This window comes from Loxodonta africana, chromosome 9 (genome assembly GCF_030014295.1).
Source record: "Loxodonta africana isolate mLoxAfr1 chromosome 9, mLoxAfr1.hap2, whole genome shotgun sequence".
NCBI lineage: Eukaryota > Metazoa > Chordata > Mammalia > Proboscidea > Elephantidae > Loxodonta > Loxodonta africana.
The window spans coordinates 77265713-77509505 of NC_087350.1; the positions used below are offsets into that span (position 1 = coordinate 77265713).

At 43.0% G+C, this 243793-nt stretch overlaps 2 protein-coding genes across 3 annotated transcripts; one reads left to right on the forward strand and one right to left on the reverse strand.

Annotated features, from left to right (window-relative positions):
- Positions 1-124428: 124428 nt before the first annotated feature.
- On the reverse strand, positions 124429-216197 carry SEC61B (SEC61 translocon subunit beta). 2 transcript variants are annotated; one of them, XM_064291671.1, is made up of 4 exons: positions 216064-216197; positions 215776-215873; positions 204688-204789; positions 124429-124630 (listed from the first exon to the last, which is right to left on the reverse strand). In XM_064291671.1, exons 1-4 carry the CDS (start codon positions 216064-216066, stop codon positions 124585-124587), a joined length of 249 nt encoding a protein of 82 aa, XP_064147741.1. In that variant the 5' UTR covers positions 216067-216197; the 3' UTR covers positions 124429-124584. The 2 variants fall into 2 exon arrangements, with proteins under 2 accessions (XP_064147741.1, XP_010586104.1); XM_010587802.3 differs by lacking the exon at positions 124429-124630 and adding an exon at positions 201113-201403 and having other exon boundaries at positions 216064-216196.
- A 297-nt stretch (positions 216198-216494) lies between these two features.
- Positions 216495-220511, forward strand: ALG2 (ALG2 alpha-1,3/1,6-mannosyltransferase). Its single transcript, XM_003407566.4, has 2 exons — positions 216495-216871; positions 219029-220511. The coding sequence occupies exons 1-2, from the start codon at positions 216524-216526 to the stop codon at positions 219929-219931; spliced, it is 1251 nt and encodes a 416-aa protein (XP_003407614.1). The 5' UTR covers positions 216495-216523; the 3' UTR covers positions 219932-220511.
- The last annotated feature ends 23282 nt before the right edge of the window (positions 220512-243793 follow it).

A 243793-nucleotide genomic window follows, 5' to 3' on the forward strand; every position in this document is an offset into this window, starting at 1 on the left:
ATCTAAAAAAGGAATTAGTAGTTTGTTCTTAATTAAAACAAGAGGATCCGCCACACCACCTTTTTGATGCCAGAAAACAAAATGGTACCCAGAAACCTATGTTGAAAGATGGTCAGAAAATTATAGGGGAGGAAGCAGACAAGTGGCAGAACTGGAGAGGGCACTTGGGGACACTAGATGAAGCCTTCATATGCTTGCTTCTGGGATTCTTAGGATCAAGATGTGATCCTGAGTAAACGGAATTGTTTGAATGCCGTTGGTATTTTCTGTGTTCCTTTTCTTTAATGTGTTAGTGAGGTCCCTTTGGAAAGTATCTGCCGATTTCAATTTTGCTCTAGAGAACAGAGTCTGTTTTCCATGGGAACTGCTGGGAAAAGGCCAAGTGTGGTGCTGGCTGTGGGGATCAAAGGCAGGGAACCCAATGAGGACAGGCTACTTGGAAGGGCAGAACCAGAACTCAAAGGTACAGCCTGCCCCAGGCCCTAGCCTCCACCCAATCTTCACAATTTTTTCCTAAGTCCCTACATCTCTGCCTGCCCCAAAGAGGATTCTGTCCTATGCTTATTACGGGAGTGAGTTCTTTTCTGTCTCCTCATAGTCTTCTCTGATTGTCAGAGAGCTTAGTGACACTGACTGGTCACAGGACAGGATAAAGGTGGCGGTTTTCAGCCAGTTTAGTTCATTGTAAAAGGCCTAGAAGAGCCTTTCCCATCTCTGAAAGTGACTTTTAGCAAGGCTCAGGATAGACTAGCCTCCAGCGAGAGATCTCCCATAGATTACACACTTGTCAGGAGAAGCACAGGCCCAGCTCAAAAATTTCCACCTTAAATTTTCAGATAAGCCACTTGCTAAAGGTTCCAGAGGTGCCAAAGGATGCCAGAGCAGCCATTAAAAATCAAACAAGTGAGCAGAAACTGAACTTGACTTTTGGCCCCAGGGATAAGAAAGATGGAAATGAAAACTGACAGGCTCTTACTTGACAAGGCCTCTGTGGCGCCCAAATGGATGACTCAGAAATCGGAGTGGCACTTCCTCCCTATGGGCTGTCCTCTGAGCAAGGTCTGAGCACCCTCACCCAGCCCCCCCATGCCAATGCTTCTGAGTCCACTGACTGGGGTATCGGCAGGCAGGCCTGGACACCTTCGACAGGGCACATCTTTGGAGGTACAGCTTTAACCTTAAAGACAGCCATGGCTTTAGCCCATAGATATGGCTCTGTGGTAAAGCAGCGACATACGTTTTATCATAGGGAGCCCTTGCCCACAGCCTTTCTTTTTAGTAAGTTTTCTAGTCTTGGCTCTGCTATTGACACGCTGAGTGAACTCGAGTGAGTCACTTAGTCCTCGGGAGCCAAGTTTCCCCAGCTATAAAATAAAAAGAGTTCATTGGTGGGAGGGTTAGACATGCAAACAGCAATCATATTAAAAGTTGGTGATAATGCGTCAGGAGGCCAGACTAAGGAGAGATTAATCCCACTGAGAGAAGGTGGCATTTGATTTGGGGCTTGAGAAAGCAATAGGGTTTTCCAGTCGGGCAAGAGAACAGAATATTCCAGACAAGGTAATACATTCATAAATGTGCTTTTGAATGTGGAGACAAGAAAGGGAGGGAAGAGATGATGAGGCTGGTGTGTGGGAGAAGCAGTGGATTTGAGGGTATAAGGGGATAAGTTACAAGGTGTTTTAGAAGTAGAATCAGTAGGCCTTGGTGCTCAGCTGAATGTGGGAAGTAGGGGAGGAACAGAGATAGCCTGCTGGCTCCTGACTGGCCAGATGATGATTTAATTAAATCAGCCAAAGCAGAAGACGGTGAGAAAATGATGAATCCAGTTTCTGACATGTTGAAATGGAGGTATCTGTAGTTCAACCAAGTGACATGTCTGAAGCTCAGGGGAGCAGCTGAAGCTAGAGATACAGATCTGGGCGTCATCAGCTCGTATCGACCTAGATAATTTCTTAAATTTCTTTCTAATCTAAAATCATAGAATCTTGTGGGAGGGAAAGTTCAAAAATAAATCTTTTTTCTCTTGCTGGGCACATTATTTTACTAAGATACTTGGTATATTTTTCTCTACTTCCTGTTATCATGTTTATGTGCCAACATTATATGTTCATAGGATTTTTGCTGCTAAATTTCATTTTCATAAGTGTATATGGTTTCTGTCAACTATTAGTTGCACTATTTTAGACGATGTAGAATGGTCTCAGCCCAGATAATTAAACAGTAATCTGACTACTCACACCGATGATGAATCCCCAGAAGGCTTGGGAAAAGACAAGAGTAAACATGTTACCATCCTTCTCAGCAATTAGCAATGGCTCCCCATTTTATGTGGAATAAAGCCCAGGCTCTTCAATTTGGCATTTGAGTCTCAGCATTAATTGGCCTGAAACTGTCATTCTAAATTTACAACCCACCTAGGAATATATTCCATTCTCTAAACACCGTATTCATTTTCCTCCCTGGTCTGCCACATAAGCCTCCAGTTGCCCACGAAATGCCCTCATTCTCCTTCTGTTCCCCTGTAAGTCCTACCCATTCTTTAATACCCAGCTCAAATTCCGCTTCCACAATAGGCCTCCCAGTCAGAACTAGGCTTTCCTTCCATTCCACGGAATGCTTATCAAATTATGCTTTCATTGGATTTATATGTCTCTCTGCCCCCCATTATCCCTCCCTCACACACAGATACCTCCCCTGACTATGAGTAACCTGAGGGCAGGGATTTGGTCTCTGTATCATTAGTGCCTAGTATGGAGTCTGTCACATAGTAGTAGGTCCTTAATATTTTATACTGAATTTAAAAACTTTGGATGCCTGGGCCACCCTTTCTTTCTCATTAGATGGCAAGGGTTGCTGGTAGTATCTGGTAGGGTTTAATGGCTGCTTACCACTCTAGGACTGTGGGAGGCAGCCTCCAAGATGGCCTCTAAAGATCTCTACCTCCTGATATTTATGCCATTGTGTAACACCCTCTCCTTGAGTGAAGACGTGATTTAGTGACTCACTTCTAACAAATAGAATAAGGCGGATGTGATGGTATATGACTTGGAGGCTAGGTCGTAAAAGGCAAAGTTTATTAATGGTTACCAGGGACATGTGGGAAGGGGAAATGGGGATTTATTGCTTAATGGTATTGACTTCCTGTCAAGAATGATGAAAAAATTTGAAAATGAATAGTGGTGATGGGTGCACAGCATGGTTAATATAATTAAAGTCACTGAATTGTACACACAAATGTGGTTGGAAAGACAAATGTTTTGTTATATATATTTTACCCCAATTTTTTTTTTTTAAGTCAGTGTGAGATCTCTCTCTGTCTCTCTCCTTTTCTCTCTCTTCCGGATCACTTGCTCTGGGTGGAGCAGATGCCATGTCAGGAGCAGCCTATGGAAACACCCATGTGGTGAATAACTGAGGCCTCTAGCCAACAGCCACATGAGTGGGTGTGAATGCAGATTCTCCAGCCCCAGTCAAGCCTTCAGATGACTACAGACCTGGCCAACATCTTGTCTGCAGTCTCATGCAACTCCCTGAGACATAAGGACCCACCTAAGACACTCCTGGATTCCTGACTCTGAGAAACTGAGATGAATTGTTCTTTATTTTAAGCCTGAATTTGTTAAGGTAAGATAAAAGGAAGGAGAAATTTGCTTTTCTGATACCAAAAAAAAAAAAAACCCACTGCCGTAGAGTCAATTCCAACTCATGGAGACCCTATAGGACTGCCCCGTATTGTTTCCAAGGAGCACCTGGTGGATTCAAACTGCTGACCTTCTGGTTAGCAGCCGCAGCACTTAACCACTATGCCACCAGGGTTTCCACTTTTCTGATAACACGTGGAAAATGAGCCAGGAAAGGTTTACAATGATTTAAGCACTTTGAAAGAGGATTAAGCAGAATACTCAAAGACTAGAGGCCCTTATTCTTCTGCCTATTCCAAAAGCCAGGAGTTCGAATCTGCCAGGTGCTCCTTGGAAACTCTACGGGGCAGTTCTTCTCTGTCCTATAAGGTCGCTATGAGTTGGAATCAACTCCACGGCAGTGTTTTTTTTTTTTTTTTTTTTTTTTGGTTTTATTCACTGAATTGCTTTGAAAACATCATGTTTCCTGTTCTGGCCTCACTTTCCTTACTTGTAAATGGAAGCAAGAGCACTAGAGCCCAGCTCCATTCTAAAACCCTTACATATGTATAGAACTTTATACCTTGCAAAGTGTTTTTATATATTATGGTCAGGGCCTGGAGACTACAAAGAATGGTCCTCAAAACTTGAAATTATTCTGGAAGCCAATCCCATTTCCCTTACTTTCCAAAATCAACACACAGGCATCAGGACAAAGACAGGCAAAATTACCTTAATGCAGTGTTTACGGATCCTTTGAATGACAGGCTGTAAATGGAACCGAAAATACAACTACTTTCTTCTAATCTGTGAATGGTGGGAAATGCCATTAATGCTCATTTTTTAATACATGCAAAGCCCTTAGAAGACTCCCTGGAAAGGGCTAAAGAGTATTATTTTTATTTATAACCAAGGGAGTCTTATTAAACTAGTAGGTAGATTATTACAAGATACCAAGATTTGATATTCATCAACTAAAGGAGCATATTACCAGATCTCTAACTTGGTGTCCTAACAAGAAATATGGCCGCTACAGCAGTACTGGGCAAAACGAAAAATTCCCAATCGTGTAACATTGTCCAGACAGAGAGTTGGGCCTTCTGAAATGCCCGGGTAGGATGCTTTGTTATCAGTGCATCTTCAGAGCTGTCATGAGGCAGACATGGTTTTCAACTCCTGTTATTCTTTAATTAATTTAAAAATTATATACAGGTCTTATCCTTATTGGTAATTTTGGGGTAATTGCTGCGTTGTTATATTTTGAACATTATTTTGTTGTTTGCTGATTTTATCACCAAGTTTTTTTAATTTTATTTTATATTTAAATTTTTTTAATAAAAACTTCCCTAAACTGTGTGCGTTTTCTATTGCTGCCATAACAACTTAATGACTTAACACAAATTTATTTTCTTAAAGTTCTGTAGGTCAGAAGTCCAACACAGATCTCGCTGGGTTAAAATTAAGGTGTTGACAGGGCTACACTTCTTTCTGGAGGCTCTAGGGGCAAATCCATATCCTCGCCTTTTCCAGCTTCTAGAGGACACCTGCATTCCTTGGCTCTGTCTGCCTTCCTCTGTTTTCAAAGCCAGCAATGGCGGGTCGAGCCCTTCTCACTCTGCCATCTGTCTGGTTTTCTGCAAGGAGGCAAGTTTCTCTACTTTTAAGGACTAGTGATTAGATTAGCTCCCCTGAATAATCCAGTATCACCTTCTCATCTCAAGGTCTTTAACCTTAATCACATCTGTAAATAACATATTCACAGGTTCTGGGGGTTAGAATATGGACATCTTTGGGGAACCACTATTCTGCCTATCACTGTACACATATAATATTGTTGTTGTCGTTGTTGTTAGGTACCATGAAGTCAATTTGGACTCATAGCAGCCCCATGTGACAGAGTAGAATTGCCCCATAGGGTTTTCTAGGCTGTAATCTTTACAGGAGCAGATTGACAGGCCTTTTCTCTCATGGAGTTCCTGGGTGAGTTCAAACCGCCAACATTTCAGTTAGCAGTGAGTGCCTAACCATTGTACCACCAGGGCTCCTACATATGATATTATTTGTAGTATATAATATATACAGTATATATGGGTTTTTATATATGTATTAAATATTTTTGTATTATATCTTATAAAATATACCATATTTTTATGCAAAAGATGTGCACTTTCTACATTTGTTTACTAACTGCTCCCTCTTCTCATGACGTATTTTTGTCAGCACTCTACGCTTATTTTTTTTTTTTTGCAGCAAAATACAAAAAAGAATTGGCATAGCAACACTTGTGAAAATACCTTGCAGGGGGAAGGAGCAGTTGGCAAACTAACATACAAGGCATGCGTTATTTGCGTAAAAAGGCGGTATTTTTTAGTTTTTAAAAAAAATTTTTGTGTATGCAGACTGTGTGTGTATAATATGTATTTAAAGTATGCTGTGGTGAAATCTCTGTGAGTCTTTTTCACAGTTGCTTTTTATCACTCTTCTTTCTCTACCCTTTGCTCAACACTCAATGAATTTGATGAAATGAGATATCTCCATCTTTTTCTTTTTTTATTATTTTACTGAATTCTACTTTTATGGAAGTAATTACAGCTGTGAGATAGGCTAAATTATAAACATTAATAAACAGTCCCCAACTGCAGTGGCTTAAAACTAGAAAAGCTTAATTCTCCCTCCTATTATGTCAGTTGCAGTGTGACTGAGGGGCTCTGCTCTGTGCTCAGGGACCCCAGTGGACGGAAAATACAGCTCTGTGATCCACAAAAGCAGAGATAGGAAAAGCAAATGTGTTGGACTGTGTTCTCAGTCCTGAAGCTTCACTTCTAGTCATATTTCATCAGCCATAGAGTGTCACTCCACCACATCTACGTTCAACAGTGCACTGGATCTTTTGGGACAGCCCTAGTGACCCTTTTTAAAATACCCATTGTTGTTGCTGTTAGGTGCTATCAAATTGGCTCTTAAAATACACAGGCATCCTCTTAACATTCCATATCTTTGAAAATGATACTATAGGTTTCATCATGAAAAATGGCATTTCCCACCCCCTCCCCGAGGACTTCACCTAAGTAGCAACCACTTTAAATTATTTCAGTAGTTTCTTCTAGAACTTATCTCCAACTTTCTAAATAACATGTGTTATTCCTGACTTTTCCATTTTAAATACCACCCATTGACTTCCTATTAGGGAAGATTTAACTTAATTTTCTTCCCCATTGCCACCCCACTCACACTCTCCCCCTCCCGCCCTCTCAATAGGATCACCTAACAATTTTTGGTTAGACCAATATTTAGTGTTTACAACATCATGACCCTATAAACAACACTTACAGCTGAGCTGCGTAGTGTACTATGGTTTCATTTCCTTTCTTGTATATATTTTTTCTAGTGTGAGTAAGTGCCTCTTTTTTTTTCATTTGCTTAGTTTTCTGTGTGCCTGTCATTCATTTTTCCCCACACTCTATGACCAAGCTGTAAAACTCCTATCAGAACAATCAGAAACACGCCTCCCGAGGCCCTCAGTCCTCCTGCTCCAGCTTGGCAGGTTACTTTCTAGCCCATATACATCTAGGATTCCTTTTCCTTTAAATCTACAGGTTACCAGTCAAATTGGTCCTAAAGAAAAATAAAAGACTAGATTACTTCTGAATCCCTGCTCCCTGTTCTGAAGGTTTGGTGCAGAAAGAAACTGTTATGAGAAGGCCAAATACATTCCAAGGGTTGGTTCTGCACCATGCCCTTTAGCCAAGGCTATTCATTCACCCTCTAAGAAGTCCCTGGGTGGTGCAAACAGTTAATGTGCTCAGCTGCAACTGAAAGGTTGGAGGTTCAAGTCCACCCGGAGGATCCTCAGAAAAAAGGCATGGCACTCTACTTCCAAAAAATCAGCCACCATTAAAAACCCCATGGAGCACAGTTCTACTCTGACACCCATGGGGTCACCATGAATCAGAATCAACCCAATGGCAATTGGTTAACTGGTAACTCATTCACCCCCGGGTTGACTGCTGGATTCTGTGTCCACCCTGGTCCAACTCCGTCCTGGATTCCTTCCTGTGGCTTCTAGTTTCTGGTGCTTTCCAGAACTTGATCAGCCTTTGCTCTTCACTGTCCTGGAACCAATAATAAAAGAAGCAGGGAAAGGGTCAGCATTTTGGTGGGGATTCTAAAACTCTTGAACCCCAGCCCTAGAAGCACCCCCATACTTCTTGCTATTCCTTTGTTCCATTAGAAGCAAAATTATTTGACTTTACTCAAAAAGTGGAAAATCCAAGTCATAGAGGCAAACGGTATGAAAGTTAATGTCTTGTTATGCTCTTATCTAGGAGCTGATTGAATTTCGGAAAGCCCTCGAGGTGCTCCTGCTGGCAGCTGTGGCTGAAGGTTCAACGCAGAGAAGCAGGGCTTGTAGGGAAATGTTCTTACTTCGTGATTGTCTTCTCATACCTGGCGATGGGCTGAAATATGCAAGGGGGAGTGGAGTGGGACTATAAATATGACAATAATGATGGCAATGCTTCCATACCTGGTGTGGGATGAGATTTGGTTTAGTGGTAGAAGGATGAGGTGTGGAGGACAATCAAAATGATTCGGAGATATTGATGAAACCCAGGGTGGTGTGGCTCTGTGTGGAGCGTGTATTAGAGAAGCCTGGGCGATTTCTGCCTGCTTAGCCAACCACCAAGGACATTATCTTATCTTTCCCCTCCCCACCCTTTTTCTCTTATGTGAAACACAATTGGAGATTAGAAAACACATTCCCGGGGCTGTTTCTGAAAATAGTGGCCCCCACCACAGTGACAGAAAAAGGATTGATGCTAGGAATTACCTATGTGTTAAGGGAAATTAATACTCTAATTAGCAAGATAGGAAAATCTATCTTATTGTAAATAGCGATACTTATAGATTGTGATATTCCTCCAGGGACAGCCAGGTTATTTAAAAGGAATAAATCAAGAACCACATTCAGGGCCATGAAGACTATCAAAAACATTCATAGCAGACATACATCTAAAACTGGCAATATTTTCACCAGGATTGTAAAAGGATGGGTAAAGGCCATTTTTAGAAAGATACACACTTGTAATTTTTGTTATTTCTTAGATGGAAAGTGTCTTCAGGTTGGCTTTTGAATACCAACATTGTCACCTAGACAGCTTTGTAGGGAACAGACTGAAGACACTGGATAAAAAGATTAGTCTCACAGAAAACAAGGAGATGGATACAGCATTTCAAATAAAAACAAGGGTCTCCCAGAATGAAATACAAACATTCCATTAACCTGCAGCTCTGATGAAAATCTATAAAATGGCCTTAACGTTTCTGTAGTTGTTAAAATAGGGAACATGTTTTCACATCCATTAACTCATTTAATTCTCTAAAGCATGGATGTGTGTGTGTGTGTAACTGTGTATGTGTATATGAGTGTAAGTATATGTGTTATGTGTATACGTGTGTTGTATACGTATGTATGCATGCGTGTTGTATGTGTATATGCGTGTTGTATATGTGTATATGTGTGTAGTATGGGGAGGAGGTAAACTAAAAGAAACAAACAAAAAACCCATTGCTGTCGAGTCGATTCCAACTCATACCCCATAGGCTTTCCAAGGAATGCCTGGTGGATTCAAACTGTCAGCCTTTTGGTTAGTAGCCGTAGCACTTATCCATTATTCCACCAGAGTTTCTGGAGGTAAAGTAGAGGGATGTAAAGTATGATTCTCACTCTATCAGAAGAAATAAAGCCCAGAAAGATTCAAAATCACATTGCCCCCCAGGTACTAATAGCTGTGAATATCTAGTGTTAATTGCCTCTGAATCAGAGTTAAAATGCAGGCAGTTAAAACATATGAACACTGGGATGACATTCTAGTCACTGTGAAGATGTGACTTCAAATTTATGAGTTCAAGAATGAACTGATGCCAGCCAGTTAGGAAACCTCTTCTCTCCTTACCACCATGAATATGGATTTAGGGAATAGCAGAATTTCCTCCCACTGTGCCCATAATTACACCCACATTTGATGGATCAGTTAGGGCTCTGGTAGTTACAGCACATACCACCCTAGCCCTTTGCTGTTGTGTCGATTCCGACTCATAGCAACACTACAGGACAGAGTAGAACTGCCCCATAGAGTTTCCAAAGAGCACCTGGTGGATTCAAACTGCCGACCTTTTGGTTTGCAGCCATAGCACTTGACCACTATGCCAGCAGGGTTTCCTGCACATATCACAGTCTGTCTTAAATTAGGACTCTTCATGCGTACATGACTTCCTTCCGGACCACAAGAGTCCACAGAGCAGCAACCACGCTTTAATATTTTTGTCCCTGCCCAGTGCCAATCATAGTGCCTGGCACAAAGGAGGTGCTTCATAAACATGTGAGGAGTTGAAAGAAATCATAGGAGCAGACATCTTGCAACTGATCGAGTTATAGTGTAGACATACAGACTGGAAGACATAGTCTCTTCCACTTGGTCACATCAGAATCTGTAGGGGTTGGGCCTGGGAAGGGATTTTATTTGGAAGCTTCTCAGGTGATTGTACTGTGCAGAACCACTGGACTAAATAAGCTGTAGTCTCTCCATTGGCTGGAATGTTACCAGTAAACTTTTTTTTCTAATTATTATTTTTAGTAATCCACATGTAACTGACATGAAGAGAAAGTTGCAGAATATGTACTGTATCATGCCTTTTATGTAAAAACAAAACTATGTTTTTCTAGGGGTATATATATTGCACATGTATGTGGGTGGGGTTCTAGGACACCAAAAACTTTGCACTTATATTGCAAGATCAATTTACACCCCTGTTGGAAGTATACAAAAATACCTCCTTCCCCATACATTTTCCACCCTGGGTATTATCTAATTCTGAATTTTTTTTTTTTAACTTTTTACTACTTTGATGAATTAAAACAAATAATATGTTGTTTCTTTTCATTTTACTGATTACTTGTAAGGTTTGTATCTTTTTATGTATACAACCAGTTAAGAACACAAGTTACCGTGGTTTGTATTCTAGCTTTGCTATTTTTGAATTATGTGACTTGAGGCCAGTTGCTTAACTGCTCTGTGCCTCAGTTTTCTTGTTTGTAAAATGGGAAGGCTAATGGTGCCTACTTCATAGGCTTGTTTTAAGGGCTAAATTACTTAATATAGACAACATTTTTAGATCAATGTCTGCTATACAGCATCTTAGGCTGGGCTCTCTAGAGAAGAAAACCATGTATGTACGGGCGTATATGTAGAGAGAAAGAGAAAGAGAGATTTATATCAAGGAAATGGCTCACGTGGTTGTAGAGGCTGGAAAGTCCCAAGTCCATGAGTCAAGCTGGAGGCTCCTCCTGACTCACATAGCTGCAGGGGCTGGCAAACCCAAAATCGGGAGGTCAGCTGCTAGCTCAAGACCCAAGAACTGGAGGTCAGGTGAACAGGAGCCAGCTGCAGGATCCATAGTGAGCAAAAGCCTAGAAGCCTTGCCAGAAAGTCCACCTATATTGGATGCAGGCCACACCCCCAAGAAAACTCCCTTTCAACTGCTGGCTACTCACAGCTTATCCCATCAATGAAGAGATCACATTATGTCAGATCTCATCGTGGTGATGAATACATCATTATAAGTTTGCCAAACTGCATCGTAACTGCCAAACCACTGAGAATCATGGCCCAGCCAAGTTGACACACAACCTTAATGTTCACATATAGTAGGCCTGCAATAAAAATTAGTCATTCTCTTTTGCCATTTGTACTTTTTAGCATTAGTGCTTAATAAGAAAATAAAATTAGTTATTAAAAATTGGCTCATCCAGAGAAAGCTACCCGAGCCTGAAATCCCTCAGTGGCTAGAAGCCTTATATACCTTGTTCCTATTCTCATATATGAAACAGGAATGACAGCTCCACATCTGTCTAAAGGTGAGGTTGGTGAAACAGATGTCCTTTCGACATCCTTAACAAGTCAAAAGTAGGGGACGTTGGTGGTTCATTGGTAGAATTCTTACCTTCCATACTGGTGACCTGGGTTAGATTCCCAGCCAGCGCACCTCTGAGCAATTTGTTCTGTTGTGTATAGGGTCGCCAATGGGGAGCTGGGGGAGAGGGAGAGCAGCTAACAAGAACAGGTCAGAGATGATGTTTTAAGTCTACCATTGTTTATCAGGAAGCAGAGTACTTTCATCACTACCACAAGGCAAATGTGTAGTGCTTCATCTAGAAGCATAGACTGTCAGATCTGGGAGGACATTAGAGATTACCTGCCAAACACTGCATTTTATAGATGAGGACACAGAGTCCCCAAGACTGAAAGTAATTTGGATAAGCTCTAGGTAATGTATTACTTAGCAACTTGTCTTAAGGCTAAGGAACCCAGTGACAGAGGCAAACTAGAACCTAAGGATTTTGACCTTTAGGAGGTTTTTTGCTGTACTTCTCTCTTGCTCATTTGGGCCTGGGTAACAGTGTTTTGGTGGGACAGGTTCTAATACTAATATGTGTGTGAGTAATAAGCTCAAAAATTTTTTTAATTTTATAAAATTAAGGCAAAATTGGGAATAATTAGGGCAAATAATTAGTATTTGCTATTTTAAATATGATAAGAATACAGAAATTTTTTAACTGTAACACTACTGGTTCCTTAGCCTTAAGACAAGTTGCTAAGTAATACATTACCTAGAAAATGTGTTCACGCCACAGGATAATTCTTTCAAGGTAAACGTCCAACAAATCTCTCCAATTAGACATTAAAATATTCAAATAAAACATGCATTCACATGAGAAATATTATGATTTTAAAAACTAGTAAATATTTGGTGTCCCAGTGTGATTAAAAATATCTCATTCTGACCCAAGGATGAAGGAGTTTAAAAAGATTTTAACTTAAAAAAAAAAAATTCCCAAATTGACTGTGAAATTCGGCCTTATGAAATGTTCACTCTTAACAAAAAATGACACATCCATCTCTGGTTTTGAAGCAAAGCAAAGATGAAAAACTAACAAGAAATATGAGATATTATTTTGTTCAGTAGATTAATTGCGTAAAATGTTGACAAACTAATCTGTAATGCTATTTTGATAATACATTGAAGCAGGTGAAAAAATTGTTGTCTATTATTTGCTCTCCTAAAGTGAAGGCTTCAATTAGTGTATGCAAAAGCCATCAAGGGGATTCAGCAGGCTTAGGAAGAAATGCTAACGAGAAGCTGACCCGTCTGGATGCTAATATAAGGCAATGAGGTCTCAAGGGTGTCATCCTGGAGCACATCTTCCTGAATCCTAATTTCCATATACTAACGGTGGGACAAAGAGTGTTGGTTTAAGCCCTTTGCATTTCATTTCTGGGATTTGGGATTTCAAATCTGCTCTTACTAATGATTTACAGCACTGGGTTAATTCTGCCACTCCTTACTGCAGGAGACACCGAGGGAAGAGGTCAGATGACTTACACAAAATCAAACGTACAGTGACCGAATGGAGGCATTCAGCTGATACCAAAATAAGCCCTGAGAGAAAGAACTTTACAGTCATTGTCTTACTTCTGTATTAGTTATCTAGTGCTGTGTAACAAATTAGCCCAAAACTCAGTGGCTTAAAATAACAACATTTATTAACTCAGTTTCTATGGGTCAGGAACTCAGAAAAAGCTTAGCCGGGTGCTTCTGGTTTAGTGTCTGTCATCAGGTTGCTGTTAAGATATTGGCTGGAGCTGGAGGAGCCACTTTCCAGGTGGTTCACTCGTGCGGATGCCAAATTGGTACTGGTTGTTGGCAAGAGCCTCAGTTTCTTGCCACGCGGACCCTATCCATAGGCTCTCAAGTGCCTCACGCCATGGCAACTACATATATCTAGTTTCAAAGGCCATATTTTCATTTCCGGGAATTACAGTAGATCTTTTTTTAATATTTGCTGTTCTTATTTAATAACCCTCTCCTCTTGTTGCAAGATTGCTCAAGTGTTTTGTAATTTTTTTTTAGCTCATCTTGCATAGGACATTTCCCTCCCAAGTACGTTCCTTTCTGTTGCACAGGCCTTAGAAAAGCCTTAAAAAGTTTTGGACTTTTCTTTCCCATGATGGTAGGGAAATGTCTCACCAGCTAAGACTTGGCTCTTGCTTTCATACAGTTTCCTCTCTCTTCTGAGCTATAGGAAAAGACATATTTCCGGCCGTACCCTGGGCTCTGGGTAGAGTAATTTCAGACCAAATTCACTGGCTGGGAGCATAATTCCACTCCCTGGTTTTCTGCAGGGTGCCTGTTTCCAGTTTCCCAACACTTGTGGGATGTATTCTCTCTTTTTTAAACCAAAAAAAAAAAAAAAAAAAAAAACCCAATGCTGTCGAGTCGATTCCAATCCATAGTGACCCTATAAGACAGAGTAGAACTGCTCTGTAGGGTTTCCAAGGAGTGCCTGGCAGATTCGAACTCCCGATATTTTTGTTAGCAGCCATAGCACTTAACCACTATGCTACCAGGGTTTCCTCTTTCTTAGGAAGCCCAAATCTGGTTCTCAGTTCCCATGGCCACACTTCAGTCCCATTCGCCATGACTGATTTTCTCTTTCTTCCTGCTCCATTTATTTCCAGTGTATTTTTAAAATTTTAAATACTTTATTAACATTCCTACACATCAAGGCAGAGAAGGAAGAAACTTAAGTGTGTTTCCTCCACCATCCTGACAAAGAAGGGCATTATCTGACATCTCTAATTCTGATTCCTCATTTCTAAAATAGAAACAAAAAATGTGTCCTTAGGGCTTTTCTGAGGTCAAATGAGATAATTTATGTAAGGGGTTTAGCCCAGTGCCAGGCACATAGACACGCACAATAAATAAATAAATAAATATTTACTGCACATTTAATAAACTTTTATAGAGCAAAGCACTACACTGAACACTTTTCTCCCTGGGCCTTAGTCTCTTCACCTGAAAGATGTATGAATTGGACTAGGTTAGAGGTGGCGAAAAGGCTTCCATACACTCATTCTGTCACGACAAAATAGCATTGGGGTGTCTTGAGAAGAATTCTGAGGCTAAATCTCAAATTAGCAGAAATGATACTTTCATAGATTAGCGATGTCTGCTGAAGTCTAGGAGCAGGCAGTGGTGAAACTCATACCACTTCTTTGCATGACTAGATAATAAGTCAAGTCCATTGAACTTTAGAAGTATAAGATGCCATAACCTGCCCACGCCTTCTCACACCCAGAAGAAATGTTCTGAGCCCAAGTTCTAGATTATCCAGAGTTTTCTATACCCAGCTCAGTAATAATCTGTGTCTTTACACGGTTTTATTCTCTTTTTTAAACAGTCAGCTTGTTACTTAATTGAATCCACCCAGTTGTTTTCAAAACAACCAGGAGTATGACCAAATTCAGCCTTGTCTTCAAACTAGTTTTGCGTGTCTCTGTGAGTGTCTACATGACGATATATGTTATTTTAAACTCTCCTTATTTTTAATGATATAAACAATGAGAGCCCAAGTAAGAGAGAGGAGCTAGCACATTTATTCCCATTCTGCCATCTGTTTAAAGTTGCTGATGTAATTCCAGTTTGAAATTGCATTAGCGCTTGCCTCCTGGACTTCTTCCTTATTTCCTTTTGTATTTCAGGCCTTCTGTACTTGAGAGAAAGCACTGCCCCTAGGATGTCGGTCAATTAATGCGAAGCTACAGTATACCTCTGGCCATTTTCAAACTGGTCTCCGATGTGGATTTCCTTCACCATTAGCTAGGATGACTGTAACAGGAGTGTTATTGGCTTAAATGTATTTGGTAGTTAAGGTTTGATTAGTGATGTTTTCAGCAATATCATCAACAATCAGCAGATTTGTTTACACTGAAGACGATGACAGAGATTAAGGGCTGTGGTCGTGCATACTCAATCATTGCCTACTGGCTTTTTTGACTTTTACCTCTTGTATTGTGCCTCAGGATTCAATTTTAATTTTGCTTTAAAAAATGAAGCTGCTTTACACTGGTTTGAATAATATTATGATAGAAAATTTTGTTTTTTAATTGGTGTGATTTTTGTGATGTGTGTGTGTGTGCATGTGTGTATGTATGTGTGCGCGATTGTGTCTCTTATGAGGCTAGAATCCATTTAAAATAAATTTTGACCAGAGAGTGGTTTTTTTTCTTGGATAGAAACTGGGGGTTCAGGTAAAGCCCTTTTTTCTTTTTACTTCCAAATGCTCACCAGCTGGGGATTTGGCATTGGGGAAGGTGGCCAAAGTGCATGAGGGTGCAAGTGGTATTGGGACAGGAAAATGGGAAACTTGGGCAGCTTTCTCCACTTTCCTGAGCCTCTATTTTCCCATCTGGGATTATACTCACAGATTCTAAAGTCTTCCCTGCTCAAAACAGATTCTACTCATGTCAGAATAGGCATCTTTGCCTTTTCCTAATATTACTGTGGTCAGGGGCACCTCTTTGGATGGGGTGAAATGGAAGCTCATGCTAGAAAATGTCATCAGAATAATGGAAGACTGGAGTTGGAAGAGACCTTAAGGATTCCCCCCATATCTCTTTTTAGGCTCTCGGTGACACCCACCCTCAGAACCACATACTCAGTGGAGAAGAGTGTTTCCACCAGGTATAAAGGACACAGCCCAACTTCAGAAGCGTATCGGAGTACCACTTGCTAACCTAGCCATGGCTCAGAACCATCTGGATATATATATATCTCCAGGTCCTACATCTGGCTTGCTAAATCAGAGTTACTGGGAGTTGTGGCCAAGTATTTGTATGCCAGAGAAGAAGGAGTGAAAAGGTACAATTTTTGAGTATCTACTCATCTCTTCTGGAGATTGTGCTAATTGTTAGAGATAGTGAACAAGACAGACATGGCTTCTCCTCCATGGGGAGCTTTGTTGGAATATACATGGAGAAGGGAAATATTAGGAGTTGGGTCTGGAAAAGTGATCTGTATCAGCTTATTAAAAGTTTTCACTGCCAGGCTGTCAGTTAATGGTTTTGGAATTGACTCTGTAGTTCTGTAGGCTATTGTTTATAACAGTAAGTCCATAGCACACTGGTGTGCTACCATCAGTGGTATGAGTCTGCAAGTACTTTATTAGTGACAGCCATGAAAGAGGCAGTAAATGATAGAGGTAAGAAGGTAGGCTCTGGAGCCAGGCCACCAAGATTCAATCCCAGCTCTGCCATGTACCATCCACAAGCCCCCTACTTTCCCCTGGGCAATTTCTTTAAGTACTCAGTGCCTCAGTTTCTTCATCTGTATAACAGGGATAATAATGGCACCTACCTTATAAGTTTGTTATAAGAATTAAATGTTAATACCTTAAGCACTTTGAATAGTACCTGGCAATATAGATATCATTATTATTATCATTACTATTATTACTACTACAAGAGTTTGAAAAGTCATATGTATGTGTATGTATATACATATTTTTATATAAACACACATATATATATGCTAGAGGACATTCAAAGTTATTTGTAATTTATACTCACTTGATTTATTGAACAGAAGAGAACAAGGGAGAGGTAGATCATTGTCTAGCAAGTTGCTTATAACCATGGTTATGCCCAGGGGAGTGAGTGGGGCCTGACATATATCTTGTAGTGTGAACCACTGCCACAGGCAATGGCAAACCACCTGAGTATGGTTGTCAGATAGAATACAGGGCACCTGGTTAAATATGAATTTCAGATAAACAGTGAATGATTTTTTTTAATGTAAGTATGTCCCAAATATTGCACAGGACATACTTATACTAAAAAAAAAAAAAGGAAACATATGAGGTAGGAAGAGGCAGTCCATGTCACCTTAGGAGCCAGGGTCCCTTCCAGAGAGGTTGGACCTTCATGGTCTCTCTGAAGGAAGAATCCCATAGGTAAGGGTGGGAGGTTCATTCTTTCTGGCAAGTTGGTGTTGGGCCCTGAAAGTTGAAAAGGATTTTTACAGATGAGAAACTGTATACGGCATTGTAATCAAGGGCATAGCATGCCCCAAGACTCAGAGGCATGGAGAGTCTGCCATGCCGTGTAAGATCAAGGCGACACGGGTGGCTGTGTGTGTGTGGTTGGGCATGGGTGTGTGTGTGTGTCTGCATGTAGTAGGGGAGGGCTCAGGGGGACATATGGTCAGAGAAATGTTCATGGACCAGAGTTCAGGAGTTTAAGAAATTAGACTGAATGAGTAACAACCCAGTTCCTGAATTAGTCATTTTGCTTCCTTTCTTAATAATTTTATTACAGACATTCTAGTTTCCCTAAGCATTGACTTTTTTTTCTTATTATGATTAGTTTCTTTATTTGTTTGTCTATTTATTTTCCAGTTCTTCTGTGTTCAGGCAATGAAAAGTTGTAAGATGAATAGGGACAGCAAGACTCAATGATTATTTAACAAGTAATAAACGGAGAGTGCAGTCAAACAAGCTTGTCATTGGGAGCCTTACTCTGCTCTCTGAAGCAAACGTGGCAGAGCTAGTTTATTTAATTAGAAGCTGTTTTTACTGGAATCCTTCCAGGAGGACAGTGGGTGTATTCTATGGAGTTTCAGAGGGCCTTAGATTTTAGAGGTCTCACAGATAGAAATTAAATGAAAGGGGACAGTTAATATAAAACCCTGGAATCTTGACTTTCTTCAGGAGTGTCTGTTGACAGATTCTTCCCACTTCAGCTGTTTGGAGATAGAGACCTTTATCCTTAGAACTAAGCAGATATAAGTTACATTAAAAATGAACTGAGTTCTTTTGGTGTTTTTCCCAGATTTAGAAGACACACATCTTGCCATTTCTTGATTAATTACTACATGGAAGTTGTAGAGAGGCAAGCTTGGCTCAACATAATGAAGGGCTCGCATGTGATCATGGAAAGACTGCCAGGCTGGGCAAGGATGGATTTGGGTTCCAGGCTCAGCTACCACAGTAATTCTTTGAGTACCCTCGGGCAAGTTATCTCCCTTCTCTGGGCTTCAATCTCCTCATCTTCAGAATGATCAGATCTTTATGTTTCCTTTTAACTGCCCCATTTGTAAATTCTGGGACACACTGACATGAAAGGTGTCGAAAGAAGGATACCCAGGCAAGTCAGGACAATAAGGAAAGGACTTCTTCATGACAGATACTGAGTAGAGCCTTAAAGGACGAACAAGTATAAATGAAAAGAGAGCACTTTACAAATGTATTCTAAATAAATAGTTATGGATGTATGCAAAGACTTAGCTAGACAAAAGGATACTGCCAGGAGGTTCTTTGGATATTATTATCTTGAGAGTATTAAATGAGTTAATGAGGATAAAGTGCTTAGCATAGACCTTCTTATTTCTAGGAATAGTGGAGTAAGTTATTTAGACCAACCTTACTGAAAATATAAATTTTTGAAAACATTCTTAAAAGCATCGAAGAAATGACAAGAAAATAAGGAATTGTCGGATTGAAAATAAAGGGAAAATGAGAAGTTAGAGAAGAAGTGAGCACAGAAGCTGCTTTTGATCTGAACATATTTGCTGATTCCTCAAAATTAGAAGCTTTGTTCTGGCAGCCTCGGGAGATGGTGGGAAGAGAAATTAAAGCTTGGGACCACACACAGTAAGGAATCTGCCAGGAGAGCCTCCCCTCAGTAAGCTGGGACCTCAAAGGCTTCAACCCAGCATAAGGATGAACCAGAAGTGGTAGAGCCCACATAGAATTATAGCCTGGTTCTAATCTGCACGTTCTCTTCCAGCCCGTTGTTGCTCAAAATGTGGTCAATGGATCCACATCATCAGTATTACGAGGGAGCTTATTAGAAATGCAAATTCTCAGGTTCCACTCCAGATGAACTGTATCAGAATCTGTACTTTAAAAAGACCCCTAGTACCTAAATTTTCATAAGACCAGACTTAATGGTCTGACTGAGACTAGAAGGGCCCCAGTGGGCATGGCCCCCAGACCTTCTGTTGCCCCAGGACAGGAACCATTCCCGAAGCCAACTCTTCAGACGTGGATTGGACTGGACAAGGGGTTGGAGAGGGATGCTGGTGAGGAGTGAGCTTTTTGGATCAGGTGGACACTTGAGACTATGTTGGCATCTCCTGCCTGGAGGGGAGATGAGAGGGCGGAGGGGGTTAGAAGCTGGTGAAATGGATACCAAAAGAGGGACTGGAGGGAGAGAGTGGGCTGTCTCATTAGGGGGAGAGTAATTGGGAGTGTGTAGCAAGGTGTATATGGGTTTTTGTGTGAGAGACTGACTTGTAAACTTTCACTTAAAGCACAATAAAAATTATATTAAAAAAAAGACCTCTAGTAGAAACAAACCCAAATCCTCTTAGGAGGAAAGTACTTCCATTACAGGCCTCAAATTATTCCTGGGAATAATTTTTCTAATGCAATTTCCTCTAAATTGTCTAAGACAACAAGGCACAAAAAGAAATTAGTCTCCACAAGAAAGAACTAGTAGAAAAAACAGACAACAGAAATAGAACCACAGAGACCTCAGATTTTGGAATTATCAGATGTAATCTACAAAATAATTTATATTTACAATAGCTGTGTGAGAAAGTGAGCATAAAAAAATCAAACTGGAAGAGCTCATCAGTGAATAGGAAACTATAAAAAGTTCAAAGCACATTTGAGTAAAAACCAAATGGAAATTCTAGGCATAAAGTGTTTAGCACAATTCCTAGATCTTATTCATCCGTGGATGACTGCCTTGAAAGTAGTGAGCTCCCCATCATTGAAGTTGCATTCAGTGCAATGGATCACTTTTAAATGGCCTTTCTTACCATGGTCTTGTAACTCCCACCCAAATGATTGGGTGGGACTATACGAATAAGGTAATTGTGGCCCACCGAGGGGATTGGACAGCTTGCTAATAATGCAAATGAAGTTCATAGCACTCGTGTGGGGATGGGGCCGTGCAAGGAAGGTCTATGGAACCCTAATGAAGGGATTGGTCAGTTTTGCCATCCCAGTAGGCTTAAAATGAGCCATCCCAGAGGTGGAAAGGAAAGGATCTCACCACCACCAAGGAAGAAGACCCAAGAGCAGAGCATGTCCTTTGGACCCAGGATTCTTGTGCTGGGAGGCTCCTGGAATGAGGAGACTGAGAGAAAGAGAGAGAGAGAACTGTAACACTGAAGATGGTGAAAAGTGAAATGGTGATAGGAGAGGCTGACAAGAGAGAACAGCAGGAGACAATGCAGTAGGCTTCACAGCCCAGAGAGCGAGAAAGCTGAGTGACTTTGGGTAGGAGGCTTGCTGGTGGAGTAGGGTGCCTCCAGGCACTTTGTGGAGTTAGGTTTGCTGACCCTCAGGAGCTGAAGCTGAGCGCCTTCAGGCTGAGGCTTACTGGTGGAGCAGATCGCCTCTGGGCACTTATCAGCAGAGCTAAAATTTTTGCAGCACTTGCACAAGGCAGAGGCTGAGCAGCCAGAAGGAGGCCTGCCTGCGGCATGGCTGGGAAGAGGCTGTCCTGATGCAATAACTGTATCCTGAGCATTCCTCAACCTGAACTGTAACCTGTTACTTCCCTAATAAATCCCAAATCATGAGTATTGTCTGTGAGTTCTGTGTGGACATTGCAACAAATTATCAAACCCAGTAGAGAAGTAGAGAGTGCCGTGGGAGGGACAGTTGGTGTCAGAATTGGTAAAGATGGCAGAGAGAGGAGGCATGTGTGACCACCGCCTCATAGGAACCTTGGGCTGTTGATCTTGATTCTCCTTCCTTCTTGTGAAGTTAGAGGAGATCAGGAACTGCACCCACACCATTCTTACACATGTAAATAAGGCTAGACAACTGGTTATCAGGATAGTTGAAAAGGGGAGTCTAGCCCTGGCTAAGGGTTACCCTGGTCATCCCCAAGTCTCCTTACGGACAATGGGATATTCTCCAATTGGCCAGAGAATTATTTACTCCAGGGCCATCTCTAGCTTGACTTCTTGTGTGGGCTTGTCAATTCTTTCCAAAGCTGCTGGATCGCCCAGTGGCCTGGAGTAAGTAACACTGCAGCCGTGTAACTCAGGTAGGCACAGAGGTAGGCGTCCTCTGCAGAAACTCCAGATGAAACAGAAGGAACCCACCTGGGAAACACATCAGGTACCACGGATCCAAGAGAAGTTATCAACTGTGGTCCATCTGATTATTTGCACACTCCTGCGTAAGTCTAAACAAGTCCTCTCTACTTTCAAAAATCTCAGAACTTCATAGTTGTCAAAAATAAAAGAAGAAACACTAGGGTCCTTCTTTTGACTCTTGGCCCTTCTTGGTATTGTTGATTCTCTCCCCTGCTCTCTCTCTCCTCTATGAAACTTTTTAGATGTGAAGCCTATGGCAGATATTTTCTGTTCACCCTCACCCTTCAGAACCCCTGCACCCTAATTTCTCTGCATGATATGCAGCTTCTTCAAGTTTGGCCTTTCCTAGGTTCATCTTCTACAACGTCTCTGCAGCTTTGGGTATGCTGATCATCTCTTCCTTGGGGCTCTCTCTTTGGAAATCATAATTACCATTTATGAGACACCTGAGCCACCTTATATCACACCATTCACTCCTCATATGAATCATGCAAGGTAAGCATTTTTGCCAGCCCTTTTTCATGGAAATGCATATTCATTACTAAAAAAATTAGAAAGAAAATGCCTGTAAGCAAAAAGAAGCAAATTGAAATCCCCTCTCATTTTTATTATTTGGAGATAACTTCACCACTATCAATATTTAGTATATTTTCCCATGTTTTTTCCATGAATTTTTTTACAAAAAAAAAAAAATGAGATTTTGTTGAACATCCAATTTTATAACCTGTTTTTATTCACCAACAACAGAACCTCTGTTCATGTTATGATATAAACCTCTGTACATGTTAATAAGTATACATCTACAACATAATTTTTAATGTTTGCACAGTATTCTCTTGTATGGATCTATCATAGCTTAGTTAACAAACCTATTGTTGAGCATATGAGTTAATTCCAATTTTCACCATTAAAATGGCATCTTGTAGCTGTATCTTTGTGCATGTCCTTAATTATTTCTCCAGGATAAATGTCTAAAAGTGGAAACTGGTTAATTCTACTGATACTGACAAAAATTTCCCTTCCAAGAAGTTTGTAGTAATTTCGATTTCCAACAGCGATGTGTGACTGTGAGCCTTTCCCTGCACTCTAACCAAGGAATCAAAACCAAACCCATTGCCGTTGATTCCGACTCATAGTGATCATATAGGACAAAGCAGAGCTGCCCCATATGATTTCCAAGACTGTAAAGCTTTACAGAAGCAGACAGCCACATCTTTCTCCTGTGGAGCAGCTGGTGGATTCCAACCTCCAACGTTTTGGTTACTAGCCTTGTGCTTAACCACTGTACCACCAGGCTTCCTACTTTAACCAATAAGACAAAACCAAACCAACTGCCATTGAGTAGATTCCGACTCATAGCGACCCTATAGGACAGAGTGGAACTGCCCCATAGAGTTTCCAAGGAGCACCTGGCAGATTCAAACTGCCGACCTCTTGGTTAGCAGCTGTAGCACTTAACCATTATGCCACCAGGGTTTCCCCTTAACCAATAGTTGGGTGTCATTGTTTTGATCTTCTTGGTTATTTTCATAAGCAGCATTTTATTGCCATTTAAATTTTCTTTTCTTTGGTTATAAATAAAACAGAATTCTTCTATGTTTCTTTACCATTTGAATTATTTCTTTTCTGAATTAAACTGCTAGTATTCTTTATACAGTAACATACTGACACATGGAAAGCATTCAACAAATATTAGCTAATTTTTTAATGTTATGAACATCATCATTTCATTATAGGTAGTAGGCCTTGTATACTGCAAATAGTTTTTCTCAATTTGTCATTTGCTTTTAATATAAAGCAATTTTATTTTATTTATTTAGGCCATACAGAGGCTTAAATTTTTGATGTGGACAAACTCATCGACCTTGACCTCTGTGGTTTCTGCCTTTGGTGGCTTGTTTAGAAAGGCCTTTACCACTCCATTTATATAATTTCTATAATATTACATAGATATTCACCTAGAGGATTTTTATGGTTTCACATTTTACCTTTAAATCATTACCACATCTAGAATTTATTTTCATGTAAGGGTGGGATAGAGACTAGTGGCTTTCACAAAGGGCCAAGTGGTTTTCCTACTTAACATTTTAAGTATTTTTCAAATGGAACAGAGCAGAGACATTTTTGAATCAAAATCTGTGAATGGCTACATCTCTAAGTGGAAAGGAATTAATTACTGCATGTCAGAAATCAGCATGGGGCTAGAGCTATTAAACATACTAATGGCTTGGATAGAAGGGGAGCTGCAAAGCAGGCTGCTAGCTTCTTCCTGTCCAATGGTGATTTAAGTGGGTTACTTACTGCCCAAGATTACAGAGTGAGGAAAGCCAGACGGCTTTCAGTATCAGAGAAGGGTACAGCCATGGTGTCAGCAAACAGAATTGGATCTGGCTCTAATCTATCTTCATGGCTCATTCAACTCCTTGGCGCTGGTTATGTAGACTGGAAAAGGGAACAGAAGGCCTGAGAAGGACCAGGGTCTTCAAAAGCAGCAGCCTTTTGTGGCTGAGCCTGGAACATCCACACCCAAATCTTCTCTAGGTAATACCTCAGCAGCTTTCTGTGCTCAGGGTTCCCCTCCAGTGTGGCTGCCCCTTTGACTTTTTTCCGTGGACTTCTGGCTTCTGCTTTCACTCTCCTGCATCCTCCACTCCATTTGCTTTCTTCACAGCACGTGTTTCGTACTCAAATGCTTCTTCTCTAGGCTTTTTTTCCATGCTGTATGGCAGTCCTGTCATTGAATGCATTCTCCAACTTTAAACTGTTTCACACAATACTCTGTTTTCTACAAACAGCCCTTGATTGTTCTACCGGAGCAAGAACCATAATGATACTACTTGATAACTACAACTTGCCTCTATGTGTTTTAAGGCAAAACCAAAAAACCAAACCAGTCACCACTGAGTTGATTCCAACTCATGGCAACCTCATGCGTGTCAGAGTAGAACTGTGTTCCTATGGGTTTTGAATGGCTGGTTTTTCAGAAGTAGGCAACCATGGTTTTAAGGCAAATCTCAGAGTAATCCTGACAGGTAGTGGGGAAGATCCTGTGGCAAAGCCCAGATCTGAGAAGCGATTTGTCTTAGGGGCACGGTGAATCTGGAGCAGATCTGGAACTTACCACCACGGGCCTGGGCCTACCTTCAGAGCTGTTTACCAACCTCTGTGATTTCTTTCCTACTTAACGTGGTGGTTCTTGAGAGCCCGTGATTCACCAAAACTCTGTAAAAAATTTCTCTGTCACAACCCGTTGCTAGGTTTTAAGAGTAGCAAGACACCTGAGTCATAATCAGTCTTTCAATGCATTCATTCTAGGAGAGACTTTTGTGTATTTTGTGTGTACAAAATACAGCGATGAACAAGTTAACCTCTGTCAGGCTGTTGCTCAGGGAAGGCCTGCCAGAAAACCGTATTTTGGCATGCAGGTTGAGACCTGTCAGACGAGATGAGATTTGGGTCTTTAAAAGTCATCTCTTGTCTTATCCTGCCTGGCACCCATTCACTACCCCCACTAGGATGCTGTCGTTATTGTTAGGTGCTGTTGAGTCGATCCTCACTCGTAGCCATCCCAGAGTGGCAGAGGAGAACTGCCCATAGGATTTAATCTTTGTGGGACCAGATCACCAGGTCTTTCTCCTGCAGAGCCTCTGGGTGGTTTTAAACTAAGCACTTACCTGTTGTGCTACCAGGGCACAATGATACACCCCGATTTTCTCTTTTTTTTTAGTCTTAGTCTAGAAACCCTGGTGGTGTACTGGTTAAGAGCTACGACTGCTTATCAGAAAGTTGGCAGCTCGAATCCCCCAGGCACTCCTTAGAAACCATATGGGGCAGTTCTACTCTGTCCTATAAGGTCACTATGAGTCCAAATCAACTTGATGGCAGTGGGTTTGGTTTTTGGTTTTAGTCTTAGTCTGTGCAAATTCTTCCCGCGGCCATGAACACAGCCTAGGTTTGTGGCTCATGTTATTCCAACTGATACTCAACCCTGGGTTTTTCATTAATTTTACTGGGGGGGAAATGCTGTCTTTCCCCGAGGATGGCTTAGAAGCCGGTGGCCATCCTACCTCTGTGAGAGGAGAACATGCCTGAGAATGGAGCCCACACAGAGGACAGCAGAGCTGGCAGAAGCAGAGTGTCAGACTGAGTCTTCAGGTCATCCAGCCACACCTGAAAGCACATACCTATGACTTGTACAGTTGTATGTCCAATAGATTTCTTTTGTGTGTGTGTGTATAAACCTCTTTAGGTTGGGTTTCTGTTACTTGCAACCCAAAGATCTTTGACTCACATAGAATCCTTCTAAATATGAAGCTCTGTGAGTCCTTGGCAGGTTGATGAACACAGGAGCCAAGATGGTGTCCTCACTGCTTCACCACCCAGCTCCTGTGCCTTTGAGGTCCATCTGGTAAGCATTCATGAAATGATTGGATCTAGGATCATCACGTTTTCAAAGCCATAGATTTTTGCTCCTGGGTGGTGTGAGGTTCCAAAGTAGCAGGATTTCAACTCTACTCAGTCAGGCAAACTACTGTAAGCATTTCGGCAGAGTGGTCCAGCCGCAGGAATCCTAAATGTGGGCCACAGATGATGGCACAACCCCAGGGGACCCCCACTGTTTATCTCTCTAGGAAAACAACCCCCTTCTTCTGGAAAATAACCCCTTTCCCACTCTAGCTGTGTGGTTAGAATGGGGGCTGGCAGAATCTTAGTGGCACAGCCATCTTACCAAAGTGATTGGCCTGGAGTGGGCACCTACCCAACGATGTGATGGAGAAAGTTGTCTCAGATCTTCTCCAAGTGAGGAGATATCTGGAGCCATCAGTAACCAGGTCCCCTGTACTGTGGAAGAAATCGTCTGAGGAAGGAGAGAATGAAGTGGCTACGCAGAGAGAACATGGGGCTAGGAATCAAGGATGTGGATGGGAAGGGCAGAGGTAAGGTCATTTTCCATTACCTGGTACTATTGGTCTTCGAGATCCTGCTATATCTAAAGTGAGCCTCCTAATAAATTCCCTTGTAAATAACCAAACTAATTTAGCTGAATTAGGTCTCTGACATTTGCAAGCCAAAAAGCCTTCTATTGCTCCTGGATTCTCCAAGACCAGGCCTGGCTCCATCTAGCTAATTAGCCACCCACTAGATCAGGGGGTTGCAGCCCTGGTTCCCACAGAATTTCCCAGGGGACTTTTAGAACAAAATGGTATCCAGGCCCTAGCCTCAGAGACTCTTATTTAATGGATCTGGGGCAGGGCCCAAGCATCAGATGTGTTTTTAAGCTCCCCAGGTGATTCTAACATGTATCTATGCTAGAAACCACTGCATAGATGACCAACTTACCCCCTTGCCTATGGAATGGGATGATGTGGCAACAAAGTGTGAGGGACAGACCATTCAGTGGTCTTGGAATCTGAAAGTTTTGGTGACTGACTTGTTCTGTGACTGGACGCAAGTGTGTTGACCATCCAAGCTTCAGGGTCACCATCTGTAGAATGGAAATAAGAACTACTGCTGTGCCTACCTCACAGAGTTCTAGTGGCCAAACACGAAGGCGCCGAGAACTCTAGGAATCCAAAGCCCGCATCTCCCACAGTGGAGGCTGCATGTCCACTTCACACACTCCTCACACACCTGGTGTTTTCAATCGCCTCATATGCTTGCGAAAGCTGGACAATGAATAAGGAAGACCAAGGAAGAATTGGCGCCTTTGAATTACGGGTTGGTGAAGAATATTGAATATGCCATGGACTGCCAGAAAAATAAACAAATCTGTCTTGGAAGAAGTACAGCCAGACGCTCCTTAGAAGTGAGGATGGCGAGGCTTCTTATCACATACTTTGGTCATGTTATCAGGAGGTATCAATCCCTGGAGAAAGATGTCATGCTTGGTAAAGTGGAGGGTCAGCAAAAGAGAGGAAGACCCTCAATGACATGAACTGACACAGTGGCTGCAACAATGGGCTCAAACAGCAATGATTGTGAGGATGGCATGGGACAGGGCAATGTTTCATTCTGTTGTACATGGGGTCACTATGAGTCAGAACCGACTCGACAGCACCTACCAACAACAACACATACATGACCTCTTCGTTCCTTTCCTGGGATCAGGCTTGAAGCCTCAGAAAGGAGAAACAGGCAACTCCAGCTCAGCAGAGGAGCACAGCAGAAAATGGGTCTCTAACCCTGCTGTTTACACAGACATCACCTGTGTCCTCATTTCCCAGCCCACCCCCACCCTGCCCCCATCAAAGTTCCTGTAGGAACACCTCGAAGATTTCTTGTCAACAGCCAGCCACCCATTAAGGCTACTTAATGATCAAATCAGCCTTTCTAGGCCTTTTCCTAGAGGATTTTAATCTCTGTCCTTGTTCTCGCCTGGATTTTTTTCCACCACTCTTTGGCTTAATAAATGCCTTTCAAGAAGGCTTCAGCCTGGCTGGAAGTGTACTCCAACAGCAACTCTGAGTCCTTATTAGCTCTATAGTGATCAGGTGAAGGGATAATTGATCTCAATCAGGAACACCTGGTTTCATAATTGCACAAATGATTATAATTCAATAATAAAAGTCAATTTAACTAACTTAATTCAGATTGCTTTAACCTCTTATAGACAGTTAAGAAGTGAACAAGCAAACGGGGGGGGGGTGGTAAAAAAAAAAAAAAAATGCAAGCTCTGTCTAAACTGCCTGACCAAATAGGTCGAAAACATAACCTATTCCTTGTTCTCCTATCAGCGAGCGTATTCTCAGTTCTGGGCCTTGGTTCATTGTACTCTTTTTGTGTGGAATGTCTTACCTACATCTGTATACCTCAAAAGTCAATCCATTTTGCAGACCTAACTCAAATACCCCTGACTTCTCTTCGTTTAGAAAGATTTTGAAGGGCTTACGGCTGACAACAGCAGTAGTTGGTCTTATTCTTGATCCCTGGGCAGCAGGTCTGTATTCATCTCAGGCTACCCCCTCCATGGCCTTTAAAACAAGTTCTTAGAGAGACAGACCCTGTGCAGACACTTTGATACACATGATACATGGGCTTAGTTGGCGGTTTCTGATCACATTTTCTTTTTTTTAGAACATTCTGGCCCTCGTGGATAGTGTTTCTTTCGAGAAACTGTCACTATTAGCTGTGAACGCTCCCCCTACCCCACTTCTGGATGAGCTGCTTTTTAAAAAAAAATCAATTTATATTAGTTACAGAAAAATTAGGAAATGCAGATAAGCAACTATTCTTCAAAACTGACTGAAAATTCCACCACCCATGGACAACCCCTGGCGCCATTTTGGTGTTTGTTCAGACATTGTCCAATCGTCAGATACAGGTTGAGTACTGACATAGTTAAAAAAAAAAAAAAGTCATCATGCTGCAATCCTGCTTTGTCACCTGCCTTTTTCACATGATACTACATGATGGGTACTTTTCTATGGAATCACACTTTGAGCAAATCATTTCTATACCTTTTTGAGTCTTGAAATCTGCAGCATGGCAGTGCATAGATAATGAGGTGTAGGTGATAGTGAGGATCATGGGAGGAAAGCCATAGTGTTTTGAACCCTGGTTCTCGCTCCCATTAGCTGGGTGACCCCTCTGAACCTCACTGTTCTCATCCGTCAGCTATGGACAGTAACTGTCCCTCTGGCAGGCCCCCCAGAGCTCGGGGAGCATCTGTTTAGGGACAGATATGAAGTAGTACTGTAGGCACTTACTGAATTATACAAAAGTAACAGGTGTGTAACTGTTGGGGTACTTAGCTAATACTGCTCAGAATTCTCTTCCTCCTGCTGTTGCGAGCTCTGAAATGATATGTCAAAAATCCCCAGGCTGGCTTCATTGTTGGTGATGAAGTTCTAACACTCCAAAGGAGCCCTGGTGGTGCAGGGGTTAAGCGCTCAGCTGCTAACAGAAAGGTCAGTTGTTCAAACTCACCAGGCACTCCACGGGAAAAAGATGTGGCAGTCTGCTTCCGTAAGGATCACAGCCTTGGAAATCCTATAGGGCAGTTCTATAAGGGAGAAATTACATCAGCCTGCTTACTTGTCTGGGGTGTTTTAACTCCATTTTTCCTAGTCTTTTGGTCATCTTATGGCCCAGGTTCCAAACAGGCTGAGTATCCTTCCCAGCTCCTTCCTCACTGTGGATCAGGCTTCCTGCACCTCCTATGGCCATTCAGAATCTTCCTGACACTCTGCCAGGCAAACTTGCCCACTTCCTCCTACCTTTTCTCTGTGCCTCTTTGAGAAGGATATTGTCCCCTTTGTAGCCAATTGTTAGAACTTCCTCACTTCTCTGCCCCACCTTCCCAGGATCAGAACCCCACTTTGGCAGGAGAGGAAGCTGAGCAGTTTGCCAAGGCTTCTGATGGTGACTTTCCAGGGGGGCAGCCCCAGGGTTCCAAAGCAGCCCCTCGTTCAACCCTGCCTCCTGCTGCAGCTGACGTTCGTATAGCCCAGGCATTTACGCTCTCCTGATGTTGGCCACCAGCTGGACTCCTCAGTGTCCCACTGAGCACTTCCAGCTGCTCCTGCTGAACATTCAGCCACCGACCATGAAATCCCAAGTGGTAACTCTCTCCACTTCCCAGGATCCCATGACAGTTGAAGGAGCTGTGATCTGAATTCACAACTGTTCCCTGTCTCCCTCCAGCCTTTTCACTTGTAGTTCCCTCTTACCGAGTGTTCTTCCCACCCCACTTGCCCATTCCCCAGACGTCCCCCTCCTCCTCCTTCAGAACTCAGCTCAGACCTCAGGGCCTCTGAGGACTCTTCCTCAGTCTCTAAGGCTTGTTCAGATGCTTTTAGCCACACTCCAAAGAACATAGCACTTCTGATTGCTACAGTGAATCCCAGTGTTCTGTTAACTTGTCTCCAAGCTGTGAGTTCCTTGAGGACAGGGACTCTTATTTTCTATTATTGCCCCAGTGCCAAGATCACAGCCTGAAACATAGTCCCATTACCCACTGCCGTCGAGTCGATTCCAAATCACAGCAACCATATAGAACAGAGTAGAACTGCCCCATAGGGTTTCCAAGGCTGTAATCTTTACAGAAGCAGGCTGCCACATCTTTCTCCCTCGGAGCAACTGGTGGGTTTGAACTGCCAACCTTTTGATTAGCAGCTGAGTGCTTAACCACTGTACCACCAGGGCTCCTTTGAAACATACTAGGGGCTTAATAAATATTTGTGGAATGAATGCCTAAGCAAACTTAGTATCTCTTAGTCCCACCAGGACCACATCGACCTTTGTCTGTACTTCTGGAGACAGTGTTGGTAACTTAGAAATCCATCCATCATTTCTCCTGCACCTGAGCTATAGAAAGATGCAACAAGGTCAAGGTTGGTAAACCTGCTGCTAGTCCTGCATCCTGGTAGCCCTTCCCAGTAATCCAGGTGGGGTTGCTGGAATCTCCAAGGGCCAGTTCTTTTTTGCAGGAGGGAAGGCCAGACCTGGGACCACCAAGGTCTTTGGACTTAATTGCATTCTCTGCTGTGTTGGGGAGTCCCTGGGTGGTGTAAACGGTTAATACTAACTAAAAGTTGGCAGTTCAAACCCACCCAGAAGCACCTGAAAAGAAAGGCCTGGCAATCTGCTTCTGAAAGGTCATAGCATGAAAACTCTATGGAGCAGTTCTGCTCTGCAACACATGGGGTCACCACGAGTCAGAATTGACTCGATGACAACTGGTTTGGCTTGGGTTTCTGCTCTATGGACCTCCTGGACTATCTTCCCAAAAGCTGCCTAAAAAAAAAAAAAAAACCCAAACCTGTTGCCGTCGATTCCAGCTCATAGCAACCCTATAGGATGCATAGAACTGCCCCGTAGGGTTTCCAAGGGTTTTTAAGAGAGCAGGCTGCCACATCTTTCTCCCGCAGAGTGACTGGAGGGTTTGAACTGCCAACCTTTAGGCTAGCAGCCAAGTGCTTTAACCACTGTACCACCAGGGCTCCTTAAAAGCTGCCTAGCACTGGTTTATTTTCCAAACGAAAGTGAATTTTGTTAATGTCCTGAGAAGTTCATGATATTCCTAAAAGTAAATAGAGATATTCCACCCCCATTCTGCTTAGATAGCATCAAAGCTGAAACAGAAATAGCTGAGCTGACTTCATTCCTGCCTGACTCATTGAGTCAGTAAGCATTTATGAGGTTCCAAGTATGCCTCAGGTAATGTGGTAGATGCCAAGAATCCACATCCCACTGTAGATAAACTTTAGCAGCTCACACTGACTGAAGAGGCTTCACCCAAAGCCATTTCCTCTGTTGGTCAACTTATGTAATGACCAGCTTGCCTAAAATTCAACCCTCTTGCCATCTTTTTTTTTTTTGCATTCAAAGATCAATTCTTTTAATGGTTTCATCTTTGAACTCTTTCTGTATCTATTAAGATGTAGTCTTTAAAAAATAAAGTATTCAAATGAAACTGAGGTTTGAAGACTGGAGTTTGTGGAACTATTGAGCTTCCATGCCTTCTGGAATCCCTTTGCCTGAGTCTACAGTCAAGGGGGTATTGATTTTTGATCGATGGAAAGGGTGCTTCAGGAGGGAATATGCAAAGAAGAGAAACGGCAGGACAGAACATGGTCTGCCCTCTGCAGAGCTAAGAGATTGATTCTGGGGGAAGGAGAGGCAGCCGGCTAAAAGCTGATGGACCATGTCCCAAAAGATTCAAAGACTCTGACCACAGGCAAGCCTACCCTGGGATGAGGCCACTCACTTTCTCTCTCTGTGCCAGAGGCAGAGGGTGGCTTTAGCCCTTTCACTCTGAGGGCAAGTATCCTGAGCAGCAGAATTATGCTGGAGGGAGGATTCGAAGAAGAGGCCAGGGATATAACACAAGCACCCTGGGAGTAAACTAAAAGAGCTGGAGGTGGAGGCTTCAGAGGTCCCCTGCTGATCAAAAACCAAACCCATTGCCATTGTGTTAATTCTGACTCATAATGACCATATGTGTTACTGAGTAGAATTAGTCCATAGGGTTTTCTTGGTTGTAATCTTTATGGAAGCAGATTGCCAGGCCTTTCTTCTGTGGCACCACTGGGTGGGTTCGAACCACCAATCTTTAGTAGTCAAGTACAAACTGCTTGCACCACCCAGGGACCTTCAGCTGATCAGGGAGAAGAGGGGGAGTACTAAAAGCCAGCAATATTGGGGCGTTAATGTTAGTTGAAGTTCATTTGTATTCGCAAGCTGGTAAGGCCTCGGCACGTTTTGGCTACAGATACCCTCAAGACTATAAAACAACCCCACACTTCAAAAAAATTCCGTAAGTTGGATGAATATTATTGGAAATAAGAAATAACTTGAAAGTGCCCAATTTTAAAATTATGAAAAAGATAACTTTGGCAATGTAAAAATTCGACAAAAAACGAGGCAGCGGGTCAATGTGTTATCAGGCAAAGTGAACATTCGGGGAACCGGTTTTAGGCAAAGTCGCTTTAGGCGAAGGGACACAGCTGCCCTCAGCCTTACATTGCAGTCCCGGGCCCGCGGCTCCTCCTCTAGCCAGGCTCTTGGAACAGGCAGGATGAGGGACCGAGGAAATAGACTTGCGCTCCCATCTGGTCCCCGCATTGCTAAGCAGAGCAGGCCCAGCTGCTCGTGGCAATGCTCTCTGCTGCAAGAGCTGTGCTTTGGGCCGAGCAGCCTCCCTCCTGGCAGCGGAGAGCAAACAAAGGTAGCCAGGCTGCGGCCAGGCACGCAGGGGCTCTGCGCTCTGACGTGCTCCCGCCAGGCTGGCCTCCCCTCCTTGTCCAGCGGGACCTGGGGCAGAGACCAGCGCAGCAGTCTAGGAGAAAATCCCTCCGCTCCTAGGAACACTAGGCCTGGGGGTAGTTCTGGGGCTCTGGGGTCACCAACAAAATCTCGAGCCACAAAACCCTTAGGGTTTCTGTTGTTCAACCCCCTTGTTTCACAGAGCAAGTTGTTGGGGCCCAGAAAAAGGAAGTAATTTGTCCACTGTCACTCGGAAGGTCAGTGACGCAGGCTCTCAGTGCTCGGCTTGGCGTACTGCGCTGCCACCCTGACAAGGGACCCTGGGTTTCCATTAGGTTAATCATGAAAATTAGCATAATTACGTCTCTCAGTATTTTCCAGTCACTGGAAAAGTCTAACTTTGTTAAATCCACAGAGCATACATAAACATTTGCTAGTCAAAGTGTTTACCCAAATGATACTCAATTAAAGCAATATTAAAGGAAATAAAATGTATACATCTACTGACCACCTACGCAGGATTTATATCACATTCTCTTAAATGAGTGTTAAATCGATGGCAGTTCTCACCGGCTGGGATTTGAACAGCAGGGAATTCGCATGAGCCCAAGGATTTGACAGGCAGCTGGAAAGACAGCCAGCAGACCCACCTCCTCCCTCAGCTTGCCACTCATGGGCCCAATGACCTTGAGAAAGTCCCCCAGCCTCTTTGAGCTTCAGTATCTTCATCTCTGAAATGGGGATGGTGTTTCCTGCCCAGCCCACTCCCCAGGGTTGTTGCAAAAATTACATGAGACAGCCCTTTGAAAATTGCAATGTTTGGTGCAAATGATAGTGTTTTTCTAGATGCCCTCAATCTAGTAGCCAGCTGCAGAAAGGAGAGCTTCCAACTAGAGCAGGTCAGAGGAGGCCACAGGTGGGCAAGGGGACCGGAGATCAAGTTCTCACAGGAACAGTGGCAGTCGCTGGAACTGTCACACCTGGAAAAAGTGGCATCTTGAGAAATGTAAAAGTTGCATGGACAGCAGCGTCACTAGGGTTGGTGTCACCCAGTGCCATAACTCATGGTGTCACACCCCCACTCCCTGGCGGGCAGGGGAGGAGGGGCACCCTGCCGCTGTGCAGGGCCCAGTGCCCTGCTGTTTGGCCCCACCCCTCTTAACCCCCCTCCAAGCCCAATGGTGGGCTCTGTGACTCAGCTGCCCATGCCCTAACCGTGGAGTGATGGGGAGAGGCTGGTGGTGATGAGTTGCCACTGCCTTGGCGACCCCTCCCTCAGCAGCGCCAGCCTGCCTGCCTCTTCCAGGGACCCTGGGGGTTATTTTGGTGTCACCCCCTCTGACGGTGTCAGGGACTGGGTCTGCACCTTGCCCTCCCATTCCTCTAGTGAAGTCACTGTGGATGGACATGAGGGCTCTGGCTCTTTCTGGCCATGTGACCTTGGGCAATTCATGTGATTTCCTGTGCATGTGAAATGAGGATAAAGAGACCCACCTTGCAGGGCTATTGTGAATACCAATAATGGTAATACCTGGCATTTATTGTTTATTATACCTCAACACTGTTCCACGTTCAGAGCCTATATTAACTCATTTAATTCTCACAACAATCCCATGAGACAGCTGTTATTACTATCTCCATTTTATTAATGAGAAAATGCAGGCAAAGAGAGGTTAACTAACTTGTTCAAGATCACACAGCTACTAGTGATGGAGTCAGGTTTTGAATCTGAGCAATCTGGCCCCAGAATGTATGCACTTAACCTGTATAGAGAGTGTGTTAGTTTCCTGCTGCTGCTACAACAAATTACCACAAACTTAGTGGCTAAAAATAATGCCAATTTATTGTCTTAACAATTCTGGAAGTCAAAAGTTCTATAATCAATGTGCTGGCAGGGCTACACTCTTTCCGGAGACCCTAGGAGAGAATCTGTTCCTTGCTTTTTCCAGGTTCTAGAAGCTGCCCACATTCATAGGCTCATGGCCTCCTTCAAACAATGAAGTCATTGCTTCCTTCATCACATCTCCTCTGACTCTAACACTCCTGCCTCGCTCTTACAGAGACCTTTGTGATTACACTGGGCCCACCTGGATAATCCAGGCTAGCCTCCTCATCTCAAAATCCCTAATTTAATCACATTTGCAAAGTCCCTTTTGCCATGTAAAGGGAAATTGTACTTCTGAGGGCTTCCAAATAGTGCCCGGGTCATTTCCTCCTTCTCAGTGTCTCCTCTCCGCCAGCATGAGGAAACTTGAGTTGATGAACCTGTGCCCTTAGCCTTTTCACTCCTCCTAGGAACCAGTATCGATGGGGACAGACCTTAACTTCTCTGGTAGTCAGAATCACTCAACACGCTGCACACATAAGGTAGAGGGACTTCATGGGCCCCAAGAGGTGACACTGGAAAGAACATTTCTGGCTTGGGGATGGCTGTGGCAGAGGTGGCCTCCAGCTGGGCCTTGAGGCCTTGAGGGTGAGGAGGTGGATTAGCACACTGGTTAACAAATGCTGGCCTGTGGACTCACGCTGACCTATGATAGTTTTTCTTCAGTTCACAGTAAAAGCAAGAAAAATAAGGCAAACAGTGGATTTTTTATAAAGCTAATTCATTCGGCTTGATGTTTTGTTCTTTATTATGACATTATGTCCTTCCTATATTATGGGTATCAAAATGCTCTTCCATTTATAAAGTGATTGTGATTGTCAATGGTAGCTGTTCACAACTATTCCAGCTGTCTTTCCTTTTTAGGCACGTGGGATAATTAATCTCCCCAGCCCTGTTTGCATTGGTGTGGCCAAGTGCCTCATTTTCAGCATTGAAACCTAAGTAGAAAGGCTGTGTCACTTTCAGGCAAAATTTTGGAGAGTTGGTGGACAATGTGCCTCGATCCCATTTTCCTGCCTCAGAGAACAGGGAAACATGTCAAAACGCAGCCTCTATCAGCCCAGTCCCCCAGTGTCCACGACCCTGACAGCTTCACCGGGCACGCGGTGCGAGTGAGAAAATTTTATGGTATTAAGCTGTGGGATTTGGGAAGTTTTTGTTCCTGCAACACAATCTGACTAATAGAGTGGCTGGCGTTTTTGTTGTTGTTTTCATGCATTTAGCAAGATGAAACATTGGCAATCTTCTGTTGGCATTCTTTTTTTTTTTTTTGAATTTTGACATTTAACTGACCCAGGAAATAAAAATGCTGTGGACACTCTGACACTCTGATAACTGAGCAAAAGTTTGACAAAAACAAAAGTTCTCAGGCCAGGGGCCACCACTGGGGGGCCCTCAGCCCCAATTCAGTCAGAGACACACCGGTTTTATCCATGTAAGGAGTAAATGAACAAATTTACTGGGCTTCTGCATAGGATTTCAGCATAAGGAAAGGTTTTAGAGCCAAAAAGAAAAGGTTAAAAGTTATGTGGCAGACACTGTGCTAGGCCGTGGGGATATAATGACAAACAGGATGACGGGCACAGACCATGTTCTCGTTTACTTACATGTTGTCTATGGTTTTCAGTTTGGGGGGTGGGGGCAGGGCGTGGGCCAGAGAGCACAGACAAAAGTAAACAAATAAATAAGCAAATAAATAAGTTAAAATACTAAAAAGCATGGTATAGGTAAGATACAGAGCTGAGGTTGAGAATAACAGGAGGGCCTAGCTGCACAGGGTGGTCCTCCAAGACCTCTTCTGGGGGGCAGGGGTTATATTTAAGTTGCACCTGGAAAGAGGAGCTGCAGCCAGCAGGGAAGTAGTGGGGAGAGGGCATTCCCGGAATCAAACTCGGGTGCTCTGACAGGCAGAAAGTTTCATGATCTGCTCATGAGGCTGAAATTTCTACGTGGGTGCAACATAGGGCTGGGAAGGAGAAAGGGAGGAAATAGGTTGGTGGGTCGGCAGAAGCCCGATCATCCAGGCCACAAGGGGGTGAGTAAAGGAGAGCAATAGCGCATGAAACTGGCTATTCCATGCCACCACTTGGACGGCTAAGAAACACTCAACATAGCACATTCAAAGAGAAATCCTCATGTCTACTCACTCTCTCAACCTGTTTCTGCTCTACCTTTCCCACCTCATGAATGGCAATTCCCTTCTTCCAGATGCTCAGCCCCAAAACTCAGGAGTCTCTTACACCCACATTTAGTCCACCGTGGAATCCTAATGACTCTGCCTTCAAAATACATCCTGAATCTGACCACCTCTCACCACGCTGTGACCACAAACCTGGTCCAAGACACTAAACCCAGGCTACCATAGCCTCATAACAGGTCTCCCTGCCTCTATACTTAATCCTACAGGCTATTCTTTATACAGCAGTCAGAGATCCTTCAGAATGCAAGGTTAGACCATTCTCTGTCCCAAGCCGACGATGGCTTCACATCTCAGAATAAATCCAAGGTCCTTGCAGTGGCCTTCAAGTCCAACACTGTCTGGGCTTTTGCCATCTCTCTGATCTTATCTCTATCTTCATCCTGCTTATTCAGCCTCAATCTTACAAGCCTTCCTGATGGCTTTGAACAAACCAAGCATGCTTGATGTCAGAGTTTTAATACTTGCTATTTCCTCTCTCTGGAATCCTCTTTCCTCTGTTATTTATTTCTTGTGGCTTCCTCTCTTCCTTCATCTGGATCTTCCCTCAACAGTCATGTTATCAGAATGGGCATTCATGGATACCCTTTTCATCATTTCTATCTTCTCATCTGTTTGTCTCCATGACACGTATCACCACATGACATACTACATACTTATTTTTTAGACTCAGAGGTCGGCAAACTTTTTCCACAAAGGGCCAGATGGTAAATATATTAGGCATTGCAGGCCATACGGTCGCTGTCACAACTACTTGACTCTGCCGTTGTAGTGTGAAAGCAGCCATAGACAGTACATAAATAAATGAGCATGGCAGTGTTCCAATAAAACTTTATTTACAAAAACAGGTGGCAAGCCAGATTTGACCCTTGATTTAGGCATTTGTTGTCTTTATCCCTTACTAAAGTGCAACCTCCAGGAGAGCAAGGACTTGGTCTTTTTCTGTTTACTGCTCTCTGCAGCACCTACAACAGTATCTGGCACATGTTAGGCAGTCCAAAAACACTTATCGAATGAATGATTGATTGATAAGCTCTTAGGAACTTTAATTTTAGTGGCCTTTTTTAAGGAGTTCACATTTTCTTCTTAAAAAATTTTTTGAAAAGAGCCTTTGCCACTTTTAACAATGTTCGTGACTTCTGACTGACAGATCTTATCTACAGTCTGCGATTCTCAGAATGGAGACATTTTGAGACAAATGACAGCCGCTTGCTCGGCTCACTGTTTACTCCTCTCGTAAGAGCACTGTATCGTGCACATCGCACATTGAGCTGGATGTGTGATGCATCGGGCCGCTGCCAACGAAAACACATCACAATCAAATAATCGTGTCTGCAAAGGCCCGGGGATGCCACTCCAGACACCACCATGGAAATAAGGGGGCCCACTACAGGGAGCAGGTCCAAGGACCCACCGTGGTGCTAGATGTGGAAAAGCAGAGAGGTCAAGGCATGATTAAATGGGTGACAAAGAGAGACAGCTGTGAGGAGACAGGTCAACCTAGGTAAGGGAATAAGTGGAGCCAAACAGAAGGATGGCCCACATTTTGTGGGGCATAGTGAGCCAGGGAGCAGGGCTGGCCATGAGCAGGTTGTACTTCTGAGTTCTGAAGAACCTGGCCCAGATACAGGAGGTTGTTTCTCTTGAGGAGAACTGGGTTAGATGTGTGGGTGGGGACTGTGGGCAGGCTTGAAAGCCAGTCTGGAGACCTTGGACCATCTGGACAAGGTGAACCGCTGAAGGTTTTTGAGGAGCCTGTGGTGATGGTGATGGAAATTCACCTGCAGAGGTTGTGAAAATGAGTGAATGAACAAAGGGAAATGAATGAATGATGGAGGAGTGAATCTTAGCAAAGGAGTCAGAAACGAATTTTGAGGGCCCTGGTGGGCCATTAAAAGGTTTTAGGTAAAGAGTGACATGGTCATCTCTCTCTTTTTGGTTGAAATGGGGAGGAGAGATGGGATTGAAAGGGGCAGGAGAGGCTTAAGAGTAAGGAGACTGGTTAGACCAACGCTTCTAAGGACGTCCCGTTATAGCATACGCACTCACATTAGGACACCGCCTGTGTCCCCCTCCACACTGAAGGTCACCAAGTCGACAGAGTATGTTTATTTGCTAAATCTGGCAACCCACTCAGGTGCCACTTCCTCCATGAAGCGTTCCTGATTTACCCACTTGGAATGGCCCTTTCCTGGGTGAAGCTCTCATGTCTCTTTAATGTTTCCCTCTAATTGCAATAATTACATTTTATCTTAGCACCAGGCTGCCTAGATATGAATCACAGCTCTACCACTTGCTAGCTTTGTGGCCTTGGTCAAGTCTCTTAGCCTACCTGGGCCTCCGTTTCCTCATTGATAAAATGGGGATAATAACAATACCTTTCTCCTAAGTTCACTGTAAGAATTCAATGAGTTAATGTATGTGACATACTTAGAACAGTGTTTGGAATACAGTGAGCTATATATAAGCAATGACTATTATTTTTTTATTATTATTTTAAGTTATTTCTGTCTATGTCTTATCTCCTTTAATAGATATAATAAGGTAAGGACTACGCCTTATTCACTTTCTTGCCTTCCCCAGTAAATAGCAAAATGCATTCACATAGTATGTGCTCAATAAATATTTGTGGAATGAATGAATAAACGATTGAATGAATGAATGGAGTTTAACTAAGGTGCAGTAAACAAAGTAGTATTTGCATTTAGGGACACTTTAATTTTTAAAGGGAAAAACAAATGATGTGGGTAATGGCAGCAATTTAAGAATCTGAGTACAGAGGAAAACTGGGCAAACCCTCAGCATGTGTTTTCAAAACCCAACACTGTGCCTTGATTTTCCCACCTGCAAAATGAGGAGGTTGGGTTAAATTATTCCAAAGGTCCTATCTAGTCCTAAAGTTCTATAATTGGGATCACTAGACTCTCAAGAGTCTTGTTTTTTTGTTGACTACAGCATTAGGAATTTCCTAGAAAAAAGAGTGGAAGAATTTTTTTAATTGAAAAAATACTTCCTAGTTTTTTTTTAGTACGTTTAGTACTAGGACATAGGGAAAGGTATTATCAAACATAGGGGGAGCTTGAGTTAGAGGTAGATCCTCTGTTCCCTCACTTTAATTAGAACTAACACAGGAAGTAAGAGGAGAAATTCTGTCAGAAATTTGAGCAGCAGCCACATTTACCCCAAAGACACTGTAAGCTTGAAAACATGAATCAAACCTCCTTAGAACTCTCTCAAGAAAAGAAACAAAGTGAAGCATCTGAGAAACTAATGCTAGCTCGCTGGAGACTCATTGACCCTGTCTAATCTGTGGTTTGGCACGTTGGGACTCGGGACTTAGCATGAAAGGTGAAGGCTCCGTAGGTGGTAATGACGCCTTGGAGCTGCGGGAGAAGAGACCTGGACCTGATTACTGCCCCCACTTCACCCCCACCCCTGCACCGTCTTTAAGTCTTGGGCATCATCTGCTTGTATAGCTTTCATTTATGTTACTAGATATGAAATTTCCCGAGGGTTGTGCTTATGTATCTCAGGACCCCCTAGTACCTAATAGGTGCTTAACAAATATTTGTTGAATGAATGAATGAGTGAATGAAGGTTGGCCAATCCTTAAAACCTGACTTTGGGAAATGCTGACATGAGAGAGGAAGAGCTGTAAGTACTTAATATCCAAGTCACGTGGTGGTGACCCAATGAAAACTCATTTCTGAGTTAAAGTATATGTGTTAATTATAAAGCAAAGGTGAAGCAACCAACACAGATTCTTCATTCTTCTCTCTTTTGACTTCTCAACCAAACCGGGCTGGGAGTACGGAAACCTAGAGCTGTAGTATCATGTTCAATCCGTGGGTCTGCCTGTCTCTGAGATGGTGCTGTGGTATAGGGTAACTGGTTGTTGGGGATAACAAAAGCCATGCAACAGCCCCGGCTGATTCCTGTTGGGGTTCTGCCTCTCCTACAGAAACCCTGCAGTGTGTGATCTCCCCCAAAAGAGTCCTGCATTGGGTTCTGAGTGGGGAAAGGGAAGCTACATTCCTCCTCAACAGATGTCACCATAATTAGATAACTCATTATATCAAGAAATAAGGGAAGGAGATTGACATGGATACAAAAGTGAACATATTGATAGTTTTTCTGCATGTGAGTTTGTGCAGTCTTGGAAACTGATTTCCTGGACAAGGCTCAAGGGATGAGTCAGCGGTTTGGAGCCTGGGGAGATTTTCCACAATGAATTTCTAGTCCCCGTAAAGTATCCTAAGAGCTTTCCACACTGTAAGACCATCCCCAGGGGTGGTCATGGCTCAAAGTCAGTGTGGGTGTGTGCATATGCTCACCAGAGAAGCCCCAGGAGGGAGCCAGGGCCTGGGGGCGAAACGGGGCAGAGGAGGCAGCAAGGCACACTGTGAGGCAGGGTGTGGGCAGTGGTTGAAGCTGATCCAGAATTCTCCCATCCACCCCATCCACGGAGTCAATTGCTGCCTCCAGCCCTGGGAACTAACTAGCCCCTTTCCTGCCATCCGTATTAGGGGAAGACCAGAGAAGTCTTCCCTGGTGCCCCAGCTGGGATTAAGTGTCCTTCACAAATGTTCCCAGATGACTTCAGTGGTCCTGTTGGAGCAGCCATCATTCTGTAATACATTTGCCTCTTGCCCTGTGGCAAAATGTGAGGATTTGGCTACATGAGCCCATCCAGCTTGAAGCAAAATGCCTAAATATTAGGAAGAAGTAAAAGAAGCAGTGAATTAACATCTAGTACTTGCCAACTCTTTTGCTGGGCACTTCACATACATTACTGTCTGATGAGGAGGCAGGGTGGTTCGGTGGTAGGCTTCTTGCCTTCTATGTGAGGGACTCAGGTTCGACTCCTGGCCAGGGCACCTCATAAGCAGCCACCACCCATCTCTCAGTGGAGGCTTGTGTGTTGCTATGGTGCTGAACAGGTTTCAGTGGAGCTTCCAGACCGAGGCAAAGAAAAAACGCCTGGCCATCTACTTCCAAGAATCGGCCACTGAAAACCATATGGATCGCAAGGGTCGGATCTACAACCCGTCATGGGGATGGTGCAGGACTGGACATCATTCCGTTTCACTGCACGTGGGGTCACCATGAGTCAGGGCCCTACTCCACAGCAGCTAACGACACCATTTTCCAATAACGGAAAACTGTGGTAGAGCTCCCAGTTTTCAGGGGGAATGATCACTTAGATCCCTTATACCTTCTGAGGACACCTGGAGAGACATGGACTCTTTCCCTGCAGTCTAGCTGGCAATCTGCTCTTAATCACTTTTCTCCTGTGGGGGAGACTTAGGGAAGTGGACGGTGTGAACAGGGAGAGCCACTCCTGGAAGAGCTCCTAATGTATGTTCTCTCCCTCTCTGGTCTCCACCCCACCCCTTACCCCCAGGCATTCCATTTGGTGCTCTCCTACCTCCATCCCAGCACCTAATTCCCAGCAAATGACATCTCCTATTAGAGCTCTCATGGCGCAGTAGTTAAGAGTTCAGCTACTAACCAAAAGGTTGGCAGTTCGAACCCACCAGCCACTCCTTGAGAATCCTGTGGGGCAGTTCTACTCTATCCTATAGGGTCACTCTGAGTCAGAATCAGCTGGATGGCAACAGGTTTATTTTACAGAGAAAATAAAATCCACTGGAAAGGAACGCCTCAGCTTAATGCCATGAAAGGAGTACCCTACATCCTTTTTAAAGACTTTCCCTGTGGCTGGGATCCATCTCACCTCTTTAGAGTCATGCTCTTTCCTTGATTTTATTTCTTGAATTTATCCTCTCCTCTGTCCCCTGCCTGGTCCAGCCTCTTTAGGCTTTTCCTCTGGATAATTATGATATCTCCCACCCTCCCTCCCCACCGGTCTCTCTAGACCAGGCTCTTTGCCTGCCTGCAGCCAGATCGGCCCTGGATCTCCCTCCCCACATCTCATACACCTTCCTTCTTTTAAACCTACAAAAAGCCCCCCCAACTGCTGGAAGATGGCATTCACAGATCTCGGTAGGAGTTCTGGGGAAAATCTCTTTGGGAAGCTAGAGTCCACAAGCAGGTAACATTGTGCTAAAGCAGTTGAAGCAAGTAGGTCTTAAATATAAAAATGGCGGATGCAAGCTGATCATAATACAGCGGTTTATATTTAAGAGCCAATGTTATCCTTGAAATGTTAAAAGCATAACGGGCTTTTAGCTATACATTTTTAAAGAATTAATGGTTACTATTATTCTTGCTTGGACATCCAGCCTGAATGAATAAAAGTTAGGGCTACACCCAAAATACAATAATTAGTCTCTAAAAAAAAAAAAAAAATTTTTTTTTTTTTAAATTCTCCTGGAACAGCAGAGGAAGGAGACCCAGAATTCAGAGAAGGAAATGGACCGCAGGTTTAATTGCCTCCATGAACTACTACCTCCTCTGCCACAGGACAAGAAGAAACGGATGGTGCCTGCCTACAATTATTGAACATTTTGATCAAGGATTCAATACATGGATCCTGATCAAAAAGAGGAAAATCGGGGAACAGAACTTCAAATTCCTATGGAAACCAGATTTACTGCATCCAGTAAGGCTGAGGGAATCTCCAAATGTATTGCCCGGAAATAATCTTTAAACCTTGAACCAAAACTGTCCCATGAAGCCATCATTAAACTAAACAATAGTTTAGCTCAGTTAATAAAGAGTGTTTGCCTTGAGCATCGGGCTGTTGTAAAGAATTATCTACGTGAGTTCAAACTGACAATAGTTAATCTAAAGCACAGATGAGCACTTTAAGGGGCAGAGAGACTAAATTAATGATGATAGGACAATTTGGTAGAGACAGTGAGAATGGTGACACAGTGTGAAGTATGTAAACAATGTCATCGATCTATACATGCAGAAATTGTGAATGAATGTATGTTTTGTTGTATATATTACCATCAAAAAAAAAAAAAAAAAGTTAGGGCTACACCAAGCTGGCCCCTTAAAAGAGAAGAGCTGATAACCATTTCTCTGAGACAGCCAGAGTCAATGATACCCATGCTTGATCCTGCTACTGCTGCTGACAAGGGGGCCACCTGGCTTGGTGAGAGGATGCAGACGGACCCCATTTCCCTGGGGACCCACAGACTGTCAGACTGTCTCTACCCTCTAGTGGAGTCATTGGCATGAAACCTGTCAGAAGGGTGAAAAACAGTGACCCCTCTTTGCCCAGGGATCCTTCTCTTTCTTTCCACTTGGTCTTGGGGGAATGGGAGACAGCATTAAAGCTTTCTAGACTGGTTTTTGCTCATATCTGTGAGTCCATATAAAAGTCCATTTAGAAAACCTGTTTGTAATCCCACCTCTGGGACTAATTAATTAGACCTTAATTAGACTTATACCAATTTACCATCCCCTTTGCAGCCTTACCACTTAATTCTGTGTTAAAACTCTCCCTGCATATACACCATGTTTGCCTTTCCTCTGTTTCCCTTAATGCCCAAATCTGACCATCCACCAAAGATCCATTCAAGCTCCACCTTTCCAGGAAGTCTTCTGGGCTCTGCCTATCCTAGTCTCTCTCACAGCCTTATACTGTCCTCCCCTGGACTCTTAAAAAAAATAAAAACTCTTAGCACATTCTATTTTCTGTTAGAGGTACCGGTATACCTGTCTTGACTCTTCCACTGCATTGGAAATGTTTCCAAGACATAGACTTAATCTGAGTCATGTAAGCACGTCTCCTAGGCCCCTGCACAGTATCGCTGACTGAATGTGACTCACTATGGAAGATGTATATTATTTCCTGGCATATATATTTATTATCCCGTTTAATCTTTCCAAAGTCTTGGAAGGTATTGTTATCTCATTTTACAGATAATGAAACTGAGGCTCAGAGAGGTTAAATGACTTGCCCAGGATCACACAGTTCACAAGAGGCTGAGCTGGAATTTGAACCCAGGATTTTTTTGTGTTTGATTTTCCCCTCCTCCACCCACACCCAGAGCTAATACGCCCTCCTGCAATGTGAACAGAAGGGTGAGAGAGGACAGAACTGCTAACTTGCTCAGGTGAGTAAACGCTGCCTTACAAGCACAGTCTCTTCCCCTCTAAATATGTATCTTAAATGTGTGTGAAAACTTTCTACGCCACTCCTGGAAGAATGGGGTAAATAAGAACAAGGTTAAAGGCAGAAGAAAGAAAAGAGAGAGGAGAGCCAAGAATTCGGTTTCCTTTCACTGGTCCTCCTCCCCATAAAACAGTTTGGCTTGCAGTTTTGCAGGGAGAAATGGGGGCAGAAGAGATTGTACATGGCTTCAACGGTCCAGCTATCAGAGTATGGGCAACGTGCGGAAGATAAACAGGCAAAGAAGAATTTGGCTGTGATGCACCCAATGAAAGCTCTCCATTTTGCCTCCTGAGAAGAGACCTCAGTAAAAAATTAGATACGTTTGCATTGCTTTCTGGATGTCGGACTGGTGTTTCTTGTCCATGTGACCTAATGAGGCGAGGCTGGAGGTCACCCGGCATTATCTGACACTTTGTCCCCACCACATCTTCTCCCGGTGAGCAGAGCAGGTGTTGGCATCTCTAGTTCATAGTAAGTGGAATCACATGCATCAAACTCAAATCTCCTGACCCCTGGGCCCACGTCCTTTCTCCGTGCTTTCTTGCACCTACCTGTTCTCCTGTGGGCCTCTTCTCATCATGTGAATCCTGCCTATACACCCTGCGACTTGTGCAAGGAAAGAGACTCACCTCTGTGCTTTGCAACACTCTTGTGTTTCCCCAGTTATGGAAGCTTCCAAGTGGCTCTCAATGTCCTGGCACTGATGCTGACTTCTTGTGGGGCACTAGCACTCTGTCTTGGTAGCAAGAGCAAAAGAAAGAATTAGGGGGATCCAGTTCACTGTACATTCAAGCTGCATCAGAGGTGGGTGTGGCTGCAGAAACAAGACAAGTGTTTTGAAGTGCAACGTCCAAGTTTATTGTGCTATTTAAACCATAGCTAGAGTACTTTGTTCAGTGCTGGGTCTCACATATATGTCTACCAAAGACTGACCATGTTGCAAGCGGACTGGCAATAATACTCTACGGTGGACGATTAGAGGAATCTTGACTATGACAGTGGTGGAAATCTAATCTCTAAAGGGCTGTTTGGAGGCAAAGGAAGCAGAAGGAGCCTTGCAAGGTCTGGGCTGGGAGGCAGGGTAAGTGGAAGAAAGCTGTAGGGAGGCAGCTTTCACCCATTAAGGGGGCTCTTTCTGAGGCTTAGACCTTCCCAAAGATGAAATGAATGGTGGTGATCTCTCTGTCCCTGAGTGTGTCCAAGCTTCGGCCGATGAGCGCTAGGATTGGGGAAGGGGGGTCAGGTTGGTACAATCTATTACATGTGAAATGTAGAATCTATTGCATATGAAATGTAGCCCATGGGGTTTTCACTGCAAAGATACAATCTGCCTTCTTAGTTTGCATTTTCAATTCGTTAGTCAGGAAACAAAATGCCAGAAACTTTTTGAAACATACAAAAATCCAAGGTAACCAGTTGCAAATGACCCAGAAACCAAAGGAGCCCATGTTTTGCAAATTTGACTGCAATAAACATCTTTCCTATTTTGAGCGTTCTTACGTCCTTAAACAGAGCCTGGCATTTCTGGCTCCCACTCCAGAAACAAGAACACATCCTTAGGGCTTGTAATCCACACTAGAGAAATCATTAGCTCAGACACCAAGCTCCATCTGAGAGAGCAGTTATATCTCACTGGAATCAAACAAACCAGCAAATATTTACTGAGCACCTAGCTTGTGCAAGGCAAACCAAGATGGGTAAGATCTGCTTCCTGCCATCCAGTCTCCAACAAGACAGTGGAGGGGAGAGGACAGGTTTGTGAAAAGCTTAATTAGGCTGTCACCTCTTTCAGCGCTTTTCTGACCAGTTACAATTATTTGTTTCAAATTGTCAGCTGCCCCACTAGGCTGTGAGTTCCGCAAGGACAATAGGGTTTACTGGTTAAGACAGAGTATTTGTACTTATAAAACCTGAGTTTACACCCTCACCTGGCCATGTGCCAGCTACAACCTTGGATGAGTTGCTTTCCTGTTCTACACTCGAGTTTCCTCATCTGAAATTAAGAATCATGATAGTACCGATTGTTGTGTGAATTGGATTAGATAACACACGTAAAGCACATAGCACTGTAGCCTGGCAGTTGCTGCATGCTCAATAAATGCCTGCTGCTGTTTATAATCATAATAAATAACACAGTGGGGTTATTCTTACGTGGGGCTTCGTTTTTAAATTAAGTTCTTAAGGTGAAAACTAGTTAAAGACATAATGGGTCAGAAAGTTATTTCCTGACTTCCATTCCAGTGTTCTTTCCCCTGCACCAGGAGTAGCAAATAGATTTTCTTTCCTGTGCTAACTCTGATCATGGCTACCTTGAGAACTCTCTTGAGGAAGGTTCCCAGGCTCTTTAGGGATCTGTGGGAGAGTACTGTGATCGATTAGCAATGTCTGTCATGGCCACTGGATGGGAGCGTGGTTGCTCAGGTTTTGTCATCCCTGACTTACCACGCCTCATCACAGAACAGAACTGTTTGTGGGGAATTTCAGGCCTAACTTGAGAACCAGCAGGTAAAAGAAGAATGAAAAACTATGCAATTGATTCTAAAGAAGATGCTTGAAAGTGCCTAGACAAAAATTTAGAGGTGATAGTCAATGCAAGGAGTCCCTGGGCGGCGTAAATAGTTAAGCACTCAGCTCCTAACCAAAAGGTTGGTGGCTTAATTCCACCCAGAGGCACCTTAGAAGAAAGTCCTGACAATCTACTTCCAGAAGACCACAGCTGTTGAAAGCTCTACAAAGCGCAGTTCTACTCTGACACGCATGGGGTCGCCATGAGTCAGAACTGGTACAACAACAACTGGTTTTTTTGATGGATTTTAGTCCATGTTTGCTTAGGGAACCAGTTCACAACTATAGTCAAAAGTTTGCTAAGGAACACTGGGAACAAATGGTATTGCAAACTGTGAAAAGGGCTTGTGAAAGCTGGAACGTGAGAGCTGAGGGAAACAAGAGTCTACAAAAGCAGAACAAATAACGATTAAGTTAGAACACAGTGTACAGTGTGCACACTGTATACAGTATATAGAAGTTGGCTGCTTTTATGCTGCTCTAACTGTAATATCACCGTTTAGGCGAGACAGTGAAATTGATTGATTTGTTTTCATGAGCATAGTTAGAAGCAAAAAACTATAAGCCTATGGACTGGCCAATCCCTGCCATCCTTGATTCTCCATGCCTACGTTTTATTCTAGATAATAATAACAATAATAACATAATAACAATAGCTTCTCATTTAACCCCCATTACAATAATGCAAGGTAAATACTATTATCATCACCGTTTTACAGATGAGGAAACTGAAGTTTAAATGAGCTGTGGAACTTGTCCAACACCACACAATTAATAGATGGCAGAGCTGGGATTTGGATCAAACATGGGATCTTACTGCTTCACTCTAATGAAAAGCTGGGCCCAACCTGAGGCATGTTTGAGAACTGCTGGAAGTTACTAGAAATGAGGTACAGTCCTTTCCAAAACTGGCCCTGAAACCCAGCCCCTCTGAATATGGAGGCGATGTCTTGGTCTTCCTGCTGTTTTCATTTACCAAAATTCAAATCACCGGTCATCATCTCTCTGACAAAATGAAGTGACCCACCACTTCAGAGGAAGCGTGTAGGGTTTGTGCACGACTGTTTTGTATCTCCCTGGAGCCAGCGACACAGCCAGTCCAGGTTAAAGGGTATCAGCACTGCCACACACTCTTCTTTTCCCCCCAAATTAATCAAGAAGTAGCAATTTCTGACAAATGCCATCTGCTGATTTTTCAGAGACGAGTTTTGGTGGTGTGACCAGCAGGTGCCTCTGCTTTTTCTAGCATGCGGTACCAAAATAGTCACCATGGCAACCCTCGGAGGGCAGAATTCCAAGGAGATGCATTGTGAGCACAGAAACTCTAGAGCACTTCCAAGCAAGCAGGAAGGAGGCTCAGCGGGTGAGTTTCCAATTGTAGTGAGTGGGAGCTCTTCCCACACCCCAGGGCGGACCCAAGGCTCCTGTGTTCACTGGGCTCAGCCAGGCCTCGTTTGCTTTGCCTCATCCGGCCCAGCCTCCTAGAAAGACAGGTGAAATGAGAATTTGTGGGGAGTGGCAGGAGGACCAGGCAACTCAAGGGCTGAAGTAGACTTGGAGGAGGGGACAAAAGAGGTGTGGCCCTGTGCCCAAGACAGGAGGCCTGGGTTGTGATTCCGACCTCTTGTTAACCAAGTGACCTTGGGCAAATGACCTATGCTCTCTGAGTCTCGGATTCTCATCTGTGAAATGGGGCTGGTAATCTCACCGCCTCTTCACAGGGGAACTTGAGGATGCGATATCAGGCTTGTGAAAGCCCTCGGTGGGGTGCTCAATGGGCAGTGCAAAGCAAAAACAAGCAGGGATGGGGGTCAAGAAGCCTGGGCTTCCTACCAGGCTCTGCTGCTTTCAAATCTTATGACCTTGGTCTTCTCAGATGTTGATTTTCTCACTTTACGGCCACCAGAAGCTGAGAGAGTGAGGCTAACAACCCCCGCCTCACAGTGTGCTTGTGCGGTGAAACGGAACACAGCGTGCACAATGAGATATCAAGGCTGGGCCTCTCCCCTCTTTGCTCTGCTCCTCTGGGCTCCTGTGGCTTCTTAATCCTGGGCTCCTCTGTGACCTGGGGTTCCACACTTCCCTACGGTGTTAGAAGCAGATGCCAAGACAGGATTAGACAAGAACCTTCCTGGGGGAAACACCAGTAAGACAAAATAGGGTGGGAGCTGACAGACGCTGGGAAAGCCTTCACACCATGATGGGACCCCGAGTGACCCCCAATAACCCTGAGTGTAGGAGGGAGGGAAGGAATATTGGGTGAACACATTCTAGACTGCTTTACGGTCTAGAAAGGTTCAGATAGGCCAACAGGGCATCCTTAAGCCAAAGTCACTGGTCAGAGAAGTCACCTGTCCCTTAGAGACGGATCTGCCTTAGTATCCCTGCTATACTCAGTCACTGACTGGCTGGGAGCAGCCCATAGGAGAAGTGTTACTTCAACATAAATAGGAGTGCACAGCCACTGGGGACCTTGGTCAATTGTGCTCCCTGTCTGCAAGGTATATTCTCATGGCTGCCATACGTACCCAATCCTGACATTTTACTCTTGGGCACCCACATCAGGGGCTTGGCCCAGGCTCACATCTCCACTCCAGGAGTGCTTTACCCCCACATCCAAGGTCCCCTCACCAAGAACATTATAGGAACTTGGGCTCAATGATGTCTCAGGACCCCAACTCTGGAAGAAACAGTGTTTCCCACCTCTTCCTTAGATCACATAGCAAAGGTGCACATGCCATGTGTCTGTGTCTGTATTTGAATGTATATGTGTATAGGTATGTGTGTTTGTTTGTCATTGTGCATGGATATGAATGGATATATTTGCATATGTCGATGAGCATTTATATCTATGGATCTGTGTGTGAATTTATACAATGATGCAATTAGCTAAGCGTTTTACACGTATTATCTCTAATCCTTACAGCAATTCTTGGAGGTGGATAAGTAAGTCGGTGGGTAGGTATTATCTTCTTTTCAGCTTAAATGTTTTCCCCAGCATATAAGGCAGAGTCATGGTTTGAACCAGGAAAGTTTTCCCTTAAAATGTGAGCTCTTCTTCTCTATCCCTCCGCTGCCTACTCACATGACCATTTATTGCACAAAACCATACATACGTACATCCACAAGAAAAATGAAGATAGAGGAGGAAGCTATACGTGGAGAAGTATAGATTGATGACTGATGGTTGATTGCTCACGCTTGCAGAACCCCCTCAATATAATTCTACTCTATTAGTGTGCACCATCTAGGAACACAGATTGCTTCCTAATCATTAAAAAAGTCTATATAATAGGCTATAGCTAGCACACATTTTGGATATTCTAAGCAATTGGGGCATCCGATTCCTCTAATATAATTCTACAGGAGATCCTCTTTCTTATCCCTCCTCAACAGCCTTCCTACCATGGCAAGTTTTACAGCCTGTCATGTGGAGTTAGTCTTGTCCTGGTTGGGATATGTTTTTTTTTTTTAAACGATCTACCTCAACACTTTAATGGCACTAGAAAAAAAAAAAAAAAAACCTCAGCACTTTAGTTTTCTGAATCATTTGTTTTTGCTCATTTCCTGGCAGCATGAAATACTAATCTGGGGAAATAGATTTGGAATTAGTCTGAATTGCCATTTATCGAGCACAGGTACTGTGCTTGAAAATTTCACATAAATGAGCACGCTTGATTTCCAGATGATCCTCCATTTTACAGAGGAGCAGCCTGAGGCTCTAAGAGGTTAGAAGACTTGCTCAAGTTTACTCTGCCAGTAAGGGGGTAGACCAGGGCTGTTCAGTTGGGCTCTGTGAACCTACAGCTCAGCTCTTTCCACTGTATTAACATTCTCTAAGTTATGATCTGTCCAAAGACTTGGTTTTCTCAGCCGTCTACTAGTTCTGCTGTATCCTGGGAGCCTGCAGGACCAGCCAAGTCCAGGACAGGGCTGCTTTGGGCCAGGGCAGGTAGACTTACCTGGACGAGCACCAGCCTAGCTATCAGCATATCCACTTTCTTCCTCTTTCCTTTGGCAGCTTCCTTCCTTGGTTCACAAAGAGAGTTCAACTTCTGCCAGTCCTGACTGCCATTCAAGCCTTTTCTCTTTTTAAGAATTTTGAGGGAGAAAATCATCATGTGCTCAAAAGGGCCCTAGTAATCAGGAGCATACGGAGATTTCAAGCTGTTAACACAGAGAGGTGGCACACATATCTTCTAGGACATCGTTAGGGGCCCAAATGGCAGCTGGAGTCAACATGGCTAGAGTCTGGGCAGGGTTCCAAGTATGGCCGCTAGTGGAGAGTGCGGGAGGGCCGGAATGAGGCTCCATATTTGTAAAGCACGGTACAGTTCATCATCAAATATTATCAGCTCCACTCTCTCCCTCAATCCTCACAGCAACCCTAGGTGGTGATTGACGTTACTCTTTCTCAAGGTGGAGGAAACTGTTCAGAGAGGTAAAGTGACTTGCCTAAGGGCAGACAGCTAAAAGGCAGAGCTGAGACTAATCAGGTCTTCTGACTTCATGACAGAGTCTTGAGATTTATCCAGGTGGTCCTCATCTCTGTATTGGGGGCCCATGGCAGTGTCAGTGGAAAATAGTAGAAGAGCCTGGAAATGGTGGAAACATCTATAAAAGGTGAGAAAGTAGAGAGCCCTGGAAGTCCTTTCCATCCATGCAACTAGCCAGGCACTGTGCTAGGCACTGGGACACCATGAAGAAGGAGTTCACACCCCAATCTGACAGTCATCATCTAGTTGGGGAGATCAGTGCTGGGAGGGCAACTGCAACACAGAGTGATAAGCATTCTGGTCGAAGAGATGTTATGGGTTGAATTGTGTCCCCCCAAAATATGTATTGAAATTATGCACCTATGGATATAATGCAATGGAATCTAATGTGATATAATCACCTTTCATAATGCAATCTAATGTAATGTGATCAATCAGTTGAGGTCATACCAGTGTAAAGTAAATCCTAAACCTAATCACATCTAAGTTATGGAAAGAACAGCTCAGACACAGAGACAAGGAAGCACAAATTGGGGAAGACAGATGCCATGTAAGGATCCTCAAGGAACCAGGGTATGCCCAGGGCTACTGACAAGAGAGGAAGATCCTAGTTTGGACTTTCAGCCTCTGGAATAGTGAGAAAATAAATTTCTTTTCTTCAAAGCCACCCATTGGTGGAATTTCTGCTACAGCAGCACTAGGAAGCATACAGGCTCTATAGAGCACGTGGGAGTGCACCCCACTCAGACACCATACAGGGCTCTTGATTTATTTTCCAAGTATACAAAAGTGACTCAGAACTTAGAGTAGGAGTGAAAAAGAAGGTGATAGTGTGGGAGGCGCAATCCAGGAAATCTTCCCAGAAGAGGTGGGTAGCCTTCAGGAGCTAGGGCCTTGAAGGGTAGGTAGGATTTCAATGTGAAGAGATTTGGAGGAAAGACATGGCAGCCTAAAGAAACAGCATGGCCCTAGGCACGTGCACAGATGGAAGAGGCATGGCCAGGGGACAATAGCTCTTCTCCAGCAACTGTGGGTAGACTGCATGGTGTAGGGTAGCAGGGGACACAGCTGGAAAAGCAAATGGGAGTCAAGTACGAGTCTTAAAAATTGGACTTTGCCCTGTAGGCAATGGAGAGCCATCAGAGGTATTTTGAGCGGGGCAGTGACACTACTGGGCTTACAGTTCAGAAATGTAGTTTTAAGGGAAGTTTAGATGCTAAACTTCTGAGAGCCTGGAAGGATAGGGCCAGTCTCTGGTAGAGGTGAAGGTGAGAGGTAATTAGGGCATCAGTGTTCAGTCCTGGGGCAAGAGCTCAGTTACTGAGGGGGTCACTCAGGTTGGATTCAGGGGGCAGAGCCAGACTGCAAGCTTGAGCATGTCTAAGAAGAAAGGTTGAAGTCCTATCCAGTAGAGGCAGGTTTGTTTTAAATCCAAGGAGCAAACCCAAGGCTAGGGATGAAAAGAGAGAGCCAGAGGGCTGGAGTAGGGCAAACGAAGGGGTCAGGCTGGGGGCGAAGCAAGGGGTATGAGGGCTATTGCTGGAAATGGGCCTCAGATCTCTAACTGAATGTTAGTGTGTGTGTGTGTGTGTGTGTGTGTGATGTACGCATGTGCTGCTGGATGGGAGAGATGACAGGAGTTAAAGGATGACAGAGAAGAAAGATAACGAGGGCCCTCTAAGAGGTAGATGGGGGACATGCAGCCAGGAACAGGTCTTTGCACCCACATGGGCAGTCAACCCTTGGCCAACTGTATCAAGGGAATGGAGACCAATGAGCTTCAAACAGAACAGTTCTGTGCTCCTTGGTCATGCTTTATACCAGGAAACACCCAGGTGTCTAACTCAGTACTCCAGCCCCGATGCCCTGTTCAACTACTGATTGCACCACACAGGAAACACACCAGTAAAAATCCAAAGTCTTTTTTAAAAGACTGGAATCAAACCCCTTCCAGCATTTTCCACAGGTTTCTAGAAGCTTTGTCCCCTGCACTCAGGGCTGAGGAAACTTGCTTGTCTGCATGCGGATCATTGCATGGGGTTCATTTGAAAACTTCCTACTGTCTCCAGGAGCTAGCAGTCTGTGTGTGGGACAGTGGGCAAGCTCCCTGGTGAAACCCCAGAGGCAAATGATCTGCATTTCCAAAACAATCCTGCCCAGATCCTTTTCAGCACAGAGATTCCTTCCTTCCTTCCCCGCCTCAGCTAGAGTTTTCTGTCTAGTCGTGGAGCTCCGTGAGAGCATTTCAGAGCGGTCCGGCCTGAATGGCTCCGCAACAAGAGAGGGGCGGGCGAGCTGACCCCTGACCGGCGGTGGGTACTGTACCGGGCGGTGGGTTGTCTGTTTTCCCTCCCCTCCTCTCCGCCGCTGACGCACGCGTCCTATAATAAGCCTCTGTGACTTGGAGCTGGGGCGGCTCCGTAGTAAGTCGAAACCGCTACTATATTTACACCCTTTCCACATTTAGACAAAGGCTATTTTTAACAGAAGGACTATTTGTGGGGGTTGCCCACGTCACACTCTGTTCACATGCATCTCACCATCCTGAGTCTGTTATTCTGATTTCACACTCACACCAGGTCTCTCTCCCTCTCTTTTTCTCTTCCCTCTTTCCTTCCCTCCATCCATTTGTTTCCGTTTCTTCTTTCCTGTTCCTTCCCTTCTCCATTCTCCTTCCTTTCTGTCCCAAAAGGAAGGCAGAATGGGAGGTCTTCAGCAGGCTGTGTTGCCAGAACCCTCTGGGGACACACTGTCCCCTGTCCTCGCTGAACAGGGTGGGTGGTGTGGCCAAGCACTATGCCTGCCGGCTGCTTTTTCAGTGCCCGTGGGGCTCAGGGGGAGAGACCACAATCCCTGGGGGATTCCTAACAGCCTGTTCTGCTGCCAAGTTTAGTCTGAACAGGACCTGGCACTGTCGCTGCCTGCCTGGTCTTCCTGCCCCCAAGGCATTCCAGTTCCTTGGGGTGGGGGGGTGGGGGGGTTGGGGTGGGGGAAGTGGAGGTCAGAGGGAAAAAAGCCAATGGGCTCACATTCATGCAGAGCCCTCTTTCTGTTTAAAATGTATTTAATCCGATTTTCCCATGAAGGCAGTTTTGTGTAGATGAAAGGGGATTTCATACTTTCGAGATGCATGATCCATTCATGGAAGGGGTGGGGGATCAGTGGAATTAAGGCATACCTGCTTCTGTCAGCACAGTGCAGGTGCTGTGGAAACCTGTGCCCTGACAACAATGCCAAGGTATAGTCCTGCCCGCACCCAGGTTACAGGTGAGAGAGGGTCTGAGTCCCCTTGACTGGTAAGTGGTCGGCCACACTGGGACCTAAATCTATGTGTGTGGATCGAAACTACACCCTGGCCCCAGATCTCATCCCTTCCCCACTGCTCCCGCTCTCCTCCCTAAAAAATAAACTGCCTGCATCCATGCTGCTTCTGCTGCCCTCCTCGCCTCCCACCCCAGCTAGAAGAGCCCTTGCCCACCTTGGAACCCCAGCAGCACTTCCTTGGTCCATTTCTTCAGATGCTGAGCAGCGACTGGTCTAAATATCATCACATTGGAATCTACAAAGGATTCCAGCCCGTAGGCTCCTGGAAAGGCCTTGTAGGCCCTAAAGGGTACCAGAGAAACCTCTGGTTGTCAGATCTTGTTTTTTTCCTCCCAACAACCAGTTTGGATTGTGGCTTCAGAGTGATAGATTTTTCTTGTATTTCTAAGAGCAAAAGGTACTGAGATTTGAATTTGCATCAGACTGTAGTAGAAACCCCTGGAGCCCTGGTGGCACAGTGGTTAAGAGCTATGACTGCTAACCAAAAGGCTGGTAGTTCAAATTCACCAGCCGCTCCCTGGAAACCCTATGGGGCAGGTCTACTCTGCCCTATAGGGTCGCTATGAATCAGAATTGACTCAATGGCAATGGGTTGATTTTTTTTTTTTTCCAAATAGTGGAACCGGAGTACCGGGTCAATTGTAGGAACTCCTGGCCTCCTTAGCCCAGCTTCGGTAGGTGTCAGAAAACTCATGGAAGCCAAGTGCCCTCTGCATCCCCATAACCACGACTTTAAAATTGCTGACTCTGGCTCAGACATTTCCTAGAGACTCTGATAAGAGATGACTGTCTGCTTGGTGTCCTAGAGTCAGGAGCCCTAAGCCCGGAAACCTAGCAGCTGTTTCATTAGAGCAAGTCACATTGCTTGTATTTAATTTAATTTCTTCTTCTCTGAAATGGAGCTGGTAATACCATCTTGCTCACTCATCCACTCCACAATTTGCAGTCTTAAATGAATTTATGAGAGTGTGCTTAGAAAGCTGGAAAATGCTGTAAGACTGCCCATTGCTAAGTGCTGATACGTTATCAATAGCATAGATGGAAAAGAGAGCTCAGAAAGGCCAAGTGCCCTGGTTAAGGCCACACAGCAAGAAAGTGGTTGAAATAAAGGCTTAACGGCCCGGTCTCTCCCTCGGTGAAGGGCTGAAAAGAAATCACAACACCAATGGCAGGGTTGGGTGCTGAGCTCCAGCAACACTAGGCTGAGTTCAGCCCAGAAATGGGGACACTGATTTGGGATGGATCCCATTGCTCTCCCCGGCTGACCCTCCATGCACCTTTGTTCCTGAAGCTTCTCAGGCTTCTCAACGGTGTGGGTGTCCTGTCCCAGCCAGAGCCGAAATCCCAGAGCAGCAAAAGAGAACCCAGTGTCATGGGGCTTCTGGTTTCAGGATATACTGGAAAGGTGAGAAGGAAGCTTGTCTTCCCATGGATCTGGGCCAGGGCTGGGTAGCTGGCCTCCCCTGCTAGGAGCTGGGATGTTCCCCAGGTGCCGGGCATTCCCAGGTCAGTAGGCCACCAACACTTTTCCACAGCATTAGCTTGGGTCGGAAAATAAATCATTTGGCCCTTTGCAGGGACCAAGTGCTTTGCCAGTGCAGGCAAAAGTTACCCCAGAATCTACAACCCAACAATACCTTGTACTCACCCAGCTTAGGAGCCAGTTCATGGAAAAGGAGTAAAGTCCCATGGAAAGTCTTCTTGGAGGACTCAAGAAGAAGACCTCTTTATATTTCCATGCCTCCATAACTTTGAGCTTCATGTCTTTGGCCACACCCTTCCCCCTCCCCCCAACCCACCCCCGCACATCTTTCAAGACCTGGTTTAGCTATTACGTCTTCTCCGGAATCTTTTCTGGTCTGCTGTCTCCCAGTCAGGAGTCCCTGGTGGCACAGATGGTTAAGCAATTGGCTACTAACGGAAATGTTGGTGGTTCGAATCTGCCCAAAGGTACATCGAAAGAATGCCCTGGTGATCTACTTCTGAAAAATCAGTCACCGAAGGTCCTATGGATCACAGTTTACTCTGACACACATGGGGTCTCCACAAGTCATAACTGACTCAACAGCATCTAGATTGGTCTCTCAGTCAGAAAAAAGCCCTCACTTCTCTGGGCTCCCATGTGGACATGATGGTATGTCCTGGGCTGGTCTGTGCTGGAATTGCCCATAGACCCCACCTAGAGCAGAGGAGGCGAGTGGTTAAGTCATAGGATTGAAGCGAGGCTTAGTTTCACCCCTTGTCCTGAACATGGAGCAGATTCTCTGGGCTGGAGGGATATAGACAGTGTAGTAAATGCCACGGTGCTCCATCCAGATCCGTCTTTCTGGGCCCATCTGCAACCCCCAGCTGCCTAGGCCCCAGCTACTGTGAGTGTGGCTTCTAATGACCCACAGCTGCCCCCCTTCTCGAAAGAATTGCTCTCACAAGATAGAAGCTGCCTCTCCAGGAAGTGACAACTTCCTCCCCATTCCACCCCCTCCAACCACAGCCAATGGCCGAATGATATTGTTGTTGTTGTTGTCAGCTGCTGCCAAGTTGCCCCATGCACAACAGGATGAAACATTGCCCAGTCCTGTGCCATCTCCATGATTGGTTGCTGATTGGACTGTTGTGAGCCATAGGGTTTTCATTGGCTGATTTTCAGAAGTCAATTGCCAGGCCTTTCTTCTTAATCTGTCTTAGCTTAAAAGCTCCACTAAAATCTGTCCACCATGGGTGACCCTGCTGGTATTTGAAATATCAGTGGCGTAGCTTCCAGCATCATAGCAACATGAAAGCCACCCCGATATGGCGAATTGACAAACGAGTGGTGGCTCATTCCACTAGAGCTCCATTATTGAATCTTTACTCACAATCACAAAATCACAGGACTGGAAAAGACTTTGGGGAGCCTAGTCCAAACCTTAGCAGATCCATGAGTCAAGTCCCCCCCAAAACACTCCTGCCTCCACTTGCACACCTTTGGTGTGCAGAGCGCCATCCCACTGTGGCCACCCTTCCCATCGTTGGACTGCTCAGCCATCTGAAGGTGCTTCTTATATCCAGGTGTAATCTGACTTCTGTGGCTTCCTCTCATTGATCCTAGTTCTTCCAGGGAGAACACAGAAGAGCACAGTCTTGCTGGAAGATGGTATGCAGAGAGGTGTGGGGAGGCGTATGGAGAGATGTGGTGAGGAACGAAGGCAGAGTTGGTGAGAAATATCAGCGAGAGAAGTGGCAGGAATGTGAATGTTCTACAAAGGACCTGATCCTGCATGCTTACAATTTTCTATCCTGCTTTTTTAAAAGTTCTGTGGCTAACAAGGTTACTCCTCCACTCTCTAGAACACTTGTCCATCCCAAATACCTTAGAGAATTACAGTTTTCTGAGAATTACAGAAACCTGGAGTATTGTGTTACCTATTATGCTGGCAAGAAAGGGGTGATGAGGAAGGGAGGGAGGTGTCACACGGAGAATACTTGAAAAAACTGGGTCTGTTTAGCCAGGAGGATAATAGATTTGAGTGGTAAAGTAGCTGCCTCTGAGAATCTTCCTGGGGAAAAAGGATTGGACCAATTCCAAATGGGCCAAAGAATTGAGTTTAGGACAAAACAGTAGATAATCACAGAGACCAAAAGTTTTCTCATTGTTGTTAATAGATGCCATCAAGTGGATTCTGGCTCCTAGCGACCCTACATATAATAGAAACAGTGCCCGGTCCTGTACCATCCTTAACAATTGTTCCTATGCTTGAGCCCGTTGTTGCGGCCATTGTGTCAGTCCATCTCATCAAGGATCTTCCTCTTTTTCACTGACCTTTGGTCTTACCAAGCATGATATCTTTCTCCAGAAACTGGTCCCTCTGATAATATGTCCAAAGTACATAAGACAAAGTCTCTCCATCATCACTTCCAAGAAGCATTCTGGCTCTACTCCTTCCAAGACAGACTTGTTTGTTCTTCTGATAGTCCATGGTATATTCAATATTCTTTGCCAACACCATAATTCAAAGGTGTCAATTCTTATTCAGTCTTCCTTTTTCATTGTCCAACTTTCCCTTATACTAGGAACTGAAAATATCATGGCTTGGGTCAGGCATACCTTAGTCCTCAAACCGACATCTTTACTTTTCAAAACTTAAAAGAGATCTTTTGCAGCAGATTTGCCCAATGTAATGTGTCTTTTGATTTCTTGACTACTGCTTCTGTGGACGTCAGTTGTGGATCCAAGTAAAATGAAATCCTTGACAACTTCAATCTTTTCTCCGTTTATCATGATGTTGCTTATTGGTCCAGTTGTGAGTATTTTTGTTTTCTTTATGTTGAGGTGTAATCCATACTGATAGCTGTCATCTCTGATCTTCAACAGTAAGTGCTTCAAGTCCTCTTCCCTTTCAGCAAGTAAGGTTGTGTCATCTGTGTATTGCAGGTTGTTAGTCTTTCTCCAATCTCGATGCTGTGTTCTTCTCATATAGTAGAGCTTCTCGGATTATTTGCTCGGCATACAGATGGAATAAGTATGCTGAAAGGACACAACCCTGACCTTTTTTGATTTTAAACCACTTGCAGTATTCCCTTGTTCTGTTCAAATGACTTCTTCTTGGTCTATGTACGGGTTGCACATGAGCACAATTAGGTGTTCGGGAATTCCTATCCCTTACTATGTTATCTAACCATAGGCAACCTTGGATAAAGTAGTGAGGTCCTAGTGACTGAAGGTGTCCAAGCAGCAAGAGGGAAACTCTCAAGGCTGTTCATGCATTGGGTGGAGGCTGGACTTGATGGCTTTTTATATCACAGAGTCCATGGGTTTTCTTTTAGTGTATGTACATCACCACGACCACCCCAACATACACACACACACATACACACACACACAGAAGTCTGACCTTTTAAAGCCAGAGCCTCTTTATTGTCTGAGACACATGAGTGCAGAGTCTGCATCTATCTCTTGCTTTGCCTAGCTTTGGCCACCCAGAGATTTTTCCTACTGCGGACTTTGCTGTCAACAAGAAATAAAAGCCTTTCCCTTCTCCTTGGAAGGAGCGGAGCAGATTGCCTGGATCTGCCTTGCATTGCCCTGGCTCCGGTATCAGCACCAAAAGCATTCCTTCTGCGCAGTCTGTTCCCGTTTTGACAATGCTGAGGGGGAGAGCTGGAGAAAGTCCCGAAGCTACGGGTACTAGGAGCTGCAGGGCGGGGCTTTGCTGTCGGGCAGGATGGATCGCATTTGCATGTAAGGAAAACGTTGCTGAGTCCCTTGCTCCTGAAGCAAGCAGAAAGTTTCACTGTTTTTGTCTTCCGTCTCAGCATCTTTCAAAGAGAAAGTGCTCCCTGCTGCAGCCACACTAGTGTTTTCTCAAGGATGGAGTCTGAAAGAGGGTTTCCATAGGAGGAAACTCCCCTCGCCACCTCTAGCATCTTGGAGATTGAAATAATAATAAGTTAGCTTTCTCTGCATAAGAGATAAGAATTGTGCTCTGCTACCTGAGGACAGAGCACTGGACTGTTTGCTTTATTGAGGTCTGTAACATCCAGAGAACATTCTTTTGACTAGAACACTATACATACTGTGATCTGCCAGTAGCAAGTCATTAAACGATATTATTCGCAAGGATTTATGGGGCACCCACTCTGTGCTAAGGAGCCCTGGTGATGCAGTGGTTAAGCGCTAGGCTGCTAGCCAAAAGGTCTGCAGTTTGAACCCACCAGCAGCTCCACGGGAGAATGATGTGGCAGTCTGCTTCCGTAAAGATTATAGCCTTGGAAACCATAGAGGGCAGTTCTCCTCTGTCCTATATGGTCGTTGTGAGTTGGAATCAACTCCATGGCAACGAATTTGGTTCTGGGTTTTGGTTCCACTCTGTGGTAGGCCATGGACCAGGCACTGGGGAACAAGGGTGAAACAGGTCTAGGACTTGCCCTCCAGAAGCTTATAGTCCAGTGGGAGAGACAATCACAAGCAAAAAATGAAAATCCATGCAGTCGGGGCCTCAGAAGAAGGGTGCTGGGAGTGCACCACTGTCTAGCTATCTTGGGAGCATCTTGTCCTCAAGGAATGGGTGTTCGAAATGAGTTTAAAGGAGGAGCAGGATTTTAGGAAGTGCCAAAGGACAGGAGTGGGGAAGGATGTGGAAAGGTCTGTGTGTGCAAAGGTGCAGAAGTGTGGGGAAGCTTTGTTTATTTAAGGAGTCACGAGCCCTTTGACGTGACCAGAGCTACAATGCAGGCAAAGAAGTGCCAAGAATGAAGCTAGAGGGGCGTTTTCAACAAGGGGCAATTTTGCACCCCCAGGGAGATTTGGTTTGTCTGTAGACATTTTTGATTGCCAGAAGGTAGGGGAGAGGGACAGTGCTACTGGCATCTAGTGAGTAGAAGCCAAAAACAAACAAACAAAAAACCCAAACCAGTTGCTATCGAGTTGATTCTGACTCATAGCAACCCCGTTTTCATCAGAGTAGATCTGTGATCCATAGGGTTTTCGTTGGCTGATTTTTCGGAAGTAGAACACTGTGCCTTTCTTCCAAGGAGTGTCTGGGTGGATATGAACCATCAACCTTTCAGTTGGTAGTTGAGAGTGTTAACCATTTGCCCCACTCAGGGACTCTGGGTAGAGGCCAGGGATGCTGCTAAATATCCTTCAATGCATAGGACAGACCTCACAACAAAGAATGACCTGGGCCACAATGTCAATAGTACCAAGGTAGAGAAAACCCGAGCCAAAAATAGGCGGCAGCCATATCATGAAGGCCTTGAATGCCTCACTAAGTAATGGAGTGCCTTTGAAGTTTTAAAATAAACAACAAAATTTATAGAAGTAAGTGCATCTTCACTATGGAATATTTGGAAAGAATGTGTAGGTAAAAGAAGAAAATGAAAATTGTTTAACACCAGATCTAAATACCATTACTATTTTGATGTATAGCCTTTGAGTCATTTTATCTCTTTATTTAAGTTTAATTTTTAAAATCCTTCCAGAGTTTTATCTAACAATATATAAATACATACAAATGAAAATTGAGATCATACATCTTATAATTACTTTTTATCATTTTTCCATGTCACTAGATATTAGTTTACTAAATCATTTAAAATGCCTGCCAAGTAGGGGCCACCCTACCAGATCAAACATATTACAAGGTCTTCCTAATTGAGACAGTGTGGTAATAGCACTTGAATAGACAAGTAAACCATTGGAACAGGATGGAAGATCCAGAAATAGACCCAAGTGCACATGGAAATTAAAAAAAAAAAAAAAAACATTGCTGTAGAGTCAATTCTGACTCATGGTGACCGTATAGGAAGAGTAGAACTGTCCCGTAGGGTTTCCAAGGACCCGTTGGTGAATTCGAACTGCTGACCTTTTTGGTTAGCAGATAATCTCTTAACCACTGCACCACCAGATGCAATATTAAATATAGAGGCAAAAGATAGACATTTTAATAAACAGTGCTAAGAAAATTAATAGCAACTTGGAAAAAGATAAAAGTGATTTGTAACTTACACAGGTGCACCTATATTCATTTTTTATGATTTACAAATAACTGTTCCCTCCCGAGACATTACACTTGCTTTCCCCCACCCTCCCCAAGATGAAAGACTTTTAGAAAGCTTGTCCCACTCCTTTCTGATGCACCACCATCTCCTTGGTTTCAATGAACTAGTTTAGAATCTCTAGTCCAGGGTGGTGTGGTTTTCCCTTATAAAATCATAGGTCAATTATCTTTCCTTAGCTCTGACATTATACTTCACAAGGCATATAATTATTAATTAAGTGTTTACCAGGTACGTTCTTTATGCCAGGCACTGCTCTAGACAATGAAGACACGACAGAGAAAATAAGTTCTTTCTCTAACAGAACTTAAATTCTACTGAAAGAGACAGACAAGAAATAAGTAAACGAACAAAAGGAAATAAAGCGGATAATCACCATTCATTTACCACTCACAGGAGTTCCTGGGTGTCACAAATGGTTATGCTCTTGCACTTGACATTACATTCACTTTTAAGTATCAGTGTAGGAGTCCCTGGATGAGACAAATGGTTAAGCATTCAGCTACTAACTAAAAGGCTGGCAGTTTGAACCCATCCAAAGATGCCTTGGAAGAAAGGCTTGGCCATCTTCTTCTGAAAGGGCCTTCCTTTGGAGCACAGTTCTACTCTGAGACACATGCAGTCACCATGAGTTGGAATCGACTCAACAATGACTGGTTCGTTTGTTGGTGTCTTAGTTTCTTAGTGCTGCTATAGCAGAAATACCACAGGTGGTGGCTTCAACAAAACGAAATTTGTTTTCTCACAACTTAGGAGGCTAGAAGTCCAAAATCAGGGCACCAGCTCTAGAGGAAAGCTCTTTCTCTGTCGCTCTAGGGGAAGGTCCTTGTCTCCTTTCAGCTTCTGTTCCTTATTCTCTTGGCAATCTTCATGTGGCTTCTATCTCCCCCCATCTGTGCTTGCTCACTTCTATGCCTAATCTGCTCTTTTTGTATTTCAAAAATGATTGGGTTTAAGATATACCCTACACTGATACGACCTCATTAACCCAACAAAGAAAACTCTGTTCCCAAACAGAATTATATCTACAGGTATAAGAGTTAGTATTTGTCATGGATTGAATTATGTCCCCCTGAAAATGTGTGCGTCAACTTGGCTAGGTCATGATTCCCAGTATTTTATGATAGTCTACCATTTTGTCATCTGATGTGATTTCATCATGTGTTGTAAAACCTATCACTATGATGTAATGAGATGGATTAGTAGAATTATATTGATGAGATCTACAAGATTAGATAGTGTCTTAAGTCAATCTCTTTTGAGATATAAAAGAGAGAAGCAAGCAGAGAGGCATGGGGACTTCATACCACCAAGAAAGCAGCACCAGGACCAGGCGCGTCCTTTGGACCTGAGGTTCCTGCACTGAGATGCTCCTAGACCAAGAGAAGGCTGATGACAAGGATCTTCCTCCAGAGCCAAAAGAGAGGGAAAGCCTTCCCCTGGGACCAGCGCCCTGAATTCGGGCTTCTAGCCTACTGGACTGTGAGAGAATGAACTTCTCTTTGTTAAAGCCATCCACTTGTGGTATTTCTCTTACAGCAGCACTAGATAACCAAGAGAGTATGCCAACACATATTCTGGGGGAACACAATTCAACCCATGATTGTTGCTATCTGTGTAGTGCATGGTATGTTCAAAATATTGCAGCAGCCGGAATGTTGCATAGAAAAAAATATCGGATTAGGAGTCAAGAAACGTGGGTCTACATCCTTGTCAGTTATTAACTAACTGTGTGGCCTTGGGTTTCTCTAATATAGAATGAGGAGGTTGCGTTGAATATTCTCCCGGTGCACAATTCCAGCGTCTAGTCTATGATCTCCCTCACTGTGTTCTCCAGCATGTCAATGTGTTGAATGATCTCAAATTCTTCCAAGTCGTTTCTAGATCATTCGTGGCCTTGTAAAATATCTGAATGATGGGGGCTGGACCTTGCAGGTGGTTGGAGAGGTGCAAGCTGGGAAGACTACCAGGCAGAGGAGGACGTCAATTTGTATAGAAAGAGTGTCACTATGGTTTCATTGCATTCTCAGTGGAAACCATGGATTTATAGCAGTGGTGTTTATAATCCTAAAAAGCAAGACATAATCTAAATATTCAGAAATAAACCCATTGCCGTCAAGTCAATTCTGACTCATAGCAACCCTATAGGACAGAGTAGAACTGCCCCATAGGGTTTCCAAGGCTGTAATCTTTACGGAATCATATTGTCACGTCTTTCTCCTGAAGAGCAGCTGGTTAACAGCCGAATGCTTAACCACTGTACCACCAGGGCTCATTAAAAAATAAGGTTGGTTAAATATATATCTAAGATCTCTGGGTGGCACAAACGATTTGCCCTTGACAACTAACCTAAAGGTGGTGGTTTGAACCTACCCAGCGTGCTACGAAAGAAAGGCCTGGTGACCTGCTTCCATAAAGTTTACAGTCAAGAAAACCCTATGGAGCATATCTACCCTGTCATGTGGGGTCGCCATGAATCGGAATCAACTGGACGGCAGCGGGTAAATATATATCCAAACACGTATTACAGCAAAAATGAAATTGCACACAGCCATTAAGATTGTGCTTCAAAGATGTTTATTAAATGAAAAAGACCCATAGTGTTCCAAAATTCTTTAATCTCTCTCCAGTAATAGGATTTTCCAGCCATATTCTTTGCCATGCAACTGAGTGGTATCTTCCCATCATGGGCTTTCCTAACTTGAAGGACCAAGAGAAAATTAAACCTTTCAAAAAGAAAAAATAGGTAACTTACAAATAACAGAAAACTGTGTAAAAAGTCTCATCGCCAATGCTGAGAGCTAGAAGACAGTGGAACAATATTTATGGCCTGCTAAGAGAAAATGACCACAATCCAGTGACAAATCTGTATTTACTCAAGTTACCATTTACATACTAGGGCAAATAAAATATATTTTTAGACATGAAGTAACTAAGTTCTATCCAGGTATCTTACCTAAGGAAAATTCAGAAATCAAATAAAAATTAAATCAGAACAAAGATTTTAGGGCAGTACCAGAAATGGGGGTAAGTGATAATAACCCATTGCTTTGAGTTGATTCTGACTCATGGTGATCCCAAGTGGGCAGAGTAGAACTGCACTCCATAGGGTTTTCAAGACTGCAACCTTTCAGAAGCAGAAGGCCAAGCCTTTCTTCCGAGGCACCTTTGGGTCTGTTCAAACCTCCAACCTTCAGTTAGTAGCTCAGTGCTTAACCATTTATCCTTCCCAGGGACTCCTACACTTACACTTAAAGGTAAATATAAATGTCAGTAATGTTAAATGCAAGAAGCAAAGTTTTCATTTTCTAAAGTTTTCATGAAATAAGTAAACTAATCTTATTTCTCAGAGATTTTTTCCATTTAGAAAAGCTTAAGAGCAACTCTAGATCCTAAGCCAATGTGAAAACGGTGACAGGCCTTGTGAGCCAACCGTGTCCAAGGGAACTGATGATGAGGATATATTTTCTGTTTGTGTAGGAACACAAACATGCTAATGGAAAAAATAAGGGCAAAGCAAGCAATTCATAAAAGACAAGCATACAAGAAATTCTTCAAGGAGACTAATCATTAAAAATACATAAATTAAAATAATAGTAAAATGCACTTTTTTAGTTCTCAAAATGGCAAAATAAAGATAACACTGAAAGCTTGTGCAAAATATGAGGGTACTCTCATAACCCTCTGATGAGAGTGTAAATTAATTTATTTCTGGAGTGTAATTTGACAGAATGTATCAAAAGTTTTAAATATGCACATGTCCTTTAAGGTAGCAATTCCATATCTGGGATTTTCATCCCAAGAAAACAAGCATGTATACAAAGATTTATCTACAAGAGCATACATCACAGCAATGTTTAGAAAGAAGAAAGAGGCAGGTAAACATCTGAATGTTAAAAAAAAAAGTATCGATGTAATAATTGAGATTATAGCCATGTACCAAAAGAACTTTATGAATGAGTTATTTACTTTTGAAAATCCAATTTACTTGTACATATGGTATATCCTATTTTTGTTCACTATTATATATATATATTATTGGAAACCCTGGTGGCATAGTGGTGAAGAGCTATAGCTGCTAACCAAAAGGTCAGCAGTTCGAATCCACCAGGCACTCCTTGGAAACCATGTGGGGCAGTTCTACTCTGTCCTGTAGGGTCGCTATAAGTCAGAATCAACTCAACGGCAAAGGTTTTTTGTTGTTGTTGTTATTATAGATTATTACATATTTTGCTATATATATAAAACCTGGGTATCTTTTTGCAAAAATATTAAAAATGGCTGACTGTGGGCGAGTGGGGTAATAGGTATTTTAAAAATTAACTAAATGTTTTTCTTAGCTGAGTAATTCATGTTTATTGAAGAATTAGAAAATATAGGATGCACATAAAAATAACATATGGGCGTTTCATATGCTCTGCCTTCTACTCATCTTTAATTTCCAGTATTTTAATAATAGGCATACATTGATTTTGTAAAAAATAATGCAATGAAAGTAACTTTAATTCGAAGGAGGAAAAAAAAAAAAATATATATATATATACCAGCTTTCTCCTTTCTGGCAGTTGCAGTGGCCAGAAGAGTGATCACTTTATCTTTACAGTTCCAAGTTCTCAGCAGGTATAGCCAGAAACAATACATTAAAACTGTCTGTATACTGTATACTATATATATGGAATAAAATTGGCAACAGAAACTTGAAAAGGTAGATAAAAAGCTTACGGGGCAATGAGTTTATGTTAATGATGGAGGAATAATTCGGGACAGGAGGGAAGAAGGACTGCACGACCTGAAGAACGTAATCAATGCCACTGAACTGTACATGTGGAAACTGTTGAACTGATGTATGTGTTGCTGTGTGTATTTTCAATAACAACAAGTAAAATAAAAGAGATTATTTTTTTAATGATTTTTTTAAAAAGTCTGAGTTGAGCAGAAATTTTAAAAATGTACCCAAGATGGATGATGCCAGGAAATGGGTTAATCTGAGCAACTTGTTTTAATCAAATGCATTTCTGCACATCAGGGCAGGTCAACTGAGCAGGAGAACAGTAGTCTGGAAGCGGAATGGAGGGTGTGTGTGTGTGTGCTCTGCGTGTGTGCGTGCGTGCTGTGTGTGCGTGCTGTGTATGTGTGTGTCTGTGTGTGCTGTGTGTGTGTGTGTGTGCTGTGTGTGTGTGCACGCATGGTGTGTGTGTGTGTGTGCTGTGTGTGTGTGCACGCATGGTGTGTGTGTGTGTGTGTGTGTGCTGTGGCGGGGCATTGTTTCTGTAAAAAATAAATAAGAAAGAAAAGCAGAGGGATGAAAGGGGACTGTCCTGAAAACTATCTTTATTCTTGAGACCTGATTTCTAAGAGCATTTGTTTACAACACTTTTATTCTTCTGGAATGACCAAAGGCCATGGACAGATGGGCAACTGACCCTGGGAAGATAGCATCTCAGCTTCGCAGAATAATGTCAAATGTGTAATTGGAAAATAGAGCAGAGACCAGACTAGGGCACTTAAGTTAAAAAAAAAAATCTCTAACAGCCAACTCTTGCCACCCAGCAGATACAGGTCAGGAAGATTCCAGGGCCTTCCTCATCAAGAGAAACCAGCATAATTCAGCTGATAAAAGGGCTGAGCACAGGGATGGCAAATAGTTTGCAATTTGCCTGTCACCTCCAATTTATTAGTTGTGGCTTCGAGGCTCAGTAGGAGTGAATGCTGGTGGATCAGCCATGTTCGCCATGGGTTTGGAAGGGACCAGCACAGTATTCAGGTGGTATGTTTGCCATCCCAGGCCCAACACTGCCCGGCAACCTGTGGCACCGCCCAGAAACTCATTGTCCACTTCTTAGCTAATGGAACCTGGAATTTATAAGCTGGGATTTGCTCAGTGAAGGCACTGTGATCTCTTTGACCCACAGACACGCCAGATGAACCAGACCTGTCCAAGGTTCTGGTAGGAAAGGAATGTTCAGCTGGGTCTTCTTCACCCCCTGTGGCCTGTCCGTTTCTTCCTGGCCCTCTCTACAACCTTAGTTGTGGCTAAGGCTGGTCACAGCACTTTTTATTTAGTGATACATAGTTACTAGGTTGCTTCTTGAGGTATTTTCTCCCAGATCCTTAATACTTTATCTTTCTTAAAATCCCGAAGTTTCTGGAGAAACTCCAAGAGTATGGCCCCCGGACACCCATTTAACTCAGCACTGAAGTCACTGCTGAGGTTTACCCTTCAGCCAAGGATTAAACATGCCCATAAAACAAAAGGAGACAAAATGGGCACACCAAACTAGGGGCAAGGGTGAGAAGGTGGAGGGGACAGGAAAGCTGGTAATGGAGAACCCAGGGTTGAGAAGGGGAGAGTGTTGACCTGCGGTGGGGTTGGCAACCAATGTCACAAAACAATATGTGCGTCGTTTAATGAGAAACTAATTCGCTCTGTGAACCTTCATCTAAAGCAAAATAGAAAAAATTCTGAAGTTAAATTTAGCATTGGGGAGTATATATGACCTCATTCCTTTTAAAAAGCCATCATAAGCATATATTGGGTGTGACTTCTCAACCTGTGAATACATACATTTCTAGCTCAGAAGCCATAGAACCATGGGAATCATAGGGTTTTGAAGTTGAATGGGGTTGAGGGAAAAATCTGGTCCAACCCCCTTGTTTTATAGGGAGGAGACTGATGTCCAAACACTAGTCTTTCCCAGAGACAAGCAGCTGCTTAGAGCTGATGCCAACACCTGTACCCTGACTCCATCCAGGGTTTGCTCTAGCCTGGTGGTGTCAAAGTAAGTATACAATTCAGGCTTGCTCTCTAAAACCCAGTTGCTGTCAGGTTGGTTTCGACTCATGGCAACCCCATGTGTGTCAGAGCAGAGCTGTGCTCCACGCAACTTTCAGTGACTGATTTTTTAGAAGTGGACCATCAGGCCTTTCTTCCAAGGCACCTCTGGGTGGACTCGAACCTCCAAACTTCCTGTTAGCAGTCAAGCATGTGAAGCATTTGCACCACCCAGGGACCTCCTAATCCTGGTAAATCTTCAGGAGTTCCTCTCTCTCTGCCTTTTTTCACTTCGATCAGTTTTAAGTCATCATTCAAAAGATTTCAAGGACTATACCATGCTACAAGTTCCCTTTCTACCATATCTTGACCAGATAATCACCCAGCATCTGCTTGCACACTCCAAGGGCAGGGAACTCACTATCTCACCATGAATTCTCTTCTCTTTGAGGACAGCTCTAAGATCACAAAGTTTTCCTTTTAGCATTAATTGAAACTACTTCCAAACTTCAATGGTCCTGGTTCTACCTTTTGGGAAATCACATTCCATTTCTCTTTAGGGGTTATTTTTTTTTTTAAGCCTGTTCGTCAAAGACTAAAACGTCTCTTTTAGAGGGTAGGAAACAGGGAGAAGTAGTTAAAATTTTCTTTGGCAGGAGGGGGCTGGGGAAGCCTGGGAATACTCTTATGCTAATTTTTGTCCCTGATCTCAAGTTTGTTCTCGTGTAAACTCCTGGGAGAGCACACACAGACATACAATCATGAGGTGCATGGGATGGGCTTGATATGTTTTGAGGAATGAGGGTCATGGCACCAGCACAATGAGAAAGATACATTCATATGCATTGCACTTTGTGTAAGAAACAAATTGCCCTCTGGCAACAGAATGTGGAGAGGTACCATTACATGCATTATAGGGGGATGGTGGGAGAGGGATGAATATACAATTTGATTAGGAAATTCAAGCCTGAAGTTGAGTGTGTCTTGTCTCATGGAGAATGTGGTTCGCATTGTCACCCCAGAACGGAAGTGGTTGATGCTGATACCCAGCATAATCACTCATCTGGCCTGATGTTGCATCCTTAGAGTGTTTGCTATATCAGATAACCTGAATTATTGCTGCGAATCTTTACTCCCTCTCCAGTAATAGGGTTTGCCATAGCCATGAGAAAACATGCTCTGGCTAGTCTGCTGGTCCTAGAAAGATGAGAGGAGAGCATCCCCAGGTGAGCCATCCCATCCAGGCCCAAGCTAAATCTGCTAACTCCCTGCCAACCTACAGATGAGATTGAACTCAGCCAAGTTCCACAGATTGGCTGCCCAGCTGAGCCCAGCCTAGACCAGCTGACTCCCAGCCAACCCTCGAATGCGAAAGCTAATTAAATGCTTATTGTTGAATTTCACTGGGACTTTGGGGCCGTTGGTTTTGCAGCAATGTTCTAACAATGGTTAACCAATACGTGGACCAATCCTTTTCAGAGACTTCTTCTGTGTTATCAGCTAGGGTACAGTCACAATGATAGGAACCTCCTTAGGTATTTCAAATACTTCCCAGAGGGAAACAAAAATGTTTGAAAGGCTGAAAGAGCTAAAAGAGGAAGGTGTGTTCACCCAGAGATTGGTAACTGCAGGAAGTCTCCGCCACCCCTAGTACTAGAGAAACAAAAAGGAGAGGTGGTATCCCAGAGGCCAGAAGCACACTTGCTGCTGAGCAGAACAAAAATTGCTCTTAAAGTTGAAACTTCTGGCACTGCTGCCTTATCTGCTAATTCTACTGGAGCCTGGAGCCACTGGTAGCACTTGGCATTTGCCCATTTCTGTGGTTGGAACCTCCAAAGACCCCACAGCCATGCGGTACTGCTGGAGAGGCCACCAGAAACAGAGAAGAAAAAAGGTTTCTCCTCATACTCCAAACCCAGCGCCATCGAGTCGATTCCGACTCCCTCATACTCAGCACTATTTTTTCTCTCCTCTTATCTCTGCAAAGAAGAATCTCATCCTAATAGAAAACATTGTGGAGGAAACTGAACTCCAAAGTGGGGAGGAGAAAGTAAGACAGATCAATTACTTTAAGTGAACCAAGGCTGGAGGCCCAAAGGACTTAAAACCCAGGAGGATCAGAGGCCTTGGAGATTTGCTCTCAAGATCACTATTAGCATCTACAGGAAATCCTAGAGAACTGACATCTAAAAAAAAAACTAATTCAGACTCAAATTTTCAAACAGTAGAAGGGCAGATTCCAGAAAATATCACCTGGTTCCAGATGTCCTTTAGATGTGTTATGGATTGAATTGCGTCCCTCAAAAAGATAATGTTGAAGTCCTAACCCCCAGTACCTGTGAATATGACCTTGTTTGGAAATAGGGTCTTTGAAGATGTTATCTTTAAAGCAGTTAACATGAAGCCATACCAGAGAAGGATGGGTCTTAATCTCATCTGACTGCTTCCCTTATAAAAGAGAACAGACACAGAGAGACACACAGAGAAGAAAGACGGCCGTGTAAAGACGCATTTACAAGCCAAGGAATGCTAAGGATTGCCAGGAGCCACCAGAAGCTAGGAGAGAAGCATGGAACAGTTTCTCTCTCACAGCATCAAAGAATCAATACAGCCGATACCAAATTGGGACCTTTAGCCTCCAGAACTGTGAGATGATAAAGTACTCTTGTTTAAAGCCAACGGATTTGTGCTCTTTTGTTACCACAGTCCTAGAAAACTGATACAGCACGTGAATGGTTAAACAAGCTGTGGTACATCCATACCATGGCCTACTTACTACTCAGCAATAAAAAGAAACAAACCGTTCTCAGGGAATAGCTAGCTAAATTGATATAACATAGCTTATAAAGAAACTGTTCCACATCCTACTTTGGTGAGTGGCATCTGGGGTCTTAAAAGCTTATGAGTGGCCCGCTAAGATGCTCCACTAGTCTCACCTGTTCTGGAGCAAGGGAGAATGAAGAAAACCAAAGACACAAGGAAAGATTAGTCCAAAGGGCTAATGGACCACAAGTACCACAGCTTCTACCAGACTCAGTCCAGCACAACTAGATGGTGCCCAGCTACCACCACCAACTGCTCCAACAGGGATCACAATAGAGGATCCTGGACAGAGCTGGAGAAAAATGTAGGACAAAATTCTAATGCACCAAAAAAAAAAAAGACCAGATTTACTGGTCTGACAGAGATTGTAGAAACCCCGAGAGTATGTCCCCCGGACTCCCTTTGGACTCAGTTCTGAAGTCACTCCCGAGCTGAAGATCAGACAGGCCCATAAAACAAAATGAAACTAAATGGGCACACCAGCCCAGGGGCAAGGACAAGAAGGCAGGAGGGGGCAGGAAAGCTGGAAATGGGCAACCGAAGGAAAAGAGGAGAGTGGTGATATGTTGTGGAGTTGGCAACGAATGTCACAAACAATATGTGTATTGTTTAATGAGAAACTAATTTGCTGTATAAACCTCCACCTAAAAAACAATTAAAAAAAAAGAAATTTTTTTTTTTTGTAACTTAGATGAAGGTTTACAGAACTAGTTTCTCATCAAACAGTTAGTACACACATTGCTCTATGGCATTGATTAACAACCCCATGACAGGTCAACATTCTCCCTTCTCAACCCTGGGTTCCCTATTACCAGCTTTCCTGGTCCCTCTTGCCTTCTAGTCCCTGCCCCGGGGCTGGTGCACCCCTTTATTCTTGTTTTGTTCCACGGGCCTGTTCAATCTTGGCTAAAGGGTGAACCTCAGGAGTCCTGAGCTGAAAGGGTGCCCGGGGGCCATACTTTCAGAGTTTCTCTAGTCTGTCAGGCCAGCAAGTGTTGTCTTTCTTTTTTAGTTAGAATTTTGTCCCACATTTTTCTCCAGCTCTGTCTGGGACCCTCTACTGTGATCCCTGTCAGAGCAGTCAGTGGTGGCAGCCGGGCTCCATCTCATTGTTCTGGACTCAGGCTGGTGGAGGACATGGTAGATGTGGTCCATTAGTCCTTTGGACTAATCTTTCCCTTTTGTCTTTAGTTTTCTTCATTATTCCTTGCTCCCAAAGGGGTGAGACCAGTGGAGTGTCCTAGATGGCCACTCACAGGCTTTTAAGGCCTCAGACACTACTCACCAAAGTAGAATGTAGAACATATTCTTTATAAAACAGACTATTGATATATAAAACAACCTGGATAAATCTCCAGAGAATTATGCTGAATGAAAGAAAAAAAAAAGCCAATCCCAAAAGGTTACAAACTATATTATTCCATTTATGTAATTTTTTTAAGTGAAAAAATATATAGATAAATAAGGAACAGATTAGTGGTTGCCAGGCATTAAGGACAGGGTAGGGGCAGGAGGGAAGTTATATGTGTATAAAAGAGCAACACAGAGACCGTTATGATAGAAATGTTCTGTATCTTGACTGTATCAAAGTCAATTCCTGGTTGTAGTATTGTACTATAGTTTTGCTAGAGGTTACCATTTGGGGAATAAGGAAGACCAAAAAAGAATGGACACCTTTGAATCGTGGTGTTGGCAAAGAATATCGAATATACTATGGACTGCCAAATGAACAAACAAATCTGCCTTGGAGGAAGTATAGCCAGAATGCTCCTTAGAAACTAGGATGACAAGACTTGATCTCACATACTTTGCACTTGTTATCAAGAGGAACCAGTCCGTGGAGAAGGACATCATGCTTGGTAAAGTAAAGTATCAGTGAAAAAGAGGAAGACCCTCAATGAGATGGATTGACAGTGGCTGCAACAATGGGCTCAAGCATAACAACGATCATGAGGATGGCGAAGGACCAGGCAGTGTTTCATTCTGCTGTACATGGGGTCACTAAGAGTCAGAACCGCTTGACGGCACGTAACAACAAAAGCAACAAACCATTTAGGGCAACTGAAGAAAGAGTACATTTGATCTTTCTGCATTATTTCTATAACTGCATTTGAATCTACAATTATCTCAAAATAAAAGGTTTTATTTTTAAAATACTGGTAAAAATATGGCTTGCTAGGATTGACCTTTCTTTCTGCCAGAATTCTAAAATCATCTGTTAACTAGACAGCATTACGAAAAGAACACAGTTCTCATGAGGGGCCAGCACAAATTCATTCCATAGGAATTTTTCAAGATTTACATGCTGGACAACATTATTTTATAAACACAGCCATTAAATCAGTTGATTAGGAGAATCTTAACCCCTAAACCAAACCTACTGCCATCAAGTCAATTCTGATGCATGGCGACCTCATGTGTTACTGAGTAGAACAGCTCCATAGGGTTTGCTTGGCTGTAATCTTTTATGGAAGCAAATAGTCAGGCCTTTCTTTTGTGGTGCTGCTGGGTGGGTTCAAACCATCAACCTTTTGGTTAGTAGTCCAGTACAAACCATTTGCACCATCCAAGGTTAGGAGAAATTTAGATAGCCTTAATCCAAGAATGGCCTCATGTCAGAGAAGCAAAAACGATGTCCCGTGTCCTACTATATAGCATGAGGTTCCATTATGGCACTACATTTCCGAGGGCCACTCCCAGGGCATCGAGAAGACAGCAACAAGGTAGTATGGGGCTTTCAGATCCTGCCACCTGAAGTTGCCTTACCTGTGTCTCGGCCAACCCTCTCAGCTATTTTTTTCTGCACCCATTTGATAAGCCTGCACATTGTTGCAGCTCCTCCAATTTGTTGATAAAAGTATTAAAAACAAAGATTTCTAAGATACATTGGATTCATATAACATCATTCAACTTACGGGGCATTTTGCATCCTTCATCTCATTGTTCTTATTTTGCAAAAGAGAAAAATGAACCTCAAAGAAGTTTTACAATTTAGGAATTATTTAACTGCAACATGCTCAGCTCCCACCTCTTCTCCTAGGCTAGTCCCTGGGGCCCCAAGTCTCCATCCGTCAGCCTGGCCATGGAGGGTGCTGACAGTATTCTCTATCCTGGCCTTAGAGCCCTGTTTCCTGGCTCCCTGGATTCCTATCTCTGTGAGGGGCCAAGACCAGGCCCTTGGCCCCCCTCTGACTGTAGCCATGACACTCACATACCCTTCTGACCACAGGGGCCCCCGCACTCCTCATAGTGACCTGGCTGCCTGGGTAAGTGCCCCTCTCATGGCTGGCATGTCAGGGACAGCTGCTCAGCTCATGTTCTCTGGACAGGAGGCAATACTGACCCTGTGATTTGGCCCTTCAGCCAAAACGGCAGATGGGCATAGGTGTCTTGTTGTGACACTGCTCCCCCCTCTGACCAATAAGTAAACTGAGCATGTCTGACTAATAAATCACGCACAGAGGACAGAGAGGAGGACGGCAGAGTCAGCTGAGGGGTGGGCTCCATCCAAATGAACCCCAAATTACTGCTTATCTGACGTGTCACAGGTCTCAGGGACACACTGACAAACCAAGCCAGGTCACACACTGCAGAAACACTCAAAATTGACACCAGTGTTCTAATAGTTTGTTCATGGCCCGTATATCTGTGTTTAGAAGTTTGCAACGTGACAATCTTCTACCCTGATAACTCATCAGGGGTGATTCTCCACATTCCCAAAATCATTGCCATCTCCGCAGTCATCCAAGGAAAAAAGCCTGCGTCTCCCTCCCGTCTTCATCTCCCACAACCAATTAATTACAAACCTGAGGATAAACATAATCACGGGCAATGAATCTTCATAAAATAATGGAATCCTCCGTGGTGTAGGCTGACCTGTGTCACCCCAACACTGCCCTGCCCTGTGCCGCCCCATCAAACCTCCCACTCAGCAGTGTCTCAGGGTGGCTCCATGTGTCCCCCACAGCTCCTCCGGCCACCAGCATGGTCCACCAGCTCTCTCCTTCTGACCACAGCTTCATCCCTCTCCAGTCATATTGCTCCTTCTCCTCCCGTGTCTAGCCTCTTTGTCAAGGCTACAATTGTGAAGGGAACCTGACCCCTGGCTACAAGGTGGGATGGATAAGAGGGGAACAAGAGAAGGTGGGAAAAGCCAAGTTAGGGGGTGGCTAAAGCAGTACGGGTGAGGGGTGTTGGTGGCTGGGTCTGGGGAGCTGATTAGTGAGAAAGAGAAAAGGGAGATGTGAAAACTGAGCCTGTGTTGGAAAGAATGTCAAAAGGGGGCCAAGCACCTGATGAGGTGAAGGGGAAGGAGAGGCGTCCTTTGGGCAATCAAGGGGAGCTACATTGGCTTGGCTACCACTTGTCTGTCAGTTTGTCATATGTGGTGGCTTGCATGTTGCTGTGATGCTGGAAGTGATGCCACCAATATTTCAAATACCAGAAAGGTCACCCATGTTGGACAGATTGCGGTGCAGCCTACAGACTAAGACAGACTAGGAAGAAAGGCCTGGAAATCTACTTCCAGAAATTAACTAATGAAAACCCTATGGATCACCAAAGAACATTGTCTGATATAGTGCTGGAAGATGAATCCCCTAGCTTGGAAGGCACTCAAAATACACAGTGGCCTCAGCAATGGACTCAAGCATACCAGTGATCACGAAGATGATGTAGGACTGGGCAACATTTTGTTCTGTTGTACATAAGATGCCATAAGTTGGAGCCCAATAAACAGCAACTAACCACAACAGGAGCATTGGCTTGGAGCTGTGTCTGACTCTGATCCTACACAGTAAGCACCCCCTCCCTGGGGTGCAAGACAATATCACCCATTTCTCCATAAGCCACGTGCTGACATTTCCCAGTGGAGAGCTCTCCAGGGACACCCGGTCCTCTCCCTATATGCTTGATCATCACCCCAAGCCACTGCTGAGCAAAATTCAGCTGGGCACTAGAGGGTAGTGGGCTCACATTAGCACAGGGGATTGGAACGGGATAGAGTGGGGAGGGCTCAGCATCAAGTCCTGGGACACTGTGACAGTGAAACAGCCAAGGTGTCAAGTGGCTGCTCACTCTGATGAGGTTTCTAAAAATACCCCCAGTCCCGTTGCTCACGGGCACCAAACCAGCCCTCGTGAGCGCCGGGCAGACAGGCGCGTACAGCTGCTCCCCCTCACTCACCCCACTGCCTCTACCTTAGGTCATCATCTACTCTGATGGGGTTGTTGCACAAGCCTCTTAACTGCTCTCCCTTCTCCACCAGATTGGCTGAAATACACAGGAGACCACACACATAAACAGAGCCTCTTCATTCATTCATCATTCATTCGGTTATTCAACATGCATTCAACATACATTTAAGTGTTGAGTGACTTTTCTAAGCCAGGCCTTGTGGTAGATGCTATAGATTGGGCGAGCAGAGCCAGACACAGAAGAGAAAATATAATGTCTGAGTACATTTCTATGATGCTCAAGAATAGGTAACTCTAATCTGTAGTAATGGAAGTCAGAATACCTGTTGCTTCTTGGAGGTGGGACTATAGCTATGGACTGGGAACGGGCATAAGGGAGTTTTCTGGCATCTTGGAGGATGATGATCGCCAGGGTGTACCAATACGTAAGAATTCACTGAGGGTGTACACTTCAGGTTTTATGCCCTTTGTGATATGTATGTTATACCTCAATATTTTTTAAAACTGTATATAAGGAAACCCTGGTGGCGTAGTGGTTAAGTGCTACGGCTGCTAACCAAGAGGTCGGCAGTTCAAATCTGCCAGGAGCTCCTCAGAAACTCTATGGGGCAGTTCTATTCTGTCCTATAGGGTTGCTTTGTGGTATGTATGTCATACCTCAATATTTTTTAAAACAGTGTATATAAAGTATGATTCTGATTTTACTTTTTAGAGCTACATGTGTATCCATGAATCAAGACTAGACGAAAGAGTTATACACCAACATTTTAGCAGTGGTTGTCTGAGTGGTGAGATTATGGTGAATTCTTAATTTCCTTTTTTACACTTCTCTGGGTTTCCCAAATATTCTACACTGAGTAGGTCTTGCTGTTGTAATGAGATTAAGATATTAAATGTTGTTTTAAAGATAATAGTGCCAGAGGTGAGATACTCAGCAGGCACGAGGCAGGTGGCTCTCTTCCCGGAGACGGGCAGAACCCGCTCACGAGCTTTTGTCCTCTTTGGCAGTAAGGACAAGGCTTAGGAGTCCTGTTCCAGGTCTGTGGGATTTCAGGGCAGCTAAATAAAGCTGCTGGCCCACTGGGGACTGAGGGGGGGTTGCTGGAGGAGCCCTCAGGGCTTTCCTCTCATTCCTGAAGGAAGGAGGCTCCCAGGCAGGCACGGTTTAGAGGCCTTGCCAGCCTGGCCTCACCCTGGCAGCGTGAACACTTGCCTGACTTCCTTGGCCTTCATTTCTAAGCCAGGAGCCCTGGGCTCCCAAGCCCCAGCCTGCCCGGAGTCCTAACCCATGGGAGTGGGGTGAGTTTAGGACCCACCATCTCATTCCTTCAGCAAGAAGGGCCCAAACTGTGTGTGCAGTTTGGGGTGAGGCAGAGTGAGCCGACGGTGGGAGTAATAAAAAGAAAACTCAGTCTAAACCCTGGAAACCCTAAGGAAGGAAGAAAAGGGAGCATGGAGAACCACTCAGGCCTTGATTTTCTCATTGAGAAATGGGACTGTTGTGAGGTTAATATATGAAATAGTACATGGAAAGTTCTGGAATTGGGGGTGGGCACTGAGTCTGTGTTCAATAACCATCAGTTTTGCTGACAATTTGGGGGACGGAGGCTAGTCAAATGGCTGCCCCTTGGGGGTCCTACTCCAATACTAGTGTCCTCTACCCCAATCCTAATCCCCCCCTAGGCTACCACCTGCACACAGCAGGGGTGGGGGAGGTATTTCTGTGACCAAAGCCTGAGTTCTGCATTGGCACAGCCACTGTGGTCATGTGATGACTATCAGCTTGTGATTCACACATGTAATTTGTATTTCCAGCCTGGATCCTAAAAGCAATTCTCCATCCCTCCTACTCCCTCCCCCGCCCCCCTGACATGCAGGCTCCCACAGAGAAGTCATGTGAAGCCTCCTCAGACTGAGCCAAGGAATGAGCCAGCAGCCCGCTCTGCCCTGTGACACACACAGCCTCCAGCGGTCACATGGTCTCCAGCTGCCACCACTTGCCCTGTGTCCCCGGCCTGGTGCCCTCTCCCTGGCAGGCTTCCTAAGCTGACTCATCCCTCCAGGCAGTAGCCTGGCAGACAGCAGGTTGAGGGACAGAGTAACGGGCCAACAGGCTTGGACAGTTCTGGTCCCAGCGGACCTCGAGGTGGAAACCCATCCAGGAGTCTTCCTGGCACCACGTGGTATGCCCCAGCAGGGATTAGGTGCCCTGCTGGCCTGAGGCAGAGGTGGGGGAGCTGTTGGCAGCTGGTTCCCCACAGCCAGCCCCAGCCACAACCCCCATGAGCAAAGAGCTGGAGCCACAGGCGCTGAAATGAGCCTATGCTGGGAGTCCAAGGCCCCATGTAGCCTGTGCGCCTGGCGAGAAGGCTGGAAGCAGCTCATTGTCACACTTTAGGGAGAGGGAAGAGGGCAAATTCCAGGAGGGGCCATCGGTATACATACTCTTTAAAAAAATACTCTAGAGTAGTGGCTCTCATTTAAAAGCAGTTTTGCCACCCCTCCCCCCACCATGGGACATTTGGCAACATCTGGAGACATTTTTGATTGTCACAACTGGGGAAGCACTACTGGCATCTAGTGGGTAAGGGGTCAGGGAGGCTGCTAAACGTCCTACAATCCACAGAACTCATCGGCTCCACTGCAGCCAGAGGGAGCTGTGACTGTCACTCCAAGCCTTAGAACCTTTCGATGCCTGTCCAGGACCCTCAGATTTGGGCCCCAAATCCTTGGCTTGTGTACCAAGCCTTCCATGATCCAGTCCTGGCTCATCCCTTCAGCCCTCCTCCTGCTGTGTTTCAGTCCTGCCAAACCACGCATACTGCCCCAAATACTCCAAGGCCTTTTCCCCTGAGAAAGAGGATTCAACATCCTCTGACTAGACTGCTCTCCTCCCACTTCTGTCTGGCAAATGCTCACCCATCCTTCCAGGTCCAGCTGTGACATATCCTTATCCAAGAAGCCTCTTGTCGTTGCTACCTTGAACTCTCCTCTTCCCCGGGGTAGCATATGGTGCCTGTTCTACCATAGACCATCACACAGGATCTGTGCTGGGATGGTTGACTTCTCTGTCTGTCTCCCCCACCAGACTGTTTTCCCTTAACATCTAGGTCTGTCTCTTCAGTACCTAGTAAAGAACCTTGTACAATGGCAGCCACTGATCATCCCCTGCTTGTTGGGTGCGTGGATAGGTCTGGGTATTATCCCTTAGTGGCAGAAGATAAAAGGGGAGCTGGGGAAAATGAAGAGAGAGATGTGAGGTCAACGGAGCCATCAAAAGGTGGGAAGCAGGGGCAGGAATGAGTCCTGAGGGACTAGCTGAGCAGGAGTCTGGACACAAAGCCATAGAGGAGCAGTTGGTCTGAGGGGCCAGAAGAGAGATGGTCTGTATCAATTCCAGAAGGGGGAGCATGGGACCTGTATGCTCCCCCTGCATACCCTGGGCAAGTTCTGTGTTTGATTGGACTCTTTACCGAAGAAGATATATGGATGGCAAATGAGCTCAAAAAAAGATGCTCAACATCATTAGTCATTAAAAAAAAGCAAACCAAACCCATTGCCATCAAGTCAATTCTGACTTACAGCAACCCTATAGGGAAGAGTAGAACTATCCCACAGAGTTTCCAAGGAGCACCTGGTGGATTCGAACTACTGACCTTTTGGCTAGCAGCCATAGCACTTAACCACTAAGCCACCAGGGTTTCCCATTAGTCATTAACAGAATATAAATAAAAATCATAATAAGATACTACAAGAGACCTACTACCCACAAGACACCTACTACCCACAATACACCTACTAGAATGGTTCAAATTAAAAAGACTAACCATAAGAAGTGTTGGTGAGGATGTAGAGGAACTGGAACTCTTGTACATTGCTGGAGGAAAGGTAAAATGGCACAATCAGTTGGACAGCTTCTTCAAAGTCTAAACATAAACTTAACCATATGACCCAGCCATTCCACTCTTAGGTATTTATCCAGACTTACGAAAATATTTGCTCAAACAGCGGGCAGACTGTAATCAGGACTGGAATGGTCCCCAAGTCCTCATAAGTGCTTATTATATGTGTGAGGAAATTTGATAATTTACACCTGAAAGCAAGGCCACTTACTTTTCTTAAGTAAATACACCTCAAGGGGAAGACAAGGCAAAAAGAGACATTTCCATTTTATAGACGATGAAGTTCATTTTTTTTTTTATTATTGAGTGATAGTCCATTGTACGGATATACCCACAATTTATTTTTCCATTCACCTGCGTATTGACATTTGAATTGTTTCCAATTTGGGGCTATTACAAATAAAGTTGTCATGAGCATTGGTATACAAGTCTTTGTGGGGACATGTGTTTTCATTTTTCTTGGGTAAATATCTAGCAGTGGAATGGCTGGGTCATATGATTGCTTTATGTTAACTTTTTTAGTAACTGCAAACTGTTTTCCAAAATGATTGTGCCACTGACATTCCCACTAGGTGTATCAGAGTTTCAGTTACTCGACATTCTTGCCAACATTTGGTAGGGTGAGACTTTCTCATCTTAGCTGGTCTAATGGGTATGCTGCTGTTGCTGCTAGTTGCTGTCCAGTCAATTCTGACTCATGGTCACCCCATGCGTGCAGAGTAGAACTGTTCTACAGGTTTTTCAAGGCTGTGACCTTTCAGAAGCAGATCATCGGACTTGTTTTCTGAGGTGTCTCTGGGTGAATTTGAACTGCCAGCCTTTCAGGTCATTGTCGAAAGCTTAACTGTTTGTGCCATCAAGGCACCCTAATAATGGGTATGTGGCAGCATCTTACTATGGTTTGAATTTGCATTTCCTAATGACTGGCGATGTTGAGCATCTTTTCATATAGTTATTTGCCACCCATATACCTTCTTTGGTGAAGTATCTGTTAAAACATAGAACTCTGAAAGAGTTGTGTATTTGTTTATATCAGATATAGTAAAGCACATAATTATGAACTTGAACGTTGGAACCTGTCTGATCTGCCTTTAAGCCCTGGCTTGCCAATTTGCTATGCAACAAAAATAAGTGACTTACCGTCTCTGAAATTCATTTTCCTCGTGTGTAAAATTAAGATAATAATAGAAACTGATAAGGTTTTAGTGAGGATCAAATACTTAATGCCTTTAAAGTACTTAAGGCCTAGCACATAGAACTTAATAAAAATTATTAATAATTATTATCATAACATCCTTCATTGTTCTGATTTAAAAGTATAACAACTAAGGCCACTGGCATAACTCAGAAACAAATCTGCCTGAGGAATAAACGGTGCTTTATGTCTAGCACAATATTTTTTTTGTCTTTATGTATGTGAAGAATGGAATTTGGTAGAAGTCTAGCATGTCAGACCTGAAAGGGTCCTTAGAGATATTGAAACCAACCCCATGCTTTAGCCCAGATTCTCTGGAAAGCAGAGCCTGAGGCAAGGATATAGTGCTGGTAACTTAGAGGGGGAGGTAAAGGTCAGGGTAGTGAAGGTTAGAAAAAAGTTGGGAAGTGAGACAAAGGAAGTGACAAGGGTTATCGTGCAGGTCACCACTACACAACGGGGAGCCAAAGAGGCACGGCAGGTCTTTCTGCAGGCGTGCTTGCTCAGCACACAGAAATCCCCCTAAAGGTTTGCAAAGAGAAGCCACACTTAGGAGCAGTCCAATGAGGGGAAGAGTAGGAGACATTTCTCTCCAGCTTCTTTCCCATTTCTTGTTTTCTTTGGTTAAGGTTCGTCCCAGAGAGCAAACTCCCCTGCACTTGCAGGTGTGTCGTCTGGCACCACTGTGGCCTCTCAGGAAAACACACCCCATGCACTGCACTGTGACATTTCATCTAAGCCCAGAAGTGGATGGGCAGCTCAGTGCAGGTGAGGCACCGGCCAAGGGAGAGGAAAAGGGAGGTACACAAGGTCTGTGTCCTGTCTTAGGCTGGGTACCTCCAGAAGCTGACCCTGAGTCAAAGATTTGAGTGCAAGCAGTTGGGGGGGTGGGGCGGACAATGATTCCAGGAAGCACTTAGGGAATGGGGATGGGAGATAGAGGAGAGAAGGAAGCTGATAGAGGGCATGGGATGAGGTTACTATTGTGGGCCTCTGGGACAACGTGGAGAACATCTCAGGATTCCCTCCTGAGGGACAAGGAAGCTGGAATACCTACCCCCAACTTCCTACCTCATTGGTTGAGGGCTGCTCCTCCCCAAAGGAAAGCCCTCAGGTGGAGAGTCTCAGGTGGTGGCAGTAGGATGCCTTTGGCAGATCCTTGAATGATGAGAGCCTCACCTGCACATACAAATCAAACCCATTGCCGTAGAGTGGATTCATAGCATCCCTATAGGACAGAGTAGAACTGCCCATAAGGTTTCCAAGGCTATCGTCTTTACAGAAGGAGCCCTGGTGGTGCAATGGCTAAGTGCTTGGCTGCTAACCGAAAGGTTAGCAATTCGAACCCACCAGCCGCCTCAAGGGAGAAAGATGTGGCAGCCTGCTTCCGTAAAGATTTAAAGCTTTGGAAATGCTATGGGGCAGTTCTACTCTGGCCTATAAGTTCATTATGAATCGGAATTGTCTCCATGGCAGTGGGTTTGGTTTTGGGGGTTTAATCTTTACAGAAGCAGACTGCCACATCTTTCTCCCGCATAGCAGCTGGTGGGTTCAAACTACCCATCTTTTGGTTAACAGCTGAGCGCTTAACCACTGTACCACCAGGCCTCCTTTGTGGTACACCAGGGGTCAGCAAATGTTTTCTTAAAGGGCCAGAGAGTAGTATTTCAAACTTGCAGGCCATGCGGTCTCTGTTGCAGCTAGCAGACTCTGCCATTGTAGTTAATCACAAATAATACATAAACAAATAGGTATGGCTGTGTCCCAATAAACTTTATTTATAAAAACAGGCAGCCAACCTGCAGGCCATAGATTGACGACTCTTGAGCTACATCCACGTATGCATCCCATTTTACAGACGGAGAAACTAAGGCCCGGTAGAAAAACATAATGGGTCATACAGCCAGCCAGAGACAAATCTCCTGACTTTTTGCCCAGTATTCCCTCCACTATTCCTTGCTGGAGTCCTGGTGGTGCAGTGGTTAAGATCTCAGCTGCTAACCAAAAAGTCCACAGTTCAAATTCACCAGCCCCTCCTTGGAAACCACAGGAGGGTAATTCTTACTCCGTCTATGGGCCTCTATGAGTCGGAATCGATTGGACAGCAACGGGTTTGGGTTTTTTTTTCCGGTTTATCCCTTGCTACCTCCTCACTGGGGCCCTTGTGTGTTTTTTTGGAGTCAGAGAGCCAGAACTCTTCCAGGGAGTGCCTGTGTTTCCCACAATGCTTAAATCAAACTTTGTTTCCCTTTCCTCCTGATGGCCAGACCTGCTCCAAAGATCGCTCAGAGCCCCGCGAACGTCACTGAGTGGGTGGCTTCGGAAAGCCTCCCCCGCGCCAGGCTCAGTCCCATCAGCCTCTGCGTCGCTACCTTGGCAGAGCCTCTCCCGGCAGTGGCCACAGTGCGCAGAGTGAAAAGCGGTTAGAGCTTTGGATCCTGTAAAGCTCTAAAAATAACCAGGAATGTGTGCACATATGTGGCCCTTCTGTGATCAAAACATCTGGGGAGAAGATCAAATGCTCCTTCTTTAATTTGCCTAAAATTCTGCGAGGACTTGGGAAGGGAAAGGAAGTTGAAAGTCATTGACTTACTGGAGGGAAGAACGTCACAAGATTTGTTTTTTTTTTTAGACAAAATAAGGTCTGCTTATGCAGAATCCTCCCCTGGGGGAAGTCCTCGACCTCGATGTCCTTGTATTCTTCGGGACGTTTCTCATAATGGGGGCGAAAAGTTCATTGACTATTGGTTTGAATTCTTGATTTGATGCCTTTAAAAAAAAAAAAAGATCAAAATGCCAAGTCCCTCAATTGAAACATTAGGAGCTATGATAGTGTAGGAAATCATCAAATGTCAGATTTGAAGAATGCCTGCTATAACCCATGTGTCTGGCAGATGAGGAAACTGAGACCCAGAGAGAGAACTTTACTGGTGTCACACTGAGGGTGGGAGAGGCAGGAGTGAAACCCACATGTCCTGACTCCCAGACCAGGGGTCTACTGGGAAGATGAGTCAGAGCAGAGTTTCAAGTCCTGGTTCTGTCACTTCTAAGCCCTGTGACACATCTGTGCACTAAAGATGATAATTGTTAGTTTTGTCTGTAAGAAGCCATGGTGGAGGCCTTGGAATCTTGAGAAAAAGTTCTCAAATTATGTCAAATCTTCCCTTTGCCCTTTGTTCCTTCTGATTCTGCTTGATCACAGTAGTAAGAGCAGTAGAAGCCAGGATGGAAACTGGGTCCTTGAAGAGTTAACAAAGGCAGGCAAATGCTCACTCTCTTCATTACTAATCTTGGCCCCAAACCCTAAAATAGTGTCCCAGTAATTTGGGCTGGCTGATGTGTGAGCCTGGGTTACCTTTGGTCCTTGGTTCGAATCCTTAGCCAACAGCAGGCTAAGGGTCTCAAGGGTACCCTCCCTCAGGCTATTTCCTAACTCTAGGCCAGAGAAAACCAGCCCCCTCCCCAAAGCCTGAGGCAACCTGACTAAGCCCCACCTCCACCCATGCTTCTTTTCCCCTGGGTCTCACTGCAATTCCGACTGGCCTTGGGAGGGCAAACAGTGGCTTTTTAGGCCACCTCTCCCACAGGAGATGACAAAAAGACCCAGCATAAAATTCCCAAAGAGCAAGGGAGGAGGGTCTAAACAGATCCTGCTGCTCAAACTCCAGAACTCTTCATTCTGTCGTCATCATTGAGAACTCCAGCCTGGAGAAATAGAATCCAAACATGTCCTTGATTTGGTCTCCATGAGAGGTGGGGCCTAGGGCGCCCCTCTAGAGACCAACATTTTTGTTTAGCTCCGGTTATTCCAATCAGCTCAGTGACCAGGCCAGGCAGGAGAGAGAACATAATGAATTATCAGAATAGTCCTAATAGTATCTTGGCAACAGTATTTCTCCAATCCCTCCCACTACTTCCATGTCCCATTTGGTCCCATGGAACCGTTGAGAAGGGGGTTCAGACTCCCAAAGTCTTTATGAATGCCTTTCATATCGACTCACACACTCTAGATTAGGCTGAAAAGTCATGTTCTGTCATATTAACCATGTAACTAACAAGCTTAAGGCTACACAATGGACATCAAAGAACAGCAGTGATTGCTACAGAAAAGGCCCAAATTTCTCACCATCTTATCAAGTTATCATTGTATATTCTTTCCTATTTTAATCATTGCCTTGAGTCCACAGAAAAATAAGCATAACCCCCTCCTTTTCCAAAGAGAAAATAATTTCTCAAATGATGTCAAAAGCTTCCCTTTGCCTCTCGTTCTTTCTTACTCTGTTTGAGGCCAGCCATAAGAGTCATAGGAGCTAAAATGGAAAGCGGGACTCTTCCTCAGTAGCTGCAGACTGAGACATCTCATGCAGCAACAATTCTCGCACCTCCTGAGTTGGATCCATTCAACTCCAACTCTCACATGTCCCAATTTTCCAAAGTTCCAAAGAGTCAACAGGACAAATTAGAACATTACTGTACCAGGACTCATTTGAGGAATTGGAAAATAAACAAATTTCAAAGCTGAATGACAACCACATATTCCAGCTTCTAGGAGATGGTATTTAAATGAAAACTCCTTCTCACAGCCCACCTCTGGGGAATGTCATTGTTATTTATACCTGCCTCTGACTCATGGCAACCCCATGCACAACAGAACAAAATGCTATCAGGTCCTGCACCATCCCCATAATCCCTTGCAGATCAGAATGTTGTGATCTATCAGGTTGTCATTGGTCAATTTTCAGAAACAGATCACCAGACCTTTCTTCACAGTCCATATTAGTCTGGAAGTTCCACTGAAACCTGTTCAGCATTATAGCAACACTCAAGCTTCCACTGGCAGAGGGGTGGTGATTTCACATTGCGGGTATCAGCTGGTAATTGAACCTGGGTCTCCCGCATGGAAACCAAGAATTCTACCAGTGAACCACCATTGTCCCCAACAATTATAGACTCTTAATAATGTTGTCCACCACTCTTCTGTCAGTTTGCCATACTTTGGTGGCTTGCACGTTGCTGTGATGATGGAAGCTATGCCACTGGAATTTCAAATCCTAGCAGAGTCACCAATGGTGGACAGGTTTCATCTGAGCTTCCAGACTAAGACAGACTAGAAAGAAGGACTTGGTAATCTACTTCCAAAAAAATTTACCAGTGAAAACCTTGTGAATAGCAGCGGAACATTGTCTGATATAGTGCTAGAAGACGAACCCCTCAGGTTAGAAGGCACTCAAAATGTAACTAGGGAAGAGCTGCTTCCTTCAAAGTAGAGACAACTTTAAGGACTTTGATAGAGTAAAGCTTTCAGGATCTTCATTTGCTAATGTGACATGACTCAAAATGGATGTTTGCAAGGACATCATATAAGGAGAAAGCAAACAGTCATTAAAAAGACAAGAAAGAAAGAAAAGACCAAAATGGATGTCAGAAGAGTCTCTGAAACTTGCTCTTGAAAGTAGAGTAGCTAAAGCAAATGGAAGAAATAGTGAAATGAAAGAGCTGACAAATTTCAAAGGGTGGCTTGAGAAGACAAAGTAAAGTATTATAATGAAATGTGCAAAGACCTGGAGTTAGATTTAACAAATGGTGCTGGCATAACTGGATATCCGGCTGCAAAAAAAAATGAAACGAGACCCATACCTCACACCATGCACAAAAACTAACTCAAAATGGATCAAAGACCTAAATATAAAATCTAAAATGATAAAGATAATGGAAGAAAAAATAGGGACAATGCTAGAAGCCCTAATACATGGCATAAATGGTATACATAACATTACTAACAGTGCATAAACACCAGAAGACAAACTAGATAACTGGGAGGTCCTAAAAATCAAACACCTATGCTCATCCAAAGACTTCACCAAAAGAGTAAAAAGATTACCTACAGATTGGGAAAAACTTTTTAGCTATGACATTTCTGATCATCATCTGATCTCTAAAATCTACATGATTCCTCAAAAACTCAACAACAAAAAGACAAATAACCCAGTGAAAAAATGGGCAAGGATGTGAACAGGCACTTAACCAAAGAAGACATTCTGGCATATAACAGATATATAAGGAAATGCTCACGATCATTAGCCGCTAGAGAAATGCAAATCAAAACTACAATGAGATTCCATCTCACATCAACAAGGCTGGCATTAATCTAAAAAACACAAAATAATAAATCTTGGAGAGGTTGTGGAGAGAATGAAACACTTAAACACTGCTGGTGGGAATGTAAAATGGTACAACCACTTTGGAAATCGATTTGGCACTTCCTTAAAAAGCTAGAAATAGAAGTACCATATGATCCAGCAATCCCACTCCTTGGGATATATCCTAGAGAAATAACAGCCTTTACACAAACAGATATATGCGCACCCATGTTCACTGCAGCACTGTTTACAATAGCAAAAGATGGAAGCAACCAAGGTGCCCATCAACAGATGAATGGACAAATAAATTATTGTATATTCACACAATGGAATACTACACATTGATAAAGAACAATGAGGAATACATGAAATATTTCATAACATGGAGGAATCTGGAAGGCATTATGCTGAGTAAAATTTGTCAGTTGCAAAAGGACAAATATTGTATGAGACCACTATTATAAGAACTCAAGAAATAGTTTAAACAGAGAAGAAAATATTCTTTGATGGTTACAAGAGTGGGGAGGAGGGAAGGAGAGGGGTATTCACTAATTAGATAGTAGATAAAAACTATTTTAAGAGAAGGGAAAGACAGCACACGACACAGGAGAGGACAGCACAACTGGACTAAACCAAAAGCAAAGAAGTTTCCTGAATAAACTGAATGCTTCAAAGGCCAGCCTAGTAGGGCCAGGAGTTTAGGGACCATGGTTTCAGGGGACATCTATGTCAACTGGCATAATAAAATCTGTTAAGAAAACATTCTGCAACCCATTTCGGAGAGTGGTATCTGGGGTCTTAAACACTAGCAAGCGGCCATCTAAGATGCATCAATTGGTCTCAACCCAGCTGGCGCAAAGGAAAATGGAGAACGCCAAAGACCCAAGGTAATTATGAGCCCGAGAGAGAGAGGGCCAAATAAATGAGAGACTACATCAGCCTGAGACCAGAAGAACTAGATGGTGCCCGGCTACAACCGATGACTGCCCTGAGAGGGGATAAAACAGAGAACCCCTGAGGGAGCAGGAGAGCAGTGGGATGCAGACCCCAAATTCTCATAAAAAGACCAGACTTAATGGTCTGACTGAGACTAGAAGGACCCCGATGGTCATGGTTCCCAGACCTTCTGTTAGTCCAAGACAGGGACTGTTCTCAAACCCAACCCTTCAGACAGGGATTGGACTGGACTATAAGATAGGAAATGATACTGGTGAGGAGTGAGCTTCTTAGATCAAGTAGACACATGAGACTGACTATGTGAGCAGCTTCTGTCTGAAGGGGAGATGAGAGGCAATGGGGGGCAGAAGCTGGCTGAATGGATGGGAAAATAGAGGGTGAAGAGAAGGAGTATGCTGTCTCATTAGGGGGAGAACAACTAGGAGTATATAAAAAAAATTATAGCAAGGTGTATATAAAACTTTGTATGAGAGACTGACTTGATTTGTAAACTTTCACTTAAAGCACAATAAAAATTTTTTAAAAAGTAAATGGAAGAAATACACAGAGTCACTGTAACAAGAAGAATTGGTCAAAGTTCAACCATTTCAGGAGGCAGCATATGATCAAGATCCGATGGTATTGAAGAAGTCCAAGCTTCACTGAAGGCATTGGTGAAAAAAACAAGGCTCCAAGAATTGACGGAATACCAATTAAGACGTTTCAACCAACAGATGCAATGCTGGAAGCACTCATCTATGCCAAGAAATTTGGAAGACAGCTACCTGGCCAACTGACTAGAAGAGATCCATATTTGTGCCCATTCCAAAGAACAGTTATCCAACAGAATGCAGAAATTGTCAATCAATATCATTAATATCACATGCAAGTAAAATTTTGCTGATGATAATTCAAAAATGGTTGCAGCAGTACATCCACAGGAAATTGAGAAAAATTCAAGCTGGATTCGGAAAAGGACGTGAGACAAAGGATATCATGGCCAATGTCAGATGGATCTTGGCTGAAAGCAAAGAGTACCAAAAAGATGTTTACCTGTATTTAATTGACTATGCAAAGGCATTCAAGTCTGTGGATCATAACAAATTATGGATAACATTGCAAAGAGTGGGAATTCCAGAACATTTAATTGTGCTCATAAGGAACCTGTATATGGACCAAGGGCAGTCATTTGAAGGAGATACTATGTGATTTAAAATCAGGAAAGGTACGCATCAGGGTTGTATCCTTTCATCCTACTTATTCAATCTGTATGCTGAGCAAATAATCTGAGAAACTAGGCTATATGAAGTAGAACATAGCATCAGGATTAGAAGAAGATTCATTAACAACCTGCCATATGCAGATGACACAACCTTGCTTGCTGAAAGTGAAGAGGAATTGAAAGCACTTAGTGATGAAGATCAAAGACCACAGCCTTCAGTGTGGATTGCACCTCAACATAAAGAAAGCAAAAATCCTCACGACTGGACCAGTGAGCACCATCATGATAGAGAAAAGATTGAAGTTGTCAAGGATTTCATTTTACTTGGATCCACAATCAACGCCCGTGGAAGCAGCAGTCAGGAAATCAAACGACATATTGCATTGGTCAAATCTGCTACAAAAGACCTCTTTAAAGTGTTGAAAAGCAAGGCTGTCACCTTGAGGTCTAAGGTGCACCTGATCCAAACCATGATACTTTCAATCGCCTTATATGCATGCAAAATCTGGACAATGAATAAGGAAGACCGAAGAAGAATAGATGCCTTTGAATTATGGTGTTGGTGAAGAATGTTGACTATACCAAGGGCTGCTAGAAGAATGAATAAAATCTGTCTTAGAAGAAGTACAGCCAGAATGCTGCTTAGAAACAAGGATGGAGAGACTTTGTCTCATGTATTTTGGATATGTTATTAGAAGGGACCAGTCCCTGGAGAAGGACATTATGCTTGGTAAAGTAGAGGGTCAACAAAAAAGAAGAAGACCTGCAAAGAAATGGACTGACACAGTGGCTGCAACAACGGGCTCAAACATAGCAAGGATTGTGAGGATCAGGCGCAAGACCAGGCAGTGTTTTATTCTGTTGTACAGAGGGTCACTATGAATTGGAACCGACTTTACAGCAACTGACAACAATAATGTTGTCACACATTTAGATACATACTAGGTGAAGGGAACAGAATGAGTAAAAGCATGACACATTTACTATTCATGCTAAATTTTCTCTTTAAGGAGAACTATGGATTTAGCTGATAAAAGAAATTGTAAGAGAAAGCAAAATGGCAGACCTACATGCCCAATGTTGGAAATAAATATGAGGTCATAAATATTTTAAAGAATAAACATATGTGTATCTGTATCTATCTCCCATTCTGCCTAGTGTTTTATCAGTTCATGCCTTTTTTTTTCCAGAAATGGTTGCCTTCACGTGGTATATAATCCAATTTCCCAACCAGCTTTAGGAGATGCCAAATATTTAATGACACCCCACCTAGAAACAATAAATACATTTGAGGCAGCCTTAGACTCCTGGGGAAAGGGATGCTGAAAATTTGATGAAACCGATTAATAAATTATAACCAGGCTATTAAGATGTGAATCACTAAAAACTCCTGACACCTTTTCCATTTCTCTAATTAGAATTAGAAAATAAATAAACAGACTCACCTCTCTGTGCTTAGAATTTTGCCCCCTCTTTTCTGAGGCCACCTTGTTAGTCTAGTTCATGGACTTTCACTTAGACATCAAAATGGCTTTACCAACCAACAGTAAGGTTTTGATAGTCAGTTTAGAGGCCATTCACTGGCTCTCTAAGCCAGATGTTATGACTGTATTGGTGAGCCGCCAATCACACAGCTGGGGAGGGGGAAGGTCCAATTTGTTGGCCATGGGGCATCTTCACAATCAAAGTGCCTCCGCTGATGGATTCCACAGCCTGCTTCAAACCGTCATAGACCCAAGCTGCCTAGAAGGAACCTTAGGGATAATCTCCTCTCACCCCCTTCTTTTTGTATAGGTGGAAAGTGAGGCCAAAGGAGAGGGATCAAGCTGCCCAAGATCATGCAACCGTTATTAGCAGAAGCCACACAAGAACCTGGGTCTCCTGACTCCATGACCACTGCTCTTTCTACACCTATTTCTACACTGTGGGGGGCCAAATCCAAAGGTTCTGTACTTTCCTTCCAATCACTAGAATAACCCTTTATAATATAGGCATCAGAGGACAACTACAGGTACCAGGAGGCAAGCCCAGCCCCTCACTGTAGGTGAAGCATCTGCAGCCCCTCCCTATGAATCCCTGGCTTGGAGCTCTGATGTCACACTTGCTTGGTTTGGGTGCAGAAATGTCTCTCTTAAAAGAAAAAAAAAAAAGGCAAACCCGTTGTTGTCCTAGAGTCGATTCCGATTCCTGGCGGCCCTATAGGACAGAATAGAACTGCTCCATAGGATTTCCAAGGAGCTACTGATGGATTTGATCTGTCGACCTTTTGATTAGCAGCTGAGCTGTTAACCACTGCGCCACCAGGGCTCCACCTTTACATCCCAGAGCCTGCGGCAATGACAGTATAGAAGAGACTGGGGGGGAAGGGGGGAAGGATCCTTAGATGAATGAATCATGAGGGTTTATCTAATTTTAGAACTTCTCTTTTTTTTTTTTTTTTTTGAGTGCAAAATGACTGAAAGCCAAAAATGGTTAAAAATGCAATTTTCTCCAGTATTTCATGGATTCTGCTTAAAGATAATCCCTCAACAAACATTTACTACATGGTACACGCTTAGTAAGGAGCCCCAGTGGTGCAACAGCTAAGCACTCGGCTGCTAACCAAAAGGTTGGCAATTTGAACCCACAAGGGTGTATCCATGGGAGAAAGACCTGGTCATCTGCTCTAGTAAAGCTTACAGCCTAGGAAACCCTGTCCCGTGGTCTAGTGAGAGCAACAGATGACCAGACCATTGTAACCCAGGATGATGGAACACCACGAGAAACATGTATCACAGAAGGGGCACCCAGACCAGAGGCAGGGGTAGGGTATCAGAGGAGGTAACAACTGAGCTGAGTATTGAAGGATAAGTGAATTGGGAAAATTGAGGAAGGGAGTTTCAGGGAGAGAGAACAACATGTGTAAAGCAAAAAGATTTCAGGAGAAAGCATGGCCAAAGAGGTAGGAAGAGCACAACTGGCAGATTTTAACATGTTGTACAAATGAAATTAAATTTGGCTGCTTCTGTGTTGGTTTGTTTTTCCAGAAGAGGTCATTGCTGAATAGTGGAAGAAGCACTGGATTTGGAATAAGAATGACTAGAGAAATAATGATTCCATTTATAGTTGCTGAGCTCTAGTTGGATATGCAGGCTCTTCTACACAGTTGCCTCATGATGGAAAAAATATTACATCACCCCAGTTTACAGATGGGGAAACTGATGCTCCGGGAGTACTAGCCAGTCGCAGTGGACTGTTTTTCTTCCCAGTCCTACTTCTTGAGACTTAGGGAAGTAGTAGCATTGGATCCAATACCTTAGATGCAAGTACAAAGCAACGTTATCCTCTCTCTTGGCAGAAGTTGCCCTCTGCCACAAAAATCGGCAATTCCTGTATCCCGGTAGCGCTTCCTGCAAAAGCACACAGGCATATCCTAGACTCTTCTGAAACACGGGAGAACATTGCCCTGCCCATTCTCCTGCTGGGTCACCTCAGATACCTCTCAGTTACCTTTCCCACAGGCCTGGAAGTGCACAATACGGGTGTGTATGTGTGTGTGTGTCTTCTGTTTTCCTAAACATTAATCCCACTGTTCCATTCATTCGTATCCTCCTTAAAGACTTTCTGTCATCCAGAGCTGCCCCTGCCCTTGGATGAGCAATTGCCTAGTCATCCTTAAAATCAAGGACGGTGTCACCTTTCCTGAGGAGCCCCCTTCTTCCCTCACACACACAATCACTCCCTCCTCTGGGCTTCCCCTGTCCTTAGGGGCATCCCTGTCATTTGTCATAGCTCAGTCGACTCTGCATCTCCCCAAAGACAAGGAAAACAGTCCGCTGATACTGGCTAGTACTCCTGGAGCATCAGTTTCCCCATCTGTAAACTGGGGTGATGTAATAATTTTTCCATCATGTGGTAACTGTGTAGGAGAAGAGCCTGCATACCCAACCAGAGCTCAGCCACTCCTGGGAAAACAGTTGGCCTCCCTGGTATATTTGAATTCTGGAGAAGGTTCAAGCCCTGACTCTGCCATTTGCTAGCAGAAAGCTTAGCCTTATTAGGAGCTGGTGAAAAGCGAGGTTCTCGTCTTAACCTGGAGTTCCTGAGTGGTGCAGACAGTTACCTTACTCAACAACTTGCTCAACAATAACATTTCCATTATCTGACACCAACTCCCAGCCAAGGGCAACTGCCAGAGGTGAGGTGGGTAGAAAGAGTCTTGGGAGGCAGCATTTTCTATTTGCCAGAAAGCCTGTGATTTAAAAGATGAACAGCATGGACCAAAAACCCATAAGGAAATAAGCATCCGGTGCAAAGGAAATAATGGATTTGGTGAAGGGATATTTGAGACAAGAAACTCGAACTTGCTCAACTGCTAACCAAAAAGTTGAGAGTTGGAATCAACCCAAAGGCTCCTTGGAAGAAAGGCCTGGCAATCTACTTCTGAAAAATCAGTGACTGAAAACCCTATGGACCACAGTTCTCCTCTGACACACATGGGATCACCATGAGTCAGCGTCAGCTTCACAGCCACCGTTCTGTTTTTTGTGTTTTTTTCCCTGACCTTACTCTGGGATGGAGCCCTTGGGTCAAAGTGGTGAAGAGCTTGGCTGCTAACCAAAAGGTAGGCAGTTCTAATCTACCAGATGATCCAGGGCAGTTCTACTCTGTCCAGTAGGGTCGCTATGAGTGAAATCAACTCGATGGCAAAGGGTTTTTTTTTTTTTACTCCAGCTACCACACAGGACTATAATGAGGCAGGAAGGAGGGTCTGGGTACCCTTCCTACTGGGATCAGCTTCTGCCAGGAGTCCATTCTTATTTCCAGACCATGTAGTAAGCCGGCAGGTGGTAATGGGGTGAGACCAAGTTGTCATCCCCTTGTGTGGTGAATTGCAGCTCCAGCAGCCCCACCACCCCCTCAGTCCAGGCATGTCTCCACTGGATCCTGCAGGAAGTGCCTGTCATTTCTAGTGAGCAGGTGGCACCCTTCCCTATTTCCCTGCACGTTGATTATTTCCTTCTTATATTTCTCTGATCATTTTAATGAGATTTTGGATGAGGGTGGAGTAAAATGCATATGTTCAGATTTCCATCTTGGAACCCACCAAAGCTTTTAAGTAGGAGGATTTCTCTTAAGAATTATTTCTGGCCAAGGAACGCTCAATACTCTGACCCTTTTGATGCTAACGTGGCTTACGCTTTCATCATTGGGTTTGAATCCCAATGCCTCCAATTACCAGCTGCGTAACCTTGAACCAAGTACTTAACATCTCTGAATTAGCTTTCTCATCTGTAAAATGGGAGTAACACCACCTATTTCACAGAGTGCTTGTAAAGTTGAGAAATAATGACGGATTGCCCATAGTAAGCACTCAACAATTCCCCTGTATTTTGGGTTTGGATTTGGGAACTGGGCCTTCTTTTGACTTTAACAAGAGGCGTTTCACTGAAAAGACTGGGCTGGAAAATAACGTGCCATGAATTTGTGTGTGAACTTGCCACAGATCACACTTCCCCTCTATCCTTATATCAGGACTTCCACATCAAACCCGCGAACTCAAATATCAGACAGTGGGTTCCAGGCAAAACTCACATCTAACTCCCAACCACCACCAGGCCAGAAATGATAATCACTTGAGAATGTTAATTGAATGTTATAATTATAGTTGAGGCGTAATAGGCATTTTGCTCTGATGTTGTACACTGCCAAGAAAATATTTACTTGGCTAACTCAAGTCCATGACCAAGTCTATTTTTTTCACAACAGAAATAATGCTCTAATTTGGCATCACCAGACATGCCAGTGTGAAGCATCCTGGACGTTTCAAACATAATCAAGATATCTCTGACGCTTTTGCCCCTTTCATAAGTCATCTGCCTCCTTGCTCTGCAGAATCTCCACCAAAGTCTTGTGTGGGCTTTTTTGTCTTCCTTACTCATCTTTTAATGGGATCAGTTATTTATTGAAGATTAGTGTGGAGGAGCATAAGAGGAGACCCAGAGCTCTGGTTCAGGTTTTTTGTCTCAAATATTCCTTCATCAAATCCATTACTTCCTTTTCACTGGATGCTTGTGTCCTTATGTATTTTTCGGCCCATGCCATTCACCTTTTCAATTATAGGCTCTCTGGCAAATAGTAAATGCTGCCTCCCAAGCCTCCTTCCACCCGCCTCCCCTCTGGCAGTTGTCCTCGGCCAAGAGTTGGTGTCAAATGATGGAAATGCTATTGTTATTAGCTGCCGTTGAGTCTGCTCCTACTTATGGCGACCCTATGTACAACAGAGGGAAGTATTGTCCGATCCTGCACCATCTTCATGATTGTTGGTATGTTTGAGTCCATTGTTGTGGCTCTTATGTCAGTCCCTCTCACTGAGCGTTTCCCTCGTTTTTACTGACACTCTATTTCACCAAATAGGAAGTTCTTTTCTGGTGATTGGTGTTTCCTGATGACATGTAGACCGGGAACTACAAATGGAATAAGGTAGAGTTTGCAAATATAAGGAGCCCCAGATGACACAATTGGTTAAGTACGCAGCTGCTAACTGAAAGGTTGGAAGTCAAATTCACCCAGAGGTGTCTCAGGAGAAAAGCCTGGTGATCTACTTCCAAAAAGTTACAGTCATTGAAAGCCCCGTGGAACACAGTTCTACTCGGAAACACATGGGGTTGCCATGAGTTGGAATAGACTCAACAGCAACTCGGTTGATTTTGTTTTTCTTGGATGCATATATAAATTAAAACATGCCCTGCTCTTCCTTCCATTTGTCCTTCTCTAAACTCCTATTTCTCTTTATCTCTTTGTAAGTCTCCTTATTTTTAACCTTCTTTTCTGTCATTTCCCTCATCCACTCTGGAAACACTTCCTATTCTCTAAAAATGCCCAAAGAAATATTCCTTGGGACTTCTCGTTGTCTCCTCTAGCAAGAAGAGTAAACTGCACTTGGTTCTCTCCCTTAATGGCCAAGCCCTGTAGGTTCCTACAGCAGTTGCCTGGTTGTCCATGTGCCCTGGATCTCTAAATAATCAGTAGCTTTACGTGGCTCCCTCTGAACTCTTCACCACTGCCGTGGAAGCTGCCTTTTTCTGGCCTTGATTGAAAATGCTTCTGGGAGAACTGTTTTAAGGCACACCACATCGAGCCCTTTTTCTGCAGAACTGCTGATGTGCCCCCAGTTAGCTGAAGAGCCCCCTCCTCCCTCCCACCCACATCTCTCCTGGGGCCACTGAGGGATATAAGCATGGCAGAAGCAACGTCCTGCTCACCAGAGTTCCCACCTGCTTCCTGCACCTGTTTTCTGGGGTTCCTGATCCAAGGAGAAAGAAAAGATGATTCAACCTCGCATGTCTGTTTATCCTGCTGGTAGAATATCATTAAATATGGAAAGTCATGCAAATAGAGTTCCAAAGAGATGGATCACTGGATAGACAATCCCCCTGGAACGCTGTGTTTCCCAAAAAAGATATTTCAGAACCCAGAGTAATAGGAGGAGGATGAGGTTATAACTTCCTACTGAATGAATGGAGGAGCATGAGAACCCAGATTTAGCGACAATAACTTCTACTAAGAACCTTCTAGACGCAGACACCACAAAGAGTACATTTTACACTGTATCTCATTCAGTCCTCCCAATAATCTTGCAAGGTATCACTCCCATTTTATGTACAAAGATATCGAAGATTCTAATAGAGAATGGAAGGGAACATGGGAGTATTTTTACAGCCAGATTACACTGTTGGTGATTGCTGGCTTTAAAATTTTTTTGTTTTCATGATTGACTTTAAATAAGTTTTAAAGAGGCTGAAAATTGAGACGTATGGGGCTGACCCTGAGCTTCATGTCCTTATACAAATTGGGATTAGAGACTACTCTCTCCTGTGGTGTTTCTGAGTGTGGGATAAATTCCATATCTCTCCCAAGCCAATATACCCCTTTCCCAGGGTGAGTCATTAATGTAGGAAGGTCAGTTCACAAGTCAGTTATCCTAAGTCACGATGATAGTTCTGTTTTTATTACTGCAACTGTAAATATGGCTAATTAGTACTTTCCAATTATATCAAAGATCACAGGACTTTTGACCTAGAAGGATTCTTAGAGAAACTAACTCTTGCATTTTAAAGAATAGTAACTGAGGCCCAGGTAGGCCTAAGGAGAGCATACTCAAGCAAGTTTAAGCTAAGTCCCTCATCATCTATCCAGTGCCCCCACCATCTGTCCAGTGCCCCCACCATCTACCCAGCGCCCCCATCATCTATCCAGTGCTCCACCACCTGTCCAGTGCCCCCACCACCTGCCCAGTGCCCCACCATCAACCCGGTGCCCCCATCATCTATCCAGTGCCCCACCATCTACCCAGTGCCCCACCATCTATCCAGTGCCCCTGCCATCTATCCAGGGCCACCACCATCTGTCCAGTGCCCCCATCATCTGTCCAGTGTTCCCACCATCTATCCAGTTCCCCCACCATCTGTCCAGTGCCCCCACCACCTGTCCAGTGCCCCTTCATTTGTCCAGTGCCCCCACCATCTGTCCAGTGCCACCACCATCTGTCCAGTGTCCCCATCATCTGTCCAGTGTCCCCACCATCTGTCCAATGTTCTGTATCACCTGTCCAGTGCCCCCCACCACCCATACTGTGCACTCCACCATCTGTATAGTGCTGCTACTATTTCGTACAGAAAAGTCTTGCTTGCCCAGTGCCCTGCCAACTAACCAAGGTGGACCTTCAAAAGGGGGTGATAGCTTTTAGTACCCAGTCCTTTAGGATATTCTACAATGTCCTATAGCCCTAGAGGTATAACCCCATAGTGGGTTCAGGCGTCTACCTACTGTGTAATTTCCAACCACCATCCTAGAATCCAACAAGGGTCGGTCTCTTTACCTTTTAAACACTATTAAATCTTGGGGACATTCCACCCTTTTCTCCCACCTGTGTGCTTATGAGTCCATCAGAGAAGGCCCAGACCTCAGAAACGCAAAGCCCAGCCCAGCTGAATAGATACCTTTATTTAGTTTGTTTTTCCTTTAACTGAGTATATACTGAGTGCCTGGTATATGCCAGGCATTATTCATATTCTATTCAATCATCATAACAATGCTTTGCAGGCAATGATGATTCAAAAATTCAGGGACATTAAGTAACTTGCTCGAGGTCACGCAGCTAGCTAGTTACTAGACCTGAGATTCAAGTTCAAATAGGAAACTGAAAAGTTCAGCGTTTGAAACATCTCAGTTTGCTGCCTTGCCTTTCTGGCTCCACTGTTGCTAACATTTGTGAACAATGGAGTCATAGAGTTGAAAAGGCAGGCTTCATCTCAACCAATCCCCACCCAGCCCTCACCCGATATTTCATTCCCCTCCAATACAGCAGGGAAGTAAGTGGGAGCTCTGGCCATTACAGGGCCTTCCACAGACGAACCGAAATCCACCTTCCTTCAGCTTTTCCCAAATAATCTAGCTCCGGCCTCTGGGGCTACACGTGACCAACCCAATCCTTTCTTTCTCTTGATAACTTTTCAGGGTTTGGATGAAAGCTCTCCTGCCCTCTTTCCATCCATCTTTTACAACTCAATCATTCCCAGTTTCTTCAAATCTTCCATCTATGGCTGGTTTCAACTCTTGGCCATTTACTTCTGGTGTGAAGGTGGATGGTGAGGGATTTTTTTTTTTTTTTCAGTATTAGGCTAAATACATATAACAAAAATATTTCCCATTCTAGTCATTTTTACATGTACTATTTACTGACATTAATTAATTGCTTTCACCATGTTGGCAGCCATCACCATTAACCCTTTCCAAAACTTTTTCATCACCCCAAAGAGATACTCAGTACTCCTTAGGCAATAACTCCCTATCCATCCTCCCCCACCCCCCAGTCCCTGGTAACCACTAAGAAACTTTTGTCTCTATGCATTTGCCTAACCTAGATATTTCACGTAAGTGGGATCATAAAATATTTCACCTTTTGTGTCTAACTTATTTCACTTAGCATGATGTTTTCAAGGCTCATTCATGTGGTAGCATGTATCAGAACTGTATTTCTCTTTATAGCTGAATAATATTCCATCATGTGCATATGCCACATTTTGTCTATCTATTCATCTGTCAATGGACACTTGGTGTCTTAGTTATCTAGTGCTGCTATAACAGAAATACCACAGTGGATGACAATGGCTTTAACAAACAGGAATTTATCTTCTCACAGTTTAGAAGTTCAAATTCACAGCATATAACCACAGGCATAGAGGTTAGAATTTACAACACATATTTTTGGGTGACAAAGTTCAATCCGTAATACGTGGGTTGTTGCCACCTTTTGGCCATCGTGAATGAACATTAGTGTACAAGCATTCGTTTGAGTCTCTGCTTTCAAGTCTTTGGGGTAAGTACTTAGGAATGGAATTGCTGGGTCATATGGTAAGTTCTGGAAGAAGTACAGCCATAATACTCCTTAGAAGCGAGGATGGTGAGACTTGGACTCACCTACTTTGGACATGTTATCAGAAGGGACCCGTCCCTGGAGAAGGCCATCACGCTTGGCAGAGGGTCAGCAAAAAAGAGGAAGACTCTCAACAAGATGGATTGACACAGTGGCTGCAACAATGGGCTCAAACATAGCAACAATTGTGAGGATGGCACAGGACCCAGCAGTGTTTCATTCTGTTCTACATAAGGTTGCTATGAGGCGGAACCTGCTAGACGGCACCTAATAACAACATGATTATTCTATGTTTAACTCTTTGAGGAATCACCAAGCTATTGTCCACAGCTACTGCACCATTTTACATTCCCATCAGCAATGGATGAGAGTTCCAGTTTCTCCACACCCTCACCAACGCTTGTTATTTTCAATTGTTTGTTTGTTTGTTTGTTTGTTTGTTTTTTATAATAGTCACCCTAGTGGTGTGAATTTGTGTCTGATTGTGGGGAGGGAATTTTTGAAAGAAGCATCAGCTATTGTCAGTCATACCACTGGGCATTTGAGTTGAGTAAATCCTCATTCCCACTCTTTGACAGACTCTACCAGGTGCCAGAAACATTTGAACACAACTCCTGGATGATTTAGGAACATCCTTGAAAAATCTGCCTAGTAGGTGACAAGATGTTTACCTGTAATTACCTCAGAGCAAAGGTTAAGCACTTTGGAATAGTGAAGACATTTTAAAAGATTATTTTCAAAATTTGCAAGAGGAGAAAATCTGAGAACATCTGTTCTTTAAAATCACTGTAAAATATTCACGTACAAATAAAAATACCGAATAGTGAAGCTCTTTGGAATCATTTGGGTATGGGAGGAGTTCAGAGAGTCTCAGCTGGGAAGAGAAGGGGTTTTCCCTAAGAGTTCCTTCCTAAATCTTTCTATCTTACAATTTTCTTTATAATACTACACTTTTCCCTGGGGATTATTGCCGGGATATTTAAATACTTTTTTTTTTTTTTTTTGGTAATAAGGCTTTTTTAAAAATAGATCTTTCTTGGCAAGTGAGAGGAGTTCTTTTGGAACTGTTTTAGTCTCTGAGATAAACTTTACGTAAAGGAGTGTTTATGCTGTGAGCCCCGGAGATTCACCTGAAGCACTATCCTGCCCTCTATAGAGCAGTTTCACATTTATGCATTGCATTCTAGGCTCACACATAGGAAGGTCCAAGCAAGGGCTCTGATTCTTACAGATTTTACATCCTTCCTAATATTTGTATTAAAGAAAGCTAAAAGTGACTGATAATTTTGGTGACTTTTTGGTAAGATCAAGACAAAATTCTCTTAGGTACTAAAGGACCAACCCTCTTTTCCCCTTCTGTATGCAATCATGGTTGGCAGTGTTTGGAAACATAGAAAATGAACTGCTGACTTGGCCCACTTTCTCAAATGTGTAGTACCCAAATGACATTGCCAGTTTTTGGAGGGGAATGTATATATATATATTTTTAATTATTAATATATATTTAAATATATACATAAATTCAAATTTAACTTCAGAATTTGAATTTCAGATAAACAACATTTTATGTCAGATGTTACCTTGAAGACTAAGGTGTGCCTGACTGCGGGGACCGGTATCTCCTGATAACATGTCCAGACTACATGAAACAATTTTCATTCGCCTCACATGCACTTGAAAGCTAGACAATGAATAAGGAAGACCAAAGAAGATTGATGCATTTGAATTATGGTGTTAGTGAACAATACTGAATATACCATGGACTGCCAGAAGAACAAACAAATCTGCCTTGGAAGAAGTACAGCCAGAGTGCCCCTTAGAAGCAAGGATCGTGAGACTTCGTCTCGTGTACTTTGGACATGTTGTCAGGAGAGACCAGTCCCTGGAGAAGGACATGATGCTTGGTAATGTAGAGGGTCAGCAAAAAAGAGGAAGACCCTCAAGGAGATGGATCGACACAGTGGCTGCAACCATGTGCTCAAACATAATAACAATTGCGAGGATGGCGCAGGACCAAGCAGTGTTTCATTCTGTTGTACATAGGGTCCCTACGAGTGACAGCCAAGTTAATGGCACCAAACAACAACAATTTTTTAGTAAGTATGTCTGAAATTATGTCTGAAATATTGTATTTCATCTAGCAACCGTATGTCCAAACTCAGTGTCAACTGCCCAATGTTACTTTTCACTAATGAACTGGACTTCAGAAATACCTCCATTGTATGATCAAATTAAAACTGCATGTATTTTTTAAACCCCTATTAAAAACGTAAGAAATCTTTTCTTGACAAAAGAAATATGTGCCAACAGAGGCATATGGCCAGCCTCACCCAATGTATGCGCCTTGCACAGAAATGGGATCGGGGCCTCCACTCACTTATTGAGAGCTGATAATTAGGGAAAACTACAAATGAGCTCAAACCAAAACAAAACAAAAAATAATAATAATAAAACGAAGGGATGGAAGGAGAAAGAAATGATCTTAGCACCTGAAGAACCATGAGGAGACCAGGGATTTTGTGTCTTTTCCACCACTTTTCCTTCCGGCCCCTCGCCACACTTGGTACTGTGTCAATACACAATAAATACTTGTATAACGTGAAAATAAATCAATGAATAAATACTCATGTTCAAAACCTCGTTCTCAAGCCATAGCTATAAAATATTTACCATAGCTGTAAGATATCTAGGGGTCTTTTGGATCTCAAAGTTGCCTTAGGCTCTAAAGTGAGAGACCAATTAGGCTTTAAAATGTGTGTGCTGTGTTTGTGTGAGTTTTGACAGGAAACAAATTTCTCTGCCCTAAATGAAACTGTGCTTACCACCTAGGATAAAACAGATGAAATAGACTTAAGTTTGAATGAAAAGCCACATAGCTGTTCGCAGCAAGGCATTCATGATCAAATAGTTAAAAAAAAAAAACCTTGAACACCGCCAATACCCCCCATGCTGACGAATAATCCCCTATTAAAGAGGACACTCCATGTTGAAGTGTTAAGGCGTGTTAATAGCAGGCCGACGAAAAACAAAAACCAAACCCGTTGCAGTCGAGTCAATTCCAACTCATAGCGACCTTATAGGACAGAGTAGAACTGCCCCCATAGAGTTTCCAAGGAGCTCCTGGTGGATTCAAACTGCCGACCTTTTTTGGTTAGCAGGCTTAGCACTTAAACACTACGCCACCAGGGTTTCCAACAGAAAGCCAAGGATCAGCAAATCTGAATGGGGAAAATGGAACAATGTGGACAGGAATAGGGTGGCATGGCATTGTACCGTGTGGGAGGGATGGGATGGCATGGCATAGAATGGTGAGATGGTTAATGTTATGTGTCCACTGGGCTAGGCTATAATTTTCAGGGGATGGGCAGACACTGTAATCATCTTCCATTTTGTGGTCTTATGTGAGCAGCTAATCAGTTGAAAGGGGAGTTTCCTTGGGGTTGTGGCCTGCCTCCAGTCTGTAAATGAATGTTGTGGCAAAGCTCGTTCTCTTTCTTGCCTTTGCACTCCTCTTGTCACTTGACCTCCAGTTCTTGGGACTTAAGCCTGCAGAAGTCTCTGGGCTCCCACCTGACCTGCAGATTTTGGGTTCATCATACATACGTATGCTTCACTGGTTTTGCTCCTCTAGACAATCCAGACTGAGACAGATGGGATGGCATGGCATAGCATGGCATGGCATGGCATGGCATGGCATGGCATGGCACAAAACAGAACAGAATGGAATTAAAGCACCCAAGTTTACTAAGGATAAAAAGGTCATATGTCGAGATTTTATATATATTCAGATGACATCATAAAGGCACTGTGGGTCTCTGAAGCATAAAAATTTTGCACTAGAGTGTTACCAGTACTTTAGAGAGATCTGTTAAAATACTAACCAGAAAGTTTGCGCCAAGTAATTGAGCCTCAACGACAACAATAAAAAAAATCCTCACAACTGGGCCAATAAACAATGATAGACAGAGAAAAGATTAAAGTTGTCAAGAATTTCATTTTCTTGGATCCACAATTAATGCCCATGGAAGCAGCAGTCAAGAAATAAAATGATGTATTGCACTGGGCAAACCTGCTGCAAAAAGCCTCTTTAAAGTTTAAAAAAAAACAAAGATGTCACTTTAAGGACTAAGGTGTGCCTGACCCAAGCCATGGGGTTCTCAGTCGCCACATTTGTATGTGAAATCTGGACAATGAATAAGGAAGACTGAAGAAGAATTGATGCCTTTGAATTACGGTGTTGGAGAAGAATGTTGGATATACCATGAACTGCCAGAAAAAAACAAGTCTGTGTTGGAAGAAGTACAGCCAGAGTGCTCCTTAGAAGCGAGGATGACGAGACTTCATCTCACATACTTTGGACATGTTATCAGGAGGGACCAGTCCCTGGAGAAGGGCATCATGCTTGGTAAAGTAGAAGGTCAGCAAAAAAGAAAAAGACCTGCAACGAGATGGACTGACACACTGCCTACAACAATGAGCTCGAACATAAGAACAATTATGAAGATAGTGCAGGACTGGGCTGTGTTTCGTTCTGTTATACATAGCATTGTTATGAGCTGGAGCCAACTTGAGGGGTACCTAACAACAACAATAATTAAGCATTAGGGTAGATATTATTTAACTGGCTAAGTGGTAATTTATTTAGTAATCATGTGCAAAGTCTATGAGACCAAAAAAATGTTTTATGTTTTAATCACTCTAATTGAGTACTCACCAAGCCTGTTCCTTATACTATTATTCTTTGATCCCAGAATTCCTAATCACTGGAGAATTTGACTTATATCAGACCAATTTCATGAGATAAATCACTAGTTAAAAATTTTCAAGTAACTAATATATATTTTTTCTATGAACAGGGAATTATTTCCATAGAGGAAACCCTGGTGGCATAGCAGTTAATGCTATGACTGCTAACCAAGAGGTCAGCCAAAACCAAACCCGTTGCCATCAAGTCGATTCCAACTCATAGTGACCCTATAGGACAGAGTAGAGCTGCCCCATAGCGTTTCCAAGCAGCGGGTGGTGAATTTGAACTGCCAGCCTTTTGGTTAGCTGCCGTGGCACCTAACTACTAAGCCGCCAGGGTTTCCATCTCCGTAGAAGGAACCATAATACCGGTTTTCCATGATTCAGCTAGATAAGGGCTTTAGATTTTGTAATGTAGATGTACATTTTAATGGGCTTTTGCTGTTGTTTTTGCTTATCCCAAATCACTTTGTGACTTCATCACAAAAACTCAATGCAGATATTTTTACTTTCTAAAGCTGACTGAAGCAAATGAGTACAGTGAACAGTCTCCAATTCTATGTTCTGAATGTTAAGGACGTATTTGCTGTGCTGTGATGTACTGTGGAGAAAACAGTTATTTTGTGAAGTGATTTAAAAATGCAAACAAACTTTTAGAATCAGTATAAGTTCTTCAGCAACACGCGTTTAGTAGCCTCAATGAAACAAGCCTCTATTTTTATTTGATTTGAAATTTATTTTTGAATGAAAAATACAAATTTTTTTAATTTAAAGGAGTATGTTGAAGAGGTCAGCCTGATCAACGTAAAGAATCGTATTTGTTTCAAAATATATTACCTATCCACACCCCACCCCAACTGGGTAGGAGGTAACATAACCCAAAACACGAGTGTGTGGATGATTTAAAATATGAGGAAGAGACAACCTATTATATATCTGAAATCAGCTGATCTGTTCTCCTCTGTTTGTTTTGGGTTTTTTGTTTTTTGTTTTTTTAACTAAAGTATACAACTTCTTCAACCATTCCCCCATGCATTGTGGTGTCGGTTTCTTCCATTCTTGGTCCATAACTGAAGACGCTCTGTTTTATTAATGTCCCACTTACAGTGTAAAACCAAAACCTGACCGCAGAACAATGGAAAACTGGCAGATCACTTCCTGGGCCTGGGCACTATACACTTAATGACACTTACCTGTATTGCCTTTTTGGCAGCCCAAAACAGCTTCATAAAAGATTCTGTTTGTTTTTTCATTGCTTATTATTGAATGGGTGTGAAATTTAATGAGTCAAGATAACATTTTGAAGTATTTTAATGTGGTTTCCTTTATCCCACTTCTTTGCATGTCAAATTCATCCTTTTCAGCCAGAGGCTCACTGCCTTGAGGAGAATAATGATTGTTATAGCTGGGATGCAAAGAGAAGGAAGATGTCAGCTCAACCTTTAGCTTCCAAATTGGAGTCTTAGAACCGTGAAAATCAAGAATTTCGTTTTCAAAAGCAAAGTTTTATTGGAAGAAAAAAAAAAAAAGAGATCTATGGGCTCTAAAGAGCCAGATCTTAGAGAACTCAGTTTACAGCGTTCACCACAAACCATTGAGCAGGTAGAATGCAGGATATGCATAAGAGTGGAAAATAAAAACTCTTCTTAGACTGGAGGAGAGAGCTGGTAGTGGGGGAAGAGAACAAGAGAGCTGAGATTCAATTGTGGTCCTTTTCCCTTCACACACGCACATACAACCCAGAGCAAAAAACTCCCTCTCCTTTTTCCTCCTCGGCATTGTGTGAGGGGCAGGGGGCACTAACATGATATCATGACTTCTGAGGATGGGGGTCTGGTTTGTGCTTCCTCCAGATTCTCACTGGCATTTGCAAGGGTGTCTCATCCTTTGCCCATTGCAGGTTGGTCTCTATTTCCACTGCATGTACTACTGATGTTCATTTTCCTTGCCATGGTCGGTCTCCAGTTACAAGCCCAGACCTCTCTGGGAACTCTCCATCCTAACCAAAAAAACCAAACCCCATACCTCTTTTATAGTCTTTTCAGCAGCTGAGTCCACCACTGGAGCTCAGGAGAACATCTGGTTCTCCTCCGAAGCACATGCAGGCATGGAGAGCTGGAGAGGATGGTATAGTGCCATCCTCAAGTTCTCTCTTCTTAAACACATCACGTCTTCACTTCCACTCTACTGGGTTGAACCATGGTCCAAGTCACCACAAACAATCACGGCATGGAGAAAGACAGGCAGCGTTTTATTCCATTGTATGTGGAGTCACCATGACAGGGGCTCACATGAAGGCAGCTAACAATAACAACATACAGGGGCCCCTACACAACTTGCAGCAAATGTCATCCTTTTTCTTGGTTTTATTTTTCTGTCTTAAAATTCTGGGTTCATAATTCCTACCAGAAAATTATTTCTTGAGAAGTGTATATGTAGAATTTATTATATCTTCTCTAAATATTCTTGTTTCTCTCTGACCTATTTCCACATTTTTGAGATTGCTGCTCTTATTAGCTGTATTGTTTTCACATTCATTATTATTACTTTCTAATTGCAAAAAAAATCAATAGCATAATCTTGTCAACACTTCCGTGCATGTCTTCTGCTGGCATGAGAAAGTTTAGATGCTATAGATATTTTTAATAAATTGTCTTAATTTTGCTGGTTGTGAAAATAGTGTGCATTTTTTAGCTGATTTTTATGTGAACATCACCTTTTCCTTGTGGTTAATTCTCAATCTTATTAACTTTTTCTCTCCCCTTGTTGTATCTTATCCCATTTGTTCTTTTCATTAAAACCTCATCGCTGCCTGCCTTTTGGCAAAGACATTTTAGCTTTGCATATTCTAAGTAGGTGATATTATCTAGTGCTATTTCTTACATACTTAAATACTGCATAAATTTATCACCTCTAAGCAACTGGGCCAATATTGTTGTCTTCTCATTTTTTAGACTTTTTTTTTATTGTCTTAGCCTTGATATTGAAATCCTCTGTTGACTTACAATGCTGATTTCACTCTATGCTAGATAATTCGGTTGCCTCTCAGGATAAGTGCTGGGCCTGTAAACTCAGTGGATCAGTTTCTTCTTGGGTCTGTTACTAAAGTAATTTTTTTTAATCAGTTGATTCTCCTAGTAATGAGGATCTCCAGTATGATTTAATGTGTCCTGTAGCAATAATAACCATAATTTATTATCTGTTTATTATGTACCTGGCCCTGTGCTAAATGCATACATCATCTCATTTAATCCTCCCCAAATAAGTGTCATTCGGCCCATTTAACATATGACAACACCAGCCTAGCCACTAGGTTGCAGAATGTCATTCATGCCCAGGTCTTTCAGACCCCAAAGCCTGTCTCTGATATATTTAACACTAGTACCATGTAACCCAATGGCATCCCAATAACACTGAAAATTTAATCCAATGGCGTTCCAATAACACTGAAAAATTTGACCAAGCTTAACCTCTCTCGTCTTTAACTTCATTACACCTACTCCTCACTTATCAACACGGTTAGGCTTCAAAGCCTAGGTCATTATGTAAAAATCAGCATTATGTAAAAATGGAGGATGACCACATGAGATCACGAAATGGAGAACGACTATATCATTACATAACTGCCAAATTACACCATTACATAATTGTCAAACCACTGAGAATCATGGCTCAGCCATGTTGACACATAGCTTGAACCATCATAGCCAGCATTACTCTCACCTTGCACCTCGACATTCTTTACTGCCAGATGTACGTACGTCATTAATGCATGAAATAGATAGTAGATTTTTTACTATGTCATAAATACAAAATGTTGAATAGCCAGAGAGTCAATACGTCAGGAATAAGTGTAGTGACTTTCTGTTTATTCTGTTTCACCATATGAAACCTTCTAGCATTTTTCAAACTTATAAGATTAAAAAAAAAACTAGTGGGTATTTAACTGCAAGAATTGAAATAAAAAATTCAGGGTTTCAGGTCACATCAACGTTTTCATTATATTTTAAAATCCACCAATGTATTGACTTCCTTGGGTTTAAAATCATATTCTGACGTTCTTCAGCATACGTACTAGGCTTTCCTCTAAATGTTTCCTTGTGCTGTTTGGCATGTAGGTGCCTGGAGACTTAGTTATCCATGGAAAGAGGGTTACTTGTCATTGTTTTATGGAATCCTGTGTTCTACTTTCTGGAAGCAAAGGGGAATGTGACAAGAACTTTTTCTGTCACATGTGCCCCACACTTCAGCCTTGTTGCACCAGGAGGCACACACACAAGCTCCCGAGAAAAGAGCAGTGTTGCCAGAGGACCACTTGGAGAGGCGACCCTGCCTGGGCCTTGGTTCTCCATGCGGAGGCCATGCCACCTTCACACCCACACCTTTTCTGCCCCTTTAGTCTCATGCAGTCTGGCACTAACTGGGGCCTGGACTCTTGAACTCCTAAGGAGGAACACCTCTTCTAGCCCTTCTTTTGCAGCACTGAGGCTTCCATGGCTAATCATGCGGGCTTTTGTCATTGCTAAATTCCCCTCTCATGGTTTGGACCAATCATTCTACCCTGTCACAGTGATTATGGATTTCTATAATCCAATATTACAGTCATGACTCCCACTTTCATTTTGTCTTCAAAATTGTAAAACACGGTTTCAACATCTTCACATAAATTTTACTTACAATGTAGAATAGGTCCAAAGATGGAATCCAAAGACATTAAAAAATAAAAAAAAATCCTCCCTACAGGTTTACCCTGAATATTTAACACTTTATAGATTCATCCGTGCTATCAGTCAACCTAAAAAAAAATTCCCCAGTGTCTTGATGATATCAAGATATAGAGATTTAGCAGTTCCCGCTCTGCCTGTCCACAAATATAACAAAAAGAAATGATATCAGTTTAGGTGTGAGTATGAGTATCAGTAGTTTTAGAGAACTTGAAGGCCCCCAGCAATCACAAGTGTAGGTTCTCACAGCTCCTCCTGTCTGGCAACCTGTTCTAGAAGCATTTCAAAACTGTTTGTTTATAATCTACAGAGGTAACATGGTACAGTGGAGCCACCAGAAAGAGCTTTAATTTTATTCCTTGCCCTCCACATCAGCATGTGCGGGTTTCATTCCTAGATCCTCATGAAAATTTTACAAAGTTTTCTCTAAGCCTACGCTGCCTCTCCCATGAAGTGTGGAGAACGTAACTGCCCTCACAGGGTTCTTGTGAACGGAACGGCGTGCCCATGAAACAGGCATAGCGCACGGCTCCCTGGAGCTGATCGACTATCGCTTTCCTTTTCCTCATTTTCCTCTTCCTTTTTTAAATTGTTCAAACTCCAACTACTTTCACTTTTCAAATTTACATCACCTTTTGTGATATTCAGTCCTTTGGGGAGACTCTTGACCCCACAATTTCTCAGAATAACTGAGCTCACCTCTCTCCTCTTATCCAGTACACCAAGGTGGACTTTCATTAGCATGAAAGACTTGAGCTCACTCCTATCTCTTCCTCTAGCTGAGGTTTCCAGTCCCTTCTAATTACGGTTGTGGAATCTTTTCCAGTTGGCATTTCCTTCTTCTTGCAAGAGAGATTAGATGCAGAATGAAAAGGAGTGGTTTTGTTTTCTCTTTTACTTATTATAATTAGACCATATGTCCCACCACCATCTACACTCCCAGCAACCGTGTGGACATATGGGTAGGATTTTCCTTGTAGTTAGCTAATCTCCTCCCTCAAGAGTGGCAGCCACATGCCCTGGTTGACCTTAGGATTGGCTGTTAAGCCACTGGGTTCACAGTATTGTAGGCCTCTGGGGAAACAGGTACACTCAAGCTCTCTGTCCTTCTACAACACTCTCCTTGCTTTGCTCCAAGAGAAGTGAATTCTAAGTAACTTCCAGTTCCAGGGAACTCCCTGGACCATGTATACTGGTGGGCAGAGCTCCTGAGTATTCAAAAATCATACCGCTTGGAACATGGCTGGCCCTCTTTGTTTACTTCTTTCATAAGAACTCAGTGGTGAAAGTACCAGGGTCTTCTCAATCATGGGTGGGGGAAGATGGTGTTGGGGGGGGGGGTCTGACCCTGTCATGTACTCTCTCTCTCTCTATCTGATGAATATTCTTTGGCCTAGCTCTGGCTGGCTGATAGTATGCTTTGGGTTTAGGATTAATGGTTGAGACAGGCTCCATTAGGCTCTGGGCCTTAGCCACAGTCTCAGCTAAGTTTCCCAGAGCTCTGCCTTACAGTTTGAGGACAAGCTCAGCAGGAATATGTTACTTTCCTATGGCATAGTCCCTCAGGTGTAGCTCCTTTGGGGACCTCTGAAGGTGAGGTAAGAAGCATTCAGGCATTTCTGGGTCTTCTACATAAGACCATCCACTAGCACCATATTTTTAATGTCACAAGACTAGCAGCTAGAAATAGCCTTTGTATTTTTTTCCATAATTTTTCCAAGTGTCATCTTAAGAGGGTTTTATGCTCCAAGATACATCCTTCTAAGTCCCTGCATTCTCTTTTCTGCCTTGTTTCAGAGCTTCTGTTCCATCTGTGTTCCAAAGCCTTTTATAAAGTATGTTTATCAGAAAGGCCCCAGGGTAAACATATTGATTTGCTTGGACCACTATTACCACCATCTCTCTTGGTTCTCCTGGCTCTTCCAGCTGTAGGATAAAACATTCTCTTTCCCCTTAATTCAAGCAGCATGCTAGCCTTCATTCAAACCCTTTAACTCACCAAGCTCCTTCCTGCCTCAGGGCCTTTGCATGTGCTGTCCCTCTGTCTGGAATACTCTCTGCCCCCATCTCTACCTTCCAGCACACATTTCCCCACTGCAGCCTCACCCTCCACCTCGCTCCTCACATCCTTCAGGTCTGAGATTTCATGTCACTTCCTCAGAGGAGCAGCCTCACATCCTCTAAATTACATCGTCTGTGTCGGGTGTCAATCTCAGAGTCCCTGGGTGGTACGAACAGTTAACACCCTTAGCTGCTAACCGAAAGCAGGTTCAAGTCCATCCGGAGGCTTTTCGGAAGAAAGGTCTGCTGATCTACTTCCAAAACATAAGCCACTGAAAACCCTATGGAGCACAGTTTTACTCTGACACACATGGGGTCACCATGAGTCAGAATCAACTCGATGACAATTGGTTCTTAGGTCACTGTCAATCATATCACTCTGTTCTTTTCCATCATACCATCTGCCACATTTCTATTTGTTCATTTATTTATGTTTGTTTACTGCTTATCCATCTTTCCCACTTAGACTCTAAGCCCCATGAGGGCAGGGCTTGTCTGCTTTGTTTGCCACTATAACACTATACCCAGCCCAGGGCATAAAAAGCCCCAATAAATACTTATCAAATAGATGAATGAGTGAATAATCAAATGCTGAGTATTTTAGGGATATTTTCTGTAGAAGACAGAAGAAAATAATAAATTTGAAATGCAGCAACTAAAGAGTTTAGAGAATAACAATTCTCAAAATTTTTTGTTACTCGGTATCTTAACTTTAAGGAACCCTGATGGCAGGGTTAAGCAGTCAGCTACCTAATGATTGGTCCCCATGAAGATTATAGCCTAGGAAACCCTATGGAGCAATTCCACCCTGTCCTATAGGGTTCCTATGAGTCGAAATTGACTCAACAGCACACAACGACAGCATCTTAATTTTACTATAACAATTGAGCCCATTAGTTTAACTGAGTATCTCATGGGGGAAACTGGCACTAGGATGACTAACCACCCCAGCTTGTTGGGGACTGAAAATTCTTCATCCTGGGAAGCCCTTCAGTCCTGGACAAACCAGGACCGTTGGACACTCTACCTAGTCCAACCCTTGCCTTAGCCCTACCTGGAATGAGAGGATAATACTTTATTGACCTCTGAATGTTTTTATTCAGTATTGAGGATGATTCATTTTTGTGGACCTTCTAGCTGTGTAAAAATTCTCTCTTCTCTTTATATGCAAAGGCGTATTTTGGCTGGACACCAAATCTGGGGCTGGGTGCTTATTTTGTTTGGTGGATTAAACTCGGGGATCATAAATGTCATTTTTCTCTGGAGTGGCTGTTGCTAAATATGGCACTATTTTTATTATATTGAGCTGTACAGGGTAGCATTTTCCTTCTTCCATATGTTGTTAAGATCTTTTCATTACACTTGGATTTAAGAAATTTTGGCCATTATTTATCTCAGTGCATCTTTATTTACGTTTCTCTTTGAAGGTATTTTAGAGTTTTTTCTATGATAATTCTTTGGGAACTTTATTGTTATAAAATTTTTTCTTTGTTTTCTTCTTATTTTCCTTTTTTTGCCTTCTTCAAATTTACCTATAGCTTGAAGAACATTCTTCCTCTGCCAATCCTCAAGGCCCTCTCTTGTTTTAAAACCCAATTTATGAAAGACCAGACTTAATGGTCTGACTGAGACTAGAAGAATCCCAGCTGTCATGGTCCCCAAACCTTCTGTTGGCCCAGGACAGGAACCATTCCTGAAGACAACTCAACAGACATGGAAGGGACTGGACAATGGGTTGGACAGAGATGCTGATGAAGAGTGAGCTACTTGTATCAGGTGGACACTTGAGACTGTGTTGGCATCTCCTGTCTGGAGGGGAGATGGGAGGGTAGAGAGGGTTAGAAACTGGCAAAATGGTCATGAAAGGAGAGACTGGAAGGAGGGAGCTGGCTGACTCATTAGGGGGAGAGTAAATGGGAGTATGTAGTAAGGTGTACATAAGTTTATATGTGACAGACTGACTTGATTTGTAAACTTTCACTTAAAGCACAATAAAAATTATTTAAAAAAAAAAAAAAAAGACCCCAATTTATGGGATTTCATGGCACGGGCTGTCCTCACCCTCTCGTCTGTGAACCTATTTTCAATTTCTTCCTGCTGGCTGGTAATGATTTCCAGTTTGCTAGCTTTTGTTTCTAATATCCTTTTTCTAATTCCTTGAAGCTTGTGATTGTAAAAAGGGATAGATTCAAAATCTTCCTGTTTCTCAATTTCTGAGAAATGCTTTGTGAACCATTTCTTTTCTCTGTCCTTCCTGTCTGCTTCCATTTTATTCCATCTTACAATAGTAATTACTAATAATACTACCCAATGGTTTCTCCTTTCATTTAGTCACCTTTTTTCTCTCCTGAATTAATTAATTAACTGGTCTACCATTTTCTTTCTTCAGGGGCTTGCCTGCTTTGTAACTCGGCAGCGGTCATGACTCCTTCCCTGTTTCGAGTTTTAATAGCATTCTATTTTTATGGGGCGGGGGGACCACAAAATTGAGCACAAAGGCTTGTTGGTCATTCATTCTAGCCACATCTTTACATTTTACCATTTAGATTTGGTTATTGAGACAAAAGACCAAGCCATCCCGATCCACTGAATAGCCTCTTCTCTGGATTTTACACACAGGGGTTCAGGAGCACCGTTCCTCTTATGAACACAGACCAATAAAGTAACATGACCCATTAGAGAGTCTACCCAGGACTTGGAAAAAAAAAAAAAATCCTATGGGTCATTATCTGAAAATTAGTAAATAGAAGCTTTGTGTGATAAGGTGCAAAAGAGAAGCACTTGGCTCCCAGAAGGACTGTTTCCAGTTCATGATTAATGAAATCAATATAAAAATCTCAGTCGAAATAGCCTGAAGGCACAAGAGTCTCAGAGGATTGGTGAGCCCCTTCTATTCATGATTCCTCCCTTCAAGAAACAGATACATACCCAGGAAACCTTTAATAATGGGGAAATTATTGGAAGGACGCAATAGCAGCTCTGAGCTAATGCTCAGATAAACACATCTCTTTCTCTCTCTCTCTCTCTCTTCTTGTGGGGTTTCTGCTTTCCCTTGGTCTCTTCTGTTCAACCCTCCTTAGTAGAGAGAATTTGATAGGGCCCAGTGCTGACCATCCAGTAGGAGCTTCTGTATTGGGCAACCTTTAGCTCCAGCTGTTTCAACCAGGATGGTAGAATTTATAAGCCATAAAGAATGGTGATGCAGCCATTAAAGCCATTGACTGCTAACTGAAAGGTCAGCAGTTCAAAACCACTAGCGGCTCTGTGGGAGAAAGATACGGCAGTCTCCTTCTGTAGAGATTTACACCCTTGGAAACCCTATGGGTCGCTATGAGTCAGAATCAACTCAACAGCAATTTTTTTTTTTTTAATTGCTAAGAGGCCACTTTTCTCAGAAGAGAACTAGCTAACGGGCACATTTAGGGTTATATGGAAAATAAAATGAGAATGTGAACAGCTTGTCAAACAAGGAAACAAAACTATATGTTCAGGTGGGTTAGAAAGGTATAGAAGAGACTAGACAACAATTTTCTTAATTTTTCCTGTGATATTTACTTCCAAACCTTTTGCCTTGATGTATGAGGTTGAATAAGAAATCCAGTATTCAACAACTTTTCCCTCATGAAAAAGGCTATTTCACTAGGTTTGATTTGATATATTTTTTTTATATTACCTGAAATGCTATTGGCTTCCTCTGCCATTTTTTTCTTTCTTTTTTGGTAGTCAAATCCTACTTATCCTTTAAGGCCCAGTCCAAAAGTCAATACTCCACAATGCTCACTTGAGTCTCCCAGTTGAAAGTCTCCCCTTCCAAGCCTCAGCATATCATCTAATAATTTATCATGACCCTAATCACCACCCACATCGTATGATAGGTATTCCTCTACATAGCTGATCTCACCTTCTAACTGTGCACTTCATTTCTGTACCCACCATGCACCCCCTCCAACATCTCCTACTGCTACATTAGAGTAGGAGTTTTTGACAGGCAGAATAATATTTAATATGTTACCTTACACAGCAAGAGGGAATATAGGTTGCAGACACAATTTAGGTTGCTAATTAACTGACCTTGAGATGGGGAGGTTATCCAGGGTTATCCAAGTGGATCAAATCTAATCAAATAAATCCTTAAAAGTCGAAGAAGAAGATGCAGGTGAGAGTATCAGACTAATGCAATACGAGAAGGATTCAACCCATCATTGCTGGCTTTGAAGAGGGAGGAAAAGGCCACAAGCCAAGAAATTCAGGCAGCGTTTAGAAGCTGGAAATGCAAGGAAACTGATTCTCCCCAGTTGTTGTTGTTGTTGTTGTTAGGTGCCCTCAAGTCAGTAACGATCCTACAAGACAGAGTAGAAATGCCCCATAGGGTTTCCAAGGAGCAGCTGGTGGATTTGAACTGCCAACCTTTTGGTTAGCAGCCGAGCTCTTAATCTCTAAGTCCCCAGGGCCCCAAAAGGAAAATACGCCTGCCAACACCTTGATCTTACCCCGGTGAAATCCATGTCTGACTTCTGACCTACAGAACCATAAGATAATACACTTTTGTCATTTTAAACCACTATTTATGTTAATTTGTTACCACAGCAATAGAAAACTAATACAGGGCTCAATGTTCGTTTAATTAATCAATTTTAATAATTTCTGAAATCAGGTTTTAAACCAACTCGGATCTTACAGAGTCTCACATTTAGAAGCTTTTTATTTGTTTACGAAGATGAGTAGAAAGATAAACCTTTCTCTTCATTAAAACTGACATTCAGAAGTAGACCCACTAAATAGACCCATAACAAAAAAAGAGATTGAAAAGGTAAGCAAAAAACTTCCAACAACAACAACAAAAAAAGCCCTGGCCCGGACGGCTTCACTGCAGAGTTCTATCAAACTTTCAGAGAAGAGTTAACACCACTCCTACTAAAGGTATTTCAAAGCATAGAAAATGATGGAATACTACCTAACTCATTCTATGAAGCCACCATATCCCTGATACCAAAACCAGGTAAAAAAAAAAAAAAAAGAAAGAAAGAAAATTACAGACCTATATCCCTCATGAACATAGATGCAAAAATTCTCAACAAAATTCTAGCCAATAGAATTCAACAACATATCAAAAAAATAATCCACCACGACCAAGTGGGATTTATACCAGGTATGCAAGGTTGGTTTAATATTAGAAAAACCATTAATGTAATCCATTACATAAATAAAACAAAATACAAAAACCACATGATCTTATCAATTGATGCAGAAAAGGCATTTGACAAAGTCCAACACCCATTCATGATAAAAACTCTCAGCAAAATAGGAATTGAAGGAAAATTCCTCAGCATAATAAAGGGCATCTATACAAAGCCAACAGCCAACATCATTCTAAATGGAGAGAGCCTGAAAGCATTTCCCTTGAGAACGGGAACCAGACAAGGATGCCCTTTATCACCGCTCTTATTCAACATTGTGCTAGAGGTCCTAGCCAGAGCAATTAGGCTAGACAAAGAAATAAAGGGCATCCGGATTGGCAAGGAAGAAGTAAAATGATCTCTATTTGCAGATGACATGATCTTATACACAGAAAACCCTAAGGAATCCTCCAGAAAACTACTGAAACTAATAGAAGAGTTTAGCAGAGTCTCAGGTTAAAAGATAAACATACAAAAATCACTTCGATTTCTCTACATCAACAAAAAGAACATCGAAGAGGAAATCACCAAATCAATACCATTCACAGTAGCCCCCAAGAAGATAAAATACTTAGGAATAAATCTTACCAAAGATGTAAAAGACCTATACAAAGAAAACTACAAAGTACTAGTGTAAGAAACTAAAACGGACCTACATAAGTGGAAAAACATACCTTGCTCATGGATAGGAAGACTTAACATAGTAAAAATATCTACTCTACCAAAAGCCATCTATACATACAATGCACTTCCGATCCAAATTCAATGACATTTTTTAAAGTGATGGAGAAACAAATCACCAACGTCATATGGAAGGGAAAGAAGCCCCGGATAAGTAAAGCATTACTGAAAAAGAAGAAAGTGGGAGGCCTCACTCTACCTGATTTTAGAACCTATTATACAGCCACAGTAGTAAAAACAGCCTGGTATTGGTACAATAACAGGCACATAGACCAATGGAACAGAATTGAGAACCCAGATACAAATCCATCCACATATGAGCAGCTGATATTTGACAAAGGCCCAGTGTCAGTTAACTGGGGAAAAGATAGTCTTTTTAACAAATGGTGCTGGCATAACTGGATATCCATTTGCAAAAAAATGAAACAGGACCCATACCTCACACCATGCACAAAAACTAACTCCAAGTGGATCAAAGACCTAAACATAAAGACTAAAACGATAAAGATCATGGAAGAAAAAATAGGGACAATGTTAGGAGCCCTAATACAAGGCATAAAGAGAATACAAAACATTACTAAAAATGACGAAGAGCAACCAGATAACTGGGAGCTCCTAAAAATCAAACACCTGTGCTCATCTAAAGACTTCACCAAAAGAGTAAAAAGACTACCTACAGACTGGGAAAAAATTTTCAGCTATGACATCTCTGACCAGCTCCTGATCTCTAAAATCTATATGATTCTGTTAAAACTCAACCACATAAAGACAAACAATCCAATCAAAAAGTGGGCAAAGGATATGAACATGCACTTCACTAAAGAAGATATTCAGGCAGCTAACAGACACATGAGAAAATGCTCTCGATCATTAGCCTTTAGAGAAATGCAAATCAAAACTACGATGAGATTCCATCTCACTCCAACAAGGCTGGCATTAATCCAAAAAACACAAAATAATAAATGTTGGAAAGGCTGCGGAGAGATTGGAACTCTTATACACTGCTGGTGGGAATGTCAAATGGTACAACCACTTTGGAAATCTATCTGGCATTTCCTTAAAAAGTTAGAAATAGAACTACCATACAACCCAGAAATCCCACTCCTCGGAATATACCCTAGAGAAATAAGAGCCTTTACACGAACAGATATATGCACACCCATGTTTATTGCAGCACTGTTTACAATAGCAAAAAGCTGGAAGCAACCAAGGTGTCCATCAACAGATGAATGGTTAAATAAATTATGGTCTATTCACACAATGGAATACTATTCATCGATAAAGAACAGTGAGGAATCTGTGAAACATTTCATAACATGGAGGAACCTGGAAGGCATTAAGCTGAGTGAAATTAGTCAGATGCAAAAGGACAAATACTGTATAAGACCACTATTATAAGTTCTTGAGAAATAGTATAAACTGAGAAGAACACATTCTTTTGTGGTTACGAGAAGGGGGAAGGAGGGAGTGTGGGAGAGGGTTATTTACTGATTAGTTAGTAGATAAGAACTACTTTAGGTGAAGGGAAGGACAATACTCAATACAGAGAAGGTCAGCTCAACTGGACTGACCAAAAGCAAAGAAGTTTCCGGGATAAACTGAATGCTTCAAAGGTCAGCGGACCAAGGGCGGGGATTTGGGGACTAAGGCTTAAGGGGACTTCTAAGTCAATTGGCATAACAAACTCTATTATGAAAATATTCTGCATCCCACTTTGAAGTGTGGCGTCTGGGGTCTTAAATGCTAACAAGCGGCCATCTAAGATGCATCAATTGGTCTCAACCCACCTGGATCAAAGGAGAATGAAGAACACCAAGGTCACACAATAACTATGAGCCTGAGACAGAAAGGGCCACATGAACCAGAGACTTACATCATCCTAGGACCAGAAGAACTAGATGGTGCCCGGCCACAACCAATGACTGCCCTGACAGGGAGCACAACAGAGAACCCCTGAGGGAGCAGGAGAACAGTAGGATGCAGACCCCAAATTCTCACAAAAAGACCAGACTTAATGGTCTGACTGAGACTAGAAGAATCCCAGTGGTCATGGTCCCCAAACCTTCTGTCGGCCCAGGACAGGAACCATTCCCGAACACAACTCATCAGACGTGGAAGGGACTGGACAATGGGTTGGACAGAGATGCTGATGAAGAGTGAGCTACTTGTATCAGGCGCACACTTGAGACTGTATTGGCATCTCCCGCCTGGAGGGGAGATGGGAGGGTAGAGAGGGTTAGAAACTGGCAAAAGGGTCACGAAAGGAGAGACTGGAAGAAGGGAGCGGACTGACTCATTAGGGGGAGAGTAAATGGGAGTATGTAGTAAGGTGTATATAAGCTTATATGTGACAGACTGACTCGATTTGTGAACTTTCACTTAAAGCACAATAAAAATTATTTTTAAAAAAAACTGACATTCAAATCAGTATTTTTAAAAATGTTTGAGAAAGGAGAAAACCTTACTGAGATGCAACTGCTTTCATTTTTTTTTTCTTATTCCTTTCCATGCCTGGTGATAGGCACATATAATTTTGCATTATTGAAATCATAGTAGAAATGTAATTGTATGTTAATATTACCCTGTTGCTGTCGAGTTGATTCCGACTCATAGCGACTCCATAAAACAGAGTAGAACTGCCCCATAGAGTTTCCAAGGAGTGCCTGGTGGATTCGAACTCATGACCTTTTGGTTAGCAGCCATAGCACTTAAACACTAAGTCACCAGGGTTTCCATGTCAATATTATACATTTAATATTGTATAATAAATGTTCCATTATTCTATGTGATCTTCATAATTATCATTACCATTGCTGCATATTCCACTAAAGTTGAGATATCAGAATTTACTTCCGTTTCTACTGTGTGTGAGTAATTTGGGTTGTTTCACGTATTTGTTTTTCCTTTAAACTGAGAGAAAGCTCTAGATGTCTTCATCTAGCGTTTCATAATTCACAGAACAGGTTCCCATATTTGAGATAACTTAAAGAAGGGTCAGGGTGATTGTTACGGCTCTTGATGAATATCAGCAGTGTGATTCCAGGAAGGCTACAGAGGATCACGTTTTGTTTCACAACGATTTTATCGGCATTAGGGTTTATCACAATTGTTTATATTGCTGGCCTTGCTTTGATTCCTACTCTGGATTAGCATTTATCCTTCTGTTCTTTCCTTAGTTATATTTTTTATCGAGCAAAATACACGTATAGGCTGTGTTCATTTACCTATGAGGAATTTATTTTCTTATAAATAACACTTTTAAAACACCCTTTAATTTTAGCTGTGGAGGTTTGGGTTGATTGTTTGCTTTTTGAGTAATGTTTTAGGAAAACTATACCAAACCAAAATATCAACAACAAAATGAAACAACTTATATATTATCTAAGCTCTATAACTAGACAATTCAAAATTAATTAAAAAGAAAGAAGTTGAGTGCTGCATGAATAACCCCTGTTATGATAACTTTAAATTTTGGCCTGATAACTGATTATATAATTTAAAACATTACTAGCAATCTATTATTTGCTCTTACAGACAAAATTTCTGTAGCTCACTTCATTTTCCTTTATCACCTCACATAGCTATAATTTCAAAATGAGCAAAATCAACCTTAAAATTAAATCAATTCAAGGAAAACTAATCTCTACTTCTTTTTAAACATTTTTTCTGATTATAAAAATACTGTTTGCTTGTTTTACAAAAGTCAAAAATGAAAAAAATCTAAAGATAAATAAATTTCAACCTTGATCCCATCATCCAGAAATAACTCCCGTTAACATTAAAGTGTGTACTCTTTCGGTCCTTTTTCTGTGTGTGTCGGCCTGTATAAAAATATTAATAAAATTTTGATTATACTATTCTGCATCATATTGGTTTATCACCTGATATTTGCTGGTGAGCATTTTCTCATTTCATTAGATACTTTCGAAGTAATTGTATAACCAAATAACATAATCTAAGTGGGCTAATTAGGCTCTACCTTGGAATCAGTTTGAGCTCCTAAAGGAAGTCTTCTCATTCCTGAGTGGAAGGATGAGTCCAATTTTTCTGCCCTTGGTTCCAAGATCAAGTTCGTGGAACTCCCCCCCGCCCCCAACCCCTCACCAGGAGCAGCCAACAACACAAAGATGCCTGTTCTGGAGAACTAGAGCCCACCGTGTGGTCACTCTCTGTCACGCACCCCACCAGCTCCATCCACTTCTTAAAAGTCCATGCTCATTGTGTTCCAAGGTGCTACTTATTTCTAGGTGATGTTTTCCTCTTCTTTCTGCAGCTGTTTTTAATTGCAAGCTTCAGGCACTAAATCTCAAAGAAACCCTGGCAGAGACAAAGGTGTAAAGAAGGAGGGGAGAAAGCACTCATCAGAATTGTCTTGGACACTGTATTTATGGAAAATGAGCTTACCCACACAGAACAGCACATTTATGCGCATGTTATGACAGAAAGAGCACAGGATGCGAGGCCAGATAAACTGTGGTTCGAGTCTGCACCCTGCCTCTTCATTGCCAGTGGGGTGACCCTAAAGAAGTCACCTAACTAAACTTTAATCTCCTCTGTATAATACTAAATGCTGCACTAAGTTATAAGGGTTAAATGACTACGTAAAATTGCTTTGTGAACTGCAGTAACTATCATAAGTTCTTTCACAAAACGTGAACATAATTCAAACAAGTTCTCTGCCACCTTACATTTATATCTTTTTTAAGAGTGCTGATCTCTCCGAAGGACATTTATGGATGGAATGATATGAAGTCTAGGATTTGCTTCTAGATAACCCTGGTGGAAGGAAAGTGTGCAGGGTTATAGATAAACAAGAGTGGTGAGTTGAAAATGGTGAAAGCTAAAAACACTGAGTTTCATTACACTACCCTCTCTGGTTTTGTAAATGTTTAAACTTTCCTATAATAAAAGGCTAAAAAATTCCATGAAATCACTTTTGTTGGGGATGTCCATCTGTCTTAGTTACCTACTGCTGCCATAACAGAAGACACAAGTGGCTGCCTTTAAAGAACAGAAATTTATTTTCTCACAACTCTGGAGGCTTAAAAGTCCAAATCAGGTTCTCAGCTATGTCCATTCCTTCTGTGGGCCCCTCTCTTAAGTTCCTGGTGACCACTGGCAATTCTTGGCATTCCTTTGCATGTAGACAGGTCCTCATACGGCATCTGTCTTCCCCTTGTGTGTGTCTCTTCTGCTTTTTCTATAAGACATCATTCAGAAATAATTAGATTTAGGACCCACTCTACACTGGTGTGACCTTATAAACATAACACAAGAAAAACCCTGTTTCCAAACAGGGTTATATTTACAGGTACAGGGATTGAGACCTCTACATTTCTTTTGGGGGGACACAATTCAATACATACTTTTAGTGGAGGGAGAGAAGGAACGTCCAGGGCGTCTTTCTTACACACCCATTATTTACTAATTATACTTTCACAAGTATATCAACAACAAAATGAACCAGCTTATGTGTGATCTAAACTCTGTGAAGCGACAAGACAATTCAGAATGAACTGAAAAGTGCTGAGTAGTTAGGGTAATGCTAGCAGTTGAAACAAATTCTCAAATTTCAGTGGCTCAACGCAAGGAAAGCTTATTTTTCATTCAAGTGAACATCCAATGCAGGTGTTTCTGGTTGGTCAGCAGCCTTCCAGGGACCCCGGCTCCTTCCATATCATGACTCAGTCCTTGTCCTATGGCCTTCAAGGTCCTCGGCATTTAGCCAGTAGATGTGAAAATTGAAAGGGGGGAGATGAAACACACTTATCTCTTAACCACCTACACATCATTCCACTCACATTTCATGGCAAAATATTAGTTTTAAAGCACATATAAGTGTAAGGAAATGAGGCACTAGTGGTTTAGTGGTAGAACTCTTGCCTTCCATGTGGAAGACCCAAGATCGATTCCCAGCCAATGGACCTAAGGCACAGCCACCACCATCTCAGTGGAGGCTTGCAGGTTGCTATGATGTTAAACAGGTTTCAGCAGACCTTCCAGACTAAGATGGTCTACTTCCAAAAATCAGCCAGTGAAAACTCTAGGAGTCACAACAAATCCCATCTACAGCCCATCACGGGGATGGTGCAAACCCGGGCAGCATTTCCTTCCGTGGTGCCTGGGGTTTCCATGAGTTGGCAGCTAACAATAGTGGGAGGAAAGCTGGGAAACGTAGCCTCGGTTTTGTGAGCAGCTAGCCAGGTTGCCACATATATTAATATAATTAATAGAAGGGAACATATGCAATAATAGATACCAAGATTGAGCATTAGTTATAGTTTGGGGTTAAAAATGAATGGTATAGTTATTTCTGTGTATTTCCCAGCGTACTTTGTCTGTTTACAGCGGTCTTCAGAGGAAGACTACATTTGTTTTGTTCATTTGTTTGTTGATTATTCATCCATTCAAAAAAGTATTTGTCAAAGCACATACCATGAGCCAGTAACCTATAGCCAGGGACGGATTAATTAGCAAGAAAGGTACGCACAGGCTTAACCATGTTTACTTACTAATCTATAGTGTGCAATTTCACCTGGATTTCACATCTTTGATGTGGTGAAAAACAAGTAAAATTGCACACTACAGATTAATAAGTAAGCACAGGTAAACCCGTGCATACCTTGCTTATTGGGTAATCCTTCCTTGCCTGTACCCGTGAAAGTGACTCGTTGGCAGCCTGGGGGCTTTCCCTTTGCTCTGGAGAGGATGTCAGGCCCCTTGCTTCCTCTCTCAGAGGTGCTACGAGCTTCGAGAGGAGAGCTGCGATGCCCAAATGCCTGCGTTCCATAAATTCTGATACACAGTACAGGTTCCGCAGTCGAGCTGCTGGCTCCAGTCTGGTCTTGCCTCTGATTAGCTGTGTGGGCTTGGGCAAGTCATCTAGCCTCTCTGAGCCTCTGCTTCCTTATCTGTAGTGCCCGTGAAGCTCTTTGCACAGCCCCAGCACACTGTGAGCGCCCCACACAAGTTAGCTCTGTTGCCATTGCCACCACGTCTTCTGCTACCCACCCCACACTAGATCTACAACAACCCTCACTTGAATGTGCAGGTCTTGGAATTGGGCAAAGATTTGTTATTCAAATAAATAACTTTTCCTGAATCCACTAGCTGTGAAATCTGCCAGTGAAGATGTGCGAAGCGTGATTATTTTGATGATGGAAAATTGGAAAGAGAATATTCTAAATCATGGCTTGCCAGCCCTTTTCATAGACAAATATAATATTAATAGATATCATTTATTAAATGCCCGCTTTTGAGAGAAAATGCTGAAGTGAGTTTTTTAGATATTTGATTTCATTTAATTCCCACAGTGTCTTCATGAAATGGGTATCATTAGCTCCTATTTTATAGAGTGAATAGCAATTACAACCAAAATGAAGATTACAGGGTTTATGATTTGTCCAAAGTCACGCTGATAAAATTCAGGATTCAAGCCCAGGTCTGTCCAGCTTCCGGTCTGTACTCTGCCCACTGGACCTTTAAACGGGCTCTTTCTTCGCTGTGGCAGGAAAGAATCACAATATTCTTGTATTACTTAATCATTTTCAAAATTCTATGCTCTCGTTTGATCCTCATATCACCCTACGAAATAAGCAGAGTGGGAATTACTGCCCACATTTGACAGGGAGGAAAAACAGAGACTCAGTGAGACCACTCAGGTATCGCATGAGGGGGTCAGGACTGGAACCTCATAACAGTAATAGCTAGCATTTACTGAACCCTAACTCCATGCGTAGCACTGTGATAAGGACGGTATACACATTTCTTATTAGTGCTCTTAAACACCAGATCATGGGTGCCTATATTATTCCCATTTTAAAATTCAGAAACTGGCACTTAAATATGAAAGGTTTATACCCAACCATGAGATCCCCTGGGTGGTGCAAACAGTTAAGCATTCAACTACTAACCAAAAGGTTGCCTTTTCAAACTCGCCCAAATGTGCCTCAGAAGACAGGCCTGACGATCTGCTTCCGAAAAGTCACAGCCTTGAAAATTATACGGAGCACAGTTATACTCTGCAACACATGGGGTTGCCACGAGTTGGAATCAACTCAACAGCAACTGAGCTGTTTTTGGTTTTGTTTTTATACCCAACCAACCAGCATAGAACAAAGATGACAACATTGAAATATTTTTCAAACCTGAAGAAACTGGCAGTTTTTGTCTCCCATGAACCTTGTTTGAAAACAACAATGACAAAAAAAAACAAAAAAACTCATTATTTCAATAACTATATCCTGAACATCTACTGTGTGACATGCAGCCATGGCCAAAGAGACAATGCCCCGCTCTCATGAAACTAAATCTTAGTAGAAGACAGGTGATAAACAAGGAAATAAATTAGTAAAGAAAGTATTTTATAATAGGAATAGTGCCATAAAAAAAAAAAGAAAATAGAGGGCATTAAACATGACAAAGGGGGAGAGAAGGATGGGAAGTGCCTAGCCTAGATAAGGTGATGATATTTCACCAGGCCACCCAAACACCTCAGGGAAAGGTATTCCGGCCAAAGGAAGAGATAAGTGTATATTGGCATTGAGATGTGAAAAAGCTTGACATGTTTGAAGCGTAATAAGAAGGCTAGAGTAATAAATACTCTACAATTCACAACAGAATAACACTAAAGAGATGAGAACAAGAAGAGTAAGAAGCAAAGGAAAGTATAGGCAATTGTCATTTAGGAGCAACAATGATGTAAACACCTTAAATTATAAATATTAACAAATCATATCCAATAGTATATCAAAGAATACAATTATCCAAGGAGAGGTTATCCAAGCAGCAAAGGACAATTCAACATTAAAGAAATTAGTACTGTAATACAACACATTTAGAAATTAAATAATATTAATTATCTCGATAAATACAAAAAAGCGTTCAATAAAATTCAACATTCAGAATTAATTTTTTTAAATCTCAGTAAGTTAAGAATAGTTCCTTGGCATATAAAAGGATATCTATCAGAAACCTTCAGTAGTTAAATACTTAATGGTGAGATCTTAGAAGCCTATAAATCTTTCCCTAAATAATTTTAAGCCTGTTGGAGTCAATGCTTAAGACCCCAAAATGAAATTTAAAATTGCAATGCATTACTAATTATCAAAACAACTTACAAGCATAATATTTTGCAATTATCAAATACTTCAAATCTATCATTCAATTGATCTTTACAATAACCCTAGCAGTTATACAAAACAAGGATTATCATCCCATTCCAAAAGTAAGGAAACAGACCCAGAAAGTGTATTAGGCTGCCCAAAGTCCCATAGCTAGCAAGAGGCAAAGACCAAACACGGGTTTTTGACTCTAAAATACGTGCTCTTTCTACATCAATCCAGCTCATTCAAAATAGCCAGTAGTACCCCACTTACACCCCACCTGTACCAGACTCTAATCTGGTAACTTCGACGTTCAGGAACACTGTCCCTAACCCAGAAATGGGCAAACCTCAGACAAGCTCTCTCGAAGTCTCTGCTGTGGGCTCAGCCCCTTTATCCTGAGGTTTTTGCCTCTTGTCCAGTAAGTAGTAATCAGAACCACTGGGCTTTTCTGCCCCTGAAAGATTAGAAATAGAGAATTTGAGTGGGTGGTAGTGGAGGTAGGAAGGACCTTTGAGAAATGAGCTGTGCTATTCCCATTGTTTTTACTCAAACGTGAATCCTTTTTCTACGATGCAAATTTTGGTGCCAATCTGCTCTGAACAAAAGAATCTTAGTGTGAACAAATAAAATTCGAACTGGGAAGCCTGGCTTTCCTAGTTGAGCTTTTGAGCATCTGCCTCTGCCCACCACTCTCCACATTGGGCCTCTCCCAAAGGTAGTCGTAATCTTTGAGGAAGACTTCTAGGGTTGCTTATCAGTTACCAAAGTTAAAGAGAGCCTAGGGTATCATATGTCAAGGTTCCAGGACACAAAGATCCTTATAATGTTTCAGAGATTGAACCAACAGACCACGTCGTGGTGGTGGTGGTGGTGGTGGTGGTGGTGGTGGAGGTGGTGGTGGTGGTGGTGGTGTGCCGTTGAGTGGGTTCCAACCCTACAGGACAGAGTAGAAGAGCCTCGGAGGGTTTTCTAGGCTGTAATCTTGATGGGAGCAGATTGCCAGGTCTTTTCTCCCATCGAGCGGCTGGTGGGTTCAAACTTATGGTTACCAGCCAGCTCTTAACAATTGCACCGCCAGGTCTCATCAACAGGCCATTAAAAAAGAAAAAAACTCGTTGCTGTCCAGTCGATTCCAACTCATTGCGACCCTATAGGACAGAGTAAAACTGCCCCATAGGATTTCCAAGGCTGTAAATCCCTTACGGAAGCAGACTGCCACATCTTTCTCCCACAGAGTAGCTGGTGGGTTCAACTGCCGACCTTTCTGTTAGCAGCCAAGTACTTTAACCACTACACCACCAGGGCTCCTTCAACAGACAGTAAGGGCCCCCCGAAATTCAAAGAACTTAAACGTTCTGTAAAAGGGAGAAGTCTCAACAGTTTTTATCAAAGACCTGACCTCCTGAACGAAATTTTCCATTGGCTTTGTTGTCTGTAATATAATATTAGTGACTCTCTTTTAAATACATATTTATTATAATATATATATTTATTAAGCAAACAATTGTTTAACAAAAGTGCACTTTTTCCATATTCTCTTCTATTCAGCCATATACTAAAAAAAAGTAAATTAAATAAAGGAATCATATTTTTATTCTGCCACCCCACATCAAATGTCATAAGCATTTTGCATGTTGATGTGTAGATTTTCTAATCATTTTAATAGCTTGGGAATTAAGCTCAAGTCCAAAAACTGTAGCTATCAAACTGCTTTGTTTAGCTCTGATACATGTGTAGATTCTAGTCTTCCTGAAAACTCTGTCATCATTACACTAAAAGTCCCGCAAAATATGAAGGCCTGTGAAATATGGGGCAGAGCGGGGGGCAGTGAGGAATGAGGAGAGCTCTCGCTGTGTGTGTTTGTGTGTGTGTGTCCTCTATCACTTTGCTCCTTGGAGCGTGATCTCTACCAGCAGCATGGGCATCCCCTTGGAAACGTGTGAGAAATGCCAAATCCCGGGCCCCACCCTACTCTTACCAAATCAGAATCTGCATTTTAACAAGACCTCCAGGTGATTTGTAGGCCCAGCACATTGAAATTGAGCACTGATCTAAAATACTAATGGGGCCCTGATTGGTGCAGTGGTTTAGGGATTGGTTGCTAACCAAAAGGTCGGCAGTTCAAATCCATCAGCTGCTCCTTGGACACCCTATGGGGCAGTTCTACTCTGTCCTATGGTTGCTGTGAGTCGGAATCAACTCAACAGCAATAGGTTTGGTTTAACGGGTTTCAAGTACTAAAGGAGATAATAGCAAGAAAAACCAAAGCCATTGCTGTGGAGTCGATTCCAACTCATAGCGATCCTACAGGACAGAATAGAGCTGCCCCATAGGGTTTCCAAGGAGCGACTGGTGGATTCAAACTGCTGACCTTCAGGTTAGCAGCCAAGCTCTAGTGACCCTATAGGACAGAGTAGGAATGCTCCATAGGGTTTCCGAGGAGCAGCTGGTGGATTTGAACAGCCAACCTTTTGGTTAACAGTCCAGCTCTTAACCACTGCACCACCAGGACTCCAACAGAGATAAAGAACGTTATTTAATATGATTTCTGATTATAAAAGTAATCAAAATTCATTGTAGAAAATTTGGAAAGCATCTCCTCACTCCATTCCCATTCATGAGAGAGGAGGAAGACACTTAGATGAGAACATTATCAGGCTCTTGCATGTGGTGATTACAAAGCTTCTCCCAGCTTCGTGTAATTAAGAGAGCAGCCATATTTAGTCCAATAAGACTGGCCAGGGGTTGCGGGGCGGGTAGCAGAGTAGAAAGGAAGATGAAAAGAGTTACTAATAGGACTTTAGGAGCCTGGGTGGTGCAAGCAGTTTGAGATTGGCTCCTAACCTAAAGGTTGGTGGTTGAACCCATTCAGCAGCTCTGTGGAAGAAAGACCTGGAATCTCTTCCATAAAGCTTACAGCCAAGGAAACCCTAAGGAATAGTTCTACTCGGTAACACATAGGGTAGCCATGAGTAAATGGCAGCCAACAGCAATACTTTTCTGAATAACAGGGTGGGCAGGAGCAGTTTTGTAAACCACAGGACAGGTAGGAAAATGTTTCTCTTCTTCTCCATGACTTTCATCTGTACCGACTCTGAGAACTGGAAGAGAAGCATTCAACAGGAGTCTTCTGGGTGCTATCCAGACCAGATAACTCAGACTGGAATGCAGTCCTGCTGAGGAGAAGCAGCAAGCAGCTCTGGAGGGGAGAACAAGCTCCCCTGGGTGGAGTTCCCCAAGATGGCAGAGATTTGAAGGAGGAAGTTAAAGGATAGTGGTGCTCTTAGAGGGATGAGAACTAGGAATAGCAGGGAACGGGGTCGGCCTAACTTCCCTTGGAGATTAGAAAAAGCTGGTAGTGTGCAGGCAGTTTAAATTGTTCCATTTTCTGGGGAAGCCTGTAAGAAAAGTGAGTCTATCTCACGCTCAGGTCTCTCCCATCCCCCTCAGTTCTCCAAGGCTAAGCAGTAGCCCAATTAACCTGAGCTCAAATTCTATACACAATGGTCATGGTACTTTATTCAATTAATGTTAATAATGTTAAAATTTTCTCAGAGGGTTAAACATTTTTTGAAAACATCATTTTCTAAGATGGTATCATTTCCCATCATATGGTGAATCATATTTCATTTAAATATTTCCCCTTTTTTGGACTGTTTGATTAGTTCTATTTTTCACAATTACACACGAAACACCAATAAACATCTTTATTCATGCAGCTTTGCTCATATACACAATTATTATTTTATTTAAGCTTTTTTTAATCAAAGTGTACCAGGTAGATAGAGAAGTATACAAAATGAAAGTGTACTGTTTCATGAGTTTTCACAAATGAACACCCTACAGGACCACCACCCACATCTAGAAACAGAATACTATCAAAATCCAGCCTCTCTCATCTGCCCTTCTGGTTGCCACACCTCCCCCCAGGATAACACTATCCTAACTTTTAACACAGTAGATTGGATTTTATACAAAACTTTTTACATAAAGAAGAATTTGTACAATTTTGTATGTGGCTTCTTATGCTTGGCCTTATCTTTGTGAGACTTGTCCATGTTTTTACTGATAACAGTTCATTCATTTGCATTGCTGTATGAATATATACCATTTTTCTTTTGTATTTTGTTCAGCATTTCCAGTGGTTCTTAACAGGAGCATGAGGTTGCTACAAGCTACTCCTTCGTAACCAAAAGTAGAAGTCCATTTATTGCTTTTTGAGAAATATTTAGAAGTAGAATTCTTGGGTAAAAAGAAACAAACTTTTTTCAGGCCATTGGTGCGTTCTGCTAATTGTTTCCTATAAAATCTGTGTCAATTCACACACAAGAAAAAAATAATGTGAAATTCTCCTGAGGGGCGACTGTCAGGAGTCATCCTAATTATAATAAAAATTAAATAGTCCTAATAATAGTTATAGTATAAACCTTATAATTGTCTAATATGTAAACTATAAATATTGAAATGTTGGTATCACATTTTTTAAAGTCCCTTGTGCTCATTTATTAATTCTCACAAAACTCTGAGAGCTAGGTTTTATTACTGTTCCATTTTTAAGATGAGGGAACCATGGCTCAGAAAAACCAAAGTGACCTGGCTAAGCCACGTGGCTAATGAACAGCAGAGTGTAGCCTTGAACTCAGACTCTCTGCCTCCACAGACAATCTTCCTGACCCATGCCAGGCTATCCCTAGCCTAAAGTGCTGAAGGAGGAGTACATCTCAGACATTGCAAGACAAAACCGGGTGCTAGGGACAGGGGCATGCACCCTTTGGTATACAGTGTGCATCTTTCAAAGCCCAGTTCAAATGCCACCCTCTCCCTAAGTAACCCTTCCCCCCACCAATCCACCTAAGTGGAAGTAATACTCCCTTTCAGGCTCTTGCCAGCAGGATCCGTGAATATCAGTGCTGAGATCATTTAGTCCAGAGATTGCAAATGGGGGACACACAATGCCACTCTCCTCTCCCATGGTAATGGCAGACATAACTAATCAATCACCATCTAGCCACTGTCTAGCTTTCTAAGTCCACCCCTACTTCCCCTCCCACACTGGCCTCCTCTCTGTTTCTTGAACATGCCAAGTGCCATCCTGCCTTGCAGCCGGCCCATTTGCTGGTCTGGGGTTATCTGCGGCCAGATCTTATGGCAGATCTTCCCGTCATTCAACTCTCAGCTCTAATGTCACCTCCTCAGAGATCTCTTTGCTGACCCCCCAATCTAGAGTGGCATCCTCTTCCCTAATTTACCTTCTGTCATATCATCATTTTTAAAATCTGTTTATTCATTTGTTTTTCTTATTATTGTTGTTTCTTCCCACTGCTTCTTGAGAACAGAGGCCTCTTTTAATTTGTTCTCCTCTCCCCACTCCCTAGTGCATACAAGGTACCCAGTTCGTAGTTGCTGAAGGAGTCAGTTAATCAAGATACATTTTTCTGCTGAGCCCAGGTATGGCATTAAAATCTTTCCCATCACAAAGCAGGACAGCAGTGGGATGCAGACCTCAAATTCTCATAAGAAGACCAGACTTAATGGTCTGACTGAAACTAGAGGGACCCTGGACGTCATGGTCCCCAGACCCTCTGTTAGCTCATTCCCAAAGCCAACACTTCAGACAGGGATTGGACTGGACTGTAAGACAGAAAATGATACTGGTGAGGAGTGAGCTTCTGGGCTCAAGTAGACACATGAGACTACGTGGGCAGCTCCTGTCTGGAGGGGAGATGAGAAGGCAGAGGGGGACAGGAGCTGGCTGGATGGACACGGGGAATACAGGGTGGAGAGAAGCAGTGTGCTGTCTCATTAGAGCAACTAGGAGTATATTGCAAGGTATATATAAATTTTTGTATGAGAGACTGACTCGATCTGTAAACTTTCACTTAAAGCACAATTAAAAAAAAATCTTTCCCATCACAGCAGTATAGCCATTCGATATCAACAATCAGAATTAACACATGGGATAAACCTTTCTGCCACGCCTAACCTCTTTAAGGGGACAGTGGTGGTTCAGTGGTAGAATTCTCACCTCCCATGCAGGAGACTAAGGCTCGAGTCCAGGCCAATGCACGTCATGCACAGCCGCCACTTGTCTGTCATTGGACGCTCATACGTTGCCATCACGCTGAACAGGTTTCAGCAGAGCTTTCAGACTAAGACACACTAGGAAGAAGGTCCTGGCAAGCTACTTACAAAAATCAGCCAATGAAAACTCTGTGGCTCACAGCTGTCCAATCAGCAATTGATCAGGGGAGTGGTGCAGGACCAGGCAGTGGTTCATTCTGTCGTGCAAGGGGTCACCGTAAGTCACAGGTTGACTGAGCAACAGCTAACAACTTCCTCAACCCCCATTGTATAGATGGGGAAATTGAGGCCCAGAACAAGAAACACGCCTCACCCAAAGCTACAGAATGAGTCAAAGAGGCAGAGCTGGAACGGGTACCAGCTCCTCCCCCGCCACCTTCCTGCCCAGCCCTCCCCACCACAGGCGGATGCCAGAAAGAGCTGTCTGTCGTAAACTGTCAGCCACGAGGCAGAAGACCAGGGCCATTGTGCTTCAGGAGCTTGCCTATGAATTACGTACATAATTACCAGCTGCCTTTTTTCCCCATTCTGTGGGGAAAAGTCTGATCACATATAAAATTCTCCCTATGTTTCCGTGGATACAAAGTGATCCTAATTTCAAACTCCCTTGCAAATGGCAAATGAGTGAACTTAATTTTAATAAAAACAAGGAAAATCATACGTGTGAGCTTAATAAAATCTAATTTGGGCAATTTGGAGCTCATAAAATAAAGCCTTTATGTAAAAACTAGCAATTAGCTTTATGAAACAATACAGTGAACCCTTGGCATTCAGGAGGGGTGGGAGCCAGAGGGCTCCAGGGATAAGGAAATGTGCCAATTATGTGAGAAAGCTAAAGAGGCAGGGAGCATGGTTCTCAATGTTAGAGGATTTGAGTTCAAATCCCCAAGCTTCTTAGCTTGATGACCTTGGGCAAGTCACTTTCTCTCTCTACACCCCAGCATCTTAATTTTTTTCATGAGGTTAATGAAACCTATTTTACCTAGTAGGATAGTTAGTTGTATGGAAGAATAAATAGGATAGGCAAAAGCTTTGTAAAAAGGTCCAACAACTAGTTCATCTCACCTGTCTAACAGCCTTCCTAGCAAGGATGGGGAAGGAAGATCATGGGTTGTATAATGCCAGTCAAGGAATATAGGGTGAAGTTCAGACAGAGGGCAAGGGTGGAGGGCAGGCATGTAGTCTTCCCCATTCAAGAATCAGGGACCTATGACATGCTTCCAGAGGCAAGTCCCTAAGGTGGTTTGCAAGAACCAGCAGCAAGTCTACACACCAGACTGAGCTTAGACGAGGACCTGGGTCTCCTGATAAGCCACTGCTGTCGTCCTTCACATCTGTGCCACTGACAGATCCCCTACACATACAGATCTCTGCAGCAGGCCATAGTAGTCCTATTTCACAGACGAGAAAAATGAGCCTCTAAGAGATGCATCTACCACCCATCCATCAGTTTGCCATACTGTGATGACTCGCATGTTGCTATGATGCTGGAAGCTATGCTGCCAGTATTTCAAATACTAGCAGGGTCACCCATGATGGACAGGTTTCAGTAGAACTTCCAGACTAAGAAGGCTAGGAAGAAAGGCCTGGCAATCTGCTTCCAAAAATTAGCCATTGAAAACTCTAAGGATCACAACAGAATACTGTCCAATATGGTCCTGGAAGTTGAGCCCCCTAGGTTGAAAGGCACTCAAAATATACAATGGCACAACGATGGACTTGAGCATACCAAGGATCATGAAGATGGCATAGGACCTGGCAACATTTTCATTCTGTTGTACATGGGATAGCCATGAGTTGGAGACAACTCAACGGCTACTGACAACAACAAGTACAAGGAGGTGCTGCGACTTAACTGAGGTCACATAACTATGTGCCCCAGTCAAGACTCAAGCCAGGTTTCCTGATTCCACACTCAGATTGCTCCCATCACCACCCACAGCTACAAAGGCAACTCACTCTCAAGCTCAGGACCTGGTATCCGTTGTGTCCCTTCCTCCCCCAAGGGCATTTGCAGCTTATATCAGAGCTCCTGGGCCCACATCCCCAAAGAGCATGGTCTTCTTTTCAGAGGCTCCCAGCCAGCAGGGGCTTCTCCCAGTCCCTCTCCCAAGCAACTCACACTCCAAGCAGAAAGCAATTTTTCCTAATGCCTTCCCAGAAGCAAAGTGGGTAATTAATTGCTCTGAATAACACATTAAATGTACTAATAATTGGGTAGTCACAGCAAAATGATTACTTTGAAGAAATATTACCGATTCCCTGTTGTACTTAACATTTCTCCTTATTTATCATTACCGTTTTAATCAATAATAGTCACAATACTAATAAATCCATCTTAGTTTTAATTGTGTTCAATTGGATGTACCAGTACTTGAGTATTCTGAGCATACTTCATTATTTATATTAATTTAAGATCACTTAAAGGCAAATTACTTAGGTTGTACTTTCAAGTCGGTAGGTAATTATGACAAAGTTTCTCCAGACTCAGCATTTTCAAGGAGTGAGAGGTGTCAGGCATCTATCCTTTTCTGTTAAGCACAAGGGTCAGCGATGGAGAAGATGAAGGAAGCCCCCATTGAATTAGCATATCCTGGCCTTTTAAAAGAGGCTTGGGTCCCTGAAAGTATGATGAATAGCTCAGTGACTTTGCCTGTACTGTCGCCATCTAATCATTAACGCAGCACTCATCCATTGATTCACCAACGCCGTGGGGCAGACACCACACTAGGCACCAGCAGACAGGGAGAGAAAAGAGTGAGAAAACCTAGAAAATGTCAAGAGGCCCTTAAGGGGGCTCTGATAAAGGGGGACATCCATCGAAAGGCAGAGGAGACAAGTAACATGTATTTGAAGGAATCAGGGAGTACTTCCATAGGCAGAGGCATTTTTCTAGGTCTTGAAAGTTAGGTAAGATTCCACAGAGAAAAGGGGAGCGGATTCCAGCATTGGCAGAGAGCCAAGTAGGAGGATCCTAGCAGATCTCCAGAGGTAATGGTGGTGGTAATGGCAGAGAAGGCCCAGAAGGACTCACCGTGGCAAGGGCAGATTTGACCCTCAGATGTGGCTTTAATTGGGTGATTGGGGGTTAGTAATGCCACAAATGAAGGAGGGAGAGGGCACCCAGGAGAAGAAGGAGTTTAGGAAGCAAGAAGGTGAGTTTTCTTGGGGACACACTGAGCCGGCGGGGCCACGAAGGAGCCAGGTGGAGCTGCCTCGCAGGTAAGTGGAGAAGCTGGTTCCAGTCCAGAGGAGTGATCAGCACTGGAGACAAGGGTCCTGGAACTGTCAGGAAGGGGGTCCCAAGAGTAACAGAGAAGGGTGACAATTGAAGCCTGTGTCTCCACGGGCTTTAGTTCACAAGTATGTTCTAACGTATCCACAGCCCCCAGGGCCCCACCTAGGCAGCTGCTTCTGCCTTCTCCACCCAGGATCTGATAATCAGGACACGTCTTTTGAATCAAGTTGTATTGAATTAAAACTGCGTGACAGATGTGTCGTCACTGGCCTCATTTTGTAAGGCCATCCTGCTGCCTAAGGGGATAGGTACAGGGGCTACGTGACCCAGAGCAGTGGTCTCTGGAGCTGTGGTGAGTGAGTGTCTTCTAGACCACACTGACAGCTGGGGTGTTGAGGTCTCAGCACCTACAACAATTTGCTAGGAGGGTTGGAACTGGTGCTAATGATTTCTAGAAACCTAGAAGTTGTAGGAGAGGTATTTAATGGGAAAGAGGCTCCACCTCCTGGTAATATTCAAAACCAACATTTCTTCAGCACTTTACAGTTTATAAGCAAAAGTCAGCTTTTAAAATCTCATTTAGTTCTAGATCTGGATGGCAGTTAACCAGGTGTATACGATTTTAAAAAAAGAATCATCAAGCTTACAGTAAGACTCATGCACTTCATTCTATATTAGTTATACCACAGTAAAACGGTGTAAATAAGCAAGTAGATAAATAAATAACACCTCATCTAATCCTTGTGTCTTGGTTATCTAGTGCTGCTATAACAGAAACACCACAAGTGGATGGCCTTAACACAAGTTTATTCTCTCACAATCTAGGAGGCTAGAAGTCCAAACTCAGGGTGCCAGCTCCAGGGGAGGATTTCTCTTTTGACCCTAGGGGAAGGTCCTTGTCATCAATCTTCCCCTGGTCTAGGAGCTTCTCAGCACAGGAACCTCAGGTCCAAAGGACATGCTCTGCTCCTAGCACCGCTTTCTTGGTGGTATGAGGTCCCCCTGTTTCTCTGTTTTATATCTCAAAAGAGATTGACTGAAAATAGTCTAATCTTATAGATTGAGTCCTGCCTCATTAACATAACTGCCTCTAATCCTCCCTCATTAGCATCACAGAAGTAGGATTTACAACACATAGGAAAATCATGACAGATGACAAAATGGTGGACAATCACACAATACTGGGAATCATGGCCTAACCAAGTTGACACACATTTTGGGGGGACACAATTCCATCCATAACACCTTGTAATCATCCTATGAAGTCAGCAGCTTCATTAACCACATGCAAAGGAACCTGGGGCTGAACAACTCTCGTCATAGCTCCAGGGTTAGTGAAATGACTGAGAAGCCAGCACTGACTGGCCCAAATTGCTCAGGTCAGACTTGGATAACGGCAATGATAACGGCACTAACAGGGCTCCGGAAGGCCGGAGAAGGGAGCGATCATGGCTCAAAAAGGCCTCATGGAGGTCTTTGGAGACAAGATCTGCTGGCTCCATCCAGCTCTCCCTCCTGCTGGGACCCAGCTTTGGCTCAGGCAGACGTTTTATCGGGGTGCATATTTTTGCTGGAAGAGCAACTCAGGATGGGAAAAGTCTCAGGAGTCTCGCATCCCCAGGGTCCTGTTGGTCTTTCAAAGTTCCCTTGGGAGTTTATACAAAACGAGTAATACAAAATAAAACCAGCCTGAGGCTGCCAGCAGGTTGGATGTCATGCTTAGCATTCATTCAAAAGACAACAGCTAAAGCACCAGAACCTACAAGGTTCTTGGATCTCTAGAAGGGAGTAGGAAGCAAGTCCTCCTCTCTGGCATAGTGTGGCAAATAGGCCCTTAAAAGAAAAAAAGGCAAGAGAGTGTGAGGCATAGAGGAATGTGTGAAGTGCTATGAGAATCCACAGTAGAAAGTGGCCAGCTCTGCCTGGGGGAGTCCACACAAGAGGTGTGATTTCAGCTGGGCTTCTAAGTACAGATACAAGTTTGGTAGGCAGAGAAGCAGGAGGTTCTCTCCAGATAAGAGGTCTAGCATAAGCTGATACCCAGAGGTGAAAGTGTATCAGAAGAGGTTGTGGGGAGACCAGTTGAGGGCAGGCTAGAAAGGTAGGGATGGGTTAATCAAAAAGGGCCCAGGAATCTGGTTCCTCTCCATTGACATGCAAGGACTCCATTCATAATACCTCTGTCCCTCACAAGTTAGAAGAGCATAGACATTTAGAAGAAGTGTCTCTGGTCTCAGTGGACCTTTAAAATGTTTATAATCCAGATGTGGCAGGCTTCTGTTCTTGTCTCCATGCCCACAGACTCAGCATGACTTAGAAATTCTTGAATTCAGCCCCACAAAGCACTAGCAATTTAGCTTTCTCTTGGCTAATCCAGCTTGCTTCTTCATCCCCATCACTATGAACAGCAAACAAAGCTCCCCGCCCCTTCCAGGCCCCTCCTTTCACAACTTAAAAAGAAGCAAAGAGTTTGTATATATTATTTTCCCTGTCCCAGAAAGCATTTCTCTTTCACAGATAAATTCATGCTTGCACTACAACTGTGAATCATGCATGCGAAGAATCTTCCAGAATCACATTCTGGAAGTGAGAGACTGCTAACAGCCACACCCTGATTCTCCTGAAACAGAGCTAGCTATTCCATAGCACTATTCACGTGGTTCATGGTGCTGCCTGTGATACTCAGGAAGTTTTCCCTCCGGTGGCTAAGAAAATCGGTCCACTCCATTTCTTTCCTAGTTTCCAGCCTCAAGATGGGATTGAATTTCTGTCAGGTATCAGCTTTCAACGTGATGAATGGGCCCTTGGTTTCTATCTTCATCTCTGGAAGGTCCAGATTCCCAACTGGGGTGGCCGATCCACCCAGGGACAAAGGCATTTGACAGACATGAGGGAGACGCTTCAAACCGCAGCTTCCTGGGGCCTCTGGGGACAGGCTTAGCTTGCATACAGGGCTCTGATAACAAGAAGCAAAAAATCAACATCTTTTAGTTCAACCTAGTTGCTCATTGAAACAATATTCTCCAACCTTTCTTACCAAAAAATACCTGCTGCCGTCGAGTCCATTTTGACTCATAGTGACCCTAGAGGACAGAGTAGACCTGCCCCATAGGGTTTCCAAGGAACACCTGGTGGACTGGAACTGCTGACCTTTGGGTTAGTAGCTCTTAACCACAAAGCCACCAGGGTTTCCAAGCTCTCTAGCCAGGGGATTTACCAAGGTATTAGCAACGTTATTGGTAACACTGACTCAAAAAACCACACTCCTGGCTTTATGCTCTCCCTCCTCCTTTCCCACCCACCTAACCTTTCCCCACTTAACCAGAAGCACTCCAGGCAGATAAAGGGCCTGTGGTCCCAAGTTTAAAGCTGAAGCCACCTCTCTGCCAAGTTTACTACGAGGTCTTAGGCAAAACTCTCTGAGGAGCCTATTTTCTCATCTGCAGGACAGAGGTGAATGCGGTTTCCCCCAAGGCTGACCGCTTTGTACGTGTAGTATTCACCTAATTCATTTTTATGGGTCTGCGACAGCCCCTGTTCTAGAAGCTGAGATTACAACATTGATAACCTGCCCTAACGCTCTGGAGGTCAAAGGAGAAAATGAATGCACTATAGCGAAGTGCACCGCTGGGTGCACCTTAGTTATCAATAGTAGCACAGCCATCTGTCTCTCAAAATGCTTAGGACAGGAAACCACAGAACGGCTAAGGGCAAACGCTTTGGAGTTAGAACTAGGTCATCTTCTAACTGTGTGATCAGTCGGAGATCCCCAACCTCTCTAGTCTCGATGTTTTCATCTGTAAAATAGGTATAATAACATCCCTTTTGTCAGAGGGTTGTTTGAAGGGGTAAATGGAATAATGCGCCTAAAGTAGTTTACAGAACTGGCTGACAGACTAAGCGCTCAACAAATGTTTTTTTTTTTTTTTTTTCTAGAGCTGTTACCAATATGATGAAGATGATGACGATCATTATTTTAAGCTGAAGGTCGGGCACAGCTGCCCCAAACCACTCTCCTGGCCCCTGGACGTGTGTGCGAGTCAGCGAGCTGGAGCGCTGAGCGAGGCACCTTGAGCTCCACGTGGTGACACGGGTTTCTCGTGTTTATCCCTCAGGGCTTCCGTTCAGCGTCTTCTTCCCCAGCAGCTGCTCTGTCAACAGTCCATATGCTGCCTCAGCTACCAAGCAGCTTTCAAGATGGAGCTGCCAACCCAGTAGGGGAACTTTGACGGGGAGTTCAGGGGCACACGCGCTACCATAAATCACTCCTCCGGAGTCGGGCCTGTGGTTCCTTCCCTCCTCCTTCTGGAAGCTGGAAGCGGAAGTGGGCAGGGGAGCGGCGGGCAGCCGGGGCCTGGTTCCCCGGAGGGGTGTGCACGTGGCAAGGGGGCCAGCTGGAGGAACAGGAGGGGACAGATGCCATGGGGGCCCGGATTTGTTCCTGCAGGAAGACTGCAAGGAGCTAATTATCTCATTACCCGGGAGCGGTTCCTCCGTAGCCCTGCCTTGCTGTGTGGAGAGAGCTCCCCGGTTTGTGCTTGTCCACCAGCGAGTGGGCGGCCCGGGGAGGGAGGGGAAGGCTGCCCCGGGCCTGGATTTCTTCCAGCCCCCGCTGCAGGGTACGTTCTAGTTCTGGGCCCCTAGGCCTTGGGAAGGAATATGCTTGGAAAATTCAATACGGCCCACTTGACTGGGAGAAAAGTCCACCCGGTGCCTTCCTCTCCCCAACATCACCCTCAACATGAGCAGGTGTGAACACACACACGCACACACTTTACACCCTGTCATGATCTAGTTTCCTATCCAGTCTTTTTTTCGTGTGTGTGATAAAAATATATATAACACATTTGCCAATTCAACATGTTTTGCATGTACAATTCAGAGACGTTGAATACATTAAACACGTTGTACCACCATCACCTGTATCCATGGCCAAATTTTCCATCCCAAACCATTCTTTAAACCATGAACGTACTTGGGTCCTGACTTGGCTTTTTTCTATCTTGGTTCTCAGGCTTTCCTGTGGCCTGGCCTTTGCCACGCTGGGCCCTTCCAGCTGTGCTGTTCATCTAGTCGGCCCAGGTGAAAACCCACTTCTCCCTTAGGCTTTCATTACAGATGTTTCCTGCCTTTCTACCTCCGATTTCAGACTGCCTGGTATTAAAAGGAAGGTAATTGACCTTTGTGAAGCACCGTAGCTTTTACAGGAGGTTTCCACCCACACTCTCCATCTCTGCCTCCCAGTGACAGCCCTGGGAAGTAGGCAGGATAATGGGTTACCTCCATTTCACAATGCAATCAGATGGTAGATGGGAAGAATATTCACAGCCCTGTCCAACATGCTGTCTACACTGAGCCCTTGAAACATAGGAGGCTGGACCTTCCTTATCTGGCCAGCTCTTGCAGACATCATTCTGAGGTCCTGGCAGGACCTAAGAGTCCCTGGGGGGCACAAATGTTTAAGCACTCAGGTACTAACCAAATAGCAGTTACATTCCACCCAGAGAAGCCTTGAAAGAAAGGCCTGGCTATCTGCTTCTAAAAGGTCATAGCCACTGAAAACCTTATGAAATTTTTAGAGGGATTCCTTTGAGATAACGTTAAGTGTGCCCTTGTTAGCCTTAACTGAGCGAACCTCAGTTCCCTCATCAGTATAATTAAGAGTAATCTGTCTGCCTTCTCAGTGTGGCTGTGAGAGTTGCATAAGACGAAGAATATGAAAATGTGGTGTAGATGATAATACCCTGTATCAGTGAGAGGAATTTTTAGGATCAGTAATGATTTTCATGGGGAGCATCTTAATGGGATTGTTTGGGTTGGGGATCATACATTCCTAGCACTCCTCCAGCACTGAACATGGAACATGTATTAGGTATTAGTGGGGTAGGTTTATACCTGAGAGCATCACTGTTAAGCCGTAAAATTCTCGCCTTACAAGTGGGAAACCCAGTTTATAGTACCAGCCAATGCACGTCATGCACAGCCACCACCCGTCTCAGTGGAGCCTTGTGTCTTGGTATGATGCTGAACAGGCTTCAGTGGAGCTTCCAGACTAAGATGGAGTAGAAGGAATGCCTGGCAATCTACTTCCAAAAATCAGCCAATGAAAACCCTATGGCTCACAGCAGTCCCGTGTGCAGTCGATCATGGGCATGGCACAGGATCAGGCGGTGTTTCATTCCATTGTGCATGGAGTTGCCATGAGTTGGGGCCAACACAGTAACAACAACAACAACAGGTTTATTCTCGTTCAGGCTCCAAAAACAAAGGACTGTTGTCACACTGATAGAGGCTACATAATGCCCAGGAGTCAGGAAATCTGCATTTGAAGTCTACATCTGCCACTTCTTGCCTGTGACTTTGAATTAGTTACTTCCTTCCTCTAAACCTCAGTCTTTTCATCTGAAAATTGGAGATCATATACTAACTTATCTCTGGGGAGTCTGCTAGCTCTTGCCTAGTAGTTCTGATGCTGCAGAACCCAGAATCCCAGCACAGGGTGGGGTGGGGGAATGGTTCAGATGTATATCCACCCTAAGACGCTCTGAGACCCTCTTCTGCTGCCCTTGCCCTGCCCATGTCAACGTCTCTCAGATGATTCTCTCCAGCCTCTCGGGGACACTCCTTCTTCAACTTAACTTTCCAGAGCCCCTGGAGCAGCCAGAGTGTAAGTCTCAGGACAGGGCTGAAATGCCACCTTTGTCTCAGGCTGTGCAAAAGGCTTCTGTCTGCCATAAACATGACTGAGATGTCAGGGCTACATCCCTTGACTTCGTCAAAACCATTCCAAGCACCTGCAAACAGGTGCTGGCTTGTTAAGAGGAATCATTTCCATAGCTCCCCACTCTGACCGCATTAGTCATTCAAGTGCTGAAGACCAATATAAATTCCCGTCATCCTAGTTTATATGACCACTAAGATTTATTCCAACTGACAGGTCATCAAGGCATCTTCTCTTTTTTTCTCAGATTTGTGGAGAACTCATAATTCTGTTCCGTGTTATAGACTGCTAACAGCTATGTTTTTGGTCAGGGAGTCCGCAATAAATCTGAATTTAATAAACTGACAAAAGATCGCTATCCCAGAGACAGTCTGAGCCCCTATTCCTCATCTCCTTTTTTATAAAGCCTTTTATATCAAGACATCTTCCACATAAAAGCCACGTTTGCCATCAAAATATTCACCTCCCCCAAGAGATCTTTTTCTTTTCAGAAACTGATCATAGAATCACAAAGTGGTAGAGCTGGGGGGCCCCATAACAAGCCCAGGGGTGGGGCAGATCTGAACTGCAGGCTCAGCTCTGTTGTTCCCTGGTGGGGTGACCTTGGATATGTCATCAACTCTGAGCCTCAGTTTCTTCATCTATAAACCAAACCAGTTGCTGCTGAGTCCACCCTGATTTATGGCAACCCTGTGGGTGTCAGGAGCCCTGGTGGTGCAATGGTTAAGAGCTACATTTGCTAACCAAAAGGATGGCAGTTCAATTCCACCAACCGCTCCTTGGAAACCCTATGGGGCGGTTCTGCTCTGTCCTGTAGGGTCGCTATGAGTCGGAGTTGACTCAAGGACAGCGGGTTTGGTTTTTTGGCTTTGATGTGTGTCAGAGTAGAGCTGTGCTCCATAGGGTTTTCAATGGCTGACTTTTCAGAAATAGATCACCAGGCCTTTCTTCCAAGGCATCACTGGGTGGACTGAAACGTCCAACCCTTCAGTTAGCAGTAGAGCATGTTAACTGTTCACACCACCCAGGGACTCCTTCTTCATCTACAAAGTGGAAATTACCATCCTCCGCCTGTCTACTTCTCAGAGGTGCTGTAAGATTAGATTCAAATGAGGGTAGAACGGGGACCATGAAGCTCTATGCAATTGTGGAGGATTGTGACTACTGTTAGTTTTAAATTTTCAGTATGTTACAGCAGGGGACATCTTAGAGATTCTTCACTTTACAGTGGAAAAAACTGCGTTAACAGCAAATTGACAGCTCCCCCAGAGCAGCCGACTCCTTCTCTGGTGCTCTTTTGTCTAAAGCACACTTCTCCCCCAGTCTCACTTGATTGCTCTTCCTGGAGAGTGTTGAAGGGAAGGGTTCTCTGAATTTTCCTAGGAAGCCTCACTCCACCACAGACTGCTTGGTCACTGGGAGGCTGTAAGAATTTTTTACCCTGTTGCTAGATATTAGACTCCCCAGATGGTGCAAATGTTTAACGCACTCGGCTGCTAACCAAAAGGTTGGCGATGGAGTCCACACAGGAATACCTCTGAAGAAAAATCAGTTATTGAAAACCCATGGTGCACAGTTCTACCCTGACGCACATGGGGTGTCCATAAGTCAGAGTCAACTCAACAGCAAACGGCTACCTGAGACTAGAGTCATCATCAACATGTCTTTCTCCATCTCACATCTAGTTGTGAGCACCTTGAGGGCAATGACCAATACTTACATGGAGATAATCACTTGGGAACTATTATCTGAGTGAATTCTAAATTAATCTATGGGGGCTGATATTCTGGCTAAACTCCAGAGAGCATCCTGGTGGCTTGCTTACTTGTTGATAGATGAGAAAACGGAGGTGTCTATCTCAGTAGTCCAGAAGCCCTTTCGCAAAGCAGCAAAACTCTCCTAGGAGATGAAGGCGCATGCTCCTTTCCTACTCGGCCTTTCAAATGCACCTCAAAACATGGATAACTCCACTCCCCAATATTGTAGAGCAGAAACAAGACTTTCAGAAGATTAGCATGCAAACAAATATATCAAGCCCTCTATAAACTTCTGTCTGGCTTTGTAAATAATAACCATATAAGGATTTTCCCAGTAAACACTGGAGGCAGAAATGTATAGACATCTCTGAAAGCCTGTTTTTGACTAGCTGAGCAAAGCTTATAAAAATTATACTGTGCACTCTGTCACCTGTTTTGTAAACTTTTCACCGTTTTGTAACCTCAGCCATAAACCCAGAACAATTCTAATTTACTAGCTCTCTCCGTGCATGTTTCTGCAGTCTCCAGTCAAAACTTGGTGCAAATGGTGGAAAAAGTAACCTTATTGATTACAATTATAAATTTTTAACAAGTACAGCTGTTTAAAAAAAAAAAAGTAGAATACGGCTGCCTTGAGCAATAGTGAGTGCTCCACCACTGGAGGTATGGAATCATAGAACTGGAAGAGTATCTGCTGAATGGTCTAAAGGGGAGTTCCTGAAATTGGGTGGGCAGTTGGATTAGACAACCTCCAACATCCTTGCAATTCCGAAATTCTGGGACTTCAAGATGTCCATTCCCCTGAAAAGCTTCTGAAGGTTTAATCTGTGCCAGGGTGTGGACTGGGGAGAGAGAGATAAAATACATCCAGCTCCTTGTAACCCTTGGTGAGATCCAAGCTTAGTGAGAAGACGGGCAAGTCAACAGCTAAATCAAGTACAAGGCAAAATGATGCAAGTGTTGGACAGAGGTGACCAACTGCCAGAAATGGCAGTGATGAAGAACCACCCAAGATTGCAGAGGAAGTTCCCTGTGGCCTGCTTCATGGGATTGGAGTGCTCTGGTTAGGGAGAAGTTATCTAGATAGAATCATATTTTTTATTGAGCATTTTTTAGGTGCCAGGCACTTAACACGCTTACCAGCTATTCTGTATAACAAGCCCATAAGGTTGTTGTTTTTGTTAGGTGCCATCGAATTGATTCTGACTCGGAGCGACCCTAGATACAACAGAACAAAACACTGCCAGGTCCTGTGCCATCCTCATGGCTGTTGCAGCAATTCTCTCAATCCATCTCGTCGAGGGTCTTCCTTTTTTTCACTGACCCTCTATTTTACGAAGCATGATGTCCTTCTCCTGGGACTGATCCCTCCTGATAACATGTCCAAAGTATGTGAGAAGTAGTCTCACCATCTTTGCTTCCAAGGAGCATTCTGCTTGTACTTCTTCCAAGACAGATTTGTTAGTTCTTTTGGCAGTCCACAGTATATTCAATATTCTTCGCCAACACCACAATTCAAAGGCATCAATTCTTCTTAGGTCTCCCTCATTCATCGTCCAGCTTTCACATGCATATGAGGTGATTGAAAACACCATGGCTTGGGTCAGGCACACCTTAGTCCTTAAAGTAATATTTTTTATTTTTAACACTTTTAAGTGGTCTTTTGCAGCAAATTTGCCCAAGGCAATGTGTTTTTGATTTCTTGACTGTCACTTCCATGGGTGTTGATCATGGATCCAAGTAAAATGAAATTCTTGACAACTTCTATCTTTTCTCCATTTATCATGATGTTGCTTATTGCTCCAGTTGCGAGGATTTTTATTTTCTTTATGTTGAGGTATAATCCATACTGAAGGTATGATCTTTGATCTTCATCAGTAAGTGCTTCAAGTTCTCTTCACTTTCAGCAAGCAAGGTTGTGGAATCTCCACAATGCAGGTTATTAATAAGTCTTCGTACAATCTTGATGCCCCATTCTTCTTTATATAGTACGGCCTCTCAGATTATTTGCTCAGCATACAGATTGAATAAGTATGGTGAAAGGATACAAGCCTGACTCACACCTTTCCTGACTTTAAACTTTAAACCATGCAGTATGCCCTTGTTCTATTCAAATGACTGCCTCTTGACCTAGATTCAGGTTCCATGAGTGCAATAAAGTGTTCTGAAATCTTCATTCTTCACAATGTTATCCATAATTTTTTATGATCCACACAGTTAAATGCCTTTGCATAGTCAATAAAACACAGGTAAACATCTTTCGGGTATTCCCTGCTTTCAGCCAGGATCCATCTGACATCAGCGATGATATCCCTGGTCCCACGTCCTCTTCTGAATCCAGCTTGAATTTCTGCCAGTTTTCTGTCAATATACTGCTGCAGCTGCTTTTGAATCGTCTTCAGCAAAATTTTACCTGTGGGTAATATTAATGACATGTTTGATAATTTCTGCATTCAGTTGGATCACCTTTTTTTGGAATAGGCATAACTATGGGTCTCTTCCAGTCGGCTGGCCAGGTACCTGTCTTCCAAATTTCTTGGCATAGAAGAGTGAGCACTTCCAGCACTCATCCATTTGTTGAAACATCTCAGTTGGCATTCCGTCAGTTCCCGGAGCCTTGTTTTTCACCAATGCCTTCAGTGCAGCTTGGAGTTCTTCCTTCATTACTGGTCATATGCTACGTCTTATAATGGTTGAACCTCCTCCAATTCTCTTTGGTATAGTGACTCTGTGTATCCCTTTCCATCTTCTTTTGGTGCTTCCTGCATCATTTAATATTTTCCCCATAGAATCCTTCAATACTGCAACTCGAGACTTGAATTTTTTCTTAAGTTCTTTCAGCTTGAGAAATGTCAAGGGTGTTCTTCCCTTCTGGTTTTCTATCTCCAGGTCTTTGCACATGTTGTTATAATATTTTACTTTGTCTTCTCCAGCCACCCTTTGAAATCTTCTGCTCAGGTCTTTTACGTCATCATTTCTTTCTTTTTATCTGGAAAACACTGGTGGCGTAGTGGTTAAGTGCTACGGCTGCTAACCAAATGGTTGGCAGCTCAAATCTGCCAGGCGCTCCTTGGGGCTGTTCTACTCTGTCCTATAGGTTCGCTATGAGTTGGAATCAACAGCAAGTTTCCAAGTCTTTTCTGACATCCATTTTGGTCTTTTCTTTCTTTCCTGCCTTTTTAGTGGCCTCTTGCTTTCTTCATGTATGATGTCCTTGATGTTATTCCACAACTCGTCTGGTCTTTGGTCATTAGTGTTCAAAGCGTCAAATCTATTCTTGAGACGGCCTCTAAATTCAGGTGGGATATACTCAAGGTTGTACTTTGGCTCTTGAGGGCTTGTTCTAATTTTCTTCAGTTTCAACTTGAACATGCATATGAGCAATTGATGATGTGTTTCACAGTCAGCCCCTGGCCTTGTTATGACTAATGATATTGAGCTTTTCCATTGTCTCTTTCCACAGATGTAGTCGATTTGATTCCTGTGTGTTCCATCCGATGACATCCACATGTATAGTCACCCCTTATGTTGGTGAAAAAAGGTATTTGCAGTCAAGAAGTCATTGGTCTTGCAAAATTCTGTCATGCGATCTCGGCACCTTTTCTAACACCAAGGCCATATTTTCCAACTATTGATTCTTCTTCTTTGTTTCCAACTTTCGCATTCCAGTCACCAGTAATTATCAATGCATCCTGATTGCATGTTTGATCAATTTCAGACTGCAAAAGTAGGTAAAAATCTTCAATTTCTTCATCTTTCGCCTTAGTAGGTGGTGTGTAAATTCGAATAATAGTTGTATTAACTGGTCTTCCTTGTACACATATGGGCGTTATCCTATTACTGACAGCATTGTACTTCAGGACAGATCTTGACATATTCTTTTTTGGCAATGAATGCAATGCCATTTCTCTTCAAGTTGTCATTCTTGACATAGTAGACCATATGACTGTCCAATTCAAAATGGCCAATACCAGCCCATTTCAGCTCACTAATGCCCGGGATACTGATGTTTATGTGTCCCATTTCATTTTTGACAATTTCCAATTTTCCTAGATTCATACTCCGTACTAATGGATGTTCACAGCTGTTTCTTCTCATTTTGAGTCATGCCACATCAGGAAATGAAGGTCCCAAAAGCTTGATTCCATCCATGTCTTTAAGGTTGATTCTACTTTGAGGAGGCAGCTCTTCCCCAGTTGTATTTTGAGTGCCTTCCACCTGACGAGTTCATCTTCCAGCACTATATCAGACAGTGTTCTGCTGCTATTCATAAGGTTTTCACTTGTTAATTCTTTTCAGAAGTAGACTGCTGTGTCCTTCTTCCTAGTCTGTCTTAGGCTGGACGCTCAGCTGAAACCTGTCCACCACGGGTGACAATGCTGGTATTTGAATACCGGTGGCATAGCTTTCAGCATCACAGCAACATGAAAGCCCCCAGAGTATGACAAACTGACAGATGCATGGGGAAAAGAATCACCTCATATATATGAGGAATCTGGACAATGAATAAGGAAGACCAAAGAAGAATTGATGACTTTGAATTATGGTGTTGACCAAGAATATTGAATACCATGCACTGCCAGAAAAATAAACAAATCTGACTTGGAAGATGTACAACCAGAGTGTTCCTTAGAAGCAAGCATGGCAAGACTTTATCTCATATACTTTGAACATATTATCAGGAGGGACCAGTCCCTGGAGAAGGACATCATGTTTAGTAAAGGGTCAGAGAAAAAGAGGAGGACTGTCAAGGAGATGGAGCGACACAGTGGCTGCAATAACGAGCTCAAGCATAGCATAGCAACGAGTGTGAGGACGGCGCAGGACTGGGCACTGTTTTGTTCTGCTGTACATAAGGTCACTATGAGTCAGAACCAACAGGATGGCACCTAACAGCAACACCTTCTAAGGAGTGCTGATGGCACAGTGGGTCTCATTCTCTTTAGTCTCCTCTAATCTGGAACATTTCCGCAACTTTCCTTTCTCTTTTATGACATTGATTTCTGAAAAGCACCATCACTATTCATTTTATAAAATGGCCTTCATATTTAGTTTGTCTAATGTTCCCTCAAGACTAGATTTGTTATACATTCCCAACCAGAGTACTATACAAAAGATGTTGTATCCTTCTCAGCATATTGTATGTGGAGGTGTAGGGTGTCTTTCTGTCCTTCATTGGTGATGTTAACTTAGGTCATTGATAAAGCTGTTGTCCAATTTCTCTTCTGTATAACTATTATATATCTCTCTACATAGTTCCCTTATAACTACAAAACAATCTGTGGAGAGATACTTAAAACCATTCAGATATCCTGCTCCCCATCAAAATCTCTCATTAGATTTAGCATCCACTGACGGCCCTTCCCTGAACTCATCTTTCTTATGATTGTTGCAAAAAGGTGAATTTCCAACTCTTGCGCTCTCTCCACATTATTAATTAGCATCAGAAAATGCCTTTATTAAAAAAAAATAAAGACTTAAATGAGTGAAGTATTTACCATAAGAAACTAGGAAAAGGGGGGAAGTAATAAAAATTTTGAGGCAAGAATCAATAAAGACAAAATGGGAATTAATAAGAAAAAAAAAGAGTAGAAAGGATAAATAAATTCAAAAGCTGGCTCTTCTAAAAATGCCAACAAACATCTCACAAACCTGGCTAAGGGAAACAAGGAGAGAGAACAAAAAGATGCAAGATTAAGAACAAGAAAGGAGGTAAAGGAGGGGAAGACAGCTCAAGGAGATTAAACGAATTTTATGTACAACTCTATGGAAGTAAATTTGAAAATCTAGAGAGATGGTAAATTCCTGACATAAATAAATTATTAAAACAGAGCCAAGAAAAAGTTAAAAAATGTAATTTGATGGACCAATTACCTTTGAAAATATTAGAAACGTTCATCATTTTTTAAAGGCATCAAGCCCAGATAGTACAGTTGAGTTCTATCCAATCTTTAAATTCTAATGCCTTTTACGCTATCCCATTCAATGGAAAAAGAAGGAAACTTCAGCTCATTTTATAGAAGTAAAAAAAAAAAAATAGAAGTAGCAGGACTTAAATACCTAAAATAGAGTTATCCATCTCATTCATAAATATATTTTAAAATCCATACAAAATTTGAGCAAGTCTAATTCACAATGTTATATCTACAAATTAAAGGTGAAAATATGTCATAATTGCAAGAGATAATGAAAAAAGATATTGAAAAAATATTTGACAAATTTTAGTACCGTTTAAAATTTCTCAATTGAAAATCAAGCTCTAAGTGAAAACAAATAAAATAAAGCTATTTACAAAAACTCCACACAGTCAACATTATATTCCATCTGCAACAGGAACAATGGGTGCCTTCTATCACCATTATTAGCCTTCTTCCTTGAAGGGCCTAGTTAATATAAAACAAGGAAATTAAATCACCAGAATGAATATTAGAAAAGAAAACATTAAATCTATTTGCTAATTATGCAATTCTATACATTTTTAACCCAAAAGACTCTTATAAATAACTTCCATAATTAATTAGAGGATTTGGTCAAGTGGTTCAATAGAAGATTAAAAAAAAAAAAACTTATATATGGGTATTTATCTTTGTACAGTATTATGTGAGCCCAGAGAAATACATAAAAGAATATATATCAGGTTGTTTCCATTGGTCACCTTGGGAAGAAGGGTGAATCGGAAAATGCAGCAAGAGAAGGGAGGGGATGGGGAGAAGAAAAAAACATCTAGCAGAACTGCCAATGTAATGATGTTAAATATACTTGCATGCTGGTGTTTGTCTATAGTTTTTACCTTTTAATGGGTTAAACTTACCAGAGACTTGTCTATTTTAAAGAAATCAGCTCTTAGATTTTTTTGTTTCCTAATTTGTTAATTGGATACTTTTATCTTCATTATTTACATCCTGCTGTTGTATTTAGTTCAATATTTTATGTATCATTTTAAGACAGTGAATATTGCACCTTCCTGAATATATTATTTACTTTTATATCTACGATTATTTAGAATTATATTTATTATTGTTCCAAATAGAAATAGCACAGAAAATAATATCTTTGAGTAATTATTTCAGAAGAAGTATGTAGATGGTATACTTTCTGAGAGCTTTTTATGTAATAGAATGTTTCCGATTGCTTTACACATAGACATCTTGACTGAGTTTAATTCATGGGTGAAATTAAATATCCTTCAAGCTCTGTATATATACTTTTTTTCCCAAAGTATGGTTGAAGAAACATTTATCGCACATACTATTTCTGAGGAAAAGAGACCCACGGTCAAAAGTTTGAAAGGTGTTTCATGCGTTGTGTCAAAAATTCTAGTATTTGAACATTTACTACGAACACAAAAAGCCTGAGAACCACTGACCCAAGATATTATATATGTGAAGTCACCGCCTTTTGAGGTACATCACACACCACCACCAGTCTCTTTCAGCCTTGACTGTGTGTTATTCCCTGGACTATAATTAGATTAAGAAGAAAGAGATTCTGAAGAACTTCCGAGGTCTGTCCTCGATGCCTTATTTTGGAAGTTCCATTTCTCAGTCTGAGCTCTTCTACCATGGGGAGTAATATATACCTCAGAGTATCTTTGTAGGGAATGAAGAAAGTATAATGTGCGGAGTATAAGATAACGAATAATAATTTGGTTTTTATGCACCTCAGATTTCAGTTTCAATGTATTAAAAGTCTCACGTATGTCTTGTAAATAAACATATCAAACCCCACTAAAAATGTATCACTTTCTTAAAGTGTGACACCATTGGTCTACTCTCTGGTATTTCAAAAACAGGGCAACAGGACCTCCCATTGTAAGCAAATTTCCCTCTGACAGTCAATGAACTTCACCATAAAAGAGAAGAATTTTGTCATCCACATTCAATTTTTCACACAGCAAAGCACATAATCTGATGTTTTTATCTAGTTTTTTTATATATTTAAATGACAATCTTTACGGCAAGGTTGAAATCATCTTATAAATTGCTTCCGAGTAAATGTACCATATATCCTAAAAGCAGATTAAAATTTAAAACTATTTTTCCATTTAAAAAATCCTAATTTCAAACCCAGCATTGCTGAATCACCAACGGGACATATTATAAATATTTTTTTCCAATCAGTTCATTAATTTCAAATAATTTTGGCACAGTTTCAAAGACATCAACTGCAGTGATGGTCTCCAAGGTTTTAAAAAGCAATGCTTTTTATTCCAATGCATTTCTAACCATGTATCATACATAAGAAAATAGCTCTGCTTAATCCCTCTCCTCTGTGGATTTATCACAACTAAAAGCAAAAATCGGTGATGATTGGCTCTTTTACAAAACTTGATGCTTGATATTTACAGCTAACATATCAATTTGACATGACTAGGGAACTAAGACAAAAAAAAAAAAAATCTGGTTTTTATCTCAATTTTATCTCCAAGTAATTTTTGGCAGTGTTCCAAAGGCAAGATTTGAGGAGAATATCTCCATTGGAGGAACATTTTCAGAGATTATTCTTTGTAATTAAAGGGGCTACTTCGTGCAACACTTTCACTTTCATATATTCCTGATCCAATATATGTGCTGCAGAGATACACAATTTATGAGAAAATACAGTCTTTTTAGTGAGGACAGCATGATTTTATTTTAATATTATTCGATTTGAGAGACTCTCAAAGCATATTTGGCCTTAATTTTTAAACTACTCATAATAAGGAAGTTGGACTCCTCCTTTACAATGTGTATGGACCCATATGTATTAGTCATCTATTTCTGCATTAAAAAGTAACCACAATTCTAATTCTTTAAAATCTAATAGTTATGCTAGGATATATCATGTTAAATTTTCTCAAATAACCTAGTAGGCCTTTTCAATATGTAGATTCATTTCCAGGAAGTTGTCCTGAATTTTAGTTTTAAATATTCTTTCTGTTCCATTGTTGTAGCGTCCTCAATTATATATATGGAATGTATAGGGACTCCAATTATATATATATTTTTTCTTCTTTGCCTGGCTACCATTTTAACATTTTTTTCCCTAACCCTTTTTGCTTCTTACTTTATCTTGTTTTAGAATACTTTCTCACCTTTCTTCAACGTTCTTCATCAAATTTTCATTTGAGTCTATTCTCACTTCAGCACCTTGTAATTTAGTTCTTGATTTCTGGTGTGATTTTGTCTTTTGCTTCAGTTTCTCTCCTGAATTCAATCACTAGTTCAAGGATGAATCTCCTCTATCTGTGCCAATGTACAGTTTTTCTAAAGAATGGCTTTTTTTTTTTTTTTTAAGTTTGGGAAAAAATGATGTGTCCTCCAATTTTTTGTTTTCTTATCTTAGAAGACTCTACATTTTCTTTCTTTTGCTTCTTTTCACCTTTACCAACCAACCTCCAAAAAATATTTCTCCTTCCTTTTCACATTCTCTTCCCTCAGAAGCCTTGCGAAGATTAACATCTCAAACGGTATCCACTTTTAAGTAGCAAGAGCACTTAAAGCAAGTGCTCTCATCTACCAGGAGTCTTTGTCAGTATTTTCTAACTCAGGGTAGGCTTTCTCTTACTTGCAGTGATTGTAAACCAATCACAAGGCTGCCGCTATCTCTCTTCTTCTCTTCCACATAGCATTTCCCCAACTTGCCTTGTTCTTCCTGAAGGCTAATGGGTAAAGCATAAAATACTACTGGGATTTTATTTGTTTGTTTCTCCTTACGGGTACCTTTCAAATGTGAACATTCCCTATCTTTCAGTTACGCTGAAGGCATGTGTCTTAGTTATCTAGTGCTGTTATAACAGAATTACCACAAGTGGGGGGCTTTAACAAACAGAAATTTATTTTCTCAAAGTTTAGGAGGCTAAGAGCCTGAATTCAGGGTGCCATCTCTAAGGGAAGATTTTCTCCCTCTGTGGGTTCTAGAGTCTAGAGGAATGTCCTGGTGTCTTCTGAGCTTCTGCTTCTGGGCGATCTTCATGTGGCTTGGCATCTCTCTTCCCCCATCTCTGTTTATCTAATCTGTTCTTTTTATATCTTGTAAGAGATTGAAGACACACCTACAATAATCCTGTCTTATTAACATAACAAAGACAACCCATTCCCAACTGGGACTATAACCACAGGCATAGAGTTTAGAATTTACAACACATTTTAGGGGGACAAAATTGGACCCATAAAATTCCACCTTTTGGCCCCCCAATATTCATGTCCTTGCCACATGCAAAACACATTCACTGCATCACATCATCCCAAAAGTCTTAAATCAACTCCAAGTTCAAAATCTCATCTTCCAAATCATCTAAATCAACTATGGGTGAGATGTTAGGCATATTCCATCCTGGGATAAATTCCTTTTCACCTGTGAACCTGTGAAATCTAGAATACAATTTTTCTGTTTCCAAAGTACAATGGTAGAACAGGCACAAGGTAGACATTTCCATTACAAATGGGAGAAATTGGAGGAAAAGAAGGGAAAACAGACACCAAGCAAGTCCAAAATCCAGCAGAATAAATTACATTAGCTCTCAAGGCTTGAAAATAATTTTCTGTTTTTGGGGGGTCATCTGGGCAATGACCCTTCCCTCCAGACTGGGTGTTGGCCATGCCCTCTGGATTCTCAGTGTAGGCCCTGGCCCCTGGGCTTCAGCTTCACCTTCCAGGCCCACAACTTTGCTCCCTCAGCTTTGGGCAGCCCCATTCTCCTAGCCTATCTGAGTGGGGACCTCACCCCCTCAGGCTTGGCAGGCCCCTTTCTTCTGCCCCTTGGGCAGCAGCCCCGCTTCCCTGGGACACCTTAAAGGTAGCCCCACACTCCAGAACCCAGTTGGTGAAGATCTGACTCTTTGAAACCTATGAGGCTGTGGTCCCACCCTTTGAGGTTTAGGAGAACATCATGGCCCTATCCTTTGAAACCAAAAAGGTCTGTTTCTCATGCTTCTTCCAACAATCCTGCAGATCTTCAAGCTGCTCCAGGGATGGTCCTTTTCTTTTCTTGCAGAACAACAGTTGTAGTGCCTTTGGCCTGTTTCCTGCCTGTAGAATTCCAAGAAGCAGACAGTTTTCTTTCCTTTCATCCTGTCCCTGACTCCTTCAGTCTAAGCTGATGGGTTTTTAGCTGTAGCAGTTGGTTAGTAGTCACAGGTTTAATCTCTTTAACAAAAGACTGTAAGCCCTGTCCTTGGTGAACATCCTAGAACGCACGTTCTTAGTTTGTACAGCAGAATTTTCCAAATCTTTAAGTTCTGTTTTCATTTTGCACAGTTCATTTTTAAGTCCATCTCTTTCTTCTCACGTTTTACTATAGGCAGCAAGGAGAAACCACATGGCCCCTTTAAGATCTTGCTTAGAAATCTCATCAGCCAGGTATCCAAGTACATCACTTATAAGTTCTACCTTCCACCAAACATTTGAACATAATTCAGACAAATCCTTTGCCACTGCATAAAACACATTGCCCTTCTTCCATCGCCCAATGACATGTTCATCATTTACTTTTAAAGCCTTATCTGAAGCACATTTAATGTCCACATTTCTAGCAACATTCTGTTGCTTGTTTCATATCTATTCACCTAGATAATAGACACTTTCTTTATAGCTCTCCTCACTTCCTTCTGAACCCTCACCAGGATTGTCTTTGATGTACATAATTCTACCAACAGTCTCTTCAATGCAATCTAGGCCTTTACTATTAAAACCAAAAAACCAAACTCATTGCCATTGAGTCAATTCCAACTTTTACTATTAAGCACCTTAAAACTCTTCCAGCCTCTACCCAGTACCCAATTCCAAAACCATTTCCACATTTTTAAGTGTCTGTTATAGCAGCACCCCACTCTTGGTACCAAATGTCTTAGGCTGGGTTCTCTAGAGGAACAGAACCAGTGAAGTGTATATATAAATGTAAAGAGAGAGATTTATTTCATGAAAATGGCTTATGCAGTTGTGGAGGCTAGTAGGTCCCAAATCTGTGGGGCCAGTATCAGGCTGGATGCTTCCTCTGACTCACATGATTACAGAGGCTGATGAACCCAAAATCGGCAGGTCAGACGGCAGACTGCTGGCTCATGTTCCAAGAACTGGAGGTCAGAGAATGACGAGTTAGATGCAGGATCGAGAGAGAGAGGGCAAGATTTGCCAGAACATCTATAGTATTGGATGCAGGCCACGTCCCCAAGGAAACTCCCCTTTCATCTGATTGGCTGCTCACATCAGATCACAAAATTGAGGATAATTACATAATATCTGCCAAACCGCTCACAATCACAGCCTAACTAAGTTGACACATAACCTTAACCATCACAGCATGGTTTTTGTGTAGTTTCATTTGCTCTTCTCGCTATTCTGTATTGTTTTGAGATTCGGACTTTTGTGGCCATCATCTCAACTACCTCTAGGAATAATTTAGAATGTTTTCTTACTGTACCTTTTGTGTGACCTCATCAGCCATAAAGATTTCATTAAGCCTCATTTCCTACTATACCACCTATAAGTATTAGCATCAGGACATGACTGTTTACATATTGCTATGATTAAAATAAAAGCAGAGATAATTTAAGTGAAAATAATAAATGTCTCACTTGAGATAAGTCAAAACAAATCCTGTTTAGATCTTTAGTCCTCATGCACTATAACTTTAGATTGGTGTGTACATATTGGTAACTGGAAAAGGATCACTTTAGACTACCAACAAGTAAATTTACAAATAGTTTTTCAAAATATAATCTTTTATCAGTGGAGGAGTCTGTGGATCTAGTTCAGTCTGAAAGAATCCCCTCCATTTTTCAATTACCTTTTTTCTATCTCTTTACTTTTCTTAAAATCTCTTAGAATGAAAGATTTTGGCAAGCACTACAGAGAAGATCAAAGGAATCTTGGAACCTTGGGACCACAGGCTACAGATTAGGCTTATGAACTATCAGGTAAATTTCTGTCATACTCACCTCATTTGCCTTTATCTATCATGGGACCAAATATTATGAATCATACTTTGTTCCCTCTTCAATCACTTCTAACAATTAGCTATTAGAATTGACAATCATGCAAGTCAAAATTCCATCTAACAAACACTGAAGTTTCTTTTGTCGTTGTTGTTCTTTTTTCGTTTTGTTTTGTTTTGTTTGTTTTCTCTGAAATAAGCCTAAAAGTACTTTAGGTTCTCAGATATGCAGGTAGAAAATGAGGGACCCACCAGGACCTTGTCCCCAGACTGTTACTCTGTCTCCAGTCTCCTGTTTGCATCTCTTAAGAAATAGCTCTTTTTCTTCTGACACCCAAGCCCAGAGCAGCGCTGAAGCATCCTTCCTACTTAAGAGGTGTAATTTATCATCTGACAGTGCCTGGTGCAAATTATTACTCACCAGTCCTGAATGTGACAGGATGGACTGATGAGGGGCAGCAGGGAATAATGGGAAGATAAAAGCATTAGAAGGCAGAGGCTAGATCCTAGCCCAGCTCTGCCACTGGATCGCTGTTTAACCTGGGGCAAGTCCCTGCCCTGCTCTCTGGGCTTCAGCTTTCCTGGTAGTTCCTTGTCTGCCATGTTCTACTCAGAATGTAAACCTTTTCATAAATTGATGTCATCTTTGCAGAGTCTATACTAAACTTTCCTTTCTTGTCACTTAATCTTTTCGCTTTATCTTTCTTCACTTTTCTATTGACTTTTGCAAATTTTCTCACTGATTTGTAAAGACTAACTTAAGTATAGAAACCTTTGTCATAGATCTGGAAAATATCTTTCTGTTTTGTACTTTGTTTTGGACTTCGTTGATTTAGAGGGGATTTTATGTTTATGTAGACACATACACAGATACCTTCAGATGTCATATGTATTTAGAAAGGCTTTTCTGACCCTGAGATGAGAAATTCACCAATATCTCCTTCAGGTTTTTCTAGCTATAATTCTGTAATCCATCTGGAATGTATTTTGTTGTGCGGTATGCCATAAGAATCTAACATTTTTTCCAAAATAGTTGGTCAAATTTCCCAATATCTTTCATCAAATTAGTCATACTTTCCTCTCTGGTTTATAATCCCTACTTACTCATATACTTAATTTTTATTTGGACTTAAAAGAGGTAGAAATGATTATTATCAACAATCTTGACTTGGTTTTTAAGGGTGAGATAAATTGCTATTTGTTTTGGATGGGAAAAGAGAGTGTGGTGTAGGATAAAATCGGAGGAAGGCAGTTAAGATGGTCATGGAATTTGTTGTGAAAAAGGAAAGTCTGAGGAAGAAATGGCAAAAAGGAAAACTACTGACTCATACAAAGAATGTGTTATCAAAAACAATGAATTAGGAATGGCCATAGGGAAGGAATATTGGGGGAGTCTTAAAAAGAAGATGATGCAAACAGAATTAAACTAGTTTTACGGGCTCCACGCTGAAGGGAAAAGATCCACAGTCAGTCCACTTTGCCATATATCTTAAGTGACTATCACAAAACTTGGCATAGAGTAGATGTTCTGTTAGGGCTCGTTGTAAATTAATTAACAAATGCAAAGAATTGACATTATTGCTATATTAATATCATCTTAAAGTAATATATGTTTGTTATTAAAAGTATGTTGTTGTGTGCCATCAAGTCGATTTTGACTCATAGTGACCCTACAGGACAGAGTACAACTGCTCCATAGGGTTTTCAAGGAGTGGCTGGTGGATTCAAATTGCTGACCTTTTAGTTGACAGCCTGAGCTCTTAATCTCTTAATCACTGTGCCACCAGGGCTCCAAAAATAGAATAATGCTAGCTACCTTTTACTGAGTATCTATCTTTCAGACCAGAAGAGGATGTGGAACCAGGGATATCATTGCTGATGTCAGATGGATCCTGGCTGAAAGCAGAGAATACCAGAAGGATGTTTACCTGTGTTTTATTGATTATGCAAAAGCATTCCACTGTGTGGATCATAACAAATTATGGATAACATTGGGAAGAATGGGAATTCCAGAACACTTAATTGTGCTCATGAGGAACCTGTACATAGATCAAGAGGCAGTTGCTCAGACAGAACAAGGGGATACTGAGTGGTTTAAAGTTAGGAAAGGTGTGTGTCAGGGTTGTATCCTTTCACCATACCTATTCAATCTATATGCTGAGCAAATAATCTGAGAAGCTGGACTATATGAAGAAGAACAGGGCATCAGGATTGGAGGAAGGCTCATTAACAACCTGCATTATGCAGATGACACAACCTTGCTTGCTGAAAGTGAAGAGGACTTGAAGCACTTACTGATAAAGACCAAAGACCACAGCCTTCAGTATGGATTATGCTTCAACATAAAGAAAATAAAAATCCTCACCACTGAACCAATAAACAACATCATGATAAACGGAGAAAAGATTGAAGTTAAGGATTTCATTTTTCTTGGATCCACAATCAACACCCATGGAAGCATGGAAGCAGCACTCAAGATATCAAAAGACACATTGCAACGGGCAAATCTGCTGCAAGGGACCTCTTTAAAGTGTTGAAAAGCAAAAATGTCACCTTGAAGACTAAGGTGCGCCTGACCCAAGCCATGGTATTTTCAATCGCATCATATGCATGTGAAAGCTGGACAATGAATAAGGAAGACCAAAGAAGAAAAGATGCCTTTGAATTATGGTGTTGGCAAAGAATATTGACTATACCATGGACTGCCAAAAGAACCAACAAATCTGTCTTGGAAGAAGTACAACCAGAATGCTCCTTAGAAGCAAGGATGGCAAGACTGTGTCTTACATACTCTGGACATGTTGTCAGGCAGAATCAGTCCCTGGAGAAGGACATCATGTTTGGCAAAGTACAGGGTCAGCAGAAAAGAAGAAGACCCTCAAAGAGACGGATTGACACAGTGGCTGCAACAATGGGCTCAAGCATAACAAAGATTGTAAGGATGGCGCAGGACCAGGCAGTGTTTCATTCTGTTATGCATAGGGTCGCTATGAGTCAGAACGAACTTGACGGCACCTAACAACAGCTATCTTCCAGACACTGTATTAGCCTCTCTACCCATATTTTACTTTAAAAAAAGGAAAATAAAAATTGTAATTCCACCATCTGAGATTAACCACCATGAATACTCTGCTGTATTTCTTTCATTCACCTGATATTGCATGACACTAGCTAACATGTATTGAGTCCTTACCCCCCATGCCCAGCACTAATACACATACTTTACTTACACTCCTTGTTTTAACCCTTGTAATAATCCTATGAGATAGTCGCTATTTTTATCTTGATTTTACAGATGAGGAAATTGGGATTAGAGAAGTTAAGTAATATGTCCATTCTATATTCCCAGTTTTGTAGATTACTTTTTATCAAATAAGCTTATATCAAGAGCATTTTCCAAAATCATTAACAATTCCATAAGAAGATATTGCTTAATGGCTGCAGAATGTTCTATCACATAGGCTTGACATTATTTATTTAATCATGTCAGTATTTATGTTCAGTTGTTAGTGACTACTTTATAGTATGAACACTGCTGTTTAGAACATTCTTGCACTTAAAATTTTGTGCATGTCTGAGCATTCAGATAAGAAAGAATTAGCAGCTAAATTACTGAGTCAACTTTTTTTGCAGACTTTCTACATATTGTCAAATTATCTTCAAGAAAGTTTCTACCATTTTACACTCCACGAGCAATAAATGAAAGTGCCCATTTTATGCCCTAGGTATTATTAATTTTTAAATCCTAGACAATATAAATGAGTGGGCAATTACATATCATAATTTTAGTTCATTTTTACCACAAAAGGGAAACAAAACAGACTTTTGTTCTTCAAAAAATTTTGATTGAGCCCCCATCATATGCTGGGCACTCTTCTAAGGACTAAGAATTTACAACCTAACTTGATAGGCCCATTAAACACATAACTAATGAATTCCAGTTGTAAGCTCTATAAACCGTAAACCAAACCCACTGCCATCAAGTCAATTCCGACTCATAGCAACCCTATAGGACAGAGTAGAACTACCCCATACAGTTTCCAAGGAGCACCTGGTGGACTTGAACTGCCAGCCTTTTGGTTAGCAGCTGTAGCTCTTAACCACTACGCCACCAGGGTTTCATAAGGTCTATAGTGACCGCTTAAGAGCACTTATTGTTTACAGCCCTTTTTTAAAGTAAAGTACTTAGAACTCATTAATCCTGACAACAGCCCTTTTAGGCGGATATTATTATTTAACTCAACCAGTAATGGGCTTGGGTTTTGTTATTATTATCCTCATTTTATAGATGAGAAAACTGAGTCACCAAGAGGTTAAGTAACACGTCCAAGGTCATGCAACTAGCAAGTAGAAAGGGTAAGATTCAAATTCTTAGTTATCTAGTGCTGCTATAATAGAAATACCACAAATGGATGATTTTAGCAAACAGAAATTCATTCTCTCAGTTTAGGGGGCTAGAAGTCTGCATTCAGGGTGCCATCTCTAAGGGAAGGCGTTTTCTCTGGGTCTAGGAGGTTCTCAGCACAGGGATCCAGGTCCAAAGGACTTGCTCTGCTCCCAGCTCTTCTTTCTTGATAGTAGTAGGTCCCTGCTTCTCTGCTTTCTTCTCTCTTCTTTTAGTTTATGCAGACCACACCCCAGGGAAACTTCCCTTACATTAGATCAGGGCTATGACCTGAGTAAGGGTGTTGCATTCCCCCCAATCTCATTAACATGACTTAACCTTGACTCATCAGCATAACAGACAGCTGACTCCCAAATGAGACCATAACCACAGGCATAGAGGCTAGGATTTACAACACATCACAAAGGTTAAGATAACCGGGTCACAGAATGGAAGACAACCACACAATACTGGGAATCATTGCCTAACCAGGTTGACCCATGTTTCGGGGGTGGCACAATTCAATCCACGACATTCCCCCCTTTGGTCCCCAAAATTCATGTCCTTGCCACGTGCAAAACACTTTCACCCTACCATGTCATCCCAAAAGTCTTAAATCAACTCCAAGTCTGAATTCTATCCTGGGGCAAAATTCCTCTTCACCTGAGAACCTGTGAAATCTAGCATATAAGTTATCTGCTTCCAAAGTACAGTGGTGGGACAGGCACAAGATAGATATTGCTATTACAAATGGGAGAAATTGGAGGGAAAGGAAGGATAATGGGCACCAGGCAAGTCAAAAACCCAGCAGAACAATTTACATTAGCTCTCAGGTCTTGAATATAATCCTCGGTTCTCTGGGACCATCTAGGCAGTGGCCTTGCCCTCCAAACACTGACCTTCCAGAGTCAAGTCAGTGCCCTTAACCACTACACTATGCTGCCTTCCTTCCACTGGGTGCCAAAGTACAGAGTGCTGTGAGACACTGAAGTAAGTTGAAAGAAGATATGTAAAAACAGAAAATTTAAAATAAAATGCATGTGAATGAACAGTAAAAGGATCTGAAATGGAAGGAACTCATGTGGGTCAGGAATATTTCCCAGAGGTGCTGAATTGTAACTTTCCTCTCCTTTTTTCGGAGGAGTAAATGAGGGTCTCGCATGGCAAAAAACCAGCAGATCATACACTGGACACCAAACCTAGAACAGTCCAAAGAGAGAGGAAAAGAATGGTCTAAATTATTCTGCTATGAAGTAGCAGAGGAGGGAAGAAGGGTTTTCTACCTTTCTAGACCTCAAGAAATGGGAAACGCAAAGGGCTCAATCCTAGCAGCACTCAAAATAAGAAGATGAGGAAAATGGAAAATTAAACTTTCCTGGGCTTCTGGCCAAGAATTCCCCCAGACTGGCCTGAAGCTACCGCTCCTACTGGCAGGGCTTGCAGTAACGCAGAACCACCAGCAGGCTACATTCGTGTGGACTGCAGCGCCATCTAGCTGATTTGGCTGTGAAATGGTATCATAACTACTTGGACAGCCCTTAAAAAAAAAAAACTTCAAAAAATAAGTACCCACGTGGCAAGCACTGTGCTGTTAGGGTCACTGTGATGCAAAAACAAGTCTCTTCCCTTGAGAAGTTCACGTTCCATCTCAGGAGACAATCACAGATTCTAGAGCAGAGATTTGTGCAAGTGTTTAGGGAACAGAGAGGAGTAAGACTGACCTTTCCTGGGGTTCAGAGAAGGCTACAAAGAAGAGGTGATAAGTAAACCAGGTCATAAAAGATGAATTATTATTATTTGTCCAGCAGGAAAAGATGGGAGAAGCTTCCAGGAGTGAGACCCGAGCCACAAAGGCTCAGAAGTGTGAATGAGCGTAGTAGATTCACAGAAGACTAGAATTTTCTAATCACAGACCAAGAGGAACCTTAGAGACCAGCTAGTAGAACCAGCTTGTTTTATCGATGGTTACCGAGATTCTGGCAACAGAAGGACCTTGTGCAGATTCACAGCACAAATCAGCAGCGTCTACCCTAGAACTCATGTCTCCTGACTCTCAGCTCAGTGCTCTTTCCTCTGAACCATGAAAGGGGTTAGGCCTGCCACCCTGCCAACACCTTCCTGGAGGGCATCACCTATACCTGGTATGACCGCATAGTAAGAGCAGGACCCAAGGCATAGAAGTTAGACCTTGAACTTGAGAAGAAGACACGCTTGGGTTAAAAACCCACCTACACAAATAGCTACATGAGTTTTGTTATTTATTCTTTCCAAGTCTCAGTCTCCTTATCTGTCAGATGAGAACAATAACAGTCCTTACCTCATAGGGCTATTGTGAGAATTAAGAGTTCATCCATAGTAAGTGCCAGACATGTGCTAATTAATTGCCTCGTAATTAGATATTAAAGACCATGATTTTAATATTATCACTTTTTTATTATAATATTGCTGGTATTTTTCTTGTTTGAAATTACTTATTATTATTAATTTCTTATAATGGCTATTATTTTACTGTTTCTTATTAATTGCTGAGAACTTATTGAAAGAACTGGGACTATTCTGTCTGGCTTAGAACAAACACAGAAGATACAGTGTGTTTTCAAAACTCAAAGGGGCTGTACAGGAACAGAGGGAATGGACGTGGTGTACAACATGAGCAGTGATTGAGAGCTGAAGAATGGCAGATTTGGGTTCGATGGAAAGAAGAACTTTCTACACTTCCAGTGGCCTTGGGAAGAAGGTATTTACTTGTTGTCGGAAATGTTCAATCTGAGACCAGATGGCCATTTGTCAGGGCTGGGTCCTACCTTGCCTAGGACGGGAAGTCATCTAGTCCATTTCACTATCTGATGCTTTAAACATCTAACTGAGCTCTGCTTTCTAGGGGAATATGATTTGGTAGGTCATCTGGGAAGACAGCTGTCTATGTTTATAAATTTCAAAGTCATGAGCAACACTGAAGGAAGTTAGGAACCAAAACACATAACCTTGTTTTTCAGAGTAATTCATTAGATTTTAGCTGGAAAGGTGAGGAAGAGGCTGAGATACCCGTGTCAGGCTGGAAACAAGGGGAATGGGCTAGAGAAGCAGGAAGCAGCTGAGCTTTATTCTGGAAGTGCTGTCTGGAGAATGAGTTTTCATTTTAAGAATATGGGAGGGGCTTTTACAATCCTTTTTTATAGTCATATAGGATGTAGAGGTATCTTCCTAAAATCATGTAACAGAATACATTCAATGCTAACTATTCAAATATGTACACAGGGTCTGCTGTGTGCAAAGCACTGGGAACGTAAAAGTAAATCCAAAAACTGACTCTAGATGAAGCTAGGAGGAACATAGTCTAGGAGGGGCAATGAAGATCAATGCATCTTATGGTGAGGCTTCCATCATTACACTCAACATTGGCTGCCTGCACCAGTCATGGAGCAGGTAATCTACTTCTACCATGTGCCCTGCACCCCAAATTTTGAATCCCAGAATGTCACTACTGGATAATACCAACACTTCTTAATATATGGTTGTACCACTCTGTGAACATAGTAAAAACCATCGAATTGTATCTTTAAATGAGTGAATTGTATGGTATATGAATTATATGTCAATAAAACTGTTGGAAGGGTTGAGCAATTGGTACTTTCCCAGAGTCAGTGTGAGAAGCGCTGGATTAGATCACAGAGAACCCTCCCCACCACTGTATAAAAAGGGACACTAAAGCCCAGACAGGGGGAGGGATTTGTCCAGGGTCTCACAGTGAGTTGATGACCAAGTTGGACCAGCACACAGGGTCCCTGCCTATCGGCTCAGTGTCCTTCCCACCATGCAGTGCTATTCCCAGTACTTTTCCACTCCCAGGGCCATACTCCTCAGGTAGAATTCATAACCACACCTGCCTGAGAGTCTACCTGGGGGAACGTGGAAAGAGCGGCAGAATCGGAATGTTTGCTTTCTAATCTCAGGGTAGGAAGAAAGGCCATAACTGAAGCTTACATTCCCTTTTTAACATCCAGCATCCCTTGAACATCCTTGCTGACAGGGAACTTGGTACCTTCAAAAACATCCCTCTTCCATCTTTGGCAGCCTTCCGCCTTTCAGTGTCCCTCTGTGGGAGGCCTTAAATAAACTGCAATTGTGTTTACAGCTATTTCTTCCACTAGATTGTGTTTCTAAGGACAGGACTGAGTCTGATTCTATACCCCATTTCTTGAAATAGAACCAGGCACAGAGAAAGGAGTTCTGAATGTTTGGTGAAGGAATGAGCGCACCAAAGAGAGAAACCATAGGATGCGATGCTTCTAACCACGTCCTGCCCCTGGAGAGTCTCTCTTTCCTTGGTTTTGATGACATTATCTGCTCTTGATCCTCCACCCATTTCTGGGGCTCCTCCACTATCTCCTCCTCTGCCTTCTGCCTTATCAATGTTGGCATTCTTAAAACATTGAACTTCAGCTTTACTGGCTCTTTTCACTGTTAGAGAATGCTACTCTCCCAGCCAGGCTAGCCACTTGGGTGAACTTGGGTGGCAATTCTGAGTGCCACTGGGCATCCCAACTGAATGCTGCCTATTACTGCAAATGTCCAAAACCAACTCATCATGCCTTTGCCAACAGCAGCGCCTTCTCCAGGCTTTCTTGCTTCTTATTAGTACCAAATATGGCAGAAAAAAAATATTTTGATAAGTTAACAAGCACATCTTTCATTCTCATTTTTTTCTTAACTCACAGTCTTTTTCCCATTAAAACAAAATCAGGAGGCTAAGGCATTCAGGACTTACTGCCTCAAAGCAAAACTGGCAAGCTGAAATGTAAAGGGAAAGCAAAGAATCCAATTCTTGGCTTTTGAAGTAGATTTTGGAAATTCATGGCAAAAACATAGTCGTGAAAGCCAAGAATGTGGATTGGAAGAGCTAGGCTTTTTAAGATACAATAGGGCTCTGCGCTCTGTCTAGAATATGGTGTGGGGCATGAAAAAACAGAGTTGGAGAAACTGGGCTTTAATTCCAGCTATTCATGTCTTCTTCTCCCCCCTTTATACCCATTCCCATCACATCAGCTAGGCAACTCCCATGTCTTCATTCCTTCCCATCTGCCCTGCTCCTGGCTGCATACTCACCACCCCATGCCTAGACTATTATAGCAACTCCTTACTGAGCACCCTGGCTCTGCATCATACTCCTACAGTCCATTTTACATGGTCTACCACAGTGATATGTCTGAAATTCTACCTCACACACCTTCATTGTCTCCTCTTTGCCCACTGTAAAAAAAATCATACTGATTCAGCAAGTGCTTATTGAACATTCGCTAGATGCTAGGCAGTGTGCTAGGTCAGGAGCAGCAAAGTACAACCTCAGGGCCAAATCCAGCCCATTGTCTGTTTATGTAAATAGTTTTATTGAAAAACAGCAATGCTCACTCATTTACATATTATCTATGGCTGCCTTCACACTACCATGGCAGAGTTGCTGTTCTGATAGAAACTGTATGGCTCAAAATGCCTAAAATATTTGCTATCTGGTCCTTTACAGAAAAAGTTTGCTGGCCCCTATGCCAGTTGCTGAAGATACCATGGTGAGAAAAATCGACATTGTCCCCTACTATCACGGAACTTATAGGCCATGGCTTTCCACCATCCAGTCTTGACAACCACTTCTGCCCTTTCCCCCGTCACCCCCATCCATAAGTCCTCTGAATCCAGTGGTTCATAGATTTTTTTGAATTCATGGATCAATAAAATTTTAATGACGAGGATAGACACAGGGTTGTCAGGAATATACATTTTAAAAAACCAACGACCATCTAACATCACCATTATTTCATAAGAAAGAACTCTTTAACATCAAAAACTAGCAAGGACACAACCGATGACTGCCCTGACAGGGAACACAACAGAGAACCCCTGAGGGAGCAGGAGAGCAGTGGGATGCAGACCCCAAATTCTCATAAAAAGACCAGACTTAATGGTCTGACTAAGACTAGAAGAATCCCGGCGGTCATGGTCCCCAAACCTTCTGTTGGCCCAGGACAGGAACCATTCCCAAAGCCAACTCTTCACACATGGATTGGACTGGACAATGGGTTGGACAGAGATGCTGATGAGGAGTGAGCTACTTGCATCAGGTGGACACTTGAGACTATGTTGGCACCTCCTGTCTGGAGGGGAGATGGGGGGATAGAGGGGGTTAGAAACTGGCAAAACGGTCACAAAAAGAGAGACTGGAAGGGGGGAGAGGGCTGACTCATTAGGGGGAGAATAAGTGGGAGTATGTAGTAAGGTGTATGTAAGTTTATATGTGAGAGACTGACTTGATTTGTAAACTTTCACTTGAAGCACAATAAAAATTATTTTTTAAAAAAGTAGCAAGGATATTTTCTAAACATAAAGAAGAATTCTTCAAATTACATTCCTTTTATGAATTTTATTCTATTGGCTTTATTTTTCTCTTTTTGCTATGGAATGATGAATATTCTTCCTGAATCCTCACAGGTCTATGGCCAGGCACATAAGAACCTCTGACCTAGTCTGCTAAACTGTTTTCCTTAGTATTACCCAAATTTGCTATGAGTCTTCCCAGACAATTTTACTTCTAGATAGTTCTTCCTCCTTCTTTCCTCCTCATTGGTCAAAGCCTAGCTCATAACAGGCAGAAGCATAGAGTTCCCTCCAGCAACAACCTAAAGGAACCAGCTGCTCACATTAGCATGCAGGCTGTCGGCAGCAAGGTAAATGATACAGCTGTCGGTGTCTGTCAGCCACAGGGCAGGGCAGGGCAGGGTGGCAGGACTGCCAGGAGGGCTGCCTGGAGTGTGGCCCTTCCACTGGCACGTGCAGGTGAATCCATCTGACACAGCCATGCTGACAGATCCAGGGCATAGGTCTCCCCCAAATACCAGAGTGGTGAGCACCAGCTTCCTGACAAGACTCTCACATGACCCGGGATGCTGTGAGGGCCCCAGGTGGTGGCCAGCCAGCTCCTGATCAGCAGTTGGCAGCGGCAGATGCTGACAGAGGTCGCCTTACTGGCAGGCAGCCTCGGAGTACTGGGTACTTACTGCTCACATGAGGCTCCCGGAATCCCCTTGTACAACCTCGAGGCCTGTGGAAAAATAAATCATGGCTCCACCATGAAGACAATCCCAGCAATGCCTGCTGCCAAGAGAATTTTCTGCCTGACTTTCAGTCAGAGACAAGCCCCTGCTCCAAAACCCCCTGCTCACTCAGCACCATTTCCCTCCTCTTAGGGTGTGTGTGTGTATGTGTGTGTGTGTGGTGTACATGTGTGTGTGGTGTGTACATGTGTGTGGTCATATGTGTGTGGTGTGTATGTATGCGTGGTGTGTGTGTGTATGTATTGTATGTGGTGCACATGTGCGTGTGTGTGTTGTGTAGTGTGTGTGATATGTGTGGTGTGTGTGTATTGTGTGTGGTGTGTGTGTGGTGTGCGTGTGTGTATTGTGTGTGGGTCATAGGTGTTCGTGTGGTGTACATGTTCATGGTATTGTGGTGTGAGTGTGTGTGTGGTGTATAGGGGTGTTGTGGGGGGTGTATGTGATGTGTGTGTGTCTATGCATGTATGACCACTTGTTGAAACCCCCCTAGGACGGGTGAGAGATAATCAAGCTTTCTGGTTTGTTTGTTTGTTTGTTTGTTTTTTACAAACAGCGTGGTGTGCATATGTGTGTATGTGGTGTGTGCATGTGGTATGTGGTGTGTAGTGTGTGTGCAGTGTGGCTTTTTCTAACTGCTTTACACATGAGAGGGTAGAGGTTTCATTGTCCTTCTGAACTGGTGTATTGCCAAGTTGCTTCACTTCTCAGTTGCTCCCATTTAATCCCACTTGTGAGACATAGAAACAAATGCTCATAGATTTCCAAGGGGGAAATTAGAGACCCTGAGTCAAAACTGAAAGAAAATTTTGCCATCACCTGCCCCAAATGCGTCACATTACAAGGGGGGGACTGAGGCGCAAAGAGGGGAAGAGACCTAGAAATAGGTAGAGCTGGAACTAGAAATCAGATCTCCTTGGTCAGTCCCAGCCTCTTTCAACTATACTCTGAAATGCCCAGTTTATACTTTCCTATATTCCAGACAGAAGGTAATTTTTCTTCTAGAAAATGGGGGGTGTTGGGTGGGCATCAGCTCACTTAGGCATAGGACACAGGGAGGAGGGGCTGGAGGTGAAAAGGGAGAACATCAAATCCAGCAGGTAATTACATGACATATACTTACCTCTTGTAGGAATATTTCCATTAAAGACTGAAAAAACAAAGTTCCCCAGATTTTAAGTAATGACATCACAAAATTTATTCTCTTATCTCCTTCATACTCTGCCCCTTACTTTGCCCAGATGGGGAAGCTGAGGCCCTGAGAGGGGGCAGGAACTAAATGGAGGTCACACACCACCAGGTAGAGGGTGGATTAGGGCTAGTTCTTGGGGAATAGGGGCGATCTGGCCGAGCTCTCTCCTTGGCACAAGCTGAGCAATCCCTGTCCTAAGGCTAACGGCCAATCTTGAACTTGGTACTTCAGCTCAGCTTTTCCTGCAGAGTCAGCTGTTCTTTCAGGCCCGTTGGTGCCAGGCTGATTTTGCATTCCTCTCCTTGCGCTAGAGCCAGGGACATGCTCACTGCTGGGGCGGGTAACCGAACCCTGCCCACGGCCTAATGCCACCCCGACAGCATGATTTCTGTGTAGTGGCACAGGGAACAGCTGGCTTAGGGGCTGGCAGGCAAGACTCTGAGTCAAGCCTGGCTAGCTCTGGGATGATCACCTGCCCACCAGAGGGCTTGAGTTTTACTGCACTTTTGCCATGTGTCACAGCAGAACATGCTGAACTCTCCCTGTGACTTGAGAACATGGGTCAGGCTCCCTGGGGTAGGGAGGGAGAGAACCCTGAGGGTAACCCAGGCAGCATTCCATTCCCTGAGAGTGTCTCCAGGGCATGCAGCAAGGAGACACCCATCCCAGCTCCTGCCCTCATGTGATGGGGATCAGTCAGTCCTGGCCTCAGAACCCCCAGTTTGAAACCCATCTCCAACATGCCCTGGCTAGTGGGGCCTGTCAAGGAAAGCAGACCAGCTCAGCAAATGATAGTCGAGAAAGATGCCCATGCCCATAAAAATAGCCAAGGACATCAGAAAGTAACTTCCTGCCCCCGATTCCCCAGCTTCTGTGGGCTGACGGACCTCAAAGATTTTCTAGCCCAAGCTCTTCCTGATACAGGAGAGAAAACAAAGGCCAACAGAGTGAAAGGCACTTGCTCTAGGTTACACACTAACTTAGAGTCAGGGTGGCTGAAATAGTCTTGCTGTCCAGCCCAGTTCTCATCCCACAAATGCTTTCAGAGCATGGAGATGGGAGACCTTGCTCAGGCCCCCAAGTGTTATGAGGAGAGTAGTATCTCTGGAGCCACCAGGGGCCCTACGGGGTGAGTAATAAGAGTAGTTACCTTTTAGAGAGACAGGTACCGCACAAAGCCCTTATATGCATTATCTTGGTCAATACTTCCAACAATCCTATCTAAAAAAAAAAAAACCTGTTGCCATCTAGTCAATTCCCATCCTATAGGACAAAGTAGAACTGCCCCATAGGGTTTCCAAGGAGCACCTGGTGAATTCAAACCACCAAACTTTTGGTTAGCAGTCGAACTCTTAACCACTATGCCACCAGGGTTTCCATAACCCTATTAGGCAACCCTATTAGGTAAGTGCAATTATTATTGTCATTTTACATGAAAAGACACCTGAAGGCCCTCATTGGGTCCTCCCTAGCCATTCCTGTTCTTGTTTTCCTCCGCTCTGTCAAGCCCAGCCAGTGGACTACTAAAGAGAGGCATCTCCAGAAGACCCTTGGAACAAGAGTTAGAGGTGCCGTAAACAGAATTCCAGGTAACCAAGATCTCAAGGACCAGAATATGGATTCTCTGCAAAACACCATCAGAAACTGCTCTCCAGCCACGGAAGGGAATCAGCAGGGGACAGTCCAGTGCTCTTCCCAAGTGGCCACACTCTCGCCCTGTGACCAGCACAGGGCCTACGTGACCAGAGCCTCCCAGCTGGAGTGAAGTGCAGCCCACAATAACTCTGGCCCATCTATTTTCATCCCATCACACATACCAGGGCTCTGTTTCCTCCCCCTTCTCCTGCTTTCCACCCGACAGTGGCTGCCCACCCAGAATCTGCAATTAGAGCCCTCCTCTGTCTTTTTCCCTGCCAGCCAGTGAAGCCCAATGAAGAGTGTGCTCCCCCTGTCACTGAGGTCCAGCTGATGGGCAAATTGGAGTACACCTGAAGGAAGTGGCCAGAATAGGGAAGGGCCTGGCCTTCAAGTCCCTGGAATTGCATTGAAGGAGCTTGATGGCACTAGGGTCATTCAGCCTGAGGAGAAATAAACTCCTCCTGGAGCATGGTCCCTGGAAGGATGTCAGGAGCGGAGAGAGCAGATTTGCTCTGTGGGGCTCCAGAGGGCAGAGGGTAAGACAGGCAGGGTGGTCACAGAGAAAAGATTTTAGCTCAAAATGAAAAACTCCTTGGTAGGCAGAACAATCCCAACATGGCCCAGGATGCTTCAGGCCAAATAGCAAACACACAATACTTAGAGGTGGGAAGCCTCAGTAGTAGGCCCAGCTCCTACCTGTGCCATACTGAGCGGTTAAAATTACTCAATACTCAGCACTCCTGAAATGGATATAAAGGTGTATATCTCACTGTACCAAAAAGAATTGGTTGACATTCAACCATTTCAGGAGGTAGCATATGATCAAGAACTGATGGTATTGAAGTAAGAGGTCCAAGCTGCACTGAAGACGTTGGGGAAATACCAGGCTTCAGGAACTGATGGAATACAAATTGAGATGTTTCAACAAACGGGATCAGCACACCTGAGGTGCTCACTAATCTATGCCAAGAAATTTGGAAGACAGCTACCTGGCTAACTGATGGGAAGAGACCCGTATTTATGCCCATTCCAAAGAAATGTGATCCAACAGAATGAGGAAATTATCGAACAATATCATTAATATCACACATAAGTAAAATTTTGCTGAAGATAATACAAAAATGGTTGCAGCAGTATATCAACAGGGAACTGCCAGAAATTCAATCCGGAATCAGAAGAGAATGTGAAGTGAGGGATATCATTGCTGATGTCAGATATATCTTGGCTAAAAGCAGAGAATACCAGAAAGATGTTTACCTGTGTTTTATTGACTATGCAAAGGCTTTCGACTGTGTGGATCGTGACAAATTATGGATAACATTGTGAAGAACAGGAATTCTAGAACACTTAATTGTGCTTATGTGGAACCTGTACATATAGACCAAGAGGCAGTTGTTAGAGGAGAGCAAGGGAATACTGCGTGGTTTAAAATCTGGAAAGGTGTGCATCAGGGCTGTATCCTTTCACCATACTTATTCAGTCTGTATGCTGAGCAAATAATCTAAGAAGCTGAACTATATGAAGAACACGGCATCAGGATTGGTGGAAGACTCATTAACAACCAGCAATAGACAGATGACACAACCTTGCTTGCTAAAAGCAAAGAGAACTTGAAGCACTTACTAATAAAAATCAAAGACTACAGCCTTCGGTATGGATTACTCCTCAACATAAAGAAAACAAAAATCCTCACAACTGGACCAATAACCAACATCATGATAAATGGAGAAAAGACTGAAGTTGTCAAGGATTTCATTTTACTTGGATCCACAATCAACAACCATGGAAGCAGTAGTCAAGAAATCAAACGACGTATTGCACTGGATAAATTTGCTACAAAAGACCTCTTTAAAATGTTGAAAAGCAAAGACGTCACTTTGAGGATTAAGATGAGCCTGACCTAAGCCATAATGTTTCAATTGCCTCATATGCATGAGGAAACTGGACAATGAATAAGGAAAACCGAAGAACAATTGATACCTTTGAATTATGGTGATGGTGAAGAATATTGAATATACCATGGACTGCCAGAAGAATGAAAAAGTCTGTCTTGGAAGAAGTACAGTCAGAGTGCTCCTTAGAAGTGAAGACAGTAAGACTTTGTCTCATGTACTTTGGATATGTTATCAGGAGGAACCAGTCTGTGGAGGACATCATGCTTGGTAAGGCAGAGGGTCAGTGAAAAAGAGTAAGACCCTTGACAAGATGGATTGACACAGTGGCTGCAACAATGAGCTCAAACATAGCAACAATTGCATGACGGGGCAATGTTTCATTCTATTGTATATAAGGTCTCTATGAGTCAGAACGAACACAACAGCACCTAACAACAACAGCAACAATCTCATAGACTCATTTAGAACTTCTTACAGCACACCCAAAGGCAAACCTGCAATTCTCCAACAGAAAGAGACTCAGCTTGCACATGGCCCTGGTCTCAACCTCACTCATACACAGAGATGTGGTCATAGCCAGGGCAGGCACAAAGATGGGAGGCTGCTGGTCAGGAGCCAGACTAACCTTAATTCATGTCCCAGCTCTGTTCTTACCACCTTAACCCTCAGCAAGACACTCAACCCGTCTGAATATCTCAGTTTTCGCATCTGTAAAATGGAGCTATATGCCCCTTCCCTAACTTCCTAACAAGGTTGTGGTTAGGGCCAAATGAGAGAAGGGCAAGCAAGAAGCAATGATGTGTTGAGAATATCTGAGTAAAATTGTTTTTATTCCCAGGCAGTCACAATGGGTGACACAATGATTGCATTCAATAATAAATGTGCTTTCAACAAATATTCACTGGGCACCTACTATGAGCCAGAAACGATGCCAGATTCTGGGGATGCAAACATAAATAAGACAAATATCTGTGCCCTCTAAGACAACTAGGAAAATAGACATGTAAATTAATAACTAAAGTAGAATGTGGTACCCAGAGCTACGTACAAGTTACAGTGAAAGGACAGAGGAGAGTAATTCTGCCGGGGCAGGAGCTGGGGGGAAGCAGAAGGCTTTGTGGAGGAGGCAGCATTTGAATAGGGTTTTTAAGAATGAAGAAGTATACAAAAGCAAAGAAGTTTCCTGAATAAACTGAACGCTTCAAAGGCCAGAGTAGCAGGGGTGGGGGCTTGGGGACCATGGTTTCAGAGGGCATCTAGGCCAATTAGCATAATGAAATCTATTAAGAAAACACTCTGCATCCCACTTTGGAGACTGGCATCTGGGGTCTTAAACCCTAGCAAGCAGCCAACTAAGATGCATCAATTGGTCTCAACCCACCTGGAGCAAAGGAAAATGAAGAACACCAAAGACAGAAGGTAATTATGAGCCCAAGAGACAGAAAGGGCCACATAAACCAGAGACTACATCAGCCTGAGACCAGAAGAACTAGATGGTACCTGGCTACAACCGATGACTGCCCTGACAGGGAACACAACAGAGAATACCTGACGGAGCAAGAGAGCAGTGGGATGCAGACCCCAAATTCTCGTAAAAGACCAGACTTAATGGTCTGACTGAGACTAGAGGGACCCTGGAGGTCATGGTCCCCAGACCTTCTGTTAGCCCAAAACTGGAACCATTCCCAAAGCCAACTCTTCAGACAGGGATTGCACTGGACTATAAGATAGAAAATGATACTGATGAGGAGTAAGATTTTTTGTTCAAGTAGACACATGAGACTATGTAGGCAGCTCCTGTCTGGAGGGGAGATGAAAAGGCAAAGGGAGACAGAGGCTGGCTGAATGGACATGGGAATACAGGGTAGAGAGAAGGAGTGTGTTGTCTCATTAGGGGGACAGCAAGTAGGAGTATATAGTAAGGTGTATATAAATTTTTGTATGAGAGACTGACTTGATTTGTAAACTTTCACTTAAAGCACAATAAAGAAAAAAAGAACAAGGAGGTATGTCCCAAGCAATCCAGGCAGGGTACAATCTAAACAGACAAAACTGTGCAAAAGCATAGATGTATGAAAGTAATTGGTGTTCTCTGGAAATAGGAAACAAAGATATCTCCTATGTGCAAGACACACAAGAACAAGGGTGGCCACAGTGGGCTGGAAAATTCCCTGAATGCCATGCTAAAGAGTTTGCGTGCTACTCTGTGGGTTCTAGGGAAAGATGTGGTCACAGCCGTGACTTAGAACAATCAAATTGGGAAGAATCTGGGAGGGTAAATGGGACCAAGGAGACAAGGAGATGTGTAATGAGCGACACCACCTCTAGCCGGACATGAAAAGGGAAACTGCCTCGCAGACAGCCCCAGCTCCCAACTCTGTGGTTGTGATGGTTAAGGTTATGAGTCATCTTGGCTAGGCCATGATCCTCAGTGGTTTAGCAGATATTATGTAATCATCCTCCATTTTGTGATCTGATGTGAGCAGCCAATCAGTTGAAAGGGGAATTTCCTTGGGGGTTGGGGGGTGTGGCCTGCATCCAATATATATAGATGTTCTGGCAAAGCTCGCTGTCTCTGGATCTTGCATCCAGCTTGTCATCCTCTGACCTCTGGTTCTTGGGACCTGAAACAGCAGCCTGCCATCTGACCTGCCAATTTTGGATTCATCAGCCCCTGCAACCACACGAGTCAGGAGAAACCTCCAGCCTAATGTCTGACCAATGGATTTGGGACTTGCCACCCTCCACAACTGCGTGAACCATTTCTTTGAATGCTCTCTTTCTCTCTCTCCCTACACACACACATACACGTATATATACCGTAAAGCCCAAACCCCTTGCCATCGAGTCGATTCTGACCCATAGTGACCCTATCGGAGAGAACAGAAATGCCCCATGGAGTTTCCAAGGAGCTGCTGGTAGATTTTAACTGCCAACCTTTGAATTAGCAGCCAAGCTCTTAACCACTGCACCACCAGGGCTTCCTATATATATATATATATATGCTTCATTGGTTTATATATATGTGTATATGCGTGTGCGTGCACACGTTTGCGTGTAAACATGCTTCACTTCACCTAAAACAGTAGTCAACCTCTATGACCACCGTTCCAGTGCTGCGCCAAGAGTGACTCAAAGTACTTGCCTTGTGGTGCCATCAGCTGAAGGCAAGAGGGATTCCCCTAAAAATTTTGAGAGCACGAATGAAACCAGGAAACCAGGAGCAAACATATCGGGTGGCGGGGGGGCGGGGAGCTTCACATGAAGCTCCTGTCTGCTGTGTCATTCTCCCTGCACCATGCAATTTATTTGGGTGACACCTGAGCAACTTCAGCCCCAGAGACAATGGGGTGCTTGTCTTCCTGCAGACTACCCTGTGATTTTCACCAGCTGACATGAAGTCTCCAAACAGGTGAGTTCAGTTGTGTTCTGCCTGAAACAGCCGAAAAAAGAAAAGAAAAAATATGCATAAAATGAAAGTTCTGAAGACACCGGGCATCTCACAAGATGAGAGATGGGCAACAAATGAGGTAAGCCCTGTGACTGCCCATTGTACTGCCTGAAGAGAGTTTTCATTCTGTAGCACAGGAGTGGGAATTGCGCGGGGTCTGGCAAGCTCCCTGAGCTGAGGAGACAAGGCTGAGACTATAGGCAGACTAAGGACCTAAGGACAGCTAGAGTTTATGGGACAGCACACCAGAGAGGAGGGAGCTGGAGAGAAAGAGAACCTCACAAACCTGCACAAGATTGCCCTAGGCACCCATCAACGTCACATGAATGTAAGGAAACTACCTGAGGATGAAGAAAGAACCACCAGAAAGTATTAGAGGGAACAGTGTCTGGTGTCCACACAGACCTGGGATCAGTACCAGGAGCCACCGGCCAGACTGAAAACTCATAATTCATGGGGCCTGGGTGGGGGGGGTGTAAAACACTCAGGAGGATCTTGCCTCAGCAGTAAAGAACAATTAGCCCTAAACTCAGCACTACTCTAGACTGGCCTAGGGAATCAAAACAGTGATCTAACAGGATCACACTGTTTCCAAGTACTTCACTGCATCCCAGAACTACACTGAAGAGTTATGGACCAGCATCCAACAAGGTAAAATTCACAATGTCCGACCTAGTCAAACATTACTAGGCAGGCAAAATAACTGAGAAACATGACTCATAATGAGAATAATCAAGAAATTAAAAGCAATTCAGACGTCCACAGCAGATTATTCACAATAGGTGGAAACAACCCAAATGTCCAAAAGCAGATGGATGGAGATGAATGAACAAAATGTGGTACACATATCCAATGGAATATTGTTGAGCCGTAAAGAGACAAAAAGAAATGACATGCTGATACATGCTACAGTGTGGGTGAACCTGGAAAACACTGTGAAATGTCAGACACAAAAGGACAAACATTGTACGATCCCACACTTACACGAAGTATTGAGAATGGGCAGATGCTTAGAGACGAAAGTTTATTAGTGGTTACCAGCGGCTGGGAAGAGGGGGGATGGGAACTTATCACTTAGGTGATACTGAGTGTTTGTTTGAGATGGCGAAAAACGTGTGAAAATGGATAGTGGTGATGGCTGTACAACATGGTCAATGTAATTAATGTCACAGTATACTTATTTACTTAAAAATTATTATAATGACAAATTTCTTGTTATACATATTTTATAATAAAACTTAAAATTTTTGTGTAATATAAATAAATACATTTTAAATGGGGAGAAGACAAAGTCCTTCTTTATAGGAGAATGACAACTAGTATGTGTGGAAAGAATGAGAAAAATATTGTGGGTTTGGAATATGGAGGAAATTGAAAGTACATGGAGGACAAGTGACGGGGCCCAGTGTACATGGCAACTGAAGAACAAATTATACACCCCTGCTATCACAGCAAAAACCCTGGTGGCATTAGTGGTTAAGCGCTACAGCTGCTAACCAAAGGGTCAGCAGTTTGAATCCGCCAGGCTGTATCAGAGCAATGTAACTATCTTTCACAACTCTTCTTCCCACCTCCTGAAAAATTCATTTTTTATTGGCCACTTTGAGGTTCAAAGGGCTCTTCTGTCTTCAGTGTTTTCATTTGCTCCTACCTACCCAATGACTACTCCCACTGCACCCCAATTTAAGCAAAAAAAATTGATGGATGAACCTCCACTTTGGGGCAAGAAGACAACATGGAATTGTGGGGTTCATATTTACCTAAACTGAGAAATGGGAACCAACTTCATGACTTTCTTGTTCTATGACCTTTAAAAGTCCACATTCTTTATGCTTATCTGTAAAACAGGAATTAAAATTATTTTTCTACTTCACTGAGTGGTTACTAAACCCATGGCCGTCGAGTTGATTCCGACTCATAGCAACCCTATAGGACACAGTAGAACTGCCCCCAAAGAGTTTCCAAGGAGCACCTGGCAGATTTGAACTGCCAACCTCTTGGTTAGCAGCCGTAGCACTTAACCACTACGCCACCAGGGTTTCCAAGTGGTTATTAGGGCTCAATTATTCACCATGGGAGAAAGAGCTTGTAAACCACAATGCTAGCCGACACCTAAGGTATTAGAGAATTAACAGAGCTTCTTAAGGAAGAGCTGGGGGTGTGGGAGTGAAATGGTCCACCAGTGCAAGACAGATCAAGGTCTAAATCATTTTTTTAAAAACTTAAATCATGCACTAAATCCTTGAAAAAATTCTCAGACTGCAAGCACTGAGTTAGATTACTGTTATTATAATGTTTCTTCCATATGAAGAAACAGAAAGCTAGGTTTTGATGCTTGCAGCTGAAACCAAAGTAAATTTATAAATTATATAGGAAGTAAGAGCATCTTTGAAAGATGAGTGTGAACATGTGAATAATGGCATTTAGTAGCAGTGAACTCAGAAGTTCAGGATTGAAGTCCTGAGAAAAAGAGTAGAAAACCAGCTTTTTGAAAGAGGTTGTCCAGACTCCTCTTTTTTTTTAATTTTTTTCTCCCTGGGATGTTGCATTCAGATGAACATAATGTACAAGAAGTTAATGATTTTTTAGAAAGTCTACTTTGAGCTTCATCAAAATAGAATGCTATGTCAGAGCAGAAGATATTGCTGTAAATATTTATGGTTTACATATGTAAATATCTGTAGGACTTGTAGGATTAACTTTCTATGGACATGTGGTGGGTGGCTGACAGCAAGGGGCAAGGGGGATGTTCAGGTCACTTCAGTGGAGTGATAACTGTCTGATGGTAACAAAGGTTTGGATGCCAACCAAAGGCCATATTGTATGGATCACATTTTCAGGGTTTTTCTCCAGTGTGGACTGTACCACACGATGGTATGTTCATAAAATGGACTATTCCACAGCTATTAAAATGAACAAACCACAGTCACATGTTACAACATGGATGGATTTCACCACCATAAGGTTGGGTAAAAAACGAAGTCACAATCAGAAAGGGCCACATGAACCAGAGACTACATCAGCCTGAGACCAGAAGAACTAGATGGTACCCGGCTACAACCAATGACTGCCCTGACAGGGAACACAACAGAGAACCCATGAGGGAGCACGAGAGCAGTGGGATGCAGACCCCAAATTCTCATAAAAAGACCAGACTTAATGGTCTGACTGAGACTGGAAGGACCCCAGTGGTCATGGCCTCCAGACCTTCTGTTGCTCCAGGACAGGAACCATTCCCGAAGCCAACTCTTCAGACATGGATTGGACTGGACAATGGGTTGGAGAGGAATGCTGGTGAGGAGTAAGCTTCTTGGATCAGGTGGACACTTGAGAGTATGTTGGCATCTCCTGCCTGGAGGGGAGATTAGAGGGTTGAGGGGGTTAGAAGCTGGTGAAATGGACACGAAAAGAGGGACTGGAGGGAGAGGGTGGGCTGTTTTTTGTTTGTTTGTTTGTTTTTAATGTTAGGGGCAGAGTAATTGGGAATGTGTAGCAAGGTGTATATGGGTTTTTGTGTGAGAGACTGACTTGATTTGTAAAGTTTCATTTAAAGCGCAATAAAAATTATAAAAAAAAAGTTTAAAAAAATGAAGTCACAAAAGAAGACATACAGTATGATTTTATTCATATAAAATTCACAAACAGGTAACTCAACTCTACCATAGTGGGACACACACACAAGGTTGTAAAACTTTAAAGAAAATGATTCTCACAAAAGTGAGGATATTGGTGACCTGCAGGGAGGAGGGAGGGGGCGTAGTAAGGGCGGGACAGACAAAGATGGGGTAAGGGGTACAGAAGGGGGGCTGCAAGGCTGCTTTTCTTGACTGGGTGGTGGTTACACAAGAGTTTGCTTTGAACTTTTCTCTTTGTATAGATTACATTACTTTAAAAAAATGAGGAAAAAATGAAGAAAAACTAATACAAATAGATTAAATATTAACCGTCCCTGTCCTGGTGGATCTGTGTTATACATAACAATTGTTGTTGTTGTTAAGTGCCATCGAGTCAACTTCAACTAATAGTCACCTCACATGACAGAAGAGAACTGCCCCATAGGGCTTTCTTGGCTATAATCTTTACAGGAGCAAATCACCAGATCTTCCTTTGTACAGCCGCTGGGTGTGTTCAAACCACCACTGTTTTGGTTAGCAGCCCAGTACTTAACAAATGTGCGCCACCAGGGCTCCTTTCATTAATTATACTTCTCTGTAATTTGTTAATTTTTCTCCAATCATTATGCTGATTGAAAGAAGCCAGATAAAAAAAAAAGCACATACATTATTACTCCATTGAGGTAAAATTCTAGAAAATGCAAACTAAGCTAAAGGGATGAAAAAGCAGATCAGTGGTTGCCTGTGAGAGAGGGGGTAACCAGTGAGGGGCAGGAGAGAGGGATTACAAAGGGCTATGAGGAAACTTTGGGGGGTGATTAAACTTATAAATTATGTAGGAAAGTGATAGTGTCTTTACTGTTGATTGTGATAAGTTTCACCGGTGTGTACTTATGTCAAAACATACCAAATTATACTCTTTAAATATGTCAATTATACATCAATAAAGCCGTTTAAAAAAAAAAACCCTCTTTGTGCCTTTTCATGTTTCATATAGTCTTCAGTGTACATATATTGCCTTGAAAATGAGGACGATATTTTTAAATGGTCAGAGAAACCACTGGTCTGGGTTTGGGGTGTGTTGTTGTCTAGGGTGTGGGGGTGGAGGTAGCCATGAGATGCAATGATACCTGTATTTTTGTTCTGCCTTTGATAGAAGAATGGTCTTCTCTCTTTTCACTTCTCTCTTATCTTCTGTTTCTACTCTCCCTTCTCTTTTTATCTCTTTTCCTCCATCCCTCCCGCCTTCTCTCCTCCTCTATCCTCTTCTCTCTCCCTCTCTTTCCCACTGTATCTCACCCTCCCTCTTTCTTTTTTCTTCTCTTTGGTTCTCCCTCTTGCTCTCTCTCAGAAAAAAACCTTTTCCTCATCTGAGCAGGCAGTTTTAGCAGACATGACAACACTCATAATAATGAATAGCATTTTGTAGTTTAAAACATGCTTTCTCATATCTGTCTTTGATTCTCACAACAATCCTTGGTGTAGTAACAGAAAAATAAAAGGCAACTGTAAGTGCTTCTGCCTTCTAAACCCAAAAAAAACCCACTACCTTCTAAGGAGGGTGGTAAATTTCATATCAGTGGGAAAGTAAATCCCTTAGCTGCCCCTTCCACTTACAGAGACTGTTTGTGAGGACAGCAGGTGAAATAGCCTGCCAGTTCTTCTACTCCAGCTCCCTCCCTTCAGCACTGTGGGTGGCCCCTTAGCTTCAGTAGAATAATAATGACCCCACTGCCTATGCAGATAGGTCCAGAGCTGAGTTGGGTTGTGACTGACTGCTGGTTGCCTACCCGAAATTTATTCTTCCCTCCTGGTGGCATAGTGGCAGTTTGAATCCACCAGGCGCTCCTTAGAAACCCTATGGAGCAGTTCTACTCTGTCCTTTAGGGTCACTATGAGTCGGAATCGACTAGACGGCAATGGGTTTTTGTTTTTTTTTTTTTTCTTACTTACACAGGACAGTGATTTTGTTGGAGATGGAAATGTCCCCAGCTGAAAAATTAGATTTCCCAGCCTCTCCTCCAGATGAGAATGGCCATGTAACTAACTCTTGGCCAATAAAACTAAGTCAAAAACTATTATATGAGACTTCTGGGAATACTCCCTAAAAAGGAGACTGAACCAATTGGCAGGCCCCTTTTGGCCTTCCTTCTTCCTCTGCCTGAAACATAGATGTAATGACTGATGCTGCAGCAGCCATTTTGCAATCATGAGGTGACTTTGTGGACAGCAGACTTGTGCTAAGATTAGGACCTTGATGAGATCGTAGCACTACCTACCATGCCAGCTCTCGAATAACTCTCTCCAGGCTTCCTTTACAAGGAAGAAAAATATAAACCTTGTTTAAGGCATTGTTTTTCAGGTCTCTGTTGCAGTAAAAGATAATTCCTAAATGAAGGAGAATTGATGTGTTAAGTCACTCTGTGTTTTAAAGTCAGGGCAGGGCATTTCTGAGATGAACCCTGTAGGAGGATGCCCTGAAAGGAAGCAGGAGCAAGTGACATGGTAATGCAAAGATCTCTGTTTTCTTACATCTTCTGTAAAGTCTGCTACACATATTGTAGATGCATTGCACATATGTGAGGGGAAATCAAGGAAAAGGGGTTGCAGTTCCTCATAAATGTGGTGTGAAACAGGGACAGTACACGTGAGGCAGCAAGCTCACACTGGAAATAAATGGGATCTTGGAGCTAGAGGTGATGAGAATCATTAGTAGCCCCTCCCTTCCCTTTTATATCCAGAGAGGTTGCTAGAGAAACTTATCTTACTAAGTGTGGGATAGAGTTTGCATCTCATAAGACAGGACTGTAGTTAGCATTTGAATTACAGGAGAAAGTATCCTCAAATGAGGAAACTGAGGACCAGAGGGGTGAAGTGACAGCCGGCTTGAAATCCAGGTGTTCTAATGTCAAGGTTTGTTTTTTATTATAACATAGCTGCACCTGGGATTCAAGAGGACCAGTCAAGGAGGCAAAGAACAGTCATCTAAGCCACCAGATAGGACATGTGAATTCTAGCAGCCAACGATGACAAAAGTTACTGCCAGGTTCCCTTCTGAGTGTAAACATTTATGTGTACATATTGCCTCCCTCTCATGTAGGTATGCATATGAAAGCTGGTATGAATAGGTGTATTAAGGGCTTCTTTATATGATGGAAAGAACAACACATTTGAAGTTAAAAAATCTGGTCTTGAATCCCAGCCTTGCCCTTATTACCGATGTGATCTTGGGCAACTTCCTTAACCTCTCTGGACCTCGATTTTTTCATCTGTAACAGGAAGACATGGGCCAGATTAAGTTCTAAGGTCCAGTCAAACTCTAACATTCTAGGAATCTATATAAAATAGACAATTAAAGTAAGTGTGAATACCACAAGTGGATGGCTTTACCAAAGAGAAATTTATTCTCTCACAGTCGAGGTAGCCTCCAAGTCCAAATTCAGGGTGTCAGCTCCAGGGGAAGGCTTTCTCTCTCAGTTGGCTCTAGAGGAAGGTCCTTCTCATCAATCTTCCCCTGGTCAAGGAGCTTCTCAGAGCAGGGACCCTGGGTCCAATGGACACACGCTCCTGCTCTTCATTCTTCATGGTAAAAGGTCCCCAACTCTCTTCGTGCTTCCTTTTCCTTTTATCTCTTGTAAGATAAAAGGTAGTACAAGTCACACCCCAGGGAAACTCTCTTTACATTGGATCAAGGATGTGGCCTGAGCAAGGGTGTTATGTCCCACCCTAATCCTCTTTAGCCACAGGCAGAGATTATGATTTACAACATACAGGAAAATCACAAAATGGAGGACAATACTGGGAATCATGGCCTAACCAAGTTGACACATATCTTGGGGGGACACAATTCAATCCACGACAGTAAGTTTACATCTATTAAGCACTAAGTGAGAATTAATTCAGTTTTATATAAATGTATGTGACATAATGAAAATCCATTATTTCAAAAACTGGGGTTCTTAGAACAATGTGGATCTATAACTGAATGAGCCAAGAATGCATAGATGCTTATCCCATACTATCCTTAAATCATTCCATACATGATACAGATGATAGAAACTTCTAGCTCCTGACACCTAGGTATCTACGTACATTTACATTAGAAAATCCACTTTAACCTTGAAAATCACTTTCTTTAAATAAAAACTAAGTAGACACAATGGGAATTTAAAATACATTCTGGTACTGTCTCAATAACACAGAGATGTGAGACATGAAGTTAGCAACATCAGCAGGGCCACAGGAGGACTTTATTAGACAAACCAGATAGTTTATTAAACATCCCAGGGCCTTCTCACCATAAATGCAGCCAAGCAGCCTGCAGTAATGGGGATGGAGCCCCTGGTGAGCTCTAAGCTCTTTATTCTACCATTTAATGCACGTAAAAAGCTAGGGATGGATGGCATCGTTTATGTGTCCTCATACACCCAAGAAAAGGGTGATTTCAAAGGTTCCCTTGGGATCTTTGCTGTCTTGTCAATAAATCATGCCTGGATTAGCAGCGTTCCTCTACATTCCAGAATCTTGCCCTCAGCTAGACTTGACACCCAAGACCTAGGTTGGGGAGGGTCTAGAGGCTGGAACTCTCCATCACCTGTGAGTGTATCAGCGCACCATTTGCAGAATCACCGTTTCAATCTTGTTCTCTGGCAGCCTACATTATTGTAGTGGAGTAGAGAAAGGTTGCCTGTTCCCTGTAACTAGAAAGCAGTTTAAATATATTATACCTGTAAACAGGTGAACATCGACTAATTCTTTTTAGTGTAATGACTCCGTGCATTCCTTTCACCTTCTTTTGATGCTTCCTGCGTCATTTAATATTTTCCCCATAGAATCCTTCACTATTGCAACTCGAGGCTTGTATTTTTTCTTCAGTTCTTTCAGCTTGAGAAACCCCGAGCGTGTTCTTCCCTTTTGGGTTTTCATCTCCAACTGTTTGCAGATGTCATTACAATACTTTGCCTTTTCGAGACACCCTTTGAAATCTTCTGTTCAGTTCTTTTACTTCATCAATTCTTCCTTTTGCATTAGCCACTTGACATTCCAGAGCAAGTTTCAGAGTCTCCTCTGACATTCATCTTGGTCTTTTCTTTCTTTCCTGTCTTTTCAATGACCTCTCGCTTTCTTCATGTATGATGTCCTTGATGTCATTCCACAACTCGTCTGGTCTTCGGTCACTAGTTTTCAGTGCGTCAAATCTATTCTTGAGATGGTCTCTAAATTCAAGTGGGATATACTCAAGGTCATGTTTTGGCTCTCGTGGACTTGCTCTGATTTTCTTCAGTTTCAGCTTGAACTTGCATGTGAGCAATTGATGGTCTGTTCCATAGTCGGCCCCTGGCCTTGTTCTGACTGATGATATTGAGCTTTTCCATCGTCTCTTTCCACAGATGTAGTCACTTTGATTTATTTGTGTTCCATCTGGCGAGGTCCATGTGTATAGTCACTGTTTATGTTGGTGAAAGAAGGTATTTGCAATGAAAAAGTCGTCGGTCTTGCAAAATTCCATCATTCGATCTCTGGCATTGTTTCTATCACCAAGGCCATCAGGAACCAATGGTACTGATGGAAGAAGTCCAAGCTGCTCTGAAGGCATTGGCGAAAAACAAGGCTCCAGGAATTGATGGAATATCAATTGAGATGTTTCAACAAACAGATGCAGCACTGGAGGTGCTCACTCATCTATGCCAAGAAATACGGAAGACAGATTCCTGGCCAACTGATTGGAAGAGATCCATATTTATGCCTATTCCCAAGAAAGGTGATCCAAACAAATGTGGAAATTATAGAACAATATCATTAATATCACATGCAAGCAAAATTTTGCTGAAGATCATTCAAAAACGGCTGCAGCAGTATATTGACAGGGAACTGCCAGAAGTTCAGGCTGGTTTCAGAAGAGGACGTGGAACCAGGGATATTATTGCTGATGTCAGATGGATCCTGGCTGAAAGCAGAGAATACCAGAAGGCTGTTTACCTGTGTTTTATTGACTATGCAAAGGCATTCGACTGTGTGGATCATAACAAATTATGGATAACATTGGGAAGAATGGGAATTCCAGAACACTTAATTGTGCTCATGAGGAACCTTTACATAGATCAAGAGGCAGTTGCTCAGACAGAACAAGGGGATACTGACTGGTTTAAAGTCAGGAAAGGTGTGGTCAGGGTTTTATCCTTTCACCATACCTATACAATCTGTATGCTGAGCAAATGTTATAAGAAGCTGGACTATATGAAGAAGAAGGGGGCATCAGGTTTGGAGGAAGACTCATTAACAACCTGCGTTATGCAGATGACACAACCTTGCTTGCTGAAAGTGAAGAGGACTTGAAGCACTTACTGACGAAGATCAAAGACCACAACCTTCAGTACGATTGCACCTCAACATAAAGAAAACAAAAATCCTCACAACTGGACCAATGAGCAACTCATGATAAACGGAGAAAAGACTGAAGTTGTCAAGGATTTCATTTTACTTGGATCCACAATCAACACCCATGGAAGCAGCACTCGAGAAATCAAAAGACACATTGCCTTGGGCAAATCTGCTGTAAAGGACCTCTTTAAAATGTTGAAAAGCAAAGATGTCACCTTGAAGACTAAGGTGCACCTGACCCAAGCCATGGTATTTTCAATCGCATTATATGCATGTGAAAGCTGGACAATGAATAAGGAAGACCAAAGAAGAATTGACGCCTTTGAATTGTGGTGTTGGCAAAGAATACTGAATATACCATGGACTGCCAAAAGAACGAACAAATCTGTCTTAGGAGAAGCACAACCAGAATGCTCCTTAGAAGCAAGGATGGCGAGACTGCATCTTACATACCGGACATGTTGTCAGGAGGGATCAGTCCCTGGAGAAGGACATCATGCTTGGCAGAGTACAGGGTCAGCGGAAAAGAAGAAGACCCTCAACGAGGTGGATTGACACAGTGGCTGCAACAATGAGTTCAAGCCTAACAATGATTGTAAGGATGGCTCAGGACCAGGCAGTGTTTCATTCTGTTGTACATAGGGTCGCTATGAGTCGGAACCGACTCAACGGTTCCTAACAACAACAACGTATAAACAGAGCTCCTACTTGATAGCTATAAACCAGAAAACCAAACCCATTGCTGCCGTGTCAATTCTGACTCATAGCAACCCTACAGGATGGGGTAGAACTGCCCCATAGGTTGCCAAGGAGTAGCTGCACTCGAACTGCCAAACCTTTGATAAGCAGCCAAGCTCTTAACTACTGTGCCACCAGGGCTCCTTGATAGTGATAGAGTGGCCTAAAGAAGGCAGGGATTCCCCAAGGGGAGTGAGCTCCCCATCACAGGAGATGACCAAGCAGGGTCAGAAAACCAAATAGAGTGTGTCAGCATCAAATTGTGTAGGAAATGGGTGTGGGACAGGGCTGGGTCATCTAAAGACTTCAATTTCCTTTTCAGCTGTAGGAAGTCTGGGATTCTTTCACTTATATAGCACCAAATGTTACTCAGTGTTAATGATAATACTTGTTATTTATGGCCTATATGTACCAGGCACTGTGCTGAGTATTTTACTTGAATCCTTCCATTTAACCCTTGACAAAAAAATATGTGTCAGCCCTATATCCATTTTATATGATACTACATCCAATTATCCACAGACAAGGAAACTGAGACTCAGGGCAGCTGAGCAATGGGATCACACAGCTCATAGGTGCTAGGTTGGGTCCCAGCTCTGGTCTGAGGCCCCCAGAGCCTGTGCTTTCTGCCACACGAGGCAGGAATTACAGCAACTGGGTCATAAAGGAAGCTGGCCAGAGCCCCAGCCTAGAATCGTTCCTCCTCCTCTGGCAACCTCTTATCAAGGGTCTGTACAGGAAGGCAGAAGATTCAGGGATAACAGAGCATGGGAAAAGTAGAGACTTTAAGGGTTAGCAGGCGGGGCAGGGAGATCTCTTAATGGTCCAAGGGCTGCTCTATGAGAGAAAGATAGTCGGAAAGTAAGATACTGAAGTTCTGTTTCCTAAGGGCATCCCAGAGACTGGAAATTCTATCCAAAGTGTTCCCTATTCCTTGAATGAGTAGGATGCTTGAGGCCAGGGTCACCCCCAACACCCCTCCCCCGCATCCCAAAACCATCCTGGCAGAGAGTCATCACCATTCAAGCCTGGGCTGTCATCTCTAGAGCCTCCCAATCAGTTCATGGCCTGCACCCCCTGCAGAGCCTGGGGTTCTCTGGCTGCTCTCAGATCCCAAGATTAAAGTTAGTAGAAAATGAAAGAGATTTAAGAACTTTGTCTTTCTCTATCTCTCCAAAGGAAGCCCCCAGGGATGTTTGTTCTCCAAGAGGCCCTGGGAAGAAAGATGGTCACTTTCCTTTCTCCCAAAGATAATTGAAAAGAAGTAGGAAAGTACCTGTGTTTTCAGGGACAATGATAACAATTAATCTCTACGCATAAGGCCTAACTGTTTAATTCTTTAAAGAAACAACGTTAGGAGTTTAACAACAATCAAGAGAATAACATTAAATTAAAAGAAATAGTAATTAAATCAGGGAAGAAGTTTTTACAAAGAGAACAGTAAAGGAAATTAAAACGAGTAATGCTGAAAAATGTGGTGGGCAGAGGTAGGAAAGGGGACAGCTTGGTGGAGAAGACTAAAAAGCAAAGAAAAGGAAGGAAGACTGGGCTGGGAGATGCAGAGCATTTGGCATGAGGAAAAGGAATTTGGAAATTGTTCTCCTTGAGAGACCAGGTGTCTGGCACTTCCAGTTTGTGTCTAAATATGTCCAATTCCTTATGGAGACATGCTCTCCTTTAGGAAAACAGAAGTAGTATAAAATCAGATGTAGTATAAAACAGCCATAGACTTGGCTGTAGTATAAAACAGACATAGACTTGAAGTAGGCTGACTAGCCATCCTGGTTTGCTCAGGACTACCACGGTTTTAGTACTCCATTGGCCCAGGAAACCCCTCAGTCCTGGGCAAAACAGGTCTCAGAGAGGTGTCCCCCAACTCTGGTGGATTCAGCCGTTTTCTCGCAGTGCGGAATCTGCTGGGTCGAAGAAGCACAGAACCATGGCTCTCTGCCTTTTACACTACTGGGGTGAGGCTGGGGGGAGGGGGGGCGGTGGGTGCCACACCAGTAGTTAATGGTTGACGTAAAAGGAAATTCTTGCCCAGCACCACCATTACATACTTCGCCTTTCATTTCCTACTGCGTCCTGGAGCCAAGTGAGGGTTTCAGTGCAGCAGGCCTACTAGGACCTACCACAAAGAGAGGAAGGAAGGGGCAAGAGGAAACCTGACAAGAGTTTGTTTTGTTCATTCAGGCAGCACATCCTTTACAAAAGAAGGCACTGATATTGAGTCAAAGTGAGAGAGTTGAAGGAAGAATCAGAGTCAAGATACCCAACCCCATGGGTATCTTGACTGTGTGTATAACCAGCTTATTAATATACAAAATGCAAAGTCACAAAAGGCAGAGTGAGTTTCTCTAGACACAGTGCAGACTGCAAAACAAACAGTAATGTGGTTAAAACTTCAAAGCCGAGAAAATGGAACAAAATTAACACACTAGTATGGGTTATGGGTCTGGAAGAAACTACAGGCCCAGGTGACCTTGGCCCCATGTTATGACTCCTGCCTTATAGAGCAGGGGCTCCCAGGCCAGTGCTGTCAAAATTTGCTACAAAACAGCAGCAGATTCCCTTCAGGTGATTCTGATGTACAACAAAATTTGAGAACCACTGATCTAAGGGGCAAGCTGCTCTAAATTCTACAACTCAAACCCAAATTTAGACAGGGCCCTAGGAGAATGAGCTTGGGGCAGGGTGGGGGTTGTTTTTTAACCTTTTTTATTCTATTGAGTTGCTGAACGGGGAGGAGGGAGAGCTCTGGTGGCACAGTGGTTAAAAGCTTGGCTGCTAACCTAAAGACTGGCGGTTCGAACCCAGGAGAAAGATGTGGCAGTCTGCTCCCACAAAGATTATAGCCTTGGGAAGTCTATAGGGCAGTTCTACTCTGCCCTAGAGGCTCACTATGAGTCAGCATTGACTCGAAGGCAATGGGTTTAGTTTGGTATACCATTGAGTAAAAGGGGAATACAATATGGACAGCAGCTACAGGATTTAGTTAACCTGCCTTTGACCAAAATCAATGAGAACAACATCCATATTTATAACACTAACTTAACCCTTTTATGCCTAATTCTAGTTCTTCCCCTTATGTCCTCATTTGCTGTCAGAGGCACAAACTTCTGCAACCTAGGCCATGAATAGCTACCCCTTTGATTATGACTGGAAACCCTGGTGGCGCAGTGGTTAAGAGCTATTGCTGCTAACCAAAAGGTCTGCAGTTTGAATCCACCAGGTGCTCCTCGGAAACTCTATGGGGCAGTTCTACTCTGACCTATAAGGTCACTGTGAGTCGAAATCTATGGGTTCATCTGCATATCTTTTATCTCATTTTAAACTCTTTAGCATGAGAAAGAAACCCAGTTGCCAGAGCAACTGCATTAAAACTTTAGCCTTTACTTAAACCTTAACCCTACTTGGTCAATCTTATGTGTTCTTGGCTCACTTACCATTTGTGGTCCTAAGAATTTAAAACACTACAGTTATGCTGGCTGCTTCTCCCTATTCCGTCTCTCCATAAAGCCTCGTGAACCTGTTGACTTTTTCCTGAATTTACTAACAAACTCACTTTTTTTCTGCTAGTTAAACTTGATGACCTACCTACCTTTGATTAATACTGCCCACTAATCAAAGCCCACCACTAAGTTTCTCTAGTTTCTAGAGCCTAACCACTAAAAAGATGTCAGCAGGCATGTGTACAGGCTCAAAACAGGCCTCCCAGTGCAGTGCTGGGAAGAAGCCCTGGTCTGGAAGCAGGAAGCCTAGTGCTGGACTCTACTATAAAATAGCTGCACAACCTTGGGCACATCCCCCCCCCTCCAGACCCAGTCTCCTCTGTTGTGTAATGGGGAGCGGGACACAATTAACTCTCAGTCCTTTAGCTAGGGCATCCCAGGATTCTCTGGTTTTCCTCTGTTGGACAAGTGACCACACAGCATGGATCTCTTGGGGGTAGTGCCAATTTTGCAATCCCTGGCACCACTGCCCACATACCATGAGCATAATAGTTCTTAAATGGTGGTCCCGACTATTAATCTCACCAACGGCAGGGAACCCTGAGAGAGGGCTTCCTGTCTGGCTTCTCCATAATGACACAGCTACTTATAATGTGCAGCCTCAGGTGAGACTAAGGTCCTAGCATCTGAATGCTTTATGCATTTCTAAAATCTTAATAAAACAGCATGGCACACAGTGTTTGCCGAATGAATAAACACTATGCTTTCTCTACAAGAGTTCCACAGAATGTACAAAGGTCAGAAAGACTGAAGTAGAGAAATAAATTCCTTCTGTAAAACCTAAAACCTCAAACTAAAGCGATTTAATGCCAGAAGTACATCAAATGATTGTGCGGCACTATGGGATAAAGAATTTGGTTTGGCCCTTTGACTCCTGTTTCTGAAAACAACCTGAGCAATCAAGATGCCTTTGTTTTTCAAAATAGCTGGGCAAGTAGGAGCTATACAGGCCCCAGCCTAGAGAACTAACTGTAAGAAGGGAGGGGAGCCTAAAGCAGTCATGCATATTCACTGAGGTCCCAATGACTATGGGACCCAGAATCTTGGAGCACTCTCTTTGGGGCCTCCTGGATTGGTGAGAACATCCATGCATGGGAGAGGGTGTGCATGGCACAGTACCTGGGGACAATGAAGGCCCTGTGCTGGGAACTCTCCCAGTCCGTGCCTGATGCTTCTCTATACTTGTATCCTTTCTTGTTATAATAAATGGGCTAACTGTAAGTGTAGATAATAGTCTGCTTGAATTTTGTGAGCCATTACAGAAAACTACAAACCTACAGTGGCAATAAGCCAATAGGGGTTGGCAATACAGAGTTGATTTGTGTAGACCCAGCTCTGGGTGGCTGGGTGATAACGGCTACATGGATAGTCAATGAAGAAGGACAGAGTCCTTCTAGTTTGTGACCTAGTCCCAGGGCACTAGAGAGAGGCGAGCTGGTCTGAAGTACAGGGAATTGTGCAGACTCCTGAGCCTGTGGTTGCTCCCCGATGACCTGATCTCAAGTGGTCAGGGATGTTCTGACCCAGCTCAGGACAGCCAGGGATAAGATCTGACTTAACACTGGGTGGTTATGGTCAGAGAGAGGAAATGCCACAGAGGTGCCTGGCAACAAGAAGTGGAAATATGGGAAGGTGAGGCTTGGATCCACTTCCAGCTGGGAACTGGATTCATGCTGATCCTTGCTACAAAGTTAGGGATGAAGATGGAATTTGCCTACCTCACCCCTTTTATAACATCACGGGCACTTTCTTGGAATTGTATTTTTAAAAGCTCTATTACTGACACCCTCTCCTTACCCCCCACCCCAGAAAGTAAATAATCCACTTATGTGACTCTAAGTAGGTAAGTCAGAGATCCGGAGTTAAATCCCAGCTCTTCCATTTACGAGCTGAATGGCTTACACTTCCATTTCCTCCTGTGTAAAATGAGGCACATAGTAAAGTCCACATCAGATTGTTGATTAAATAAGAAGCTATGTCTCTAAAATTGAGAATAGGCACTTGATAACTTAGCTAAGCTTCTTTCTTATTTAATCCTCCTAGTTGGTAGGAGTTGTCATACTCATCCTCACTTACACACAAGAAAAATGAGACCAGGGAAGGGAAGCAAGTTGCCCAAGACCTCACAACTAGTAAGTTGCAGGGCCAGCAGGTGAACCCAGGTGTGATTTTATCAGAAATACCTCCAAGCCTGGAAGATGGGGTAAAGTAGGTACAGTAAGTTTGGAAGACTTTAACTGTGCACCCAAAGAGGCAAACAAAGTGGGTCCTGCCTGAGCCTCCTCCTCCAGCATTGGAGAAGCAATGCAGCTCTGGTGCTCAGCAGGGGCAGCTCGGAGGTAAAGTAGAGCTGGCTCCATGCATATAAGAGCTCCACGTGCTATGCGGTATTTTCCGTTATAGACATTTTCATTTATTTTAACTCCATGCCAACATTTGCATGATTTCAGAATATCTTTTCAATTCTTCCTATGGGGACACTGGCACCTGGAAAAAAACTGGAGTCTAGACTAGTATAGGCGTGAAACGAGCTAAGTCGTACTCAGCTTCTCACAGGGACACATCTATCCTCATCCATGCTTTACTGGAACATGTTCAGGGTAGTTCTAGGGCCAAGATCTTAGTCATTCTATCCCCTACGAGTCTTAGGGACTCTTGGGTCCTTTCCCTAATATGGTCTTCCTCCAATGACTTAAAAGGCTCAGTCCAAACTTAATTTATAATGTAACTTATTTTCCTTGTTTTATTTAATCACTTGCTGTTTCAACTCTGCATTTGCTGGCTTATGTGTCCACTCAGAAGTGGTTAGAATTGCAGCCTGTGGCAAAAGGAGCTTGAACATTCTTTGGGCCAAGGTAGCCTTAACTCAGGTAAAGATCTAATTTGTTTAGCTTTTGGAAATAATGTAAATGGCTTGTGGCCCCCTGGGACTCAGGAAACACAGTCTAGGAATCCCTATTTTAAAAAAGGGGAACAGTTTGAACATCAAGGTTTTCAGCTATGGTATTAGTATTGTATAAAAAAAAAAAAAAAAACATACTAGATGTACGTCTTTATCCCCAGTCCCCAATTTTCCTTCTCTTCCTTCTGCTAAATGAAGCATCTCCTTGTTGCGTCTTGTTTATCTAGTGATGCTATAACAAAAATACCATAAATGGATGACTTTAGCAAACAAAAATTTATTCTCTTCAGTTTAGGGGTCCAGAAGTCTGAAATCAAGGTGCCGTCTCTAGGGGAAGGCTTTCTCTCTCTGTCTGCTGTAGAGGAAGGTCTTCATCAATCTTCACTGGGTCTAGGAGGTTCTCAGCACAGGGATCCTGGGTCCAAAGGATATGCTCCGCTCCCAGCTCTTCTTTCTTGATGGTAGTAGGTCCCTCCTTCTCTGCTTCTTCTCTCTCCTTTTATGTCTTATAAGGTAAAAGGCGATGCAGACCACACCCCAGGGAAGCTTCCCTTACATCAGATCAGGGCTGTGACCTGAATAGGGTTGTTGCATCCCACCCTAATCCTCTTTAACTTAACCTTATCTTGCCTCATTAACTACAGGCAGAGATTAGGATTTACAAGACGTAGAAACATTACATCAGTTCACAAATTGGAGGACAACCACACGATACTGTTAAGACAGGGAGCAAAGGCCCTGAGATCAGAGGGTGCCTGTCTGAGAAATAACAAAGAGACTGCTGTGATTAAAGGAGAAACAAGAGAAATACACTATACTATCAGGGAGGTAATAGGGGGTTAACTGTAGAACCTAGAGACTTAGCAAGACAGAGAACAGAGGGACCCCCAAATCTGCAAACAAAGTAACAAGAAATGGGCCAGGGCACAGAACCAAAGCCATTCCCCAAAACAACGGGGCGGGGCATCTAAAAATAGTACCCAAACTTCTTTAAAGTTACTTTTCAAAAGCAGTTGGAGAAGACCAGGTCCAGGGACATGCACAGAACATCCACCTGTGACCGCTGGGTGACCTTCCACCAGGGGCAATGAGGGGCTACAGCCCCAGCCAGGGAATCAAACCCAGGGAACGAGAAACTGTGCAGGCACGACACCCCATAATAAGTCCTGCTACGAATCCCAGAGGCCTCCAGGACAGGAGCCATCTTGGAAAGCTGCTGCGCTGGCACCTTAGTTAACATATCCCCACCTGTGTCTAGGAATAAACATGAATCTTTTCCCGCCCAAGAACTTTTTAAAAACTCTGGCCCTCCTTTGTTCTGTGAGATGAGGGTAAGCTTTGCTCTAGGCGCTCCTCATCTCCGCTTGCAAGCCTCTTCAATAAAGCTTTGCTTGTGTGGAAAACTACATGCCTTACCTGCTCATTCTTGTCCAGTGAGAGGCAAGAACCTTATTCCGGTAACACTGGGAATCACTACCTAGCCAAGCTGACGCACAGTTTTGGGGGACACGATTCATTCATAACGCTCTGGCACTGGAAACTAGTGTTTTCTTATAAAATCACTAGCTCAGAAAATTCAAGTGATTTTCATCTATCACCTCTACTAGAGACCACTGGTGGGCAGACGGGGCTAATACGCAGCATTACCTAGTGAAGAGAATACACTCTCACAACCAAATAACCCCCCACGTGGCTTCATCACCACCCCCGAGAAAAACAGGCTCCTCTGGACAGAACAACAGATTTCTTCTCCAAATCAAAGGTATAACTTTTAACTGTTATTGGTACGATTGATCTAAATAGCAGAAAAACTCACATGACAAATACTATTGTCTTTCACGTCTTCCAAATGAAATTCAGGCTTTTTAGCCTGCATTTCAAAAAAGAAGACACCTATCTCAGGCAATAAGGAATTCCCAGGACCCAAGGGAACCAGTTTTTCATCATTTTCTTCCTAACAAAATTACATTGGTTAGGATTGTTGTAGGGTAAAAATATAAAGTTTAGTAAAGCAAAAAGAAAGTTTTATTCAGCAATGTTCAAAGAGGCAAAGTAGGAAATGGACAACCGTGCTGCCAGAGTCATGTCTGCTCAAGTCCAAGGAAATGTTGCAGAACAGACAAAAGTGGGAAAATGGACAAGTATGCTGCCACAGCTATGTCTACCCGAGTCCAAGGAAGGTTACAGAATCATCAGTGTATACTGACATTACAAATGGGCAAAACCATTGAAAGCATCACCTTTTCACAGATTGGCTAGAAACTGTGATCCTCCTACATTTTGAATTGTCCTTCTTAACAATCATTGGTACGGGTTTCAGTAACAACAGTCAGGAGGGTCCCCACTGGTCCAACAAATTTTCCATTTACTAAACATTAACCGAAAAAGATGAGACTGTAAAGCCCTTTGTGCTCTCTTTGATTGGCTTATGTGGAAGGTTCCCTAAAAGATATTTTCCAAGATTGTCCTAGCTATTGCCTTTATACCTCAGGACCCAGATGATGTGTGTCCGTGTGAGTCCAGCTCTAGCTGGGTCACATTCTCTTTGCTCTAGGACAGGGAAAAATGACTCCAATATTAGTTCCTAAACCAGGATTTACAAGAGTGCACTCACCCATGTATTGTACTAGGTAATCTTTTTTTAAAGATAAATGTTCTCATCATTTAAATCTGGCACTTTGGACCTAAACTTACTTTACATCCAGGATTTAAGAAAAACATGAAACTGCTTCACGGTTTGTCATGGATAGAATTATGTCCCCCCCAAAAATGTGTGTATCAGTTGGGCTGGGCCATGATTCCTGGTGTTGTGTGATTTTCCTATATGTTGTAAATCCTGCCTCTACGATGTTAATGAGGGAGGATGGGCACAGTTGTGTTAGTGAGGCAGGGCTCAATCTACAATATTGGATTGTGTCTTGAGGCAATCTCTTGAGATATAAAAGAAAGGGAGCAGAGACAGGCGTACTTCATAGCACCAAGAAAGCAGTGCCGGGAGCAGAGCGTGTCCTTTGGACCTGAGGTCCCTGTGCCTGAGAAGCTCCTCAACAAGGGGAAGATTGAGGACAAAGCTCTGAAGCCTTCAGAGCCAACAGAGAGAAAGCCCTTCCCTGGAGCTGACACCCTGAATGTGGACTTTTAGCCTACCTTACTGTGAGGAAATAAATTTCTCTTTGTTAAAGCCATCTGCTTGTGGTACTTCCGTTTTAGCAGCACTAGATGACTAAGACACTGTTCTAGAAATGTTTTTGAGACTAGGCTTACCTTATAGTGCTGCAGGAAACCCTTGTGGTGTAGTGGTTAAGAGCTACAGCTGCTAAACAAAAGGCTGGCAGTTCGAATCCATCAGGTACTCCTTGGAAACAGTATGGGGAAATTCTACTCTGTCCTATAGGGTCTCTATAAGTAGCAATCAACTCAACGGCAACGGGTTTGGTTTGGTTTTTCATAGTGCTGGAAGATGAGCCTCCTAGGTTGGAAAGATCATGAAGATGGCCCAGGACAGGGCAACATTTCATTCTGTTATACACAGGGTCACTATGAGAGCCAACTCAATGGCAACTAATTACAATGCTCTTCAGAACTGTCAATGTCATGAAAGACTGTAGAACTGTTCCAGATTAAAGGACAAAAAAAAAAAAACAACCAAACCCGTCACCATCAAGTCAATTCCAATTCATAGTGACCCTACAGGACAGAGTAGAACTGCCCCACAGGGTTTCCAAGGAGGGGGTGGTGGATTCTAATTGCCAACCTTTTAGTCAGCAGCCAAGCTTTTAACCACTTTGTCACCAGAGCTCCTTCACTGTTCCAGAAATGTTTTTAAGACTAGGGTTGCCTTATAGCGGAGCCTCCTAGGTTGCAAAGAACATGAAGATGGCTCAGGACTGGGCAACTACATTCTGTTATACGTAGTCACCACGAGTCAGAGCCAACTCAATGGCAACCAATAACAATGTTCTTCAAAACTGTCAATGTCATGACAGACAATGAAAGACTGCAGAACTGTTCCAAATTAAAGGACAGACAAGTATAATTCAGTGGTTTTCAGTATATTCACTGAGCTATACAAACACCATCACTATCTAATTCCAGAATATTTTCATCATCCCATAAAGAGACTCCACACATGTTAGCCGTCCCTAGTCTCCCTCCCCTGCTCCTGGCAACCACTGATATACTCTCTGTATCTACAGACATGTCTATTCTGGACGTGTCACACAAACAGAATCAAACAATTTTAAAAAAGTAGGTGGCGCTTAGTTCATGAGGAAAAAAAAATTTTTTTAATTATCTGATTTTTAACTAATACACCGCATTTTGTGATTTTGCTGAACAACCAGGGCATTTTATATGGATCACATACTCTTCAGAAATTCTGGCTTGGAGTACAGGCCCCTGGAGTGTACTACCTTTGGGCTACTCTCAGTATTTCCTAGGGTTACACCCATAAGGTAGCACATGCTAAGTGAAACTTCAAAAACTCTTATTTTTGGTTGGAATTATATCAACTCAGTATAGAAATACTGGTATTTCACTCCGATTAGACAGGTATTTAATTTTCAAAATGAAAACAATTTTATTTGATTAATCCAATTTATCAAATGAATTCTTTCAAAACGTGGGTTTAGTAATAAATGGATGAAAGCCCCTGGTCTACATGCACAGAATTAAGAACTGGAAAAATACTGTCTATGATTTTAGAGACAAAGAACAGAATGAGCAAACATTTCATCCAAGATTTCTGGTTTGTGATGTCTTTGACTATTCCCCTGGGTACCAGCTGCCTCTGAACACAAATCTGCCTGATGGAGTTATACGCACACTCCTTGAAAACTGCAGTAATACCCAAAGTGAAGATCACCAGGACAGAAACACCCAGAAAAAGCCAAGTCAAGGCCACTTACAGTATCTTGGTTTTGAATGACTACACGGTCATATCAGGAACTGTGACTCCAACATATAAAGTCTCCACAAGATTTATGTTCTAAGTATTTACTTGTAAATTCTAAAGACAGAGAGACTAAGGGCATTAACAGTCAGGCATTGGCAATCAGACTTGGTATAAAATAATTAAAAAGTTTATTGGCCAAAGGAAAAAAAAAATTGATTCCTCAAAATCAATTCTTATTAAGTTCCCTGTAAAACAGTAAGCTTACAGAAAATTTCTTTCTCATGAACAAAAAAAATCACTATGCTTTTGGTCCAAGATATGTTGGTTTTTTTCCTTCTTCTTCAGATGAAAGACGGATGGAGCCGAATCTACGAACGAGTGTACTTGCCCCAAATGTGCAACATAAATACAGAAGCGATGAACAGAAGACTCATAACCAATACTGGAACAGGGCCACTGGAAATAAGAAGAGAAGGCGTACTTACTTTTAGTAATAATACGTTGTTATATTTTCAATAGTAATGATTGCCTAGGAGAAAGGGGAAAACCACTGAAGATTCATCCAGGAATATCACTTACATTATTTTGAAATATCTCCCAAACTGTTATTCTGGGTACTTTGAGGGCATGGTGGTGGCACTGTGATTTTATTTAGAAAGGAGGAGTCCTTATCTTTTAGCGAAGCACACTGAAATATATTCAGATAAAATGGGTGATGTCTCAGATTTGCTTCAAAGTAGGAAGGAGCAGTGCAGAGTGGGTGGGAGTAAAGAAGAAACAAGACTGCCCATCAACTGATAACTGCTGAAGCTACAGGACAGACACACGAGGGCTCTTTATACTAGTCTCTCTACTTTCATGTATTTGATTTTTTCATAATAAAAGAAGAAGAAAAATTTCCCACTCTAAGTGCAAATGATCCAATTATCTAATTTTTTTTCAAATTATGATTTGTTTGAAGACAAGAACCTTCATCGCCTAACTACAATGTACCAGGTATACAAAGATGAGTATCACGTTATAATTTATAAAGTGTCTCCAAATATATTATTCCATTTGATCTCTACAGCAAACACATGAGGTAGGTAAGAGATATCTCATTTTATGAATAAGGAAAACTGAGGTTTAGCAAGATTATTACTTCCTAACACATAGCCAAAAAGGAAACATTTGAACTCAGGTTTTCTGATTTTACACGTATTACTCATTTTACTGCTTCAAGGTTCCCACCCTCAAGAAGCAAATATTCTAGGCAACATTTATTAAGTTTGATTTATAGAAGGAAGCTGATTTTACTTACCAGCCTGTCCCTAAATCTAATACTTTTCAAGTTTAAAACAAGTACTGCATATGGGTTCTTTTTAAAGACAGAGCCCATTGATCTTACATAGCCTGTAAATGATTTAATTTAGTGAACGGTTACAGGCCCCATCTCATTGACTCTTGCTGCCAACACAAGTTTTGGAGAATTTAAGAAGTCTCACCTCACTACCCAAATACAACTGGGGACAATGGGAAAGACCACAGAAAAGGAATCTTTATAATGATCAAGGTGACAGAAGAAACCCCAGTGGAGCAGCAGGGGTAACAGAATCCACTAATGGACAATAAATGTTGCCTAGAGATCAAAGTCCTTGCTACACTACTATTTCGTTCTTCTAAAATTTATACAATTAAGGGAGTAAACAACTTTAAAAGCATGTGATCACACTCCCTTGCTTTACAGCAATGCTAAGGTGATACCAGCTGTGGAGTATGCTAGCTGAGAGTGCCGCTCTCAGACTGCAAGGGGCTGGAAACCAGCTGTCACTTAGGGGCTATGAGCTTGGCCCTGTTATTTACCTTCTCCAAGCCTGTTCCCTCGTCTGTGAAGTGGACACAATCACAGTACCTACCTCACAGGGTTGCTGAGGTATTAAATAAATTAATACACACACAACACTACCTTATAGTAAGCACTCAGTAAACGGTATTATTATTGCCTGGAAAAAAAAAATCATAAATTCCCAGGAAGAGCTAAAAACATGGTCAAGCTGCTCTAAGATGTGAATTTGGAGACAGGAATTTCCAACTGTGTCCTTTTACCAAAAACACCTATCTGTGGTGTGATGAGGATGTGGTTTATAACACTTTAAGAAACAGCTGCTAACAACTCCTGGGAGGACTCAAGCAACAGTAGCAAGCAAGCCAGGCTGCGCAACAGCAGACGGCCCAGAGCAGGCACAAGTCAGACTCGCCCACAGGAGAACAGGCTTCTCCTGCCTTCTGGGGAAGGGTGTAAAAGGAATCCCCTGGATACTCTGCAGAGCAAAGGGCTTCAAAATTTCTCTCTGAAACACTCAGAAAAATTGCCTCTAACGAAGACCAAAAGTCATCAGTCAGAACGCACCAATCCCCATGTCCCCAGCCCCAAGAGTTACTTCCTAAAAACATTCTGACCTTACTATACAAATCTCCACTATAACCGGGGGAAAAAAATCAATCAATAAAGCTAAATCTCAAGAATTCCAGGGAAGTCCTCATAAAACCATAATTGCAACCCAAGTAAAACCACTGGTTAAATGAAACTAATCCAAATTCATCCAATTTGGTCTTTTTTCCTACCAGACAGGCAGTATGGGAAGAGCGTGAGATTCAACATTCAGAATATCTGGTTCTGCTTCTTGCTGTCTGTCTTTCAGTATGTCACTTTGCCTCTCTGACCTGAGCTCCCTCATCTGCAACATGCCAAACATCACCCACCTCAGAGGATTACTGGGCAGATCAATTAGAAAACAGATATTGACAGTTCTTTGCAAAGTACCAGGTGCTATGCAAATAAGAGCTGTTGCTGTTATTCCCATTCTTCATCCACTAGGTTCAGTCAAGAAACGGCTGTAAGCAGAGGCATTCGAGAGCCTATACCAGTCAGATCCCGGTGGGGATCAGGTCTACCACAAGGCACCAGCAAGCCTGGCAGTGAGGTGAGCAAGGCTTGGGGACAGGGGTTCCCAGGACGTCCACTTTCCAGCACCTAATGATCAGTCCCTGGAGCCCTGGTGGCACAGTGGTTAAGAGATTGGCTGCTAACCAAAAGGTCAGCAGTTCCAACCCACCAGCCGCTCCTTAGAAATCCTATGAGGCAGTTCTACTCTGTCCTACAGGGTTGCTGTCAGTCAAAATCGACTCAGTGGCAAACTTTTTTTTTTTCCCCCTTTGGTTAATGAGCACTCCCAGGGCTAAGAATCTGAAAAGTGATATGTTCACTCCCTGAGGTTTACTCACCACCCACTGACAGCACAGAGGCCAAAGAACTTTTGGTAACACAGTCTAATGGAGAAACTTCTATTAGGCTGTAATCACATCAACTATGCCTCCAAGAAAGCTTTGAAAAATCACCCAATTCCTATTCAAATGGTTACTCCTATTTCTCAGTGTGGGACAAGAACACCAAATGAAGAGCAATTTCATCTAATTAAGCAGTTTTCCCTCCAGTTCTCTCTGTTCCCATCATTTACTTTGACACAGCTACATGATAAGGCCCTTTCTCTCACTCAGTGCATGAAGAGATGTCATTCCAGGGTCTAAACTGTCTAGTCAGTTGATGTACGGGCAAACCAAACCCAGCTCACCTGGCACAAACAAAGCTATGCGTATTATAAATCTCATCAAAGCAAGCACCACTGGTGGCAGATACAGAGAGCACTGCCAAACCACTAGCTGATAAGGACAGAGGCACAGGGTCTGTTCCCGAGACTTACACTTTGAGCCCAGGTGAATCTTCTGTGTAGAATCGCCACATCCCCCCAGTGCCCGCTGAGGTCGTGCGGCCTGCACTCCTTGTTCCACAACTGGCATTTTTCCTGTAAGAGAAGAAAATGTCACAAACTACCTTTTCTTGGAAATCCTTACAACAGCATTATAGCATATGCTACCATTACACTGTTGGTTTAAAAAAAAAAGAAGTAACCCTTTCTCTGTGCTGATACCCCCCAAATTCCTGTTTTACTCCTCTGGCCATACCCACTATGAACTGAGTACCTGCCAGATGCCAATGTTTACAGCAACCCAGAAGAGCAGTTACTGCTTCCATTTTATAAGTGAGGAAAATTAGGCTCAGAAAAGTGCCTAAGCCACACAGCCAGCAGGTGGTCAAGCTGGGATGTGGACCCAGTTCTGCCTCCAGGGCCTAGCTACTTGCCAACATCAGGCCACCTCACTTGGACAGCTCATTTCAGTTTCTCTTCATACGTATTTTTAAGAAGCCAATAAAACCCATTTAAAAATAACATACACATCTTTAATTTTAACATCCCACCACCCAGTGCCCTCGAGTCGATTCCGACTTGTATAAATTTTAACATATACGTATACAATAACATATATGCATCTTTAATTTTAATGAATACTGTCCAGATTACTTTTCCTAATGGTTGAAGTAACTCATATTACAACCAACAATATATGAGGGTGTACACTTCCCTGTGCCTTGCACAGGACGTAATTGCTCCTTCTACATTTTGACAGTTTGATTGGGGGAGGAGGATTACCATTTTTTTGTTTAAGTTGCATTTTTCTCACTACTAGAGAGGATAAACATTGTCTCATATGCTTAAAAAAAATGGCTACTGGAATTTTTTCTTCATGTATCATTTGCACATTTTTTATTCCTACAGTTTTTTGTCCTTTTCTTATCAATTGCAAAAGTACTTTGATTATTAAGAATATTAACAAATTGCTTGTGATATTTTTTAATTAAGTTTTACAGTCTACTGTTTGTCTTTTGTCTTCAGTTGTGGATTGTCTGTTTGATGTACATTTTTTTTTTTTTTTAATTTAAAAAAATAAAAATGCTCTGAATCCATATAATCTGGTCTTTAAAAATGACTACTTACAGTAAGTTTAAAATGTGTCTAGGTCTCAAAACAGAGCATGTATTTTATAAAAAATTACTTTGTAATGCTTTCACTATTTTGATATACCGACCATAGACCTCAGACAGAAACACCCAAGCAGGACTTGTCCCTAGCAAGGAGATCAAAGCTTGTGACATGAGCTCTGTGATCCAGGCAGCCCTGGAGACAGAGGTAGTCTAGTAGCACTTAGGTAACAACACTCAGCTACTGACCAGGAAGAGGCCCACGGATCCCCTTCCCTCCTCTTTGGGAGAACCCCTCAGGCACTGGAGAACCCCACTCAGTAGCTATTCTCCCATGCAGTACTATCCCAATCCCAGTTTTTCATCTGACTCCAGGGCTGGAGGGGTACAACATGGGAGTGAGTAGTAAGTGGTGAGAGAAGTCAGGAGGAATCCTCTTTAGTTCGGGAGTCTTAGGTAGGGGGGGAAGGGAGAGGAAAGAAGAAAAACCCTGTCCCATCCCAGCCCCTCACCTGTATAAACCAAAACCAAACCAAACCCAGTGCCATCGAGTCAATTCCAACTCATAGCGACCCTATAGGACAGAGTAGAACTGCCCCATAGAGTTTCCAAGGACCGCCTGGTGGATGTGAACTGCCGACCCTTGGGTTAGCAGCTGTAGCACTTAACCACTACACCACCAGGGTTTCCGCTCTCACCTGTATACTCTCCCTTAAAATAGCATTCCAGTATCTGTGGGCTGCTGATTCTGGGTTTTTGAAAAAGGGAAGGGTAGAGAAATGAAACAGAAGTAAAAGCCTGTTTCTACCATCTATTCTCACTGCCCTCCCAACTTTGGTCCTAATCCCCACTTCACCCTGTGTTATGGATTGAATTGTGTCCCCCCAAAAGATATGCTTAAGTCCTAATCCTTGGTATCTATAAGCATGACCTTGTTTGAAAATAGGGTCTTTGAAGATGTTATCAGTTACCACGGGGTCATACCAGATTAGAACAGGTCCTAATCCAATCTATGGTGTCCTTGTAAGAGAGAAGACAGAGACAAAGGGACAAAGGTAAGCCATGTGAAGACGCATTTACACGTCAAGGAATACCTGGGGCTACCAGAAGCTGAGAAAGACAAGAGCCTTGGGAGAGAACATTGCCCCCAACAACAACCTGAATTCGGACTACTAGCCTCCAGAATTATGAGACAAATTTCTGTTGTGTAGAGCTGCTACCTACTTTATGGTACTTTGATACGGCAGCCCAAGGGAACTTAATACCCCCTGCCATGGCCTTTAGCCCACACTCTGAATGCAAGAAGCACTGGTCTCAACCTCAGGGAGCCTGCCCCTACTGCATGATGGGGCGGAAGAGTAGAGTCCTGGTTCCAGTTCGGGCTCCAGCAGAAAAAGCTGTGTTCATGCTACAACCTTGAAAGCATTTTCCCACAATCAGTGTCAAATAATGATTAGGGTCTATTACACTACAAGGAATTTAATTCAGACACATTGATTATGGGCTACAGGTGATAAGTAGGTCTTCGTGAGCTTCCCTGAGAACTTCTAACTTCATTTGTATGATGTTTCTTTGGGAAAACTGATTATAAATGGCAAACACAAATTGTACAGAGATTTATAGAGCTAACTAGTACACTTAGAAGAACTTACATGCACACACACATCATTTAATCTGGACAGCAGGTAGCTGGAACTTGAGCTAGAAGGTAAACCCAGTGTGGACATATTAAGTCACTGGCTGAGTCTTAGGACCATGCACTTTCCACTATTCCCACAGCCTCCCAACTCTAGTTCCTGTCTACAAACCAACCAAAAACCAAACCCATTGCCATCAAGTTGATTCCAATTCATCACCACCCTGCAGGACAGAGTAGAACTGCTCCATAGGATTTCCAAGGAGCAGCTAGTAGATCCAAACTGCCAACCTTTTGGTTGGCAGCCTGAGCTCTTAACCACTATGCCACCAAGGCCCCACAAAGTTTCCTGGAATTACAGAAGGCCTAAAAGAATCAAAGTCTGGCCTCATTTAAGATTTCTTATCTCTGCTGGCACATGAGACATAGCAGAAAATTTGAAAACCAGGGCACCTAAAAATACCAAACCAAAAACTAAACTCACTGCTGTGAGTCAATTCCAACTCATAGAGACCTTACCAGATTCAGTAGAACTGCCCCACTGAGTTTCCAAGGAGCAGCTGGAAGATCTGAACTGCCAACCAAAACTACCAAAACATACTCAAAATACCCCCCATCCCCGCACCGGAAAGCTAGGCAGAGGCTGATAGAGCCCACGTTAATCTCTTAAATTTCTGTTCAGAGTCTATTTTACCTTTTTTTTTTCAGGCTACTGTGTAATTGCCTCCCTTTTCCTATACCTTAACATGATGGTTTTCATAACCACCCTTTACACACTTCGTTCTAACACAATGGCTTTTGGGCTGTTCCTCCGAGAAGCCAAACTCATTCTGCCTCAGTCTTTACAATTAACTGTTCCTTCTGTGTGGAAAGCCTATCCTTCCCCAGATCTTTGCATGATTTGCTCCCTTGCTTTTTTCAGGTCCTTCAAGTGTCACCTACTCTAAACACTCTTAACAACACACCTATCCATCCTCCCTCTATCCCCACCACTACCAAGCATTATTTTTCTTGATGCCCTAAAATTACATAATTCATTTCTTCGCCTTTTTTAAAGTCTTCCACACGAGAATATAAGGTTCGTGAATACAAACCTGCCCTTCTTAATCAGATATATCCTCAGAGCTAGAACAGTGCCTGTCATGTAGCGGATTCTCCATAACTATTTCATGACTATCTTAATATCCCCGATTCCTCTTAATCCTGCTAGAACACCACTCAGCACTTTAAAGTTTTTTTTGCACCTTTTCATTTTCATAGCAACTTCATTTCACACTGCAGTAAGAGCCAGGACTTCAATCCTGGTCTGACCTTAAATCTTACACAATTTCCTCTCTAAGGTACTGCCTCTATTATCTCATTGAGCAGGAAACAATGTCAACCTGCAAATAATATTATCAACCATTTGCTTCAACTTTCTCTCAGATTTATAGAGCAGAGATTCTTAGACAGTACTTAAAACATTACACTCATGAAATAATACATAAGCATGCCAAAAATCCTAAAGGGGACATAGCAGGGTCTCTCAATACATACAACCATGGTCTCAGCACCTAGTTATACTGGCCTCAGCCACACTGATTCCTGAAAGATAACAACAATACACACAATACACTTTAGAAGCTGCATCTGTCCCTAAACTTTTAAGTTCATTTTACTTACCCATCAGTTATTTTTCTGTACCTCATTTTCTCACCTATAATAAATCATTTACTATCATTCAACAAAGTACCTAGTCCTACTGATTTCTGTATCTCTGCATCACCTCTCAGATAAGTCTGTGGATCTTTCTCTAATCTCAGCCATTGCCCTTTGCTGCTCACATCTGGTTTATGAAATAATCTGCCTCCCTCTGCAACTCTGCTCCAACCTACTCACTGAATCCCTGTTCATGTCCTATAACCTAGCTTTATTACTTCCTTACTCTGGAAGAAACAGTAATGTTTCTAATCTCTGCCATTAGCTATAGTCCAGTCTCCCTACTCTATATTCTAGGATGACTTTAAAAACTCATTGCCGTGGAGTCGGTTCCAACTCATAGCAACTCTATAGCCCTATAGGACAGAGTAGAACTGCACCACAGGGTTTCTAAGGCTGTAAATCTTTTTTTTTTTTTAAATAAAGCCCCCATTTTATTATGCTCACAGATTCTACAGATCAGGAATTCAAAGAGTACAATGGAGGTGGCTGCATGATGTCTGGGGCCTCAGCTAGGAAGACTCAAGGGGCTCAATGGCTGGGGTTGAAATCATCTGGAGGTGTCTTCACTCAGATGTTAATGGGTTTTTCTGTTTACTGGCTATGGCCTCAGGCTGGAACACCTATACCTGGTCTCTCCATGTGGTCTCACTGCATCAGGTAATCTGGGCTTCCTCATAGCATGGCTACTGGTTTCAAGATCAAGTGCTCCAAGAGAACCAAGCAGAAGCTGTACTGCCTGCTGTGACCTGGCCTTAGAAGTTAGCACCATGTCACTTTTGACAGTCAGTCTGCCATGATTCAAGCAGAGGGGCATAGACTTCATTTCTAAAAGACAGAAGCATCAAGGTCACAGTGGAAGAAGAGAGTATGAGATTGGAGATATCATCGTGGCCATCTGTGGAAAATACTATCTACCACACCGGGCACCTGAGCACCGCTAGAAAAAATGTAACAAAGCAAAATTAGTTAATTCATGACTCCAACCTCAACTGAATCCTTGACACTACCTGAGAGTCTACAATATTCTTCCGCTCAACTTTTTTTTTTTCATTGTGCTTTAGTTGAAAGTTTATGGCACAAATTAGTTTCTCATTCAAAAATTTATACACAAATTGTTTTGCGACATTGGTTGCAATCCCCGCAACATGTCAGCACTCTCTCCTTCCCACCCTGGGTTCCCCGTACCCATTCATCTAGTTTTTCTGTCCCTTCCTGCCTTCTTGTCTTTGCTTTTGGGCAGCTGTTCCCTACTTGATCTCATATATTTGACTGAACTAAGCAGCACATTCCTCATGTGTTATTGTTTTATAGGCCTGTCTAATCTTTGGCTTAGAGGTGAACTTCAAGAGTGGCTTCAGTTCTGAGTTAGCAGTATGTCTGGGGGCCATAGTACTGGGGGTTCATCCAGTTTCTTTCAGACCTGTAAATCTGGTCTTTTTTTGTAAATCTGAATTTTGCTCTACTATTTTCTGCCACTGTGTTTGGAACCCTCTACTGTGATCCCTGTCAGAGGAGCTGGGCTGTAAATATTTCACGGAAGCAGACTGCCACATCCTTCTCCTGCAGAGCAGCTGATGGGTTTGAGCCTCCCACTTTTTGGTTAGCGTCCAGGCATTTTAAACACTGCGCCACCAGGGCTCCTGCCCGGATGACATTACCGGCCTTTATCTCCCACGTAATAAAGAGCCACTCATGCCTTCAGACTTTGCTCATGCAGGCGCTTCTTATACAGAATATGCCTACCTGGCCTCTACATTTAAAAAAAAGAAAAACCTACCTGTTCTTTGCCCTTTACTACCCACTGAATAAACTCCACGATTTGGGTCACAAATCAATTTTCTGACCCGCACTGCATTCTTCTTTCTCTGAATGTTTACAATGCCTAGAATTTGAATTACACTGCTTACCACTAAGGGTGACTGTCAGGTCACACTCTTGGATGGTGTCATGAATTAGGCCTTGTCTCCTCAGCTAAAACTCGATGGCGCTGGGTTTTTTGGGTCCTCAGCTAAAGGGTAATTATGCAGATAGGAACAGGTCACATGTGGTAGACACAAGAAAGTCACAAAGTAAGACTTGTGGAATCTATACAGGCATACCTCAGATATACTTCAGATTTGGTTTCATACCACCGCAATAAAAACAATAGTGCAATAAAGCAAATCAGATGACTATTTTGGTCTTCCGGTGCATATAAAAGTTATGTTTATACTATACTGTAGTCTATTAAGGGAGCCCTGGTGGTACAGTGGTTAAAGCATTCAACTGCTAACCAAAAGGTCAGCAATTCGAAATCACCAGTGGCTCCTCAGGAGAAAGATGTGGCAGTCTGCTTCCGTAGAGATTTACAGGCTTGGAAACCCTACGGGGCAGTCCTACTCTGTTCTATAGGGTCACTATGAGTCGGAATCAACTCGATGGCAGTGGGTTTGGGTTTGGACAGTCCATTAAATGTGCAATAGCATTATGTCTAAAAAAATAATGTACATACCTTAATTAAAAAATACTTTATTACTAAAAATGGTAACCATCATCTGAGCCTTCGATGAGTCACAATCTTTTTACTGGCAGTAGGTCCTGCCTCGATGTTGATGGCTGCTGACTAATCTAGGCTGTGGTTGCTGTAGGTTGGGGTAGTTGTGGTAATTTATCGAAATAAGACAGCAGTGAAGTATAGCACATCAACTGACTCTTGCTTTCACAAAAGATTTCTCCGTAGCATGTGATGCTGTTTGATAGCATTTTACCCACAGCAGAACTTCTTTCAAACTTGGAGTCAATTCTCTCAAACCCTCTTGCTGTCTTATCAACTAAGTTTATGTAATATTCTAAATCCTTCACTATCTTTTCAACAATGCTCACAGCATCTTCACCAGTAGTAGATTCTATCTCAAGAAACCATTTTCTATGCTCATTTATAAGAAGCAACTCCTCATCCATTAAAGTTTTACCATGAGACTGCAGCAATTCAGTCACATCTTCAGGCTCCGTTCTACTTCTAAATCTAGTTCTCTTGCTATTTCCTCCATATCTGCAGTTACTTCCTCCACTGAAATCCTGAACCCCTCAAAGTCATCCATGAGGGTTGGAATCAACTTCTTCCAAACTCCCGTTAATGTTGATACTTTGACCTTCTCCCATGAATCACAAAGGTTCTTAACGGCATCTAGAATGGTGTCTTAGTCATCTAGTGCTGCTATACCAGAAATACTACAAGTGGATGGCTTTAACAAACAGAAGTGTGCTCTCTTACAGTCCAGTAGGCTAGAAGGCCAAATTCAACATGTTAGTTCCAGGGGAAGGCTTTCTCTGTCAGCTCTAGAGAAAGGTCCTTGTCATTAATCTTCTCTGGGACTAGGAGCATCTCCACACAGAAACTCCAGGTCCAAATGATGTGCTCTGCTCCCAGTGCTCCTTTCTTGGTCGTATGAGGTCCCCACTCTCTGCTTGCTTCCCCTTCATCTTTTGTAAGATAAAAGGTGGTGCAGGCCACACTCCAGGGAAACTCCTTTTACAGTGGATCAGGGATGTGACCTTAGTAAGTGTGTTATAATCCCACCCTAATCCTCTTTAACATAAAATTACAATCACAAAATGGAGGACAACCACACAATACTGGGAATCATGGCCTAACTAAGTTGACACATATTTTGCGGGGACAAAATTCAATCCATGACAAATGGTAAATCCTTTCCAGAAGGTTTTCAATTTACTTCACCCAGATCCATCAGAGGAATCACTATCTATGGCAGCTATAACATGACAAAGTGTTATTTCTGAAATCATAAGACATGAAAGTTGAAATTACTCCTTGATCCATGGGCTACAGAATGGATGTTGTATTGGCAGACATGAAATCAATATTAATGTCCTCGTACATCTCCATCAGAGCTCTTGGGTGACCAGGTGCATTATCAGTGAGCAGTGATATTCTGAAAGGAATCTTTTTTTGTTTTTTTCTGAGCAGTAGGCCTCAACAGTGGGCTTAAAATATTCATAACCCATGTTGTAAACAGATGTGCTGTCATCCAGGCTTTGTTGTCCCATTTATAAAGCACAGGCAGAGGAGATTTAGAATAATTATTAAGGACCCTAGGATTTTCAGAATGGTAAATGAGCACTGGCTTCAACTTAAAGTCACCAGCTGCATTAGCCCCTAATAAGAGAGTCAGCCTGTTCTTTGATGCTTTAAAGCCAAGCATTGACATCTCCTCTGTAGCTATGAAGGTCCTAGATGGCATCTTCTTCCAAGATAGTACAAGGCTGTTTCACCTACACTGAAAATCTATTGTTTAGTGTAGCCACCTTCATCAATTATCTTAACTAGATCTTCTGGATAACCTGCTCCAGTTTCTACATTAGCACTTGGTGCATCACCTTGCACTTTTATGTTATGGAGAGGGCTTCTTTCCTTAAGCCTCATAAACCAACCTCTGCTAGCTCCAAACTTCTCTTCTGTAGCTTCCTCACCTCTCTCATTCTTCATAGAATTAAATAGAGTTAAGAGTTAGGGCCTTGCTCTTGATTAGGCTTTGACTTAAGGGAATGTTGTGGCTGGTTTGATCTTCTATCCAGGTCACTAAAATTTTCTCCATATCAGCAATAGGGCTGTTTCGCTTTCTTTTCATTTCATTCATGTGTTCACTGGAGTAGCGCTTTTAATTTCCTTCAAGAACTCTTCCTTTGCATCTATGACTTGGCTAACTTTGGCGCAAGAGGCATGACTTTCAGCCTTTCTCAGCTTTTGACATGCCTTCCTCACTAAGCATAATCATTTCTAGCTTTTGCTTTAAAGTGAGAGGCGTGTGACTCTTGCTTTCACTTGAACACTTAGAGGCCATTGTAGGGTTATTAATTGGCCAAATTTTAATATTGTCGTGTCTCAGGGAATAGGAGGCCTGAGGAGGGGAAAAGAGACGGGGAACAGCCAGTTGGTGGAGCAGTCAGAACACACACAATATTTACTGATTAAGTTGACCATCTTGTATAGGCATGGTTCATGGTGCCCCAAAACAATTACAACAGTTTAATATCAAAATCACTGATCATCATAACAGATACAATAATGAAAAAGTCTGAAATATTTTGAGAATTATCAAAATGTGACACAGAGACATGAAGTAAGCGCATGCTGTTGGATGATGGCGCCAACAGACATGCCACAAACCTTCAATTTGTAAAAAAAAAAAAAAAAACACAGTACCTGCGAAGTGCAATAAAGCAAAGCACAGCAAAATTAGGTATGCTTACATTACTTTATATTCCACTCAACAGCGACAGGTTTTGGAACCAAGAAGAAAAGATCCATCCTTCTTCGTGCCCTTAAAGACAGTTGTCATGTACCCCTACCAAGTCTTCTCTAGATAAAAATCCCACTAGTTTCTTCAAAACTCTTATAACAGGGTTGCTTGAATCTTTCATTCATTGATCATTTATTGTTGTGTCAGGCCCTGTGATAGGAACTGGGAATAGTGAAACTGACTAGCTACCTGCAGAGTAAGGGAATGCCTGAGAGGAAATAATTCCTGAGCATCAGGGCCACCAAAAGAGCTAGTAAGTCCAGAAACAGTAATAAGTTCACTGTTGCTGGATCACAGATGAGAAGAAAGAGAAAGGTTAGGCTGAAAAGACCATCAAAAGCCTCATACCCCATTTTTAAAAATTCTCCAACAAGAAACTCACAGAGATCTTTAAGCAGAAGAATGAGACTCAGAGTGAAGGACAAATTACAGTGGAAATGCCTGCAGAGAAGAAGCAGCAAATGCAAAAGTCCAGATAAAAGAGGCTGAGGCCCCCAACCCACCCCCAACACCCTGCTAACTCAGAACTGATGCCACTCCTGAAGTCCATCTTTCCCCCAAAGATTTAGATATGCTTATAAAACAAACAATAATCTTGGGGGACATCTAGGTCAACTGGCATAACATATCTCATAAAGAAAACATTCTACATCCTACTTTGGAGAGTAGCATCTGGGGTCTTAAAAGCTTGCGAGCAGCCATCTAAGACACATCTATTGGCCCCATCATATTCGGAGGAAACAAAAGTGAAGAAAATCAAAGACACAAGGAAAATACTAGTCCAAAGGACTTATGGACCACGTGAACCACAACCTTCACCAGCCTGAGCCCCAAACTAGCTGTTGCCCGGCTACCACCACTGACCACTCTGACAGGGACGGCAACAGAGGGTCCCAGACAGAATGGGAGAAAAATGTAAAGCAAAATTCAAATTCACAAAGAAGACCAGACTTATTGGTCTGACAGAGACTGGAGAAACCTCCGAGACTATGGCCCCCGGACACCCTGCTAACTCAAAACTGAAACCAAACCCGAAGTCCACCTTTTAGCCAAAAATTAGACAAGCCTATAAAACTAATAATAACACACGTGAGGAACGTGCTTCTTAGTTCAATCAAGTATACACATAACCCGTTGCCGTCGAGTCGATTACAACTCATAGCGACCCTGTAAGTAAGATCAAAAAATCTGTAATTTCCACTATGGCCACGTCACTTAAGGTTCATTTTGTCCTTATGAATCATGATATCCCAGGACCTCCCTCCCAGGGCCAGAGAATTCTTCGGCCCCATCGCTCTGAACCCATAGCCCAGCGGGTCGCATGGATCCTCACCTCTGCCGGACGGTGGATCCCGCCGCTCGGGCGGCCACTGCTTTGCTGGGAGAGCGCCCTGAGGAGCCCACACTTGTGCCGCTGGGGGCCGGACCTGGCTGCAGAGGAAGACAAGGAGACAGACCGGTCAGCGCCGCGAGCCCGCCACCAGACCCTGACAGCCGAGACCAGCACCCGCACCGGAGCCTCGGGAGAGCGAAGGGGACACGGGGAAAGAGCAAGACACAGAGAGGATTCAGGGCGCCTGGGAGAGGCGGGGATCAAGGAGGGGAGACTGAGGCACCATACCATGTTGGAAACTAGAGGGTGGCAGAAAGCTGAAGCGCACTGCGGGAAGCCGAGCAGCCCCTCCAACTACCGCGGCTGGAGAAACTGGCTCACCGCCCGCCCCCAGACCTGCTGGCAGGGTCCTCGCCAACTCCAAGGACCTCTGGGTTGTCCCCACTATTTGCCTGTATAAATTTCGCTCCAAGAGGCTTGGTGAGCCGCTATATGGAAAGTACAGACCTACCATCTCCTCCTTTTGGACAAAGAGTCCTTTATAGGATCTAATGCCTGCCCAAAAGAGGATATAGGCGCTGTTGGGCAAGAAATTTTATCCGGCAGTTATAAGGCACCCATAGATTTGCGCTGATGTGGCCTAACCGACGTACGCACAGCGGGGCGGGGTCGGCCCCGCAGTGGCCAGCTGGGAGCCGGGGAGGCGGGGCTCCCTCAGGGCGCGGGACGAAGGCGCAGCTCCCGGGCGATGGCGGGGGAGCCTGATCGTGACCGGGACCCGGGTCCCGGCCCGTCTGTACTTTTCTTGCACCCGGACCTGGGCGTGGGCGGTGCCGAGCGGCTGGTGCTGGACGCGGCGCTGGCGCTGCGGGCGCGCGGATGCGACGTGCAGATCTGGACCGCGCACTACGACCCGGGCCACTGCTTCTCCGAGAGCCGCGAGCTCCCGGTGCACTGCGCCGGGGACTGGCTGCCGCGCAGCCTGGGTTGGGGCGGCCGCGGCGCAGCGCTCTGCGCCTACGTGCGTATGGTCTACCTGGCGCTCTATGTGCTGCTGTGCAGCGGCGTGGAATTCGACGTGGTCGTGTGCGACCAGGTGAGGCGGCCGCTGTGCAAATGCGGCCATGCCCAGGCCCTCGCTGCCGCTCCTCTTCTCATTATGGAGGGTCGCCCTTGACCTCTTGAGTACTCCCAGTCTGACGTTCGGAAAGATCCGAACTGATCTGGAGAAATCAGAGCTGGGGGTGAGCCCATAGGTGTTGAACTTTAGTGTGGGCGCTCATTGCATATTCCAGGGTCCCACCCTTAGAAGTTTTCATTCTGGAGTTCCCAGGTGGGTCCCAGAAATCTGCATTTTAAATGGATCTCCGGGTCATTCTGAAGCAGATCAGCCTCGGAGCTCGATCAAGAAACAACTTTTACTTCTGAATAACCCGTATATCTCTTCCCTATTTCCTTTTATTTCTATGAACTACTTTCAAGCCACATGCACCCCACTGTCTCTGGTTGTCTTAGTCGTGTAACAGAAACACCACAAGTGGATGACTTTTTTCTATCACAGCGTAGTAGGCTAGAAGTCCAAATTCAGGGTATCAGCTCCAGGGAAGGCTTTCTCTGTTGGCTCTGGAGGAAGGTCCTTGTCATCAATCTTCTCCTGGACTAGGAGCTTCTCTGCACAGGAACCCTGAGTCCAAAGAACACATTCTGCTCCCAGCACTGCTTTATTGGTGCTATGAAGCCCCCCTGTCTCTCTGCTCACCTCTCTGTTATATCTCAAACGATTGTCCTAAGATACAGTCTACTCTTGTAGATCTCATCAACATAACTGCCACTAATCCATGTTATTAACATCATAGTGATAGGATTTACAACGCTTAGGAAAATCACATCAGGTGACAAAATAGTGGACAATCACACAATACTGGGAATCATGGCCTAGCCAAATGGTTACACGTATTTTGGGGAGACACAGCTTCATCCATGATACTAGTCCTTGCAGCCAGGTCATCCCGCTCCTTAGCAGTGTGATGTGTTAAAAACACCAATCTAAATATGCCATTCTCCTGTTTAACATGACTCCCCATTGCTCTTTGAAGAAAAGTCCCAAGTTTTTTGCCTTGCTAGATAAAGTACACTTGGAGCTAGCCTTTAGCTATGCTAGACTCTCCTTTAAAAAAAAAAAACCCGTTGCTGTCGAGTTGATTCCGACTCATAGTGACCCTATAGGACAGAGTACAACTGCCCCATAGAGTTTCCAAGGAGCGTCTGGAGGATTTGAACTGCCAGCCTTTTGGCTAGCAGCCATAGCGCTTAACACTATGCCCCCAGGGTTTCCCTTTCCTTCTCATGCCCCCCTAAGTTTCTTTTTTAAAATAACATTCACAATTAAATGTAAAAGAGCCACTCCATTCCACTCCCCAGAGATAGCCACTGTTAACAGTTTCTCCTGTATCCTTCCAGAAATTGTCTTTGATGACACCAGCATATGTGTGTACTCATACATATGACTTCTTAGCTGCACTTAATGGAAATTTTAACACACCTGCTATTGGGAGAAAGGCCTGGCAATCTACTTCTGAAAAATCAGCCACTGAAAACTGGATTACAATGGTCCAATCCCATTGTGTTTTGGGTCACCGTGAGTCGGAGGCCCAGTGGATGGCAGCTAACAACACTATTGGACGATTTCCTTTTTTTCACCAAGAATTTCTATTCGGAGCATCCTTATGTATCAATTTTAGAGATTCACTTCATTCTTTGTAGTGGCTGGAAAATCCACTTTTGTTTGAATGTACCAAAACTTGTACATTCTTCTGTTACAGAACACTGATGTCATAACCAGTTTTTTGTGAGTAGATCAGTGTGGTACTGAACATCCTTGTGTTTTGTTTTGCGGGGGGTGGGTTTGGTGATTCTACAAGCATGTCCTTTGAGTAAATTCCCAGAAATGGAGTTGTTGGGTCAAAGAGCGTGTTCATTTTAAATGTCAAAAGCTATTGCCAAATTTGCCTTCCAAAGAGGTTCTGTTATTTTACTCCCATGATGTATGTTTAGCACTCATTCAGCAAACGCCTACTGACCTTCTATACACCATGCATGTGCTGGGTAAGAGACTGGGGGAACACAAAACAGACTCAGACATTACCCATAAGGAGCCCATAGACTTGGAGCCAGGGTGGGTGTCTGTGCTTTTATTTGGTTGAAGTTGAGCTGACGAGTCACTTTACGTGCTGCTGATTTTTGCTTTGGCTAGGTGTCCGCATGTATCCCAGTGCTCAGGCTGGCCAGACGGCGTAAGAAGATCCTGTTTTACTGTCACTTCCCAGATCTGCTGCTCACCAAGAGAGATTCTTTTCTTAAACGGCTGTATAGGGCCCCGATTGACTGGGTGGAGGAATACACCACAGGCATGGCCGACTGCATTGTGGTCAATAGCCAGTTTACAGCTAATGTTTTTAAGAACACTTTCAAGACCTTGTCTCACATAGACCCTGATGTCCTCTATCCATCTCTGAATGTCACCAGCTTTGACTCAGCTGTTCCCGAAAAGCTTGATGACCTAGTCCCCAAAGAAAAAAAATTTCTGTTCCTCTCCATCAACAGATACGAAAGGAAGAAAAATCTGAAGTTGGCACTGGAAGCCCTAGTAGAGCTGCGTGGAAGATTGACGTCTCAAGACTGGGACAGGGTTCATCTGATCATGGCAGGTGGTTATGATGTGAGAGTCCTGGAGAACGTGGAACACTATCAGGAGTTGAAGAATATGGTCCGGCAGTCTGACCTTGGCCAGCATGTGACCTTCTTGCGGTCTTTCTCGGACAAGCAGAAAATTTCACTGCTCCACAGCTGCACTTGTGTGCTTTACACACCAAGCAACGAGCACTTTGGCCTCGTCCCTCTGGAGGCCATGTACATGCAGTGCCCAGTCATCGCTGTTAATTCAGGCGGGCCCCTGGAATCCATTCTGCACAGTGTCACAGGATTTCTCTGTGAGCCTGACCCAGTGCACTTCTCAGAAGCCATGGAAAAGTTTATCCACAAACCTTCCTTGAAAGCCACAATGGGACTGGCTGGAAGAGCCAGGGTGAAGGAGAAGTTTTCCTTTGAAGCATTTGCAGAACGGCTTTACCAGTATGTCACCAGACTGCCAGAATAATCAGATTCTTCTTAAGGTCTTTATGCTGCATTAATTAATAACATTTTTGTGGTTTATAGACCAGAAATCAAAAAGAAACCTAGCATCTACCACAGAAGAGATTAAAAACTAAATATGAGCTACCTTCCCGTGCACCACACCTCCCTGTCTGCTTTTTCAGAAAAAATATCTTTTATGCTATAATCATTCCTGGTCTTACCGGTGTTAAAATACAAATGTACAATTCCATGTTTGGCCGAATACTTTAATTACATTTTCTCTGGATTAGTGTTACTCTGCCTATAAGTTTTGAATCATATTGTGCCTTAATTGTTTTTGATAGTTTGTGTCTCATTGTCAAAGGTGGTTAATTTGATGTCAGCATAATGAGAATAGGATTACCGTAGTTCCCAGAAACCTAGGTGTTTACTGTCCTGTGTTGGGGAATTTTTGTCATCATACTTTTGTCTGGGTCCCTGCCAAGAGTGCTATGTATTTCCAAGGATGATTTATTGTATTTTTGCACACTGAGGCATGACAACAAAAGGTGTGTATCTTACAGAGTAGCAGACAATAAAATTTTAAATTTTGGCCTCCATGATCTGTTTGGGTATCTCTAGGAACGTAGATGTGACAGCTAAGCCTGAAGTCAGAAAACGAGAGGTAAACAGTGTTGCAGTGAGGAGGGAGTGTTGGCAAGCATGCAGCGTGCATCTTGTTCAGGGCTTCTTAATGTCACCTGAGTCTCCAGTTTGGTTAATACTTGTGTCATATTCACTAAGTTCCTACTAAGTGTAGGACACACACACTTTTTATCCTTCAAGGCCTAGCTCCAATGTGGCTGCTGTGAAGCTGTCCCATCTGCCTGCCTCCCACACTGGAGGAGATCTTCCCTTCTGCCCTCCAGCCCTTTCATGGCACTGACCAGTCTTTGAGTTCACTACTTACCTGCTGGTTTCTGCTGGCAGCCCAGGCTTCTCACGGGCAGACGCTGTCTTACTCATGTATCTCCCCAACAGCTAGCCTTACACATGGTGAATGGATAATAAATGTTGCAAAACTAAGTACAAAATAAAAACAGCAGTTTTCAACATACCTTTAAAGCTAAATTCATGTTTTAACAAAAACAGCAAAGATCAGTATATAGGAAAGGCTCTGCATTAATTAACTCAAGAGCACAGACTTGAGAGTCTGACAGCCTGTGTGATGTTAAGCAAGTTACTTATCTCCTATGTGCCTCAGTTTTTTATATAAAGTGGGACAATCGTATTATGGTACTTTTCATGTAGGGTTGTTAGGATGACATTGCATTAACCTGCAAGGTGCATAAAACAGCATTTAGCACATAATCACAATGACCCAATCCTGTTGTGGATGAGGTCACCATGAGTTGGGGGCCAACTTGCTGGCCACTAACAACAAATGGACTGTATGGAATCCCTGGGTAGTGCAAAAAGTTAACATGTTTGGCTGGTAACTGGGAAGCTGGAAGTTCAAGTCCACCCAGAGATGCTTGGAAGAACGGCCTGATGGTCTGCTTCCAAAAAATCAGCCATAAAAAGCTATAGAGCACAGCTCTCTGGTATAGGGGTTGTTGTGTGTCAGAATCCATGGCAACCAGTTTTGTTTTAAGGGCTGTTTTTCAATTTGGGGGTGTTAAAAATTAGACTTTCATGTGAGTTTATGGTGTGCTACCATATTGTTCTTTTGGGGCTTGTCCTTTTCAGTGGATGACATTTCAGGTTGTAATTTATTAAGTTAGTCTGTATCATGGGAGTACTTTAATGAAGTGACTGCCAAAAAGAAGAGTTCCATAAAATGATGGTGTCAGATTGACTGAAACTTTTATGGAATGAAAAGTAAGTTTTACTGAATTTCATTTTCTTGAGTATTAGAAAGCTTTATCAACCAGTAAAGAGGTCAACCCCATTTTGTGACTTGATACATGTGCTTCTCAGGGAGCTGCAGCCTTCCGGGATGTACTGGTGGCTCTGACCTCTGGGTTTAGGACAGACAGACTCGATCTGATCCGAAGTTTTATTCATCCATTCCAAGCACTAAAACTTGTTTATCTGACCATTTTATGCAGACCCTTCCAAAATGGACTACATTTGTTCATGGGCTGTAAGTTTAACCCATCATGGTCCTGAGCCCCCAGGCGATAGTAGGTGACAAGACTTCATAGGCTTCTGGGAGAGATGCAGAGCCCTTCCTGCCATGAGCTTCTGCAGTAACTCCCAGCTCCCGGAGCTTTGCCCAGAGAAGGTGTTCACAGCTTCCAAAACTAAGCTGAAGTTAGGGGACATAGAAGCATGGGACACTGAAGGTGAATCGTCAAGGACTTCATTAAGAGCAATTTTTCCAGCACTTACTCTGTGCCAAGCATTATATGAGATGCATGGCAGACAACTCATTGGACCTTCACAAGCGTTCCAGGAACTATAGACATCCTGCCTGCTTTATAAATGAGAGTGGCTAAGCAGCTTGCCTGTGCAAGGGCGGGACAAAGTCTGAAGTCAGATTGTAGAGTCCAAGCCTTAACAGTTCTTCACACTGTTTGCTTTGCCCTCACCAAGCTCCCTCTGGTGTCTTCAGTGAAACCCCCTTTGCAGCACTGCAATCGCACTGACTCAGACGGGCCCTCGGTTTTGGAAAGGCTTTGCTATTTTCATCTTCAGGGCAATCTTGTGAGGTGGGTACGATTATGCCCATTTTACACAGGAATAAAGAACCTCACAGAGGTGAACTTGGCCCAGGGCACACAGTTGAAAAGTGACTGAACCAGGATTCAATGCATGGTTGCCTGATCATCCAGGACTCCTAACACGTTACAGAATTTCTCAGCCTGGCCCCCGTCGATAAACATAAATATCACGTGTCCTCCCATGCTTTACAAAATTCAAAATAAATACCTCATTCTGAGTAATAGCAAAGCTAGGGGACAGCATGCTCTTCTGTCTTCTCATAGTCCTTTGACCCTAAAAGTGATGCTGACATCCCTACCCCACCTCCTGACCCCTCTGAGGATCCTTGTGTTGAGACCATGCTGCCTGCCCTCACAGCTGAGATTCAAAGACACAGTGGAGGTCAGTACTTCAGTAGCCTACCTCTTCTCCTTCATCAGGGTCTTTTGCTTGCAAAAAGCAGAAATTTAAGTTAGTTTAACTCAAGAGACTTATTAGAGTAGAGTGTTTCAAGGAATCCAAGACAGAAGATACAGTCAGGCCTCTCCAATGCTATGTGAACTGGGAATGAAAGCCCACCCCACCTCCCTCTGATTATTGTTTTCCTGTGTCTTTGCTTGCTCACTGGTGCACCTGGTCTGCCAAGGTGGATGCTGCAACCTCTGACCTTCCAGGGATGCAGGAATCTCCCCCAATTAGCTCAAATTGTACACACACTCACACACATACACACACACACAGGATGGTGTGCACAGATGAAGCTCGGCTTGAGGTTCAAATGGAACCAAGAATTCAAATGGCCACCAGAAAACTTTTTTAATACGTGATGTCATTGTCTTTCATTGTTGACTAGTTTCCTCCTTGTGACAGGAAATATGGCCACCAATAATATCCCAGACCTTCATCTTACAGTTTCCATCACAGAGAGGAACTGACCCTCGTTCTCAGAATTGGAAAAGGCAACAGTGAAAGAGTATGATGGGCCCCTCTTGGATCAGGCGCCTTCCCTTGAACTAATTAGCAAGACCAGAAGGGTGCTATGGTTTGCCAGGCTCAGGCTAGCTGCCTAATCCTGAACCCATCCATGGTGGCGAGGATCCAGGATCACACAGCAGCAGGAATCATACCTGGGAGGAAGGAGCAGAGGGTGGGCAGAGGGAGAAGGAGGAGGCAGCATCTAAGAGAAGGTGAGTTGGGGAGATGAAGTAGATGTTCTTTTTAGTACTCCAACATGGAGCTACCTTAAGCACTTAAACCCAAGGAGTCCTGTCAGGCAAGCCATCTCCTCCTATATACCTGCTGCGCATCGCCTCCACTTCCACAAGAAATTTTACTAATATCCATTTAGGACCTACCTTGTGCAAGGTTCTCTGGATAAAGAGATGGAGTCGTAACCACTGAACACTATTGGACTTCAACAATTTTGCATTGCTTGATGTTAATGTTCTTTTTGTTCACATTTAAATCATTTTACTGATATTTTAATTTTGAATATTTCGTTTTATTTTTGTTTGTCTAATAGGCAGGGAGACTTTGGGTTTATTTTCTCAGTTCTAAGAGGATTCACCTTTAGTGTTTATTGTAAAGTCTACTGGAGTTGCTTTTATTATACCTTTTAATAATAATATTTATAACTATATATATTCATATATTTCCTTTTTACCTTCCTATTTTTATTCTTTAAAAAGAAGCTTGCTTTCCCTTTCCCTCATCCTCATTTTGTATCTGCACTGATGTATGCTGTTGTCCACTTATTTTAATACAAATAATTTATTTCAAAATATTTTAATCTTTTAATTTCAATGTTGACAACATACTTGCTTCTATTGTTTAGATTTACTTCAATACAATCAACTGGTCTCACTGCTTCCAATAAGTTCTTATCTGCTATTCTTGAGTTTCTAATTTAGGTTCATTGTTCTCTTCATGTAGAGCACATCTTTAAGTACTATTTTTTTCAGAGAGAATATATGTGTTTCCATAATTAGGTCCCAAGCTTTCGCATATAAATTGATTGATTGTATAAAAAATTCTTGAGTTGCGTGCTTTTCTTTCAAAGCTTTGTAAATGCTTTGTCGTCATTTTCTCAGGCAGCTTTTCCTAAAGCAGGTTCCAGGGAAAATAAATGTACAACATGCTTCAGGGCGAAGGTTTCCATGGTCGTAAAATATGGGGAATGTTCCAGACCACCGCGCGTACACCAGGAACATCAGTGTAGTAACGAGTGAGCTAACGAAGCCAGTGTCGGTTTGTTCCCAGGATAGCCAAGCTAGGTGACCACAGTAGTGCAGAGAGAAAGCAAATGACCAGTAATAGAGTGAGAGATAACATTTGTTAGCACCTACTGTACAGCAGGTACTTCTCTAGTACTCACTCTGTATCAACTCTAATCCTCACAGCAACTGTATACGGTAGGTAGGATTATTATAAATAGGTAAGGAAACCGAAGCACAAAGAGTTAAGTGAGCTAGAAAATGGTGGAGCAGGATTCAAATCCCAGCACTCAGCTCCAATGGCATTACTCAGAGCCTTAAAAGTTGGCAGGTAAGAGCAAAATAAAGGCAGCTTCTATATCTTTCCCAAGACTGAGAAACATAGCAAAACATTTAATTGTACTGAGAAAGAAAGAAAACTTTCCACCAACCAGAAATACACCCCACTAGTCTGTAATAGAATTTGCCGCTGAATTACAGCAAAGGCACTTTTGGGGATAATCTGATTATCATCAGCACAAGTGCTCCAACTCCACTGTTGGCCAACATCCAGGACCCGTCATTGAATACTCATCACCTCATCAATTCATCCTCCTCGACTGACGGGCAAAACAACATCCAAATATTCATTGCACATCTGTGCCAGGCAGATTAGACATTAGCAATTCAAATCTGGCTGGTGTACTGGCCGTCCCTGCAAATGCGTCTGTTTGGGTGAGCTGCCTTGTTGTTTGGGACAGATAATAAGGCAACTCGGTCTAATCTTGAAGAACAATCAACCCATCTTGCGAAGGTGACTGGCTGTGTGTGTTCTTGCCCTGGCATCGTTGGAACAATGGCCCCATAACACACTCGACTCAGCTGGCAATGAAGTCCCCTCCTGATTAGTAGCCGTGGCTGGTGTCAATCACCACAGGATGTATCATTGTCCTCTGGTCCCCAACACAGTTTATTTACAGGAAAACAAAGACTTTGGGGCGCTATGGCTGCTTCCCAGAGATTGCAAAATAGATTGAGCTGTCAAGCACACAAAGTAGATGAAGATTAATGAGTTGTGCAGACAATAAATATGAAGAAATGACCATGAATATGCTAATGGACATTATCCATATACACTGTAATTGCTACCAAAATTAAAAGGTGGCATGAAGGAGATGGGTCACAAGGTGAGAGGGAGATAATCTTGGAAGCTTGAGACGTTCACCCCAAATAAGACTCTCTACAGGTTTCCTGTCCGGATTAAACCATCCAAAATCATCATTGTTCACAAGCTGTCGGAATAAGCTCCTTTAAAATGGAGATGGAAGGGGTGGGGTGAGGGGACAGCTGAAAAAGTTACTTTAGGGGAAGGTGTTATTAGAATAAGAAAGGTGCTTATCGAAGGCAAGAATTGATCAGCTGTCAGGCCCCCTCTCCATCCCCAGGGACAGAGTTGATGAGGGATGTCACTTCAAACTCCTCACCTAGAGCCACAGGGGTTATTATAACTATGAGAATGTTATTTAGATCACCTTCCAGGGAGGGTGGTGATTTTCCAAAGTGTTCATATACTCTGATTGTTTTTTTAATAAACAGAAATTTAAAGAACATAACGTGTGAAGATTTGATTTGGGAACATCTGTATTCTTAGGGCTGTAGCATGGCTGTGGCATGATGAAGGTTTCACCCAGTCCTGCAGCCAATCCTCACAGTCTTCTTTGTGGCAGGATGGTGTCCTCTGTCCCCATTCAGCCCTTTTCTTCCTTCCCATCCTCATGTCTGTGGATGTGGCTTAATTTAGCATAATAGCATATCGAGATCATGCTACGAAAGCCTCTGAGATAAGGTCTCTCCTCCGGAGAGCCTGGGATCCTAGACCTCCTTTCCTGAGGTCTATGGGATATCACCCCCCGATGGTAAGAACTCATCATTGCTTCTCCAGGATCGAGACCAAAGGCTATATTGCTTGGCCTACACCAAGTGAAGAAGTCCCTGGGTGGCACAAACAGTTGAGTGTTCAACTACTGGCTGAAAGTCTTACGATTCAAACCCACTCAGAGGTCCCCAGAAGACAGGCCTGGCAATCTGCTTCCAAAAGTTCACAGTTTTGAAAACCCACAGAGCGGTCCTACTCTGATACACCTGGGGTCCCCATGAGGCAAAATCGGCTCCACAGCAACTAACGACAACGACACAGCGACTGAAGAGCTAGCAGGATGAACCCAGGGTTTCGGGAAGGAGGCAGCAGTATAAAAAAGAGGGATGGCAGTGAGGAGAAAGAAAGGGTCCCAGGGGACGGGCTGAGGCTGACTCTAAGCGGATTGAAAACCCACCGGCGTGCGTGCGGGAGAGTCATGCAAACGTATGAAACAGCCTCACTGAAAGGGGTGGATGAAAAGGGACTGACCTAAGTGACTTTGAAAGTTAATGCAGGCTGTAAGACTATAAGCAATAGGAACTGCACATAAGCACTACATTCTAGTTGATAAAGTCGTTTCCCATGGAGGGGGGTCCCCATTCTGTTGCCATACAGTTGATTCCAACTCAAGGCGACCCTATGGGACAGAGTAGAACTGCCCCGAAGGGTTTCCGATGCTGTAATCTTTACAGAAGCCAATTGCCACTTTTCTCCTGAAGAGCAGCTGATGGGTTAAACTGTGAGTTTTGGTTAGCAGCTGAGTGCTTAACCACTGTGCAACCAGGGCTCCTTCCATGGCGGATAATGATTAATAATTCGGAGACCACTATACATGTATACTGGAATTAATTAAGTGAAAGGATGGCAGATACTGGGACCAACACTTCTCACTGTTAGAGTGGGAGATTATGGAAAAGCAAAGGGAGGAAGCTAGAATATTCATGTGGTAATGGATTATAGCTGGAGACATCAGTATACACACTTGTATTTCCTTGATCTCTCAGCTGATAGGGCCTAGAAGTAATAGCATTCCATTAGCAACAACACGCCAGTAACAACAAGCACTCCTAGCATCCAGATCTTGGCTTCTAATATCATTCGCCAGCAAAAGGAACCAGGGCTCCTTGGAGAAATGGCTGATTCTAGGACTAGGGCAGGAAATAATCAATAAGAGCCTGAAGCATTTTATAGTGCTGGAAAGAGAGGAAGTGCTCAAAGAAAACCACAATGATGGGGCTATGTCAAAGAGACCCAGAACCAACTAAAAGAGCTCTAAAGGCCAAACCTGGAACAATTTGAGCAAGAAAATAAATAAAGTGTTTTTGGGTTATAACCTAAGTTATAAGATAAACGCCCATGAGCTCATACTAATATCAATAAACAGATAAATTAATATTATCAGGGAGAATAGACAAATCTCCCATGCTAAGTAAGAATTCCAAATAAATTCTTTAGATACTCCACCTAAAGAAGGTAAAGCATGACTCCCTACTCAAGTGTGGGCTGCACATACTGATTTGCTTCCAAAGGACACAGTATGGAAATAGGGAGGGAGGAATAGTAACTTCACAAGGGAGAAACCTGATGAACACTACTTCAGCCAGATGATCAAGGCCAACATCAACAGTCATAAATCATGTAGATAGTATATACCTTTAATATAATGTGATGAAAATGGCAATTTATCTCTGTGACCTTCCTCCCCAAAGCCCATAACCCCAATCTTATCATAAGAAAAAAATTAGAGAAATCTCAATAGAGACATGTTCTACAATATACCTGATCAATAGTCCTCAAAACTGCCAAGATCATAAAAAACAAGGAAAGTCTGAGAAACTCCCACAGCCAAGAAGAGCCTAGGAGCCGCGATGCTTAAATGTAACATGGTATTAACGGATAGGATCTTGGGACAGAGAAAAGACGTTAGGTAAAAACTAAGGAAATCTGAATAAAGTTACTCAATAATAAATTTATCAGTATTGGCTCATTAATTGTAACAACTGTACCATATTAATATGTTGCTGGGGAGCCCTCCCCCTCCACCCCGATTCATGGCTACCCCATGTACAACCAAACAAAATGCTGTCTGGTCCTGCCACTCTCCTCATGATCACTTGGGGATTAGACCATTGTGATCCATAGGGTTTTCATTGGTTGACTTTTGGAGTAGATTGTAGGCCTTTGTTCCTAGTCCACCTTAATCTGGAAGCTCCACTGAACCCTGTTCAGCATCACAGTAACATGAAATCTTCCACCGACAGATTGGGGTGGTAGCTGTGCAGAAGGTACATTGGCCAGAAATAAAACCTGGGTCTCCCACCTGGAAGGTGAGAATCCTACCACCGAACCACCACTGTCCCAACCATATAAAATGTTAATAATGGGGGAACTCTATGCAGGGTGGGTGGCAGGGAATATGGGAACTCTGCTGTGTTTTTCTGTAAATCTAAAACTGTTCTAAATAATAAAATGTATTACTTTTTAAAAGGAAGTTTGCAGCATCATTTGTGCTCAGCAGTAAGCTAGCAGCAAGACTTCAGAGGCTAAAGTAGCTAAACATCCAGTTTTCCAGTCCCTTTGCAGCCAATAGTGGCCACATAACTCATTTTATATCAATGAGTTGAGAGGGATAAGCTTGCAGGTGAGCTCCTGGAGAAGCCACTCTTTCTCTAAAGAGAAATGAGCATAGGGAAAAAACGGTTCTCACAGTCATAACCTTTGCCTTGCTTCCTGCCTTTGAATGCAAATGGGGACCCAATAACCATCTTGCAATCATGAAAGAAAAACCTAAGATGGACAGGCCTAGGAAGGATGGCAGAACAGAAGGCTGGAGTCCCTGATGTCACCACTGGACGGCTGCATTCAGGCCAGCAGCACTCTCCTACAGACATCCTGTTAGGTAAGGGATAAAGGTTCTCATGGTTCACACCACTGTTGGTTGGATTTTCTCTGACATGCAGCGAAAAGCATCCTAACCAATATACTTGCCTCAAGGGCTTGTTGTGGGAACTAATTAGAATCTCCCTTGTGCCTGGCATGCTGTGAACACTTGATAAATGGGAGTTTATTGTTATTACTATTGACCATAGTCTGAACCTCAGGGAGCTCAGTCTAGTTGAGAAGACAGAGGGAGGAGAGAGGAGGGGGAAGGTGTGAGGGAGCGGAGAGCAGAGGGCAGAGGGAGGGCAGAAGGGATGAGGTGGGGAGGTGGAAAAGAGCAGAAGGGAAGAGGAAAGGGGGGAGGGGAGAGTAAAGGAAGGAGTTAGAGGGAGGAAAGAGGGAGAGAGGAAAGATGGTAGGGAAAAAAAATTCTTTTTTTTTTTTTTAAGGGAAAGGAGACCCAATAATAAGAGTTCAGAGTCCGAAGTTGATTTAAAGGAAATAAAGAATATTAATTGTTGTACACCTGGGTTTCTGGTCTGAGACCCAATCCACTGCTCTGGAAAGTGTCTGTGAGCATCTAATAAGACAACACATATTAAAGGGCCCCAGTGCATGCATGACAGACACTTAATAAATGTTTGCTGAATGGAATGGTATCAGCTCAAGGTTGCCAGCTGCAGAAGGGACCAAAGAACCCAAGTTATTGCACCCCACTTCATACCACCTGCATGGGTATTAGATGCCCCCTGAGATACGACCCTGAGCTCCTCCTAGCTGCAGTTAGAAAGGGGAGTTGGACAGGGTCCAGCTTTTCTTACAACACCTGGTACTCAATGTCACTAAATAAGAGGGTGCAGGACTCTACAATACAAGCTAATGTCATGTGGTGAACAGAAATGCCCCTAGCTACACAGATCAAAGGTCAGTTTTAACCCACCCACAGGGTTTCCAAGGCAGTAAATCTTCATTGAAGCAGACTGCCACATCTTTCTCTCACAGAGCAGCTTATGAGTTCGAATCAGTTAGCAGCTGAACACTTAACCACTGTGCCACCAGGACTCCTCAAACCAAATCTGTTGTTGTCAATTTCAACTCATAGCTACCCTATAGGTCAGAATAGAAATGCCCCATAATGTCAGTTTTACCCCAGGTAATTAAAAAACAAACAGAATGGATTATAACACACACACACACACAGAGCTATAAAATCCATTTTGGAGACATTTGAATATAGACTTTATTTTAAATTATACTATAGGATTATTGTTTCCTTAGTGATAATGGTATTGTGGTGATGTGGGAGTATGTTCTTATTCTCAGGAGACTTATGCCAAAATACATAGGGATTAAGAGTAATGATATCCAGAAATTAGTTTTAAATGGTATGGTTTCACAAAAAAATATATTTTAAAAGGAATCAGAGAGAGATAAAACAAATATGAAAAATCTTTAAAGTAGAGAAGCTCATTGAAATCAGTGACCTTGACTCACTCATTTTTGTATTCCTCTTCACCTGCCCATCACCCCCCTCCCAAATCCACCTTCCAGTCTGCCTGGCAACACTTTTGTGGAATATTAAAAATAAAATTCTCTTTACCTGTTAATGTTTGCATAACTAAATAAAGACATGATTTTAAGCCATTTGCAAAGAAACACAGCTAGTCACTTTCTTAAGTAAATGTAATTTGCTAAAAATCACACTTCAACATTAATTTTTTCCCTCCCAGAGTCAAGTATCAAAGAAGAGCCTGCTTTCCCAGAAGGGAACTCTAATTCCCTGTCCTCTGTCCCAGGATGCTCTAGCCTGTTCCCCAACCTCCAGAGGGCCTAGCTCCCCACCCACAACATACCCAGTTCTGTGTGCCTGCTGCCCTCACTCAGGGTCCCTCCTACAGGAAGACCTTGGGGGCAAACCATCCAGACAAAAGCAGGCTGTTGGAAAGCAGTACATATATCCCACACCAAAAAAAAAAAAAGGAATGATTTTAAGGAACTGGTGAGTGGCACAAACTGTGCTCATCTACTGACTGAAAGGTTGGCAGTTCGAACCCCCCCAATGGTGCCAGGGAGGAAAGGCCTGACAATCTGCTTCTGTAAAGATTACAGCCAAGAAAACCCTGCGGAGCTCAGTTCTACCCTGTAACACATGGGATCACCTCGAGTCAGAATCAACTTAAGAGCAATGAGTTTGACTTTGTTTTGGGGGTTTTGTGTATGTGTGTGGGTGTGTGTGTTGCAACTAAACTATAAAAATTGAAGTCACGAAAACATCACCAAAGAAGCAGAGCGATGAACTCTAATTCAGTGTCAGAGCATGAATTAGTCATTTTAAAAGCCCTAAACATTTTCGGATTCTTTTCTATTAGTGTTTTACTGCATTCTTTACTGCTTTTTTTCTTATTTCAAAGGAACTTAAGTTCGTATAGAAAAATCAGAAAATGCAGACAAGAAAAATAAGTCATCCTCGCCCTGAATGACTGTAACTTTGCCACAGGTCCTTGCAGATTCCTTTTCTATGATAATAGAAATTAGTATTTAGTGAGGGTGTACTATGTGCCAGGCACAACAAAGACTATGAGGTGGATCTCCCATTTTACAGATGAAAAAAATGAGGCTTAGAGAGGTTAAGTCATTTGCCCAGGATTACATAGCTAGTCCTAACTTGGAACACTGTCTCCCGTAGGTTTCTATTACTTTCTTTACAAAAGCAGGATTCTATCACACAAGCCTTTATTGCTGGATCATTATATTATATGCTTCCAGTTTGTATTAGCTTCTTAATGCCACTGTAACAAACCATCATAAATTTAGTGGCTTAAAGCAACATAAATCTATTCTGTCACGGTTCTGGAGATCAGAAGTCCAAAATGAGTCTTACAGGGCTAAAATCACCGTATCGGCAGGGCTGGTTCCTTCGGGAGCTTCCAGGGTACAATCCATTCCATGCCTTTCCAGCTTCTAGAGGCTGCCCAGCATTCCTCAGCTTGAGACTGGATCACACCAGTCTCTGCTTCCTGTCACATCACTTCTACCTGACTCTGAACTCTTGTCTCTTATAAGGACCCTGTGATGACATCAGGCCCACCAAATCATCCAAAGCCAACTCCCCATCTCAATATCTTTAATATCTGCAAAGTTTCTTTTGCCCTGTAAGGTAATGTATTCACCGGTTCCAGGGATTAGGACATGAACATATCTGGAGGACCATTACTCAGCCTGCCACACAGCTTTTCAACCCATAGAGTCATTCCCACCCCCGTGCTCAGGCCACCATCAGCCTCCCGTCCATTCTGACACTTATCAACCATCCTGGAGCTAACCAATCCCATTGCCCACTAATTTTCTGCAAGCATGATTTCAATCAATGGGGTCCCAGGCTGACTGCTTTCAGTGTATCTGGATCACTACCCTTCCCCGCCAGTTCCCACCTCCTTTCATTCCTGTCCAGGAGGGAGGTGTTGGAATTAATCCCACCCAGCCTGTCAATCCCATGAAATTAAAGAGTCATCAGCCTGGAGGTCCTTAGATCCTCCAGCCCTCTGGGGCCATACTTTGCCTCAACATTCAAGTAGAATGACTTTGACCCTCAATCCATACACACTGGGAAACAGATGCTCTCCCCAATATCTCAGAAGAGTTTCAGGGGTAAAGAACTTAAATTTTTCTTAGTCACCTCAGCTTCCAGTTTTCTACTTTTCAACTCCAGTAATATGTAGCAGCTGCTCTTCTCCTGGAGCCCCTGGCCAGCACAAACGGTTAAGTGCTCAACTACTAACCATAAAGGTTGGCAGTTCGAACTCACCCAGAGGTTCCTTGGAAGAAATGTCTGGAAATCTTCTTCCAAAAGGTCACAGACTCAAAAACCCTATGAAGTAGCTCTATGCTGCAACATATGGGGTCGCCAGGAGTTGGCATTGACTTGATGGCAACAGGTTTGGTTTGGGGTTTGCCCTTCTCCCACAACAATTCAACCGATTTGAACATCCAATACACCATCAATGTAATCAGAGCACATGTATGTCAACAATTACTTGCTACAACTTAGATATCAAAATAATAACAACTTGTTTTATCTATAACGGACCCCATCTTGTACTTAAGCCTCTATTCCCTCTGATGAGGAAACTTAACATAGGTCAGAGGCACTTAAATTTGTCAGTTAAAGGTAATACAATCTCTTCTCATTTAGAATAGTATCTTTTGGGCACGTCTTTAAAGTTAAAATCCATAAAGGCATGTTTTTTTCACTCACAGCTTCGCCCTACCTCCTCATTCCCAATATGGTATCTGGATTCAAGGAGAAGCAGGGTGATGGGAAGAGCAAACTTTGGTTCTTATACTCCCCTCTAGGTCCTCACTGGTTGCCACTACAATGTCTTCATCCTGTGGGTCTCTGGGCATCCTGTGCAGGGGTTTTATGGGGGGTGGCTGGTCTGGTCTGGTCTTTTGGGGGTGACAGACAGTAACTTAAGTCCTTCCATAGCCTGGGATCCCAAGGGCTTACACTTTATAGCTCTCCTGTGCTGGCCCCTATACTCTACAGGCCAACTAGTTCTCCTGGAGGTTCCTCATCCCCCAAAAGGGCATGTGGGAATTCCTGGATCTCTATCCAAGGATAAGATATCTACCCAGGAACACTACTTCTGCCCCATCTCTCAAGACCCCTTACCCTTCTAATGCTGCTTTACGACTTCCATGCCATGTCAGACATGATGCCTTGTCAAAAGAGGAACTCTCTGAAAGGCCTCCCCGCCTTTTTTTTAAATTAAGGGGATTTCTTTTACTTACACTTCCTCTCTGAAGTTCAGTCCCAAGGTGGGTGGTATATTAGTCATCAATTGCCACACTAATTCTGCATAAGAAATCACCTCAAAACTCAGTGGTTGACATCAAGTGTTTATTTTCCTTACTTACACGTCTGGGGCTTAGCTAGGCTTCAAGCTTCAAGCTTCAAGCAGCAGGCCAGCTGGGATTGGCTCCAGGTTTGGGTTGAGTTCAGATTTGTTCCATGTAATTCCATATTCTCCTTGGAATAGCAGCTCCCAGGGACACATTCTTCTCATGGAAAATAGTAGAAAAGCATAAGAGAACATGAAACACATATTGCTTCTCAAGGCCTGAGCTCACAACTGTCTCAATCCTATCTGCCCACATCTCACTTGCCAAATTAGTTGCTTGTCAGAGTCCAGCATCAGTGAGGCAGGGAAATATATCCCACCCACTGCGTGTACCGTGTGGTCACAAGGCAGAGGGAAGGGAGTGATGTTCAGGGCTGATAATGTGGACTTTTACCTGAGCCCTGTGAACCTGGAAAACAGCGGTGGTTAAAGAAGCCCTCCTACCCTTTGTGTTCAGGAAAACAGCTTACTGTAAATAACCAACCCTCCCAAAAAAAAAAATTTTTTTTTCCCATAGAACTTAACTAAGATTCATGATGCCTCCTTGTTTACCTCTGACATGGCCAGACACAGATTCCCCAAACTCCCATTCCCTGCGTCATACATGAGTAACTGAACTGCTTGTCCCCACTGATCAGGAACAAAATACTTGGTAACCAAACGTTGGTTAAGCTTCTCTTCTTCCCCCACATCCCTCAACTTTGGCCCGCCCTCAGCCTGAGTGAACATACCAGCTGCTGAGGAGTCAGTCTCAACTCATGGCGACTCCATGCCTGTCGGAGTAGAACTGCCCCCCACAGGGTTTTCAATGACTGAGTCTTCAGAAATAGATCACTAGGCCTTTCTTCTGAGGCCCCTCTGGATGGACTCCAACCTCCAACCTTTCAGTTAGCAGCCAAGCGCGTTAATATTTGCACCACCCAGGGACACGCAAGCCAATATGCTACCCCTCTTTAAGGGCCTTTCTGGTAGAATAGGCTGATCTCAGGGTAAAACATTCTGATTTGCTACCTAACGACATCATCCTTTCATCCCACTTGGGTTTTTTATAGCCTTGTCTACTCAGTCTCCGTAAAATAAAAATACTTTTTCCCTAACACTTCAGAAGCTTGCAAATTTTATGGTGGGAGTGTTCTCCCAATTACAATAGACGCCTGCTCCTGTTGGGATAGTCCCTTCCACCCTTTTCCTTCTGAATAAAACTTTTCCTTATCAAAGTCTGCATTTGTTTTCTATTTGACGGGGCTTACTAGAAAATCAAGAGGAGGAAGAAATGACCTCTTTCCGGGAGCTCTGAGAAGGCTTCACAGAGGAGATGACCTTGGAGCTGATTTACAAGAAGAGCAGCTGTTTACCAAATGGCTTAAGGAGGAAGGGTATTTTGGGCAGGAACTGCTCTATGGAAAGCCACCAAGAAGCAAGAGACCATATATTGAGTCAGCAAAGCCCAGTATGATAGGAAATGAGCCTGGAGAGAGGGGCAGAGCCAAATCACAGAGGTTTTTATAAGCCAGGCTAAGAAGCCTGAGGAGGGAGCCCTGGTGGTGTAATGGCTAAGACTCAGCTACTAACCAAAAGGTCGGTGGTTCAAGCCCACCAGTGGCTCTGTGGGAGAAAAGACCTGGTAATCTGCTTCCATAAAGATTACAGCCTAGGAAACCCTATGGCGAAGAAGGGACATAGCAAGGGTAAGAATATCCAGAAACAATCTCTAAGTTGCACCCCCTTCCCCCAATTTCAAGATGAATAGATGTTGATAGAGGCAACGCATCAGCAGAAACACCTTCTCCCCTCTTGTCTGGCTGCCTCATACTTGCCTTTCATATTTGTGGCACCTCGGAATGTCATTCCATGCCTCGTTTGGTACCCCCTTAGACCTGTGCCCAGGGGCAAGTGCTCCCCTCTGCAACCCCCCTCACTATGCCTCTGTGGGGATGTTCTACTCTGCCACATGGGATCACTATGAGTCAGAATCAACTCAACGGCATACAACAACAACAACAATCCAGAGGAGTACCTGGGTGGTACAAACATTTAAGTGCTTGGCTGCTAACTAAAAGATTGGAGGTTCCAGTCTACCCAGAGGCTAGAGGAAGAAAGGCCTGGTGATCTACTTACAAAAAATCAGCCACTGAGAACTCTGTGGAGCACAGTTCTACTCTGACGCACACGGGTCACCGTGAGTTGGAATCAACTGAAGGGCAACTGATAAATGTGAGAAGAATCCTGAGGGTCAGACTATGTTCTAGAAGCTATGGGGAGCCTCTGGTGGGTTTTATGCAAAGAAGAGGTCTGACAATTTGGCTAACAAGCGCCATCAGGTAGTGAGGCAAACATGCACAGGTCTTCTTACTCCCAAATCAGTGCTCTTTCCACTAGGACTCTCCTCCATTCTAACTGCAGTCAGGCAAGTCTCCAGATCGCAACCCATCTTTCCTCTGCCCACCCAGCATCCAGCATTCCCACCAGTTCCTCACACTGATGGTGAAAGGAGAAGAGTGAGGAGGCCTCTTTCAATGGTCCTGGGAGAAGACCCTGCTCCATTTCACAGGACCGACTTAACAAAATGTGGGTGGCTGTACACCATGAATATAAGTTCCTGGTCTCTATCATATTTATTTTAGTTGGTGACTAAGAATGTTTGAACAGCATACAAATTTATGGTCAGAAAATATTAGCAAGACTCTGGTGGCATAGTGGTTAAGAGCTGCTAACCAAAAAGTCAGTGGTTCGAATCCACCAGCCACTCCTTGGAAACTCTATGAGGCAGTTCTACTCTGTCCTATAGGGTCGCTATGCGTCGGAATGAATTCGATGGCAAAGGGGTTTGGTTTTTCCTTTTTTGGAAACACTGCAAGGCTGCCCCCCCCCGGCCCCCATCACTTCTTTAAATTCAGATTGTTCTCCTCTTCCATCACTTGCAATCAGAATTTTCATCACAGACAGATTTTTACAGGTCAGTCCTAGACCTGGGATTTATTTGCGCCCATAAACAAAACTCCGATATTAACCGCAAACTATTTCTGATTCTAGGTTAATGTTCTTAAACATCTTGTGCCCCAGGGGACTCTTTGCCCTGTCATATGAAGATGATGTTTCAAGATTTATATTTCCCCAAAGAAGCAAGGAGATCATAAAACCTAACGTATTCCGTGGTTTGGAATGATAATTTCACCAAGAGGTGAGGGAATATTTCACTGCGGATCATTACAACCTCTGCATAAGTTGTTATATACTACTGCCCTCTAAATATTCATCCAGTTCCTGCCTACAGAGCAGCTTCTACTTCCCCAGAATGGGAGTAGCTCACGGGTGGGGCCTTAGTGAGGACAAAACTGTGGATAGCTCCTGGACTTAGGGAGAAGAGGAAAAGCATGATGGACGCAGACAGGAAGGAAGACGCTGTCAGAGGCAAACTGACCAGTTCTGGGCACTGTCCTGGAGGCCAGGAGAGGAGAGGGTTTTGGCAAAGAGAAGGGACAGTCTGCAGGGTCCAGAGCTGACACTGTAAGTGGCCACAAGTTTGTCTGTTCCTGGAGACTTGGCTGGGATGGGGCAAAGCCATGTGCAGAACCCGGATGCTCTCAGAGAGGTTGAGGAAGGAGTGAGGAGAAAGAGGCATGTGATGCAGGGAAGTCATTTTCACCCCTACTCAAAGCAAATCAGTAGGTCTTATGGGCAAGTCACCTGTGCTGGGCACTTTCTACATTACTGACAGAAATATATATTGGTATAGTTTCTGTAGGCAATTTGGACTTTCCCTCAAAATCGCAAAAGCAGGTACTCAGTGTTACGGGTTGAACTGTGTCCCCCAAAGAGATGTGTTGAAGTCCTAAGCCCTGTGAATATGAAATTATTTGTAAATAGCGTCCTTGCAAATATATAAGGTTAAAGTGAGGTCTCGCTGGATTAGGATGGGACCTAATCCCATATGACTGGTGTCCTTAAGAGAAGAGACACACAGGGAGAACACCATGTGGCAGTGGAGGCAGAGGGTGGAGTGACACATTTATAAGCCAAGTAATGGCAAGAGTTTCTGTAAACCACCAAATGCTAGGGAGGAGCAAGGAAGCATCCTCCCCAAAAGCCTTCAGAAACAGAGTGGCCTGCCAATACTTTCATATTAGCCTTCTACACTTCAGAACTATAAGAGAATACATTTCTGTTGTTTTAAAACACTGAATTTATGATCATTTGTTATGGCAGCCCTGTGTTGTTGTTAGGTGCCGTCAAGTGCATTCCGGCTCATAGTGACCCCATGTGACAGACCAGAACTTCCCCCATAGGGTTTTCTAGGCTGTAATATCTACAGGAGCAGATCGTCAGGCCTTATCTTCACCAGAGCCTCTGGATGGGTTTGGACCTTCACCCTTTTGGTTAGCAGCTGAGCACTTAACCGTTGTGCCACCACAGCAGCTGTAGGAAGCTAATATACCCAGTGACTCTGCTTTCATCTCCATGGTAGGAGGGTCGGTGTCAATAGACTCAAGCAGAAGGAGCTGCAGTGACCAAAATCTCTTGTCTTCAAAAAAGAAAAAAAAAAAGTTGCTGCATGGCCAATTATTGCAATTGCTGTCAAAAAGTTGTATACGTCATTTGAACAGAACAAGGGGATACCACATGGTTTAAAGTCAGGTAAGGTGTGTGTCAGGGTTGTATCCTTTCACCATACTTATTCAATCTGTATGCTGAGCAAATAATCTGAGAAGCTGGACTATATGAAAAACAGAGCATTAAGATGGAAGGAAGACTCATTAACAACCTGAGATACACAGATGACACAACCTTGCTTGCCAAAAGTGAAGAGGACTTGAAGCACTTACTGATGAAGATCAAAGACTACAACCTTCAGAATGGATTACACCTCAACATAAAGGAAACAAAAATCCTCACAAATGGACCAATAAGCAACATCATAATAAACAGGGAAAAGAATGAAGTTGTCAAGGATATAATTTTACTTGGATCCACAATCAATGTCCATAGAAGCAGCAGTCAAGAAATCAAAAGACGCATTGCATTGGACAAATCTGCTGCAAAAGACCTCTTTGATTGTTAATAAAGCAAAGATGTTACTTTAAGGACTAAGGTGCGTGTGACCCAAGCCACGGTGTTTTCGATCACTTCATATACATGTGACAGCTGGACAATGAATAAGAAAGACCGAAGAAGAATTGATGATTTTGAATTATGTTGTTGGCGAAAGATGTTGAATATACCATGAACTGCCTGAAGAACAAACAAATTTGTCCTGGAAGAAGTACAGCCAGAAATGCTTCTTAGAAGCAAGGATGGCAAGACTTCATCTCACATGCTTTGGACATGTTATCAGGAGGGACAGTGCCTGGAAAAGGACATCATGCTTGGTAAATCAGAGGGTCAGGGAAAAAGAGGAAGACCCTCTAAAAGCCTGTGAGCAGCCATCTAGGATACTCTACTGGTATCACCGCTTTGGGAGAAAGGGAGAAGGAAGAAAACTAAAGATTCAAGGGAAAGATTCGTCCAAAGGACTAATGGACCACATCAACCACAGCCTCCACCAGACTGAGTCTAGCACAACTAGATGGTGCCCAGCTACCATCACTGACTGCTCTGACAGAGATCACAATAAAGGGCTCTGGACAGAGCTGAAGAAAAATGTAGAACATTCTAACTCAAAAAGAAAGACCAGACTTGCTGGCCTGATTGATAGAGGCTGGAGAAACCCTGAGAGTATGGCTCCCAGACACTCTTTCAGCTCAGAAATGAAGCCACTCTTGAGGCTCATGCTTTAGCCAAAGATTGGACAGGCCCATAAAACAAAATGGGACTAAAGGGGCACACCAGCCCTGGGGCAAGGACAAAAAGGCAGGAGGGGACAGGAAAACTGGTAATAGGGAACCTGAGGTTGAGAAGGGAGAGTGTGGACATGTCATAGGGCTGTTAACCAATGTCATAAAACAATATGTGTACTAACTGTTTAATGAGAAACTAGTTTGTTCTGTAAATCTTCATCTAAAGTACAATAAAATAAATAAAAAAGAAAAGAAAAAGAGGAAGACCCTCAAGGAGATGGACTGACACAGTGGCTGCAACAATGGGCTCAAGCATAACAACGATTATGAGGATGGCGCAGGACTGGGCAGCATTTCTTTCTGTTGTACATAGGGTTGCTATGAATTGGAACTGACTCGACGGCACCTAACAAGAACAACAAGTTGTATACATCTAAAAAATTGAACTGGCAAAAGTTGTGTGTTAGGTAGATTTACAACAACAATAAACGAGTAGCTACTGAGGCTGCTTACGTACAATCAAAAACCTAATGGAATTTGGTTCCTTGGTTTGGAAGTTTAGGGTCATTGTTTCATGGGACATCCTAGTTAATTGGCCTAATAACTTGTTCAGTGCTTCCTAGTTGGTTTTGTAGTGCCTGGGGTTTTAAAAGCTTGCAAGCAGCCATCCAAGGCACAGCAACTGATCTCTACTCACCTGGAGCAACAGAGGAAAGAGAGCCAGGAACAAAAAAACAGACCCATTGCCATCCAGTAGATTCCAACTCATAGGAGGGGGAAATGAAGGTATGTATGGCTTATTGCCTCCATGAGCAACTGCCTTTTTTGCCATGAGACCAGAAGAACTGGATGGTGCCCAGCTACCATTACTGAACATTTTGATCAAAGATTCTACAGAAGAATCCTGACCAAAGAGGGGGTGGGTGTGGGGGATGCAGAACAGAATTTCAAATTCTCAAGGACTTTAGACTCTCTGGAGCCATGGAGGCTGGATGAACCCCTGAACTATTGCCCTGAGATAATCTTTGAAACTTAAACCAAAAATAGCCCCTGAAATCTGCATAAAACTAAACAATAGGTTAGCTTAACTAATAAAGAATGCCTGCCTTGAGCTCTTTTAAAATCTATCCATTTGGGATCAAACTAACAAACAGCAATTTGACAGAAACATTAGGGGGCAGTTAGTTTACATTAATAGAGAAGACAACTCAGAAAAAGAGAGGAGAATGGTTGCACAACTCAAAGAATGCAATCAATTGTGTATATAGAAACTGTCAAATTGGTGTATGTTTTACTGGGTATATTCTCAAAAACAACAACAAAAATAAAATAAATTATTAAAAAAAAAAGTGGCCATCGATTCCTGCTCATGGCAATGCATGTGTGTCAGAGTAGGACCGTGCTCCATAGGGCTTTCAATGGCTGATTTGTTGGAAGTAGATCGCTGGGCCTTTCTTCCGAGCCGTCTCTGGGTGGACTCCAACCTTCAACCTTTTGGTTAGCAGCCAAGCACGTTAACCTTTTGCACCACCCAGAGACTCTTCTCTTCATATACCATGCAATTTAAGCAGCTCCTTTGCTTCCTTTGGAGCCCTGGCGGCACAGTGGATAAGAGTTCAGCTGCTAACCTAAAGGTCAGCAGTTCAAATCCACCAACTGCTCCTGCAGTTCTACTCTGTCCTATAGGGTCACTATGAGTCGGAATTGACTCAATGGCAATGGGTTTTTCTCATTTAAACCACCCAGTGAGATGGGTTTGGCAAATATTATTAACCCATTTTACAAATGAGGCAGCTAACAGTGTAAATACAGCCCCCCTGAGCATCAGAGCTGGGGCCTGTACCTAAGTTCTCTTGACTTCTCCGTATGCTTGTACTACCTAAGAAGTCATTCCTAAACCACACTGCTCCTTAGGATGGCAATATGCCACTTTAAAGGCTTTAAAAAGCTCTGGGGGTGGAGAACGGGAATTCTTATCATCTTTCCTTAACAAATTCATCTTTTCACAACTCCCCAGATTTCCCAGTCAAATGCCCCTGCTTGTCTCCTTGGGAATATCCGAAGTGTAGACAACCATTGCCCTCTCGTGGCTGATGGACAAAGTGCTTTATAGTCATAATTCAGAGAACAAAGACCTGTCAGTCTCCCTCCTGCCCCTCACTGGCAAAGGAAGGGATGGGCACAATAGTTTTTTATTCTGGGGGCCCTGGCCCTTCGCTGCCATGGCTGGATTGACTAATGAGTATACATCAGCCCAGGAAACAGCAGTTGAGAGGCTGAGTCTGAAGGACTGAGGTGAAAATATAACTGTGTGTCTGCTGTTGTGGCAGGCATTTGTGCTGAGAAATCACCTTCACTAGAGCTGCTCCATTGTTCATAAGAACTAAGTGCCCCCTCCCAACCTACCCCATCCCAGCCCCTCCGCTGGCACCGAAATCCAACTACAGGGCCCAACTCTCACACCCCCTCGTCCATGAAGCCTTGCCTGCTCTCTCCACCTCCCCTGAGTAGATGAACAGCTCTTGTCCTGGCTTGTGGCCCACACCCCTGGTACCACCTCTGCCATGTCTCAGAGACAGCTGGGTCTGTAGCTTAGGTCTGCCCCCCTTTCTAATTTTTGAGAGAAGAGGCTGTATCCTGCTCAGCTCCATGTCCCTGGGATAAGGCCAGACCCAGTCTAGAGCGAGAGAGCGAGTGAGTGAGCCAGCGAGTGAGCTTGTTGAATGAGAGCAAAAATTTCAGTCCGGCCCTCCTTTTCCCAAGCCGACACTCAGCCCAACAGGTGGATCAGGCACCTCTGGAGAAGGGTGGGTTTTGTGGGTGTCGTACTTACCAGTGCTTTGCCACAGGGTTGAGGATGAGGCCACAGAAAAAATTTCTGGATGGAGTGGTGTAGACTGAACATCCAACCTCTAGTGCTCGCTTCTTCACCCATTGACAGCCTCCACTTCTCCAAGGGTTACCTCAGAAACTGGGCCTGTTCAGCATGTCCTCCTCTGTGGAAGAAACAGTCAGCTGGGCCTGGGCTTGACTCGGGGGGATTTATCTTCAAGCCTCAATTTCTTCTTCTATACAATAGGAGCAAACACTATTAACCTGACAAGAGTTTAAGAACATTAAATGAGACAAATGATGAAAAACGATTAACACCAAGCCCAGTAGGTAAGCGTTTTCAATAATTTCTGGGTTCTGAGCTCTGTGTGGCATTTCCCGCTGAAGAATTCATTCAGCCACTGCTGCAGTGACATAGAACCATGGTCCAGAGCCTGGGCACTGGAACCGGACTGCTTGAATTGGGATTCTTGCTCTGCCACTTATCAACTCTGGAACCGTCTGCATGTTACCTAATGTCTGTGCCTCAGAAATTCCATCTAGAAAAGGGAGATGATAACAGCACTACCTCATAGGATTATCCTGAGCATTAAATGAGCTGACATATATAAAGAGATTAGAACAGAGACTGGCAGTTAAGAAATGCTCAAAAAAAAAATCTTTTTATTGCATTATTGTGTAGAAGCACTGTGGAGTCTAGCC

What these genes read in the sequence shown, in the direction of transcription:
- ALG2 (XM_003407566.4), top strand. Translation starts at nt 216,524, where the DNA reads ATGGCGGGGGAGCCTGATCGTGACCGGGACCCGGGTCCCGGCCCGTCT. An exon ending in ACGTGGTCGTGTGCGACCAG is followed by an intron (nt 216,872 to 219,028) that starts GTGAGGCGGCCG and finishes TGCTTTGGCTAG; the next exon opens with GTGTCCGCATGTATCCCAGT.
- SEC61B (XM_010587802.3), bottom strand. An exon ending in GGATCCACCGTCCGGCAGAG is followed by an intron (nt 204,790 to 215,775) that starts GTGAGGATCCAT and finishes CTTCTCTTACAG; the next exon opens with GAAAAATGCCAGTTGTGGAA. An exon ending in GATTCACCTGGGCTCAAAGT is followed by an intron (nt 201,404 to 204,687) that starts GTAAGTCTCGGG and finishes TCTTATTTCCAG; the next exon opens with TGGCCCTGTTCCAGTATTGG.